Raw genomic sequence first — 288358 nt, forward strand, 5'->3', positions numbered from 1 at the left:
AGATTTAGGTGCATGCAGCTGGGCTGGTGGAAGCGGACTTTCCCTCTCCCTCCTCCCCGCAGCAGCTGGAATAGAGAAGTGCATTATGGATGTAAGTGTATAGCTAATAGAGAATTTCTGTAATTATTTCAGGGAGGCTCAACATACAGTAACTGTACTGCTTGCCAGAAGGTGAGATACTGTTAAGAATCTCACCCTAGGAAAGAGACCCCCATGAACCTTCAGGGAATAGAAGTAGACATGGTTATTTCAAGTTCCTTCTTAAAACAATATCTTACAGGGCGTGTTTGGACGACATGCTAAGCCATGGTGGTTCAGTACCCACTAACTCTGGAGAGGTTTACTGAACGAATGGGCTGCCCTCCTGACACAAACTGCACAACCACACTGTGCAGTGTGGTTCACTCGCCCATTCCCAGGCACACCCCCGCGAAGTCCTCCAGGCCCGGCAGCCTTGCATCCCAGCAACCACTGAGGTGTGCCTAGAGTGGCTGAAAATGACAATGACACGCTGCTCCACTCGACAGATTTCTATGGCCGAGATCTGCCCAACAATGGATGGAGCAGCTGCTGGGATCCCTTTTCCACCTCAGTGGCTGTTGGGATGCAAGGCTGCCGGGCCTGGAGGACTTCGCGGGGGTGTGCCTGGGAAATCTTATGCACAGAAAACAGAGGGATATGATCATTAATACACTAGAAATGCTTGATCTGGTTCAAACATAGAAATAGTCATATGTGGTACAACAGTATAATCTGTTACTAGTAAGATACAATGGGAAAAATATGCTGAGGGATCAACCGTCCTCATATTGGTTATTCTCTGTGACTGACATGTAGAACTGAAACTGGAGAATTTGTTGCTAGGCAAGTTAAGGGGTTTTGTTTTGTTTAAATTCCTGCGAATCTAGTAACTGATTTTCAAAAGTACTCTTTAGCTTGGGTGAGATTTTTTTTCCTGTTAGGGGCCACATTCTCTCAGGGGTAATCTGTTACGGTCTGGATGCTAGCAGTAGGCAGGGCCAGAGCCATCTTGCTTCTCTCCCTCTCAGCAGTCTGCCAAGGCAGGAACAGGTCACTCTTGCTAGAGGTCTGAACTGATCACTTGCAGAAGGCTTTTGATATTAGGCCAAGGATCATATTAAATTAAGCTGAGGGTTGCATACGGCTCTGGGCCTGCAGGCTGCCCACTCCTGCACAAATCAATACTGTGCCATTTCTCAGTGACAGAGGTTTTAATTGAAGTAGCTGTTGGACCAAACTGCATTTGGTAGACATATTTTTTTGGAAATATGAACTGCTAGACAAGAACTTAGGAGCAGCAGTTCATGGGGTATTGTGAAGACTCCCATCCGTTGACTTGAGGGCTCCTTCACACTTTTTTTTGGGGGGGGGTGCAACTGTTCTTCATTCATGGTATTTCCCACATGCAATACTCCATGTCGTTGCTCTGCAGCAGCTCTCCCACACCTTCCCCGTTTTCCCCATGATATTTCTGTACGTGGAAAATCAGTATTATTTGCAGCTGCACAATGGATCCACCATCAACTGCCTGTGTATTGCCAATATCGCACTACGACATTGTGCTTTGTGTAGGCAGGTGTTGGGCAGTGCTAGGTGCTGACATCACCTAGCAACAACAATCGGGTGGGAGCGTCACCCTCCCGCGCCTCCCTTGACCACTCCTGGGAACAACACTGGGAACTTTGGAAGTACAGCATGGCAGAGACTGACTTTTGCACATGGGGACCGGGGGAGTGAACAGACTTTCAAAGTTGCGAACGTAGAGTGGGTTGTACATAGGAGTTGCTGAGGGAGGGATTGGAGGCAGCAGAAGCGAAAAGGGGAGGCAAAGAAGTTGAAATGGGAAAGTTCATGCCGAGAGGGGAAGGGGCTACCCCAGAGGGCGTGGACAGAGGGCGTACAATGCTGCTAAGCTCCGCCAGACTCTACCCACCAGTGTAAATGGCAGATAATGTTATGCAGTAAAAGAAAAACCAGCTGTGTAAAGAACTGATTTAAATCCCACAAAGAATCTGGACACAGAAGCCCCAGTAAGCTGAGGGATAAGAAGCCTGATGTAGTGAAGCCCTAAATCTGTCTTTACAAAACAAGAAAATGCTGAAGAGGATCAGCAGACAGTTCATAAAACTGAAAGCCTTTTTAAAATTACTACTGCAATGTTCCTACTCGTGTCGCATATCCTTGATGTTAACTACAGTTTAGAGTTTGGACGTAACGCTAAACCAACCTTCCTCAGCCTGGTGGATGACAACTCCCAGGTTTCCTGACCATTGGCCATGCTGGCTGGGGCTGATGGGAGTTGTAGCTGAAAACTTCTGGAGGGACACCGTGTTGGGGAAGGCTGTACTAAATTGTGCTGAACCTAAAATGGAAGCGAAAGCTTCCGATCTCCATGTGCCTGTGCCAGAGGGGGCGTGCCTGAGCCGAAGGCTTCCTGCTGCTCATCCTACTGTTTTTTCCTACACAAAAGAGTCAAAGTGGTCTTGGCTAGTGCAGAGGTTAGTCGAAAAACACAGTTGATGCCTTTGTCTCTAGTGCATTATCTGTTAGCCTTAACTGGAACTACCGCCAGTGCAGTGAGGATTATTCTCTGTACCTAAGCATGGACTTGTGCCTTCAAAAAATCCCCCACAACAAACTGGCTTGTCCTCCAGTACATATCTGTTAATGACAGGGCAGCTTGAGAGGTGAGTCTGGTAAAACACCTCTCCAGAAGAAATGGCTACTTGTTGTCCCTGTTGACAGGCTGACTTGGTCTTTCCTAAACTTGATATCTGAGGCACACAGTGACTTGGACAGCAAGGCAATGGGAAGCATCCTGTGCTGTTGGGTGATTTTGCTGTGTTCCTACATCAAGAGTGATTGAATGATCTCATGATTGTACCCAATGCAGATCCAGCAGAATTAATCATGCCCTGCCAATGCGGACTGGAAGAAAGGGAGGCCAGAGCAACAATGCATATACTGATGCAATAGGCAGCCTCTTGTAGGTGTGGTGGATACGCTGAACTCTCAGCAGCCTCTATTTTTCCCCACACACGTTAACAGTTCACCCACAGCACTCTAGTGTGCCCTGGGCCATAGTTTGGAGATTACTGGACTACCTGCAGGGCTGCACAGATGACTGATGGTTTTTAATTGTGCTTATTCCAACCAAAAATACCCAGGTATGAATCGTCAAGGCTGTCTTTCATAAAATGAGCACTTGAAACCACAGAAACTTTCTCAAATGTACCAGTGAAAATAGCTACCACAGGGCACTGAGGATAAGAAATGATAGGCAGATTAAAGGATAAGAAGCCAGATGATGAAATAAGTAGATAACCCTGTCAAGAGATGAGGATTATCAGAGAGGTTGATGTGAGTGGGTTCTCTGATTGTGAGACAGGAGAGAGAAAGCTCCGCTTTATGGTCAGTCAGGGGCTTTCAATCACAATCATAAACGTATTTACCCCCAAATAATGGCCACTGGTTTCAATAGCACTTGCTTACAGATAAACAGGCTTAAATTGCAGCCTTTAATTATCTTAAAGAGGAAATCCTTCAACCAAAATCTGTATCTTCAGAGGTTAAGTGGGAAGTAACTGGATAGCAGGGCTTTTTGCTGATGGTACTCCACAGGCAGGTTTGGCTGGCAGTTAGACCATCTTATTCGCCTACACTTTTAATGGGTGGTTGCTGCTTTTATTGTCTATTAATTACTCTGGTTTTATAGATTGCTTTTATTGTTGGTTTTTTTAAATAACTGAATTGTTTTATAGTGAGTTTATTAATTATATAGAAATTTATCAACTGCTTTGGATATTTTATAGTAGAAAGGCAGCATGCATTTCTACTATAAATAAATGCATAATTCAAGATACAATATTAGAGCAAGCTAGGACAGACTTTAGAGGTTCAGGATTTGATTAAAAACAACAACAGCTAGGACCCACCAGCCAGAACAGGTGCAAAATAGTGGCTCAAGAGATGGAACTAACGCATAATCACGGTTGAGGGACAGAGCCAATTGTCCACTGCACTCCCATGAGCCATCTGTTGGAATAACTTGCATACTAAAGTAGTATCAATCTACACCTAGATCTCAACAATTTCATTTGGGGGGGAAGGATTTTTTGTGAGTTTTTTTGCTAAATAAGTGGGGATTGGAAACCATTGCTGGTCTGCACAAATCTTCTAGTGATCCATCAGCAGATCGTGATCCACATTCTGTTTTAGAGAATTTAGCAGTTAAATGAATTATCTGGTAAATCAAGCAAGAAAAAAGTCAAACAAAAAAGCATGGAATGATGGAAGATGAACTGAATACTATACTTCACATAGTTTTTAGGGCCAAATTGTGATGGCAGCAGACCCCTGATGTCAAAACTGGATCATCAAGAAAATCATACAAAGTGTGTATGCAGGTAGTACTGAAATCATGGTGTACATGCACGGAACCCACGCCCCACCCACACTTCTCTCTGCAACTGCTTGCCCTATCTCAGCTATTTTTTCCTCCAGTGGAGCTCTGAAACCAGAAATAACTCCTGCTGGGAAGAATATGGCTGGGCAGCAGCATTTCAGGTGGTTGTGGTGGTGGTAGCGGAGTGCAAGCAGGGGAAAGGTTTAGCTTCTCTGTTCTGCCCACCCATATTATGCTTCAAGTTTCCAGTCCAGTCATTCTTTAAACTTCATGTAAAGTACCTAGGATTGTTAGCTGCCTTGAGTGCCATTTTTTTGGAGGAAAGATGGGGTACAAATCAAATAAATTTTAAAAAATATTGGCATGACCTAGGTAGAGTTACTGCTGCAATGTCTACTTTTCCCTTTGGCTTTTCTGTCTTTTCCATCTTATGTTTAGCTTCTAGTTGCAATCATATCCATAATTACGTAGAAGTACATTTGAGTACATTTCCTTCCATTATGCATTCCACAAAGATTCAGACACGCAAAAAAGACAGATGTACAAGCGGTTATACTCCTGAGGCATTTTTGGGAAAATACATTTATTTTTGAAAGGGTCTATACAAAATATAATGCAAAATTATACAATCTAAAAGTACAGGATGACAAAACTACATGCTCTAAAAAGGCAGCACCCACATTACTAACAAATTCTACAATATTCAAGCATAATTAAAGCAGACAAAGGAGGTACAAAAACAGCCTTTGGAAAAGGACAATCCCCCCCCCCCCCCCGCAGCTGCACAAGTGGTTATGTTAGTGATGTGTTTGTGAAAATCAGTGTCATTGATTAGATGCCTGGAGAGTCATATCATCTATGCAAAAACACAGTTTGACTTACCTGTGCACAGAAAGAGCATGTTTGCACTACTAATTTGGATTCATTTAACACAACCTTAACCCTCAACCCCACCCCTGAAGAATTCTGGAAATCAAAGACTTGCAACTGTGCTGCCAATTATTTGACAGTGATCCATAACTACACAGGACTACAGTTCCTAGGATTCCTTACTTAGAGGAGTCTAGAAGTCCTGGTTTGAAACATTTTTTTTTTAATGTAGTGTGGAATAGATATGCTCTAAGAAACAACTAGCAGTTGCTTGCTGACAACAGCTGTTAAGTCTTTCTTAAGTCAGCAGCCAATGGCATGGGCAGGGAATGATCTAGAAGAGCTAAGAAAGTGAGTACAGGAAGTTGAACACTTGTGGGATAAAAAAAGAGTAGCATCGTTTTGCTGCAATGCCTGAGGGTCCTCACTACAGCAAAGGTGGTGCCAGCGAAATAGCAGAACGTGTCACTAACCAACATGCAGGATTGGTACCTGCACTCAGCCAGAGTAGAAATCGGTCAGGTGGAATACAAACCCAACATTGGTGAGTTTCTGGTACTCTTGTATGTAAAATGGCAAGTGTGTGCTGTTGAACATGAAGAATGAAGGACATGGGAAAAGGGAATAAGGCTTGTGGAGTATTAGGCAGAGGGAAGGGGGACCGGATGTGGTGATGGGAGGGACATCTGTCCTGGTGTGTTTCCAGACAGAGGGCTTGCCGCGCTAATTATCAGAAGGCACTGTGCAGCTATTCCATCTTTTTCTCCTTAAATGTTCTGATGGAAGAAGCTGGGGGAAAACACAGGAGGATTAGGAGTAGAAAATTGACATTTGGAGTGCCCATAAATGAGGCTGGGCAACTGTTGTTTACTGAAACAAGCCAACTTCTAATCACAGTTTATGAACCTAGCTTATTTCAGTAAACCATAATTAAGGTTTGCGATTTGAGATTGCCTGGATCCCATCCAATTCTCCTTATTTGGGAGGCATGTCCATTAAATTTTTATACTGCTCATTAAAATGTTTGACTTAGTCTATATAAAACAGACATTCCGTGCCCTTACTTACAGCTCTGCTGCCACATATACCCATAGTGAATAGGCAGTGGGTGACAACCATCTTCCTCAGCTGGGGTTCTATCCCACAAAGAGCTTATGCCATGACCAATGCTTTGTCTTTAAGATATCACACAGGAACTACAAGTGATTAACATTTGGCCAGCCCAAGACATTTTGCTCCCTGAGGCAAGGGACAAGATGGCACCCCATTCCATGTATGGAAGCTGACCAGACTGGCAATGGGACAACATCCTCTTCTGCACCTGATGATGATGATGATGAATAATTATGTATTTATATCCCACCTTTTCCCAATACTGGAACTCAAGGCGGCTTTACAACATTAAAAACTTGTACTGTTAAACATATAAACAGAAATATACAAAGTTAAAAATATAATTACATCATAAGTAATATTAAAATTGTATAAAACATCAGAATTTTAAAAGACAACAACAATATAAACAATAGCACCAATCCATCATATTCTCACAGGTCCAAACTATCTACCCCAAAGGCCTGCCAGAAAAAAAAAAAGTTTTGGCCTGCCTACGGAAACATACCAAGGAGGGTGCCACTCTCGCCTCCCTGGGAAGGGAGTTCCAGAGCCTTGGGGCAGCCATCAAGAAGGCCCTCTCCTGTGTTCCCACAAGGTGAGCATGTGATGGTGCCGGGACCGCTGGAAGGGCCTCCCCTGAAGATCTTGGGGCATGAGCAGCCTCATAGGGGAGAATACGGTCTTTCAGATAACCAGACCCGAGCCATACAGGGCTTTATAGGACATAACCAGCACTTGGAATTGTGCCCGGAAACAGACTGGGAGCCAGTGAAGCTGTTTTAGCAGGGGAGTTGTATGCTCCCTGTAACCAGCCCCAGTCAGCAGTCTGGCCGCAGCTCTTTGAACCAGATGAAGTTTCCGAACACTCTTCAGAGGCAGCCCCACTTACAGCACGTTACAGTAACCCAAACGGGATGTAACTAAGGCATGTGTCACTGTGGCCAAGTCAGACATCTGAAGGAACAGGCACAGCTGGCGCACGAGCTTTAACTGTGCAAATGCCCTCCTGGCCACTGCTGAAACCTGGGCATCCAGGCTCAGGGCTGAATTCAGAAGTACACGCAACCTGTGAACCTGGGTCTTCAAGGGAGTGTAACCCCATCTAGCACAACCTGAATCCCTATTCCCTGATCTGACCAGGAGCACCTATGTCTTGTCTGGATTAAGCTTCAGTTTGTTTGCCCTCATCCAGTCTATTACTGCTGACAGACTATTGTTTCGTACTGGAATAGCTTCCTTCGAATTAGATGGAAAGGAAAAACAGAGTTGGGTGTCATCAGCATACTGGTGACACTGAACCCCAAAACTCCAGACAACCTCTCCCAGTGGTTTCATGAATATGTTAAATAGCATGGGGGACAAACTGGAACCCTGAGGACCTCCACAGGCCAATGGCCAGGGAGTTGAGCAGAAGTCCCACAGCACCATCTTCTGGGTCCACCCCTCCAAGAAGGAATGGAGCCACTGTAAAACAGTGCCTCCAAGTCCCATCCCAGTGAGGCAGCCCAGAAGGATACCATGGTCAATGGTATCAAAAGCTGCTGAGAGGTCCAGCAGAACCAACAGGGACACACTCCCCATCTAGTTCCCAGGGTAGGTCATCCACCAAGGTGACCAAAGCTGCTTCTGTCCCATAACCAGGTCTGAAGACAGATTGAAATGGGTCTAGACAATCTGTCTCATCCAGGAATCCCTGGAGTTGGGAGGCTACCATGAGCTGGAATATCTTGCCCCAAAATGGAATAATGGAGACTGGCCGATAATTATCCAGTATGGTGGGGTTCAGGGAGGGCTTTTTTAACAGAGGTCTCACCACCGCCTGCTTCAGGCAGGCTGGAACTCTGCCTTGACTAAGGGAGGCATTAACCACTCCACTTACCCACTCGGCCAGTCCACCTCTGGCTACTTTTATGAGCCAAGGATCCAGAACACACATGGTGGCTCTCACCTCTCCCAGGATGCTGTCCACATCCTCAAGCTGTACAAGTTGAAAAGTATCCAATAACACTGGACATGCGGGGCCAAAGTTCACAGCAGGCTGTTGAGAGGTTTAAATTCTCCTCTTGTGAGCTAGTTTATAAAAGACTCCTGACCACTCGAAACAGCTCCACTGGACAGCTCTTTGCAGACACAATAGTGGCAGGAAAAAAAAAAGGTGCCCGTATTGCCACAGAGTAGGCCTTCAAATAGGCTCTAGCCAACGTTGCTCTAGTTGTCTTCTCACTCGATTCATCACCGCCAGCTCCCTAGAAAACCGGGGTGCTGTCAGTCACAGACTCTCAGCCCAACCTACCTCACAGGGTTGTTGCTGTGAGGATAAAATGGAGAGGAAGAGGATAACATAAGCCGTCTTGGGTTCCTTGCAAGAGGAAAAAAGGCGGGATATAAATACAATAAATAAATAAATAAACAAACTTTGTGAGAGAGGGCACTCAGGAGCGATTGTGTCCACAGCCCTGGTCATTTCTCCATTGCAGAGATCGGCCAGGGCTTCGACAGAATCACCTGCCGAGGCAACAGGAAAATCCCCAAGAGCCATCAGGAAACCATTCAGATCCATCAGCCTCCTGGGTCAGACCATCTTAATCGGCCCTCCATCCCTGCAGAGGTTCCGAGTGCCAGCAAGTCTAAACCCCACCAAGTAGTAGGGATGTCAGAGAATTCCGCCACAGATTCCCCCAGAATCCGTGGCGGAACGGCCTCCTGCCCCCCCCCCCCGCGGAATCCCCCCAGGACAGAACTTACCTGGGATGGATGTGGCGGCGGCGGCGGCTCCGGCTGGTCTCCCGGCCGGCTGCAGCGGCCGCCATTTGCGTTCTTGCAGCCGTGATAGGCTATGTAATTATTTACGTAGCCTATCACGGTAAAGGCAGCCACGCAAATGCTGGCCACTACTCCATATGCGCCCCTGCTCTTTACTGTGATAGGCTACGTAAATACTTATGTAGCCTATCACGGCTGCTTGCAAGGACTCAAATGGCAACCGCTACAACGGCCGCCATTTGTGGCCGCAGCAGCCCGGCCATGGCCAGAACTCCGGCTGCGGCCGGCCCCAGCTGGCGGCTCCACGGAGCCTCCGCAGAGCAGAGCAAGCCAGGGAGGATTCCGGGGGGAGGAACAGAGCGCCTCCCCACCACCACGGATGCCCCAGTGCAGAGCCAGGTAAGGGATTCATACATCCCTACCAAGTAGTGATCTGTCCATGACAACGGAACTATAGAGAGTTCCTCCACTCTCAGATCACTATCACTCCATCCAGCACAAAAAATGAGGTCCAGCATGAGTGGGGCCAGATACCTTTTGGGACAGGCCCATAGTTGTCATGGTGGATATGAAGTCCTGAGCCACTCCCGACAGGGCAGCCTCAGCATGGATGTTGAAATCCCCCAGCACAAGCCGAGGGGTCTCCAACACCAACCCAAGACTACCCTGGCTAGCTCAGGAAGGGAGACTGTTGAACAGCGGGGTGAGTGGTACACCACCACACACCTATTCTGTCCTGGGCACCCACCTTCAAATACACACACTCGAACCCAGCAGACTGTGGGATAGGGCACCTGGTCAGGGGGATCGAATCCCGAAAGACCACTGCCACTCCACCTCCCGACCCCCCAAGTCTTGCCTGCTGCTGCACAGAGAACCCTGGAGGACAGAGCTGAGAGAGATTAACACCCCCCACACACACACACACACACACTTCGTCCAGCCAGGTCTCTGTAGTACAGGCCAGGTCAGTGTGCTCATTCAGGATCAAGTCCTGGATAGCAGTTGTTTACCATTCACCGACCTGGCATTCAGCAGCAGCAGTTTCAACCCAGGGGGGTCTGTTGCCAGGGCCATCCAGGTTATTTGAATTGTGGAACAGTTCAGGGACAGTCAGCCCCCTATTGTTATACACTCTGCCTTTAGAGTTGACTGCCTTCCCCCTCTGTATCTCCCTCTGCCCTGTAGAACCCTAACGGCTGCTCCCTGGCTCCCAACACCTTCCTGCTTCTTTCAAAAGCACATCTCTAGTGAAGGCAGTCCTGCAGGCCACACTGAGGTACGCAGTCCCCCCACTCCCTAAGGGCAGCAGAGTAACTTAGGCAGCACACAGCAGGCCATATGCCACACACAGCTCTGTCCTTTAACACGGTGCTATGACTTCTCGTCCCCAGCATCTGCTGCTGAGGTGGCTGCCTCACTCTACCTAATGGTAGGCTGGCCCTGCTAACACTACTGTCTTTGTAGAATTTTAGTTTGCAGGGCGGGTGTGTGTGTGTGTGTTGGTTTTTAAGGAACAATTTCCAAAGAGGTAGCCGTGTTAGTCTTTTGCAACAAAAACAGTCTTGTGGCACCTTTAAGGCAGTCAGCAACAAGACTCTTTGATGCTGTTGTTTTAAGGGGGTACTCTATAGCTATTAAACATTAGAATGTGAGCATTTGGAGGAGGGAAAGGAACCATATCTTCCTTGGTATGGTTGAAACAAGACCACCTCTGTTAATTCATGACTGAGTGCAAGCAAAATAACATACTGTCTTGCCCACAGTCTTGAAACAAGGATCAGTGAGATCCTAAGTACGTTTACTTCACATGTAAATCCCAATGATTTCAGCGTAATAGGACTTACTCTTTATTGTGTGGCTCCTGTCACAATAAAAAGTTACCCTTTAAGCTGCCCCCCCCAAAAAAAACCTCTTTGTTGTTTTTGTTCCTCCTAAGAGTGGTTAGGATTGCAGCCTTTTACGTAGAAGTTCAGTAACGTGTGGCTGCCCTCCAAATGTTGTTGGACTCAATATTTGCTATGCTGGCTAGGTCTGATGGGAGTTGCAGTCCAGAAACATTTGGAGGGTTCCACCTTGCCCACCCCTGTTCTATGTGATACTACAATGACACAGATTGGATTAAATGAATAAAGGTTTACTTACAAAAAGGCTGACAGCAGAAAAACAAACAACTTGAAGATTATGAAGTTTATCAACAGAATGTATCTATTCCCCTCCCATATCCCCTACATGTTGGTCCCTTTCTGTTAGGTTGGTGGGCATGGATGGGAACTTTCAGACAAGAGAGAAAGACAGCTTGCTAGAACATAAGAAGTTCCATGCTGGATCAGGCCAGTCCAGCATTCTGTTCATTCGGTGGCCAACCAGCTACCCACAAGAATCCCACAAGCAATAGCACCCTCCCACCCATGTTCCCCAGCAACTGGTGCACATAGGCATACTGCCCCTGATACTGCAGATAGCATATATTCGTCAGGACACAGGACTAGAATCATAGAATCATAGAATCATAGAATAGTAGGGTTGGAAGGGGCCTACAAGGCCATCGAGTCCAACCCCCTGCTCAATGCAGGAATCCAAGTCAGAGCATCCCTGACAAATGGCTGTCCAGCCTCGTCTTGAAGGCCTCCAGTGTGGGAGAGCCCACCACCTCCCCAGGTAATTGGTTCCATTGCCGTATTGCTCTGACACTCAGGAAGTTTTTCCTGATGTTCAGTCGGAATCTGGCTTCCTGTAACTTGAGCCCATTATTCCGTGTCCTGCACTCTGGGATGATCAAGAAGAGATCCTGGCCTTCTTCTCTGTGACAACCTTTCAAGTACTTGAAGAGCGCTATCATATCTCCCCTCAGTCTTCTCTTCTCAAGGCTAAACATGCCCAGTTCTTTCAGTCTCTCTTCATAGGGCTTTGTTTCCAGTCCCCTGATCATCTTTGTTGCCCTCCTTTGAACCCTCTCCAGCTTGTCTGCATCCTTCTTAAAGTGTGGTGCCCAGAACTGGACACAGTACTCCAGATGAGGCCTAACCAGTGCTGAGTAGAGGGGAACTAGTACTTCCCGGGATTTGGAAGCGATGCTTCTATGAATGCAGCCCAAAATAGCATTTGCCTTTTTTGCAGCCACATCACATTGTTGGCTCATATTCAGCTTGTGATCGACGACAATTCCAAGATCCTTCTCGCTCGTAGTGTGGTTGAGCCACGTATCCCCCATCTTGTAACTGTGCATTTGGTTTCTTTTTCCTAGGTGCAGAACTTGGCATTTGTCCCTATTAAATGCCATTCTGTTGTTTTCTGCCCAGCACTCCAGTCTATCCAGATCACTTTGAATTTTGTTTCTGTCTTCCAAAGTATTAGCTATCCCTCCCAATTTTGTGTCATCTGCAAATTTGATCAGCATTCCCTGCACCTCCTCCTCCAAGTCATTAATAAAAATATTGAAGAGCACTGGGCCCAGGACTGAGCCCTGCGGTACCCCACTCGTTACCTCTCCCCAGCTTGAGAAGGTCCCATTGATAAGCACTCTTTGAGTCCGATTCTGTAGCCAACTGTGGATCCACTGGATCGTTGTTTCATCTAGCCCACTTCGAGCTAGTTTGCTCATCAGGATATCATGGGGCACTTTGTCGAAAGCTTTGCTGAAGTCGAGGTATATGATGTCTACAGCATTCCCACGGTCTACAAGGGAGGTGACTTGATCAAAAAATGAGATCAGATTTGTCTGGCAGGACTTGTTTTTGACAAATCCATGTTGGCTTCGAGTAATCACTGCATTGTTGTCAAGGTGCTTCCAGATGGATTGCTTTATGATCTGCTCCAGAATTTTCCCAGGGATTGATGTCAGACTGACTGGTCTGTAGTTCCCAGGTTCCTCCTTTTTACCCTTTTTGAAGATAGGGACAACGTTAGCCCTCCTCCAGTCATCTGGCACTTCCCCGGTCCTCCATGATTTCTCAAAGAGAATAGACAGCGGTTCTGAGAGCTCTTCTGCCAGTTCCTTTATGACTCTAGGATGCAGTTCATCTGGCCCTGGAGATTTGAACTCATTCAAAGTAATGAGGTGTTCCTTGACCATATGCCTGTCGATCTCAAGCTGCAATCCTGCCCCTTCAGCCTGTACTTCGCCTTTGCCAGGGGGGTCATAGACCCTCTTTTGGGAGAAGACTGAGCCAAAGTAGGAATTGAGCACCTCTGCCTTTTCTATGTCCTCTGTTATCATTTTGCCATCCTTATTTAATAGCTGAACAACCATTTCTTTCCTCTGCCTCTGACTAGTAGCCATCGAAAGCCTTATCCTCCAGGAATTTGTCCAAACCCCTTTTAAAGCCATCCAAGTTGGTGGCCATCACTGTATCTTGCGGAAGTGAAGTCCACTACGTTTAACTATGCACTGCGTGAAGACCTACTTCCTTTTGTCTGTCCTGCATCTCTCACCATTCAGCTTCATGGGATGACCTGGAGTTCTAGTATTATGAGAGAGGGAGGAAAAAAAATGCCCTATCCACTTTGTCCACACCGTGCATAATTCTGTACGCCTCGATCATGTCCTCCGTCCATGCGACACTGTAACCCCGCAGCCCACTGCGCTGAGCTTACTTCCACGTAAGCTGTCTGCAATCCTAGGCATGCTGACTTAGGAGGAAGCAGTCCCTGTCAGACTCCAGGGGTCTTCGGAGGAAAGCCGCACGAGACGCGGCTGCAAGGCTGCCTTCCTCCTGTGCATAGCTGGTTACTTGGAAGCCAGTCCCGCTGCGTCCAGCCTGCGGCTTAACTTCCAGGCAAAGGGTCTTGAGTGAAACCCACCCGAGAACAGCCCAGAGCGCCGAGGACGGGAGGGCAGCGCGCCCAGAACGGAGGCGGAAGGGGGCGTGAAGGAAGTGCCGCGGTCCGCGGCTGGGCGTGTGCGGTCGCTGCTCACCGGCACGCGTGCTCGCGGGCGCTGCCCGCCGAGGATGCGCAGACGGGGGAAGGAGTTCGCCTAGACTGCCGCGGGGCTCGCCGTTTGCAGCCGCGGCCGCGGGGCTCCGGAGCGGGGGCGCGCTGCGCTTTGTTTTGGCGGTCGGAAAAAGGAGGAGGGCTCCCTCCCTTCGCGGGCCGACTGCAGGCAAGGGCGGGCCAAGCAGGCGGCCAGCCTCCCAGTCCTTGCTTCCCCCGCCCGCGCCGCGCCGCGCCGCGCTCCGAGCAGGAGGCGGGAGAAGCGAGCCGTCGCTTCCCTCTCACTGGCGCCGGCCGCGTGGATGGGCGGGCACGGGAGGCGGGCGTGGACGGGGACAACAGGCTCGGCGCGAGGCGAGACCCGCAGGCAGGGCCCGAGTCAGCGCTGCCGGAGGATCGCGTCGGGGAGCTCCGCAACATCTCCGGGGGGCTCCGGAGCCGGGATCAATGAGCGAAGGGCCAGCAGCAGCGGGAGCAACTGGCGCCGACGTGCCGTCTCGCTGGCTCCGGGCCGTGCGCTGCAGCAGAGAATAACATCCACCCAAGGAGCCTAAGCCTGTGCCTGTTTACTCCGAAGTAAGCCGCGCTGAGTTCAATGTTACTTGCTCCCAAGGATGGGTGCAGAAGGCTGAAGCTTTGAGCAACCTCGGGAGTGCGCAGGGCGATTAGCCTCCCAAGCTGCCCCTTTGGAAGGTTGCGCGTGCCTTAAAAGCAGCCAGGCCGCCTTGTGGGCTGCAGACGTGGGTCTTTGGGCCCCGCTTGCTCTTGCTGCTGCTGCTGCTCCTGCTCCGTCCGGCCTCATGGAGAAGGCCAGCGCCGACGAGCCGTTCTCCCACCCCTTGGAGCCCGAAGCCGAGCCGCAAGCTGGCAGGGTGGCGGGAGAGAAGCGCTTCAGGCTGTGGTACGTGGGCTGGTCGTGCCTGGACAGGCGCACCACGCTGCCCATGCTGCCTTGGCTGATGGCGGAGATCCGACGGCGCAGCCAAAAGCAAGAGCCCAGCTCGGTGCCTGCCCGGGAAGTGTTGCTGCTCCTGGGCTCGCCTAACCTGCGCTGCGTCCCGTCCGCCAGCAGCGTGGCCAACCCGGCCGTGTTCATCTTCGAGCACAAGGCGCAGCACATCTCCCGCTTCATCCACAACAGCCACGACCTCACTTACTTCGCCTATCTGATCAAGGCGCAGCCCGACGACCCCGAATCCCAGATGGCTTGCCACGTCTTCAAGGCCACCGACCCCAGCCAGGCAAGTCGAGGGCCGGGTGGCGGGCTTGGGGGCTTCCGCGCCCGGTACAGCGCCGAGCGCACAGCGGCGCGCTAGATAAACAAACCGCTCCTGCGCCGACGTGCGAGGCGGCGGAGCTGCTCGGCCCACCCTCCGCAGTGTCGCGCACGCCTTTTTCTCCTTCTCCGTCCCGTGAAGGCATGCAAGGTGGTGTGGTGAACAGGACCTGACCCGGGGACGCTCTGCTCCGTCTCGACGCTCCGTTAGTGACAGCCGCCCTATCGGGCAAACTTGCAACAGGGCCTGTTTGTTATGCAGTTAAGATGACACGAGGGGTGGCTAGGTGGAGCGCCAAGCAAGACCTGGGTAAAAATAAACATACTTCCTATGCTTCCTCAGAAGGAAGTGTTCTGAGGTTCCCAGAGTGTTCAGGCGAGGGTTCTCATAGTTATTCTCGCAGAGGGTTGTAATCTGAAAGTGTTACCTCTAATAAAAAGAATACCTTGAGGGGGAAAGCTGCTCCCCATAGATTAATGACAAGTTGCTCTCTCCTCATACTAGTATTGCTATTTGAATTGTAATAATTTCTGTGGTAAGTACTGAATGCTCGGTGCACTCACTGCTTATCGTAGCAAGCCGGTGAAATAGTTTAGCGGAGAGAGGCTTGTCAAAGCTGTCTACTGAATGGTTGAGGGGACTTGAACCTGCTCCAAGACCAAACCTAATATGTTTACTGCATTGCTCTTTCCTGCTGTCCACAAATATTTGTGAGGCTGGCCGGGGTGAGAAAGGGGCAGTAGCCTCCACTCTTCCCTCTTGTTATCTCCTGCAAAGTGTAGAGGGTAATAGGAGGCTGTCAAGGCATAATAGGGCCTCTTGCATAGCTTGGTTTCAGAGAAAGCTTGGTACCAATATATGTATATTTATGCTAGGCCCACATGATGGCAAATATACCCCTCACCCATGCTTAAAGTACAATTCTGTTACGTGCTTTCTATTTATCATCATCTGAGGATGCAAACTGGATTGTGGTTTTTAACTTGCTTATCCTTGCAACAAATAATCCCACACTGTCCCCACCCATTTGGCATACATCCAAAATGTCTGCAGTTGAAGCAGGATTTGAATCCCGCTCCAAGAGTTCTAACACGAGTCTGCTGGGCCTTACATCTGAGTAGATGTTTAAAAACTTGATCCAACCCCCCCAGCGGTATCATAAAAGGTACTTTTCATAAGAAAAATCACTAAGGGCGCAATCCTATGGCCACTAGTCAGCAGCTAGACGGCCATAGGATAGGCTGGTTCCCTGAGAACCGACCTTCACCCCTCCAGCGCTGCCTCGCAGTCAGCACACAATGGCCCTGCGCTCGGAAGAGGAGTTCAGAGTGGCAAAAACAGGGTGTTCTTGGGGGTGTGCTGGGGCAGGGAACTCGGAAATGCCAGTATGACACATCCAAAGTGTCATCTGGCCTCTGCTTCCCCCGCTCCAATGTCCTGTGGCTAGACAGCTGAAATCGGCTGTCTAGCCGCAAATGCAGGGCGGCTGAAATGCGAAGGAGACAATACCCTTCACGCTTCTCCTGCCCTGTATTGGTTAGGTGGTCACCTCCAAGTTTGGAGGCGGCCGCCTATCCTGGTAGGGTTGCTGTCTAAGTGAGGGAGTCCTAGAAAAGACAAGAGTTTGAAAAATAAAATAATCAGTGTGTGTGTGTGTGTGTGTGCGTGATGCCTGATTTACGGAGGAAAAATAGGCTAATAGTGGTTTTCTACCTGTCTCATAGAGTGAAAGGATATTATAGTGAAGATGATGGTGTAGTGGCAAGAGTGTTGGACTGGGAGCTGGGAGATCCGGGTTCTAGTCCCCACTCGGCCATGGAAGCTCACTGGGTGACTTTGGGCCAGTCACAGACTCTCAGCCCAGCCTTCCTCACAGGGTTGTTGTTGTGAGGATAAAATGGAGAGGAGGAGGATAATGTAAGCCGCCTTGGGTTCCTTGCAAGAGGAATAAAGGCGGGATATAAATGCAATAATATAAATGCAATAATAAAATAAATATATGTTTACCAAAAGTGTGCAGCCGCAGTTGAGAGAGAGAGAGAGAGAGAGAAAGCACCGTTGAACTCAGTGGGACTGGCTTCTGAGGAAACATGAATTGCATAATAATACATGGAGGAAGCAATGGACAAGTAGACTCATAAACCTTTTAAATTGTCGATCACAAGCTGAATTGTCGTCGATCACAAGCTGAATATGAGCCAACAATGTGATGTGGCTGCAAAAAAGGCAAATGCTATTTTGGGCTGCATTAATAGAAGCATCGCTTCCAAATCCCGGGAAGTACTAGTTCCCCTCTACTCAGCACTGGTTAGGCCTCATCTGGAGTACTGTGTCCAGTTCTGGGCACCACACTTTAAGAAGGATGCAGACAAGCTGGAGAGGGTTCAAAGGAGGGCAACAAAGATGATCAGGGGACTGGAAACAAAGCCCTATGAAGAGAGACTGAAAGAACTGGGCATGTTTAGCCTTGAGAAGAGAAGACTGAGGGGAGATATGATAGCACTCTTCAAGTACTTGAAAGGTTGTCACAGAGAAGAAGGCCAGGATCTCTTCTTGATCATCCCAGAGTGCAGGACACGGAATAATGGGCTCAAGTTACAGGAAGCCAGATTCCGGCTGAACATCAGGAAAAACTTCCTGAGTGTCAGAGCAATACGGCAATGGAACCAATTACCTGGGGAGGTGGTGGGCTCTCCCACACTGGAGGCCTTTAAGACGAGGCTGGACAGCCATTTGTCAGGGATGCTCTGACTTGGATTCCTGCATTGAGCAGGGGGTTGGACTCGATGGCCTTGTAGGCCCCTTCCAACCCTACTATTCTATGATTCTATGATTCTATGATTCTAAAGTCTTCAGACATGTACTAGTATTCCAGGATGGTAGCGGTGACTGCAGAAGCCCTCCTGTGATGCGCTGAAGTATGTACTGAAGGGAAATAAATTTTCTAGTGAACCATGGAGGGCTGATGAGTTTACAGTGGTGTATATTCAGTTAATTTAAGAAAAATAGCTAGGTGACAACCTTTACTTACACTGGAGTAATGCTGTGGATGACAGTGGAACTAGTTTGGAACAAGCAGTGTGAGAACTGCAGCTAACACTTCGTTGGATTCCGCTCCCTATACAAAATCAGTCATGCAAGTCCTGTGACTCGGCATTAATGAAGGGACTTCCAATAGCGCTCTTCTCTGAATCAGTTAGTGGGAGCCAACAGTCAAAATAGGGCAGTATGGGGTGGGGGAAGAGAGACAAGTGGGATATATGCTGATCCTGGTGTATTTCGGAATTAAAACAGGCCATCAAAAAATCAAGCACTGCTGTGCTTTCACTACATAAAACATACAGAAGTGTGATGCTGCAGCAGTAGAAAAAGAAATTCATATTGTGCATGCACCCTTCCATATCTCAATTGTTTTTCCTTTTCTTCCAGTAAACTCTCAATCCTGTGCATGTTTAGACAGAAAAAAGTCATACAGTTCCCAGCATGTCCCAGCCAGCCGTGCTTTTTTCTGTCTATACATGCATAGGATTCCATCCTAAATGGCACAAGAAGTAAATCCCCCTGGGGAATGTGTTTAGAACACACAACTCTCACTTAAATGCTAAAATCATGAATATCCATGTCAGCCACCAGCTGCCTCTGCCCCCCAAAACCATCCAGTCTACTCCAGGGTGTTGCATTTTGGCCTTGTCACACTTAGGCTGGTTCTCATGACACGACAACACATTGTGGGTTATTTAACCCACTGTGAGGCTGCAGTGTGCTTGTGGCCACCATTTTGCATATCTAACCCCCACTTGGGGGTTGTCGTGTTGTGCAAACTCAGCTAGCATGGGTTATACAAGGGTTAAACCCTAGGAAAAGACCATGGGTTATATGAAGGGTTTTTTTTTAACCCTTGCCTAACCCACGTTGGCTGGGCTCGCATGACATGACTACCGTTAAAAAGGGCTTGAATGTGCAAAGTGGCACCAGGGCTTATCAGGTGTTAAATAACCCACAATGAGCCACGCCATGTCATGTGAACCAGGTCTTAATCTTGATTCAGTACTCCCTGCTGCCCAAGTATTCTTGGGTATTTTCAGATAGATTCTCCAGAATATCCCCATGTTATACCCCACCACTCTCATTGCAATTTAGACAGGTTGAGGTGGAATAAAAGCTAAATCTGAGATATGGTTATTCATGGATACTGATAATTAACTTTTTAAAATCAGAACTAGTGACGTGGTCTTTCCAGAAAATTTGGAATTGGAAAATTTTCCCATGCAAAGTAGGTTAATTTGCATGGGGTCATTTACATACATAAAATGTTCTGATGCCCTAGAGCAGGGGTGGGCAACTTGTGGCCATCCAGATGTTTTGGCCTACAACTCCCATTGGCTATGCAGGCTAGAGCTGATGGGAGCTGTAGGCCAAAACATCTGGAGGGGCACAGGTTGCCCACCCCTGCCCTAGAGTGTTCGTTTTACTTATGTTTAGTAAACAACAATGCTAAAAATGTACCCCATGTCGATTTTTTGTCCCTATACATCACAAGTATTTGACCAGAAATATTTGAGGAAAAAAGTTAAAGCACAATGGGAGTGCAGTTAGGGTGCAATCCTATGCACGTTTAGACAGAAAAAAAGTCATACAACTCTCAGCATCCTCCAGTCAGTATGGGAATTGCTGGGAATTGTAAGACTTTTTTTAAAACTCCAGACATGCATAGGATTGTAACTTTAATGTGATTTAAATGTTATATTATGAAATATTTTTTATTCCATAATATCACATTTTATTCCATAATATAATGGAATATAATAGAATATACTATTTTTATTGTAATATTTGTAAAACTGTAAAGACAATTGCATGTACTTGCTTTACATTGTTTACATTTAAGAAAAAACAAAAGTATTGAAAACTGTGGATACACTAATACATTTTAGCAACCCAAAGAACTGTGCATGATATGTTGTTGTTGTTGTTCAGTCGTTAAGTCATGTCTGACTCTTTGTGACCCCATGGACCACAGCACGCCAGGCCTTCCTGTCCTCCGCTCTCTCCTGGAGTGTACTCAAGTTCATATTCATTGCATCGGTGACGTTATCTAGCCATCTCATCCTCTGCCATCCCCTCCTCCTTTTGCCTTCAGTCTTTCCCAGCATCTATTTCAACAACAACTCTCTGCCACTGAGGCTGTTGGGACACCTGCAGTTTCGCTGTCACTACTTATTAGTTCCATTTCCCACTGAGGCATAGATGTATTTCAGTGACATATATGTATTATCTTGCATACTTCCCAAAGACAATCACCTGAAAAACATTAATTACAACTTTGGAACTGCCAAGCTCGCCTAATGTTGTATTTGCAATTGGCATACACTTATCTTTACTAATGAACTTATGAAATGGAAAATTTTCTGTGGAAAAATAAAGCATTGGAAAAAATTTCCAGAAAATTTTTCGTTTTGAAAATTTTTCTACCCCACATCACTGATCAAAACCCAAATCTAGCATCTCCTTTTACAGTGAAGCCACCACAACCACTGCTTCAGATGTTTGGAGGAAGAGAGGGAGACAGACCAGCAGAAATGTCACCTATGGGAGCGTGGAGCTGTGCATCAAATTTCAGTTTTGTGTGACATGAAGCAGAAAGTGAACAGGAACTGTGAGGCCCTTCTTGACTTTCCTGTTTTTCTCCCACGCTCGCTGCTTTGAATGTGTGAAGCCACTCTTAGATGATTGCACTGAGATGTAACATACTAAATCAGGGGTAGGCCACCATTTTGGGCCCATGAGCACATTTGGCAGTTTGAGAAACTGCCCTGGGCACCAACACAAAATGGGCACACTGCAGATGAAAACATTGGCTTGCGGCCACCTGTCATCTAAGAACGTCTCTGAGTGCCATGTGTGGCCCAGAGCCATCATGGGAAAAGAAGATGGGGGCTGTGAGAGGGCTTCATTTTGCTTTGAAGTGATCCTACCTGCCAGTAAAAAATGTTATTAAAAAATAAATAGAAATAAAATGTGGGAGGGGTAGGGAACCTCAGCGGGTGCCAATAAAGGTGTCCAAGGGCTCACTGGTGCCTGTGGATGCCCCGTTGTCTACCCCGATGGCCTCAGGGTTTGAAAACCCTGTATCTTGCACATACATGCTTTTCTCATTTCTAGTGGAAAATCCACCACTCCTGAATCCAGTACTAATTTGGATGTTGCTTCACAGTGTGTCCAGATGGGCAGCTTCCTGAGCAATTGCACAATAAACTGCAAGTACAGGAGGATGCCAAAAAGCTAACTTCTTCTTGTTGTTGTTGTAAAGTTTTTACATGGTATTGCTCCTTGCCAATACAAACTATACTAATGTTGAATGCAGTATGGCTGAGTTGCTCCCATGCTATAAAACCCCAAGTGTGCCTATCTAGAATGCTTTTGAAGGCACATAGCGCAGTTCTACAAGCGAAGGGAAACATCAGGTCTGGCCCCATGAGGTGGCTGCATGAGATATCATCTGGGAGCCATGCGAAAGCTGCTCTGAGCTTTTTGGAGGAAGTGTGGGCCTGGGGTATTAATGCAATTGATAATATATGTTCATAAATCCAGGCACTTGGTAGTGATTGATGCCTAAAAATGCAGTTGTGGAGATTTCCACTGGACTGCTTTAAAGATCACATCTGGCTCCCAAGTTTTGCAAATATTTTGGAACTTCTTAGAATACCTATCATTCATACTGCATGGCACAGCTGCCTTGAAATGTGTACTATTTGGGGCAGACGGGCAAATATGGAATGAATTTGCAAGCTCCCTGGATACATGTTTGTTCCTACTGTAGGGATTGGTTCCCTGTTTTACATCACAGTAGTAAATCATGGGCAGCCTACAAGGATGGAAATTGTGTTACGTGTGTTCTCTGAATGTTCCATAATGAGAATGATCAACTTGCTACACAGAAAGATATTTAAAACAAACAGGCTTTTAATCCCAGTTAAACAAAATAAAGCAAACCAACCGTCCTTAGGAAAGAGATAAAATCCTGCTTCCTCTGCTTTACTTCCTTTAAGTTTTGTCTGGAGTAGGCTGTTGGAGCATTACAGCTATTTGGCTGAGTAAGGATAAGTTATGGAGCCTATCACTTTAAATCAGAACCAGAACAATATTTTAAATTCTTTGTCAACCTCAAATTTCAAATTTTGGCTACATTGTGCCTTGAACAGTGCAGCTGAAAAGTTAATCACCGAGTTAACTCTGTCCTATTAAAATCAGTGGAACTTAAAAGTGCTAAACTATGACTAGATTGCGTTTCAAAACATTTTGAGGGAAGCTCCCATTGGCTTAACTGAAACACCTTTCAAGATTTTAGCTGTGCGGTCATATAAACAAACACCTGTGATCTACATTTTGGGGAGAGCAATCCTATGGCCACTAGACACTGTCTAGATGGCCATAGGATTTTTTGGTTTCTGGAAACTGAGGTCATCCAACTTCGGTTTCCAGGAACCGCTTCCCTGCCCCCTTGTAGCTGGTGTGGTTCTTTCCGCACTGCCGCTGTCTCCATGCTCATAAACAGAGCGTGGAGAGGGTGAAAAGGGAGCAGTCACAGGGGTGAGGAGGGGAGGAGACCACGGAAGCTGCTTTAGACAGGTTCCTATCGGGTCTCCAAGCCCCTTCCCTCCCCCTCCCCAAAGCTGTGGCTAGATTCGCGAAAATGCACATCTAGCCACAAGTGCTGGGCGGCTGCAGCATGGAGGAGAGGATCCTCTCCATGTTCCATCTGCCTTGCATAGGATTGTCGGCAGCCTCCAAGTTCGGAGGCTGCTGGCTATCTCAATAGGATTGCGCCCTAACGTGTCTTATTTGACATACCTGGGGTTTCTCTTTCACAGATGTGAGAAGTCGGTCCAAAATTGGCCTGTTTTACATGTTTGGAATCAGAAATGGTTTAGAGTAGGGGTAGGCAACCTTTTTGTACCCAAAATGGCTGCCATGGGAGGCGTGGCTAGTCACAAAGGACAAGTAACCTGCCCAAAAGACTGAGTGTAAGGCAGATTTGGCCCCTACTCTGAGCCCCAACACACTAAACAACTCCTTTGACCCCACAGTTTTCAGCACCAAGAGAAACCCACTTCACAGAAGGCAAGCTCTTTTTCTGCCCTGACCCCTCTTCCAGCCAACGCACCCCCCATCTCTTTTTCTCTCTCATTCTGATCACCACCCATAGATGTGCACGTGTGCATGCTCTCTCCCCCCTTCTCACACCCACAAACACCCCATGTATCCATCGTGCAAGTGGGAGGACTAGGGCACCTTGGCAAGTACCAAGAAAGGTCTCCATGGGTACCTTGGTGCCTACAGGCACTACATTGCCTGCCCCTGGTTTAGAGAGTAATCACTGAGACTGAGTAACAATTCGCTATTGCTCTGAATTGCTTCATCATCTAGGCTTGAGCCTAGATTACTCTTTCATTATTGTGTTTTCCAGGAAGTATATATTAAATTTCCTTGTACAACATCTTAAGTTTCCCAGCATACAGCAGCATGTCTTAACTATCCTGTAAGGGTGTTTTGTGGCAAGCAAGCATGCATGCAACCTGATTGGCCCATTAAGATGCAGTTGTTGTTGTTGTTCAGTCGTTCAGTCGTGTCCGACTCTTTGTGACCCCATGGACCATAGCACGCCAGGCCTTCCTGTCCTGCGCTCTCTCCCGGAGCGTGCTCAAGTTCATATTCATTGCATTAAGATGCAGTACTGGACTATAAATAGGTAACTGATTGTAGCTATGGGGAGGTCTGTTAAAGATTTGCTTTTAAAATAATAAAGAGTAAGTTCATCTAGGAGAATCGTTTGCAGTAGTCCACCATCATAGTTTGTGATCAGTCACCATAGCAGTTGTTAGTAGCATTATTAACTGTATTGGTGCAGTGAGAGACAATTGCCCAAAAGAGGTTTGAATTATTTTGATGCACCTATTTTGAAACTTCACATTCTGTTTTGAAATGCTTCAAATGCTACTAGGGCAAAACTACACGATATGGTGGCCCAGAAGACCCTCCCTGTGTTATGTTCTCTCCTGCTATAATGTGTCATTTCATTTAACTGTGGTGTGACTTTGTCATGTCATGTGTTTACTTACACCTCTTCCACATCATTGGCTGCCAATGTGGGGGAATGCAGGGTGAGGAAACGTGACATGACAAAAGTGATGTTGCTGGTAAGTGAAGTTACACCTTGTGGCAAGAGGGAGAAGAACTCGACATGGAGAGGCTATCTTCAGCAGCTACCCTCTGATTGCTATTTTCATTTATTACTTATTATTACATTTATATCATACCTTTTTTTCTCTTGCAAGGAAGCTTACATGGTACCTCTCCTCTCCTTTGGGCTAATGGCCCAAAGTCACTCAGTGAGCTTCACGGTTGAGTGAGGACTAGAACCCAGATCTCCGGCGTCCCAGTCCAACACTTTAATCACTACACCACGCTGGCTCCTAGTTTATTACTTGGATGGACCCTTGATGGAATATAATTCTCTTTTTGTTTTTCCTTTAAGCTTTGATTTAATAGTAATAAAGTCTGTGTTGTTTGTCAGTGCCTGAAACTCTAGAGGACGCAGATGCAGGGCAAATGGCCTAGTGGTAAATTTTGAAATGCAGGTGTTCATCATGACAGTTTCCATAGCCACCCCCAGGAGAGTCCAAAAATTCAGGCAGCTATCTTGATCTGTATCAAGATGCCAATACTAGGAGTTTTCATCTCCACCAGGAACAGGTCTTTTGTAAAAAAAAAAAAAAAAAAAAGAGAGAGGGGGGGGGATTTAATTGCCCATTCAAGAATAAGCCAGAATACTTTGTGTTTCCCCAAAATACTTTGTATTACAAGAGGGAACAATAGGTTATTGCTTGGAAAATTCGTTCCCATCCGCTGTGAGGATCGCAGCTAAGCTCAGAGGGAACAGAATTCTGAGGGCGGTGGCAGATGACATCAGCATCCACGCTAATAAAAAAAAGTGCTGGTGCTACGAGCCTGGCTCCACTACATCACTGGTGGGGGCAGGGAAGAACATTTGTACTTCTCCTATGCTCAGGTAAGGAACTAGGATAAATAATGGCTTGAGAAACTTATATTCCTGCCCAGCCTATTCTCACAGCTAGATTGTTGGGGAACAATATTCTCTACGCTTCACAGGGCTGTGATACAAACCTGTCTCGTTGTAGAATGGTTAAAAGCATGTGTGTATCATACTGATGTTCTTGCCTGCTTTAACTGACTACTTGATTGGTTTTAAAATAGTTAATACCTCACTTTCTTAAAATCAGGGAGGCTTCCAACAAACAACAGCTAAGTGTCATTACAAAAGCAATTTATGGAAAAGTCAGAGCTACACATTCCAGAATTTTAGGGCAATTGATACTGTTTTAGGCGTTTTCTGAGGACAGCTAGGGCAACATGCACAATGCATAGACATTATGTCCTATATAGGAAAGGAGCCAAGAACTTTATAGGTATGTGCTGTGTTATGTACTGTACTACAGTTCAGTTTTTGCCTTTGCTGCCTTTGGACAAGCTAAATGTCAACAAATGCAACATCATCTCTGAAGAGGAGAAAAAGAACAAACCATGATGGAAAATGTCTAATTTTCTGCTCGCCTGTCACATGAACAGAAAGAGTCAAAAGTGCATTTCAAAAACTCCAGCTTTCTCAGTTACTCTGAGGACTTGCAATGCAGGCTGAGCTTCTCCAACAGGGTTTTGCTTGTATAAATCAGTTTGATGGCAGCAAGGCTTTGTGCAGCACTGAGACCTGCCAGACTGCATATCACATCAGTTTCCTGGCTCAGCGCCATGAGCCTGGAAGGGAACCATGTTCCTAGCATTTCTGCATTAGAATGTATTGGGCGTGAGTTTCGACCTCTGATTTAGGGCATGCTATAGGAGGGAAAAAACGAATGACTTGGCGGTCGTTGTGCAGAATTAACTAGCAATGCAAACATGCAATATTGATTTGCATGTGTATACATGTGTGTGTACGTAAATGACGTTGGCATTCTGACTGACAGTTGCTGGTGGTTACTAGAAGTGCCCCTTTCAAAATTAAGCCAGAAAAAGCAAAGTAACTCCTACATTTCAACATTCTGCTCCATATACTGCTTTGCTTGTTCTGTGCTGGAATGCTGGACTCTGTTGTGATGTGAACATGCCACCCCACATTTTGATAGTTAGGTGCAAAAATGCTTCATTTTCTGCTCTTTCTAGTACTCGAGGGTCCACAAATGTGCATCTTAGTCTGGTGAGAGTTGGGCAAGGGTTCCTCCCTGACCTTGCACTGGGCTTTGGAGGCTTCTGGAAAACAGGAAGAAGTCTTGCTGCTTCTGCACGATTTGGAAGCTCAGCATGATCTCAGGGACGAGATTCAGCAACTAAGTTGGGGCAGAGGCAATAGTGGTTGATGGCAACCATAAATTCTGGCTGGTTTCAAACTCTGTTAAACTCTGTGGAACCCTCCTAGTACTCAGTGTATCTTGGACAATATATGTGCCAAAGTCAGGCTTTCTAGATGGTATGGAAATACCTTAACCATTTTGGGATACACTTTGGTCCATTTCAAGTTAAAGAAGTACAAATGTCCTGTTTCGGGAATTCTGTAGTAATTCTGATGTTTTGAACCACATGTGAGACCAACACTCAGGGAAATACCCTAACAATTTTAACACCTTGTCCATGAGTGGGGTCTGTGAATTTTATATAATATTAAGAAAAAGAGAACTGCTTGGATGTTAACATAATTTTAGCTTGACAACTCAATGTTTAATTTATGGCTCTAAAATAGTTTTCCTCATAGAGATTATGGTTTGTAAGGGGAAAGTACTACATCTTTATGCTTTTAAAAGCACACTCACAAAATACAGGTTTTATTTTCTTTCTTTCTGATTATGAAGTTAGTCAAGATCACCTTAAAACTTGGTGTAAGACTGTTCACTATAGAGAGACATGTAATGTTGTAATGCAAGACTTATTATTTTAGGGTGAATATTATATCAAATACTGTTCTCTAGTAGAAATTCTAGTAGTCATCCCATTTGGAAAACCAGCATTAAGGAGACAATATGGATTATTCTGGATTCAGGGTAGCCTTCTCCAATTGGATGCCTTCTAACTGTGTTAGACTACAACTCCCAGAATTCCCCAGCAAGTAGGTTGGGGAAGGCTGATCCAGGGTAACTTCTTGTCTTCCCAAATATCAACGTTTAGGTAGATTTCCATTTTCAAATGCATCATCCTCCATACTTACCATTTGCAATGGGCTTTGATGTGGCTCAGCCCTACCTATGTATTGCAGTGTGAACCAAGGGAAAATAAGAATCGTTAATTCTCTGTAGAGCTGTGTGTTAAGTACTTAGCACAAGATGATGCCTGGAATACTGTAGGAGGGAGCAGGAATAAAAACTGGAGTCACTACAACCTGATGACAGTTATAACCTATTATAGAATGATGTAATAAAATGCACAAGAGGAATGGAAATTATACACCCTAATCTGGACACTGGCCATCCCCAAATTGGACTGCTGGCAAGCTCCGCTACCGCAGCTACTACCACTCCTTCCACTCCTTCTCTTGCTTCTAAAATGTCAACTAAAGGACTGGCAGGTACTCAGATTTCATTCTGAGAGCTCTGGTAGCCAACCTCTACTTTAGATATTCTTTGCTTTTCTCTCTGTTAGAGAGTACTGTTGAGACCTGGTAAACAGATCTCAAAATAATTATCAAATGGTGTTATATCGCTAATCTTGTTGCAGCTCTGTTTTGACTGAACCATTTGCAACGAAATGCGGCTTCTCCTTCCTTTGCATTCCCCTGCTTAGTTTGGAAATACCTAACGGCTGCTGATGTAATTAATGACAATGCAAGACCTGGATAACTCTGTACATTGTGCGCACACTGCTTTTACGTTTTGCAACTGATACGTCCATTTTTCAGTCTTTTGGAAACAGGATGCAGACATGTTATCTATTTAATCAGGCACAACATTGATGCAAAATAGTTTGGCTGAGGGTCACAAATAACATCAGTCAGAAAAATAAAACCTGAATGGCTCTGAAAAATATGGGGCTTGCACAAAACGTAGCGTATCATTCATATTGGACTCTGGAGACAACCAGTGAGTTTAGCATCTCTAGAAAGTTCTGAATTCAAATGTGCCTTCAGTGCTTATCCTTTGTTAAGCCTCTGTTTCCCCTGATAGTAAATAAAATAGAAACAATCCAAGAAATTCTATGGGTGAAGTTGTAAGTAGCTTCTGCAGAGTATACCTTGTTGTTCTTAGAGGACTGATATTTTCTAATCCAGTCTAGGAAATACCTTTGATTGTATTCTGGGCAACCTGCACTAATGAGTCAGCATAACCTATTTAATACTTCTAAGGAAGATAATAGGCTAACAGAAAAGAATTTTAGAGGACATCATGTTGGCTGGTTATGCATGCATTAAAAAATAATAATCTTTGAGTAGCCTGGAATCTTATGTACTAATAGATAACTCATCCTCCAAGTATGGATGCTTATATAGCCAAAATGACACCATCTCCATGCACAAGAGGAAGGTAACTTCAGGCGCAGGCAGGGAAACCACAGGTTTTGCGCAAGTCCAAAAAACCTTCAGAAAAACACACTGGGGTGCCGCCCCCAAACACCAGCCCAGTAAGGACTGAGCATGCTCAGTGGCCATGACTTGCAGACTGACTGTTAGGTGGTGGGCTAGAAACCATGAGGGAGAGGGGGAATATAATGGAGCATCCTGGAAGAGAGCATGGCTGGCTGAATGGGAGCAGTCCACACTGTAACATTTTGCTGCAGGATCCACTTGTACTGCAGCTGATAGGAATAAGCTGATGCTATTTTAGTAAAACAATCATCTTGAAAGTTGGTGTGTTCTAATTTTAAATTCATGTACAGTTTTATAACATTTGTTCAGAGTGGTCAGATCTACACTGGAGCCCCTTCCCTGAAAAAGAATTTGCCTGCGTTACCAACCTTTCCCTGCAATGTATTTTAAATAAATGTACAGGAGTGTGCTATAGGTCATCACACTTTCTGTTCAAGTGGGGTCCACCAGGCCTGGCCAGAGCCCTGTGTGAGCTCAGTGAGTGCCCTAGACAAGCCCCAGAGTCCTCTGCAAATCACAGGGGTTCCCCAGCAGATGCACAGCATTTCTCTATGGAGAAGTCAATATGGAAAGGATTGCCTCAAGGTAGAAGAGAGGGTGTGGGAGCAGTACCAAAAAAACCCTCTAGAAGACAAAGAGGTAGGCCTTAAGCTGGTGCTAGAGCAGTATTTTTATTTTGTGAAGAATGTCCAACACATTTTGATCGTAGTTCTGCTTCAGAGGAGTTAAAACAAATAGCAGAACAAAATGGTTGTGTTTTCTCTCCTTTTTTATTAGTTGGGTCTGCTTCTAACATACATACATGGATTTGTGTGTGTGTGTGTGTGTACTACACCCACACCAAGGTAGAAAGTGTGGGCTATAGTACTTTGGCTATAGTAAATTACGACCTTCCCTCTAAGTGACACAGGAGTAGCCCACTTGGATGGTTTGAGTGAATATAGCACACTGCTTTTGAGGAGTTTTGATCACCTTCTTTCTGACTTCCCTGGCATAAGCATTCACATGCTGTGTACCTTTTTCCTGAAGTGTTCTTTTAAACTTTATTGTTGTCAAGTCAGTATTATGCCAACCAGATAAGAAATGGGTGTAACAAAATGAAAGCTCAACAGTGATGTCTTCTATTTTGTTGACATAGTTGAGAACATACTGTACTTCAGTATTCAATAAGCCAACTGCAGAGGAATAGGACATTGTAATAACATAACTGGTTTCTGCAGTTAGCGAATAGGGACATTATGTGAATTCAGGGTGCTTTAGACTTGATAAAGGTATTGTTATTACTAATCTACACCTTCCTTTTTTAGTTCACTATTCTGTAGCAGTGCAAACAGTTTTGCTTAAATCTTTGGGAAGTTTAATTGATTTAACTGCATCTTCTAAAGGCAAAATGGCTTGGATGCTCAAACGTGTCTGTCATTGAAAGCCAGCTTCAGATCATTCTTGTCTGGCGTACTTGGAATGTACCCTTGGAAATATTCTGAATCATTTTAAATTTCACCTTGGTGTAGTTAAAAAGCAATCCTTCTACAACAGAGATATGATTTTATCTGTATCCTTCATAACGTTACTTTCAGTGCCAAGCAACGATAGAGTGCATAATAGTGTATGAAACATATTTTTAAAGTTGATTGCAAAAGGGCGCATAATGGTGTATGAAACATATTTTTAAAGTTGATTGTAAAAGAAAGCTTTATTCCTCATAGTTCTGAACACTTCTCACTAATATATTGATCTCCACAGTATAACTTGTCTTTCTGGAAAATATAATTGGTAGACCTTAGCAAGTCAAACTAACACAGCCTGGGCCATGGTTGTTGTTTTTAATGCATACATGTGTGTTCCTCCAATTGGCAGGGAAGTGTTGGCAGAGTCTCTCCTGGTAAGGGGGAATGGATTTATTGATATTTAGTCTGATTTTACTCCTTTATGGTTGTGTTTGCACATAACAATACACCAAGGTGGGCATTTGGCTCTCCATCTGTTGCTGGACAGTTGCCCCTCCATCAGTTCTAGCCAGCATAGCCAGTGGTGAGGGATTATGTCTATAGCTTCCGCTATGAAGCAGTATAGAAATATAATAAATGAATTGAAACATCTGGAGGGCCACATGTGCAATAGCATAGCATTATGTACACAAGCCTCAAATTCCTGCACTCCATGTCCCCGTCTCCTCTGGTGTAACTGGAAAGGGCAGATTGGAAGAATTTGCTTCCATTCTCAACTAATCACTGTCAGTTATTATGTCAAGACAAGCTGTGGTTAATTTTAATGATGGTTTGTCCAATCAAGCCAACTTCAAACCATGTTTACTTCAGTTGTAATACCACAGTTAAAACCAGTATGGTTGTAAAACATAGTTAACGCTAAGCACAATTCCAAATGTGGACATAAGGACCACATTTTCAGCAGTTAGCTGAAAATGGAAGCAAAATGCTTCCAGTCTTCTCCTCACCACCATATTGAACTGAAACACCCATCATACCTCACCATTGGGTATGCTGGTTAAGGCTGATGGAAGTTGTAGTGCAGCAACATCTGGAAGGCCACAAGTTGCCCACCTTTGTATTAGAGGACTACATGAAAACCCATGTAGCAGAGCAGAGTAGCATGCATTCTGGAATGTACTTTTTTTTAAAGCAAGTTAAAATTAAAACCTTAAACAGTGTAAAAAAAAGTGGAGACATTGGGGCAGGGAATGGAAATTGTCTCTCCATCTGTAGTGTCATATGTACTATCTATCTACTGGGCATCTCTGGCAGTGGCACAGCCATGTTTGCAACCACCATCTTAATAGTAATGGGGCTCCTAACTACAAGGGTTGTAGTTAGGAGCCCCTAACTGGTGAAATTATTATCACCAGTAACATCAATTACCATATTGAGTGCTAGTTTTCTTGTAATGGGACCTAGATGGAAATTCTTGTATTCCATGCAACCTCATTTCTGAAAACAATTTTTAAAACATCTAGTCTTTTTCACCTATTCACCCTTGTTTATACACACATTTGTAAAGGGCCTAAATTACCTTCCATTCAAATGTCATTTTCTGTTTTTGGACGCCTCTGAAATATGCAGCAGATTGATGTGTTCTTTGTATTTCTTTGTGGTTCTGTGACACCTTAAAGTTGTACACATTTATTATGTGTTCATCTTTATGGCATGAAATACTTAAGCAACTGTGTAAGTCTACTCTTCTAGCATTTGTCTCTATTGGAGGCACAGGATTTAGCCTTGACTAACTCTTCTAGAATTGTATTTCTTGTGTTCATCAGACAACTAGCAAATGTCAGATGGACACTGCTTTTGATCTGTGGGATGTATTTAGTTATCATCCTGTTCTGCAACACTATTGGCCTTCAGCAGCAAGAGAACCTGAGAACTCAATCAGAATCCATCACCTGTGTAGCTTGCTGCTATTCTCCAGTTCATTTCATTATGGAGGGCAGGGATGATCAACTTCTGTATATGTAGAGGCCACTGCATTCTCCAGAGCGTAGTCTGGGGGTCACCATAGTTGGGACTTCCACATCAGATAGGCAAGCTCTTTAATAAAGTTGGCATTGCCAAGCAGTAAGGGCTTCACCAAAGGGTGGTTTCAGAATGTGGGACACTGAAGTCACCTTTGGTAGAACCAAAAGCTAGAATAAAATAATTGTGTCAAATGTGTTTGGAAGCTTTCTTAATATTTGTATTATGGAAAAAAAACATTGTTTGGATGAAGAAAAGCATGAGCAGTCATGGCCTTGAAGCGGAAACCATGTTCTGTTTGTGTTGCTGTGTCACATGAGTTCCATCAAGGTCAGTAGAATACTCTTTCCTCAGAGAACTGGCAGAAATGAATAATGTATATGCCATGTGGCAAAGTACAGCCTTGCTTATTTCTGAAGGCTGAGAAGAAATAATTTGATCCTATACTTCATGATCAGGATATATTGTCACCTCCCTACAGTCACTTAATAGTAAGGCTATATTAGCTAGAAGCATTGGTCAGCCCAGGACCCCATATTCCCCTGATAGGCCTCTGATCCAGCAGTCTACACAGTCAGATCCCAAGGGCCCAACGCATATAAAAGGACACACGCTTGATCTGGTTTTCTCGACTGGGCAGGAGGATGGTGATCTGAAAGTGGAGGAATTAACATCTGTCCCTTTGTCACGGTCAGATCACTTCCTGTTGAGGTTTAGACTTCTGGCGGCCTTTCCCCTCTGCAAGGGTGGGGGACCTATTAAAATGGTCCGCCCCCGGAGATTAATGGATTCTGATGGATTCCAGAGGGCTCTGGGGAATTTTCCTGCTGGTATGGCTGGTGCTCCTGTCGAAGCCCAGGTCGCTCTGTGGAATGCAGAGATGACTTGGGCGGTTGACACGATAGCGCCCAAGTGCCCTCTCCCACTGAGCAGAGCCTAGCCAGCTCCTTGGTATACACTTGAGCTGAGGGCAATGAAGCAAGAGGGGAGACGGCTAGAACACAGGTGGAGGAAAACTCGTGCTGAGTCTGACTGAACACAGGTAAGAGCCCACTATCGAGCCTACTCTGTGGCGGTGAGGGTGGCAAAGAGACAGTTCTTTTCCACCAGCATTGCATCTTCTCAGTGTCGTCCAGCGGAGCTTTTCCAAGTGGTTTGCGGCCTGTTACATTCTGGGCCAGGGAGAGAGAGACGGTGGAACCCTCGGTAGCACGCTATGACAAGTTTGCAAGGCACTTTGAGGATAAAGTCACTCAGATTTGTCATGAATTGGACACCACCATTAATGCAGTTCCATTGGTAGAGGCGTTCAGAGCACCGTCTGGTCCAGTTTTATTGGATGAGTTTCAGTTACTGAGGCCTGAGGATGCGGACAAGGTGCTTGGCCAAGTCCGATCGACCACTTGTGTGCTTGATCCTTGCCCTTCATGGCTTATTAAATCAAACAAGGAGGGGTTGTCCGGCTGGGTCCAGGAGGTTGTAAATTCCTCCTTGAGAGAGGGAGTGGTGCCTGCAGCTTTAAAAGAGGCGGTAATTAGACCACTCCTGAAAAAGCCTAACCTGGACCCAGAGGATGTTAACAATTATAGGCCAGTGGCCAACATCCCCTTCCTGGGCAAGGTGCTTGAGCGGGTGGTTGTAGGACAGCTCCAGGCACTGTTGAATGAAACGGATTATCTAGATCCATTTCAATCAGGCTTCAGGCCTGGTTTTGGAACGAAAACTGCCTTGGTCGCCCTGTGGGATGACCTCTGCCGGGAGAGGGACAGGGGGAGTGCGACCCTGTTGATTCTCCTGGTCCTCTCAGCGGCTTTCGATACCATCGACCATGGTATCCTTCTGGATAGGTTGTCTGGGTTAGGAGTTGGAGGCACTGCACTGCAGTGGTTCCGCTCCTACTTGGATGCCCGATTCCAGAAGGTGGTGCTGGGGAATTATTGCTCTGTGCCATGGCAATTGTGCCATGGGGTTCCACAGGGCTCTATTTTATCCCCCATGCTGTTTAACATCTACATGAAACCGCTGAGGGAGGTTATCCAGAGGTGTGGGCTGAGGTGCCATCAATATGCAGATGACACCCACCTCTACCTCTCTTTCTCATGAAACCCAGGTGAGGCAGTGGCTGTTCTGAATCAGTGCCTGGGCACGGTAATGGACTGGATGAGGGCCAATGAACTAAAACTCAATCCAGACAAGACGGAGGTACTGTTAGTGGGTGGTTCGTCTGCACGGCTAGGTGATATTCAACCTGTTCTGGAGGGGGTTGCACTCCCCCTGAAGGATCACATTCGTAGTTTGGGGGTGCTCTTGGATCCAGAACTGTCACTTGAGGCACAGGTGAACTCAGTGGCACAGAGCACTTTTTATCAGCTTAGGCTGGTATACCAACTATGCCCTTATCTGGACAGAGATAGCCTAGCTACAGTTATCCATGCTCTGATAACTTCTCGTCCGGATTACTGCAGTGCATTACCTCCTTTGAAAACGGTCCGGAAAATTCAGCTGGTCCAGAATAGGGCAGCAAGATTGTTAACAGGGACTGACCTGCGAGCTCATATTACGCCAGTACTTTTTCAGCTGCACTGACTGCCAGTCCATTTCTGGGCCCGATTCATAGTGCTGGTATTAACATTTAAAGCCCTTAACGGCTTGGGGCCAGGTTACCTGAAGGATCGCCTCCTCCCATATGTGCCTGCCTGGACCTTAAGATCATTGTCAGCGGCCCTTCTCCGTGAGCCCCTGCCAAAGGAAGTGAGGCGGGTGGCTACTAGGAGGAGGGCTTTTTCTACTGTGGCACCCTGGCTCTGGAATGAGCTCCCTAGTGAGGTTCGCCTGGCACCTACATTGTATTCCTTTCAGCGCCAGGTGAAGACCTTTTTATTTTCCCAGGTATTTTAGCATTTTAGCTTTCTAAACTTTTAGCTTTGCTGTTTTAAATCTGTATTTTAAACTCCTGCACTGCTGCTAGGTTTTATTGTGGTTGTATTGTTATATTGTGGTTTTAATGTTCTATATATTTTAAATTGTTTTATTGTGTGTTTGGTTTTAATTTTTGTGAACCGCCCAGAGAGCTTCGGCTATTGGGTGGTATAGAAATTAAATAAATAAATAAATAAATAAAGTGCATAAGATAGGGTTGTCAGAGTTTTGTTCAGTGCCAAAGAACAAGTGCTGTACAATGCAATCAATCTTATGCCTGCTACTTGAATGTAAGTCCCACTGCGTTTAATGAAGCTTATTCCCAGGTACTGTAAGTGTGTATAGGATTGCAGACTCATTATTAATAATTATTTACAAAGCACCATCAGTGAATTAGGAAAAACAAGTTCTAAGACATTTATTATGGCACTGGTATTCTAGGCTGGAAGTTATTTTCCTATAGTAACACAGGTTAACATTGACCCACTTCTGCAAAAAACAGAAATAAAACATTAAAAAATTGTACTACTTCCAATGCTACATTATTTCTAGTATGCGTTCCCTGTCTCAGACAACACCTTCCAAACAGATCTTCCTTATGTATCACTTTCTAAAATGTTTGTTACCAGTAGGTTACTCCTTAATAACATAGAAGCTTCTGGGTTTTTGTTCCTCCAGACATAGACTTCTCCGATGCTTGGTATATCTATGATTCTATTAACATTTCTCAATATTTGACCTTTAAAAAAACTCTGGACAAATTTGTATAACCAAAAATAAATTCACATCCTCCAGTGTTCATATCGACGTTAGTATGTTAATTTTGGTGATATTAAAAACTAGTAGGTTTATCTTTAGTTCTAAAATATCGTTTCAAAGAACAGATTTGCAAATAAAAAATACAATGCAAGCATAAGGCCCCCATTCTACAAACACATATTTGTGCAATTCAAGCCAGCTCTGAAACATGTTAGACCTTGCAAATTCATGTTTTGAACCCTTTCAAAGGGGTGAGGCATGGAGGGTGATTTGGAAGGGTGAAACAGTGTTTGGGGAAATGGTTCAGTCCTACTCCCTCCTGCTCAATTTCCTCTAACCAGAAGCATTTTTTAAAAACCTGCTACAACACAGTGTTGAGGCATCTTTATATTTATTAGCATGTATCCTGCAGTTTGTCCTTCATTCTCTGCGAAGCCACTCATACGTTTGAAGGGGAGATTGGTTGAGTGCCACTTTTTGGTAGAAAGTCGGAGCGCAAATCAAATCAATAACTTATTTCAAAACTCCGCCTGTATCCTTCCCCTCTCTTCAAAAAACTTAGAGCTGTGTGCATAAATTTACCTCAGTTTATCTTTACAGCAACCCTGTGAGGTAGGTTTGTTTGAGAGAGAGTCACTTCCCCCTAACTCTGATCCTTTACTTTTAACAGCAATCCAACAGAGAAATTAAAGGAGCAATCCTATACTTGTTTAGACAGAAAATTGGCCTATAACTGGGAGTTTAGACAGAAAAAAGGACTACAACATGCATAGGATTGCGCCTTAAGTAACTGAAGCCCTCCCTGTCCTGGGAAAAGCTTCAGTTGCTACTTTTCTGAATGTGAGGTTGCTGTTAAGGTATATTTGAACAGGGTCAGAAAAAAAAAGGTGGCAACTTTAAATTTATCTGAGTAGGGATTTGAATGTATGTTTTCCTGGTTCAGTATTTTATGCTGGCCTTGTTTGGTGTGTGTATGTGCATGCTTTATTTAAGATTTTAAAAGTATTTCTGGTAATGCAGCTGTGTTAATCAGTTAAGGACTTGAAATGATAAAGCTGGCAGACTATGATGTAAAGGCAGTGAGTAAAGAGGGGATAAGTTTAAAACATAGAAAAAGTGTAGGATAAACTTCCCTGTGAGGGACACCTGAAAGTCATGATGTAATGGAATTTAATGGTCCCACTGGGATTAAGAATTAACTTTCTCTTGGCAGTACTAATTAAGCCAATGATTGACATGCAGTAACAATAGTCTGAAGAACAGAGGGTGTCTGTATTCCCACGATCCAGGAAGGATGCAGTTTGTATCATAGCAGCTCTGGATTGACTCTGTATCAGAAAATAAAAGATAAAACCAAGCTATCTTATTGGGGGGGGGGGGATGGATGACATTTTCAGTTCCATAACAAAGCTGCTCTTCCTTATCTTTCAAGTATAAACATAAAATAGTAATTCAGAATGTTTGCAAGTCAAGTTACAAATCCAGAGGTTTGTTTGGTGCAGCTTAGAATTGTCAGGTAATGATGTTTAGATCTGTGCAGTAAAAAGCTTCATGTGCTTATTGCTGGACATAAAGCACAGGAGCAGCCTGGGTTGTGTTTGGATCATTTGGCAAGCCTAGTGTGTTTGGAATAGCTTAATTGCTTCAGTTATTTTGCTGCATAAGAACTAGACCAGCAAATTCACCATAGGGTTTAAGGACTTGGTGGTAACTCTCTTGCTTGAAGGCTCCATCTTATAGGTACATCCATCAACAGTAGCAAATTGGGAGGGGATGCTTGACCTTATGCCTCAAAAGAAGCCTGTTCCTTTTTCCTTTGATTTTTCTAACATGGATGCCTCTCATGTATTTCATTTTGTAGCCAGATTCAGAAGAAGAGGTTTGGCTAATGTACGTTTTCATGGCATGGATGGTTCTGGTGTTCCCTTGGCCCGATTTCTCACAAATAAGTCTACTTTGTTGTTGTTGTTCAGTTGTTCAGTCGTGTCCGACTCTTCGTGACCCCATGGACCATAGCACGCCAGGCCTTCCTGTCCTAATAAGTCTACTTGGGCCTTTTTAAAGAGAGAAAGAAAACTTGTCAGACTTCTGAAAATTATTGCAGATAAGAGATGTATTTGTTTCTAATGCAGTGTCCATGTAAATGGTGCCTCTATGTGTTCAGTTATGTGGTTGAGAGTAATGCAAGGAGTTGGGATCCAATTCTGGCAATATTGAACTGATATGATCAAACTTGAAAGGGAATTCAAATTGAATACAAAGCCAGGCTTCTGTGTCTTTCCCTAATGAATGAGTGGAATCAGAGCAACCTAGCTAATGGCCTGTTTCTTCACCTTTAGTGAGAGAAATGTAGTAACTGTTTGAATGATAGCTGTGTCTGATCGCAAGATTACATACTTGCATGTTAGGATTCAAGATAGTGACCTTGCAGCGCTGTACCTGTGCTGCTGTATGTTTATGCTAGTAAAAAACCCCTTATCTTTCAAAACATTTTAGCCCCAGGAAAGCATTTCTACATAAAGGTTCCTGCTGAGGAATCTGACACCAGTACAGTTGTGATAGAACTTCTGCATCTCTCATTGGACTATGGAGAGTGTTCTAAAGGTGCGCAGTATATTTATGTAGTGCACATATATACAATGTAGTGTGTGTGTGTGTGAGTGTGTGTGTGTGTACATACACACACACACACTAATATAGTACACACACTTTTATCTGTTACCAATTCTTAAAACACCAGAGACCTAGGATTTTAACCTAGGTTTTGTTCTTTGTTCTTTTGTCATTCTTCTCCATTAGCTGTTGGGAAGGAAGGAAAATCTGAATACACGAACAGCTATCTTACAGGACAGCATAATGGACTCCTCTAGTGCAGTGTGCCTTTTGTGTCAGTGGCATTACTCCTTGGTAATGTCCATGCGTTAATAGCTTGCATCCTTTATTATTGTAGGCAATATTATCAATTTCTATTATGTATCTTGGTGTTTAAAGGCTGTAGCACTTTAGGCATTAATTGGAATCAGTACAACATCATGCTAGGCATGCTTGAAATGTGTGTGCTGATAATCCCACGGCTGTGTGCAAAGCCTAAACATTTAAAAAGTTCTGCTGAATTCAGTGGAATTGTGTACATATAGCAAATATATGTTAGTGCTTTAGCTGAGGAACAAGCTGAAATTGGTATTAGTGGGGAAAAGACATATAGTATGTAGTTGCTATCTGTTGCTAGTTTACACAAAGAGCAGGTGCAAATGTAAGAACAGTTAGTGAACTGTATGACTGCAGGTAGGGGGATTGCACAATTGACTTTTCCTCCATATTAAAAACAAACAAAATGCTGCACATCAAAAACTAGATGTCAGTGGGAGGGAGGTTCTAATTTAGCTTTCCGCTTGATACTCCCCTATATGATTCTCATCCATTGGTCTGAAGTGGTACCGTCCAAGAAAAGCTTTACTATCTCTCCTGCTATTTGTGTGAAGTAGACTTTGGTCATTGTGATAGACGTGGCTTCCAGATGTTTTGGAGTACAACTCCCATCTTACCCTGGGCATAGCCTTTTATACTGTTTGAATCTCTATCCTACCTCCAGTACCAGAGGCAGTATGCCTATGTACACCAGTTGCTGGGGAACGTGGGTGGGAGGGTGCTGTTGCACTCATGTCCTGCTTGTGGGTTCCTGGTCGACAGCTGGTTGGCAAGTACATGAACAGAATGCTAGACTGCATGGACCCTTGGTCTGATCCAGCATGGCTCTTCTTATGTTCTTATGTTGCAGCAAAACACAGTCTTGTGGTACCTTCAAAAGATCAACAAATATGCCCAAACATAAATCAGACATTAAAAATATCTGAAAGCAGTGTGGGAGCACTTCATTCTCTCAGGGCATTCTGTAGCAGCCCTTAAAAGTTGCCATACTTGAAAGTTTTAAAAAGATACCAGCATGAAGTTGTTCAGTTTAGTTGGACTTCATTAGTATATTTGATGCTGTCGGACTCTGGTTTCAATGGAGGCTAGAACTGGCTAGCTCACTACAGAAAGTAATTTGTCTCTCTTCAGGGATGCATTTCTGCACCCATTTACCTGGGAGTAAGCCTGAGTGAACTCAGTGGGACTTACTTCTGAGTAGACATGTATAGAATTGCACTGTAAGGATACAGAAGAAAGTTCTACAATTCCCAACATTCCCTGGCCAGCCATGCTGTCTAAATAGTTCTGTCTAAATATGCATAGGATTGTGCCCTAGGTGTGTTACACCATTCATCTTACTAAGTGTATTTCTCACCAGTTGCTGCTGGTCAGGAGTGGGTCACTCCCATGTTGACTGGATCTGGTTCAGCAGTGCACACATCACATTATTATAAAGTCTCTTGAACTGCTTGGCCTTGTTATTGGGTGTTGTGCTTTTGTTTTTTGCTTTTTTGCAGTTTTAAAGAACAGTCTTCCCTTTGCGCATCTAGCCCATCTAAGCTTATGTTTCCAATATATATTTGTTAGTATTTAAGGTGCCACAGGCCTCTTCATTTTGGAAATATAGCTGATGATGTTCGTGGCACGGGTGAATGCCAGGATCCAAATAATCTTTTCAGCTAGGTTTGCATGCCCCCAAGGAGTTTGGGACTGCTTCATAGAATCATAGAATAGTAGGGTTGGAAGGGGTGTATAAGGCCATCGAGTCCAACTCCCTTCTCAAACAACTTAGTCCCCTGCAGCATAGAGCACTTTTAAAACTGTGGAAAGTTACAAAAACACATAACTCTATGGCCTGGAGACCTTCTGCTCAAACGGGGTGGACTTGAGATAGTCCTGTGCATAGCTAAAGTATCTCTCAGACTCAGGCCAAAACAATAGGAAGAGTTTCACTTGTTTAGTTCTGTGTGCCAGCCTGCAGTTAAAGGCACATGGCTGTGGCCCGATTCTTTTTTTAAAAAGTGGTAACGCTTGTCCTGTGTACTTTTTTTATATTCATAATTTTTAGTCCTGTATACATGACAGTCTGTTTCCTACTAATTTGTTCTCTGCTAGGGTATATTTTTGTTAGAATATTTTTTAAAAATCACACTGTATAAGCTAGATCATACTTTGATGCAGATAAGAATGTTTTGAAAAAATGTTGACACTCTGCTGTCACCACAGTCTGAAGCTGGTGAGATGTTTTTCACCCTCCTCTCTTCCTCTTCTGTTTTACTGCCCTGTATAAAAATGTCTGTTTGGCTATTATGTAAATGTGAGGAGGTTTTGCTTGTGGTCAATGTGAAGGAGGACATTAGACTACATAATTACAAAACACTGCTGGCTTATTAAGCTGCAGAACTTTAGTCGAGAAGGAACTCCTCCTTTCTTCAGGGAATGAGTTCGCTTAATCTGTTCCACTGTTTATAATACAGTTTCCTGCGATATGTTAATTTCTAAGAACAGCGTATTTTGTTCAGTAGCAAGAGTGGCTCACAAGCATTGACTCTGGGTGCTTCCAGATAAGACTTTTGTCATACAACTCCTCTGTGTCATTCATGGAATTTTATGGGGGATGGGCAGATATTGTTGTCTTCCACTTGTAATCCTGCTGTGTTTTTCCACTGCTGCTTCTATATTTTTTCTTTCCACAAAAAATCCAGTAAGGAAGAAAAGGCAGAATAGCTACATGGCTTTTGATTGGTATTGGTAGGAGCCGTACATCTGGAAGCACCCTTCCAGAGTAGCAGGGACATTGCTAGTTTCTTAAAAGATCCAGGGCACAGGTCCATAACACAAATTTGCGCACGCGAGTCTAAGCATACCTCTAATATGTATGTATGTATGTTTGTATGTGTGTGTGTGGTGTGCATGTGGTATGTGCGTATACATAAGAAGTGTGCACTGCCCCCCCCCCTTCAACTCAGACCCCGATTCGGCATTTTGGAAAACATCCCACTTCTGCTCTGGCCAATTTGTAGTCAGACCCCTGCAGATCAGCACTAAAACTGAGTCAATGTTTGGAAAAATGAGTCTTTATGCTTCCTGTTGACTACCATGGGAAATTAGAAAAAAATTGTATTTTTTTTTCTCTTGGTCAGAACGAGATGATAATTTCAGGCACAGTAACCCCCTAGAAGGGAATTACACCTGCCCAATGTCAGAAAAATAGGTGCAGGGTTTATATTTTGATTTTCTTTTAAAGGGAACTGCCAATAATATTTTTATTACTTGGAAGAATTGGATAAAAATTTCAGGATTCATTGCCCTATCAGAGGAGATCATGTCTGCCGAATTTCAGAATGCTTGCCACAAGGGTTTTTGTGCAAGTGTGGCCTTGACATTTTGAGGTCTCCAAAAGAGGACATACTTATCTACCTATTTTTCTTTTGGACCATTGTTCTGAAAATTATAGACAGCCTAGAGTTGTCCCTAAGTAAGAAACCAGCGAAGTTTCAGAAGGAAGTTTCAGAAGGCAGTTCATGTGGAAGGCAAGTTCTCCAATTTGGGGGAGGGAGTGATTTGCTTTCCCTTCCATTCACCCCTTCCCCAAAAGTTTTTGGGTAAATTTGTATGAAAATGCGCAGGTCATTAGAGGTGTTCCCCAGGCAAGAAACCTGCAAATTTTCTGAAGGATGCACATGCATACACATTTAGAATTACTAGAATTTAGTTACATTTCACCAATGTTAGCAGCAGGGGAACATGGGTGGGAAGGTGCTATTGCAGTCATGTCCTGTTTTCCATGGGCATCTGGTTGACCACTGTGTGAACTGAATGCTGGACTAGATGGACTTTGGTCTTATGCAGCATGGCTCTTCTTATGTTCTTAAATATAGGGTGCCTCTGAGTATGTGCAAAATGCTTTTCTTTCACCACTGAGTGCTTACGTTCTCACCCTACAAATTCTATTCCCCACCATGCAACCATCCCTCCTCATTCTACCATCCTCCAGCAACTCTTCATCAAAACAGATGTCTTGTTTTATGCAATTCTCCTCTACCTCCTTCTTGTTGTGCACAAGCTCTCATTGTATCTTCCTCCCCATAACTTCATTTGTGCCAAGACTTCACCAGCATTCAGCCAATGCATCTGTTTTCAAAACTACAGCTAAGTTATGGAGAAACTCTGAGCATGTACTAAGTGCCTTTCCCTCACCACTGAAACTAGAGTTCATGCCAAAAAAACACACACACCCCAATCCACAAATGACAAAACACACATACTGAGCTGAAAGGGTAATCAATTCATTAGATGGAATTGGGTAGGCACTGTATTAGGCTTGCAGTACCATGCTCACAGAACTCAGGACTTATTTCTGAGTAAACATGCAGAACATCAAGGTGCAAACCTCCCTGCAAAAGTAACTCGTGCTGGAATCCTGTGCACACTTTCCTGAGGGTAAGCCTGATTAAACGTAATGGGACTTCTGAGTAGGCGTACATAGGCTTGTATAAATGAGAAGTATTTATCTCCCCTCCTCTTAAAAAACAAATGCCAAACCCCTATTTTTTATTAAAGCTTTCTGTTCAGAGTAACATAGGAAGCTGCCATATACTGAATCAGACCCTGGGTCCAGCTAGCCCAGTATTGTCAACACTGACTGGCAGCAGTGGCTCTTCAGGGTTTCAGGGCAGATTCTTACCTAGGCCTACCTGGAGATGCTGGGACCTTCTGCACGCCAAGCAGGTTCTCTCCCACTGAGCTACAGCCCTTCCTGTTGCTGGATAATGGCAACTGACAAACAAAACAGCCCCAGGTTTGTTTCTCTGCAACCATGTGAACCCACTCTTCTCAAATACTTTAGTGAGGAGAAGGAAAAAAACCAACCCTCTTGTCTGTTTGTATAAAGTCAAATACAGTTCAGAACTTCTCTTGCCCACCAAAGAGAATTCTCTTTAAGAATAAAGAAGAGAAAGAAAGAATAGGATAGGGGGAGGAGGAAGAAAAGAAGAATGGTGATTGGAAATGCATTGGGGTGGGGGGTAGAGAAAAAAGAGCCAAGTGGCTCCTTTCAGAGAAGTAGTACTTCAGAGGAATTTAGGAAGCTGTGGAGGGTTTGTAAGGATTACATGTACTTAAATTAACTGTATGAAGTGAAGTGGCTGAGGGCTTTTTCTAGCTTTTTTAAAACTGTAGAAGCTATTTAAAAGCCCCAGCAGTTCTTCGATCATGATGCCATATAGTCCTAACCCTCCTTTTGAAGTAATTTGAGTCCTACAGCTATTTAGGAGAAATTAAAGTGGAGGGGGAGAAAGAAGTTTGTGGAGACTGATTGGATCCTTTGATATACTGCAGCTACTAAACCTCTACAGAAGCCCAAGGTTCTAGTTGGGGCAGTAAAATCAGATGCTATGTGAAATACCAGTATTTCACATGAAGCTCTTTCTTCCCTTCCTTCTCCTTCTTCAAAATTTCATTGCAAGCAAGCTCCCAATAGTGGGCATATAAGAGCAGAAAAGTAGGGGGAGAGAGTTTTTTTGCACCTCAAAAAAACCCTACACCAGAGATTAGGGATAGTGACCTTCTAATGGTCACCTTAAACACTTTCCAGTTAGGCTCTCTAATCTCCTGTGGCTTGACAGTTTGTACTGTTTGTTTTAGTCTTTGAGCAAAGGAGACTTTATGCATGGCTAGCACAAAAGCCACTGGACCGAAGTGTCTGAAATTTGGCGGTTCAGTCAGCTCCATAGGGGCTGCCAGGTCCCCAAATTCCATGCATGTATGTGGAAGCACACAAAAAAATTACAGCTCTTTGTTTTGACACATTTTCTTGAAAAAAGCAAATTTTACCTGTGGCTAACACAAAAGCGACTAGGCCTAACTCCAAGTGCTTTTCCCCATGCAGAGAGAGACATGGAGAAAAGCTAAATGGGTGGAGGGTTGGACCAAATGATGTCATGGAAGGGGAAGGGTATTGTTGTGGAGCCCCACCTCCTGACATCCAGCCCATGGGGGGGAGGTCTGGGAGATCAGTCCAGACCCCGGACCCCAACAAGTTTGGCACTCCTGTTTTAACGCAGAAACTGAATGAACTGACAGATTGTCACAGTCCTCAGGGTAGAGCTTCTGTGGATAATCAATTCAGTGGATGAACATGGTATCAGGTAGCAGAAAAGGAATTCATAGTAAAATTTGTATCAGTCTGGCTTTGAAGAGAGACTGTGGGCTTCCCCACAGCAGGCTTATATAGTGTGATCAAGATTGGTTACTCACTGAAGTTTGTGGGTCCTTTTCATTACATCATTGTCCTCTGGTGCTTCTTCCACAGTTTTTTAGCTTTATTCTGTCATGATTTAACGCTCTGAAATGCAGTAATAAATATACATTGCCATCAAACAAGGTGATGCATTTCTGGGATAGCTAGGGGTGTAGGAACTCCACTTAACAGTGGGAGGGGGAGGCGATCCATCCCTTCCCCTGGAATCCTCCCTGGCTGGTTCCACTCAGCGGCGAGTCTGTGGAGCTGCCGGCCGGGCCCATCCGCAGCCAGACTTCCGTCCGCTGCTGGGCTGCGGATGCAAATGGCATCCAGCGTAGCCGACGCCATTTGCGTCCCTGCTCGTTTTGTGATAGGCTACGTAAATATTTACGTAGCCTATCACCGAAAACAGCAGGGACACAAATGGCGTCGGCTACGCCGGACACCATTTGCATCCGTAGTCCAGGGCAGTGGCAGATGGCAGCGGATGGACCTGGATCGGCCAGCAGCAGGTAGGGTCCGTCCCGACTTTAGTTCGCGGGGTGGCGGCGGGGAGCAGTCCGTTCCGCCACGGACTCCGGGGCGACTCATTGGAGTCCATGGCGGATTTCTCCACCATCCCTAGGGATAGTGCAATATCGCTACAGTGTCACAGCACCATCTGTTCAACATATGGAACTTCCCCACAAAGGAACCCCCCCCCAAAGGGGGGGAAGGAAAGGGGAATGCGTGTGTATTGTGCTGATCGTAATCCTGGAAGGACTCCGCAAGGAGAAAGCCCAGTAGGTTGCTGGATGTTTGCTTCAATGAGAGAAGCCCTATGAGTTTTATGCATATTAGAGACACTTAATTTGTAGCTAACCTCCTTTTTTGCACACTATGCTTAATACCACTCATATATTGTAGATACCTTTTTCAATGAACATGGCATGTTTGTTTTCTACCTACTAATAACAGTTCCACCTTGCTTTTATCCATATGATGAAGTAGTTTTTACTGGGGAGGCTCATATAGAAGAGTTAAATTAAACAATTAGTTGGACTGAAAAGTGCTCCTTCATTCTTCTTCTGACTTGTATCCTAATTAGTGGTCTGACTGAGTATTTGTACAGAAGAAATACCTGAAAGTTTGGCTTTCTGCATTTAAGATGTGCTCAGTTCATTTATATTTATATATATATATATATATATATATATATATATATATATATATATATACACACACACACACACACACACACACACACACACACTCTCTCTCTCTCTCTCTCTCTATATATATATATATATAGTTTCTTGGCCGCCTTTCAATGCAGAAGCCCTCCCAAGGTGGCTTACAACAATAAAATACATCTTTTTCAGCTACCTTTGCTGCAACTTTCTAGCAAGAGTGTTGCTTTTTTTAAGGAGGTGATTGATTAAAGTTAAAAGACTGTTGATGACAAAACTAATTAACCATACATAATTCAGTTCTTGTGAGCTACTAGAGAAAATGTTAAGACTCTGAATTGTAATAAATCAAACTAATTATCCCACTGGATACAGACATTTGGGGCCAAGAACCAAATTATCTTGTTGTGGGAATGTTATGAATAATGTAGTTGAATGTTTGTTTTCCAAGTTTTTAAGTGGGGTGCTTTGTATATTTGCTAGATGGGTTAAAGTTAATGGCTGGGATCCAAGGAACTACTTTAGGCGTGACCAAGAGCTTTGACATGCCTAGTGGGATTTTTGGCTCTGAACAGCTGGCTGCAGTGGCATATTCCAACTGCTTTCAAAACTCGCCTTAGCTTCAAAAGCAGTTTGTCTCGTAGCAGAGAGAGCCCGCTATTGACAAACTCAATCCCTAACCATTTTTGAGCATTCTGAGCTAGTCAAAGAATTCTCTGGATCCCAGCTAATAGTAGTTAGTAGGTGACACTGCCTTGTAGGTTGGTGCTGTAGTTCATTTGGCTGCTGACTCTGTGTTCTGATTTTAAGTTTGTTCTCCTTCAGGCCTCACATTCCTAAGACCTTGGCCTGTTAATTTACTAAATGCATGTACATAAGGAGCTAGGGATGCCAAAGTTCCACTATTCCAGCCTGGCACCCTCCAGAAGTGTTTGACTACAAATCCCACCATCCCCAACCAGCATGGGCTAGCTGGTATAGATGGGAAGTATAGTCTAACACCTCTGGAGGGTGCCAGGTTGGGGAAGGTTTTCACTACTTCCATATATGCACAAACATTGTTATGAGTCATGGCCAGGGATAATTGCCATGAGCAAATGTGTTGCAGAAAAATATACCTCAGATTCAACACCCCTAGTCTGTGAGGCTGGGGCTAGATATTCATTTTCAAGCCTAATTGCCACACCGATGGTAGGGGAGATCTTTGTGGAGGTTGCAATTGTGTGTGTGAGACAGAATGGATGTGTTTGTGTATGAGAGAGTGGGGTGATCCAGCCCACTTTTTCCTTTGGCCCCACCCACTAATGTCATGCAACACACACGTGTGCACACGCACACACACAGGGATGTTTAGGCACACCGGAATGCAGTCCTCAGGTTGAAAACATTTCCACATGCCTGTGTAAAATAGGAAAACCAGCTCTAGAATGATCAGGGGCTCTCCGTCCTTATGCTTTATCTGTCATCCTAAAGTAAACATTCTGTGACAAGGTTTCCATCTTGCAAGGGCAATTATGTTAAATATATATAAGTACACACGCTATATGATATAGGATATATGCGTAAGACCATACAGCTGCAGTTAAAGTAACTAATGAGGACTTATGGAGGAGCTCACAAAGGGAAGGGTGGGGCACAGAGTCACCACCTCAGAAAGAATGAGGCCAAGTACTTCGATTCTGCACATCTGGTAAGTCATTACCAGGTGGCCCTACAATGAACAGGCTCAGGCAAGAATACCCTTCCCTTCCAGAATTAGACCTGATCCTAAACCTCAGTAAGAACTTCAGTGAAATGAAAGGCCTAAAATACGAGAGTTCCCAAATGAGCAAGGACATTTTTAAAAAGCTGGTCTCTCTGCAGAGAGAAGAATTCTACTGGTAGCCTCCGTAGAGCCATATATAGGCAAAGAGGAAATTATGGTCACTGCAGTTTGGGTTAGAACCTAATTGTCACAGGGCATGTCTCCTCCACATCTCTCCCCCAGTTACAAGATATCACTATACTGCAAGTTTCCCAACCACATGCCACTGGCTGTCACATAAGGGGACTTTGCCAGGCAGGTTATATGGGGGGATTGGAGGAAGAGACATAAGGCTGCCATTTTTGAGGGCACCCACATGTCTTATAATACCTGCTCTCAGCATCACAGACTAGGACTTTTGAATTGGAGGTATATTTTTCCTCATTTGCTCATGGCAGTTATTCCTGATAATGACTCATGAGAACATTCGTACTGTATTTCTCCTTGTTGTCAGAGTCAGCTGGGGCAGTGGAGGTGCTGGACCAGTGCCTGGAGGCTGCAATGGGCTGAATGAGGGCCAATAAACTGAAGCTGAATCCTGACAAGATGGAAGCTCTATGGATTGGTGGTTTCCGAAACTGGGATTTGGGTAAGCGACCTGTCCTGGATGGGGTTGCAGTCCCCCTGAGAGAGCAGGTGTGTAGCTTGGGAGCACTCCTAGATCCATCCCTGTCACTGGAGTCCCAGGTGGCCCAGAGTACTTGGGGCCGGCTTCAGCTGATCTGCCAGCTTTGGCTTTTCCTGGGCAGGGATAACCTAGCCACAGTAGTGCACGCACTGGTAACTTCCCAATTAGACTACTGCAATGTACTTTACGTGGGGCTGCCCTTGAAGACAACTCAGAAGTTGCAGCTAGTGCAAAATGCAGCACCTAGACTTGCAAAGATCACATAACACCAGTCTTAAAGGAACTGCACTGGCTACCAATACGCTTCCGGTCAGAATTCAAAGTGCTACTGATGACATTTAACGCTCTAAGCGGCTTGGGGCCTTGATATGGGGGGGGGGGGCTTCCCCCTATATATGCCTGCCTGAGGATTGAGATCTGTTGGAGGAGTCCTCCCCTATGTCCCACCAGTGCAAGACATACACTATGGTTAGACACGGGAGAGGGCTTACTCTGCTGTGGCACCCCCGTTGTGGAATGTCCTCCCCTTGGAGGCCCGACTGGTGCAGACATTGGTTTCATTTTGGCACCAAGTTAAAACACAGCTTTTTATCAAAGCTTTTGAGGGCTAAATGCAATACATTACCTAAAGTAGCACACTGTTTTAACTGTTCTATTGTTTTAGATATTACATTGGTATTAGCTTGCTTAATGGTTTAATATGTTTTTAGATGTTTAAGTTATTTATTATTTTATACTGTCTAAATTGATTTTATCTGTACGCTGCCCTCCTAATGATATAGGGTGGGATATAAATGTTTTAAATAAAATAAATAAATATATGGAAGTAGTACAAACTTACACAACCTGGCGCCCTCCAGATCTGTTAGACTATATCCCCCATCACCCCCTAGCCCATGATGGTTTGGGATGGTGGGATTTGTAGTTGAACACTTCTGAAGGGCACCAGGCTGGAAGAGAGGAACTTTGGCATCTATAGCTTCTTATGTGTACGTAATACACATGTAGTTAGTAAATTACAGGCCATGGTTGTAGGGATGTGGTGGTGGTGGTGGTATTGCAATGCACAGGGGGAATTAACCCATTCCCTACCCAGCTGTGACCCCCCCCCCCTGCAAATCACACACACACACATGTATGTGTGGCACCGGTGGAATCTTTTTAAAAATAAGCCTAATAGTTGCACAGTGGGGTGAGGAGGTCATTCCAGGCCAGAGGTTCCCCACACTTGTTCTAACCCATATTAACCCTTCAGATCTTTCTAACCAATTGATGGATGCTTCCTTGGGACAAGTGATTTTTCCATGAGTAAGTAATATTCTTAGTAGGCATTCTCAATTAGTTGGCAGTATTCTTTGGTAAGTGAAGGTACGAAGCTTCCTGCAATATTTAAAAGGGTTTGCTGAAGGACACGAGCTGCCAGGTGGTTTATACAAGGAAATCCTTCTGGAAGCAGAAACCTCTTGGAGCTGGAAATAACCAACTTTCCTGCAGTAGCCATTAACTAATGTTCCACTGCACATACCTATAATATTTTTTAAAATCTGGCAAGAAGCCAGAACAGCCAGTCTTTCAAGGTCACAGATACAATCACTTTTATTAAAATGTGTGCAAGACAAGTTCGTGCAGTCCTAACTTTGTACACAGCTATGCCCACATTCCTAACGTGGGTTATGTGGAGGACAAGGTGAAGTACCTCAGATAAACAGCTAGGTAAACAAATGACTTGCCCTACTATTCCAGACTAGTTTTCAGTTTGCTAAGACTGGACTCAGAAATGTTCAGTCCTGAAATAAACAGGAAGCAGGACAGGGGTCTGTACTCTTCATGAGGGTGAGGGTATCACACACTGAAGTATTTGTTTACTAAAGTTGAACAAGCCTCAATTTTTCTTTTCTGGCTGCAGCCCTAAGTAGACTCCACTTGGAATTCAGTTCTGCACCACCAATAGAATCTAGTACCCAAGGCTGTCCCAAGGCTGCCCCATTTGCTGCCTAAGGTGAAGCAGCAAATGCCCCCCACACACACACACCTATTTTTGCATATCATCCCACAAGCACCTCTTCTGGTCCCTGGCAGCAGCAGCCATAATAATAATAATAATAATAATAATAATAATAATAATAATAATAATTTAAGAATTACCAATTTGCTGCCCTTTCAGAACACCCAAAATAAGTTTCTTCAAGTGGCCAGCCCAGCTGACAAATGTGTTTTGGATTAGCGAGTCTGTGATACTGTTTATTCTTCAATTTCACTCAGTCTGTTTGTAATGCAATAGCCCTGTTCAGTTGGTCCCCCCCGCCACACACACACAAATTACCATCACTTGAGAGGGAGAGTGTAGATGAGAATATGAGCTCTGCCCGTTCCTGCACATACCCTGTTCCTGCAGCCATCTACTTGTTGGGAGCTGATAGTCTACAAAGAGGAGCCTTTTCTAGGCTCCCTGCATGATTTAGCACCCAGAGAAACTACTCAAGTAGAGAACGTCAGCCCCTAACATGTGGGAGGCTGCAAGAATGAGGACTTGCAGGAGGGGTGAAGCAAACAGGTTCTGCCTTGTGAGATGGTAATTGTGTGGGATATGGGAGATTGACTGGATAGGGCTGTAATCTAACAACAGGTTTCTTCCCATTTGTTTTCTTTCAATTTTGCTATGGTAACAATAAAAAGGAAAAAATTAGAACGGGAAGACATCAGTCACTAACCCCACTACCATGGGGACAGAAACTGACGTTATGGGGCAATTAAGAGAGGCTATTCAAGGTGCAGTTAATTTCTAATCCTTCAGCCTCACACAACAAGAAGCAATAATACAGACTGAACTTGCAAGCGGAAAGCTTTTCCTTAAAACCACAGGAGCTCTGAAAAGCATCAGCAGCTGGGTTGTATCCAATGTTAGGCTAACTTAAGTCCCTTTCATTTCAGTGGTTCTACTCTAGGTAGGACTAACATTAGATACAACCCACCAGACCACTAGTGCTGCAGTTTATTTTTATTACCGAAAAATCACCACAATCACATTTCAGGGGCCAAAGAAACACTAGAATTATGCAATATGTTATCTGGACTTTTCATAAATCATGAGTGAAAAAAAGATGACAGTTCCAGAGAAAAGGGATAGTGTGGAAGCAAGCCAAATAAGTAATACTCTGATGAATAATAGAGCAAATCTGAGAGGACTTGGAGACCTTGGCTTTGTGAGGACTTTCTGTTGATTATGGCTTGCCAACTCAGTTATATTGCAAGCATGTAAGAGTTTTTTGTTTTTATGGCTTGATTTCAACAACCATAAGTTTTGTCTGCACAAGCTTAGTTCTAATGTGTTTCTACTAGCAAGTGTGTCCAGGCTGTGTGTTGTAACATACAAGCCTCTTAAAGGTCATTATGAGGGAGGAACTCCATGTCAATGTGGTAGTGAAACATTACACTTGCAAGCATGGTTGTTCAGCTCAGAAAATGAGAAGTAATATTGATTGCAGAACCTGCGGTTACTCTTTTTTCCACTTAAACCAAAAAAAAACAAAGCCCCAGAAAAACCTTCAGTTTACAGATTCTGAAATGTGGTTTTGTGAAGAATAACAGTTAAGCCTGATAAAGCAGCCTTGACCAACCTGGAGCCCTCCAGATGTATTGGAGTGGCTGGAGATAATGGGAGTTGTAGTCCCAAAACATCCGGTGGGGTGGCAGATTGGGCAGCACTGTGAAAGACGATCCCTGCAAGCTGCCAGACTTATTTTCATCACTGTGCCAATTCAAAGAATGAAATGCTACCTTAACAAGTGAAGAGATGCTGGAGCTTTGTGCACCAGCACACAGACCCTTTGCTCCCTTCTTCATGTGAGTGATTAAGCCAGGAAGCTGCAGTTAACCATAGTTCCTTGATACATCTAACGCAGGAACAATGGTTAATCACTTCCAAACAAGCGAGGATTTGGAAACCATGGTTTAAAAGTTGGTTTCGAATTCTGGATTGTTTGGAAGATATTAACCATAATTCCTGGTTCAGATGTAACAGTGAGCTATGGTTAACTGTTGCTTCCTAGCTTGCACGTGCAAAGGAAAAGGCAAAGTGGGAGCAAAGGGGCAGTGTTTTGGTGCATGAAGCGCATGCAGATCCTGGTTTATTTAAGCCAGGGTTTGATCATCTGAACACGGCCTATTGTCTTTCAGAGAAGTGCACTGTATTTGTTCATGATTAAGGATACATTTGCTCTTTTTCAGGGTAATGCTGCATTGGAAGAAGTGTTGAACACTGGGGCACAAACATACACTGGGGTCTGAACTGGTGACTCTTCAGGAAAGAAGATTTTGAGGTTGAATAGACAGGTCAATGAAAATGTCAGTTTGTGTGTAGTGGCAATGGGTGGGGAAAAGCAAAATCCATTTAGGGATTATTTCAAGAAGAACTTGCTAGCACCTTTAAAAATACTTATATTAAGAGCTTTCATGTGTTTTCATGGACATATATTTTCCAGTTATAAAATGGATTGAAAGCTCATGCTCTTAATATAAGTTAGTTTTTAAGGTGCTACAAAGACCTGGGCTGCAATCCTATGCCCACTTACCTGGGAGTAAGTTCTGCTGAAGTCAATGGGACTGTTTCTGAGTAGACATTGATTGGATTGTGCTGCAAGTCTTTTTTTCTTAAAGAGAGACTAACCTAGTTCTGAATCGGAATTTCATACATGTTGGAGATCGTTAGGAAAGAGAATTAAAATAAAATGGTATGTATAATATATAAATTGATATATAAATCTATATTGTGGGTACCAAGTGTGTATGATGCAACATCAGTTAAGAAATGGTCTCATTCTCCTACTCTTAGTCCCACACTCCTTGTCAAGAGATTCTGCAAGCCCAGCCTGATCTTGTAATAGCGGAAGTGTTTTTTGTTTGGAAATGATTTCAGTGGTGCACATTGGAGTCAGGAGTGCTTAAGTGGGTGGGCTTGAGTGTGCTCATGTGCTCGCCATTTGAAACTCGCATCTATAATCAACTAAAACTTTGATTATCAGCAGGAGCTGATTGTAAGGGTGGAGCTACAAAGACTTGTTGACTTCTTGAGGCTTTCTTGGTTCTGGTGTGTTCCTTTGGTAGGGAATAAATTAAAAAAGAACTATTAAAGATTTTCCTCTCACACAACTGGAAACCTCATGTTTAGCAAAAACAATGATAAGTTGTGGCACCTTCAAGACTAACACATTTATTCTGGTATAAGCTTTGGTGGAGTATAGCCCACTTCATCAGTTACCTTATACTTCAGTATCTTAAAAAAAGCACGCACGTCGAGGTTTTGGCAACATGCACGTTTATTTGAATTGTTAAAAGTAGATTCGTCATTTTAATTAAAGAAATCCTAGACAATTAACAGTATGAGTTTTTAAATTAGCTAATTTACATAAATCGATATGTGAATTAAGTACTTCAAAGAAACAAGCTTCTTTCCTCTGTGTTCTGATGACATGTCATAACAGGCACCATTTTAGAAGAGGCATTCTTCCTGGGTGAAAGAGGAGGAAAGAATACCTCTTCTAAGATGGCGCCAGCATCTCATATTTCTCAGTACTTACATTAAATATAATCAAAATATATTAAATCTGCTGCCCAATTTGAGGACATCTCTTTAATAGATTAGTTTGCTGTAATTTCTTAATCCTATTTGATAATCCATTTTCTACATAAGAGAATGAATGTGGTGTAGTGGTTAGAGTGTTGGACTGGACTGGGACTCAGAAGACCCGGGCGTTTCTGTCTTATCCGGATCTTTTTAGCTGTAGTTTCTAAAGTTAATATGCATATTACCCCCGCCCCCTCGCATGTGCGCACGCAATACAAAGTATCACATCATTGAGAGAGCTCTGTACCTTTTTGGTATGCAATTAAAGAAGAGGATATAGATCGCTGTAGCTAATGTTATGGTGTTGTTTCTTAGACAGTAAAATAATAATTATGGAGGCCCTTCAGATACTTTGTAGTGGAAAAACACCTGCTCGGTTCAAGTATTTTGCTCATGGTCTATCAATTCAGAGTTGTGTTGCATGAACCTGATACATGCTTCCATGATTTCTGAGCTTTTGAGAAACCCAGATGATTCCAAATCTTTACTGAAATGTAGCTTTGTAACTTCCTTACTTAAATGGTCAAATGCACAGATGGTGATTCCTGCTCTAGAAATTTTATTACCTCACATATCTCACTTGCAAGTTCTGAAATACCTTGGTCTGCTTGGCTAGGATTGCAATCTGATGCACACTCAATCTGGGAGTAAGCCCCAGTGAATTCAGTAAACATGCATAAGATTGTGCTGTAAGATGGTGAACCTGTGTGTGTGCGCTGTCCTGCTTCAGAGGCTCATGTGAAGGAATGCTTTTTCATCAAAAATAACTTTTTGGACATAGTTAACAACATGTGAGGGAAACGGCTAACCTAAACCCCTTTCCCTTAATATTTAGTTATTTATGTGCAGGGCGGTGGTGGTGGTTGTATGGAGGATCATTGCCAGGTGAGCACCCAGCTGCAGTCTGAACTGGTACAACCTAGATACAGGTTTACCACCAGTGAGAATTGGGCTTAATGTGTTGCTGAAGGAAATAGTGTTATTCCAACTGCAACTCTCTGGCATATCTAACAAGACGCAGCATAAAAAGCTGGAACTCTAGAGGGAGTTGGTGCAGGGAAGGAATGCAGGAACAGTCCAGTAAAAGTTATAGTTGTGCCTGATAATAGTGTAGCATGATTGTGTCACTTGCTACTGAAAGTGGATGGCACTATCATTCCTTCAGGTTGGCACAAATCCATCGCCAGTCTGTGGCATGATAGCATCAAGTAGCTTTTCAGATGGAGTTGCAGTGATGCACGGTATTGGTTGTAGCTTCCAGCTGGATTCCATCTACAAATGGGAGGTGAAGAGGGCTAAAGTTCTTTCAAAGCTGTAACAAGGACCTGGCTGGCTATATATTTAAATTATCCTTTTCAACTGCAAAGCTAGTAGACAGACTATTTAAAAAATCACGTGCAGTTTTGTTTTATTACAGCATTCCACTCCTTGCTTTTTTCTTTTCTTTTTTCCTACTTACCTGGTTAGTTTTTCAATAATTCAAGAGGCCCAAGACTGGCCATAAATGATTAGAACCTCTCTTCTTGCCTAACCAAAAGGGATGGTATATATGCTTTTCAAAATGCTACAGTTGGGTTCTAATCGTAGTTGATTGTTTCTTTGTTTCTTGAGAAATCCCTAAGCTCATATAATGAGAAAGAAGGCTTCAACACAAGATGCTGGGAGCAGGACAGTGTGATTTAACTGTACCTAAACTGCCTAGCAGTTGAAGAGCCAACAGAAAGGAGTTTCCCCCAAACCTCCCAGGCAGATTCTGGCAGGGCTTCCAATATGAATCCTGTGCTGTGTTCAAGTCTAAAGTCTAGTCGGAATGGATCCAAGGAACGTGCTTCATCCAGGAGTGTCTGGAGCTCTGATGGAGGGGCCACCTGCATAGTTAAGCTATGGAATTCACTTCCACAAGATGTAGTGATGGCCACCAATTTGGATGGCTTTCGAAGGGAATTGGACAAATTCATGGAGGATAAGGCTATCAATCGCTACCAGTCCTCATGGCTACATGCTACCTCCAGTGTCAGAGGCAGTATGCCTATGTACACCAGCTGTTGAGGATCATGAGTGGGAGGGTGCTGTTCCACTCATGTCATCGTTGTGGGTATCTGGTGGGCAGCTGGTTGGCCACTGTGGGAACACAGTGCTGGACTAGATGGACCTTTGGTTTGATCCAGCGTGGCTCTTCTTATGTTCTCCAGCTCCAGAGGTGGGCAACCTGTGGCCATTCAGTTGATGAGGGACTCCAGTTCTCCTTAGACCTGGTAATGAGGGACAGTGCCTTCCAGAAACTTGCATTTCCGGTCGTTTAGGGGCTTGTCCCCAGAAGCACTACATCGCCATTGCTGGCGGTAGGGACCATGCGCATGCTGGGAACTAGCAGTGCTGGCTGCCAGCAGTAGGGTGTCATTGGATCCTAGCCAGAAAAGCCTAAATTGCCCTAGGGTAAGGAGCCTTGGCTGGATACTGAAATCCCCCAGAACAGTAAATTTTGAAGGGCAGGGGTTACCTCTGAAAGTCAAAGGGGATAGAATATTTTCCCCAAACATTGCAAAATAAAGGGGTAATAATCAAGTTGCATACAATAAAACACTCATATATGGTCAGTATATTCAATACATACAGTATTGCATCAAAATTGATATTATGGAAATGAGCAAATCACAGAAGTGGGAGAGAACAGATAAAGTAACAGATGGTTTGAATACACATTCTGGAAATGTGGGTGTTCAGGATCGTAAATATGAGTTCAAACGATTTTTGCCATGCTTCAAATATCACATCTGTGTTCATTCCTGTTTGCTCATTTTGTTTTCTGCATGAAATTGATTTGGATGTCGTACTTTCAGTATATTGCATACATACAGTTGGTGATCTGGTTCACAAATAAAGGCTAACTATGGGTTAAACAACCCATAGTTAGCCATGGTTGTGCTGGAGCGAACAGTTTACATCTGCTTCGTGAAACAACCCAGGAACACCCCGTTCCTGTGTTGTTGTGATGTGCAAACTCAGCATTCTGGGTTGTTCAGGGTAAAACAACCAGAGTTTTAACTTGACAACATACCATGGGTGATGGTTGGGTTCAAACTTTGGGTTGTTTAACCCTAACAACTCAAAGTGCTGGATTCACCCATCATGACGACAACCCAGGAACAGGACGTTCCTGTGTTATTTCAGGAAGCAAATGGGCAGGAGCCAGCTTGCTTGTGTACACTCTCAAACAACCCATGGTTTGTTAACCATGGGTTGTTTGATCATGCAAACTGGGCTGGTGTGTCTGTTTACCGTATGTGTCTTGATTATCCTTCTCCTTGCCCTGCTTTTCTGAGAACAGCATGGCCAGGGAGACTGCTATGAAGCAGGGCAGGGAGTTTCTTGATTCCTAACACTACGTACCCATAATCCAACTTAGCAGACTTTTACCCTGAATATCTAGCGATGCGGGAAGGGATTCTTATGGATAATTCACATTCAATCTCACTAGTCTCCTAAACAAGGTTGCTGCTGTACTCAAAACCCAATTGGTCAAAAACTGATTTGCCAGTACCATTGAGACGGGCTTCTTCTAGAGTCACCTATCTCCTACAGGATAGCAGCCCTAGCAGCCTTAATGAATATAGGCTGCTAAGCAAGCCCTGTGCTCAGATAGCTTTAGATTAAAAATCGTAGAAATTGTCTCTGTCATTTTCAGAGAACAGTGTAACAATTCCCTTGCATCTCCAGCCTTACACAGTCAATAAACCTTTATTAAGGTTTATTAAGACTGTTCCTTAAATACAAAGCTCCTTTTATTTATTTATTTATTTATTTATCGTATGGCACATTCACATCGTATTACAATAAAAACAGAGAGCATAATGAAATATAAAAGCTCCTATAGGCTTGTTCATACAAATAGGAAGGTATTTTATCTATCTACTTCATGTGCCCCTTTCTTATGATCAGCATAGGAATACTTAATGAGTACATTGCAGACTTTCAATTTCCAGATGAAAATGTGTTATGTGTTCTTTGGTTTTAATTTTTGTGAACCGCCCAGAGAGCTTCGGCTATTGGGCAGTATAGAAATGAAATGAAATGAATAAATGAATAACATGATTTTACTTTCAAGATGGAAATTGAAAGTCTGCAATGTAGTCATTAAGTATTCCTATGCTGATCATAAGAAAGGGGGATTAAACAGAGCCCTGTGGAACCCCATGGCATAATTGCCATGGCACAGAGCAATAATCCCCCAGCATCACTTTCTGGAGTTGGCCATCCAAGTAGGAGCGGAACCATTGCAATGTAGTGCCTCCAACTCCCAACCCAGACAACCTATCCAGAAGAATACCATGGTTGATGGTCTCGAAAGCTGCTGAGAGGTCCAGGAGAATCAACAGGGTCACACTCCCCCTGTCCCTCTCCCGGCAGAGGTCATCCCACAGGGCAACTAAGGCAGTTTCCGTTCCAAAACCAGTCCTGAAGCCTGATTGAAATGGATCTAGATAATCCGTTTCATTCAACAGTGCCTGGAGCTGTCCTGCAACCACCCGTTCAAGCACCTTGCTCATATTGGACAATGCTATTAAGCTCATGTTTTAGTTAATTTCTTCATAATGTTAGGTAATTTTTTTGTAAGGAATTTATTTCAGAAGAGAAAAATGGGTTGGATCCAGATCTAATCATACTTAAAGTAGACCCATTGAAATAAATAGAATAAGTCATGACTAGCTTAAGTCCCATTTAATTCAAGAATGATTAAGTCTGGATACAACAAAATATAACAGGCAAACCGCCCCCACACCCATAAGAGTTAGACAGCAAAAACAAAAACAAACTTCTGTTCAGTTTTATATGAGTCTAATGCATATTCCAGAATACAGTAAAACCAGTTGGTTACCCACGAACACAGTTAGAAAAAAATCAAATCTAACTAAAGGCTTAACTAACTACATTCATTGAAACATTCGGAGTGTTACATCTTTTATCTTTACAAAACTTCCTTAAACACAACGTTCTTGGTGTAAACTCCAGGGCAGCCACTGTAACATCCTTGTTCTGGTCCATCAATGACATGAATCTTGAGGTTTGCCAATGAGCAAATACAACTCATGGCAACATAGAGTTGTCCATGGCAGAAGACAGGTGTAGGCAGATGGATGCCAACTTGGTCCATAGTCTGTCCCTGGCTCTTGATGCTAATGGCAAAGGCCGGACGAATGGGGAACTGGCGATGTTTGAATTGAAAGGGGAGTGATGAGTTGGGAGGTGCTGATCCTTGGCAGGTAGACCTGCTTGCCCTTAGCCTGTCCAGTGAGGGCTTCCCGATGCAGTTGTAGACAATTGTTGCACATGGCAAGCACGAACAACCTTGTGCCTTTGATAAGACCCCGAGTCACGTTCACGTTCCTTAGCAGGATGACCACAGCACCCTTCTTCAGAGTCAGCTTGCTTGGTGGCAAACCTCTTGGGATGAGAGTGTTTCGGACCTCCAAAGGGTATTTCATATTGAGCCTGGTATCATCGCCAGTGACTTCATCTATGCTCAGGTAGGTCCTTCCCTCACCTTTCATTCTGTCCAACACCATCTGGTTGATGTCACGGTTCTTGTTCTTGGGGCAGAGAATGACCTTGCCTGCATTAGCACATATAGCTGCCTCGCTAAAGTCAGTCCCATAGGCAGCAGTGACACTGTCCTCATTAACAATCCATGAGTCTGGGATCTTGATTATGTCTTCTCCAACAAATGGGAACTCTTCCACGGTACCATTACCAACAGTCAGAAGGTAGGCAGCAAATTCAGATTCACTCTCCAGGGTGTGCATGTTGCGAGTGAGTTGCAATTTGGTGACACTGTTCCAGGCATTAGATTTCTTGACCAGCTGGCCAATGATAGCTGCACGAGCACCACATGGGACGATTGGCAATGTCTGCCTAAAGTCACTGCCAAATACAATAGTCTTGCCATCGAATGGGGTGTCATTATTCATGAGCTCCTTCAGCAGCCTGTCTACACAGTCAATAGCAAAGCGGTTAGCCACTGACACTTCATTCCAGATGACAATGTAAGCAGATCTAAGAAGAGATCCAAGAGCACTGTCAGGCTTGATGGATGTGACTGAAGTCTCATCCAGTTTGAGTGGCAGCTTGAACCGATCGTGAACTGTATGGCCACTGTTCATAAGCATGCATGCCAGGCCAGCCTTGGTGACAGGCACACACTTCTTGCCTTGGCTGTACAGAGTGGCTTGAAACTGGGAGACTGACTGTCTCATTGTCACTGTCATGAGACTGAAGGATGGCTTCATTGTCTTGCAAAGCACTGTTGTAGCCTGTCCCTGGAATGGTCTTCAGACAGCACATCCTTGAACACTTTCCAGAGAAGATCACAGTTGTGCGGAGTTTCAAAGGCACAGATGAAGGCGAAGGTCTGACATAGCATATGGGGCATAGACTGGAGAGCAACATCTGATAGCAACGCTCGCCATTCAGTGTCTTCACTCAGGAGAATGAGGGCTCGGGCAGCCTCCTTAAAAGTGGTTTACTGAATACTGTCAACCATCTTAAGATGCTTGTAGGATAGTCCTCCTGGCACATGTGTGAGAACCAGGTGAAGGTAGAAGCATTCGCCATCTTTAGGGGAGACCGTGTACATGCCGCAGATAGCAAGGCAGTTCAGAGTATGCGCAATCCACTTCTTGCTTGGTATTCCCACATGAAGAATTTTGGGAAATCCTGGTAGAGGATCTGATGGCTGTTGTTTGCCTGTTGGCATTCATCACAAAACATTCAGTTGGTGGTATGGAGGTTGCTTTCACGCTCAGTGGCATTCTGTTAGTTGGTCATCCCTTTTTGACTGCCTTCCCATTGACTGATTCTCATGAACCACACTTGGAAAGCTCTTGACATGCAGATTCCATGAATAACAACAGTTTTCACTATAATTCAGAGTTGTGCCCTACAATCCATACTTGCTTAAGCCCTTTCAGGCACAAATTAACAAAGTATATTGTATAGTACTTTGTTATAGAAGATAGCCTAATTCTTAAAAAAAAAAAAAAAAGCTTTATGGACAGACATACATAAACACCTGACTTTGAATTATAGTAAAAACCACTGTTATTCATGGAATCTGTATGTCAAGAGCTTTCCGGTGTTTCATGAGAATCAGTCAACAGGAAGGCAGTGAAAAAGGGATGATTAACTAACTCCTGACTTTGAATTATATATATAAGATTCGTCCATTTATCTGCTACATTGATTGATTATTGCAAACTTTCTTTTCTGTGAATTTCTTCTGCTAATTTATCATTTCACCCAGGTCTAAACACTTTAATAACCATTCCGAAACCATGGGAAATTGGGTTTTTTTTTTTCCAGTGCCTTGCCCATACATTCTTACCAGGAATCAACAAATTCATAACTAATAATTTCACAGTTCCCAGTAAGCTTATTTCTATCACATCAAGTGATATCAGTAAGATGGTCTAATCCAAATATATAACCTGCTGTTTGTAACATTACATAATATTTGTTGCTATTGCCCATAGATCTGAGTAAATTGGCAGTCCCTCTGTCAAGGGCTCCTTGGTGGCCTCTTTCAGTCTAATCCAGTAGCCAAGTCCAGACACAGACAAAGGGATTCTTTTCAAAGCTTTATTCCTCTTTTACAACTTAACAACTCTACTGTTAGCAACTAGCTATGAGCAGCAGAGTACCAATGCCCTAAGTGGGAACAGTTGGTCCCCGTTTGAAGGAGAATCACTGGCAGACCCTGAACTTATGGGCTAGGGAGAGTCCCTCCCCTTTTCACTTGGATCCTCTGGGTGCAACTGTTGTTTGCGTGCCAACCGGGCACTATGCCTCCTTTCTGTGCCCACCATTTGGCGCCGCTCCCTGCATTGGTCTTTACAATCTTCTTCCCGTGCTCTCTCACTCCCGGGACTGCTATCTATGCCAGCAATGCCGGTGGGAGGAATCTCTGCCAGCTGTTGGCCCTGGGAAGGATGAGCGCGTTCCTCTCCCAGGAGTGGCTGCTCTTCCTCAGAATCAGAACTACTCTGGGATTCTATGGGCTCAGTGTCCACCCTGACACCCACCAAATATGAAGAAGTTCTGCTCTGGGTGTCTTACATTTCCAGTATTTAAAGTAAATGACAGAGAATATGCTATTAAGCCTCGCTGGAGTTAAATACAACTGAAACAACAGTTTCATTAATTAGGAAGCTCCTTATTTTGTACGTACAGAAACCAAGAAGGGACCCATCCCCCTGGCATTTGGCTGCTATTCTGTCTAGAAACAGTTTGTCCATTTTATAATCAAAGAACTAAATTTATCCAAATTTTGAAAAGTCTGAGCTCGCCCATTAATATTAAAATGTTCATTCCTTATTACAGATGCTAGTGGACATGTTCCAGGGATGAATGTCTCCTTACACTTATCCCATATTTTTAAAAGTTGCAAAATTAATTTTATTCCAACTGATTTCCTCTTCACCTTTGCCGGGGGCGGGGGGACCACAGAAGGACTCCTCAGTGTGTGTTGATATGGAATTCTATTTTATTCAATGTTGTGTCACTATTTGACATCTACATAGATCATCAGCTTAACCGTGCTGCCTCATAATATAATACCAGACTGGGAACTGCTAAACCACACATTTGTAAAATATATTTCCTCAATCCTAGGTCACTTATCTGCTCAGATGAAATTGCCTAAACAAAGTTGCCAGCCTTGTAGTTCCTGAAAATGTACTAACAGAGACAATGATATCAATAAAAATAAAAAATTTGAAAGACATTACATTTTAACTTCAGAAATTCTTGCTAACCAAGATAACCTTAGTTATTGATTATAATCTTGAATTTTCCACATAAGAGGATCATAACTGGTTCTGGCAATTTCACTGATAAGCAGGTGTTATTTTACATCAAAATATCTAATTAATTTATTGGTAGTTTTGAAATCATAGTTGGATTCTATAAGGTTACGTAATCTGATTACTCTTGGCGCCAGTTACAGCCATTCCCTAGTGTTTAGATGAGTGTAAACAAACAAAAAAGAAAGAATGTAAGGTTTATGCATTTTGGATAAATTCACCTGTGAACAATTTAAAGAGAATTTAAAATGCCTGTGTGCATTATACCATATATTCTGCAGTTCGCACTGCCCATGTTTGTGGAAAATTGTTTTAATAACAGCTTGTTTATGTGAATTCAGCTCCACTAGTTCTGCTTTAAGAATAAAACTAAAAATGTCCATAATTAAATGTTTGACTGCATATGTGTTTCAAATATCAGGAAACACTGCGCTTTTGAATTGGTTATCTTTGAAAAACCATGCAAATGTCTGAACTGTGAACAGAGCCTTTGTGGAAATGCAGCAAAATTACTGCCAATTCCATAGCAAGAGAAACTCTCTCCTTACAGAGGAAAAGGTCTTTTCCTAAATACACACAGTCATCTTTCTGTTTCTGGAGCTCAGTAGAATTTGAGAATGCCTTCACTGTTCTACTAGAATTCTGATAGCAAGATACCATTTTATTGCGTTTAGAAGCTTATTTCTAGGTTGCTAAATCACAGAACATTAACTACTAAATCATAAAGAGAACCATCATGTATCTAGGATATATTAGTTGTTTGGTGTTAAATTACACTTGCATGTCTTTTCTTGGACAAATTTTCTAACAGAAGCCTTTATCTTTACATATAAAACTTGATGGAGTTCTTAATAAATATGCTAGCAAATAACAACTTTCCACAAGCTTCGTCAGATATCATATTGCAGTTTATTTTGCATCTTCCCCATCCAAAATGTGTGCAGGGGTCAGTTTAGTGTTTAAATGGAGAATTTTATTTTGTAAATGTGCATCCCATGTTTCACTTTGATTTCTCAGTGCTCAAGGGACACACGCAAGCACACACACAGACACGATTGCATCTTTCCTGGGACTCTTGAAATGGCAATAGAGGTCAAGCTGGTGTTTGAAGTTCAAGTAGAAAACATATGTTGTAATGTACACAAGTTTCATTATGATATCTCAGTCCTCAGTTTCTTGTAGTTTGAAATTACTGTGCAGATTCTGCCATCCAAGTAGGCACTCTTGGTTATGCTTAATAATCATGATGGAAAATGTGGTTTCTGAGGTTTGTAGGGCTTAAGCCATTAAGGGTTTAATCATGATGATTTAGGAGTAATGGTATAATTACTTAAACTGCACACACTGGTGTCTATGACTTCTTTGATTTCTATGAGCTGATACAGATGGTACAATTATCACATTACTGTACCGCTTCACCATATGAACATTTAGATTGCATGTTAGGTGCAACCTCTGTTAACAGCTATCTGAACACACATGAAGGCTGTCCTGTTGAATGTAGTAAAAAGCAGATGAATCATGTCTTCTGTACGGGCTATCAGCCCAGTTTAGCTAGCCATAGAATAGAGAGAGGTAGCTTATGGTGAGGCCCAAACTACATGTGAGAATTAGGTGTAAACTTATACTTGCAACACCTACCAGTGACTCATTCATTCAGTCTGCAATCTCCATTCTGAGCTTGTGTCTAAACTTCAGAACTCATGGCCACAACATCTGGCCTAAATTTTGGATTTTTCTGTTCTTCCCCCATTCCATTTTTAATATCCACAACACGTGGAAACAACATTGGCTAGGAAACTGTCCTCCACAATGCCGAAGCTTGCCCTGCATCTTGGAAAAACCACCTGGATTTGACCAGCCCCGTAAGATATGGACAACTTTGAACTGAATTCGCATGGGTCATGGTAGATGTGCAGATGCCCTTTATAAATGGGGCAAAACAACATCATCAAATTGTGATTGAAAAACAAACTATCCAACACATAGTGACAGAGTGTCAAAACTGAGCCTACAATGGAGGCTTTGCTGATTTCCTGACTGTGACAACTGAAGCAAAAAACTATATCTGTAACCTAGACATACGTTTGTGATCTTCCGTCTATATTTTATATTTCATATTTATTATGCTCTATGTTTTTATTGTAACGCGATGTGAATGTGCCATACCATAAATAAATAATCCATTTTTTATACCACCTAGCTTGATGAAGAGTTCTGAAGAACTTCAAAGTTTGTGCCATCTTTCATGGGCATTTTTGTTAGTCCTACTATTGACCAGCTGTGGATTTTGGACTTTAATTTCAAGTCTGCCTCATCCACTTTTATAGTGGTGCGTGTGTACATGCGTGATTGAAGTGGAGGGAAAGAGTGGAAATGTATTTAAAAAGTACAAAACAACCAGTTATAAAGAGAGATGTTATGTACTTGAGCCTAAAAAGAACTCGATTGGTCTTCACACTAAATGGACATTACTTATTGAATTACAGTTGAATATGTTTAGATTTATAGCCCGTCCTGTTCATGAACACATGGAACAACTAATAGTTCAGAGGGTATATTTAAATTCCATTTAGAATCCAGTTGAAAATAGAGACAGTACAGTGGCAGCAGCCAGGCAGCTCCTGCCAAAGGAGGGAGGAGGCACCATAGACTCACCCTGACTCTTGCTTCTGTCCCAACCCCAGGGCGTGAGGCAAAACCCCTGGAGCAGCTCCCACAAAACAACATGCTGGTGGGACAGCCCATTGTGACTATCAAGAGTATCCTCCATTTCCTGTCTTACAATGTTTGTAGGTGAATGGGCTCGATCTTCTAAAGAATGCTGAACTGAGGATTTCTGAAATTGTAAAGATGCTACTACCTGTGTCAGAAACAGATTAAAGCACAGATTCCAAGATGGAACTCAGAAGAAATAGCTCACTAGCTCACCATGCAGACATTATTGTTTTTGAGAATCGAATGCTGCTGTTGCTAAATATGATGAAGTGGATTCTAACTACTGTGGCTTTGTACCCAGGAAGGGTATAAAGCAATAGCAATTGCATTTACAGTGTGTTAAGATATGTAAAGTCTACAAAAACTCTTTAGAGTGCCCACAAAGTCCTTTAGGAGATATGGGACATTCATCTATTGCAGGGGTGGGCAACTTTAGGAGGCCTGGGGGCCATTTCTGCACCACCGTGGGCTGTACCTCCCCTTGGGGTGCCAATTTAAATAATTTTAAATGTTGGCCATTGTGGCTAGGGAGCACCATAAGGCTCAAAATTAGCATGTTTGCAAGCAAATTTTTACCCTTTTGCCACCCTGAAGGTAATATGGATGGCTTAAAAAAATCTTTAAACTGAATTTGGCGGAGACCATATGTGGCCCATGGGCCACGTATTGTCCAATCCTGATCTGTGGCAATGGAATAATTTGATAAGATTATTCCAGTTCTTAAAAGGAAGTCACTAGGATCTGATATATCAAGATGTCTGTTATCGGCAGCTTCAGTCCCCAGTCTTGTACAGCCTAAACAATAATGCAGGTCTTCTCCAAACAAAGCCCATCAAGGCAGGAGGTTGCCATACTGCAGCAGGAAATTAAAATTAAAATTGCATGTGTGACTGCTGAAGTCTAAAGTTTCAGAGTTTCACACTAAAGTGCATAGGTGAGCAGAAGTACCCTCCCCCTGCATCCGGCTTTCCTGGCCGCGGGAGTGATTTTGCGGGGGGGGGGGGAATGTGCATGAAGGCCATTGGCCTTCGCCTTTTACGTCAGGAGTGGGGAGGGACTAGCCAGCCGATATTAGGTGGCGCTGCCCCCCCCCCGCCTCCTCCATTCCAGCCTCGAACAGACAGGGTGATTGGACTATTTTACACCCAGACATTTCTCATGCACGGAGGGAGCTCTATAGGGAAGACAGTGTTCATCTAACCGACTTGGGCAACGATTTCTTTTTGGCCCATCTGCAAAGGGGCATCGTGGAATTTTTACAGCGCGGGGCGGGGGGGGGGGAGAACAACTAAGTAGAGGCATGTCATCCTCCCGTGGCAGACCCGGGTGGGTACTTTGTTGGGGAATAGGGCCGGTGAGCATTCGAAGGCACTGTTTCAGGTGACTGGTAAGGCCTGAGGCTTCCGGCTCAGGGTTTTGTGGCCTGAGTTCGGGAGATAGGGCTTACCTTTGAGGCCGACTCTCCTCACCCACTCTAGTTCTGTGGTTCAAGGGGTGTGTGTGACAGGGGAAGGCCTCCCGGCCCAGAAATGGGTAGATCTGCAGGGTGGCAACTGATGAAGCCACGCCCTAGACATCATGTGTCTCACCCGGCATAAGGCCAGAATACCTGGTGTAGTGATGTGCCCTCCTGTGCTTCCCTTTGCAGCTTGTTCTGTGTCAATAAATGTGGCCCGAATTTAACCAAAATCTACTTGTGTCATCTCATCATTTCTCCCTGCCCACTTACACCCGCAATGCCCAACTGGCTGAGCTTGAATGCAGACTGTGACAGGTGATGGAAAGCACGTTTATAGCGTGTTAGGAAATTCCTTAGTCAGAACCAAGTGTTGAGGAGGCTCCTAAGAAACAGAAGAAAGCCATAGAAACAATAGGTTCGCTTAAAGTTAAAACGTCTTTGAGTAATTTTTGGAACTTAACATGCAAGGGACTTTAGACTAGTTTTTAACAAATGCATATCCTGCACTGAAGCATCTGTGCTCATATTTTAATCTTTGCACGTTGAGATGTATGTCAATGTGGAAAAACATTTTCCTGGTGTCGCTGTTAAATCGTTGGCCTTTCCCTTCTTTTGTAGATCAGTGTCGTGGTTTTTTTGCCATAACTGTGCATGCATGTTCAGTGCAGCTATTACTTTCCTTGTGAGGCCATTCTGTCTCACCTTTAGAGGAGAATATATAAGCTAGGCTATGGTACTCCTATCTAAAGCAGGACTTCAGATGTTGGTTTATTTTATCTGTGGGTTTCTAATTTTACGCTACTGATGCCCATTCAGCGGTTAAAAGACTATTCCATGCTGGACAAAAGTTATTTGCCTGTGGAGTAACAGGCTTGCTGAGGCATGGTTTGGGTTTTAAAAAGTTGTGTTGAGAATAAGACTTCTGGGTTGTATCCAGTGTCATCTCTCTGCCAGGAGCAGATCAGACACATGTTTGCAAACTACGTCATGTTCATAGAGTAGCCCCTCTTGAGTACAGATGACGGGGGAATTTAGCACAAATGTGTGCTAGGGGAACTGTTTTCCAATGCAACCCTGGCTCTATTCTGCTGGAGATCAGGCTGCTCTCTGTCTGGTGAAGCTAGTCCAAGCTTGGATTACTCGAAGCCAACATGGATTTGTCAAAAACAAGTCCTGCCAGACAAATCTGATCTCATTTTTTGATCAAGTAACCTCCCTTGTAGACCGTGGGAATGCTGTAGACAGCATATACCTCGACTTCAGCAAAGCTTTCGACAAAGTGCCCCATGATATCCTGATGAGAAAACTAGCTCAAAGTGGGCTAGATGAAACAACGATCCGGTGGATCCACAGTTGGCTACAGAATTGGACTCAAAGAGTGCTTATCAATGGGACCTTCTCAAACTGGGGAGAGGTAATGAGTGGGGTACCGCAGGGCTCAGTCCTGGGCCCAGTGTTCTTCCACATTTTTATTAATGACTTGGAGGAGGAGGTGCAGGGAATGCTGATCAAATTTGCAGATGACACAAAATTGGGCGGGATAGCTAATACTTTGGAAGACAGAAACAAAATTCAAAGTGATCTGGATAGACTGGAGCGCTGGGCAGAAAACAACAGAATGACATTTAATAGGGATAAATGCCAAGTTCTGCACCTAGGAAAAAGAAACCAAATGCACAGTTACAAGATGGGGGATACGTGGCTCAACCACACTACAAGCGAGAAGGATCTTGGAATTGTTGTCGATCACAAGCTGAATATGATATGAGCCAACAGTGTGATGTGGCTGCAAAAAAGGCAAATGCTGTTTTGGGCTGCATTCATAAAAGTATAGCTTCCAAATTACATGAAGTACTAGTTCCCCTCTACTCAGCACTGGTTAGGCCTCATCTTGAATACTGTGTCCAGTTCTGGGTGCCACACTTTAAGAAGGATGCAGACAAAATGGAGAGGGTTCAGAAGAGGGCAACAAAGATGATCAAGCGACTGGAAACAAAGCCCTATGAGGAGAGACTGAAGGAACTGGGCATGTTTAACCTTGAGAAGACTGAGGGGAGATATGATTGCACTCTTCAAGTACTTCAAAGGTTGTCACAGAGAGGAAGGCCAGGATCTCTTCTCAATCATCCCAGAGCGCAGGACACGGAATAATGGGGTCAAGTTACAAGAAGCCAGATTCCGGCTGAACATCAGGAAAAACTTCCTGTTAGAGCAATACGACAATGGAACCAATGACCTAGGGAGGTGGTGGGCTCTCCCACACTGGAGGCATTCAAGATGAGGCTGGACAGCCATCTGTCACGGATGCTTTGACCTGGATTCCTGCATTGAGCAGGGGGTTGGATTCAGTGGTTTTATTGGCCCCTTCCAACCCTACTATTCTATGATTATATGATTCTCCTCCTCTCTGTTTGGAAAGCCTTTCATAGTAACTATTTAATTGCTATTTGTTTTATTTTTCTCCATAACACTCTTTATTGGAAAAGTCCTGTCTTTTGTCACATCTTATGTGTACACTCCACTACCCAAAATAAACAGTCAAAACGTTACTCATGCTTGGCTCCCTTGTGTTTGTTTCATATGTGGTAGAATCATAGAATAGTAGGGTTGGAAGGGGCCTACAAGGCCATCGAGTCCAACCCCCTGCTCAATGCAGGAATCCAAGTCAGAGCATCCCTGACAAATGGCTGTCCAGCCTTGTCTTGAAGGCCTCCAGTGTGGGAGAGCCCACCACCTCCCCAGGTAATTGGTTCCATTGTCGTATTGCTCTTACAGTCAGGAATTTTTTCCTGATGTTCAGCCGGAATCTGGCTTCCTGTAACTTGAGCCCATTATTCTGTGTCCTGAACTCTGGGATGATCAAGAAGAGATCCTGGCCTTCTTCTCTGTGACAACCTTTCAAGTACTTGAAGAGTGCTATCATATCTCCCCTCAGTCTTCTCTTCTCAAGGCTAAACATGCCCAGTTCCTTCAGTCTCTCTTCATAGGGCTTTGTTTCCAGTCCCCTGATCATCTTTGTTGCCCTCCTCTGAACCCTCTCCAGTTTGTCTGCATCCTTCTTAAAGTGTAGTGCCCAGAACTGGACACAGTACTCCAGATGAGGCCTAACCAGTGCTGAGTAGAGGGGAACTAGTACTTCATGTAATTTGGAAGCTATACTTTTATGAATGCAGCCCAAAATAGCATTTGCCTTTTTTGCAGCCACATCACATAGTTGGCTCATATTCAGCTTGTGATGGACAACAATTCCAAGATCCTTCTCGCTTGTAGTATTTTTGGGGCAGGTATCACCCATCTTGTAACTGTGCATTTGGTTTCTTTTTCCTAGGTGCAGAACTTGGCATTTATCCCTATTAAATGTCATTCTGTTGTTTTCTGCCCAGCACTCCAGCCTATCAAGATCACTTTGAATTATGTTTCTGTCTTCCAGGGTATTAGCTATCCCACACAATTTTGTGTCATCTGCAAATGTGATCAGCATTCCCTGCACCTCCTCCTCCAAGTCATTAATAAAAATGTTGAAGAGCACTGGGCTTAGGACTGAGCCTTGTGGTACCCTGCTCATTACCTCTCCCCAGTTTGAGAAAATCCCACTGATAAGCACTCTTTGAGTCCGATCCTGTAGCCAGCTGTGGATCCACCTGATCGTTGTTTAATGTAGCCCACTTTGAGCTAGTTTTCTCATCAGGCTATCATGGGGCACTTTGTCGAAAGCGTTGCTGAAGTCGAGGTATATTATGTCCACCACATTCCCACAGTCCACAAGGGAGGTGACCTGATCAAAAAATGAAATCAGATTAGTAGCACAGTCTGGCTTTCAGCTTCAAAGTAGGTGGAAGAAAGGGGGAAATACAATAGAATTTAGAGAAAGCAGGATAAGAAAGTAAAAGGAATAGAAAGAAAACTGATAACTTCTGTATTCTGTCTGGAAATGGAGTGATGATTCAAGGATGCACTGTGGAGACTGAACTGGAAGACTCACAAACTTAGAGGAAGGGAAAGGGAGACACTAGAGGGGGTAAGCAACTCTGGAATCTTGGCGTGCCAGGGCAATTATAGGGCTCCTTCACACTGAGCTTTTATCCTGCGATTGAGATTGCGCCTTCACGGAAGTCTGTGAGCTCTTTACATGATGCCGTGATCATTCAAGGTGTCTCCTGCACTAAATGCCCTTTGTTCCGTTTTTAAATAGATTGTGGATAATGAGCTATCAAATTACCCCTTTGTGTTCTGTTTCAGTTTCCTTCGTGAAAACAGTAAAAGCTGCAAGAAGAGCCAGATCAATGAAAGATAACAGAAGACTCAGATACGGGGGGAAGGGGGGGAGAAAAGGAAGCACGTGAAAAAGGGAGTCGTCGTGATCCTGCATTTAAAATGGAAGCAGAAAGCGCCGTTTTAAATGCAGGATTTTAGGCTGGTGTAGAGATGCCCATAGACTTGGGTGCTGAAGACCTTACAAAAATGGGGTGGTCCTGGAAGTATGATTCCCAGACACACAAAAGGGAGACATTTTTGTTGTGCAGGTTTCACTGGATGTTGAACTGGGATTTACAGTACTTCTTATACAGTGCCCTTTATTTCCTATGGCTCTGTGGCCAATTCAGTAGGTAATCCAGTAAGCCTTTGCTTAGATTGGAACAGGAGGGAGGTTGGGTGTTTATGATCTTGGGAACTCCTGTATTTAGCTGAGTAGTAGGTGGGGACCTCTCCTTTATCAACGTCAATAGAGAGCTTTGGCAGGAAATTCCAGAAACTTGATCTGCCCTATGCCGCACAACTTACCTTAGGTTACCTTTCCTAGGCAATGAGAATGCCAGTGGAATTTTGCTGTCCTGGCAACAAGTCAGTCTAGGTAATGACATGATGACTTAAGGGCTTTATTGGGAATTCCCTTGAATTTTGTGTAAGAATGCCTTCCTCTAAAGAATTGGGCCACCCCTTTTCTGCACCAACAGAGCCTTCTGAACAGGCAAACCTTTAGAAGCAGATCCAGAGACCACACACTTCTCCTGTGTGCACACTGTGGCCTCATTAAAGTGTTGTGGGTAGTGCCCCTTTACTTCCCCCAACTTTGGAAAATGGAAAGTTCTACTTGTGTATAGCTCTTCTGTTTCATTTAGCCTTGTTAATGATGGTTCCCTCTCCCTCTCTCTTTTAAAGGTTCCAGATGTTATCAGTAGTATAAGGCAAGTTTCCAAAGCAGCCCTTAAAGGGGATGTCAAGCCCAATAAAGATAGTGAAGACGCTTTCTACAACTCTCAGAAATTTGAGGTTCTGTACTGTGGAAAAGTGACAGTGGCTCACAAAAAGGCCCCCTCCACCCTGATTGACGACTGCATTGAGAAGTTCAACCTGCATGAGCGTCAGCGCCTGAAACTGTTAAGCGAGCACCGGAATGCAGAATCCAGCACAGACCTCGCAGAGTGTGAAGGGGATGAACCGTCCTCTCCCTTAGACAGTCCATTTGAGGAGATGGATAGCCCAAATGGTGCTAACACTGGGATGTTCATCGTGGGAAGTCAGACCAGCCTGGCCAGCCTGGCTAGCTGCCGTGTCTCTTTCCCGGAGCGGATTCTGGAGGATTCTGGGTTTGATGACCAGCAGGAGTTCCGCTCCCGATGCAGCAGTGTTACAGGTGTTATGCAAAGGAAGGTGCATGATAATAGTTTAAAAACACAGTCACGAAGGCGACATGCAAGTGCCCCAAGCCATGTCCAGCCCTCGGACTCTGAAAAGAACAGGACAATGCTGTTTCAGGTATGTTTTAATGTAATCCTCAATAGTCATGGCTCTCAGAGTTAGAAGGACTAGATGGAGGCAGATGAATGTACATACTATTGTTTCTTTAGCTTATGCTTTTAAGTTGGTATATTTTATACAAACTTGCTAGGAGGCAAATGAGCATGCTGGTCACCAACAAACCACATGTGGGTTTGTGGAGAAAGATCTCTGTGCAGAAATTTAGTCCAAACAGACTCTCAAAAGTTGGCATATGAGGTCAGAGGTGGAACAACTGTGTCCGTCCCCCCCAATACCAATGGCAGTTGCTCTAAATGGCTTGAAACATGAACTGCCTCTTCAATTAAATAATCTGCTCTGATAATCTGCTCTGATAATTGCAGTTACATCTGAAGCGTTCACTTTATCATAACTGTTTTGTCATTCAGTCACAGTTTTCATTCATAAAGCCAACTGAATAAAGGGTTACAATTGGGAAATGGATTAATAACCCATCATATATATGTCTTTGAGCCTTTTAAGCTACTCTTGTGACATTTTTTACACATCTCTTGTCCAAATAAGTTGGTAAATTCTTGGCACCTGGATTGCTTTCAGAAATTAAATGATGACGCATTGGATTTCTCAATAACTGTTTTGCCGGGATACTGAGCTAACTGTTCCTTTAAGGATGCAGTAATTCCCACATAATTTATTATTCCTCCCAAACCATACCAATGAATTTAATACAATAGCTGTATTCAGATATCATGCCAAACCTTGGTTTCCATTAATCATAGCTGGAAGCTCAAACCATGGTTTGGATATGAGCGGAGCAATCCTAAAGTGATGGGAGACATCTTCCATCAGTTCCAGTGCCCTGTCAGGTTGCATCTTTCGAGCAGGCACATATATCTTTTTTTCTTCTGCAGTGTCCCCCCGACCCCCAGTTTGTTTCATCAGAAGGGAAAATACCTATGCCAGCTCCCGGCTTGTGTAGCTGAGGACCCCATTTCTAGGTTCTCTTGGGGAACAAGGGGGGCATGGATCCAGCCTGTCCTACTCAGTTGTTTATTATTATCATTATTATCATTATTATTATACATTATTAGGGCACCTATTAGCACATGTACCCAGGGTGGCTTACAGAATGCCTTGTTTCTGGGCCTAGTGCCAGTGGAAACATGGAGCTTTTAATGGGTATACCATAGGCCTCCAGCAGTGGGACATTGCATCCTGATCCCCTCCAGCCAGCAGATCTGGGGGTTATATGTTCTGCAAAACATATAACAGGCAAGCTAGGGTTTAGAGTTCCTCTTCTGCTTTCGTTTTCAGTTGTCTTATCTTCCTGTTGACTTGTATCTATAATTCAGCGGAACAGTGGCTATAACAATGGTTTCTCAAATCAGACATCCTGCCAAAACGTGGTTTATTACAGCATGATTTAGAATCCTGCGCAATTGGGGTTCCAAATCATGTGGAAGCCTATGCATGTACACCTGTACGTGTAAAGGTCTCCCTGCTGCAGGCATTTGTCCTCTGCATGTGGCCACCTATGGGATAAGCTTTATTATGACATGACGTCGGGAGGGCGGGGCTGCTCAGTGCAGCCCCGTTCCTGCTCATGTTGTGAGTTTCATCACTTTTTAATCACACCTGAATAGGGCTTGTGTCTTGTTGGGTTGTCTACCTTTGGGTTACCAACATATTGAAGTTAAAGAAACGAATTCTTAAAAAAATGTATTCTGCCCCAAAGTGTTAAGTTGTCTGCAGAGCCAGCTACTTTCTGTACTACTCATAAAATTCCTTATAATTTACCCTGATCGTACCTTTTCTCCCCTTCCAGTGTACTTAAATCTGAAGATGTGGGTTTGATCTGTAAGAAGACTGTTGCATGGGCATCATGTTTCTGGAACAGTGAGAGAGTGAATAAATTGGTTAAGATTATCTTCAAGTACTCTTAAGCAGGATGAGTTAAAAATCCGTTGTTTATTTTAGTGTTGAGGAATTCCAGTGTTTGCAGACAAGGTTTTATGTTTCTTGAACCAGACCATCACAAATTAGGGATAGGTGAGAAATGTGTTGGGTTTGCATTTTACGCAAACATACCAAATTCGCACTTCCTGAACTTACACAGAACCCAGAATGCTTATACACAGTTCTGCAATGCACTTTGTAAATTTTAAATTTTAAGAGCCAGCATGGTGTAGTGGCTAGAGTGCTGGACTGGGAGTCGAGAGATCCGGGTTCTAGTCCCCACTCGGCCATGGAAGCTCACTGGGTAACTTTGGGCCAGTCACAGACTCTCAGCCCAACCTACCTCACAGGGTTGTTGTTGTGAGGATAAAATGGAGGAGGAGGAGGATTATGTACGCCACCTTGAGTTCCTTGGAGGAAAAAAGGCGGGATATAAATGTAATAAATAAATAAATAAATAAATAATTTTTTGAAAAAAAATTGTATAAAAACTGTGAATGATAATGGAATGTGCACACCAAAACACATTATATTAGGGAAAATCTCTTGGAAAAATGTGTATATTTGTAAAAGTGCATACAAAAATACATATATTATGAAGACAAACGCACAAAAAGGTACAAATTTGTTAGAAAAAAAATCACAAACTAATGTGGAAACTTGACAGAATGAACTTAATGTTGGAAAAATGAGAAACTGTCTGGCTTCAAACTTGATAGATTTGTCTGTCCCTACCACAAATCCATCTTTGGTTAGTCAGTGGGCAGCATCCAATGGGGTGTTGCACCCCTGCTGATTCCATCCCACAAGTAAGACTCACTGCTTGCGCAACGGAGATTTAGTGTTTCTGGGAGCAACTGGAAACAAGCGGAAATGCTCATTTCTGGGATGGAGCAGGTAAGCGGAGCTCACATAAAGGAGTTCTGCACACCGAGCTGTCCCAATTCAGAAATAAGCATTTCTGCTTGTTTTGGAGCTTCCTACAGGAAACGTTACATCTCTGTTATGCAAGTGGTGGGTCCTGCTTGCACAACGGCCCCGTTGAAGACTGCCCAATATCTCTCTTTAAGCTGTATGCCAATACTACTCCTTGTTCCTTTTGAACTTCTATATACTGTTTACCTTGCAGCTTCCATTGTTCATATTTTGTTGCCTAGTTTTGTTCTGGTTATCTTGGGTCATCTTGACTTTTTTCAGCATTTGAGGGCCTTGTTCTTACTGAGATGTGTCTCAGGTGGGAACTCACATGACTGAATGCTCCTTCTGTCTTCTCCCCCAAATCCTAGTCTTCTGCATGTAGGAATGGGGACAGGGACTTTTTTTTGGTATGGTAGAGCATTCAGTCATGGGAAGTCCCACTTGCTGTCTGAAGTGATACAGCCCACGGCACATAATTCTGAATTATTTTCCATGGCTAGAGAGTAAGCCCATTGGATGGGAATGATGGATGACTGGGGAAATGTAGTTGAATGCTAGGGGAAGCTCTTCTTGCTGTGGCCCTTGGCTGTACTCCTGCCACAGGCTGGTGTCAGTCTAGTAGAGCTGGCCCTGGAACTAGCATGATTTGCAAATAAGCATGAGCACGATGTGCATAACTTTGAGTCTTGGTCTGGGTGGTAGAATATCCCTGTAAGGTTCTTGGGGAAAGAAGATGGAGTTGAGACTTTGGGACTTGGCTAAGGAAGGACTTTTATTAAAGTGCAATAAGATACAAAAATCACTGAAACATTACTGAAGGTTATCCCATATGAAGGAAGAGAGAGAACAGACGAATGGCTGTGAGATAAGGGCAGTGAGTGGCTGTGTCTGGGTGAGAGAGAGGAAGACGAGGGCTTTTCTTTAATCTGCTGAGACAAAACCCAGGGTGTTTTCCAGAGGAACAAATAGATGCCAGAGCCATTTTCTTAAGATCCAGTTTTTTTATTATTTATTTATTTATTACATTTATTTATTTATTTATTAGATTTATTACATTTCTATACCACCCCATAGCCGAAGCACTCTGGGCAGTTTACAAAAGTTAAAACATTAAAACACAATAGTCAAAGTTTAAAAACCATTTCTATAAAAACATAGGAGATGCTCAGGGTCTCAGTATTATAAATTGGTGAGTGGCAGGGTGTTGCCCTGATTGCACTAGGTTGTGGGAGAGATCGGCTTTTGCACATGCAAGAGTTCTAGAGCCCAGAGCACTTAGTGGTTAGGGCACTTATTTCGATTTCTGTGGAAGATGGAAGTCTAGCATTCGTGTCCTTGGTTGCCAACATTTGCCAGCTTAGCAGCAATAAATAGATAAGATGGAGGCTGAGAGACAAAATGGAATTGAACTGGTAACACCAGACACAGGCTTACCGTCTTGGGAGAATGAGGCCAAGTATTGAGCATGCCATGTCCTTTCTCTGTTTCAGTTGGGTTAGTAGGGTTGGTAGCACGTCATGTCTATTAGTATTGGCATAACATCAACTTTTGTGATACTCCCCTTTTATATAGCTTTTGGTAAGCCACAAAAATAAACAGTTAGGTTCTGGCCCCTCAAGTCTTAGAAACAGCTATTTATCCAAGATGTTTTGAATTGTCTCTGGCCTTGACTTGTTTGTTTCTTTTTCAAGGTTGGTCGATTTGAAATTAACCTCATCAGTCCAGACACTAAATCTGTTGTCTTCGAGAAGAACTTTAAAGATATCTCCTCATGTTCTCAGGTAGGGTATACATACTGGATGGAAGTCAATTTGAAGAAACAGACTGAACATTTTCGGAATAAAAATAGATTTGAAAAACTGAGCAAAAACACAGAGTCAGGGGGAAAAAAAACACATGTTAATGTTTGCTTAGTTGTTGTTTCCTGCTTTTAACTGTAGGATTCAGTATCTTCTGCAAAATAATATTCCTGCAGAATAGTGAAAAATAGAATTCTAGAGAATTGCTCTGTATTCAGAGACATCTGTTGAGTTGCATGTAGTTTGCTGATGATTTCTCAATTTCCACCCCTCACCCCAACCCCTGGAATCTACTAACGTATTCTAAAGGAGACTCTTTAACATTTTTGTAATTGACATTTTTTAAAAAAATCACGTTTTGAATTTTGGCCATGGAATATTTCTGATATGACAATTTGCCTTCTTATTGAAAGGGAAATTTCAGTTCATTCTCTTAATTAAGTAATCGCACAGAAAAAGCAAAGTCTTCTCAGAGTCTAGAATTAACATTTCCTATCAAAGAGACAAAGAATGAAATAGACTGTTCGGGCATTTCCTGAGCTTTGTTTTGCAATCCAGATCTAGTTGCAGGCAGTTAATTATGCATAACAAGTGGTGGGCTGAATGGGAAAGTGCACATGCATGAAGGGGTGCATCCCAGCAGTAGAGAGGCTAGTGGATGTGGGTAGAAATGCACTGGCTACATGCGGGGAAAGCAAGTTCTGCGTGCAGATCTCCATTGCTGGATTGTGGCAACTATTTCTCTATGAGAGCTGTGGGCAATAATTTCATTACATAATCCTGTTTTGATTAAGCACACTGCACTCTCTTTAGACCAGTTTTAGAGTTCCTCCGACATGTATCTTACCTACTGTGTTCTATTCTAATACCCTTGGACTAAAATAGCAGCACCACTTCAAATCACGTTCTTATGGGTGAAGTGTACTGGATAGCTTTGGCTTTAAAACAGGAAGGTTCATGTGTAGACTTTGTACAAATAGACCATGAATGTAAACACAGTCGGTATAACATTGCCTGTTAAAAGTAGCTGTATGAGATTCCTTGTACTGTGGAGAACAATAAACAATGGTCACATGTTGTTCTTGGGATGGTGAAGCAGCCTCCTAGGAAAGAACTAGGATGAAAGAGCAGAGAACCTGTCAGGTACACTGGCCTTAAGTTTCCCCCCCTCACATACATCACCTCTTAGATAACAAGATTAAAATAGAATATGTCGTTGTCTCACTTACACTGTCTCGTGGTAAGAAGCAAGTCTGTGATTATCTTCACTTTTTTTTGTACTAGTAAAGCAAAGAGAAGCCTCTGCTGCTTTTGGCAGACTAGGAGCTTCTGCTTCATTAGTCGATGTCTAAAGTCCTTGCACTTGTCCTTGGCAAATGCGGAAGACACCTTTACAGCACAATCTTGTGCCTGTCTGCTCAGACAGAAGTAAGTCCCATTGAGTTCAATGAGACTTATTCCCAGGTAAGTGTGTGCAGGATTGTCTCTTGCTTGTGTAACGTAGTCCAGCTGGCTCCAACCTGGTGCCCTTCAGATATGTTGGACTACAGCTCCCAGAATCTCCCAGCCAGCTAGGTTGGGGAGGGCTGATGTAGTCTATGCCAATTTGAAGCATTTTGTTGTTGTTCAGTTGTTCAGTCGTGTCCGACTCTTCGTGACCCCATGGACCATAGCACGCCAGGCCTTCCTGTCCTGCGCTCTCTCCCGGAGTGTGCTCAAGTCCATATTCATTGCATCGGTGATGCTATCTCGCCATCTCATCCTCTGCCGTCCCCTTCTCCTTTTGCCTTCAATTCTTCCCAGCATCAGGGTCTTTTCCAGTGACTTTTCTCTTCTCATTAGGCCAAAATATTTGAGCTTCAGCTTCAGGATCTGTCCTTCCAATGAGCACTCAGGGTTGATTTCCTTTAGGATTGACTGATTTGACCTCCTTACAGTCCAGGGGATTCGTAAGAGTCTTCTCCAGCACCACAGTTTGAAAGCATCAATTCTTGGGCGCTCAGCCTTCCTTATAGTCCAGCTCTCACAGCCATACGTTACTACTGGGAAAACCATAGCTTTGATTAGACGGACCTTTGTCGGCAAGGTGATGTCTCTGCTTCTTACTATGCTGTCTAGGTTTGCCATAGCTTTCCTCCCAAAGAGCAAGCGTCTTTTAATTTCATGGCTACAGTCACTGTCTGCGGTGATCTTGGAGCCCAAGAAAATAAAATCTGTCACTGCTTCCATTTCTTCCCCTTCCATATGCCAGGAAGTGATGGGGCCAGATGCCATGATCTTAGTTTTTTTAATGTTGGGTTTCAAACCAGCTTTTGCACTCTCCTCTTTCACCCTCAACAAGAGGCTCTTTAGATCCTCTTCACTTTCTGCCATTAGGGTGGTATCATCTGCGTATCTGAGGTTGTTGATAATTCTCCCGGCAATCTTAATTCTGACCTGTGATTCATCCAACCCGGCGTTTCTCACGATGTACTCTGCATATAAGTTAAATAAACAGGGTGACAATATGCAGCCTTGTCGTACCCCTTTCCCAATTTTGAAACAATTGGTTGTTCCATGTGTGGTTCTTACTGTTGCTTCTTGACCCTCGTACAGGTTTCTCAGGAGACAGGTAAGGTGGTCTGGTACTCCCATCACTTTAAGAATTTGCCACAGTTTGTTGTGATCCACACAATCAAAGGCTTTAGCGTAGTCAATGACTCAGAAATAGAAGTTTTTCTGGAATTCTCTCGCTTTCTCCATGATGCAGCGAAAGTTGGCGATTTGATCTCTAGTTCCTCTGCCTCTTCAAAACCCAGCTTGTACTTCCGGTAGTTCTCGGTTCGCATACTGCTGAAGCCTAGCTTGTAGGATTTTGAGCATAACCTTGCTGGCATGTGAAATGAGCACAATTGAACACTCTTTGGCGTTGCCCTTCTTTGGAATTGGAATGTAAACTGACCCTTTCCAGTCTTGTGGCCACTGTTGAGTGTTCCAAATTTGTTGACATATTGAGTGCAGCACTTTAACAGCATCATCTTTTAGGATTTTAAATAGCTCAGCTGGAATACTGTCATCTCCGCTTGCTTTGTTGTTACTAATGCTTCCTAAGGCTCACTTGACTTCACTCTCTAGGATGTCCGGCTCAAGTTCAGTGACCGCACTATCATGGCTATCAGGGACATTCAGATCTTTCCTGTATAGTTCTTCTGTGTATTCTTGCCACCTCTTCTTAATCTCATCTGCTTCTGTTAGGTCCCTGCCTTCTTTGTCCTTTATCATGCCCGTCTTTGCACAAAACGTTCCCTTGAGATCTCCGATTTTCTTGAAGAGATCTCTAGTCTTTCCCATTCTGTTGTTTTCTTCAATTTCTTTTCATTGTTCATTTAAGAAGGCCTTCTTGTCTCTCCTTGCTATTCTCTGGAACTCTGCATTCAGTTGGATATATCTTCCCCTTTCTGCCTTGCTTTTCGCTTCCCTTCTTTCCTCAGCTCCTTGTAAAGCCTCCTCAGACAGCCACTTTGCTTTCTTGCATTTCTTTTTCTTTGGGATGGATTGAGTTGCTGCCTCCTGAACAATGTTACGGACCTCCGTCCATAGTTCCTCAGGCACTCTGTCTATCAGGTCTAATCCCTGAAATCTGTTCCTCACCTCCACTGTATATTCATGAGGGATATGATTTAGGTCATACCTGAACGGTTTAGTGGTTTTCCCTACATTCTTCAATTTAAGCCGAAATTTTGCAAGAAGCAGCTCATGATCTGAGCCACAGTCAGCTCCAGGTCTTGTTTTTACTGACTGTATAGAGCTTCTCCATCTTTGGCTGCAAAGAACATAATCAATCTGATTTCGATATTGACCATCTGGTGATGTCCATGTGTAGAGTCGCCTCATGTGCTGTTGGAAAAGAGTGTTTGCTATGATCAGCGTGTTCTCTTGGCAAAACTCTATTAGCCTTTGTCCTGCTTCATTTTGTACTCCAAGGCCATGCTTGCCTGTTATCCCGGTGATTTCTTGACTTCCTACTTTAGCATTCCAATCCCCTATGATAAAGAGGACATCTTTTTTTGGTGTTAGTACTAGAAGGTGTTGTAGGTCTTCATAGAACCAATCAACCTCAGCTTCTTCGGCATCAGTGGTTGGGGCATAGACTTGAATTACTGTGATGTTGAATGGTTTGCCTTGGATTCGAACTGAGATCATTCTATCGTTTTTAAGATTGTACTCCAGTACTGCTTTTCCCACCCTTTTGTTGACTATGAGTGCTACTCCATTTCTTCTAAGGGATTCTTGCCCACAGTAGTAGATATGATGGTCACCTGAATTAAATTCGCCCATGCTTGTCCATTTTAGTTCGCTGATTCCCAAGATGTCGATGTTCAATCTTGCCATCTCATGTTTGACCACCTCCAGCTTACCTTGATTCATTGATCTTACATTCCAGGTTCCTAAACAATATTGTTCTTTACAGCATCGGATTTTCTTTTCTCCACCAGACACATCCACAGCTGAGCGTCCTTTCGGCTTTGGCCCAGCCACTTCACTCTTTCTGGCGCTACTTGGAAATACCCTCTGCTCTTCCCCAGTAGTATATTGGATACCTTCCGACTTGAGGGGCTCATTTTCCGGCGTCATATCTTTTAGCCTTGTGATACGTCCCATACTTGCCATGTATCGTTCTTGGCAAGAATACTGGAGTAGGTTGCCATTTCCTTCTCTGGTGGACCACATTTTGTCAGAACTCTCTGCCATGACCTGTCCGTCTTGGGTGTTTCCATGTTACTGCAAATTATTTCAATTATAACAACACAAGATGCAACCAAATAATCATGGCTAGTTTAAATTCAGGCTGGTGCCTGAGGCCCAGAAGTTGAGAGGGGATTAACCTTGCTAAGAAGAGTGCCACTATTTTCATTTTGTATGGTGGGACTTGGAAAGGTCAGAAGCTGTTCAAGAGGGAGATTCACTACTTCAGATCTTCCAAGGTGCACACAAAGTGAAAGATCTTGGACAATCATCTCTGATGCAGAGATCTCTGGAGGAATGTGAGGTCAGATGACCAAGTGTGTACCAGGAGGAGGAACAAGCCCCCATGATCAGTGGTGGTTCCCTCAATTCATGCTGCTTGTGCCTTCTGCCCTTGCCATTTAAAGGTCTGCAAGAATTGTGTCTTACCCCTAACATTTCAGAGCTGGCCATGATGATAAATAGGAAACATGAAATCAGAAAAATGATCCTGACTGTCAGAGGCAAATTTGCATTTTGCTGAAAAAGCTAGCCTCTGTAGTATAGAAATTCAGAATGGTAGTTTGTTTGGTTTTTTGGGAGAGATGATAATGTGTTGACTTGGCTGAACTAGCACTCCTGGGTGAAGGAAAAAGTATTACATTTTCAAATGAGTTTATGTCTGTATTCATACACTCTAATTAAAAAAGCAACAAGAAGAATCATAGTTTCAGTAAGCCTGGAAATAATATATACAGATGTGTTTAGTTACTCCTGATTAATAAAATGCTAAATTCTAATGATCACCGGTTGATGTACTTCAACTCAATTTTGATAGTATGTTAAGCTTTTCTTTTTCTTTCTAGGGCATAAAACACATTGATCACTTTGGGTTTATTTGTCGGGAATCTACTGAACAACCTGGAATAAACCAATACATTTGCTACGTATTCCAGTGTGCAAGTGAATCTCTGGTAAGTCATGATTCTTTACAATATTACTCAGTTTGTCTAGTAATTTTTGTCAGAAGGGCTCCAAAATGTGATATGATTCTTCCCTCTTTTTGTGGAAAGAGGCCAACTCCATACTACAGTCTCCTTCGGACTCTTAGTTCTCATGTGGGCTAGTTGAATAGCTGGAAAAGGAGCAGCACAAGTTACTAGTCATATCACAGAGTTGGAGGGGGGTCTGCAGGCCATCTAGACCAACCCCCTGCTCAGTGCAGGAAATCCAGAAGTGGTGCATCTCCAACAGGTGAATGTTCGGTTTTGCTTGAATACCTCCAGCAAGGGAGAGTCCACCACCCCTCTAGGTAACTGGTACCACTGTTGAACTGCTTTTTCTGTCAGTATGTTTCTCCTAATGTTCAACTGAAACCTACTCTCATGTAACTTAAGTCCATTCGATCTAGTCCTTCCTTCTGGGGTAGCAGAGGACAAATCTTTTCCCTCTTCTATGTTACAGGCCTTCAGGTATTTGAATAGGGCTATCGTGCCCCTCACCCACCCCCAGACATCTCTTCTCCAGGCTAAGCATACCCACTTCCTTCAGCCTTTGCTTGTAGGACTTGTTTTCCATACTGCCGACCATCGTTGTTATCCTCCTCTGAACCTACTCCAGTTTATTTGTGTCGTTCTTAATGTGTGAACTGTACATAGCACTCCAGGTCTGCTAGTGCAGAATAAAGTGGAATTATTACTTCCTGTGATCTGGAAACTGTGGTTCTATTAATACTATTTTTATTTTATTTTATTAGTCTAAAATCAAATTAGCATTTTTTTGCAGCTGCATCACACAGCTTGATCAATTACAATCCTGAGATCCTTTTTACATGTACTACTGCCAAGCCTGCGTTCTCCTCCCTGATTCTAATGCAGCAATTGCAAATCTTGTGCTGGGACACATTTAGTATATATTGATGCATCCTCTGCTTCATGCCTATTGGAACAGGGTGGCCCAAGTGCAGCACTGATCACCCTTCTCTCTCTAGCGGTATATGAGCAGTACCATCATCATGGGGAAGTGGGTAAGGGCACAGTGTGATTCAAGTTTCTGTGATGTATCCCATGCTACAGTTGACAGATGCAGCAGAATTCCAGAATCCAGACCATTGACAGAAAGCATAGTCTAATCCCAGAGTCCTGACTGTCTGGGCAAAGGGGAGGATAGAATTTTGAGAGAAGATACTATCTGGGCTCTCCCACAGTTGTAAGGAGGATTCTTGCCTATCATGGCAGCTGATTGATAAAATACATCTGCATCCCTAAGTGTAAGAGTGCCTATAATTTTAACTCAGGTATAAACTTGATTATGTTCTACTGTTATGTGTGAAGTGAGGCTAATGAATATTGGCTCGAGTGAGATCTAGGGGCCCCCTAAATACCGCTGAGTTCATACATGTGTGGTGGCTTTCAGGTCTTCTGCACTGGCAGAAGTTTACATTTTAATTTCAGGTAGTGAGAAGCCAGCCACAAACATTTAATCACACAATTGATATCCAAAAGTATTTTAACAGAGACATCCCAAAACAGAGTCCTGAACCTATGCTCTTATGATATGTAAGGCTTTGGTTGAAGAGTAAACAATTATCAATAACGTGTAATTATGATTTTTTAAAAGAGAAAATTGCATAGCCTCTGAATACTTAGCAGACTTCTGTTAAATATCAGTTCAGAAATAGGATCTCTTTCCCCCCCTTTCCTTGAAATATTCATTAAAAACAACAACTAGAAGTCTGTCCAAATGTTAAAAGAAGAAGTTCAAAGCAGATGAGAAGCTACTGTAAAAAGCTAGTTCTGTTCCAGTGTTTTCCAGACTCAAGGTCTGACTTTTTTTAAATGGCACAGTCTCTTTTAAAACATATATATGAAGGCAAAGGAGATACTGAAAAGCTTTTATGTGAGGCATGAAGATGGATTTGAATCTCTTAACCAGTTGAGGGGAAGCCTTGTAACCTCTGACTCTTTTTCCCATGGAGAATGTAAAGTTTGGCCCCTTCTAACGTGGGAGAGTGTGGGAATCTTTCATGCTTCTATTTGTGGTAATGTCGGGGCAAGGCCCAGTCTGGCGTCTGGAAACAATAAAGGCTGATGAGCTGTTCAGCTGGTTACTAATAGGCTGTTAGCTCATCTTCTGGTCCTTTTAATCCTAGTACATAATGGAACAGCACCCTAAATTCTCTTCTATCTAGGAATGGTGCTTAATAAATGTTATTATGCTTATCGGTAAACTTACATTTTGATCCCTTATCATGCAGTTCAGCTGGGTTGTTTTTTTTTTTAGAAAATTGTTCGTTGTAAACAAATCGGTGTGAAATAGAGCTGCTGCCCGTCAATAAAACTACACGGACAGCCCATTTTGTACTACAGATAATGAACAGTGGACACAATGCAGTGTGTAGCCCTGTTGAAATGAGTGGGAGCTCAGTTTTTGTGCAGCTCCTGTTCATTTAAATGGGGCTTCTGCAGGAAAATCCCCCAGTATATTGTGCCCTTCGTATCTAATAGAAGCTCATATTTGGTGGTTTGAGAGTCTGATTGAACATGAGCAAGAGTCTCTCCTGGCATATACATATACGTGCACACTCTCACATGCATAGAAGCACACCGGTTTAATTTTTCTCCCTTTAATTATCCCTTTTCAGGTTGATGAGGTAATGCTCACTCTGAAGCAAGCTTTTAGCACTGCTGCAGCCCTCCAGAGTGCCAAGACTCAGATTAAGCTGTGCGAGGCCTGCCCGATGCACTCATTACACAAACTCTGTGAAAGGATTGAAGGTAGTTAGCTGGGAGCCTTTGCTTGCTTGCTTGACATCTGGAGCACTGTGTTTTTTCATGCTGCAGAAGAACCCCAGGACATTGTCTCTGGGTAATGTTAAAACCTGTTTTGCGTATTGTGCCATACAGGCACCTTGTTCAGTCTCTCAGTGCTCATCTGCATGACTGAGGCTGCAGTCCTCTGTTCACTTGAACATAAATCTCATTGCACATATAGGTCTGCCTTCCATATACCATAACTGTAGAAGGAATACAACTGCTTCAGTTGATTTTGCGTTGTTGGAAACATTAAGGCATGAGAATAGGTTATTCAACTTTGTGTGTATTTTGGTTAAGTATTTAGAACCCCCCCCCCTCGGATTACCAAAGCCTTGCCATCACTGTATGCCAGATAGGACATTTGCCAGATTGTCACCAGTTAAAACAAAGGTAGAGGGGCTTCCTTTACCTGTATGAGCCCAATCAAAATGAGTGTCTCTGATGGATCAGACCAAAGGTCGCACAATCTGCTGCAAACAGTGACCAGAGAAGCCAAAGCATGATGGCCACAGCCCTTCCTCTTTTGTCCACCCTCCCCCGCAACACACCTGTTTAGAGGTATGGTGCCTCTGAATGTGAAGGCTACATTCGGCAGTCGTGGCTACTGCTGTGGTGGCTAGTCATGCCACCTGAGGCCGCATGAATGGGAATGTTAACTCACAACACGTTCTCGTAAGTTGATTTGACAGCTTTTTTTAAAAAAAAGATGAAAAAACAATGAAGTTGTAAAATAGACAAGCTCATGGAGGATCTTTAATTTCCTTAGGTGGCCTCTAATTCTAATATTAAGAGACAGAGAAAATTACTCCCCATCAGTGTTCCTTACATGCTATGCAATTGTCGAAACCTCTGTCAATCACCCCACCCCCAGTCATCTTCCTTTTCCTAAAAGAAAAAGGTCTGAATACTTTAGGGTTTCCTCCAAGGGAAGGTACATGATCACTTTGGTTGGTCTGTTTTAGCTCTGATTCACTTTTCAAGATGGGGTGACCAGAATGGTACAAAGCCTTCCCAATGTAGCAACACTACCAATTTTATATAAGGGCCCATGATGCTAGTAGCTTCATTTTTAATCTACTAATCTGTAACATGAAATTTGTTTTGAGATCTTCAGGCAAGGCTCAACTTTGTGTCCCATATATGTGTGAGATTAGAGTTGAAGTTTAGGGCCTCTCCCTAGTGGTATCTACTCAGTGGAAATCCTTTCCTAGAGAGGCCTGTCTGAGTCCTCATATGCAGGTTTTCTTTGAGATGGCCTGTGAAAATATTATATCTTATTGGTTAGCATTTGGACTATGAACTGCATTTGTTTTCTTTTTATTGCAGCTCTGTGCTGTAATAATGTGTGTAACTTTTAACTACATTTGGTAGATGTATTTAAATCATCTTGGGCAGAGATTTCTCTTGGAAGGGCAGCTGATATATTTTAAATAAGCAACATATATATATTTTTAAAATCAAAACAGACAGACAGTGGCAGGCATTTAATATACCTACATGATGACAAAGCTGTTTGTGTGGTAACCCCCCTCCCCCACCCCAGCTCCCCCCAAAAAGCTTCAGGAAGAATATATTCTGCCTTAGAATTGTTTCCTGCATTAGGGCTGCGTGTTCGTGCCTGGGCTGTAGTGTTCCCCTGCTCATTGAAGCTAATAACGGCTGGTAGGCTGGCTCACATAAGTGTCACAGCCTGACTCTATTTGACTTTATTTTCTCCTGCAATTATAAATGTTTATTGTGATAACATATATTTAGTTGTTAGCTCCCTCCGGTGGGCAAAGAGGCAAAGTATGTTAAGTCTTTGCACAAACGCCATCACAGTTTAAGCAGAGGTTTTCTTAAAGCAACCCACCCCCCTTTTCTTCGTTGTTGTTTTTGTAATGCAAGCAGTGAGTTAGTATTAACAGGAGGATTCTGTTTTTTTACTGTTGTAAATCATATCTTGCAAAGTTACTGGCTGGTGTATAAGCTTCCTGAGTCCCCACATGGAAATCCTGGGCAAGGCCTAGATTTTGAAAGGAGTGCATGTAAATCAGCCTACATTCTTCTTTTTCTTTTTTTTGCTTAAAGGCAAAGAAAACAGAACAGCTGAAATAGGAATATGGCCCTTGAGCACCCCGCCCTGCAAAAAATAAAATAAAAAATGCATTGATTGAGTCAGAATTCTTCCCAAAGCTCAAACTTCCCCTATAGAACATATTTGCCCCCAGTATAGAAGAACTTTTTTTTGTACAAAATACATTCCTTCTGCATTAGCATAATTCCGAAGGTTTAACTGTTATATAGATAAAGACTCAAGGGCCTAACTAGCATACTCACTCACAGAAGTGTCAAAATTGTTAGGATACTTATATGTGACTGAAAGAGCTGAAATTTTAAGTATGTTAGTCAAGATACCCTGAATGGGCTGTTTGTAAATATCTCTTTCAAAACATGGATACAAAGTATACTCCAGAATGGTTATTTTGAGATCCATGTTGTTTATCATTGCAGTAAGCGAGCAAACTTAATTTGTATTTATGTTTGTGTGGTCTTGGATGATATGTGAGGGTTGCATTTATATTTACCTACTTGCTTGCTTGAGATACTTTTTAAATTACTACATTTTCCATTTATGATGAAGGACTGGGATTGTAAAAATTATGGACTAGAAACATTTAAGAAATGGTTGTTTCTGGAGTTGTTTGGGATTTTTTAACATGAAATCTGGGTTTCTTGATGTTCTGTCATAAGTTAATATGCTGTAAGCTACCTATCCAGTGTTAAACTCAAGTTTTATATGTGGTATTCTACAGCTTTGTGCAAGGAAGGTGATGGGACAGTTTGTCAAATGAATGTAACCATATGTCAATGTCTGCCTTTCCTTTTCTAAGGTCTTTATCCACCAAGAGCTAAACTTGTGATTCAGAGACATCTGTCATGTCTTAGTGACAATGAACAAGCTGACATCTTTGAGCGTGTTCAGGTAATAAACTCAAACAGTTAGCATTCATTATCCAAAATAAGGCTGCAGGATCAAGTCGCTAGATTGGAGACACCAAGAATAAAGAGCACTCTATCTATACCTTGTCTCTCCCTCCCCGCTCCTCCAAATTAGAAATTGAAATGGTATTGTATTACCTTGGGAAGACTGATCTTGAAAAAGAGGCTTTGCTATACAACCATGTACAAATGCATATTCCTGTGACTATTGTTAAACTGTGGTGACATAAATTCATTTTGCGATCCCATTAGTAAGAGTGAATGGTCTATTGTCATATTAAAATCCAAATTGAGCTAAGTTACGGATGTCAAATTCCCAAAAATATCTTGCTTGTTTCCCATTTCACAGAAAATGAAGCCTGTTAGTGACCAGGAAGAAAATGAACTTGTGATCTTACATCTGCGACAGTTGTGTGAAGCTAAGCAAAAGACGCACATCCATATTGGAGATGTGCCGATGGTAAAATCTTTGTCCTGTGTTATTGTTCAGTAATGCTGAAAGACATAATGGAGCAATATGAGCTAAATGCTTCAGTTGGGTGTTTTGTTCCTTGTCTTAATACCCTAATACTGCAATTCTAAGCATACTTCGCTGGATGTAAGTCACACTGAAATCAGTGGGACTGACTGAGTGAATTAATGATCAGGACGGCAGTACAGTTGGCAAAATAATGAAGGTAGTAATTAATATGTACTCTGGTGCCTAGAAACAATAATCTTTTATCTGTGGTAAGAGACACTTGGCCCACTGAAAAGTATCTCAAGCATTACAAGAATATTTTTACTTCCTTGGTAAACTTCTCTTTGATAAAAAGTCATCAAGGCAGGTGTTAAGTTAAAAACACAATTTGTAAGAAATGTTACTGTGGCAAAAAGACAGCAAAACTTAACATTATCAAAGTAGTAAGGCCAAATCTCAGCAGATGTTGAGGTACTCCCAGTGACAAATTAAAATTCGTATGCCTCCCTAAAATATGTAAAGAGTGTGCCAATTGAGTCTCCCTTCGGAGGCATTCCACAATTGTGGGATAACGACTAAGAATATGGAGCTCTCTGTTCTCTGAATCATTCCTTTTTAACAGGTCCTACACATGACACCTAGAAACTTGAAGCTGCAGCCTAGGTGGTTGAATATTTATTCAGTGCAATGCAGAGTTGGCACCAGAAATGTGAAACAAATTATCCAGCCCTGGTTCTGCAGACAAGAGTTGATAAAGTTCAGAGGATGGCATTAGTGTTAACCCAATTAATAACAGTAGTTTTACGGGCATAAAACCCAAGATGCTGGAGAACCCAAGTATCATTTAACTTCACAAGCATTTTGGTTTGCTTCATGTTTATGCATTTGGTTAAACATAGTAATTCTGGATTACTTTTGTAAGAACATTAATATTAATAATGTTTTCATATAGAACTTGAGCGCTCAAAAGTGCTTCAAATGCATTATAACAAATTTAAGGTAGAATGCATCTCTGATACATATGACATTCGTTTTTATTTTTCTAAAAGCATCTGCAAGGCCCTCCAATTTGGTTCAGGATTGCAGTGCAGAGGAAAAGGGTTAAACCACGCCCCTCCCGTACAATGGCCCCAGTTAAAATCTCTTTTAGCAACAACAGAAGTCAGTTATGAATTTCTGCACCCCTGGTGCCCATCTGATTTGACCCCTAGCTCCTACACTGAAGTAAAAGCCAGAGCTTACATTTCATTGTGTATTTGTAGTGTAGGACAGCTAGCCTAGAAAAATAATTTGGAGTCACATTTTACCTCTTCTTAAAAGCAAAAAAGAACACCCCACGTGTTTAAAAAGGCAATATGAGATAAGTACACTTTTTCCTATTTGTTCTTTGTATGAATGTGGGTTAGTTTGACTTCAGTGGCCATTTTGATACCAAAGCTTGTCTTTATTTTAGCAGAATACTTCCAACAACACAATTCCAGAGAATGCAGCCACCAGTGGCAGGTTCAAACTTGACATTCTGAAAAATAAGGCCAAGAAATCCTTGACCAGTTCTCTAGAAAACATCTTCTCAAGGGTAAGATTAATTAATTGCTAGGTAACGGAAGCTGTTCGGGATATAATGGTCAATATGATCATCATAATGTCTTAGATCTTTCGTTAGCTTCTTCATTGGCAAATTAGGTATGAGTGGGCACCTGTTTTGGCCAAGCGCTTTTCTGCACCCTTCTCATGAAAACTTACATTCCTGTTGAATCCTAGGTAATTATTCATAAAGTTGCCTCCTCAACTACTACTGCAGAAATGAGGACTAATTTCTTCATGACAAGTGTAGCATGTTGGGAGAGCATGATTTAGTAACAGTAGTTTTTAGTTCATTTACGTTCACATTTTAATATTGTTAGTAGGTTCAACAATAAATCGTCTTTTATGTAGGTTAGATGTGACACTTTAACCCAGCACAGTGCCTTCTGAAATTCCATTGCTTTTGATTGTGAATGCTAATTCTGTTTGCTAATGGCATTGTCTTCATTACATGTGCGAAGAAGGAGAAATAATCTTGGATGCTTGCATCTCAAACCTGCCTATCTCCTGTTTGCTTCCTTAGACAACTTTGGGAAAACGTGTTGATGTAGTATCTGTAGCAGGTGGGGAAACATCAGCAGTTGTTGAGTAGGCCTAAACCAAGCTGAAGATGTATTTCGATTCTCCAAAGTGTGTTCTGGCTCAAAATATAAATTTTGAGTGATGGTTTCAGTCCTTGATGGCAAACACAGTGCTACCATTATATACTGAGAAAGATGCGTAACCAAAAAAAGTAGATTGACATTGAATTTTAGGATTTTACTTTTGAAGTGGCAACTTCCTCAATATATCCTGTTTGTAATATTACAAACATTAACTCAGGCTGCTAGACCTGTGGTGGTTAGAAAGAGGTAGAAAGGGAGGAGGAGGGGGTTGTAGCCCTGGGTTTCCCGTTACTGATACCTAAAATTTAGGTTTCATTGCTTCCGCAGTAAAAGTCCATCATGCTCACAAGTATATTTTATTTAGTCTAAAAAAACTAAACAAGAAAAAGTCAAGGGTGCTGTGTGTGTTAATATCGATTTAGCTTTATTGCATGCACATAGCTCAAATGCTCCTCTATATTGGAGGGGGAGAAGGGAGGGGAAAAATTGGTTTCCAGTTGACTGAATAAATATAACCTATATTCAACCCCAGAACTCATAAATGCAACATATGCCTCTTGTTTTTGAAGGATGCTAGACCCAGTTTTTGGTAGCTTAGAAATATGAACAGTAAACACATTTTTTGAACACTGAAAGGAAATTTTGGTGCTCCCCTGAAGCAAAATCCTGAGCCTCTTCAAATACTTTCATTTATTTTTCCAGTTATTTTTGGTATGTCATTAAATATTTGTTTCACTTTCAAGAATTTTGTTCAACAGGCCTTAATATTTATAGGACAAATGCTCAGTTACCTTGCAAGATGAATGACACCTTAAACAAATATTGGTTTTGTGGTTAGGGGGTTATTTCAGACATTGATTTTTAATCATTAAACTTCTTTCTGTGAATAAAATACTGTCTCATATTTTAACAGGGTGTTCATCTAAGGTCACACCTGATCCAGAGAGGGGAGGGAATGTATATTTGGCCCAAATGCTCCTGCCGTGTGTAGTTGCTCATATGTGCATGCTGGAGTGCACCAGCCTTCTGTAATAAAGTCCTTGGCTTGAGTCCAGAGTTGCCCTCCGGTGAACATAAGGACCTTTGATTCTGCAGACCGTCCTACAGGTGAAAAGCGGAGGGCAATTTTTGCCAGTTTCTCCTGCACCACCTCCTACATTGTTTCAGAGGGTCTCCCAACCCTCTGGAGTAGATTTTCAGAGGCCTGTATGGGGAAGGAGGAATTGGTGAAAATTATCTCCCTGCCTCTTTCACCAGCAGGAGCATCCCATGAACCCGAGTTCTGATCTCAGGCTCCATGCCTATATCTTTTATTGGCGTATGAATGCAGTACAACTTTAGTAAAGAGAAGAGATGCAATTTGCATAAGATTGCAGTTTTCAACTGGTGCATTTTAGGTTAGTTCATGGCTAGTCTGGAAAATGTTCTAACTCATTTATTCTTTATATCAGGGCTGACCAATTTCATAACCGTGGAGGAAAGGGACATATGCTTCAGCTTTCAGCTGCAATATATATGTAACGCTGGAAGCACTTGAACGTACACCAGATACTGTGGACTGTTCTTGCTTTTTTTTTTTAAGCTAGCTTTTCCTTGGGATCTACAGGATGGGTCAGGCTCCAAATTCAGATATATTTACGAAGGTGTTGCATCTTGCAGTGGGCATCTGGCTATCGCTAGTCCATTACTGCCCCAGGTGAAATCCTTTTGTGGATCATCAGCTTCCTTGTCCTCATAACCTAAAGCAAGTGTCTGTATTATTAATTGGAAGGAATGGGAAATTGGGTGTAACAGAGCAGTTTTTATGTTCTTCAGGGAGCTGGAAATTGGGTGTAACAGAGCAGTTTTTATGTTCTTCAGGGAGCTAACAGAATGCGTGGCCGTTTGGGGAGCATGGACAGCTTTGAAAGGTGCAACAACCTCGCTTCTGACAAAGTAGGTAACATGATTTAAGAAAAACAATGGTGCAAGTGCTTATGCTGGATATATAATATGATTCTGATTTTTTAAAATTAAGAAGTACACTGTGATAAAATGTCTGGTCATGGATTATTGACTATTTTTACATGCAAGACTAACCAATAAATAGTTTATCCAGGCTTACAAGTAGCTACTTGCCTTGTAGCCTGTGGCAAGTAAGCGTCACTGCCCAGCAACCTAGGTAACGAAGTTTGTATAAACTGGCAGAGTTATCCATTTGTGGTAACTTGGTAGTATAAAAGAAAATAAGGACTAACATAGATACTTGTAGGCAGTTGGGTTAGCAGTGAGGGCAGGGGCTAATAACCTGTGAACTTGCAACTTGCAAGGTTGCTTTAAAAACTACAGAAGAGAGCAGGGCAATATTAGCTTGTCTTAATTTTCTCAAAACTTTGCAAGATAATGTCTAATAGGAAAGTAAGTTAGAAAACCTGCTTGCTTTATAGGTATAAGCAAAGTAGTTCCTTGTTAATTAGAATGAAAAATATTTGGGTGGGTGGGGTAATAAACATGTGAAGTGATAAAAAGAAAGCTCTTGTTTATCCCAGTTGACATGCTGTTTTAAGCACTGGCATTTTAATCTATCATCCTTTCCTGTTAGCATGTTGTACACTTTCCTTTTATTTCCTGTTTAAATAGCTTCTCAGCCACGCACACATTTGGAATTATTTTTTCCCCAAGAGACACGGATACGGAGTAGCTCTTGAGACTTTTAATTTTCCTGTTGCTGTTGCTCTTAGTGTAACTGTTTTACTTATAGAGCCTTTTTCCAGGATACTGCTTTGGCAGGACAGGAAACCCTGTGCATGATCTGTCGAGGAAATGAGTGAAGAAGCCAATGTTGATTGGAGCCCAGGCCTACTGCTTGAATTCCCCCTCCTCCTCCTTCCCCCCAAGGCTTGTTAAAATGTCTGTCCAGTAGCTTTTAGTCTGGTTTGAGTGCTGCCTAGTTTTTTTTGTGGCATTGTCCATGAGAGGGCATGGCAATTCCACCAGGGCAAAGGATGTTTGGCATAGGTCGTCGTTAGCATACAGTAGGTTTGTTTCTTTTTCCTCCAGAAGGAGCAGCTTCAGCTCCTTTTTTGTTAACTGCAGGGATCACTCTGACATGCTTAGAAGTTGCGGGGCGCAGAGGGGAGCCTCATTCCTGTCTGTGACTGACTGCTTTTAGGACTGCTCCTCTGGGGAGTCTCCTCCCACAACCCCCCCTGCTTCTCCTACATCCTCGGCTTGGAAGGCCTTCCCTGCAGAGGAATCTGATTCGCCCCAGTTCAGAAGACGTGCACACACACTTAGCCATCTGCCTTCCAGCTCGAAGAGGATCACTGTCCAAGACGGGAGGTCCCAAAGTGTCAGGTCTCCTCTCCTGAGACAGAACTCTGTGGAGCAGAGCAGGTAAGTTCTGAGCTAAGTAACTGTAGTGTGTGTATAGGGACTGGGAGCTTGGGTAGGTTTTTTTCTTCCCTGATTTTTCCCTGGAGGTAACATATACCCTTAAACTTAAGGACAAGAAATGTTATCGGAATAATTACTAGCTTTTTTTTCCTACCATAGGCAATCGGGGAGTAACGTTAGCATTTACATCTTGATCCTAAGCATGTTTTTCCTGGAAGTAGGTTTCAGTGACTTTAGCGGGACTTCTTCCCATGTAAGTGTGCATCGGATTGTAGCCTTAGGTTATTGTGAGCTACGTGCATAGACCTTTGACCTATGAATGTGTGTTTATGTTTTATTTTAGCTTCGTAAAATCACTTTTATATGATGGCTAAAAAATATTTTAAACAATTAGGTGCGTATAATATTGATAGGTTACATTTATAAACTAGAAAGCAATTCGAGCCTGTCTGTACAGGTATTGCTTAAATGTAAAGAAGTGATCTTTGGGTAGATGTTTCTCCTGCGCAAACCCATTGAAATGAATGGGGGATGCACAAACCAATTGGGCCCATCAATTTGGGAGGTTTTATTTACTTAAAAATTAAAAACAATATTTTGTATAAGGTAAGGTAAACATTTTTAAAAGAAACCTGTTTTGTTTTGTCTTAAACTAAATATTTTATACTGCGGACTTGAGTCTGATTCTGCTTTATCACAGTAGAGAGATGCATTTGTCTTTGCATTGTCCAATAATTTATAGTGCAATGGCTTTATTTATATTATTTTATATTAACATTTCTAGGCTGATTTCCTGACTAAAAAGGATCCTCAGAAGGACAAAAACAATGTATCTGTATATAAAATCTATCAATACAAGAAAAAGTTCTTGTCTTGATCAAGACTTAAGCGGCGAAGATCTTAAGCAACACAAGAACAGGAGCAACATCAGCAGCGGTGCCATTGAAGAACCATACCAATTAGAGTGGGGGTTGGGGAAGAACTTGACTCATATTAAAGGCACACGGGGCAAGGGCGATCTTCAGACACTGAAAAAACAGCTAGGTAGGAGAGTTGTATAGTCTAGATGCTGTAACTGAGAAGGTCCCATTCTGCATTCTCGTCACCTGTATGGTGGGACAGAAGAAAGATAATATGGGATCAGGTAGTCTTTTAACTACTTGGTCCCAAACAGTTTAAGCCTTTAAAGGTGATTACTCACACTTTAAATTGAGCTCAAAAACAAGCTGGGAGCCAGTGAGGATCAAATAACTTCAGAGTGGCATGCTCAAAAAACCCCAGTCCCATCAGCAATCTGGCTGCAGCATTCTGACCCGGCTGCAGCTTCCAAACACTGTGCAAAAGCGCTACAGCGTGTTATAGTTGTTTAAACTGGATGTGATCAAGGCATGTGTGGCAGTGGCCAAATCTGCAGTACACTTTGACCAGCTACGGATGTTGAATATTCCTATGCAACTGCTGTTAAATTGTGGGCCTTAAGGCTGCAATCTTATACAAACCTAGCTGGGAGTAAGTCCCATTGAACTCAATGGGGCTTACTTCTGAATAGATATGGATTGTACTGTAAGTGTCCTTAAGTGGCTTCACAACTAGAAACCTGATAATTTGCAATAATTATGTAGATCCGCGGTGGCTTAGTGGTTAAGACGCTGAACTGCAGACCGGAAGGTTGGCAGCACAGCAGTTCGAGACCCGAGTGCCGTGTGACGGAGTGAGCTCCCGTCTTCGGTCCCAGCTCCTGCCAACCTAGCCGTTCGAAAGCAAGAAATTGCAAGTAGATAAATAGGTACCGCTTCGGCGGGAAAGGTAACAGCGTTCCGTGCACCAGTCATGCTGGCCACATGACCACGGAAGCATCTTCGGACAGCGCTGGCTCTTCGGCTTTGAAATGGAGATGAGCACCACACCCTAGAGTCGGACACGAATGGCTAGGGACACCTTTACCTTTTTTTATTAATAGATAGGTAACAAGTATGATACACAAAAGCTGTTGTTCTTGTCCTTGAAATCCCAGCATCTGCTTCCTTATATGCAAATCTGCACAGCTAGGCTATATGTCATGTGGGATCTTGCAGGGTGGGTGGGTGCAGTGGAACCTCCTGAGCGCTGCTGCAGAGGTTGGCTGTACAAATTCCAGGAGCTCCTACACACTTATAAAACACACAGAACACTACTTAAGTTAGCCACTACTAGTGGAAACCAGTTAGAATGTGCTGTGTTAGAACATCTGTAGGTTAGATCTTGTTTCCTTTATTTCTAGGGTACAGAAGGCAACCATTTCCAAGCTGTTACTGTACTAATCCGTTTTGGTTTGTTTCTTTCTCTGTTGAAATGACTGGCAGAACAGCTAATTAAACATTCACACCGTTCACTACCAAACTAGTGATAACACCAGTACAGAAATCCTCATGGCTGAGCTTGCTGCAGAGCTACATATCCATCACCTCCAGCACTTGTACCTCTGCTGATCTCCAGCACCAGATAGGGTTCTCCTTCATCCGTTGTTTGCACCTGTGTGCGTATGAGAATTCAGTGCAGTGGAAGCACATTTCCGGTCCCCAGTCTGGTAGCAGTCTCACCACTGATGCAGCTCCATTCAAGGTTAAGGCAGCTGCTTCAGCTCTGTGTAATATTCTCTTCCCCAACTGCTGGCAGCAAATTATGCCCAATAGAAAGCCTATTTGATAAAAGGGGAGATCTGTCACCACTTTTACCCACTTCTATGTCAACAGGTAGCTTAGGGTCATCTGCAGATCTGGATTCCTCTTGATGCTCTGTTCAGCAAAAGGGGGAAATCAGTTGATTGCTTGTCAGAAAAGTGACCATATGTTTTTGCAGATAAATGTAGTGTCTTCTTGTTGCTTTTTCCTTTTTGCTGTTTTTGTTTTCTCAAACTGCGATCATGATGTTGCACTGAAACAGGAATCTTGAACAATAATTGTGTTAGAGTTGCTGACAGCATTTATTTGTCCATCACTGCAGAGCTGCTGTCTTGCTTGGTCAGCAAGTTTTCTAGTCAGAACGGCAACTCTACAACAACGGCTTGATCGTATGTTGTTTTTGTGCACGTGTGCAGACCCAGAAATTACCAACCTAGAAATGTTTGGTAGCGGAGACTGCATTGACCAGCCTCCTTTTTTAAAAGCCTGAAATCATTCTAACGATACTTACATTTTTCCCACTAAGTGCACCTTTGCAAAAGTGTTTAAAAATTTGGTTAAACACTTTTTGAGCAAACTGTATTTAGCTTCTCAAATGTTTTTGGCATAGCCAAGTTTTAAAAGATATTTGTTCAGCTATTAAATGAGTAAGTCTTTAAATGTTTAGGAACGTTTATTTCCTTAAAAACATAATGAGTATGGTATACTTAATACATTGTTCTAGGGATGGAGTTGCAAGGACAATTTCATTTTGAGTTACTTTACCGTTCTATAGTCTAACTGTAAAATAACTGGATGCTCTGCTTTATTCTTTAACCCCCCCCCCCCACACACACACACACACATACACCATAGTCTGGAGAAAGTATTTATTTTCCTTTGTTGGAAATTTTATCTAGCCCTGACATCACAACATTCTGACACAAGTGAGTTCTACTACATGTTGTGAAAATGCAAGGGAGAGCTAGATGCACAGCAGCCATTTTTGGTTTATTCCATGAGCCCATAGAAACCCTGTTACCTGCCCTTTTAAGTATCTGACATAGTAATACAAAAGATACTGTATGACTGCCAGTACTAGATTTTTTAGTTGTCTTTTTAAAATTAAAGTTAATAGATTCACTAACTAGAATCTTATTAGGCTGTTTCCCCCTCACCCCGCAACGTAAGTTCAGGTCCCTCTCTGCCACAGTGTTTCTGGATGTGGGCCGTTCTGTGGAACACTGCAGTCGATGACAGATGAGTTAGGTGCAAGACTGCTCATTTCAGCAGCAGCCCTTTGTCTAACGCAGTCTGGTTTTGTCAATAGAATACCAGCGGCATGACTTTCCTTAGATCTCAGTATATCACAGGGCTTATAATTTTTTTTTAAACGTAATGAAAGCTGAAAATCTAGGTAAGGGGTCTTAAATAAAGGGAGGGTGTAGCCCACCTTGACTAGAATCCTTCTTGAGAGTAAACACATAATGCACCTGTTTGATTGCTTTCAAATTCATGCCTGTAATCTTTAGCAAAATCTCATGATGTACTAACACGTAACGCAGGCAATTTGCACAGTGTTTTGGTGATAATGCCAATTATAAGTCAGGTCTTAACTGAACTCAGCCTTTGATATGGTGAGTATAGATGGGTCTGGGAGCTCTTTAAAATATGTTGTACTGAAGCTTATTTGCTACGCTTTCTCTTATCGCCTGCTGTCAGGCCGACAACTTCCCGACGTGCTCGCAGTGAGAGTGAATCATCTGCGCAGTCCAGCCTCCCTTCTTCCTTCTCTGCCCCATCTTTCCTTAAAAGCTTTTACCAGAGCTCAGGAAAGCCACCTCCTCAATCTGAAAACGAACTCCCCAAGAGGTGAGAGCATTGGCTTCTGCCTGGCCTGCAGTGCTCTACTTCCCATGCAGCTGGCTTGCAATAGGAATTTTTGCCACTCGCTGCTACCTCGGTTGTTTCCTGAGCATCTGTGAGCAGTGCATTCTGTGGAAATGCTTGTTGAACGTTACAGCACAGAGACCTTGCTTAACTACTGCACTATTTGTAATTCCGATGCCAACATTTAAAAACAAACATGTATATCAACATTGCCAAACCCGAGGCTTTTCTCTAAAGCTCATGGTACTTTGAAAATTGGTGTGTGTTTTTTTAAACCGTCATATAAGACTTTACTTCTCTAAAGGGCCTCTATGTCTAACCAGATGGTGAAGTCCTCTTGTATTCTTTGGTGGCCTTGGGTACCAAGGGTAAGGAATTTTTTTCTCCACTTCAGTCCCTCATTTGTAAAATGGGAGTACTGTTGATCTACCTCACAGAATTGTTGTAAGGTTGATTTTAGGAGATATGGAGTATTTTATGCATTAAAATTTGCCATATTTGTAAAACTTGAAGGCCTATCAGATCAACAAAAAATGTGAAAAATTAAGTTTACATTATTGCTGAGTTAACGATGTAAGGAAAATTTCCAGCTGTTCTTCTCCAGATTTTTTTTTTTGCAAGAATTGGCAATGTTGATGATTTTAGTGAATACCCACTAATTAGCTTCTTCATAGCGTGCTGAATGGCAGAGAGAGTGTTAAGGTTGCCCAAGTGTGACTAACATTGGCATGATTTTTTTAAAATGCTTTAAAATATGGAACATAATTTGCACCATCTTCAGCAGAGTCCTGGTACCTGGTATCTTTGAAGCTTGTTATATGGCAGCCTTCCCCAACCTGGTGCCCTCCAGATGTGTTGGACTGCAAGTTCCAACATCCCCAGTCAACATGGTAATTGTGGCTGGGGGTGATGAGAGTTGTAGTTCAACACATCTGGAGGGCACCAGGTTGGGGAAGGTTGTTATAGGGTGTGGGAGGGACCTGACTCCCTTTGGCCAGTCTGGATATTTGCATTTCTAAGGCATCCATCAAGGCATCCATTAATCAACAGTGTGGTGCCAGAGATGCAGCTGTGTTTGAACCCACAACCATTCAATACACAATTATACATTCTGATGGGTCTTCCCTTAGCAAATGTGAATTCCCCATAACTCGTAGATAGTGGAGATAATTGTTACGCGGGGCCCAGCTGTATAGATCAACTTCCGTTTCCTAGGATTTGCAAGGTGAAATTATTTTTGCTACAACTGAGCAAACCCTTCTGAAGTAACATGTATTCTGGGAGCATCTCCACCACCTGTAGTGTCTCAAAATTATTTTACTGAGGGGCTGGGGGCAGTGTTTCAAAACTGTATTTGAATGGTTTGGGAAATGTGGTTTCACCATCTCGGTTGCTCATGAAATTGGCACTGGAATGGCCAGCCTCTGAAGTGGATACATCCTTCATGGTTCTTCTCCCTCACTTTTAGCGTCTTTGTTTGGTGGGGATTTTTATTGTACTGAAACTGGAGGCTCACAGGCCCAATCTAGTGTGCATGGGCCAGTGGGCCAGAACTTGGAGGATGTGGCATTGTGTCTGAAGTTCTGCTCTTTGCCAAACTAGCTTGTGAGTATACAAGTAACCTGGTATCTGCCCCATAGAGTCAAAAGGCTGTTGGTCCACACTGATTTGTACAAAGCATCGCTTATTGACTTTGCAGTAAAGAAGAAGCAGCAGCAGTTCATAGGAAACAATGGGGATGGGTGAAATGGTCACTGGAGGATGTCAGGGCCCCTCAGGAACCAAGGTACACTAAGCTTAAAGGAATTTAGGAACTGTTTGGTTGCAGTGATGTACAAATGATTGGTTCCTGATCTTTTAAATGATATTTTAAAATATTTCAATTTAATTATTAGAACTGGTACATCAGAATTGTGGAAATCATTTTTGCATCCTCTCTGATGTTTTTTGTGACATCCAAAGCTGCCCTTAGTCAATAGTTGAGTAGCTCAGTGAGAGAGTTAGTGAACTCCCTCTAGTGAACACAGTCACAGCTACAATGAATATCAAAACTGAGATGTATCATGCCAATTCAATCTAACCCTGACCCAATAGTTGGCCATCCAACATCCAAAATGTGTCTAAACAAAATGTTACTAGTCTTCAGAAGTTCAGCGAGGTTGGATTTTGTCAGATTTAATTGACCAACTGAAACTCTGAGAGTTAATAGACACAGCCCTGCTTTTAGCAGTTCCTTCTTATCTGTGGGATCTCATAACTGTCGGCTACCATCGACTAGCTTGTATACGTGGTGCTGTACTTTTTGTTCTAAAAAGCAACTAAGCTTGGGGAGCAGAAGCCTGTCAGAGAGCAAAGCCCCTTTACTGTGCTGATCCCTGTTTCTAGGTTGAGAGGGCAGAAGAGGCACCCAATCTTGGCCTCTCTTTGTTGCCACCATGCCTAATAGCTGATCCCTGCAGTAAAGAGCTTCAGTATGGTCTCGAGCACCCCGACACAGTGATTACCTATCTTGTGCATGAAAACAGAAAACAGGTTGCTGTTGCTGGATGGGAGTATTTGTTTCTTATTTACAAGTGGCATCTGTAATTCTATAGCTATCAGACTTCCTGATATTTTGACACATTTCCTGTAGTTTTGTGCAGTGCTTTTCCTCAGCAGCAAAAGAAATTAAATTAGGGATTACGTTTTCTTCTTGTAGTTTTAGGGCAAACAGAAAAACTGGAGGTGTGTGACCTTAGTGTGGTTTAGGGCATTACAAAGAGGTGAGCGACATCAGGATCATCCAGTCAGAATTAAAATTGATAGGAAATTTGCAGCCTCAGGACAGAAATATTTTCATTTCTTCATGGTTATGAATCATGTTGGTAAAAGTTGTGTGTGCATATGAGCTGTTGTTCTTTTCTGTTCACTGCATGTTTTGGTTTTCCAGCTTATTTCAAAAGTACGGACTAAGAGGTGAGATTGCCGTTTTAGTTTTGTGCGTTCCTTCAAAGGAAAGAAGAAGTGAAAGCAAATTTGAAAGTGAGAGAATGCAAATTTTCTCATGGACAGCAGCAATAAAGAGTTGCTCTTGAGTCGGCTCTCATTTGTAGCTTAAACTTAAGAAACATTCCAGTTAGGCACAAGAGAAGGAGGAAATGGCAATTTTGGAATGGCAACCATGAAAGGATGTTATGAAGATGTAGCGCTTCATTTGGGAGGGTGGGATTCTTGCCACTTTGGGAAAGCCCTGCTTGTATTTGGAGAAGCTCTGTGCTAAGTTAATGAAACTTGAAGAAGGAAGTTTGCAAATTGAGAGACATACTTCAGCATGATCTCTTAACTGGCTAAAGTGAAAACAGGTTTGTGGCACCACAGGTAAGTTAAATATTTTGGTAATTACTTTTGGCTATTGCACAATATATCAGGTGCTTAAAGGTAAAAGGGCAAAAAGATAAAATGTCCAAGGCTTTTCTTTGTAGTTCTGATTTGCTTACCTCTATGTGCTGCTTTAATTCAAAGAAAAAATGGTAGTGTAACTTCAGAGAAGGTTAGTATTATAATGGATTAATGGTTGCTTTCCGGTATTAATTAATACTGATTTCTCAGAACTATGATATGTGCTCACAAGAGAAACACAAGTATTTGCTTTAGTCAAGAATACTGGGACCTCTGCTGCTGTATTATTAAGAAAACAGGGCAGGGAATGATTAAGCCATTTTCATGACAGCCTTATTTGTGTGTGCTGGACATGAAGACCGCAACTATAATTTACAAGCAGAAGTTGGCAGTGCTTCTTTTTTTCTTGAGGTTGTTATTGCTAACCTCTTTAGGATGGGTAAGTTGTGTTTGCCTTGTCCTATGAAATTTTTTTTTAAATGTAGCAAAGGTTTACCCAACCATCCCAGCTTCACAACGAAAACGTTAAAGTGACAAATAAATTCATCATATGTATTGTTGCTGCATCGATGCACTCAAGTTTGAGAGAGTTTAGAGTTTCATATTCCAAACCACATGTATCCCTCACCTTTTTCCAGCTCACCAGTTCAAGTTTCTTCCTTTTTTGTAGGCTTGTTTTTGAGTATGTTCAACAGATTGTTTGTTTGTATAGATTATTTATGATTATTAACTATAGCACTCTAGCTTATTTTTTTGTTTGTTTGCTTTCAAGTACTGGCAGCTAATATTATTAATATTTTAATACTATAAAGTGAAGAGTTCTATTGGTGTTAATTGATTCAATGGAAAGTGGGCAAGGCTTATAAAGGAAATTTGTAAGACCTTTTTTGAGTCGCAGGCAGAAAATATTATATGATCCTTGCTAGTGTATAGGACAAATGACAATGCCCCTGCTCTCCTTTCCCTCCCCTTTTTAATATGACCGAGGAATTCCTTGCCTCATGCAGTGCTCCATTGCATGTTGTAGAGTTTCACCAAAGTGAACCCAGTGCAAAAGCACCTCCTGAAGCCCTGGGTTGTCTGGGAATTTAAAGCTCCAAAATATTTCAGGCATGATTCTCTTAAAGCATACATAAGGTTGAGGCTAGGGAATTCAAGGAAGTTGGTGGTTCTAGAAACCAAAATTGGCCTGAAATAGTCTTGCTGATTTCTTGATTTAAAAGGTATTGGTGCCTTGGGCAGGGCCTTATGAAGGAGCTGTGGTGGGCAAGGAGTTGGAACCTGCTGGAGTCTGGTCAGATACTGGCAGCAACAGGGAGTTACCTGATGGGCCGGGGCAAAGTCAGGATGGCATCAGGTAGGTTATGGGTGGAGCTTGGTGGAGTCTAGAATGGATGGGATTAATAGCAAAACCTTTAAGATAAGGCAACCGCTGGAACATACTGGCTTTTCTGAACCTCCTGATGCTACTTACCTCCCAGAACCTGGTTTTTATCGATTGTGTCTAGTAATTAAAAATGTGGGGGGATGGATGAGAATGTTAGCCTGTAAATGAAAGTTTTAATGAGCATTTTTCAGTGTGCATGGGATACTTCCACACCAGCCTTCCCCAACCCAGTGCCCTCCAGATGTGTTGAACTGCAACTCGCATCGTTCCCAGCCAGCACATATTTCCCAGTTATTTCCATTCACTGTAAAAGTTTTGTAACCAAGATGATGGTCTACAATTTTGTATCACGCTAGCTGGAAATTCTCACTCTTTCATGGCATTATATGTAGGTTGGATTTAAGGTATGGTCAAAGGACCACCCACCAGTGGGATTTCAGAAGTTCGTACCACATCCCCATCATTGTCCGGCCATTGGTTCGATTCTACATTATTCCACAATCTTAACATTTTTCTGAACTGATCATTTGCAGTAGCTCTTTTTATTTGTATGGGATGAGATCCTCCTGCTTTTTCCCCAACTGGTGACCCTTGGAATAGCTGCTAGCTCATGTTCATCATCCCCCAACTAAAATTTCAACAAAGTCTGTATCCAGTTGTAATGGACCACACACATTTCACCCTCTTTTTCTTGCAGCATATAAAAAATTATAGTCAGTCTTTTCTTAACCTAAAAGGGTGCCCTGTATTTAGCTCATAGCTGCCCTCTATGGGCATCATGTCTCAGCCATACCAATTCACCTGGCGCGTAAATTTGATGACTTGTTTTGACATCATAATATTCTTTTTGTCTTTGAGTAGCTTTTCTTGATGTTTTCTAATAACTTCCTGAATGGAAGCCCATTTCCTAGCTTGCTGGTACACATAGACAGTAGGATTAGAATATTGTTCAGAGATATCTGCACCAACAAACAGTTCTATAGAAAGATAGTTTCCTTCCAGTATTGCCTTATATGGGCTATAACCAGTAGTAGACTGCATGCTACTTCTGCATGCCACCATTATGAATAGCAAAAGACTGTTGTACTACTCTTCATAATCCCCCACACTGGAAGCTAGCTTATCACACAATGTAATACCAAAACACTCAAAATGTCCCTTAGATTGTGGGTAGCATGAGGTAGTATGAGTCTTGTGAGTTTCCAGCAGCTCACTGACAGTGTGAAAGAGTCATGACACAAAACCCATGTCTTCATCAGCACTTCAGGAGTGCCATGGACACAGATTTCTCAAGAAAACCTGGGCCACAGTCAGGGTTTCCTGGTTAGGAAGTGCATAGGCTTCAGCCATTTGGAGAAGTAGTCCATGACCACTAAAATATAACAGTTTCCTCTTGGTGCACTGGAAGAGGACCTAGCAAATCCATGGTTCCATTTTCTAGAGGATGCCTAGCAGACACAGAGATCAATGGTATTCATGGTCTTTAGCTGCTTTATTAGCTCTACAATATGCATTTTCACCACCAGTGTTTTATTGATTTCTTCCATCCAGTCCAATAATAGCAGTTTTGGATTTTCTGTATCATCTTCTCAACACCTAGGTGCTCCCCAGTTGCACTGTTGTGCAAGGCCTCTAGACTCCTTCATACAGCCGAAGCAGGCAAAGCCATTTGGGCCCAACTGGGCTGACCATTCCTAGATGGTACTTGCTGTACAAGTGAAATTGTAGTTCACTGCATACACAGCAATAATTCTGTAAGCCGAAGGAAATGGTGGTTTCTTTTGACCACTGATTGCCGCTTTCCAGTCTTCTATCAGCTGTATCCTCTGCTTGGTAGTCTAGCAGAGTCTTCAGTTCAGTGCCTCCCCCCACCTTTTCTTTTTTTTGAGAAAGCATCTGCTTTGCCTACTGGATTTGTTCTCTTTTTTTTTTTTTCCTAGTTTCTTGTCTTGCAGGCCAGTGAGACAAGGCATCTGCATTTAGGTATTGCTTCAGTGGACAATGTACAATAGAATAATTAAATTCTGCCAGCTGTTCCAGCCACCAATCATGTTGTCCATCTGCTTCATGAAAGTTATGGAGCCATTTCAAGGTTCATTGATCTATACTCAAAGTGAACATTTGCCCCCATAAGAAATGCTGGAAATGCCTTGTGTATCTGATAACAGCAAGTAGCTCTTTCCTTGTAGTAGTATATCTCCAGTTATTTTATTTTAGAGCCTGGCTGCATGAGCAGTGACTCTTTCATAGCCATCTCCTATCTGAGATAGGACTGCCCCAATCCCCACCTCACTGGCATTAGTATCCAAAATAAATGGTAGGCTAGGGTCATGGTAAGCCAGCACTGGAGCAGAGAGTCATCTCTTAACTTCCAGAAAAGCTGCCTGACAGGATTTTGTCTAGCTGACCTAACCTCCTTTTCTTGTTAGTGGAATAGTGGGCTAGCAACAGTAGCAAACCTTTTTACAAATCTCTGATAATATGAAGCCAACCCCATGAAACTTCTGAGGCATGAAGTATTGGTTGGCACTGGTCACATTCTAACATACTCATTTTTTTCAAGATAAGTTGCTACTCCCTCGGTAAATATATGTTCTAAATATTTTTCCCTTCTTTAAAAACAATGTTCATGTTGAAGGTTTTACCTTTAAACCTGCAGCTGAGTCATTGAAATACAGCATGCCATCTTGCAAGATGTTTCTCAAAAGTTCTTCCAATAATGATGTTATCTAGATATATAAGACAGGAAGCACCCTGAAGTTCTGCTAAAATGACATCCATCAACCTCTGGAAAGTCCCGGAAGCATTGCATAATCCAAATGGTTTTACAATGAAAAACTGTCCTTGTTGGGCACAGAATACAGTTGTAAATTTGACCTGAGAGTCCATTTCAGTTTTGCCAATATCTACTGGCTAAATCTAAAGTACAAAACCACCTAGCATTAGCTAACATTATCTGGGTTATAGCCAATTCTAGGAAGAGAGTTGGAATCTTTCCTTGTAATCTCAATACGCTTCCATGTAGTTTGAAGCAATTGTGAAGAAGGTTTTAATTTCAGAATTGAAATAAGAATTTGAGATTGTGTCCTCTCTTCTATATCCATCTTTCTTATGAATGCATTGATTTTTTTTACTTCAGTCACTAGAAGAAATCAGATGTTGGATGCAATTGTAAGATATGTACTGGTGTGGCTAGCAATACTAAGGTGACCAAACTATACAAAAGTTTGGCCAAGGATATTTCAGTGAGTCTTGGGATTGTTTTCTGTACTAGAGAATGAAGGCTAGGGATTGAGCCATTTTCTTCCCCTGTTAGGATTGCCTCCTTTGTCTCCATTTATGACAAACCCTTGGGGTGCTTTCAGACAATGGTTTTATTGTGCGATCGCTTAGCCTCAAAAACACAGTTTTACGAGTAGTCCAGACAACAGCATCTTTCATTTGTAATCCTCCCATGTTTTCCCACTACTTCAATCTATCTTTCTTTCTTGCCACAAAAAAACAGTTAAGAAGGGAGAGACAAAATAGCAACTGCACAGTGCCTTTTGATTGCTAGCACGAGGAGCTGCCCATCTGGAAGCACCCTTAGTTTGTAAGCACATACAGGATAGCGACCTAACTTTTGCACATGTTACCTTGTAAAGCAGGGTTGGGCAGAAGGTAAATGAGAATCTACTGATAGATTGCTCGATAGTTTTCAGTAAATCAGCAAATTGCTTTAACAATAGTAACAACCCCAGTGCCTCCCCCTCACCCCGGATAAATGATCTGTAGTAACACATGGGTAGAATCACATTTGTATATACATCTCATCCCATTGTATGGCTCATGGGATATAGCATGTAATTGGCTGTGACCCCTCAGCCACCATTTGGTATCTTGCTCCAGTTGATGGGCCCTGGGATTCTGGTAATAAACAAAGTAGATCCCACAAGGCTGAAGTCTGTCCATGCTTGCTGCAAAGTATACGTTATCCTGTAAAACCGATAGCTTTTGTCATTGGTTGGGGTATAAATATTGTAAATAAAATACAATGAAGCATTATGCACATTAGCATTCCCCAACTTAGTCTGGTACCATCCAGATGTGTTGACTTAACAACTCCCAGCATCCCCCCACCTCTGCAGGTTCGGGAACGCTGATTGATGTTGATGTTGTATATAAATGTTTTATTTTTAAACATGTCTCAGATTGTCAGTGAGAGCTATGGAAAGTGGAACGATTCCTGTTCTTTGTGCATTTCCCTTTTGTCAATTTGGGGGTGGGATAGTAGAAAGGGGTACAAATAAAAGAAGGATAAGTTTCTTCTGGCAGCTGCTTCCTCACCCTCATTGCCTCCCAATGCTGACTTTACCTTGCATTCACTAATCTACCTAAAACTTTTAGAGATCACAGCTGCAAAGGGAACAAATTCTGACTCTGCCGAAGAAGTAAAAGCTTGATACTTCATTTGCTATCCTGCATGCAAATCCCTCCTGGACTGCTGGTGCAATCAGAAAAGGGAGATTTAATACATAGATTTTGAATTTCTCCCCAAGTTGAAGTGTCTGATGTGTATAGTGTAGCCTCCTCTATCCAAAAGGCCTGAGGCAATCATGCAACTTCAGGTGACTAGAAGCTGGGTCAACAGCATTCCAGATTTAAATTCGGGATATATGGACATGAGGGAGATGTAACAAATTTGGAGAAATGAATCCTGATTTGGATGAGAAAGATTCTACTGTATCCAGTTTCTTCTTCTAATTGCAATGCAGTGTTCAGTTTTAAGCATTGTTTTCACAGCTGTACAGTTTTAGTGATTCCAGAATGGTAGTATGGGACTTCCAATGGCTTGTGGAAACCTTGTGGATAGGTTGACAGGCTTCCAGCTATAGTATACGTGTGCGCGTGTGCGTGTAGAATATTATACTATTACAAGGGCTAAAATAGCAACACTTGATAGATGTGATAATGGAAAAATTTGAGAAGCCCCAGTGTATGATGATTATACTGTAAGGATGTAATCCTGTGTGTTTTAAAGGCTTGTTTTGCTAGCTTTGCATGGGTCCTTAGTAGGCTTTTATCAGTACTACTTCTTAATGACTTGGGTTGTTTTCTTTTCCTCCTGATCCTTCCTGCAGTGATGGGGAAAGAAGAAAAAGGACCTCCTCTGTATGCAGCAATGACTCGCTAAATGCTGGTGGAATCATTCTTACCCCCCGCCGGATCTCCTGGCGTCAGAGAATCTTCCTAAGGGTTGCATCGCCCATGAAGAAATCCCCCTCAGCAATGCAACTTCAAGGTCCATGTCCATTTGGGGGTAGAACAGTCTATATAATGTCCTTCAATTTATTTTTCTATTTTTAAGAGTAGTGTTCTGTTCGTAAAGATGTGGGCATGTTCTAGAAGGTGTATCTAAGTTCTAGTACTTGATATGTCTTGCTTGGTGCACGTACAAGTATTAATATTACTGCATAGGTTTTAATGGGTGTTTCCTAGGTAGTTGTAAGTTACCATCTAAGTCAGAGAGAAGTGCAAGTATATGATCAACTGACTACCTTTAAATGTTTTAATAAGTGTTTCCAAAGGTAATGGCATTGCTCTCAGCATTTCCCTGCTCAGAAGCAACAGCCGAGGAAGTGTTACCGAGGAGGTACAGGAATAATTCTGAAGTAGCAAAAGGCAGGGTGCTGAACAAGAGAGGAGCCCTGCTGGATCAGACCAAAAGTCCGTTAGTCAGTATCCCGTTTATCCACAGTAGGTGATGCCTTTGGGAAGCCCACAGGTAGGGCAAGAAGGCAATAGCCCTCTCCTGTCATTGCTTCCAAGAGGTATGCTGCCTCTGAATTTGGAGGGAACATATAGTCGGCATGACTAGTAGCCATTGATAGGCTTATCTGCCACAGATTTGTCTAATCCCCCTTTAAAACCAAGCTAGTAGTCATCACCACATCTCACATCTTGGACTGTTGATGATTTCAATGCTTTGGTTTTATCTTGAAATTGTTCTCATGGTTGTATCGGCCCTGGGATCAGTGGATAAAGGGCTGGTTAGAAATATATGTATAAATAATAAATAAATTCCATAAATTATGTGTTGAGTGACTAGCCCCTTCCTTTTGTCTGCCCTGAATCTCCTGCCAGTCCATGTAATTGAATGACCCGTGAGTTCTAATATCATTAGAGAGGGACAGAAACCTGTCTCTATATCCACCTTCCCCATCCTGTGCATGTCAGCATTCTGTGTAGCTTGGACCTTAGTGCCTTTCATATGCTAGGAAAACGATGAAGTCAGTGATGCAGGTAAAGTGGGCTTCTTCAACTATCTGTTATTTGGTTCTGAAGAGATTAAAGCCAAAAAGCTGAAACTTTGTGCCACAGATACTAAACTTTGTCCCATTTTCAGTGATCATGTCTAGTTGGTATTGCTCCCCAGTACAGAAAAAGGCAGATAGGTCTGTGCATACCAGATCATTGGCCTAGGGAAGGCCAGCCAGGCAAAACTGGTACAACTTCTGGCTGTAATTGTCAAAGCGTCCTTCCCTTCTGGAGGACAGGATGCTTGACATCTGTCCACTATTCAAAAAACCAGTTCCTGACAAATGCAAGTTAGCTACTTTGTGGCAATATTTTGGAGATTTAAGGGGCAACTGTAGCCTATTAGTCATATTAGATTTTTTTTTCTGCCTTTACTTCTGATTGTAAAGCATTGGTCAAGCAGTTTAAGGACTTGGTGTAGTAGGAATGGTCTCCAGTTGTTTCACGTAATACGGCAGCCTACTGCCTGATTGCTCAGACCACATATTATTGGTACTCCAGGAGCATTGCTGGCATTCTGTTGCCTCCCAGGCATAACTCAACTAGCTGCTTTGACATTTAAACCTCAAAATGATTTCAACTAAGCTTGCCTTCTCTTTGCATTCTTCTCCAGTCTTTATCATGAGATTTTGACAGTATCTTCTGGGCTAAAAGATGGAGAGAAAGGGGCTGCTTGCAGCTTTGAGATTGTCCTAATGAGGTCCACTATAGCCTGGGCCTAGACATCTTCTAGAAATGATGTAAATATTCCCATCATCATCTGCTTAGCAGATTCTACTATAATGCTTGCCTGAATAGGTCTGGAATTACATTGTTTTTGGTTCTGAAGAAAATGTTAGCACAGACTACATCCTGCTGCTTTTTAGATTTAGTTTTGGGAGAGGCAAGCATAAAGTGGGTTAAATGGTTATAATCAGTAGTAAATTTCTTATTAATAAAACTTGCTAAAATATAAATGAGGGGGAATTTATTTTGTTCACTTTTCTGAGGTTATTGCATGCTTTTCTACTGCTTATTCCCATAATCATATTGACAGGTACTTCTCCTACCAGAAGGATGCTCTAATAGCAGTTTTGGATGTACTAATCGCATTTTGCAATTAGCAGCTGGAAGGTATTATTCAAGGGAGGCTATAGGCCAGAAGGAAAAGTTTCAAATTATTCAGTATCTTTTCTGTGTGCATATTTTAGAGCCAATTGATGACACATAAGGTAATATAAAATCCTGGCACTTCACTCTCCAAAACACAACTTGCAAATTATAAATGCCCTTTTGCACTTCTGATTGGATTGGTGTATTCAAAGCACTACAGAAGATTAAAGATCCTTCATTAGCACTGGTTATATTCAAAATTGCATGCAATAGGGTGGTGCTGATTGCTAGAACGTATTGTCTGTCTGTATGGTAAATCAAATTGTGTATGCCAAGAGTCTTAAAACAGTGTGCTTACTGTTGCATGAAGAAGCAGTATTGGATGAGATAATAAAACCCAAAATTGAACTAATCAGAGCTGCATGATAAATCTAAGATAATGGCCAAGAATAGTTCTGTCCTTTTCCGATGAGGATACATTTGTGCAGTAGCTGCTTGTGCATATGTCTCATTGACTTCAATTAGATGAGAGTATGTTGTTGGATGTAGGATCGCAGCCTAAAAAAAGACTTCATACTACCATTGTTCTTTATAGAATGCCGTCAATGTCTGTGGCATTACAGCATAAGCAAAACATAGAAAACCCAGTAGCGCAGGTCTTTGTCCCAAGAAGCTTGCAATCGCCAGTTCACCATTGGGAAAAGAGGAAAGTGGGACAAAGGTAACTATGGATGAATATGAGCATCTGTGGTAACATGCACTTAGGCACTTGGCTGCATTTATGTTAAAAAGCCCTGATGATGATGGGAGTTGTATACTTTTGCCACTGTGATATTTCTAGCAGACAAAGTGTAGTTAATCCATGGCTAACATGCAGTTTTTTGCAGATGGGGGTGATGGAAATGAATTGTTACCACTGTCTCCTCTTGCACCATCTTTCGATGAAGACCCACTCGTTTCCATATTGCAAAATGATGATGCCCAAGATAGGACTGGGGAGAAAAAGAACTCTGAAGAGTTGCAGAGTCTGTGGAGAAAAGCCATCCATCAACAAATACTGCTACTTCGAATGGAAAAGGAAAACCAGAAATTGGAAGGTTAGTGAAGGTTAAGGTAAAGAATGGCAAGGAATTCCGTTCCACTGCGCTGTCCAGACACAGATGGCCCAGTGATCAACTAACAGATTCCCCATAGAACCTGAAGCAGAATTATCCAAAGGAATGTTGTTGTCAAACTGCCAAACTTTATGTCTTCTATTTGCTGGGCTTATAACCACCCTTCACTAAAACTATTTTCAGAGCGGCTCACAAAATTAAGAAGAAAAACAATTTAAACGGATGACAAATGCATCCTGCTTTAAGGCATGGCAGTTGGTCTTGGCTGAGCCTGGGATCCCTGAGGGGTTCAGCACCTTAAAACCATATTTTATTTTCCTTTCTCCTATAAGAGAGGCAGTTCCTGCTGCCATTTCTCCCTCCGTCTTTACAGCACTTGCTGCTGTCCTCCCTGCCACCTTTTCCCTTTGGCCACACTCCGCTCGTTTTCTTTCTCTGCCTCGCACAGTGGTTTTCAGCTGTGCTTTGTCAATGAGAAAGAAGATCAGTAGTGGCAGGCCAGTTTCCCTAAAGGCAGCTTGCCTCTTCTTGCTGGTGTTTGTAGTCAATGCACAGGTGAAAAGTAGCTCAGTGCATGTTTTAGCGTGTGCACTCAGTCCATAGGGGGCAGTGGTGAGGCCCAGGAAGCCTAGCTAATGCTCCACATGATCTGAGAATGAGCCATAAAATGCTCTGTGCTCTGAAAGTGTTCCGTAGCAAACAAAAGCTCTGTTAGGCATTCGAGCCCTCTCATGATTAGAATTGTGTGAGGGGAGAGTGGGAACACACTAGTCACCCCCCATGTGCTGGTGGGTGAAGGTCTGCAGCAGGAGGCCTACTCTATGCATGTTGGCTCCCATACAGTTTACAGTCCTGTGTTCTAGATCACACAGAGAGCCTACACATGTAGGGCATGCTCCCCGCTGCATGGAGGGTGATGAGGATATGATGGAGGGGATGGGGCAGCTAGCATATCCCCGCTCTCCCCTAATTGTGTGAAGCTTTGAAAGCTTGAAAAGGGTTTTAACGATGCAGAAATGTTTTCTTGCATGTAGGAAGTCTAGTTTGTGCAGAATCTCCCAGTCTTAGGACAGTACCCTATACTGCCTGACTGCTAGCAGAACTGAGCATCATGCGGAAACAAGCAGCAATGCTTGTTTTCAGAATGGGGCAGGTCAGTGGAGCTCCCTTCTGGGAGCTCCACTGACCTGTTCCATTCCAGAAATGAGAATTGGCGCTAGTTTCCCAGGTTATTTTTTGGAACCACTGGTTTCTGTTACATGAGTGCTCGGTTCCGCTTGCATAAGAGACACATGGAGACACAGCGGCACAAAATCCCAGGTTTTGGAGTCTGCTTATACATGCAGCAAAATCCATTAGTAAAGCTGGATCCTGGGCCATATGCTTCAAGCTGCAGGTTGGGAAGTGGCATGTTTAGAGAAAATTCAGTCTTCTATGAATGAATCTGGCATGTTGGTGAGAAGAGTTCAGCCTACTCCTGACGTCCTGTTTTCTATATGCAAGGATTTGTGGGTGGTGGGAGATGGGTTGTCTTGTGGAGAAATATTCAGCCATTCAGTCCTCTGTCTTCAGCCGATAGTGGTATGGCCCAGAAGCAGATCTATCATTTGAATATGCTGTATAAACTGGCCCTTAAATGGGACACTGGGCATGCCTTTAACTTGTACAGGGTTCCATGTGGCTGAGTATTGCATTTAATGGGTTCGTAACCAGTGTGCTGACTGTTATGTAGGACACATTTTTGTGCTCGTCATCTGTGATCTTAGTGAAAACAGTGCTGAGTTAAGGATCCTTTGAATGTGGTGCTGGGATACATGGAAACCTTTGCAGGCAAGTCTTCTTTTGCAAATCAGGGGTTTTGCTTAAATCAATTCAAATTGTGATGCCGGAAGAGCAAGAACCTTCCAAACTTTACCATAGGCTTTAGGTTTTTGTTTTACATCCTCTTAATAGCTTGCTTCACCTGCCTGGGAGCTAAATATGGTCATCGGTGTGATACACCATTTGTGGGGCGAGTGTAGAATATGTTCACAGAACGAAATGCCTTGTAATATTTTTCTGTAAATTACGAACTAAGAAAGCATAAAGCAAATGCTTTTCTTTTCTTTTCTTTTCTTTTCTTTTCTTCCATAACGGTTAATGTGAAATGGTGAAAATGAGAAAATAACCAATAATGGCAGTGGGAATTCTGCTTCACTGAAATTTTTAATCCATGTGTTTCAGCTTGTTGACTTGCATCAGCATCATATTTCTTGCTATATCACATAGCATTTTACATTGCATAATTAGATGACTAAGACAACATTAGGATGTAAACCTCTTCCCCAACCCTCCATGCAGAGAGTGGAGAAGAGGGTAGAGGAGGTTGCAGAGGACGTTACTCCTTCCAGTGTGCAATGATTCTCCCTTAACCTACACACATACATGCATGCACACACATACTTACTTCCCCTGGTTTAATAATTTTCTATGGAGTTTGTCAACAAAATACTAATAAAAATACTTCCCATTCTTCCTAATGCTGTCGAGGAGGCTTGAATGATATTTTATTTTATAGAAGGTAAGATGCACGTGAAGACAATCTCTCCTCTCCCTTTCCCAGATGCACACTTCCCATGACTAGCGTTATTTTATAAAGATCCCTATTTAGGTAACTTCAAAACCTGAAATGTCTGAAGGGCAATCAGTATCCTTAAAGTAGTCTTTTATCTTGCTGGTACATTCGGTGTGCTAAAGAAAATCTGACCATCATATGTATTGGTTGACAAGCCAAGAACGTTCGATCAGGGCTACAGGTTTTCTCTCAACCATGAGCTAATTGTGGTGGTCCAACTTGTGTGAGTTTCTCTTCCCCCACACTTGCCAGAGTTAGAAAGTAAGAAGGGTACTAGGGAGTTCCACAGTTTACTTGAACATGGGATCTTCTTGACTTTGAGAGGAGGAAGTCTTTTAAGAGAGGAAAAGGAGAGGGTGGAGCATATATGTCTGAGGCCCTCTCCTAACTTCGCTTCAGGATAGAGTCCAAAAGTCCACTATGAATGAAGCTTAAGATCCAATAGTCCATTGATTTATGAGAAAAGCCTTGACAAACAGAAGCTTATAACATTTCCTGACATCTTTAACTGGCTACACAGACTTCAGAGTTCCCATTGTTGGTCAGGGTTTCCAACACCATCTCCTGCTTAATTGGCTGTCATTTTTATTGCAGGTTGTGACTAGACATTGCGGTGCCCCGTTAAAGATCACTTTCTCTCAGGAACATAGGGAGCTGCCTTTTTATTTCCAGTCTGACCACTGTTCCATCTAGCTCAGTTTTGTCTGCACTGGCTGGTAATTCCCTAGAGTTTCAGATGGTAGTATTTCCCACCACTACCTGGAGATGCCAGAGACTGAACCTGAGACCTTTTGCATGCTAGGCACGTACTCTGCTACTGAGTTACGGTTTTTCTTCTTGGCCCCCTCCCTCCCATTGCAGTCCTTGCAAGTCTCTCAGCCTCATTTCTTCATGTACATCGCTTAAATTGTCTGCTTTAACAGCGTGTATTGTTGCAAGGGCAAACTCAACCAAGATTGTAAAGCATAGTCAAGTCCCCACCTCCCCTAGTGTGCACTGTACCGTTTCAGATTGCATAACACACATCAGAACACCAAGCCCCCAGTTATACATGAGAAAGATGGTTGCACTTGGAGCACAAAATTCAAACACAAAAGTGTCGCCATAAAAAGGTCTCATGCAAGAACTATGCCAGATAGAAATAACAATTATAGAAGTACTCTGGGCTGGTGCAGATGTAGCACTGCTCTCCACTGCAATTAGGAAATCAAGAGTGGGTTGCAGGCATCCCGTAAGTGTGCATTTTTGAGAAAACCAGTGTTCCATCTGTAGGATTTATAGATATAATGCCATTAACAAAGTTTAGATTGACAGGATAAATTGTCTTGGTACATCTATTTTATATTTGAAATATATCCAAAATATAGTGGAGTCAGATATATTCAGAGTTGGGCACCTAGCTGTTTTAATCCCTGTAGACAGCATGATGCCACTCAATTAATACTCTTTGACCATTTTAGTTATGGTGGAAATGTAGCTTTTCATCCTGCATGTTTCTTGTATATATATTTTTAGAACTATTCTTTGTAATTCAGTCAAAGTCTAATGAATAGCCTTAAGACAAGAAAAGCAGTCACATGAACCACACAATTTGTTCATGTGTACACGGAAGCCAGATGATCTGTCCCCTGCCTGAACAGGAGGGCTGGCATGCTGGGTAAGAGCTGGGCACTTGCCAGTCAGGAGATCAAGTATCGGCCCAGCAGTTAAGACCATCTTCTACTATTATCCATTCTTGCAAAACATTGTACAGAATTAGTTTAACAGCTGGTTTGTGTGAGGCTCTAAGCATCCAGAGTTTACGCACAGTGAGAGGGCAGTATTTCAGGAACCCTCCTCCAGACCTCTTTTTCTACCTTTTGACCCATATGACAGCCACATGACATAACTTTGTCTGAAGTCCAGTATGCATAGGCCCAAACTCTACTGTGTTAACTGCTCGTTTGTAGTTGTTAATGTGAAGCGGTGTGTGCCTTGTGTTCTCTCCTGCAGCAAGCAGGGATGAGCTCCAATCCAGAAAAGTTAAGTTGGACTACGAGGAAGTTGGTACTTGTCAGAAAGATGTTATTAATATCTGGGATAAGAAACTATTGAACTGCAGAGCCAAAATCAGATGCGACATGGAAGATATTCATGCTACTCTGAAAGATGGTAAGTTTTGAGTGCAATTTGCTTAATGCATAGAGAAAGGCAAGTGCTGCACTTCAGTTTGGATGCCACCATGTGCTGGGGAGGAGCATATTGCAAAGCAGGAGAGCTGTTCTGTCTCCAAAGCGCCGTTTATTTGCATTAATTGCCCTGTATTTTCAACGCCAACTGTATTTTCAGTTGGAAACTGGATAATTAAAGTTTTTTTCAGCCTTGGGTTAGCACAGGCCATTTGGGAAAGGGGTGGCCAACAAATAAAGATTTCTCGACCACAGTTTATGGTGAGGAGAAGGCAGCAGGCAAGAGCCAAACTATTTTCCTAATGCTCAGCATTTATTAATTCTGAGCCCAATTGAAGCCCCATCACACCCCTGGGAATGTCACTGGGAACGCAGCAGGGTGCAGTTCCTTGCTCCTTAGCAAGACTCTGATTGATAAGGCATTAAATGTATTCATGTAGAATGCGGTACAGAAGTGCACATTAATTATGCAAACAATTGTAAAGTGAAATAAGTAGTCTCATAAATGTTGCTGGATATATTCAACTAATGCATAATTCCCTGAATGATTTGGATTTGTGTAACTTTCTTCTCCCCTCTACCCTATTTTTGTCTTGTTTTGTTTTTATTTTGGTGTGTTCAGGTGTACCAAAAAGTCGCCGGGGAGAAATCTGGCAATTTCTTGCTGTGCAGCATCGTGTAAGGCATCGATTGCCAAATAAACAGCAACCCCCTGACATCTCTTATAAAGAACTCCTGAAGCAGTTGACTGCTCAGCAGCATGCTATCCTTGTGGATCTAGGTAATTTCTGTCATAGATATTCTGGACTTTAGGGTCCCAAATTATGGGATAGCATGTGGCAGAAAAGAGATTCGCTATGCATGTGGAACAGACTAAGGTCTAGGGTTTTGTCAAGTGCGGGAGAAGGTGTATCCCAGATAAGCCAGCACCGCTTCTGCTGCAGATACCAGTTTGGTAGGCCCCACAAAGGGCGATCTGGTTATCTTCCTCTTTTGCAATCCTTCTTCTTTCCCCACCAGAGCCACAAAAACGTGTTATTACATACAATATGTGGTCTCTTCGATATAGCTAATGAGATTTACACACATGTGCGTGCACAAACACACACTAAAATAGGGGCTCATTCATTGTTCCTAGAGCCACTTCACATAACCATGATTATTGTGTGATAACCAAATTGCATGCAGTTGTGTATAAATTTACCCAGACCTAAAAAACAAAAAACAGCTGGGGAGCTATAAATCTAAGCAGTGATTTAGGAAGAAAGGGTGCTTAATCAATTTCTTGCCTCCTGTTCTTCTGTTCAAAACAATTTTCACTAGCTGCCTTTTCCACCTGCTAAACAAACGATATGCATACTCATATTTTGTTCTGCCAGGTGGAAAAGAAATGGGAGGAAAGGGCAATTTTAAGTAGAGAGATGGTAGGAAAGAAAAGGGTGACGCATCACCTTCCCACCACTGATCCTCCATTTCTGATAGTGGTTTCCCATGGCTGCTTTTCTTTTAAAGAAAGAATGTATGAGAAAATTGCATGTTAATAAATGTAGCATGTGGTTTGGGCCTTAGACTGCTGCGTAACAACATAGTTTTGTGCAATTGGCCAGCTGGGTCATACTTAGGTAGGGGTGTGTGTGTGTGTGTGTGTGTGTGTGTCTGGAAAAATAAATTCTGCTCGAAGATAATCAATTCTGCAGTTTGTATAAACTGCAAATTAAGTACATGTTTAATTTCTCTTATTTTGCTGAATTTTTTTTCTGGTTTTGTTAAGTCAGGGGGCAAAGAGCAATGTGGAGGCACTAAAGATGTACTCCCAATCCCTTGGAATCTTATTCAGCCAATCTTCTGGTTTCTCAAACTGTGAAGTTTAACTGCACACTTCCTAGGATGTATCTTAGCCATAAAGAGTAGACATTCAGTTTACCCCCCATTTTAAAAAGAGAGCAGAGATTTGGGGGAAGTTGAATTCAGTGCCCAGTAATGCATTCTGTGCTTCTACTGTGCAACCCACAATATTGTGGCATATGTACGCTCATTCCTTCATGCTTGCCAGTTGCTGCACCAGGGATAGCTTTTTTTCCCCATGCTCCACTTGAACATGGCATGTCAGTGGCATAGTGCAAGAAATGAGGGGAGATGGAGATTCCTAAGCCTTGCCAAGTGTTGAGGAAAATCCTATCATTCTGTCACTATCCAATGTTGGTTAAGTGTGGTAAAATTCACTTCCCCTTTTGTACAAGTGTTGCCCATGCTTGTTGGGAAGCTGGTCAGTTACACAGATGATCAGCTCCCCAACTAATTAGATGTACAGTGGTAATTCAACCTCTTCAGCAAAGTGATCCTTTGTATTTATCCATTTTTGACTGTATATATGAGCCTTTGGTGCTGCTGTTTATAAAAACATTTTTTTAAGTGTGTCTGAGCCTCCTGTGAGTTCTAAACTCCAGCTGGCAACTCATTCCCTCCGTCCTTTTTTTTTTGCCCTAGGAAGGACCTTCCCAACACATCCTTACTTTTCTGCTCAGTTAGGAGCAGGGCAGCTGTCACTCTTCAACCTTCTGAAAGCTTATTCCTTGCTGGACAAGGAGGTGGGCTACTGCCAAGGTATCAGCTTTGTGGCCGGAGTGCTGCTTCTTCACATGAGCGAAGAGCAAGCCTTCGAAATGCTCAAATTTCTCATGTATGACCTTGGCTTCCGAAAACAGTACAGGCCGGACATGATGTCGCTCCAGGTAAGGGAAAAAAGAAGGAGAGAGATTTCAGTTTGAAATCTGCAGTGTTTCAATAAGGTTGCATAAGGCACCAATAGTGAGTTGGTGGCTTGTGAGGTGAATATGGTCTGCTACATGGTTCTGTTTCATTTTTGATCTCTCTCTTTCTCTATCATGTGCCACCAATCCTATTCAGTACAACTCTCCTCGTAGTCCCTGCTACCTCATACAGCCCTCCTCATAGCTCCTGCTACTCAGAATCATCTTGCCTTGGCGGCCCGTTCCCCTCCCTGTATTATATTACCAACTGTCATGGTGTTCAGCCTCTGCTTTGCTGCTTTATAACTGTATTTGCTCGCTTCAGTGGCTGAAAAAATGATAGGAGTGTGATGTTGGAAGCTAGTTGGCATTGCAGTGACACAATGAGAGGCTGAATGCTATGGTCCTTGGGAGTGTAATTGCTGAGGAGAATGTAGAAAATAAAATCGGCCAGAGTTGAAAAGAATCTCTGGGGTCAAACCACATGTGACGGTAAATGTGTCATAAAGATCCATATCAGGTTTTTTCTTAATAGCCGGGCAGGTGGGGTTGGGGGGGATTTTATCAGAGCTATAATGTACAGCATGAGCAGTGTACAGTTACTCCTCCACACTGGTCCTGATGAAAATTGCCCCCCTTCCCCCTGTTACCATTAGCCCCAGAAAATAAGCTCCCTTTAGCATTTAGCTACCAATGTAGTTTGGCCTTTGGGAGGCACTAGCCAAAAATAGAGGTGTTGGGGGGAGGGGGTGGCTGCTTGATGTTGAAGGAAGGAAGGGCACTTTGCACATGACCTCCGGATACATGAGCTCTTAGCCAAGAAGTGCTACGGTGCTTCAGAATGTATCCATTGCCGACATGAAGAACAGAAATTACACACAGTCATTTGGATCCCAGGAAGCAGCTTATTTAGTAAATAAGCATGCATGGAATCGGGCTGCTGGTCTGACAAGCTGTTTCCAGACTTGGGAATAGCTTCTTTCTTAAGTGTGAACCTCCATTTAGAATGTAATAAGACTTGGCAGCTAATCGATATCTCCCTGCCTCTCATTTCTCTTCAGAGGAGATTGAGAGTCTGTGCTTGGAATGGCAAATCAGTTAAAGGAATGCAAAATGTTGGAGTGAAGGTCTGTTTCAGAGTTGTTGCTGATGAGCAGTGGCTGTGTTTTCGTTTGTTTGTTGAGGGGTTGGAACACGAAAGCCTGAGGTGTCTGGAGCTTCTTGGTTTAAGTGGGAGATGATGGAAGCCTATAAAATGAAGCTGACATTCTGCAAACAAAGATGGTTCCTAATAGAACCCCCCCACCCCCCGCCGCCATGGCTGATAACTATGGCTGCCAGGTTTTTGTTCCTCTGTGCTGGTGTACTGACAAGTATTACGAGATAAATTTTATTTCCTGAATTGTAACATTTTTAGACAGTTCTAGTAATCAAGGTGTCTTTGGTTATATTTGTCCTAAATCTCTGCTTCCTAACTATATGTAAGGTGCTCTGAGTGCCTTTTTGGCTGAGGAGCAGCATAAAAATACCTCAAATAAATAAATAACTAGTGCGGAAGTAGCTGGACTCTTTTGTGGTACACTTAATGACCTCCACCCCGCATTTTGAGGGACAGATGTACAAATCCTCCCCTTTTAGTAATTGGGGTTTCTTAAGCTACATACGTGCCAAATTTCAGGGCACTAGTTCATGCGAAACTACCTGTAACAATTTCAGACATGCTTTATCAGTCAGCGAGGCCTAACAGCGTCCTATATATTGAAAGCCAAGCTACACATGATATGGCAAATATATGATAAGTCTTCTGACTTAAAAAACACACACGAGCAACCTGAAATAACCATTTCAGCTGCAAATTCTTTATTAAAAGCCATCTGCATTAGTGGCCATAGCATCATGTCATGGCAGTGAAGTCCAGATGTGTACATTCATAGGCATGCATACACTTTCAGGTCCATACGAAACATGATAAACATATTAATTATGTGAATACAATTAATGTGTATTTTCAAAAATAATAGCTGTAGGAAGAGTTGGCTCAAACAGGATTGCAGCACACGGACAGGGAGAATTTAAAACTTTCCCCCACTGTGGTCATCCTGCAGAAAATAGCCGCCCCCACTGCTTTTTTCATTGGTGCCAATGGAGGCTTCCCTCTCAATGCAAATAGCAGATTTTGATGGCGGGCGGGGGTGTTCAGTAGAACCACAGCAGGGAGGAAAAGGTTGAACTCTCCCTCCCCACTGCCTGCAGTCCTGATGCATCTTCTCACTCCCTGTGGCTGCTATTCGCATTTTTAAAGAAATACACATACCACATGCCTGTGACAATTCCCCATTGTCACAGGAATTGTCCTTCCCCTCTTTCCGTCTACTCTGTCCTCCCCTAAAAGTAGAGACACTTTTAGTTTTAGTCAGTTAAGTCTTCCAATCCTAAACAGACAAGTCCAAGCCTATCGGGCAATTCCCAGCTCTTCTCTTGGCCTTTTGTTCATCGTCCTTTGGATACAAGATTTCCATAGCTAGACTTTGTTGAGGTATTGGAGGTAATCGCTCTGTTCTATTTAATTCCAGAGGAGAGTATGGTCAGCCCCACCAGAGGTATCACTGCCTTGGTTCTCTTTGGGAAAGGGGATCTCCTGTGGAGATTTGTCGGGCCCCTGAGCATTCCTTTTTGAGACACTATAAGATTAGATACCATTGTCCCAGACAAACATCTTTGGGCAAATGGTTTTGCGTGGCCTCTTAGGAATTCTGTCTTGCAGCATAACTGTGTTGTATTCTTGAGTTGCCCATCCTGGGCTATACTGCTTTTTGACATAACAAACATCCTAAGCTGAACTTCCTTCTGCATAAGAGGAAGTAGAGATTTGCTGGGTAAGCATTTCTACCCTCCTTGTAGGCAAAAGGGCATTTGCCTGTCTCATGTTCATTAATGCAGCCTCTGTTTTCTCCAATAGATGGAATTGTAGGGAGTCTGTTGGAGGTTCTTTCTTCATGCTGCGCAACCTGACTATGACATTGACTCAGACCTGTGCTCCTTTTCTGCCTGTCCCATTGTAAGCTGCTACTCACTCCTTGGCTTACTAGACTAGAGGCAAAATCATTCAAAGGCATGGTGAACTGAATATATTTCACAGTGTACAGGAGAAAGGCATACTCTCAGACTTTGGACTTAGCCCGTGGCAGTACTGAATGGGGAAAATTGGCCATCGTTGTGATAAGTCATTGACCTATTGGAAGAAGTATGAAACATTCATAATCTCTTCCTTTTTTATATTTTAATATAGATCCAAATGTACCAGCTGTCAAGGCTCCTTCATGATTATCACAGAGTCCTCTACAACCATCTTGAAGAAAATGAAATCAGCCCTAGCCTTTATGCAGCACCCTGGTTTCTTACTTTATTTGCCTCACAGTTTCCTTTGGGATTTGTAGCCAGAGTGTTTGGTAAGGTGTCCCCCCCCCCCCCCCGGTCACTTCATGACTGTTTAAAAAAAAAACACCAATAATTGCTAGATGATTGGATAGATCAGAATAGTTCCCCATGCTTTTTTCTCCTTCCATAGTATTAGGGTGAACATTAATTGTACTTTTAGCCAGTTAATCTTGCTAAATAGAAATTGGTAGGAATGTTAAAGCTGTTGATCTTTGCAGTTTTTAGTTAAAGCTGATTCATATTTGTTTTATTTTTAAGGTGAATTGGGTGTGGTAGTTCTTTCCCGTGCATTGAGATTCTGACTGTATAACCTTTTGTGGGCCATACGTACACTTTCTCTCCCCTCTCCCCCAGCCCGTGTAACTGTAGTTCAGCAAGAGGGGCTAGGCTTCTCTGATTCTCAGAACTCTTATAAAGAGTTCCCAGGATTCCTTGAAAAAAATCATGGGTATTAAACCAGTATAAAACTCATGCAACTTTGGAGTGTGCAGCCTCTTCAAAGCCACAGACTTCAAACACAGACTAGTAAACCTTTGCCACGGATAGTGAGAACTACAGTTACTGCTTGTGTGTTCCATTGTGCAATGTAGAATTCATGCATGTGTAAAAGGCAGAAAGAAAGCCACATATTAGCAATAATATGTTTAGTGAGTCTGGCCCCATGACTTTTTGTGCTGGCTTGACTGCCTGCACCGTTATTGTAATATCTTAAAAATCCAAGTGTGTCATGATGTTTTGTGACATTGGAGGAATGTACCAAGTTATTTTTTTTCCACAGGAAAAAGGAAGTCCAGCAACATGTTTACATTGCATAGCTCTTTATGTACATAACTCAATGCAAATTGCTTGTCCAAAGGCTTTTGTCCCAAGAGTTGTCCTAAGACTTTTGTCCTTTTTTGGACATAATACAGAGGCAGGCTCTGTATACAGCGGCGAGAAAAAGTTTGTGAACCCCTTAGCATTGTCATATATTTCCAACCTAAAATGTTATTAGATCTTAATCTAATCCTATAATCCTAGATAAGGAACAATAGATAACCTGATTAAACAAATATGATGCTTTTTCAACATTTATTTATCCACAACTGATTCAACATTCAATATCCCTGTGCGAAAAAGTATGTGAACCTTTAGATTCAGTACATGGTGGCACCCCCTTAAGAAGCAATGACTTCAAATAAACGTTTCCTGTAACTGTTGCTCAGTCTCTCACATCGGTTTTAAGGAATTTTGGCCCATTCCTCATTACAGAACTGTCTCAACTTAGTGACATTTGAGGACTTCCTTGCATGAACAGCTTGCTTCAGGTCCTGCCACAATATTTCAATGGGGTTTAGGTCTGGACTTTGACTAGGCCATTCTAAAACATGGAGTTTCTTCTTCTGCAGCCATTCTTTTGTAGATCTGCTTGTATATTTAGGGTCATTGTCATGTTGTATCACCCACTTTCGGTTCAGCTTCAGCTCATGGATGGATAGCCTGACATCTTCCTCTAGAATCTTCTGAAAAACTGCAGAATTTATGGTTGCATTAATGATGGCAAGCTGTCCAGGTCCTGAGGGAGCAAAGCAGGCCCAAACCATCACATTCCCACCACCATGCTTGTGTCAGGGTGGACACTAAGCCCGTAGAATCCCAGAGTAGTTCTGATTCTGAGGAAGAGTAGTCACTCCTGGGAGAGGAGAGTGCTCATCCTTCCCAGGGCCAACAGCTGGCAGAGATTCCTCCCACCGCCATTCCTGGCATAGATAGCAGTCCCGGGAGTGAGAGAGCACGGGAAGAAGACTTGCTGGACGCGCGACGCTGATGCAGGGAGCGGCGCCAAATGGAGGGCGCAGAAAGAAGGCCTAGTGCCCGGTTGGCGCGCAAACAACGGTTGCACCCAGAGGATCCAAGGGAAAAGAAAAGGGAAGGGACTCTCCCTAGCCCATAAGTTCAGGGTCTGCCAGTGATTCTCCTTCAGACGGGGACCAACTGTTCCCACTTAGGGCATAGGTACTCTGCTGCTCATAGCTAGTTGCTAACAGTAGAGTTGTTAAGTTGTAAAAGAGGAATAAAGCTTTGAAAAGAATCCCTTTGTCTGTGTCTGGACTTGGCTACTGGATTAGACTGAAAGAGGCCGCCAAGGAGCCCTTGACAGATTGACGGTTGGGATGAGGTTCTTCTTTTCTAACTCAGTTTTGTTTTTTACTGAATGTAACTTTTCTCAAAGGCTCTACCTTTGACTTGTCTGTCCAGGGAACATTGTTCCAGCAGTTTGGGGGATCACCTGTATGATCTTTAGCGAACTTCAGCCAGGCAACAATGCTCTTTTTAGAGAGCAGTGGTTTCCCCCTGGCTATCCTCCCATGAACACCATTCTCGTTCAGTCTTTCTCTGATCATTGAGTCATGAACACTCACATTAGCCAAGGCAAGAGTGACCTGCAGAACCTAGGATGTTACTCTGGCGTTCTTTTTTACTTCCTGGACATCCAGTTTGTTCCTGGAGAGATTTTGGTAGGACAACGGCTCCTCGATGGAGTAACTGTGCTTTTGAACCTTCTCCAGTTGTAGTCTGTCTGTCTGACAGTGGATTGGTGGAGACCCAAATCCTTAGAAATGGTTTTGTAACCCTTTCTAGGCTGATGAGCAGCAATAACTGCTTTTTTGAGGTCCTCAGAGATGTCTTTTGATCATGGCATGATGTGTTTCCACACAACCGTATGGTGACGACCATACTCGCATGTTTCTGATCCTTTTATAGGGTGGGGCCTCCCAAACTCAACCCTGAGGATCTACCTAATTACTTAAACACCTGATTCTAATAATTCCCCTTAACTGAGCTGATGCAAGCAGGGGTTCACTTACTTTTGCAGATACCCTGACTCTTAAGTACTGATGGTTCGCCTGATTTATACATCGTTTTATTTCACAAGACACAGAATTAGTTAATATAAATAAACCCTATTGGATATTTAGAAAAGGACTGGTTTTGATTCACGAAGGCTATCATGGTAAAACTACGGAATTTCCATAATTAGCATTAGGGTTCACAAACTTTTTCTCACCACTGTACATGAAGCTGCAGCTGACTGCTGCTTCTTAATGAATGTATCTGTACAGTTGTTTGTATGTTGCATTTGCACTTTTTATGTTCAGCTGTGTGCGTAGGTTTTTCAGTGTTTGCACTTTTAGATGTTTTAGGTGTACAGTTGAATATAAGGAAAAATAGGACTTCTACAGTACAATCCTAGGCATGTTTATTTACTTAGAAAATACTATACCGTTCAATGGGGCTAACTCCCAGGTAAATATGTAGAGGATTGTAGCCTAGATTAACTTTTATATATATACTTATAGCGATAGATCAAATTTCTTTGAAAGAAAAATGAGAAGCCATGTATATAGAGCAACAAAAATAAATATTACCATATAAAAACTAAATAAGCTGAAACTCTGGATACATTCTACAGCTAATCTCTTTTAAGAAGCTAATATCTCGAAAGTTTGATTTTGAATACCAATTTTTGTTAAGGGCATCTGCTATTGCAAATGATACATTGAACAAAATATCCATTTGAAGACTTGGTTCTGAGCTGGCCCTCCTGCAGGAATTTTTTAAAGAAAAGATTGTTACAGGATCACATGTTAAGGAATTATATATCCATTTCACTTGCTCCTGGGCCAGGTGGAAGGTTGACCGCTGCTAGCCAGGGCATGTTTCTTATTTTCATTTGAGGAGATGTGATCTATTTTGTTGACTTGGAGTATTAAAGCGTGTGAGAGGTATATGCTCATTACGAAATGTGCCAGATATTGTTGCGAGAGAAAGCAAATATTTTTGTCTCATGAATCTTAGCAGCTTCTCAGTTGACTTAACTCTGTAAATGAAACAATATCTTACACCGGAAAGGTAATCTAATCTATGCTTTGTTTCCCATCCCCTGCCCCAGATATTATTTTCCTTCAGGGAACAGAAGTCATATTTAAAGTAGCACTAAGTCTGCTTAGTAGCCAAGAGGAACAAATCATGATGTGCGAGACTTTTGAAAGCATTGTTGAGTTTCTTAAAAACACTCTCCCAGACATGACAAAGCCCCAAATGGAGAAGATTATGACACAGGTAATGGTCTTTCCCCCTCAGTCCTAGCAATAGAATGCATTGGTAATGTATCACTTGATTGCTATCTAGCATTGTGTCTCAGGGACTGGGCTATCTATGAATCAAGAGTCCCTGGTTTGAACCTTGCTTCTGTTATGAACACACTAGGTAGCCTTAGGCAAGCCATTCTCTCTCAGCCTTGCCCCCACCCCATCTGTGAGATGAGTATAATAATACCTTTCATACAGGGTTTTTGTAAGGGTTACTGAGGTAACGTATGTGAAACACTATATAAAGACTACTAGTGTTGTTACTTAATGTGAAGTTGTGAAATTGGCTTGTACTCCTGACGCTATGAGTAAAAACTGTCCATACATGGCTCTTTCACTTTCCACCTCAACCAGCAGGCTGGGTGCTTTTTGTGAGCAGCTTTCATGTACAAATGAGCATGCTGCATCCGCTCTTTCTGTCTGGGAGAACAAAGCTGGTGTGAAAACGTCTTCAAGGAGCTCATTGGCTAGGCTGTGTTTGGGTGAATGGTGGAGATAAAAACTCTGTTCTGTGAAATGCTCCCTGAATAGTGTGAATACACTTTATGGGCCACTGTTATTAAGTACTTACTCCTTGAAACATGTGCCGTAGATTCCTTGAGTTTGTTACATTAAGCATGTTAGCGATAAGTCAAAGAATTTCACAGCTATCCCGTTATCAATACACTCCTCATCTGTACAAGATAGGCCTGTTGGCCTCACAGATTACATTTTGGATCACACACTCCATCTTGGAATGCATATTCAGCTGTTCCTAAAGATTTTTGCATCACACACTTCACTTGGCTTTGACTCAGGAACACCTTCTACTCTGAGTGTGATCCTTCCTGGGAGAAAACTATGAAAGCTGCCTTAAGTTGTGTAGCCAGATCAGGACACCTTCATGGGCATGCTTCTGTCTTTCATATTCTAGAGGTTCAGACAGTTATGCTCACCTGCATTAACCAGCACATGACCCCTCATAAGGAAACTTGTTCTCTCTTTCTTTGGTAGGTTTTTGAGATGGATATTTCCAAACAGCTTCATGCCTATGAGGTGGAGTACCATGTTCTGCAGGATGAGCTGCAAGAGAACTCAAATCCATGTGATGATGGTGAATCTCCAGAGAAACTTGAAAGGGCAAACAGTCAGCTGAAGAGACAGAATATGGACCTGCTGGAGAAACTACAGGTAACCCACTAAGGGATGAGCTAAATGTTTGGCAGAGCACCTGAATCTGGGTGTCTGGTGAACATCTAAAATGTGGCAAGGGAGAAGCACTGGAAGAGGATACTTAACACTCCCCCCACCCTTATCCTTATCTTGCCTGAAGAAGCACTGTCTGACTGTGAATTGCCATATCCCATCCTCTTTTCCTCAGAGGACGCTCTCAGACTTTTATGTTTGTGGCTTGGGGAGGAGGTTATAGGGAAAGGCTGTAATTACTCCCACTGAGCAGTTCTCCCCTCGAGATTGCATCTCCTCCCCCAACCCCCTTACGTACATGTTTGAGAGAAAGGCACATATCTTCTGATGAATAATGAGTTTGGTCCTCAGGATCATTACAGCTGGGTAGGACATTGAGGAGAACCCAGCAAATGTTGGTTGTGAGAGGAGCATCCAGTTAGTCAGTTGGGAAGGTGCTTTTGGCTGTTGTGAAGTTAGTTAGTTAGTTAGTTAGTTATTTCTCATGGTGCATTGCTGTCCCCCCCCCCCCCCCCGCTCACGGTTTTGGAATTATTGGTGTAAGTAGTCATGGACTGACATGTTAAAATTCCAACTCCACAATAAAGCTAGCTTTATAGCCTTGGGTCTTATCAGTAAACTAGAAATCAGAGAGTCCTCTATCACAAAAAACACAGAGAGCAACTTGCCACAAGGAATGGTCTTTCGCCCATGAGCCTGGAGGACAGGGTGAGCAATTTATGCAAAATATGTACAGTCATTTACACAGGAAGATTTTTTTAATTTATAAAATTAAGTATGAGTTACCTTTCGGGTCAAAAAGGGTCCCCAAGACAACTTACAATTTAAAAATGTTAACTTCAGAACAAGATATCATCTATACTAACAGTGAACTCAGTTCTCCAGGTGTAGGTCTGTATGCAGCCAAAATGTCAGCCTCCCACCACGATAGGGAAGTATCTGCAGGCTCAGGGAAACCTCGAAGGTTTGCAGGAGAACAAAAAATCTTTAGGAGGGAAAAACCCTAAGGAGGGAGAAACCAAAAGCAACCCTGTGAGGATGGAGCATGCTCCATTGCCATGGACTGCTGACAGACTGTTACTGGAGGGGGGAATAGAACGTTGTGGGGGCGGGCATGGCTGACTGACTGGAACATTGTACAGGAGCACTCCACAGTGTAACATTTTGTTGCACATCCCATTTGTTACGTCTTAATACTCTCAAGCATACTCTTGTTCTAAAATCATTCTCTTGTTTCCCTCTTGATAGGTAGCTCATGCTAAAATCCAGAGTATGGAATCCAACCTGGAAGATGCCTTGGCAAGGGAGAACAAAATGAAGAACTTAATCCAGTCACTGGAACAAGAGAAAACACTCTACCAAAAGACTATTGAGAAGATCTGTAGATACTTGCCTGAAGAAGCACTGTCTGACTGCGAACAGCTGCTGAAGGAGGCAAACTGTAACACAAGCAAAGTCTATAAATAAGCCATAAGTAAAAAAAAAGTTGCAGGCAACAGTTTCTAACAATAAAGAAAAGGAAAGAGACAAAGAGGCTGCTGTAGAAGGTATCTGCATCATCTCACACGGGTACTGGGCTTCTTATAGTAGCAGAGAGTCCTTTTAAATCTTGATATGCAAATCCCAGCTTAAATGTTTTTGATAATGTGTGTACAGAAATTGCAATGCACAAAACAAAACAAAAAGTGGAATCCAGTGAAGATGATTTAGATGTATATTTAGGATTGATCTAAAGTAAAAGGGATGAAATGTCCCTCTTTGAGACGGTGGATAACTTAAATGTCAACCCTCATATGTTCCCTTGACATGGAGTGAAAGGAACATATTGTGTCTTCTCTATACGTTGATGAATACTTGAAAAGAAAAGCAAGAATGTAATTTTTCCCTCCAAAGAACAGCATGTTTCCCATACTATTGGGGGATTTCTTTGTGGTGGGGTTTTGTTTCTGATAATATTTGTGTGGAGAATCCCTGTAAGCTCATATGTGCCTGTAATTAATTCTACTGACAATTTCATATGTGCAACGATAATTCTGACACCTGTCATTCTGCAGCTCCACTGCTGAGGAGAGTTAACAGTGCCAGGTTGCTTTCAAGTGCATGTTGAAAAGTAGCCAGGCCTTATTTTCCCAGTTATGTTTCAAGAAGTCAGGAAAAGTTAGTAGTTCATCTCTCTTTCTTCCCTGTATGTATGTACAGGGTTGTGTAAAATTAAAAACTGAAACAACCTAGCAGAAGCAGAAGTATCTGTGGGTGGGGCTATACCATGTAAGATGGCAAATGGGGAGCTGAACTGTTTGAATGCTCCCCCCATAAAATACTGCCTACACATACAGAACTAACATGTTAAGAGAAAGGTTCTAGGGCATCCTTTCCTCTGACATGCTATATATGTAGGTATTATTTTATGTGATGAAACATTCAAACATTTCAGCTCTTATTTGGTGTCTGCATGGTACAGCCCCACCAACAAATAAACTACATGGGACTTCTGCTTGTCTGTGGTTGCACATAAGTTGTGGAATAGCCTTCAGTTTGAATGCTGTATCCTGCAGTTTAATATGTAATGATTACAGGGCTTCAATGAGCCAAAGAAACCTTGCAAGTTTTTTTCCCCCTTCCACTTCTTTTTAAAGGGCCAATGACTCGTCCAGCTTTTTTCCTTCATTAGGAGATGAGCACTAGCAAAAACTTAAGTATTAGGATTTCCTAAACATGTAGAATATTATAATGCATCAAAGATGCAGTAGCCTTAGACAAGCATATAGGTGTTAACTGTATTAACTCCACAGGGAGGTTGTCCAAATTTAGAGGCTGGTACATTTCAGCTTAAAATGTCTGTTCTAAGCTTAAAAGTAGTAGTACACTTCTTTTTTTTAAGAAAGATTAAAAAATCACAGACACATATTGATGCTTTTCAGGCAGCTTCTCCTTTTATTAGTCTCTGCTCTGCACATTTCTGAGATGTGTTATTTTTGGAAGTGAGTTTTGTCATGTAGACCAGACACTGAAGTCAATATTTGACCTGACAAAGCAATGAAAATAGCCGTCAATCATACACAGGAAATGTACATTTTCATTTTGGGACATGCTTGAATTGTTGTAACATTCAGTGGGAATTATTTGTTATATTCCTCCAGATATTATTTTTTAATAATAATAAGCAAAGTGCCAAATTCAGCCAAGTGTCTTACTCATACAAGTTATATGTGTGTGGGGAGTGGGGGAGTGTGAGGAAGGGTGCCAGTGCTTCCTTTGTAACATGCATTATGCAAACAACAAGAAAACTGAGGGACAACAAAAATGGTTTTCTGTTTTATTGCCACAATGTAAGTCTTCCCCCGCCCCACTGTTGTTAGGTGATGGAGTATTGATGGCGTTATCATGAACACAGTTCAACAGGAGTGAAGGAATGAGTGGGATACGGTGTAGTAATTTCATTTGTGCAAGAAAGGTTTCTAATAGATTGTGCCTAGGATTATTGTCTTTTCCTTGCTGCCTCTTACCAAATTAATAGAATCGTATGGAATCGGGTGAAGTTGTGATAATATTGCATTTTACCAGATAGAGAGTGGGGGATCTTTCTGGGAGGCTTTGCAATTTCATTTCAGGCAATCTTACGCATATAGAACTAGTCTCAAGTGTACTGTTGAACTGTGTATTGCAATGATCGAGTTGCTATGGCGCACATTTCTTTTTTTCTTTTTTTTTTAAGGCACAGAAAGTTTCACCATCTGTTGGACTTGCTGACTTATTCATGTATCACTTGGAGAATTTCCAATAAATGTCATTGCTGCATTTACTCTGGTTGTTTTCATTTGCAGTACAGATTTTTCTGTACAGAGAGTTGGATGTCTCATTCATAACAGTACAACTCAGGCTAATGCAATTAAGGGAGCAATCCTATGGCCGCTAGACAGCAGCTAGACGGCCATAAGATATGCTGTTTCCTGGGAACCGACCTCAGAGCCCGCACTCCAAAGTTAGTGCCCGGAAAACCAACCCCCGCCCACTTCCGCACTGCCTCGGAGGCAGTGTGGAACATCCCTGTTCTCCACGCTCTCAAGAGGAGCACGGAGCGGCCAGAAAGGGTCATGGCTGGGGGCGTTCTGGGGCGGGAAGAGTGGAACTGCATGTATGACACATCCTATGTGTCGTACAGCAGCCTCCCTCCCCACTCTATGCTCCCGCAGCTAGACAGCAGAAAGTGGCTGTCTAGCTGAAACAGCAGGGCAGGAGAACCGCAGAGGGAATGATCCCCTCCATGCTTCTGCTGCCCAGCTTTGGATGGGCGGTCGCCTCCGAGTTCAGAGGCAGCCGCCTATCTAGATAAGGATTGTACCCTTAGAAGCTTTTATTGTAGGGTTAATGTTGCTTGAGAGGGCTACCAACAGGACTTCCTCCTTGCTCTCCTCCCCCCTGCACACCCCAAATCTGGCCCACGGGTTCCCTCAACCCTCCAGAGCATTATCGGTGGGGGGGGGGGGCAACCGGGAGGGGAAGCTGCCGTATGACACATTGGATGTGTCGTACAGACAGCTCCGCTCACCCCCCGGAACGCCCCCAGCCCCGCCCCTTTTCATTGTCTTAGTATATACTTGCATTCCAATCCATGTCAAAGGTTTGCCATACTAGAGAATCCAAACAAGCTTTCCTTTTTCCCCATATTTTTTTAAAATAATATATAGTCTGTTCATAGGTTTGGTGTGGCAATTTGTTCTTTACTACTCCTCAACTGTGGGAGGAGTTTTTCTTCCATTTTCCATAATTGGGCTACAAATTCCTAACCACCAGTGAATAGACTTTAGTTGTTTAGCCACATTGTCTAGATATCCCACAAGCTATATCACAGGATCTAATGGCAACTGATACCCCATAATTTTTACAAGTGTATTCAGAATTTCCTTATCTGCTGCAATCTGCACCTTGCATCTTATGTGGCCACCAGTTAGAATTAGTTGTTCCATACATCTGTATATTTTAATAGGGGAATAATGCCACATATAAAATATGAAGCATCTGTTGAATAACTTGGACCCAACCTATATACATAGTTCCGTTGTTTCTCTGAGATAGTTGGACTACATTGTATATCACATCCAAACATGTATAAAAAATCAAACCCTTGAATCTCTAACAACATTCCCTTCCTTGGCAGCTTCGATTATGGTTTTATTCACTTACTGAGTTTTCAGGTCTTCATGGGTATTCTCTGGAACTAAGTTTCTAAAGTGTCAACTGCTGTACTCCACATTGAAAACCTGACCAAGAAGGAAAAAAGCCCATTAAAAGATTCCATTCCCTTGAAATAAGGGAAAGATGGTAAATGTATGCAGCCTACCTGAGAAACTCTTCTTGTTCTAGACAACATTAGGGCTTTTGTGAACCTGGCTTGACAAGAGAATGTGATGGGCAGAATGTGTATACTGCAGGCAATGATGGTTCCACAAATATTTCTCTGAAAAGCTGTCTTCTGTATACAGGCTCAGAGAGATGGAGGGTTAAAACAATATGTTCCCCACTCTATATTAGCCACTAGATGTCCCTGTTGCTTTTGTATATCCCAGTGAAGAGACATTTGCCATTAGATATGCTCATTGCAAGGGTGACGATACACATTCATCTTGACTGGCGAACGAACCATTTGTACGAATTCCCTGTAGATTCTTCAGACGTGGTTGTGCAATCTATACATGTTTACTCTATTTTGCTTTCCCTGTGTGTATTGTGTAGTTTTGTTCCTTCTCCTGTCAGTCGTGTTCCCACTTTCTGTTTGCCAGGGCATCCGGCTATTCCTTGAAGCTGTTTTGGCTGTATAATTTCCCACTGAGACTTTGCCGATCGAACAGCAAGTGTCGCCTGCTGCTGCGTTCCTATAGCCATCCCATTTGGGTTGTCGCGATTGCTTTAAACAGAAGCTACTGTATTGTGTGATGCAATTCAAGGAAGGCAGGGGTCTCACTCCTGCAGTCCCCTTCCTTTCAACTTTTGGACTGAATGCAATTATTTTGCAGGAGCATCTTGAATGTGTTTCCAGTTGTCATCCTTCTCTTTCTAGTTGCAGATGTATTGTGATTTTAAAAGGTTCTACTGCAGTAACTTTGTGTTTTCCCCTATAAAAATTATTTTGGGCTTGTGGGGGAAGTATGGTGCTCACCTCTGCAAGTACTCTCCTTCAAATATCTGGAGAGATGGATCAGGCTGTGGGGCTTGCATAGAAGTGGCATCCCCTTGGGGGAACCGCCTAGGCGCAAGCTGCGGTAGGAATCGGCCTTCAAGGCCCAAGGTGCAGTAGCGACAACACCAGTCTCCCAAGTCTTTGGAGCCCTGATCGCCCAAACATGGCACTTCCTTTATTGGCCGGGTCTCCACTGCCTCTGCTTCCACTGCATGGTTAACTTCCGTTTCAGAATTACAATTTGGGGGACATTTGTGGGTTTGTTTATTTATTCGTGCATATTGGTATATAAACAGCTCAGAGATGTTGTTATATTTAGCAGCATATTAGTATTTATAAATAAATATCATTAGACCTTTTAAAACAAAAACATCTGCCCTCCAAGCAACAGCAAAGGCATTGGAAGGGAAAGGGTAGCTGCATACCTTAAAGAAGGAGGGCTACCAAATCCGCACTCTCAAGGCTGGCACTGGAGCTTGTGGGGGTGGTCCTCCTCTCGCCACCACTGCCCCCTTGTTCACCCATGGAGTGCCACTGTTGCCACTCCTGCACCGAAAGCGGGTAGGCAAGGAAGTCAGTGGCGATGATCTTACCGCAAGAAGAAGTAAGGCAGGGGGTCTAGTCCACAGTGGGCCCTCATAAGGTGTTGGCAGCTGCCTGAAGCTGCTAGCCCTGCCCCCTCTCTCTTAGCTCAGTGGTGAGACTCTGATATGGGCAGGACTTCAAGCAAAGGTGGTACCGTGGTGGCATAGAGTCGAATTGAATCAAGCAATGTGGTAGAGTTCCTTTGCTGTCTTCCAGAAGCGCCTAGATTTTTGGCCTCTCCTAGTGACTAAGTGGAACAAGTTTCCTCAAAAATGCAAAACCAGACCTCTGTCAGCCACAGTGAAGACAATGAATGGCGATCTAACAAAGGCGAGCAGTCGAGGCACACGATCCTGACAAGGTTTTAGACTGCAAGACCAACATCCCATGTGGCAACATATACCAACCGTAGTAAGCACAGAAGAAAAAGTAGGAGACAAATGTGGATCAGATGCCGACCCCATCCCCTTGAAGACACTTAGAGGGAGGGGGAAATGTTTGTAAGTAACTGCAGTTACAAAAATCACACATCGGAAAGCATCTGCATCAACAGCTTTATTGCATGGAATAGAACAGATCCACAGGATATTTGTAACGTTTACAAGTTCTAACAATGGGCAGTACTTAAATTTTATGCAAAATACCACAAGGAATACAGTTCAATTTCATGATGCCGAAGACTAGCCATCTCAAATTTTGTGCTTCTCCCCAAGCTCTGCTCCTGGAAAGTGCAGGATCTGCAAATAGAAAGAAAACTGACTGTGCTAGGGTGTGGACTGGACATGGAATTATATAAGGGTGCAGCTGCTTTAACAACTATGCCACACACTTGATGTCTAAGAACTAAGGACGCTGCTATGCATTGTACAATGCTAGATTACTGTGCCCTTGTGTTCTGTGTCACTATATTTTGATCCATAGAGTTTTAAGCGTTGGCCATGCCGATTCCTTTCTGTGCCTTGTGCTGGATTTTCAAGGTAAAGGTGCTCATTTAAATTCACTTAAAATGAAGATTAGTGCACAATATGAAAGTAGGGCGGACAAGGCTTTCAGTGCTCTTTAGGAGTCATCTCCAGTTGGTTGGCTGTAATGTCCTTAAAATACAGAGGCAAAGGTTATCCATTTTAGGTTTCAGGATATTGTTAGAGGGGAGATTTATAGCAAGATTCTGTTACTGTGTGTCCTCGGTCACACATGGGTGTAAACTTGCATCTGTATATGCCACCAAATGACATGAAATATTAGCATATTTTGAAAAATAGCAGCATGCACATGCTGGACTGCATACTAAACTTAGACAAAATGGGGAAATTAGCTCAAGAACATCAACAAAGCTTCAGTGTTAAGAATACATGGGGTTTAAAAAAAAATTACCACAAATATTTTCACTCAGAAAGAAAAGTTTGGTTAGTGCACTACCCTTAGCACTGGACTGGCAATATTTTCTTGTGATCTCTAATAACAGTGATAGAATAAGAGAAGACAGACAAGGGGAATTCTACTTTGCCAAATAAGTAGGCAAGGCGCTAGAGTAATGGTGGGATGGTGTTTTGAGGCCAAGATACAATGGGGAAAGGTCAAATTTCAATAGCACAGATTGGTCACATGAGGGGCAGAGCAGACAGATTCAGAGTGATATCAGGGGCATCTCTACATGAGGCTTTTATTGTGCACTCATGATTGGTCACTCACGGAAGTTTGTGGATCCTTTACATAGTGTTGTCAAACTCCAGAGCTTCTCCTATGCTTTATAACCTTTATCCTGTTTTTTTAAAGACTGGAGAAAGTCTGGCATTTTTTTCTAGAAGCACAATGAAACACTGCAACAGCTGCGTGTACTTTACCACAGCACCATCTAGTGGCTGTATAATGAAACATAGAACTTGCAGACAAAGGAACACTCCCACACCCAAAAAAGCACATGTAAGCACTTACAAAGGAGCTGATCTTAATCCCATAAAGAACCTGGAAGCAAAAGCTGTGGAAAAGGTGCAGGATAAAACCATGGTGTTGAGAAGCCCCAGGAAAAAGAGGGGAAAAAATCAGAATAGATATATTTACTTGTTTCAGAGGAGGGCTTCAATTCCTAATTGGTCACAGGGGAGCTGGATATGTGGGATGTGGCACTTGTCTTGAGACCCTGCAAAGCCTCAACAAAATGTTCTTGGTTGTTAGCTAGGCTCCAGGAGGGGTAAACCACTGAGCTTAAAGCCAACAGTCCTTAAAATCCTGCTACTTGCTCCCACTTTGAGGCAGGGGCTCCTTGGATGTCCAAACGACATGCAAATGTCCTTAACCCCATATTCCATATGAAAGGGAAGAGGAGTATAAAGCCTATGCTATGCATGCTGCCTAGCTTTACTGGATTGGCAAAGGCTAGTCACAACTATATCCCATCCCATCTCATCGTTTTGCACAGGACTTGGTCACCACTAGCTTTTGTGCCCATTATCTTTAACTAGGCTGCAAGACATATATAGTTGTATTGAGAATGGATTACCCATCCTCCCTGAAGCCTTTTGTGCACCTCCAATCTGCTCCAGAGGGTTGTAGGGAGGAGAAGGGGAAGTCGGTTGCATGAGTGGAAATCTGTTTGTGCAACATTTGAATCCATAGGCTTGGGTCTAAACTTAATTGTCCTAGACTCAGTGAATGAGTAGACCCAATGAAATCAATGGGACTTATGTTTAGTCATGACTAAATTAACTCTCATTGATTTAAGACTCCTCTAAGCACACTTTGATCTTTAGATAGGAGAAAAAGAATTTCAAATGCTGCATAATTACAACGTTGAGCATGCTAAATTACTAGCTCCTCCATCTATACAATATGTAGTAGTGCATACAGTAAATATGGCAATAATGATAAAACAGTTATTTAGCTGACCTTCCTGGGTTGCGTTCATCATTTATTTTGCTGTAGCCTTTTGCTGTAGTGTGCGAATACAGTTCTCCTTTCTCCCCCCCTCCCCCCCCCCAAAACCCTGGTCTTTTTAATCCACCTCCTTTTTGTATTTCAGAGTTGGAATGCAATCATAAAAGTTAACACAGCTCTTCATAGGGTTTCTCTTTCTGTAAGTGTGAGCTTCATAATGGAGATTTAGTGGGCTGTAAACAGGATGTTGAGCGGTGCCCTCCGTCAAAAATTAATGATGGCAATGGAGATTAAATCATTCTTCCATGAAACTGCAGCACATAATGCTGGGAGAGGTTTGCAAGCAAGCTTAAAATAGGCTCAGCCCCTAGGGGCAGCCCCAAGAGCTTGCTGCTGTCTACTCTTTCGTTTCCTGCAGAAGCTTCATTCTGCCCACAAAGGGGAGCAGTTTCTAAATCCTGCCGAAATTCAGGACAGTCTTTTTGAGTCATTCCAAGTGGGAGCATTTCATATGTACATTGATATCCTCGTAATCTCATATATATGAGTTACGGCTGCCTTGATTACTTTGGACTGGTTGATCACTATGGACTCGCCTGATGGGACTTGGGGATTTGGCAAAAGAATTTAATGTTTCTCAGTGACTGTGGATGTCCCCTACCTCTAAATCAGCAATTTACCTGCAGAAGTGGTATCTGCGACCCTTGCACAGGGTATGGGTGGGCTGGTGTCAAAGAGAGAGAAGGCCAGTTTTGAATGGAGAGGGAATGGAACTCTGAGAAGAGAGAGAGCTGGAGTTACTTGGAACACTGGAGCCTGAAAAAGAACTGGAGGGCTGGGACTGCAGAAATCGCTGTCTGTGAATCGAATGCAGGACTATCAACTGTGCTGTCTGATTGCAAGAGTGTATTTGCCTCTATGCTGTGCTTATCCATCCAAAGGAAACTAATTGCTTGAGACCTGGTTATCTGAAGGTCCATCTACTATTGCTTGAGTCTGTCTGAACCCTTTCCTAGTTACCAGAGGCCTCTCTTTGGGTCTCCCTCTCATCAGTTAGGTAGGTGGTGAGAATGGTGTCTTGGTCACGGCCCCCTTTGTACGGAATGTTGACCTAGTGCCATTGCCAACTTTGATGTCTTTTTGGTACCAAGTGAAGACTTCTTTAAAACTTTAATCTGGCAAAGGCATTCCAACATGTCAGTTCTGTGTGTGTGTGTGTGTGTGTGTGTGTGTGTGTGTGTCTTCCCAGATTGTATGGGTTTACTGGATTTACGTAGGTTTTTACATAGTGGTTTATTCTGTTATTTTATTGCTTTTATGGTAGGTTGCCCTGTGATTCTTGCACTAAGAGTAGTGTATACATTTATAAAATAAGTGATAAGTAAATCTTACATTACTGCCCTGGAACTTTTCAGCTCATAGGGAAGTGTTGAATTCCCAACATTTCATCACATTCTGTGGGAGTGCTTACTCTAGAATTGCCGCACCTCATTCACCCACTTTTTAGGGTGCAACCACATGTTGCCATTAGCAAATCATTGACCTGCCATGTTTTCCCCATGTTCCTTCCGTGGTTTTTTAGGCTTCAGAAAATCTGACTGTAAAAAAAAAGCACAAAAGAGCAGTGCACAAAGAGCAGCGCAATCTCCACAAACGTAGACAGACTTAGTGCTACACTTCTTACTTCTCAAAAAGGTGCACTGATGTATTGAGAAGGTGAACTTGACATCACTTCACACACCTCTTCCCCTATCCTTTGCTCGAGTGCTCAGCACTCTGTCCAGTTGGTGCCTTTTGTTCAAGAAGAATCGGTCTCCCACCTGCCCTCTTTGTCCAAGATCCTACCCTGAGTGCCATGCGCCCCCCACCCTCCATTTGAGGGTGTCATGCTTTTGAGTCAGGAATTAATTAAGCATCTCCTCAAGGTGAAGCTATCTAAGGCTGCTGCTTCCATGTCTGCTACCTTTAGGGCACAGTCCTATGTGATTCATCCTAGGTACTTGTAAGCCTCCGAACTCGGAGGCTTATGAATATCCTATGCAGAGCAGAAGGCTCCCTGCATTAGAGCTAGATTGGTGTTTCACCCATCTGGCGGAGGATTCGGGGAGGGAAAGGGAAGGAGGCTGGGCGACCATAGGATTTGTCATATGGCTGCCACCCGCAGAAAGCCCCCTTTTCCCTCTCTCCACATTCCATCTTCTGAGCGTGGAGAGGTAGCTGGCTCCGTTCTCACCACGCTGGCTGCAAGCGGGTGGGAGAGGGGAATGCAGTTTCCTGGCTGTGAGGTCACAGCCCTGTTTCTGACCTCAGAGCCAGGAAACCAAACAATCCTATGTCCCCTAGATGCTGTCTAGAGGGCATAGGATTTCTCTCTCCAACCCCTCTGCTTCCTTTCCACCCCTGACTGGTTTGCTCAGCAGAAGTGTACCTGCTGACAGAATCCTGGTTCCTGATGTAGCAGCTGCCTAGTCTACAGGTTTTTCTTCATTTCCTTTATTAGTTGTGCAATGATTATATATTATTTTATTTAAAATCTATAACTTTTTTTAAGAGGCTGTTTCTTAGTTACAAGAAGTTTGAATCATCTGTCTTGGTGGAAGATCACCTCTCCCACCCTAATTTTGTATTTTGAATGGAGGGTTGGGGATTATCAGCTGTGGTCTCTTTTTAGCATTCCTGTGTGCCCCCCACCTGTGACCCCTTGTTACATTGTTGCTTTTCAGTCCCTACGAGAACAAAAGGGGTTCCTTGGCAGGGAGTGGGGAATTTCCTATTCCCCCAGGAGGATCATTCTAGCAGCAGTAGACCTGGGCAACATAACTTGATCAGCCAGGTTTTAGCTAGGCCATGGCCCAAGCTGGGCTTAACTGGCCAAGGAGGAGAAGGGCACTGTGCATTCTAGAGGCAGCAGAAACAGAAGTTTCTTCACCCACACAGCTATATCACACTCACTAGCAGTGGAGACTCATGGCTCCGATGTCAGTGGGGCAGTGAATCCCCTTTGGATAGCTCCTTTAGAGTTCTGACTGGTTCTGACTGAAACCTGGAGCAGATGCACTGACCCACTGACATCACAGCCTCCACTGTCCACTAGTGTGGATGGAACATAGCAGAATGTTTATACACAAAAATCAGGTTAACCCCAAAGAACAATGAATGGATAGCATAAGAAGCTGCCTGGCTGGGAACACCATGTGATTTAGGAATCAGATGAGATTAGACTATGCAGATAGAAAACAAACTTGTTTCTCAGATCAATTCCTGGGATCCCCAAGGACAGAAACCAGGTTTAGCCCTCACCCCAATACTGTAAAAGTACACCCCTTTACTTTATCCTGTATAAGTAAAAGGTCAACATTCACTCCTGTACAAGTAAATACATCAGAAACACCACTGCAGTGAGATCAAAGCTTTCCTCCCACTTCTAACCCTGGGTGGCCCAGCTTTCCATGAGAAGAATCCTGCAGGGCTTTTGCAGGGTGTCACCAACTGTGTGCAGAATCCTCAAAAGTCCACCTCCATAGGCTGATAGGACTATCAAGTCTTCCCACCCCACATGATCTGGGTATTATAATGTTGGGGATTTTGTTTTTGGCTACCTGCAGAAATCCCCTACCTGGATATTCAGTTCTGCCCAGCTGGATGCTAGCTATCCAGCGCCAGGACATCTGTTAATTTTAGTCTCCATAAGGATTTGCTCTGATTTTGTGCACATGTTCGTGGAAGAGTATACAAAATTAAAAGTATTTATAAATATGTTTTAACGACTTGATCAAAAAATGCAGGTGTAGTTTTGATACATTGCAGGTGTCCCAATAGGACAGAAAAAATTCTGCTTGGACATTTGCCACTGCTGGTTATGTTCCTTTTCTAGTTGTTATGCATAGGATCAAGCAGACTTCTGGTGCTTCCAGATGGAGGGCTCCTAGTTCTACTAATCAAAAGATATTGTGCAGCTATTCTTTTCCTCCTTAACAGTTTTTTTGTGGAAAGAAGAAAGGCATACAGAGAGGTGGGAAAACATAAGAGCATTACAAATGGAAGACGATGACATCTGGACCCCCCATAAAATTCCATGACCAGGGCAGGGCAATTTGCCAGACTCATATTTCAGGAAACCCACCCATTTGTAAAAGCCACCAAATCTTGTATTCCATAGAGACACCACTAGATGGCATCATATATCTGAGAATTTTCAGATGGTTAATGTTTAGCCCGGTGTAGAGGTTCCCCAAGGCAAGCTTGTTTCCCAAGCCGATTTTTCAGATTATTGTTCTGTAAAGATGTAAACAACACACATGCACACACACACACACACACACACACACATCATGTGTGCTGCTCAGGGATGTGGTTGACTGCTAGTTTTGTTCCAGATATTATGAAATGGTATCTTCTATAGATCAAATCTTCTGAACCTTTTAATTCTCTTACACAAAAGAACTACTGGGAGAGAGCAATGGGGGCAGGGGAGGGGGGAGGGAACCATCTCATTATCTTGGTCACCTTCTTAGCTCTAGCAGGTCTTGGCTAGATTTCCAAACAGTAGCAAGATCTTATCATATGCCCATCTGATGGAATTACTCCACTTTTTTTTATTGTACCCCTATGTTCTTATCTTCTGGTGTCGATTCTCCTGGTCAGGGGTGGGTGGGTGGGAATCTTTGTTGCTCTGGGCAATCTGGCTGTAGAAAAACACACCTTTTCATGTTGATTTTTTAAAAGCTCTGTTCCAGAGGTTCACACATTAGAGCACTCTTGGGAGATATATGAGCTGGAAACATAAAAGACATATACGACTCGACTGCAGGAATCTTTCTGTAAATGCAGAGTATATCCAGATAAAGAATTTATGAGTGATTATTATACTAATATTTTGCTTGAGACTATTAGCAAGGTGATTAGAATATCAGGCCAGTTCCTGCAGTAGTGTTGGCTTGTGGGTATTTGCAATAGCATAAAATACCCTTTAAGTGCAATGAGTATTTTATTTTGTGTCTGATGATCAAAGCAGACACAATATGGAAAATCCCCTGAAGTTGTTGTTATTGTTTATTATTATTATTATTATTATTATTATTATTATGCCCCACATAGTTGCACTGAAAATCAAGGATGGGTAGTTCACCTTTCCTCCTGTGTTACTTCCCACAACTAAATCCCTTCTCCTGAAGCTAATATTAGCTCTGCAGAGGATAACATAGAGGTACCGTGCAGGAACCTGAGTGTTTTTACGTCAGAGCTAATAGCAGCTTCAGGGGGCAATTTAGATGGGATAACACTGAAGATAAGGGAAAGGATTTATATTTTATTTATTTAAAATATTTGTATCCCATCTGTCATCATGATTTCTGAGGTGGCTTGCGATATAGTTGTTCCCACATTGCTCCCAGCATAATATGAAAGTCAATACTTATAGAAGGCAACACAAGGAAAAACCCCAGCCAGGTTTGCCCTTGTGCCTTAAAAGATTGGCTTGTCCATAGTAATACCAATTTCAGACCGTCATGCTAACAATCAGTTCTGATGGGTGCAACTACTCCTGAGGGGAATTACTACTGCAGACACTATGTTTTCTGTAAACACACACACAAATATGAGTCCTTCATCAACCAAGCTGACCACTGGCTGCATTTTCTCTGGATGCAGTTTTCAACGTGTAGTTGCACTAATGTTGTATATGCTATAAAATGCCCTTGCAGAAAACTTTATATTGGCAAAACTAAAAGAGCCCTGAGAAACATATAAGTGAACCCCTTGGTAATATTAGAAACAACAAAATAGGTGCTCTTTTAGTGGGTCATTTTCAGGAATGTTGCACTCATGTCCTGCTTGTCGGTTTCCCATGGGCAGCTGGTTGGCCACTGCGTGACCAGAATGCTGGACTAGATGGACCCTTGTTCTGATCCAGCATAGCTCTTCTTATATTCTTACATTCTTATAGAATACACACAAACAACTAAAGATCTTGTATTTGGGGTCATTGAGAAGCTGCACATGCCTAATGACAGGTTTTTGCTCCAGAGAGAGAAGTTCTGGGTATTCCAGCTCAAGAGCTTGTCAACTCTTGGGCTCAGTGAAGATGTAGCCTATTTACTTCTGTTGTAAAGAAGTGCTTGGAGAATACAGATATAGTATGGAATAGGTCCATGCAATTCTAATGTATGCAATGTGTTTTTTGTTAAATGTATGAGCAAACTGTTATTCATGAGAAATGTTTGATCCTGTAGTCAGAAGCAGAGTGTCACTCCTGAATTGTCTCCCCAACAATATACAGCTCTGCCTCTTCCACTAGCATGCATTGTGTAAGTGTCACCTGAAACTCATTGGCAGCAATATAAAGAGCATTCTTCCAAGTGGCTGACTTGATGGCATATGAAGAATAGTCACCACCTTAGTAAGCTGGCTGAGTTTGTTTGCAGCATTTGTATTTTATAAGGTATTCATTTTAAACATTTAGGTTTTTACTAAGAGCATATAGTGATATTTTGGGTGTTCTGACTTTTTGTAATGTTTGTTTCTTTAAACCAATATGTTTTTATTTAGGCTTTTAACAGTAGTTTTTAATGTTAGCTTTGTTGTTACTTCCTATCATCCTTACATTTGTACTTTTACTTCCTTTACAAAATACTGATTTTTTTTTTTAACGGATGCTTTTATTCTTTTATAGCATTTACAGTGTTTTGTTCATTACAGTTTATGTGTGAAATTATTTACTTTGTATAATTGCTATCTTCTCCAGATTGCCCCTGACAAAGGAGCCTCATCCTCTGAAACGCGTTGGGCTTAAATAAACGTGTTTCACTTTGGCACCTCTGAGAACTCGTTCTCTGTTTGATTTCCCTTTGGGTGCCTCCCTTCTGGTTTCTGTTTACTTGTGGAAATAACTATTGCCCCAGTTTGCATAAACTTCAAGGATATTGTGTATGGCTTAGAAAATTTACAGAGTAATGGTTTCATGGCAGTTTTTGAAAATGTTTTAATTAATCAGTGCTTGTCAGCCAGTGTGTCTATTACATTTTTTTCTAACAATACCATCCCCTTAAAAAGTCCATCACTCCTTTGTTGTTCCTTTTTACTTAAACTAAAACCATATCAAAACAGCAGCAAGCATTAATACCATTCCTTCTGTATCTGGCCTGGAGTGCCATTGATTATGTAGCCAAAGTGACACCATGCATACACAAGAGAGAGGTATCAATACATTTGGGGAGCCCCAAGGTTTGCAGAAGTTCAGAAAATGTTTAGGAAAATGTCCTATGTCTGGCATGTGTGTATGTGACCCCAAAACATCCCAAGAAAGACTGAGCATGTGAAGTCACCACAGAATGCTGACTGTTGAGTAGGGCGGCAAGATGAAAGGGAGTGGATGGAATCCTGAACAGCAGCACTCTATGCTGCAATAATTTGTAGATCCCACTGCTTTCCTATATTTCTGATGTTCCAGGGGTAAGTGTTGTTGTTTATCTAGCCAGAATGGTATCACCATGGTGGTTGGGGGACCCCTCCCCCCCACAAAGCCCAATGAGGACTAAGCAAGCTCAGCGGCTGTAGATTGCTGACTTACTGTTTGGGAATGGAGTATCATGGATGAAGGAGTGGCTGACTGAAAGAAGCACTCCACGCTGCAAATTTTACACCGAAGATCAGTACTATACCATTAAAATAATTTATAATATATAGTTAAAGTACCAAATTAAATACCTTTTTATATATAATACTAAAGGGGTTTTAAATATCATCCAACGTCGATGCCCGTAGCTATATGTAGGGGTGACTACACATATTGTTAAGATTCACATCTGTGAATGTAAAAGTTCTGTTAGAACAGATATAGTTCAGGTTAAACATTCCCAGCAGTATAACCATGGGGAAAAAAGTATGAGATTCTGGTGTGTAGAACATATACAATTTCAGGGGAAAGAGCCATACAAACAGCTAAGGAAGAAGGAGGTCTATTGGATTTATGAACTAAATACACTGGCCCATAGTGGCCTCCGTTATTATTACCTGTAATTTGGGTTAAAGTTAGTTCTTTGCCATTGTTGGGATGATGTTCTTTGCAAATTTTACACTTGTTAAACTCCCGTTAGGGAAGGAAAGATGGATTTTTTCCCCCTTATAGCCATGTTTGTTTGTGTGAAAAGTTAAGCAGTAAGTTTCTTCCTTTAAGAGACAATGGCTTTTTTGTAATTTAGTTGGCCTATCTTCTTATGGAACTGTAAATACAGGTGAATCCCATAAACACTATATAGGCATACATCTTCTAAGCATGAATTCAGAAGGGAAGGAAGATTGATAGCAGAGATCATTTCCCTGAAGGTGGATGGAAATCTAAGTGGTGAGTTCCCTGGTTGGGCTACATTAAGATTCTTAGTATATGGGGAAAGCCCCCAAATTAATCTGGATTAATTTACCTTTTATAGATGCTTGCTGCTTCAACATTTGAATGTAACATTTTCATTTAGACCCTACAGGTCTGAATAGAGGAGTATTTCACAGTAAAGTATTATTTGAAGTAAAGTTGATGGGATCTCTGAAAACAAATGGGGAAGGAAAATCAATATTATTATTTTAGTTTATTAAAAGAAAAGGAAAGCATTTATCCTGAGTGGTACTAGCTTGAATATTGGGTTCTCTGGATCCATGCTGAAGCACCCCTTTGAGGTTTTGTAAATCTGCCACTGAGGAAGACTATCTAGTTGAAATGCATTTGGCAAAGAATAATATTAACTTTAACACATTGCCTTGAAAATTTGTGACATGGTCATGCCATGCGTTATCTGACTTTAACACATTCTGTATATTATTGTGAATTTTAAAATTAGTTTATTTTTTATTTACCTATGTCTGCACCTTTTGTTAAGTTTTAACTATATTTTATCAATTATCTTAATGGTACAGTACTGATCTCCTTTTAGCCTTGTGATACTTGCTCATTGGAAGGACAGATACTGAAGGTGAAGCTCAAATATTTTGGCCACCTAATGCAAAGAGAAAACTCCCTGGGAAAGACCCTGATGCTGGGAAAGATTGAAGGCAAAAGGAGAAGGGGATGGCAGAGGATGAGATGGCTAGATAGCATCACTGATGCAATGAATATGAACTTGAGCACGCTCCGGGAGAGAGTGGAGGACAGGAAGGCCTGGCGTGCTATGGTCCATGGAGTCACGAAGAGTCGGACACAACTTAACGACTGAACAACAACAACAACTGATCTCCTGTCTAAGATGTGCAGTCCTTTCCTGATTTCTTATTTTTCTTTGGTTTTAATGGTTTAGGAAAATTACATCTTCTGTTTGGCCTTGGGCACTTCACACAGCAACAGTTTGTTTTAAGTTACACTTGTCCCTATTATAACAGAATGGGAAGAGAGAGAGTGCATGATTATGCTATATTGGCTAAGTTAACTAATTACGTACAATTAGAAGAAGGAAGACAATAATTTTCTTTCTTTTTTTTCTTTTTTTACTATTGGCATCAACTTTCACTGTACAAGCCAAAGGCCATGACAAAAGACTACAACATCTGAATGCACAGATAACTGAAAAGTGGGAAAATATATACAATACAGTGTGACCCCAGGCCTCAGGTTCCCCTGACATCCTAACGCTTGGCTGGATTTTTTTTTTGCAAACACCAGTATTTTATAGGTGGTTGCCACATCAGACCTAGTCTTTATTTGTTTAATATGTTGTAAATGTTAAAATAGTGTACGATTAAATTTGGTCTTGGTTAGGGATTTCTCTTTTAAGTGATATATAGTATGTCCTTGTGATTCTTTTCTTTCTTATATAGGTACAGTTTTTAAAAATCATAATAAAATTTTAATGAAAAAATAAGTCCATCAGCAAGTTCTAGCAGCATCTAGTACTTTGCTTTTCATGTTAGCCTGCTGCAGGAATGTTGTAATTCAATCTGCAGGCTGGTTGTGTATATTTCCCTGTGGGGATGGGAGTGTGTTTGGTACTAGTGGAGCAGAGCAGAGCAAATTCTCTGGGGGCTTTGTGTGACTTTATGGAAGGAAGCTCGGGGAGGGGCTATTGAGACTCAGTGATATTGAGTTTTTTGCTCAATTAATTGATTGGTTAATCAACTTTTAAAAACCCTCCTAAATCACTTGGCAAACTTTGCTCATTGTAATTATTATAGCATTCCTGAATTCCTAGAACATCCACACAGATTTTATATTTTCTCTCCCCCCCACACACACGCACACACACACACTTTCATGTAAGTGTTTACTGGGACACATTTGTTGTCGTTAATGTCCCATATGTGTTATGCGATGCTTTAGCTTCAGTTTACATTCTAATCTTTAACAGTACACAAGGCTTTGGAAAAGTTTGCTTATAACTTAGCAGGCCCTAAGAATGTCTCTCTGTTGCCCAGTGCCAGTTGCTGGGCCATCAGTGCAGGAGCGTGTGGGGCTACTGCTGGGTTTATGACCTGATATGGATCAAGTGGAAGTGCCCATTGGAACAACTTCTGCCTCTACATGGGGCTTATATGGAGAGTTGCTGCAGTTTGTGTGATCACAAAAGCCATTTTACAAGCAAATGTCCCACACAAACTGTGGTGGCAATCAGGAGGATGTAAAAACATAAGAAGAGCCTTGGATCAGACCAAGGGTCCATGTAGTCCAGCATTCTGTTCTCACAGTGGCCAACCAGCTGTCGACCAGGAACCCACAAGCAGGGCATGAGCGCAGTAGCACCCTCCTGAGCATGTTCCCCAGCAACCAGTGTACATAGTCATACCGCCTCAGGTAGTGGAGGTAGCACATAGCCCTTAGGACTAGTAGCCATTGATAGCCTTCTCCTCCAGGAATTTGTCCTTTTTAAAGTCATCACTATAAGAACATAAGCGGAGGGGGAGGAGGAGGAGGAGGAGGAGAGGGATGGACTGTAGCTCAGCAGTAGAGGACATGCTTTGCATGCAGAAGGTCCCAGGTTCAAGTCCCGACATCTCTACATAGGGCTGGAAAAAACTGTCTGAAACCCTGGACAGCCACTGCCAGTCAGTGTTAACAATACTGAGCTAGATGGACCAATAGGCTGACTCAGTATAAGGCAGCTTCCTATGTGCCTCCAATTGGGTAACCTGCTCCTTCCCTGGGCAATCCCGCTTTTGGGGTTTCTTATTTTATTTGTTAGCAAATTGCATATATTTCAGGGCCTAAGAAACTCCCTGTCACTAAAGTTCCACAAAGTGACCCTTTTCCACTGCCACCAATTCTTTCAGAATATTTCAAAACCTCCTAGTAGCTTGGTATAAGAGGCTTAGGCGTGAGATAAGATGAATTATTAAACAACTGGTTTATTAGAGGGATATTTTGTACGTAAGGGGATATTTACTTTGGGGTTTTCAAAAGATTGTTTAAGGACTCAAGAGACACTTTTGTTAATACAAGCCTCTTAATGACTTATTTTATGTCAGGCCAAATTCCCTAAACCACCTCCCCCCTTCCCACCAGCCGAATACACTCACAAGCAATTCCAGCTCTTTGGTACGGTATTCCTCTGATGCCAAAGCTCTTCCTATTGTACTACTGGCTGTTTGGATGGTCTGTATGGTTTTTAATGCCTGCTTGTGTAACTTTTTTCTGGTAAGACCTTAGAGCAACGTCCTGGCATAACACAGCCACCTGCTCCCTACTCCCATTCTTCAACAGCCATATGTGGTTTGTTTGTTTGTTTCATTTCTATACCACCCAATAGCTGAAGCTCTCTGGGCGGTTCACAAAAATTAAAACCAAACAGCACATAATAAAACAATTTAAAATACATAGAACATTAAAACCACAATATAACAATACAACCACAATAAAACCTAGCAGCAGTGCAGGAGTTTAAAATACAGATTTAAAACAGCAAAGCTAAAAGTCTAGAAAGCTAAAATGCCCGGGAAAATAAAAAGGTCTTCACTTGGTGCTGAAAGGAATACAATGTAGGTGCCAGGCAAACCTCACTAGGGAGCTCGTTCCAGAGCCGGGATGCCACAACAGAAAAAGCCCTCCTCCTAGTAGCCACCCGCCTCACTTCCTTTGGCAGGGGCTCACAGAGAAGGGCCGCTGACAATGATCTTAAGGTCCGGGCAGGCACATATGGGAGGAGGCGATCCTTCAGGTAACCTGGCCCCAAGCCGTTAAGGGCTTTAAATGTTAATGCCAGCACTTTGAATCGGGCCCGGAAATGGACTGGCAGCCAGTGCAGCTGAAAAAGTACTTATGTAACATGAGCTCTCTGGCCAGTCCCTGTTAACAATCTTGCTGCCCTATTTTGGACCAGCTGAAGTTTCCGGACCGTTTTCAAAGGCAGCCCCACGTATAACGCATTGCAGTGATCCAGACGAGAAGTTATCAGAGCATGGATAACTGTAGCTAGGCTATCTCTGTCCAGATAAGTGTGCAGTTCGTATACCAGCCTAAGCTGATAAAAAGTGCTCCATGCCACTGAGTTCACCTGTGCCTCAAGTGACAGTTCTGGATCCAAGAGCACCCCCAAACTACGAACCTGATCCTTTAGGGGGAGTGCAACCCCCTCCAGAACAGGTTGAATATCACCTAGCCGGGCAAACCACCCACTAACAGTACCTCTGTCTTGTCTGGATTGAGTTTCAGTTTATTGGCCCTCATCCAGTCCATTACCGTGCCCAGGCACTGATTCAGAACAGCCACTGCCTCACCTGGGTTTCATGAGAAAGAGAGGTAGAGCTGGGTGTCATCCGCATATTGATGGCACCTCAGCCCACACCTCCGGATAACCTCCCCCAGCGGTTTCATGTAGATATTAAACAACATAGGGGATAAAATAGAGCCCTGTGAAACCCCATGGCACAATTGCCATGGCACAGAGCAATAATCCCCCAGCACCACCTTCTGGAATCGGCCATCCAAGTAGGAGCAGAACCACTGCAGTGCAGTGCCTCCAACTCCAACCCAGACAACTTATCCAGAAGGATACCATGGTCGATGGTCTCGAAAGCCGCTGAGAGGTCCAGGAGAATCAACAGGGTCACACTCCCCCTGTTGCTCTCCTGCCAGAGGTAATCCCACAGGGTGACCAAGGCAGTTTCCGTTACAAAATCAAGCCTGAAGCCAGATTGAAATGGATCTAGATAATCCATTTCATTCAACAGTGCCTGGAGCTGTCCTACAACCACCCACTCAAGCACCTTGCCCAGGAAGGGGATGTTGGCCACTGGCCTATAATTGTTAACATCCTCTGGGTCCAGGTTAGGCTTTTTCAGGAGTGGTCTAATTACCTCCTCTTTTAAAGCAGCAGGCACCACTCCCTCGCTCAAGGAGGAATTTACAACCTCCTGGACCCAGCCGGACATCCCCTCCTTGTTTGATTTAATAAGCCATGAAGGGCAAGGGTCGATTGGACTTGGCCAAGCACCTTGCCCGCATCCTCAGGCCTCAGTAACTGAAACTCATCCAATAAAACTGGACCAGACAGTGCTCTAAACGCCTCTACCAATGGAACTGCATTAATCATGGTGTCCAATTCATGACAAATCTGAGCGACTTTATGTTCAAAGTGCCTTGCAAACTTATCACAGCATGCCACCGAGGGTTCCACCGCCTCTCTCCCTGGCCCAGAATGTAACAGGCCACGAAGCATTTGGAAAATCTCTGCTGGATGACACTGAGAAGATCCAATGCTGGTGGAAAAGAACTGTCTCTTTGCCACCCTCACCGCCACAGAGTAGGGTTGATAGTGGGCTCTTACCTGTGTTCGGTCAGACTCAGCACGAGTTTTCCTCCACCTGTGTTCTAGCCGTCTTCCCTCTTGCTTCATTGCCCTCACCTCAGGTGTATACCAAGGAGCTGGCCAGGCTCTGCTCAGAGGGAGAGGGCGCTTGGGCGTGATCATGTCATCTCTGCATTCCACAGAACGACCTGGGCTTCGACAGTGTCAGGAGTGCCCTAGCTGCCTCTTGCAGTCCCCTCCAATAGCTAACTCAGGACTAGGGATGTCAGAGAATTTCTCCATGAATCTCGGGGAGGCCGAATGCCAGCGCATTCGGCCCCCCGAAATTGGTGGAGAAACAGTCTGCCCCCCCCCCCGGGACGAGACTTACCTTGCTCGAATGTCCCTGGCGGCGGCTCCGGCGGCGGTTCAGCAGCGGTGGCAGCCGGTCTTCTGACCAGCTGCCACCGCCACAATTTCCAAGTAAAACAAACAAACAAACAAACAAACGTGATAGGCTACGTAAAGATTTAAGTTTTTTAAAAAACACCATGATAGGCTATGTAAATGTTTACGTAGCCTATCACAGCTGACTTTGAAGGGGAAAAAAAAAGTGCGTACGCAAATGGCGGCGCCCATGGGCGCTGCCATTTGCGTTTCTTATTTTGGCACGTGTAGTCTACGTAAACATTTACGTAGACTACGGCGAAAATAAGGGCAACGCTATTTGCGTTGCCCTTATTTTCGCTGTAGTCTACATAAATGTTTACGTAGACTACATGTGCCAAAATAAGGAACGCAAATGGCGGCGCCCATGGGCGCCGCCATTTGTGTACGCGCATTTTTTTTTCAAAGTCAGCCGTGATAGCTTTTTTTTTTCAAAGTCAGCCGTGAACGCTATTTGCGTTGCCCTTATTTTCGCTGTAGTCTACGTAAATCTTTACGTAGACTACAGCGACCAAATAAGGAACGCGAATGGTAGCTCCCTATGGGGGCCGCCATTTGCGTACGCGCTTTTTTTTTTTAAAAAAGTCACCCGTGATAGGCTACGTGACGATTAACGTAGCCTATCACGGCTGACTTTGCAGATCTAGCCGTCATAGGCTACGTAAATCGTCACGTAGCCTATCACGGGGCGTTTTTTGTTTTTGTTTTTACTATTCTGTTGAAGTTCGCGGCCGGGGAGACGGGGCGCTTCTCCCCAGCCTGAATTTCGGCCGGGCGATGCAGGAAGCCTCCCCCCCCAGCCTGAACTTCGGGGGGAGAAGCGAAGCGCCTCCCCCCCACCGTGAAGCAAGCTGCGAGACCAGGTAAGTGACTTTCGTACATCCCTAGCTGGAGGTGGTCAAACATGAGATGGCAAGATTGAACATCGACATCTTGGGAATCAGCGAACTAAAATGGACAGGCATGGGCGAATTTAATTCAGGTGACCATCATATCTACTACTGTGGGCAAGAATCCCTTAGAAGAAATGGAGTAGCACTCATAGTCAACAAAAGGGTGGGAAAAGCAGTACTGGGGTACAATCTTAAAAACGATAGAATGATCTCAGTACGAATCCAAGGCAAACCATTCAACATCACAGTAATTCAAGTCTATGCCCCAACCACTGATGCCGAAGAAGCTGAGGTTCATCGGTTCTATGAAGACCTACAACACCTTCTAGAACTAACAGCAAAAAAAGATGTCCTCTTCATCATAGGGGATTGGAATGCTAAAGTAGGAAGTCAAGAAATCACTGGGATAACAGGCAGGCATGGCCTTGGTGTACAAAATGAAGCAGGATAGAGTTTTGCCAAGACAACACACTGATCATAGCAAACACTCTTTTCCAACAGCACAAGAGACGACTCTACACATGGACATCACCAGATGGTCAATATCGAAATCAGATTGATTACGTCCTTTGCAGCCAAAGATGGAGAAGCTCTAGACAGTCAGTAAAAACAAGACCTGGAGCTGACTGTGGCTCAGATCATGAGCTTCTTGTTGCAAAATTTTGGCTTAAATTGAAGAACGTAGGGAAAACCACTAAACCGTTCAGGTATGACCTAAATCATATCCCTTATGAATATACAGTGGAGGTGAGGAACAGATTTCAGGGATTAGACCTGATAGACAGAGTGCCTGAGGAAATATGGATGGAAGTCCATAACATTGTTCAGGAGGCAGCAACGAAATCCATCCCAAAGAAAAAGAAATTCAAGAAAGCCAAGTGGCTGTCTGAGGAGGCTTTACAAGGAGCTGAGGAAAGAAGGGAAGCGAAAAGCAAGGGACAAAGGGGAAGATATATCCAAATGAATGCAGAGTTCCAGAGAATAGCAAGGAGAGACAAGAAGGCCTTCTTAAATGAACAATGCAAAGAAACTGAGGAAAACAACAGAATGGGAAAGACTAGAGATCTCTTCAAGAAAATTGGAGATCTCAAGGGAACGTTTTGTGCAAAGATGGGCATGATAAAGGACAAAGAAGGCAGGCACCTAACAGAAGCAGATGAGATTAAGAAGAGGTGGAAAGAATACACAGAAGAACTATACAGGAAAGATCTGAATGTCCCTGATAGCCATGATAGTGCGGTCACTGAACTTCAGCTAGACATCCTAGGGAGTGAAGTCAAGTGGGCCTAAGGAAGCATGACTAACAACCAAGCTAGCGGAGATGACAGTATTCCAGCTGAGCTATTTAAAATCCTAAAAGATGATGCTGTTAAAGTGCTGCTTTCAATATGCCAACAAATTTGGAACACTCAACAATGGCTGCAAGACTGGAAAGGGTCAGTTTACATTCCAATTCCAAAGAAGGGCAACGCCAAAGAGTGTTCAAAGTACCGCACAATTGCGCTCATTTCACATGCCAGCAAGGTGATGCTCAAAATCCTACAAGCTAGGCTTCAGCAGTATACGAACCGAGAACTACCGGAAGTACAAGCTGGGTTTCGAAGAGGCAGAGGAACTAGAGATCAAATCGCCAACATTCGCAGGATCATGGAGAAAGCAAGAGAATTCCAGAAAAATGTCTATTTCTGCTTCATTGACTACGCTAAAGCCTTTGACTGTGTGGATCACAACAAACTCTGGCAAATTCTTAAAGTGATGGGAGTACCAGATCACCTTACCTGTCTTCTGAGAAACCTGTAGGAGGGTCAAGAAGCAACAGTAAGAACCGGACATGGAACAACCAATTGGTTCAAAATTGGGAAAGGAGTACGACAAGGTTGCATATTGTCACCCTGCTTATTTAACATATATGCAGAGTACATCATGAGAAACACCGGGCTGGATGAATCACAGGTCGGAATTAAGATTGCTGGGAGAATTATCAACAACCTCCGATATGCAGACGATACCACCCTAATGGCAGAAAGCGAAGAGTATCTAAAGAGCCTCTTGTTGAGGGTGAAAGAGGAGAGTGCAAAAGCTGGTTTGAAACTCAACATTAAAAAAACAAAGATCATGGCATCTGGCCCCATCACTTCCTGGCATATAGAAGGGGAAGAAATGGAAGCAGCGACAGATTTTACTTTCTTGGGCTCCAAGATCACTGCAGACGGTGACTGTAGCCATGAAATTAAAAGACGCTTGCTCCTTGAGAGGAAAGCTATGGCAAACCTAGACAGCATAGTAAGAAGCAGAGACATCACCTTGCCGACAAAGGTCCGTCTAATCAAAGGTATGGTTTTCCCAGTAGTAATGTATGGCTGTGAGAGCTGGACTCTAAGGAAGGCTGAGCGCCGAAGAATTGATGCCTTCGAACTGTGGTGCTGGAGAAGACTCTTACGAGTCCCCTGGACTGCAAGGAGGTCAAATCAGTCCATCCTAAAGGAAATCAACCCTGAGTGCTCATTGGAAGGACAGATACTGAAGTTGAAGCTCAAATATTTTGGCCACCTAATGCGAAGACAAAACTCTCTGGAAAAGACCCTGATGCTGGGAAAGACTGAAGGCAAAAGGAGAAGGGGACGGCAGAGGATGAGATGGCTAGATAGCATCACCGATGCAATGAATATGAACTTGAGCACACTCCGGGAGAGAGCGCAGGACAGGAAGGCCTGGCGTGCTACGGTCCATGGGGTCACGAAGAGTTGGACACAACTGAACGACTGAACAACAACAACAACAATGGGAGTGACAGACTCAAGAATTTAGTTTATTGCAGATTATGACTCTTCAGTACTGTCCATCAAGATTGGAAGGGGGAGATAAGGGGCCATTCTACAGTCAGGGCCAGAAATATTGGAACAAGGATAACTGTTTTGGCAGTTGGCCTCCGCACACCACCACACTGAAGTTGAAAGGAAACACACCCAGATGGGAGCGAAGTCAGGACTTTCAGCTGTAATTCAAGGGGTTTGACAAAAGTGGGGCACTAACCATTCAGGAAGGACAGCCAGTGGCATACACACACACCCATCGCTGGTGGCTCATAAGTAATGGAACAAACCAACATCATTTCAAACTTAAGGATCGCCTATAATACCTGGATGAAAATCCTTTGCAGTCAATGACTGCCTGAAGTCGGGAACCCATGGACATGACCAAATGCTGCGTTTCCTCCCTCGAGATACTTTGCCAGGCCTTTACTGCAGCTGCCTTCAGCTGCTGCTTGTTTGTGGGTCTTTCTGCCTTCAGTCTTGTCTTCAGGAAGTGAAAAACATGCTCTATTGGATTGAGATCAGGTGACTGACTTGGCCATTGAAGAACATCCCACTTCTTTGCCTTCAGAAACTCTTGGGTAGCTTTTGCTGTATGTTTTGGGTCATGATCCATCTGCAATATGAAGCGGCGTCCTATCAGTTTGGCAGCATTCGGCTGAATCTGAGCAGAAAGTATAGCCCTATACACTTCAGAATTCATCCTGCTGCTTTGATCAGCAGTCAGGTCATCAATAAGCACCAATGACCAGGTTCCATTGGCAGCCATACATGTCCATGCCATAACACTGCCTCCACCATGTTTGACAGATGATGTGGTATGCTTTGGATCATGAGCTGTTCCTTTCCTTCTCCATACTTTTCTCTTCCCATCATTCTGGTACAAGTTAATCTTGGTTTCATCAGTCCAAAGAATCTTATTCCAGGACTGGGCAGGCTTTTTTAGGGGTTTGCTGGCAAAGGCTAATCTGGCCTTTCGGTTCTTGAGCGTTACCAGTGGTTTGCACCTTGTTGTGAAGCCTCTGTATTTACATAAAGCCGTCTCTTGACTGTAGATGTTGACAGTGACATGCCTACCTCCGCAAGAGTGTTCTTGACCTGGCTAGATGTTGTGAAAGGGTTCCTCTTCACCATGAGCAGAATTCTGTGGTCATTCACTTCAGTTGTCTTCCGTGGTCTTCCAAGCCTTTTGCTGTTGCTGAGCTTGCCAGTTAATTCCTTCTTTTTCAGGATGTTCCAAACTGTTGTGTTGGCCACTCCCACTGCTTTTGCTATCTCTCTGATGGGTTTATTTTGTTTCCTCATCCTAATGATGGCCTCCTTCACTTGCATGGACACATCTTTGGACCTCATGTTGGGAGTTCCAGTGAACAGCTACCAAATGCAAATGTAACACTCAGAACCACCTCCAGGCCTTTTATCTGCTTGATTGGTCATGGGGTGCCCAGGAAACAGGCCACACCTGGCCATGCAGCTGCTTGTCAGCCATTCGTTCCATTACTTATGAGCCACCAGCGATGAGTGTGTATGTATGCCACTGGTTGTCCTTCCTGAATGGCTAGTGCCCCACTTTTGTCAAATTACAGCTGAAAGTCCTGACTTCGCTCCCATCTGGGTGTGTTTCCTTTCATCTTCAATGTGGTGGTGTACAGAGGCCAACTGCCAAAACAGTTATCCTTGTTCCAATATTTCTGGCCCTGACTGTACATGGAGGATTTACTGTGGTGCTTCTGCACAGGGGTGTGACACATGACGTTATTGGCACACTGCATCAGCCATGGATTTTCCTGTCCTAAAAGCCACTTTTTCACAAAGTCATTTTGTGATGGATTTTTTCCTTTAATGCAGCTTCCGTGCAGTTCTGTTCAAATGTACGCCACAAATTAAATTTGTGTTAGTGGGCGTGGCTTGCATCCTGTAGTAGTTTTGTGTGTGCCCCAGCATTGTGGTGTTTTGATTTTGCATCAGCATAAGTCGGTTGTCCTATTTTTTTCTTCCTGCCTTAGTCCTTGGCACTTCCACACCTCCGCATTTATGAAGGTTCTGTTTCCCTCCTTGACCACTCCTTAACAGCTTCGCATAATGGCGATTGCAGATTCAGTGAGCAAGGGCAATGGTGTTTCCTGGAAACAATTAGAAATCCTTGATCTCCTCGACATATGGGGAGGTCAAGTCATAGGAACAGAGATACCTATGAACATATTTCTTGGGAAATGATAAATTGCAGGCACAAGCAGAACGCAGTCGAGTGCCAAACGAATCTCTGTGGCTGGAATACTGTTGGGCAGTACATCACAAGTCCTGGTCCAGAAATAAAGCAGCTACATGCCCCTACTATGATGAGCTCCATTACAAAGCAGGGAAACGTAAATGCATATCTGCGCATGTGTGGAGAACAAATTTTTAAGAAAAGAAAAACAAAGGAAGTTTAATCATTAACTTAATCACTAAACTGTGTGTGACACGATAGAGCAGGACTAATTGCCTCACAATAGTTGATGATGTTTTGTTCTAGTCGTGGGACTCCGCCCACACAAACACAAACTAATGCAGTTTCATGTACGATTTGCCCTGCGAAAGTGGGGTTTTTTTAATGTATGCACCACATTACCTGGCTACGTGTGCGCCATGGGAGGAACAAATCCGAATTCATGAAAATCCGGCTAATTTTAACTGAATCAGCCTCAGAAAGCACCTTCTTATAGATTGGCCCCAGAAAGTGGGGGGGTCAGTAGTTCCCCATGAGTCATCCCAAGTTAATGGAGGGCTGTAACGGGAAAGACAGTGTGTGCCAGGATCAAGATCCACAATAGATTTCTACCAGTACTGCTACTCTGCCCAGTTTCTTGGAACTGATAATGTATGTAGACCAATACATCTATAAATGCCTTGTCACAGACTACCCAGGGAGATGCGTGTCCTCCCCACTCACACGGGAAGAAGGCAGGACACTTAATATCCCCAGGCCTGATCATAGGCAGGGAGTGTATGGGTAGGGTGGTGGTTACCCTTCACTTGCTGGAGTCTCTAAAGTCCAGTTCTTTAGAGGCTTGTCACTGATTTGGAGTGGTGAATAGAGGTGGGTGGCTTACTGTATTTCAGCTGCTTTGGCTGGCAACTTCTGTTAGAAACCTGTGGGTGACTCAGATCTTAACAGCCCAAAACAAATCCTCCTTCAGAATATCCTCTCCAAGCCAGTGCAGATGTTTTTGCAGCTGTCCGACCCTTTTAAATAATTGTTTGTGTGAGTGGTCTATATGTGAGCAGCATAGCACTAAAAGACCACATTTGTGAAAAATTGCACCTTCTCTTTTTCAGCTACAGAAATCACAACTTGTGATTTTCCTCTTCCGGGAAGGGAGAGTTTCTCTGTGTGCGATTGCTTGCTCAGTGCTCTGTGACTGTCTGGACTGACTTTCTCTAGAGTCTAGACAGACTGGCTGCTTTTGCTTTGTTTAGGAGAGACTCTGCTTTAACTAAACCTTGTCTAATTAGGTTCAATGTACTGTATTTTAAAATATTGCTAATTTCTAGAAGGATCCCACCAGTGGCCCCTGGCTACACAAATCTTGGAGAATGTTTTGCAATGGACGTAAGAAGACCCATCCTGGATCAGACCAAGGTCCATCTAGTCCAGCATTCTGTTCACACAGGGGCAAACCAGCTGCCTGTGGGAATGTTCTCCAGCAGCTGGTGTATATAGGCACACTGCCCCTGACACTGGAGGGAGCATATAGCCATCAGGAATAGTAGCCATTGATAGCCTTCTCCCGCATGAATTTATATAATGCAGAACAGGTGGTAGGATGGTGGAATGTCTGACAAGGGAGTCCTGAATAAAGATGAAACTTTGCTCACAGATTTGCCTAATAAAAGAGTAGAAAACTACCAGCTTTTGGTCATTTAGGGCTGCATCAACATGTAACATCTGATAAAAGCAGACTTCGTGAATGAGCTGGGAGCACCTAACGCTGAAGCTAAATAGATGTGTACCTGTGCTTACCTTCTTCCATCCAGTTTAACAATGTAAGATTACTACACACACACAAGGATATATGTTCTGGTTTTGATCCAATGGAATATACATTAAGCAGCTAGGGGCTGTGTGGACGGAACCCTTTTAGACAGCTCAGATCCTGCCAGTCAGTTGCCTGGAGAAAAAGTGAAGACGGGTAGACTGAATCCAGTCCAGGCCCTGCTTCCCATGCTGAACAGCTGATGGGTGGGATCCTAGCTTTTAAAAAAAGCATTGTGGACATAGCTCTGGCTGCTAGATCAGGTGGGGAACTGGCACGCCCAGCATGATTTTACAGGGATAACTCCCCATGCAGCTAGGCGTGCACATGTAGAAGCTTGCATCCACAGGTATATAGATCCTAGCTGGATTGGGAGAGATTCCTTTAATTCTATACAATGAAAAAGACATGCCCCTTTTCGTAAGGAGAAATCCAGAGAAGAACCATTGAAAGAGTGATTTTATTCAAAGGCAGTGGGAGAACTACACTAGCTAAATATACTTTCATGTCCACAGGTTATCTTTACAGGCATGAATGCTACCGGCATCCGGAAACAAAAAATTCTGATAGATGAAACTCGACAGCTTTCGACTGAAGTATTGTTATTAAGTGAAAACGTTCAGAACCTCCAAGTGGTGTGGGCTGCCTGCATGTATCTTTAAAAAGATACATGCAGGCAGCCCACACCACTCTCCTCTCTGTCCTTAGTAGATGTAAATCCAGGTAGCATTCCTGCCGCCTCAGAAATGGGAAATTCAGGTTTCAAATCCCAGCTCAGCTCAAATTATACAAATGTTGAAGGTATATAGTACAGTAAAAGGGAAGGGGGAGGGGAACCCCTGAACCACTGGCATGCGTCCAATTATGTACAATATTAAGTGCTTTGATAATGGCTGTTTTTAAGGCAACAATATTGGCTGACTTAGAAAAGGACAGATAGGAGAGGAGGACAAATGAGGTCTGACATGGAGATTGCCAGATGAATGTGACTTGAAATGAAATTTCAGCTTTGACGCGGTTGGAAGCCGACCCTTTGACCTCCTGTTTCCCCGTACGGCACCACCACACCCACAGGCCTCCATTTCATCTTTCGTCCTAGACAGTCCCCAGGATACCACTGCTTCAGAACTCCCTCCCATTAGCTGCAGGAATCCAAGATATCCATGGCAACCAGTCTTGATTTTAACCCCAGGGAGGAGGCAGTGGAATTGAAAAGCCCCAGACTGCTCCTGCATCTCCAGCTCAGTAAATTGACAGCCTAGTTGTTTCCTTAGCTCCATTAGATTACGATGTACATTTCTATATCTCTTTGTTCCTTTCTTTGCAGCCTCTGCAGTGCTCTCTCTGTCTGTGGGTGAACCCTTCCTTGGTGCTCTTGCTTAGAGGGCTCTCTTAGCTTTTATTTGGGCGGGGGGGGGGTGTTGTTCGTCATTCAGAGGCACACTTTACAAATTAGTAACAAAGGTGCTGCAAGGTCTCCCTGAATATGCCAGGTCTATGGGGCTGATCTCATAAACCAGGCAGCTTGGATAATAAATAGGGTTTTTATGGTCCAGTTAAAATGCAGGATCAAATTACTGTAATCATTACAAATCGTATTGTTTATGTCACAGATACTTAGGATCAGATGCTTCCTCCCGCCTTGATAATGTTGCACAAATACAGCTAATTTCTGCACTGTAACCCTGTGGGATTACAGTTTGGACCCCAGTGGATTTGCATACAATAAATTAGGCCAGTGTCACTGTAGGTAGAAAAAACTGGAGACTGTCAGCATTGATCAGAAACAATATAAAAACCATGTCAACAGTCTCGATCTTCTGCCATCCAAAGTAACATCCACACATGCTGGTAGATTAAAGGTGGTAGTGATTTAAATTGACCCCAGTTATAGACCTGGGAATCTGGTTACACAAGGATATTGCTATATAATCATAATAAACTGCAGTTGGAATAAGTAGGGATCTGTGATTTTGGTCAAACCTGCCACTATCTTGACTTGGAAAGATAGCAAGATGAACTCACTGCTGAGGTTATTTTTATTTATGAATATCCTTCTGGAACATAGTTTTGTTGTAACAGATAAATGGCAGAAACTGTTATCAAAACTGATGTGGCAAGATAAACCCATCAAGAACTGCTGCACCCTCCATGTTCAATGGAAGTCTTCCAAGGATTACACTGTATTATTCTGCATTCAAAATAGGTAATGTTAGAGACAGGTTATTTCAGAGAAAATGACACTTGACAAACCAGAAACCTGTTATGGAGCAAAAAAGGGGTGGCTGTGTTTGAAAGTTTTAATTTGCCATCTGCAGTGAGCACCTTGTCAGTCTGGTATAAATGTAAGCATAAATTAAATCTGAACCATCACTTCTTTCTTTTTTTTTAACAACTATCCTTCTCATGTCTATTAAAGGATTTATCTATTAGGTATGACCATAGGGTATTTTTAGACTTTAGAATTGACCATTTATAACAAATTATATAATTTCAAGAGTTAATAATATGTGTGGTGTTCCCTATCATCCTATGTCAATATTTTCAGATAAAGGATGTAGTAAGCTTATTATTTCATCTCTCCCCATGGGGAAAAGTGGATTAAAATGTTTAATCACATTAGATACATTTAAGGGGTTAATGTGAAATGCATGTTGCCTTCTATTGAAATTAGGTACAACAAATTTAAATAGGAAACAAAAGTGGCTCAGTCCTTCTCCTTGAAGAATGGTAATGGATATGGAATAACATCTCTCAGGCTGCAATCCTATATATACATTCCTGGAAGTAAATCTAATTGAATTCAATGGGACATATTTTTGAGTAGACATGTATAGGATTGCACTATTAATCTGATAAATACGAATATGTTTTGTTGACATGCATAGGACTGTACTGTAAGACTTTTATAATGCCCAGCACAATCTATGCACGTCAACATAATGAGACATAAGTCCCATTAAGCTCAATTTGGTTTACTTCCAGATGAGTGTGTATAATGGCCTTCCTCAGTCTGGTGTCCTCTATATATGTTGGACTACAACCGCATCATCCCTAGCCAGAGTGGGCAATTGTTGTGGATGATGGGAGTCATAGTCTACACCCATTTGGAAAAGGCTGGTGTATAGGATCACTGCCTTAGAATATGACAGCTGCTGGCATCATCAATCACCATATACTAATTATTTTCAATTGGGGGCATGGTCCTAAGTCTTAAATTTTTGGAAGTATTAAAAGAAATGACAGCATGATATTCCACATTATCCTAAAGCTGGTACTTCAAGGATAATACTATTGAAGATTACGATCTTGAATTAATTATTTGCCTGTTATCTGCAGCAAAAATGTGTATTGCTTCCCACTAGAAATCTATGATACCATAAGTTTACACAGATTGCTACAAACAAGAATGCACTGTGTCTTTATACTTTAACATATTATGGGAACATGAAAAAAAAGAGATTTTTCCAGAAAGGTTCGTGGGGGAAATGGATTTATTTATAACCTATAGTAAATTTCAAGATACTATACACCTCTGCACATTACTTTCAGTTTAAAATCATAATTTGCTTATTTGTATTGTGGATTATATTGTTTAATAGTATTTATTGTAAAGAACTCTAAAAATAAAGAAGGGTGAGTTTTTCTCATGTGTGGAATTTCTGTAAGGCGTTTTGCTAATCTTAAGAAAATGCTTTTATTTCTCTCAATGGAGTTTTGCTTGAATTGGGTACTCCAAATTTGATTTTTGTTTTGTAGTTTTAGATGATATTTGGTGACAATTTTATTTCCTACTGCTTAAATTCATGATAATACATGGGATGGTAATTAAAATCCATAAATATGGGGTTAAATGTTGCTCAAGCTTCATTAATCCATAGTAAAATAATGTGACCTTTATTAACATAATTATAATATATTTTAGATAGGGGTGAGCCAAAATTACTCTCTCACTCTCTCTTGCTGTCTTTGGCAGTGTTCCATTTTTACAAACATTTTCAGCAGTTTTGGAAAATGCCTGCCTTTAGTAGTGGATTTGGCGTTTGTGTGTTTTTTGGCGTTCCTTGCAAAAAATTAATTTGCATTGCTCTCTCCAGCTCTCATATTACTCTCAGTTAACTTCAGTAATGTCATCAGGCAGCTAAATCTGATTGGCCTACATAGCACTGTGAAGTCATTCTATGTCCTATTCAAATGCACCTGTGAATTGTCCCTGCATGCACTGACTCCATCCCCAACTTTCCCAGGTTGAGCAAGAAGGTCTGAAGCAGAATTCTAAGTGTGTTCCAATCACAGAGAGGGTTCTAAGTGTGTGCAGCTGAACATGCTTAGAACCCTCCTTCAGACCTTCCAACTACTCAACCCAGAAATATTGGGGTGGAGCCAACATGTGCAAGGGACACTGAGGGTGGGGCAGTGCAAGCAGCCCCACTCCCCCTCCACAGGGACAATGTAATAACACCTACATAGAGCCCTATTCACTGTATGATCTCTGACTGGGTGGGATCACCTATGTGATTAAAGAAAGAAGGAGAAAGAAAGCAGCAAGAACAAGAAAGAATGGCACTGATAGGTTAGGATTCTGCAAAGTAAATATTTGCAGGGAGGGGTTTGCGAAAAACATTTCTACCACACTGAAACCCCTATTTTTGACCTGAAAATTGAAATGGTACAATATTCCATGCAGCTCTAGTTTTGTCACACAATAAAAGATTTTCAAGCTCTGTTTATGGGGATGTGAATTTCCCGCATCTCTGTAACATCCCCAGTGTGCCAATCCAATAACCATTAGAGCAGTTTCAGACTTGCCATAAAGCGTATTAGGACCACAGTGCACATAAAGCTCTTGCACCTTCTGTGGCTCTTTTCAGAGGGCAGTAAATCCGCCCAAGTTCATTGCACGTGGTCTCCAGCCAGAGTTGACCCGAAGCCATTGTTTGCTGCCCAGTAGCATCAGCATGTAGCTCAGCATGTGGTGACGACTTCATTTGCAGTCTGCCAGATTCCATCTCATTCCACCCCCCAATATGTTTATAAATCCAGTGAGTGTGGTAAAGTGAAGATTTGAAATGATGAGTCATCATCAGTATACTGATTGCATTCAGATCTATGTCTCCTTTTCATAAGACTCTGGTCCTTCATCAGCCTATTTCAGACCAGTTTTGATGGAGAGCTGAAATGACTAATAAGAATAAGTGGAACCACATTAGAAGAAAGAAGTGACTCTTCACAAAATCAGAAGCCATCCTTCCTTCGTTATTTATGTATTTATTAGATTTCTTATCTGCCCAATAATGCATGTTTTCTGGGCAGATACTCAGGCTTGCTGTTCTGGTTTTGTTTCTGGTGCTAGAACTTCAGCTGCAGTGCTGGCAAAGTGAAAGGCTTTGTACAATATATGGAAGATACTGGGACTCTTGAGATGTGGCAGAGTATGAGTGTGTCCACTGGCTCCCTCGCCCAACTACCAAAATGGCAGAGGGTCTGAATGGGAGCCTAGGCACATACAGCTGCATTTGTGCGCATAGGCTCCTCCATGTGACTGGGAACTCCGGGCATGGCTCAGGGTTCCTGATTGCATGCAGAAAACTACATGTGTACAGCTGTACAGAAGTTGGCACCTGTTCAGACTTTCTGCCAAATGGATGGGGATCAGGGGTAGCACTGGTAGGCATGTTGACTTGTGGGCATAGCTAGCAGGCATGGCCCCGCCCTCCATACATGTATTCACAGAGCCATGTCTGAAAAGCCTTTTGGTGTGCTTGCTTTCTGATGCTTCAGTTGGAATCCATCTGGGATTAAGCGTTCCCTACTTCCTCCTGTGATCCTGGGATTTTCTACCATATGTTTTTGATATGAATCCCCCTTTGTACTTTATGTGCTTACCGTGGCAAATGCCATGGGAAGCTGCCTTGCTAGATTAGTATTGTTAGTTAATAATAATGTTTTGGTTAACCATGGGATTTGCAGTCCAACACATGTGGTTGGGGAAAGCTGTACTGTACTGACTGACTGACCAATATCATCTCTTCTGGCATGCTGCAGCTTTACAAAGTCACAGGTGACTGAGGTCTTGTTCAGCCCTATTGCCTGAGATCCTTTTAACTGGGGATGCTGCGGATTGAACCTGGAACCTTCTGCATGCAGAGGATGTGCTCTGCCACTGAGCTAAGGCCCCTCCATGTGAAACATGGGAGTATTGGGGCCACTAGGTAAAATGCTGTGTCATACGCGGCTCATGCTTATCCAGCAGCTGGGATTGGCAGTAGCTCTGCATTAGGTGCACGCTTGATGGCCAACTTGCATTTGTGGCACCTAATGTATGAAACAGCCCTCACTGAATGGGTTTTATGGGGACTCAAAATCTGATTGAGCATCCTAGCTGAAGGCAAGAAAGTTTTATTCTTCCTGAGGAATTTGGGTTCCCTTGCACTATGTGGCTTGGAGAACAAGACAGCCAGGCTACTTGCTTTGTACGAAAGTTTCTGCAGTGCACTCGCCCTCTGTGATACTTTCAGATCTGGAAAGTGTGCATTGATTTGTCATGGAACTGGTAGCTCAATAGTAACTTGATAGCCATATGTTGTGTGTGTGTGTGTGTGTGTGAAGGATGGAGTATATCATATCTAGATTTCTTCCCATTTTATCTTTCTATGGCCTATTTCTCCTGCCTACTTCATATTTGAGAAAGGGCCTAGGGGACAGAGGAGCATTTAGCATGATCACAAACACACCCTGGTGAAGAAGAAAATCTGGGTATGAGTCCTACAATATCATTAACATTCTATAAAATAATCATGGCGATAAAGATACACAATATTTATGTCCACATTTCACAATACTGTACTGGAAGGCAACTACAGAGCATATTCTTGTTTCTTCCTTATTTTTAAAAGCCTGCAAATTGGGCACTGGCTCCCCTGTACTGGAACTGCTGCTCTGAGGAAGGAACTGGAGACAGTTCAAGCAAGCTCACACAACAGCTCAGAATCCTTCTGTCTTGGGGAATTGGGTGACACCAGATGGCCACTGCCAGATATGAAGCTCTGCGAACTGCCACGCTTGCCTCAGTGTCACTGTTGGGGATTCCAAGCCTCCTGCTGAGTAATGAGGCAACTGAGATTCCTCGCTGTGCAGTCCACAAACTCTTTATTCAGCTAATAGCACCTCTTTGCCTGTGAAGCCACTTCACAGGATGGGGGTGCAGTTCCCATGGGAGGGTGGGAGATGGTCTCTGAGCTTGGCCCTCCTCCTGGATAAGCCCCTGGGAAGGTTCTTCGCTGGCTCCTGAGGAGTCTCGGGGAATTTCCTCCCCCACATCCTGTCTCTGCTGGGCTTCTTCCAGCTCTGAATCTGAATTAGAGTCCGAAACCAAACCAAAGGGCCTGGGCTCAATCCAGACAGTCGCAGGATACATGTTGACTTCTCAATTTTGCATTTACAGTTCCCTTTTCCACCAAAAAATATTGGACTCAATTTATTTTGATCATAATCAGGGATATGTGAACTCCCCTGAGAAATTTCATTTGTCATTTCTTCAGATGATTGCACTCAAGGAAGAACCTACAAATTTGCTTTGGCTTCAAAACAACTCCAGCTACCCTCCTGAAAGTTTAATGGAACCTTTTTGGAACTCTTTTGGCTACTCTGGAAACATTTCACCTGAGGAGGAGCCCTCACAGTTCTCTTTAAGCCAAATTTCAGGAGGTAATATCCTCTGGATATTAACAATCAATGCCCAGATGGTAGGTCTTAAGAAAACTACAGGCTAAGAAGTTGCGTACATACAATGCCATGCATACACACAGGCACTACTTTTGAACAAGACACCAGCTCCTTTCAGCTGTAGCTCAGTTCTCTGCCACATGCACGAGAAAGGTATAGCTCTGATAAAATGAATGCTTACATGCATAATTAAGCAGCAGTACAATATGACATAGCCTACTAATTTGTTAAACAAGATCCAGCATAGTTATAAAAAAGGGAATATAGAATGAGCAAAATCATAGCTTACTACATGACAGAAGGAAGACAGAGCTGACACTGTTCTTTGAATATTATAACACTGTCCTGGAAGAAATTGCATACAAATTTGGTTTTAGTAATTTCTGAGCTTGAAAACAAAGACATGGTATGTTCAATTCAGCAGCAAAAAAATCTGTTTAAATAATGCCACAGGAACACAAAAGTGCAGTAAAGGTAATAAATGTAAACTTTAAAAAAAATTACCTTCAAAGCATATTCCTAACTTGAAAGGTACTTCGGCCCATACACCAGCCATGGTGGAATCTGGCAGCTAGATATTTTTTGCAGCACTTTATCTCTGTATCGGCTAGCCATGTAATTGGTTCTGGAATGGAAGAAAGCACACTTCTGTTTCTAGGCAACATAGTGGCCTTCATCAACAACACCACATAAAATGGCCAGTTGTACTAGGGAAAGAGCAGAAGCATTACTCCCACAGGCACTACTTAAGAATTGGCCAATCTAGGACTTCTGTAAGGCTGTCACTCTATGGCAGAGGTGGGGAACATGTGGCCCTCCAGATGTTGTTGAACTGTCATCATCCCTCACCATTGGCTATGCTGGCTAGGGCTGATGGGAGTTGCAGTCCAGCAACATCTGGATGGCCACACAATCTCCATCCCTGCTCCATGGTAAATGGTCTAGCAATTGTCTACGTTGCAAAATGCAACAGAAATGGCTGTGTGACTTTGTACTTGCGTGCCACATTACTGACCATAAGGGGAAGGAAGGAAGTAGAATAAATCTTTCAGCGAGTAACAGGTGAGAGGTAGGGTTCTGGTTACCCTGAAACAGGCAGATTACCTTTCCTCATTCACCCCCTGTTGCCTCTGTGCTCGACAAAAAAACGTTCAGAGCATGCAACAGCAAGGGCCCTTTCTCACAACCATCTCAGCCTCATGACAAAAGTGTGTGTGTGTGTGTGTGTGTGTGTGTGTGTGTGTGTGGAGGGTGGGGGGGAAGCCAGCCATGTAAGTGAATGATAGTGTGCTAGAAGCCATACACTGGTTAAATCCTATGCATTAAGGCTGGGGAATCTATTGTCCTCCAGCTGTTCTTGGACTCCAATCCCAGTCAGCGTGACCAATGATAAGGGATGATATAGGTTGTAGTCCAACAAAGTTTCAAGGGCCACAGCCCTGCTATGCATAACAGGTATTTCACTTTCATAACTGCCTTGCCCTTGGCTGACATGGCATGGAGCTCATTTGAGATGTGATATGGCATTGTTGAAAAGCTGATGTTTAACAGGGTCACTTGAAGGGATGAGCAAACCCACCCCTGCCCGGGCTGGGAAAGTTTCATCTATGCAATATTAGAGGCATTATGCCTCTAATATTGCATACATCAAGCTTTCCCAGCCCGAATGTGCGTATATTTAGATATGCGCATTTTTAATTAGCTCCTTTTTCCTATAAAAAAAACTTGGCAAAATGGTGGGTGCTCGTGGACAGGGCCAGATGAGCGCGGGGAGTGTCCGGGAGGGCGTGAGTAGGGGCGAGCGAGGCCAGGGGCTCGGCAGGCATGGTCCGGGGGTGCCGGCGGGGGGGGACCCCAATGGACTCCTCGACCCCTTTGGGCATCCGTGCCATCCCTAGTCTCTTGTTCTCTGTACTGTAGGGTGGGCGTGCCAATGTGGAGGCTGCCTGCATCAAAGAATGCTAGTATGCGCATTATGTATAGGCTGGTGCTTGAGATAGGAACCTTTTAAGCATGACACAAATGTGGATACTTTAAAATGGCACACAACAGATGAGTTGAAAGCTTATGCTAAAAGCAACACTTTTAAAAAGGCCTGCTCATTAATTATTGTTTATTGAAAAGTTTTCACAATGTTTACAACAGAAGAAACATCCTTCTCCCCATTCCCAATTATATAGTTGGTGATGCAGGCCATATATTAAGCTTCAGTTTTCCACGGTTCCCTCTCCCACTCCTCAACACAATATCCTTTTAAAGTAAGTAGAGGTTTTTCTTAACAGGGAAAGAGTGTGAGGACATTTTAACCTACTTCTGAAAATATAGAACCATAAAGAATGGCCAAAACACAGAAGAAAGTTATGGGAGGATAGGAAGAAGAAAGGTTCTCACTCATAGCAAAGGAACTAGTCAGTAAGTACGGGTGTGGTAACAGCAACCATGTAATAGTTCAAAACTAGCAGCAGTCATCTATATTGCTGCTATTTAGCACAGGCTTCCCCACATTTCCCACATGGGATAATATCTAATGTTAGTCTGGATCTATACTTACCGCCTTTTTTCACTTCCAATGAGGTTTCACCACCCGCCTTTCACACTACGCAGTAGCCACCTCAAATTGGAACTGGAATTTCCCACTTCCGTGCTCCCGCTTTCAATACCCTAATATCCTGGTATTTCCCCTTAATGTGCTCTGATTTTCCACCTTCACTACCATATCCAGTCGTAGTCCCCTCCCCCACCTGTCCATATGCGGTGGTGTTTGTATTTCCCTCCTGTCCAATCACAGCTCTTGACGGCCCCATGTCTTCTTCCGGCTACTGATCACATAGCTTCCTCAGCAGCCCCCATTTCCTCAGCAACAAGCAAAGGGCTGGATGTGCACGTGCTTGTCTGATCTCGGAAGCGAAGCGGGGTCAGTGCTTGGATGGGAGAACGCCTGGGAACCAGGCTTCCTGCACTGAGCAGGGGGTTGTTGTATCCCTTCAAATGAGATTAAGTTTTACCCCCTCCTATCCCCCGCTCAGGATGTTTGTTTTTTAATTAAGGCATTATCCTCGCAGAAGCGGGGCTTCTCCGCAATGTTATTTTTTCTAACTGAGGCATGATCTTTGAAGCTTCACAACTTCGAAGCTTCAAAGATCATGCCTCAATTAGAAAAAATAACATCGCAGAGCAGCCCCGATTCTGCGAGGATAACGCCTTAATTAAAAAACAAACATCCTGAGCGGGGGATAGGAGGGGGTAAAACTTAGTCTCATTTGAAGGGATACAACAACCCCCTGCTCAGTGCAGGAAGCCTGATTCCCAGGCGGTCGCCCATCCAACTACTGACCCCGCTTAGCATCTGAGATCACACAAGCGCGTGCATGAAAACAGCAGGAAAACAGCACAGTGCTTGAGTGTGAACCGAGTTTGTGCATTCGATGAAGCACTGCAACGGGGAAGATGGGTGAGTGTGAATAATCACGTTTTAATGCGAGAGCGTTTCACCCAACGGGACACCGAATTCATTGTGATGGCGGGCGCAATGTAGATCAGCTCTTAGTCCTAACCTGAGTAGACTCATTGAAATGAAAGGGAGTGAAGTTAGTTGTGACTAACCTAAGTCTCATTCATTTTGATGGGTCTACTCTATGTAGGACTAGCATTGGACACTACCCATGTAAGCTGGTTGTCTGTATTCACACAATGCAGGGATGGGCAACTTCTGAGGGAGTGGGGGCCAGTTTTCCTCTCCTGGAAGCCACTGAGGGCCACATCCTGCCCCCCACTGCTGCTGAGCTATCAAATTTGCTGCTGAAATTCAGAGGTACAGCATCAAAAATGGGCTGTTTCCCCCCTCAGTTTGCTGCTGTGTTTCTGCACCACTGAATTTCGGTGGCAAACTGCAGCTTGCATTCTCAGTACAAAAGAAACTCAGTCCCTTTCAGCCACTGTGCCACCAAATTTCTGCAGCAAATTTGGTGGGGGTGGTAGGGGGAGGTAAAAAAAACCAGGGCAGCACATGCATCCTGTGGGATGCGTGTTGCCCCTTCTGACCTAACGTATAAATACGAATATGAAAACAAATAGAAATATAAAAGCTAGCTCTGCATCATAGTTATAATTTAATGTTATCCCCTTTCCCTTTGTATTAAAAAGCTAATGGAGAAAACGTCCTAAATTATGATTATACAAGCAATATTGTATATTAGCCAGCCTATATAAGAAAGACTTCGATCCTGTGCATGCTTGGGATTAAGTCCTACTAAATTTTAGTGGGGCCTACATTTCAGTAAAGAAGTGTAGGATTGGGTTACAAGTGGCTGTGTAACCAGGTCTCTACACAAAAATTGCCCTGATCTAACTAAATCAGTTCTGTAATTGATTTAGCCTAATTTGGTGTAAGCCACCAATGCAGGCACATCAGGTTTAGAATAATTTGGTTAAACTGACATGAGCTATATTTAACCTGATTTAACAGTTGACTGTATCTCACTTGAAGGAATTAATTTTGTTAAATTGGAACAATTTCTGTGAGTAGGCAAGTCTTAAGTAATAGTGCGACTGTTTAATTCTTTCTCTTTTTTTACTGCCTTTTCTCAGTGATTTACCTTCTTTCTTCTGAAACTGAGTTTTTGTTGATATTGGACAGAAAGGTTAACGCTTTTATTTTTTGCATATCAGAAAGAACATAAATGAGGATGTTCAACAGTATTAACAATAATAAATGATTCCTCCCCACCCTCTTTCATTTCCTTCTGAAATTGCTATGTAAAAGGCAACGTATTATGAGTGGAAATAGAACAGAATTTTCCTCACTAAATCTTTTGAAGAAAACATTCAGTCTTCAGGGAAAAAATCAGTTTGGGGCATAACCACAGACCTTATTCACACATCACTTGTGTGTTGGTACCATGAAACCACTTTTAACTGATGCTGTACAGATTTACACCCCATTCCTAAAGGTATACAGTGGTGTTTCTGTGTGCCGTATTAATTTGGTATTCATTCAGTACAGTATATTGCCATGAAGCTGGTTTGTAGCAGTCCCTTTCTTAAAGCACGGGGCAGTTAGCTTTTATTAATCTTCTAAATGTATTTGCCATGTACTAGAGTTAGGCCAGCCCCTTCATTTCACCTGTAACCACCACTCAAGCCTGAATGGATGAACCTGTCTATTACACAGTTGTATTAAAAATGATAGGTCTATAACCGCTGCAGTAAACATTGAAAAGCTGCTTCTTTATTTCCATCTCAACTTCAGTGTAGGCAAGGATTATGGAAGCTTATTCCACTGCCAGAAGTTCCCCAGCGCCAGCGATAATGGAATAGACATTGCCTACCAGAAATGCAGTTGACACCACACCAAATTATTTCATTTTCTGACTAAATCTAGGTGCAGGCTCAGTTCAAGCGAGCTGAGACCCAGAGTATCCCCCAGGTGTGTGTCTTTCCCAAACAGCCAACAGGGGATGACTCAATTGCCAGTACCATCTTATGGTTGAGTCCCCGGTGAACATCTTTTCATCGTTTTAACTGTTATCCAGGGTGGCAGGAAGAAAATGACACGGCAGCCTTTCATTTTAAGATTCCAGTATAACAAAGATGGAAGAAAATAGAGATATTATGATTCTAATGACCGGGATTAGTTTACCTCAGGAGAAAATCTATTACAATAATAACTTTCCGATGAAATGCAATTGACTTTTTCTTTCCCCTAAAGTCCCTGCAATATTTCAGTGGCAAGATTTCAGTTATCTATTACACAGCTCTAAGGATTTCTCTTATCAGCTGCACTGTGTGTTCCTGCAGATAACCAGAGGTATACACATGCTTAGGGGAAGGGACTAACCTGGAAATGTTAAGAGATGTATGTAAAAGCAGTGTATGCTTGTGATTTTATGTATTCAATGCTAGTTTGGCATGCCTGCAAAATGTGTGAGACCCCCAAGCTGAGTTCAGTCCACCAGCCATGTATTGTGGCCTGCTGGATGCTTCCTTGACACACAACACACCAACTATTTCTATAAACTGGGGTGGGCAACCTGTGGCCCTCCAGATGTCATTGGACTCAAACTCCCATCACCCCAAGCAGACATGGTCAATGGCCAAGGGTGATAGGAACTATAGTTCAACAATATCTGGTGGGCCACAGGTTCCTCACCCAAGCTATAAGCCCAAGCAGTCAAGTACCAAGAAGTTTAATAACTGCCAGTGAGTTGCTGTACAAGTCTCATGAGTTGTGCTTAGCTTGATGGCTCTGATTTGTATAAACCAGTACTAAAGCAAAAGAGACGTACAATGTAGGGAAAACCCACACATCATTGGCTATGATACTAAAGCTGCAATCCTGTACACATGTGTATTTGGAAGTAGGGATCGGCAGATCAGTTTATTTCCAGTCGATGTCAATTCCACATGTATTCATTCGTAAGTCCATCCCATCCAGGATTCATGTAAACAAACAAACAAAAACAAATCTGCACAAAAATGTATATTTATTACAAACATATCTAAATACATATTTAACAGAATATCTCAAAATATATACTTCTAGTTTTCTCAAAATATGCATTCTAAATGTACTTTATCGTAAAATACACACTTGCATACACATTTTTTGAGCTGGGAACTCCATCACAAAATTCTGAAAAGTGTGAAATCTGAAGGATAATTGCATAGCTATCTGCACATTATTCTGATAGTTATGGATCAGGTTGGGTCATTTCAAAATCCTGAACTTAAATTGTCAAACATCCCTAATTGGGAGTAATTTTCACTACTCAACTCAGACATAGTTTTGAGAAAATATTTATTTTATTGCAAGTCACAGTTCTACTCCAACAAATACTTAATGCACTGTACAGCAATGAAATACTAAAACCAATATGTATACGATCACACTGTGTTTTTCCTATGCTCTTTTCCAGTTACCAAGAAAATTTTGATTAGAGCTCCTAAGCATATCATACATTAGCATATCTCCTAATCATACATATAAGTTTTAATTGATCCCGGATTGTCTTACGGTTATGCTTGTTTGCTTGAGATTGCTTGTTTGAAGTTTTTTTAGATATATGTTCTCTTGTGTATATTGTCTGTTCATGTGCTTTTTATGTAAATGGCTTTTAATCTCTGTATACTGTATTTGTAATGCTTTTAATCTTTGTAAACTGTCCAGAGAGCTTTGGCTATTGGGCAGTATAGAAATGTAAATAATAATAATAATAGTCACAAAATGTGTCATTGTTGTTCAGTCGTTAAGTCGTGTCCGACTCTTCGTGACCCCATGGACCATAGCACGCCAGGCCTTCCTGTCCTCCGCTCTCTCCCGGAGCGTGCTCAAGTTCATATTCATTGCATCGGTGATGCTATCTAGCCATCTCATCCTCTGCTGTCCCCTTCTCCTTTTGCCTTCAATCTTTCCCAGCATCAGGGTCTTTCTCTTTTCCAGGGAGTTTTGTCTTCGCATTAGATGGCCAAAATATTTGAGCTTCAGCTTCAGTATCTGTCCTTCCAATGAGCAGTCAAGGTTGATTTCTTTTAGGATTGACTGATTTGACCTCCTTGCAGTCCAGGGCACTCATAAGAGTCTTCTCCAGCACCACAGTTCGAAAGCATCAATTCTTTGGCGCTCAGCCTTCCTTAGAGTCCAGCTCTCACAGCCATACATTACTACTCGGAAAACCATACCTTTGATTAGATGGACCTTTGTCGGCAAGGTGATGTCTCTGCTTCTTACTATGCTGTCTAGGTTTGCCATAGCTTTCCTCCCAAGGAGCAAGCGTCTTTTAATTTCATGGCTACAGTCACTGTCTGCGGTGATCTTGGAGCCCAAGAAAATAAAATCTGTCACTGCTTCCATTTCTTCCCCTTCTATATGCCAGGAAGGGATGGGGCCAGATGTCATGATCTTCGTTTTTTTAATGCTGAGTTTCAAACCAGCTTTTGCACTTTCCACTTTCACCCTCAACAAGAGGCTCTTTAGATCCTCTTCACTTTCTGCCATTAGGGTGGTATCGTCTGCGTATCGAAGGTTGTTGAGAATTCTCCAGGCAATCTTAATTCTGACCTGTGATTCATCCAACCCGGCATTTCTCATGATGTACTCTGCATATAAGTTAAATAAGCAGGGTGACAATATGCAGCCTTGTCGTACTCCTTTCCCAATTTTGAACCAATTGGTTGTTCCTTGTCCGCTTCTTATTGTTGCTTCTTGACCCTGGTACAGGTTTCTCAGGAGACAGGTAAGGTGGTCTGGTACTCCCATCTCTTTAAGAATTTGCCACAGTTTGTTGTGATCCACACAATCAAAGGCTTTAGTGTAGTCAATGAAGCAGAAATAGACGTTTTTCTGGAATTCTCTTGCTTTCTTTCAGCAAATGTTGGCAATTTGATCTCTAGTTTCTCTGCCTCTTTGAAACTCAGCTTGTACTCCCAGTAGTTCTCGGTTCACATACTGCTCAAGCCTAGCTTGTAGGATTTTGAGCATAACCTTGCTGGCATGTAAAATGAGCGCAATTGTATTGTAGTTTGAGCACTCTTTGTCATTGCCCTTCTTTGGAATTGGAATGTAAACTGACCTTTTCCAGTCTTGCGGCCATTGTTGAGTGTTCCAAATTTGTTGGCATATTGAGTGCAGCACTTTAACAGCATCATCTTTTAGGATTTTAAATAGCTCAGCTGGAATACTGTCATCTCCGCTAGCTTTGTTGTTAGTAATGCGTCCTAAGGCCCACTTGACTTCACTCTCAACAACAAGCAACAAGAAGCTCATGATCTGAGCCACAGTCTTCATAGAACCGATCAACCTCAGCTTCTTCGGCCTCAGTGGTTGGGCATAGACTTGAATTACTGTGATGTTGAATGGTTTGTCTTGCATTCATTCTGTCATTTTTGAGATTGTACCCCAGTACTGCTTTTCCCACCCTTTTGTTGACTATGAGTGCTACTCCATTTCTTCTAAGGGATTCTTGCCCACAGTAGTAGATATAATGGTCACCTGAATTAAATTTGCCCATGCCTATCCATTTAAGGCACTTATTCCATGTTACCCAGTACGTCAAACACAGCCAACCAGCCATGTGGCACAGTTTGTTTCTTGACATAATTTGTACCCTGCCCTTCTGTTCAATAGAGCACCAGTGTTGAACCTCTTTCAGCCCTAGGGCTGAATTCCATTTCAGAGAAGCTCTCAGGGAGCACATTCCAGTGATAGACAGGGCAAAAGGGGCAAGGCCTAAACACCAACAATAGCATCATGTTTTAGCTTAAAGCTCTTACTCTCAGTAACTGAGGCTTAGGAGAAACACTGCAACCTTTTAAAATGGGGGGAAATCTGCACAAAAGCTGGGAAACTATCAAACAATTGGTAGTCTGGGGAAATGGGGTGAGTGACTGGCCCCATGTGATGCCACAAAGAAATGCACCTTTCCAATCTCTGGAGCTGTTTTGTATTTTAAAGGTAAGTTCCTTTTTGCTGTGTGTGTGTGTGTGTGTGTGTGTGTGCGCACTTTTAATTAATGTAGCAAGAAATGAATAGATAAATGGATGAACATTCATTTGGCACTTTTAGAAATTTAAAAAAGGCAGGCAGCCATCCAAGAGCTTGGGGCAAAAACAGGACAGATGGTCAAGTCAGCATTTGTTTTGCTAGCATGTATGTCTGTCGTTTAAGTTGTAAAGCCAGGCTCAACCTGAGGGAGACACTGTGAGTTCTTTTTTTCTATTATGTCCATCTTTCTCCTAAATGAACCAGGCTGTCACTGAAAGCAAATTAATCTTGTGACTGAGGATATCCCTCCTTTAGGGATCTCTGGGTAGTTCTGAATAATAAAAACATATGGATGAAGGCAGATGCATGTTACCTCTATGTCCAGAAAGCTGTCAGGCATGAAATGGAGAATTACTGTTACCCAAATGTCTCTAAACTGTAGTCCAAATACTCTATGTGCAAAGGCACCAATTTTCTAAGTAAACATCCAATGAAATTATACTACAGTTTATCAAATGATATTATATATGCTTTAGACATTTATTGTAGTTCTTTTTTGCAACCTCCTTTGACCATAATAGATTTTTTCTAATAATTTATATGGAAAGCATCCATTTGCTAGATTTGTGATAGCAAAGATTATTATTATTAGCAACCTTTGTCTGTCAGTTGCAGCTGACGCTCTCTTCAAGTCAAATATGCAACTGTGACCTGGTTCGCATGTAATAGGAAGCCACTGTGGGTGAATTTCCACATGGGGTTACCATCGCTGCTGCAGCCGACATTCTGAATAACCCTAAAACAGCCCATGGGTTCTGGGTGCCTTGTCAACCATCCCAATGACCCACCCTTGCCAGGTTCACATGTAATGAGAAGCTGTGGCATGCTGCCACAGTGCCCTGAATATTCAAAATGGCGGCCGCCACCACATTGAGAAACCCCTTATTGTTATATGTACCAGGTCCTTGTCTGTAAAGGCTGGGAAGACGCCTTATATTAATAAGCAGGAATAAAAAGATCCAAGGTTCCTGGTAGTCTAGGCGACTAGAAATTTTAACTTTTCCACCGCTTATGCTGTAGTCAAAATACTTTGAGTGCAAAGGCACCGATTTTCTAAGTCAATGAAATTATAGTAGTTTATCAAATTACATTCTGTATGGTTTAGACTACAGCACTGGCATTAACCCACTATCCTTTCTGTTCACCGGTTTTGAAAGGTTTTCATTCCTCAGAAGCTTGTTTGATTAGAGAAGAAAATAGGACAAAAGACATTAGTCTAGCTCAGGAGACTCCAACCTTTTTGGGCCCATAGTCACATTTGGCATTAAAAAAAAAAGTGCCCTGGGCACCAGCACAAATCAGCTGCTGTGGGAGTGGAGGGCCAATCACAAAAATGTTGGGAGTGGCCCCACCCATCTGTGTTTGTGTGTGTGCATGAATGTACAGACCATGGGTCTGCTGCTCACTCTGGTCTCTCTCTCTCTGGCCTTTCTTTTTTTCTTTCTTTTTTTATTACTTCCTTCCTTCTGGCTCCTCTCTTTTTCTCTGTGGCCCCCCTCTCTCTCTCTCTCTCTCCCCCCTCCCCCTCTCACTCTGGCTCCACCCACCTTAAGTCCTCGTTCCTTCTCTCTTTCTGGCTCCTCTTTCTTTTCTTTTTGTTCCTTCCATTTTCTGTGGTTCCTCTGTCTGTCCCTCAGCTTTAATAGAGAGGGGAAAACTCCTGTTGAAAATCGTTTTGGGGGGTGGGTGGAGGTTACCCCCAACAAGGACTGTGTTCATCCAAGGGACTTTAGTGGGGTTGACTTCAGCCCCCCTCCAGCTGGTTGTGGGTGTGTGTTTTTTTGCAGTGGGCTTTTTCCTCCCTATTAAAGCTATTGGACAAATTGCTCCATTGGTTTTAATAGGGAGGAGCAAAGTCCCCTGATGAAGATCAGCTGGAGGGCGGGGCAAAGGTCACCCCCTGCCCCAAGGGTCCTTGGTGTGTGTGTGTGTGTGTGTGTGTGGACTGCACACACATACACCCCTACACTTGTTGTTTTGGCAGGGAGCTTTTCCCTCCCTGTGCAAGCAAATGGAGGAATCGCTCCATTCACTTGTAGAGCAGGGAAACAGCTTGGTGGGCACTTCAGTTTGGCCTTGCAGGTGCTGTGTTGGAGGTCCCTGGTCTAGCTAATGCCACATGATAAAGGGCGTATACTACAGTATCCCAAGTATAAGTGTACTTAATTTGCAATAATCCCAGATTAAAATTTGCACAAAAATTACTCAATCTCAGTTTTCAAAATCAAAGGGCAATTTGTTTAGTTAAGTGCCCTGGGTTAACCCAACAGCAGGAGGGGGAAAATCCATCTGATCTTTCCTAAAGGTGGCTGATTATATATATCTTCAGTAAATGAATGAATGAATGAACGAATAGTGTTCTTTATTTATACATTTTTGAAACTTGTACATTTCCCTATATCAACTGATTTCAGGGCTGTTTTCTGCATTAAAACCAACAGTGAGGAAGTAAAAGAGGAGGTACCTCCTAGTCTCAGCAGTTTTGTTTTGGAAACCTGATGTAGTACTAATGGTTTCTCTTTAAAATGGTATTTATGGATTTCAGAGTGCAACAGGTCCACGTTATAACAAGTACCCTATAAAATAAACTGCACCCTGTTGCCTTATAACTGTGTGTCCTGTAACCACAATAAAATGCCACTCTGTGATAAATCTTAAGTGGGAGAGGGGGTCAATAAAGCAATAGTACTTTACTGTGAAAACTGATCATTGAATGTAACGACTGATTCATTATGCCATTAACATGTCCTCAGCTTTGTCTTAAAGGCAGTTTACTAAGCGAGTGCTTGTTAACTTCTGTAATGAATAGTTTCTTGGAGGGGAGAAAAGACATAAAATAGTCTCTGTGTAAATTTATCAGCAACAGTAGGGGCAGCTTTTCAGAACATACAAGAGTATGATGATATTAAGAGACATTTTATCATGGCAGAGTTTCAAGATTTTGAATGGATAGTAAATGGAACTGGGCATATGAAAAGCATGCTAAATTGTAATTGATAATTTTAGAGGGAGATGTCCATGTACTACTTCCCTGGAAGTTTATTTATTTATACATTTTTTCATTGTGTCTTGCCCTTTCTCCAAGGAGCTCAGGGTGGTGTGTATGTATTTCTCCCCTACCCATGTCAACAACCCTTTCTCCCCTACCCATTTATGGCTGCATTTAGGTTAATCTACCAGCTTTACAGCCGCAAATGGCGCCCACTACGCCATTTGCATCCGGAGACTTACTTAGCACAGCGATACGATATGGCAATGGCTGCCGGCCGTATTGACATTCGCCACTGATGCAGAGCAGGCAGCTGGCTCTGCAGGATCAAGGCAGAGACAGATCTGACATGGTCAGATTCTGGGGGGAGGCGGAGATGAGTGCTCCGTTCTGCCATGGGCCCCAGTGAGGCCAGATTCTTGGAATCTGGCCTCATTGGGGTCCGTGGTGGAATTCTCCCCCATCCCTAGGGCCAAATAAGATATTCAGCAACAGATCCAGGTGTCTGCTGAATATTTGAAAAGTGTATGTATGTGGGAAGGGGGAGAAGGTAATTTAGAATGAAGAAAAGCAAGCAGTGTAGGGTCTTAAACCTTTATCTGCCTGTAACCTCTCTTGTTATCCCCTTCATGGATCACTGCCTTGTTGTAGCGAAGGGGCTTGCGTAACTCAGTGAAGCCATAAGCTATGCCGTGCAGGGCCACCCAAGACGGACAGGTCATGGCAGAGAGTTCTGACAAAATGTGGTCCACTGGAGAAGGAAATGGCAACCCACTCCAGTATTCTTGCCAAGAAAACCCCATGGAACGTATCACAAGGCTAAAAGATATGACGCCGGAAGATGAGCCCCTCAGGTCGGAAGGTGTCCAATATGCTACTGGGGAAGAGCAGAGGGTATTTCCAAGTAGCGCCAGAAAGAGTGAAGCGGCTGGGCCAAACCCGAAAGGACACTCAGCTGTGGATGTGTCTGGCGGTGAAAAGAAAATCCGATGCTGTAAAGAACAATATTGTTTAGGAACCTGGAATGTCAGATCAATGAATCAAGGTAAGCTGGAGGTGGTCAAACATGAGATGGCAAGATTGAACATCGACATCTTGGGAATCAGCGAACTAAAATGGACAGGCATGGGCGAATTTAATTCAGGTGACCATCATATCTACTATTGTGGGCAAGAATCCCTTAGAAGAAATGGAGTAGCACTCATAGTCAACAAAAGGGTGGGAAAAGCAGTACTGGGGTACAATCTCAAAAATGACAGAATGATCTCAGTACGAATCCAAGGCAAACCATTCAACATCACAGTAATTCAAGTCTATGCCCCAACCACTGAGGCCGAAGAAGCTGAGGTTGATCGGTTCTATGAAGACCTACAACACCTTCTAGAACTAACACCAAAAAAAGATGTCCTCTTCATCATAGGGGATTGGAATGCTAAAGTAGGAAGTCAAGAAATCACCGGGATAACAGGCAGGCATGGCCTTGGTGTACAAAATGAAGCAGGACAAAAGCTAATAGAGTTTTGCCAAGAGAACATGCTGATCATAGCAAACACTCTTTTCCAACAGCACAAGAGGCGACTCTACACATGGACGTCACCAGATGGTCAATATCGAAATCAGATTGATTATGTCCTTTGCAGCCAAAGATGGAGAAGCTCCATACAGTCAATAAAAACAAGACCTGGAGCTGACTGTGGCTCAGATCATGAGCTGCTTCTTGCAAAATTTCGGCTTAAATTGAAGAACGTAGGGAAAACCACTAAACCGTTCAGGTATGACCTAAATCATATCCCTCATGAATATACAGTGGAGGTGAGGAATAGATTTCAGGGATTAGACCTGATAGACAGAGTGCCTGAGGAACTATGGACGGAGGTCCGTAACATTGTTCAGGAGGCAGCAACGAAATCCATCCCAAAGAAAAAGAAATGCAAGAAAGCCAAGTGGCTGTCTGATGAGGCTTTACAAGTAGCTCACGAAAGAAGGGAAGCGAAAAGCAAAGGAGAAAGGGGAAGATATACCCAACTGAATGCAGAGTTCCAGAGAATAGCAAGGAGAGACAAGAAGGCCTTCTTAAATGAACAATGCAAAGAAATCGAGGAAAACAACAGAATGGGAAAGACTAGAGATCTCTTCAAGAAAATTGGAGATCTCAAGGGAACGTTTTGTGCAAAGACGGGCATGATAAAGGACAAAGAAGGCAGGGACCTAACAGAAGCAGATCAGATTAAGAAGAGGTGGAAAGAATACACAGAAGAACTATACAGGAAAGATCTGAATGTCCCTGATAGCCATGATAGTGCGGTCACTGAACTTGAGCCGGACATCCTAGAGAGTGAAGTCAAGTGGGCCTTAGGAAGCATTAGTAACAACAAAGCTAGCGGAGATGACAGTATTCCAGCCGAGCTATTTAAAATCCTAAAAGGTGATGCTGTTAAAGTGCTGCATTCAATATGCCAACAAATCTGGAACACTCAACAGTGGCCACAAGACTGGAAAAGGTCAGTTTACATTCCAATTCCAAAGAAGGGCAACGCCAAAGAGTGTTCAAACTACCGCACAATTGCGCTCATTTCACATGCCAGCAAGGTTATGCTCAAAATCCTACAAGCTAGGCTTCAGCAGTATGCGAACCGAGAACTACCGGAAGTACAAGCTGGGTTTTGAAGAGGCAGAGGAACTAGAGATCAAATCGCCAACATTCGCTGGATCATGGAGAAAGCGAGAGAATTCCAGAAAAACGTCTATTTCTGCTTCATTGACTACGCTAAAGCCTTTGATTGTGTGGATCACAACAAACTGTGGCAAATTCTTAAAGTGATGGGAGTACCAGACCACCTTACCTGTCTCCTGAGAAACCTGTACGAGGGTCAAGAAGCAACAGTAAGAACGAGAGATGGAACAACCGATTGGTTCAAAATTGGGAAAGGAGTATGACAAGGCTGTATATTGTCACCCTGCTTATTTAACTTATATGCAGAGTACATCATGAGAAATGCCGGGTTGGATGAATCAGAGGTCGGAATTAAGATTGCTGGGAGAATTATCAACAACCTCCGATATGCAGACGATACCACCCTAATGGCAGAAAGCGAAGAGGATCTCAAGAGCCTCTTGTTGAGGGTGAAAGAGGAGAGTGCAAAAGCTGGTTTGAAACTCAACATTAAAAAAACTAAGATCATGTCATCTGGCCCTATCACTTCCTGGCATATAGAAGGGGAAGAAATGGAAGCAGTGACAGATTTTACTTTCTTGGGCTCCAAGATCACCGCAGACGGTGACTGTAGCCATGAAATTAAAAGACGCTTGCTCCTTGGGAGGAAAGCTATGGCAAACCTAGACAGCATAGTAAGAAGCAGAGACATCACCTTGCCGACAAAGGTCCATCTAATCAAAGCTATGGTTTTCCCAGTAGTAATGTATGGCTGTGAGAGCTGGACTATAAGGAAGGCTGAGCGCCGAAGAATTGATGCTTTCGAACTGTGGTGCTGGAGAAGACTCTTACGAGTGCCCTGGACTGCAAGGAGGTCAAATCAGTCCATCCTAAAGGAAATCAACCCTGAGTGCTCATTGGAAGGACAGATAATGAAGCTGAAGCTCCAATATTTTGGCCACCTAATGCGAAGAGAAAACTCCCTGGAAAAGACCCTGATGCTGGGAAAGACTGAAGGCAAAAGGAGAAGGGGACGGCAGAGGATGAGATGGCTAGATAGCATCACGGATGCAATGAATATGAACTTGAGCACGCTCCGGGAGAGAGCGCAGGACAGGAAGGCCTGGCGTGCTATGGTCCATGGGGTCACGAAGAGTCGGACACGACTGAACGACTGAACAACAACAACAACCTCTCTTGTTATACTTCAACCCACCCCCCTATTCTCAGCCTAGGAGAAAAAACCCCTGACAGAAGAAGCTGTGGGCAGGCAAAGAGTTAAGTGCCACCACATCTTTCCTCCAAATTGAGCTCTTTCTGTAGCTCTTCAGATATTTTGCAGAGACTCAAGTTCCCATACTGCACATATGCTGCACATCTAGTGCTGCACCCATATATAATAAATATTAATAAATGTCATAGATTCTTAGTATTTTCATAAAATAAAGTAAGATCCATAAAATGAGTTCAGGAGGTGAAATTCGTTGTCTCCCACAAGCCATAAAAGGGAAGTCCAACAATCCTCATGGAACAAGCTGAGGATGTTTCAATGAGAACATTTTCAACAGAGCTTCTCTCTAATCTGGACTTCCTCTTTAGCAGGATTTTCCTTTTCCTTTTTTTTTTTTAACTTGGTGGGGCTCTTGATCTCTTAAACTTTGGAGCCACAGTTAATGTTCAAAATATCTTGTCCCTTTCTTTTTGAGTATCCTTTCGTTAGATCTTGTCTGTTGTTCATAAAAGAGAATAAACAAGTAGTCCATAAAATAATATAGGACATTTTCATACAGCACTCTGGTTTTCACTCCCCTGACGTATTTTAAATCCTTTAATCCCTTAAATAAGGAATATATTCCAATTTTACAGCACTGAGCTTTGGGGAACCTGCAGAAATAAAAGATTTTGAAATTCTGTGGTAAAGGGATTACTCTGTATAAACTATTGCTTTGTGAGCATTACTGCAGTTTCTAAATCCAAATGCCGGCAGGAAAACAACATAGTCTGATTGGGTAGAAGCCTGAACTGACAGAAGTTGGGGTTATGGATTTTAAAAATAATGATCTGAATATTTTACAATCTGATTTACATATAACTCCATTTGCAACAAATAGAAAGTCTGACCAAATTACCAGTTAGAAGAAGTAATTGAATGCTCTCTATGTGGCTAAATTCTGTGTCTGAAGAAGACAATCGTTCCAAGGGCTTCTGCTTAAGAGATGTATGAGAATAATTATTAATGAGTTACCCAATTTCTTCCATGTGTAAAAGATGTAATATGGTTACTCTGTTTTCATTGCTCCAGTTTCCATCCAAGTCCATTGGTATCATTTATAAATGTAGTACTTTCTTAAGCAATGTGAAAGCCAGGAGTAATTATTTCTTCCACATGCGCAACAGCCCTGTGAAGGAGGCCATTATTATAGATAGGGGAAGTGAGACTGAGAATCATCTTGTGAGCCCATTACTAAAACATCGTACAACAGTAAAATAACAAGGCTATTCACACAGTAAAATTACTCTTCATATGTAAAAGGATCAAATGTGTTATTGAATCAAGTCTTTGGAAATATATATAACAGGATATGTGGAGCAGTATAAAGAACACATCAACATTCAAAGACACCCTAGGATTGCAATGTTGCAAAAACAGACACATATTTTTCCAAAAACTGAATTTTTCTCTGGACTATGTGCATTGCTGGAATATAGTTTAACTTCAAACTAGGGCTGAACCTTGGGTGGAGCGGAAAGGCATTTTCTCAAAAACTTAATTAGAGCAGAAAAGACCTCTTTTAGCAATTTTTCAGGCCTCATTGCAAAAAGGGCTTTAAAAGTATTCATTTACTGCAATTTCCCATGTGATGTGTATACAGTGCATTGCTTTACATCTAAATTGGCTTCATTTGCCATTAGAGATGTCAGAAGTAGCCAAATTTGACTAGCTATATTAAACTGGAGTTATCTCCTCCCTTACAAACACATTAGGGAAAAGAGGAACGGAAGGGGAGCAGGAGGAGAAATTGTCCTTTCTCCTCCCATGCAGCTCAGTTACATCCCACTGGTGCGACTGGAACATAGCAGGATGCATACACAAAGAAGCTAGGAATGTGTGGACAGCCCATTCCAATTTTGATTATCGCTTACATTGGAAAAGCAATGATTTTGCAATGCTAGGAGCCTTCCATCTGGAAGAGGCCTTGATCGGTAACTGAATTAAACTATTTTGAATCAATTCCAAATGGGCACAGATAAATCTATATGTCTAGCACACTGGCTCAAAATATTAGCAATACTACCTCAATGGTAATTTTTGGGCACAAAATGCCACATTAATTTCTTTGACTCTTTGATGGATAAGCAGCCTGTTTATAGCCTAAAGTTTCTAATGAACAAATTACAGGACACTGCTTATATAAAAAGTATCGAGGTATAAGAAGGTGTGGTATTTATGGCCTGTCTCTTTAAGAGACATGTGATTCTTTGGAGCTACTCCCCTCCCTGGGTGGCTGGCTATATTAAATATCGTCAGTCTTTTTTTTTCAGTCTTTTTTTTGCTTCTAGATGGTGAACATTGCTGTTCTGCTGCTGTAGCTTCCTTAACACAGAGCATTTGTAGTGGAATCAAGATCGGTTACTCACTGAAGTTTGCGGGTCATTGTCATGACGTCGTCATCCTCCAGTGCCTCTCCTGCCATATTTAGGATTTATTCCACAATAATTTATTATTTATTTATGCTGAAAATGTAGTAACAAATATGCAGCACTATGAAAGAGCATGTGACGCAAGCGTACTTCCTGGATAGCGCAATATTGCTGCAATGTTGCATTGCCATCTGCTGGCAGTATAAATAGAACATATGGAACTTCCCCCACAAAGGAAACAGTGCAAAAATGAAGGGGGGAGGAAAGCGGGAGGTACGTGTATTGTGCCTGTCGTGATTCTGGAAGGACGCCACAAGAAGAAAGTTTGGTAAGGGGGCGTGATTTTTGCCTCATGTGATGGAGCTCCAACTTCCCTGTGGAACTCTGGAGCCCTGTTGCTTCCTGGTCTTCGGGCAGCCACTACCGAAGGTCTCCTCACAAAGTGAGTGTCCTTATCCATAACACACAGCAAAGAGGGAAACCTGACAGAAGGGAAGTCACTTTTTAAAAAGTAGAATTACATAGCTCATTATAATAATTAACTCTCTTCCTTTTATAGTGTTATATTATTTCCCCACCCCCACCTTTTTTGTTCCAGCAGACTCCTAAATCAGTGACAAGCCTTTTCAGAGCCATGGGGGGGGGGGGGAAATCCAGCAAAAAATGACATTTTCCATATGGATGTAATATTTGTAACCAAAAACACAATCCTTAAGGGTTTTGTCATGCTTTTCCCCCCAGTCTCTCCTCACGCCCACAGGCTTTTGTTATCAGCCAATACATTTGTCTTTGAAAAACTGCTGCATTAGATTGTTTTTGGATAAAGTGTTAGAAAAGGGAGTGGGGGGGTGGGGAGAGAGACATTGCTTGAGTGTATTTCTCTCCCTCCCAGCTGCCATCTCCTGTCTTGTCTATAGCATTTTCCCTAACAAGTTCTGATGCAGTGGCCCAGGCTAGCTGCATGGGAGTATCTGCCATTGGTATACTTCAAGTGAAGAGATGATAATATTTTGTACAGCTTGATTGCTTCCAAATGGGCAGTTGGTTAGTTGATGTTTCTGGCCTCTACAGGTTGATATGACCAGCATTCTATGCTCTAGAGTCTAGAACGTAGAATGTAGGTCATACCAACCTGTAGAGTGGAGGCTGTGAGACCAGTTGGAATGGAACTGGTGTGGGGGGGAGAACACTTAGATTTTTGCACTTGGTTGGATGGGGCCTCTTAGGGCATGCTGTATGCTTCTGGGGAAATTGTTGCTGCTTTAAAGGCCTGGTTTGCACTCAACAATAACCCAGATTTTAAAAAAACAACTCAGGGTTTTGAGGAACAAAGCAGCCTGCTGGTACACACTGCCCAATTGCTCCTGCTGCAAGTGGGAGCAGCTGAACAAACCATGTTTTGGTTAGCATTATGTGTGAACCAGGAGCTCTGGCTTGTCTCTGTCCTAGCAAGCCAGAGAAATGACTCATGGATTGTTCTTGCATTATTTCTGTGGCTTCTCAGGGGAGAGACAACCCAGAGCCCTGATGTGCACGTAACTCTAACCAAACTACAGATGGAAAGTCCAGGGCTGGATCTACACTTACCACCTTTTTTCGCTTCCAATGAGGTTTCACTGCCTGCCTTTCACACTACGCAGTAGCTGCCTTGAATTGGAACCGGAATTTCCCACTTCCGTGCTCCCGCTTTCAATACCCTAATATCCTGGTATTTCCCCTTAATGTGCTCTGATTTTCTGCCTTCACTACCATATCCTGTCGTAGTCCCGTCCCCCGCCTGTCCATATGCGGCGGTGTTTGTATTTCCCTCCTGTCCAATCACAGCTCTTGACAGCCCCATGTCTTCTTCCAGCTACCGATCACATAGCTTCCTCAGCAGCCTTTGTTTCCTCAGCAACAAGCAAAGGGTTGGATGTGCGTGCACTTGTCTGATCTTGGAAGCTAAGCGGGGTTGGTCCTGGTCAGTGCTTGGATGGGTGACTGCCTGGGAATCAGGCTTCCTGCACTGAGCAGGGGGTTGTTGTATCCCTTCAAATGAGATTAAGTTTTATCCCCTCCTATCCCCTGCTTTGGATGTTTTTTTAAAAAAAATTAAGGCGTTATCTTAATTTAAGCTTTAAATTAAGGTATTAAGTTTCACAACTTCGAAGCTTCAAAGATCATGCCTCAATTAGAAAAAAAACTTCACAGAGCAGCCCCGATTCTGAGAGGATAACACCTTAATTAAAAGAAACAAACATCCTGAGCGGGGGATAGTCTCATTTGAAGGGATACAACTACCCCCTGCTCAGTGCAGGAAGCCTGGTTCCCAGGCAGTCGCCCATCTAACTACTGACTGGGGCCGACCCTGCTTAGCATCCAAGATCAGACAAGTGCGCGCAGGAAAACAGCAGGAAAACAGCACAGCGCTCAAGTGTGAACTGAGCTTGCGCATTCGATGAAGCACTGCAACGGGGAAAATGAGTGAGTGTGAATAATCACGTTTTAATGCGAGAGCGTTTAACCCGATGGGACACCGAATTCATTGTGATGGCGGGCGCAATGTAGATTGGCCCCAGGTTATCGCTGCATGTAAACTGGGTCAAAGACTAGCACTGTCCGTCTGAGTGTTTGTTTAAAGATATTAAACAAATACCATATGTCTTCAGTACTCTTCACAAGAAACTGCCCCTGTAGAGGTTGCCTTGTGGAACCTACTTCCTATATGGGAGTGGAGAGATACAAAACTATGTTAGTAATGTCAGGACATGGTTTAAAGTTACATGATGCAACAGTGTTCCTAAAGCTAAGCTTGTCTGGGTCTCGTCAGCACCTGGATGGGAGAACACCTAGGCAGCCTATACTGTATATGCCATTTGAATTCCATGGAACAAAGGTAGGATACAAATGTAATAAATTAGATAAACATGTTATGGTGTCAAGATATGTCTTCCCCTGCCTACTCTTACTCTCCCTCTCTCCCTCTCTCTCTGTCTCATCAATAGACAGTACCAGCTAAAATAAATAGAATTTCTACTCTTACAGGGGTGGGTGGGGAGAAAACCTCATTGGCTAATAAAATGAAAGATTAAGGTTGCAATCCTATATACCCGCATTCCTGGAGTAAACCCCATTGAACTCAGTAGGAATTACTGTTGAGGAGACATGTATACGATTTCTCTGCAAGTCATGCAGCCCAACAGTAGAAAATGAAAAATAAAGCTATGAAGAGACACTAGTTATGGACATTTTCCCCAAGTCAAAAGGATAGTCCTACTTCCAAAAGCTGGGTATTTCCATTGTTCTTAACAGTAAAAAAAAAAATCGCTAAAGACCCTGCTTCACGTCTGTATTATTTATGCAGTTTCCTATCGTCCGTCTGTCTGTCTGTATACAGATATGTATATCAAAAGCAAAGTTTGGAAAAACCAACTCTAAAAAGGAGAAGAGCACATGACACCTCTTTAACCCTTTAATGTCTGCTCTTAATTGCTCAGGGAAGTTACCATTTTCCTATGATCTTTGTGACTGAGGAGACATGTTCAGTAAATTGTATCCGGTGTCCCCCCACCCTCCCCCAAGTATCTGGTCATTTCTTCAGAAGGCTCTGAGTTTTAATATTTTCCATTCTGCTCTTTCTCAGCAGCACCAAACCAAGTCATGATTACATCAGCAAGATTTGTGGTTACACCTTGAGCTTCCTCTGCACTATGCACTGGGGTCCTATGAATCCTTTAAGGTCTAGAAATGAATAACAGGTGCTCATTGGCCTGTCCCACTAATAGAACATTCTTTATATACTGTATACACTTTACACTTCCTAGAATCCTCTCTTTGGGAGCCATGGACAGAGCTGGCTTGAGCCCAGAGGTTCTCAAAAAGTGAGGCAGGCCTTTTCAGGCAACTGCCAGGGGAGGTGTGAGGTGCTCCCTGACTACTCCTGATAGATATAGTGTTCCTGGAGGCCGAGTATCAGACACAGTTTCTGTCAAGTCAGGCGTGGGCTGAAGCAAGACAGAGCAAGGGGCAAGTGAAGCTGGTCTGCAGCTGGCATCCCAAGCAGATTCCTCTAATAGCTTAAACCAGTAACCAAGCCTGACCTGGAAGTTTTTTTAAGGGGTCAGGGAGTTTTGCCAGACTCCTTTTGGCCTATTGTGGTTAAAAGTCTGGTCTTCTTGTATTTCTTCCTTTGCTTTGGAGCAGGGTGATGTTGTACAGATTAAATACCTGTTGGACATCCCCTGGGTTCCAGGGGTCACCAGCCATTGCAGTCAGTCTCCCTCCCTCCCCCCCTCCCTCCCTCCCCCATATGCACTTATGAGCTTGTATTATGCACAGTGCTCATGTGAACAGGGTTATTGCAGACTTAGTTTAGACCTGGCCGTGGGCGTGGAGGTGGGGGGGGAGGCAACTTAGTTATGCTGGCTAAGGTTGATGGAAGTTTCTGTCCAACAATATCTGGAGGGACACAGGCTTCCCACCCCTGATTGAGAAAGTGACAGATATCTTCTCTACCACACAGAGTATACAAGGAAACTGGGTTTCCCCAATTCTGTGTTGATTACTCAGCCTGGGAAGGGGGGCAGGTGTATCAGTGGAAAAACCCTCTGTGTGTAGAGTTTAAGAACTTCTGTCCTAGGGTGTGTTTCCACCAGCGATTTACTCCAACCTGGTTGCGTGTGGAGGTCGCACCGTTTACATGACATCGTGGCCATCCAGCAGGCATCCTGGAGTTTATCACAGAAAAACCAGTTCTTCTGAGATTGGTTATAGTCCGAGTTTTCCTCTTTACTTCGGCTTGGTTACAATCCTGTTGGGGTGTTTTCCATCACCTAGGGATGTTAGAGAATTCCGCCATGGACTCCAATGAGGCCGGATTCCTTAGAATCCGCCCCCCTCGAAGTCCGTGGTGGAACGGAGCAGTCCCCACAACCACCCTGTGAAATTTTCCCAGGACGGACCCTACCTGGCGCCAGCCAGTCTGGTTCGTCCACTACCCCAGTCTCCAGCCGCGAATGGCTGCCCTGGTCTGCGGCTGCCATTTGCCTCCCTGCATTAGCCATGATAGGCTTACGTAGCCTATCACGAAAAGAGCAGGGATGCAAATGGCGTAGCGGGCACCATTTGCATCCCTGCTCTTTGCCGTGATAGGCTACGTATATATATATATATATATATATATATATATGTATGTAAGTATGTATATATATATATATATATAGCCTATCACGGCTAATGCAAGGACGCAAATGGCGCCTGCTACGCTGGACGCCATTTGTGGCCGCAGCCCGGCAGTGGACAGAAGTCCAGCTGCGGGCAGGCCCGGCCAGCAGAGGATTCCGGGGGGAGGACTTGCCACAGAGTGGAGCCAGCCGAAGAGGATTCCAGGGGAAGGGAATCCCCCCCAGCGGACGCCCCCACCCGGAACGGGGTAAGTAATCCGCCCATCCCTACCATCACCCACACTTGCATCAGAATTATAGTCCTGCCAATGGGGGCATGTAGCCCTGCCCATGGGGGTGTGTTGTTCATATGCCTGTGGCCTCACTGACCCAACCCTTCCCCTCTCTGTTTTCCAGAAGTTTCAACGCCATTTTGGAACAAGATGTTGAAGGACCAACTTTTTTTTAGAAAAAAATTGAAAATAAGCACTAGATCACTAGCGTGTATAAGCGTGCAATCGCGGGCAAGCAACTACTCCCACTTCAGCCTGAAGATCAGGTTTATCTCAGGTCGCTTATCTGAGCTTATCCAGAACTACACATGGGGAAGATCCACACCTAATATTCCTTTGTGTCCTTCGGTCCCGTTTCCCAAGCTTTGTAGTTCAGCTTTCATTTTACACGCTAAGGCGCTATCTCATTATAACACCATTGCACAGATCTCCCATCAATACGCATACTCGCTATGTCAGTATCTCGCTATCACTCTATCATGAAATAGCACTAACATGCATTAGTCCAGGGGCACCTGCTGACTCCTGTTGTAGTCAATGAGGCTTGTTCCCGAAAATGCAGTATTACGCATTTGCGCTGTGATGTGATAGCGCATTTATTCAGCGGTGCCTGCTAATGTGGTAGCCTGGTATTTAGAAGTAAAGGGGAAAAAAATGGGTGGAATCAGGCTTTGATCCGAGAAGTTTACTTAGAAGTAACCCCTATTGTGGTCAGTGTGGCTTGTTCCTGAGATTGCCATTAAGGGGAATAGAGCCTGGGGGGGGGGGCTCCTCTCTTATTGATTGAGCAGCCCCAGCCAGTTTGATGACGTTCACTTCCAATCCCCCCACCCCACCCAGAAGTATGTTTCTGTCAGCGACATATAATGGTGGGGCGCAATCCTTCGTGGAGCCCTGTGCGGAGCCATGACAATTCCATGAAAACTCCGGTATTCCTTCGTTTGCTTCACCCTTCCGTTGTTGTGGAAATGAAGCCCTAGCTGAGGGGTGGGCTCCCAGTCCTGCACTCCTTATGGCTCTGTGTGCTTCCCATCTCAGAATCAGCTATATGCCTGCTCCCAGCTACACACAGCCACCTCCCCTTTTCTCAGGGGCAAGACCTGGGATGACTGTCCCAATTTTCCAGCGGATAGTAGCTTGCCTTGGCCGTACGTTTTGATAGATGGGCAGCAGAGCAGTGGCTGCCAAAAGGGAAAGGCAAGTATGGCAACTCCCTTACTCTTGAGGAGACTACAAACTGACCTCTGGCCCCAGCTGGTGAGAACTAAGTCCTCCCAGTATTACCATCCACGCATCCAATTTCAACACTTGCTAATCACTGCTGAGTCTTGTTCTTATCCCACAGTATCAACAGCAGCGACAGAGGCATGCATGCTGAAGGAAGTGTCAGCCTATATGTACACTGGTTACACTTGGAAATACAGGGGTCAGGGGGCTTCCTGTTGGTCTTCCTTTGTCATATAGACTCAGAGCCTACCATTAGGGAGAATAAAGCAATTGCCTCAGGCGGCAGATGCTGGGAGGCAGCAGCAAGGTGTTAGAGGAGAGAGCTGTGGGCTCCATAGCCTGCCCTGTGTCTCCTAAGCTACTCTGCTGCCTTCAGGTGTGGTGGAGGAGGATGCTGTCCCATTGCCAGTGTCGATCCAACTACCTGTCCAGTTGACTTCTGCACATGGTGTGGGAGAGGGTACCATCTTGTCCTTCATCTTAGGCAGCAAAACGTCTCAGGCCAGCCCTATATCAATTGCTGTGTTCTGCTTTTTCCGGAGCCTTTATATTTCCTAGTCAATGCGGTTGGAAAGTGGATAAATGGGCGGAGCCACACATTGCATATACTATGTGACTGCTGCCCAAAACAGCAGCCCTGTGTCAAGTTCTCCCCCATAGCAACTTACCCCATATCCTGATATCATTATATGTGTGTTTCCCTTTCCCCACCAGCAACGGCCAATGATGTAGAGCAGGGTAGGGAAAAACCATAGCAAAATGACATCAGGAATGGAGTGGGCAGCACAAAACAGGGCTGCTTTTTCAGGTAGAGGGGGCACATGGAATGATCCCCCCTCCACCCACCCACATTGTGACCTTTTTCATGTGCAGCTGGCTAATTTTACCCATGCTGAATTCTGTTGTTTAGAGAAATTTTGACTGCCCTTCATTTGGGGGCACTTGCAAACATTTTATGGATATAAACACTATCTGTTGAATGCACTCAATTTCTGGAAAAAATGTACACATTTGAACGTGTACTTGTGTGTATTGGGGCAGGGAGACACACCTGAAACTAGTCAGATGATTTCTCTTATAGGAGCTCTCAGGCCAAGATTGACTGGGAATGTGCAGTTTATTAAATTGCAACCCAGAGAGCTTGTGAGAGGGAAAGAAAAGCAGAGAGCAGGTTCCAGGGATTTCCGTTTCCCATGGGACAAGAATGCCTTGACAAGGAGGGTGAGAACGGAGCAGCTCTTGTCTGCTGGATCGGACCTCACAGAGCTAGGATCTGGCAGGCATGAACCTCTCTGGTTTTCCCTGCCACCCCTCTCCTTTTCAGATCTGAATGAAAGCTGGCAGGTGTTGAGTGCAGCCAGGGGACGGGTGTGGGTGTGGGGGGAGGCTAGGGAGCCATGACAACTCAGTTTCTGCACAAAAAGGACTGTATATTGGGCAGAATGGAAGAAGTCATGCATTAATACCTCCAGTATCGGGGGTACTATGCCTCCAAATACCAGTTGTTGGGAAACACAAGCAGGAGGATGCTACTTCCGGCCTGCTCCTGTCTCCCTTGTGAACTTCGATGGGCATCTGATTGGCCACCATAGGAAGGATACTGGACTATGGCCTTCTTATGCTGTATTAGTGAAAAATACCAACAATGCAAGAATAGTGGGATAAACTGTGGGAGAAAAAATGGCAAAAACTATACATATTTGTGTTCAAGAAAAGAGACAAAGATGGGATTACTTTATTTAAAACTTGGAACGCTTTATTAATTTTTATTTTTATTTTATTTTATTATTTACTGCATCTTCTGGCCTTCATCTGCTGCTCTGCAATGCCAGGTCTGCTACCCAGAAAACATCTGTCATCCATGACATGATCCGGGATGAGGGTGCAGATCTGGCATGTATTACGGAGACCTGGCTGGCTGAGGCTGCTGCTCCGACTCTTGCAGCCATGTGTCCAGCTGGATTTTTGTATGCACAACAGCCGAGGGCTGGGGATCGGGGAGGGGGAGTGGCTGTTATCTACCAGAAGTCCTTGGTCTTCACCAGACACCCTCTCCGGGAGACCAAGGTTGCTGAGTGCATGTACTGGAGGTTGGGCCCAAAGGGCAGTCTGGGGATTCTGCTCGTGTACCACCCACCCTGCTGCACAACTGACTCCCTGGCCGAGGTGCTTGAGGTGGTCTCTGATGTGTGTGTACAGTCCCCTAACTTACTGGTGTTGGGGGACATCAATGTACATTCAGAGGCTGTCCTCACGGGGGCACCTCGGGACTTCATAGAGACCATGGCTTCCTGGGAGCTGCACCCTATTCCAACTGGGCCCACCGACGTAGCTGGTCATGCGCTAGACCTTGTGTTTGTTTCTGGAGAAGCGGGGAGTGATCTGGAAGTCGGGGGTATATCCCTTGTCCCCTTGTCATGGTCAAATCACTATCTGGTGATGTTGGACTTCTTGGTTCCACAACCCCTCCGCAGGGGTGGAGGACCGATTAAAATGGTCCGCCCCAGGCATCTTATGGATCCGAATAGATTCCTGAACATGCTTGGGGATTCTCTGGAGCACACAAATGGCCACTCAGTCGAGACCCTGGTAGGTGGGTGGAATGCCGCAATCACTGGGGCATTAGATCGGGTGGTTCCGAAACACCCTCTCCCACTGAACAGGGCTTGGACTGCACCATGGTTCAATCTGCAGCTACGAGCTCTGAAACAGGAGGTGAGGCGGCTAGAGTGCCCGTGGCGGAAGTCTCCAAAGATGATCAGACACGGGCTAGAGCTGTATCTTCTACGGATGGGGGAGAATTTCTCCCCGAATCTTCAGGAGGCCGAGCGCCGAGGCATTCGGCCCCCCGAAAGTGTTGGGGAAATTCTCCGCCGGCCCCCCGCCCCCCCGGGATGGGACTTACCTTCAGCGAACATCCCTCTCGGCGGTGGGTCCCGGCGGCGGTTCGGCGTCAGTTCGTTGGGGGCGGGGGCGGGGGCTGGTCTCCCGACCGGCTGCCGCCGCCGCCATTACAAAATAAAAAAGTAAGTAAAAAAACAAAAAAACACACCCGTGATAGGCTACGTGACAATTTACATAGCCTATCATGGCTAGATTTCCAAAGTCAGCCGTGATAGGCTACGTAAATCGTCACGTAGCCTATCACGGGTGACTTTGGGGGGGGGAAAGCGCGTACGCAAATGGCGGCGGCCCATGGGTGCCGCCATTTGCTTTCCTTATTTTGGCACGTCTAGTCTATGTAAAGATTTACGTAGACTGCGGCGAAAATAAAGGAACGCTATTTGCGTTGCCCTTATTTTCGCCGTACTCTACGTAAATCTTTACGTAGACTAGACGTGCCAAAATAAGGAACGCAAATGGCAGCGCCCATGGGCCGCTGCCATTTGCGTACGCGTTTTTTTTCCAAAGTCACCCGTGATAGGCTACCTGATGATTAACGTAGCCTATCACGGCTGACTTTGGAAATCTAGCCGTGATAGGCTACGTTAATCGTTACGTAGCCTATCACGGGGTTTTTTTGTTTTTGTTTTTTTACTTTTTCTTTCGCGGCCGGGGAGACGAGGCGCTTCTCCCTGGCCTGAATTTTGGCCGGGCGAGGCGGGGCGCCTCCCCCCCCGGCCTGAATTTCAGCCAGGCGAGGCGGGACGCCTCCCCCCCCTCGCCTGAACTTCGGGGGGAGAAGCGAAGCGCCTCCCCCCACTGCGAATCACCCCTGCGAAAAGGTAAGTGACTTTCGTACATCCCTAGTCTCTTCAGCCTATCACACGGCAGTGAAGGCAGCAAAAAAGGAATATTATGCTGCCTCTATCGCATCCGCAGAGTGCTGTCCCAGGAGGCTGTTCCAAGTAGTCTGGAGCCTGGTCGGTTTAGTTGCTCCGGATCTGCTGGAGCATTCTAGGGCCTCCTGTGAGGCCTTGGCAAGGCACTTTGCGGATAAAATTGATCAGATTAGGAGTGTTATTCCGTGCGCTGTGGATACAGTTAGTGAGCAAGTGGCGGCCTGTGGCAAACCGGTTTTGTAGGATTGGTTCCAGCTTCTTCCTCCTGATGAAGTGGACAAGGTGCTTTCATCTGTAAGGCCGACCACCTGCTTACTTGATCCTTGCCCATCTTGGCTCATTATGGGCTGCAGAGAGAGACTGGGTGAGGGGATCAGGGTGGTGGTGAACACCTCCCTTGAGAAGGGAGTGATGCCTTCAGCTCTCAAGGAGGCAGTGATAAGACCACTTTTAAAAAAGCCCTCCTTGAATCCCCAAGTCCTGAACAACTTTTGCGCAGTTTCAAAACTGCCATTTTGGGGCAAGGTGATTGAGCGGGTGGTGGCGATGCAGTTGAAGGCACACATGGAAGAAGCCAATTATCTAGATCCATTTCAGTCGGGCTTCAGGCCTGGTCATGGGACAGAAACGGCTTTGGTCGCCTTGGTGGATGATATGAGGAGGGCTTTGGATAGAGGTGAATGCTCCTTCCTTGTTCTCCTCGACCTCTCAGCGGCTTTTGATACCGTTGACCACGGTATCCTCCTGGACCGCCTGGAGGGGTTGGGCGTTGGAGACACCATATTACGGTGGTTCCGTTCCTCCCTCTCCAGTAGGTACCAGAGGGTAGCACTGGGAGAGGAGGTTTCGGACCTGTGGCCGCTTACTTGTGAGGTGCCACAGGGTTCTATCCTCTCCCCGATGCTCTTTAACCTCTATGTGAAGCTACTGGGGGCTATCATCAGGAGGTTTGGGGTGTGGTGTCAACAATATGCGGATGACAACGCAGCTCTAGTTCAAATCTTCACAAGGTGGGCCATAGAATCCCTGTCCAAATGTCTGGAGACAGTGAGTGGTTGAATGGGGAGGAATAAGCTGAAGCTGAACCCTGATAAGACCGAGGTACTTTTGGCGGGAGACAAGGGGAGGTTGGGGGATGTTGAATGGGGTACAGCTACCCTTGAAAGACCAGGTCCGCAGCCTGGACGTCATTTTAGACTCCCAGCTGTCCGTGGAGGCTCAGGTGTCAGCTGTGAGCCAGACAGCGCTGTACCAACTCCATCTGATACTGCGGCTGCGCCCCTACCTTCCCGACCATCTGCTCCCATCGGTAGTACATGCCCTGGTCTGCTCTCGTTTAGACTACTGTAATGTGCTCTACATGGGGTTACCCTTGAAGAAGGTTTGGAAGCTGCAGCTGGTACAGAACGCGGCAGCTCGCCTGATTAAAGGCAGCCACCGGCGTGATCACATCATGCCAGTGCTGAAGGAGTTGCACTGGTTACCAGTTGTTTTCTGGGCCAAATTCAAGGTATTGGTTTTGACCTTTAAAACCCTATATGCTTCTGGCCCAGCCTATCTTAAGGAGCGCTTCCAGCAACACCAGACAGACCGCTTAACAAGATCAGCCTCGGATGGCCCTCTCTCTGTCCCAACAGCCATGACAGCTGGGTTGGTGAGGACGAGAGAGAGGGCCTTCTCTGTGGTGGCCCCCACTCTGTGGAACTCCCTCCCTAGGGAACTCCGCCATGCCCCCTCTTTAATGAGCTTCTGCCATGCATTAAAAACGTGGTTGTTCAGGCAAGCATTTGGGGTGGGTTAGGGTATTTTTAGAAATATGATGTTTTAATGTAGAATTTTATTGTTTTAAAACTGTCTGTATTGTTGTACATCACCCAGAGTGGCTGGGTGACCGGCCAGATGGGCGATTAAGAAAATAAATAAATAAATAAATAAATAAATAAATAAATAAATAAAGTAAGTAAGTAAGTAAAGAAATTACAAGCAAATGTAAAATGGTGTTTTGGAATGTTTTTATTTGTGTATAATCAGGTATGATATTCTCTCTCTCTCTCTCTCTGTCTCTCTCTTTCTTTCTCTCTCTCTCTCTCTCTCCAGGCTGGTTATACTCCTGTTACAGAGAGATTTAGGGCATAATCCTATGCATGTGTTTAGACAGAAAAAAGTCCTACAACTCCCAACATTTCCCAACAAGCCATGGTTGGCTGGGGAATGCTGGGAGTTGTAGGACTTTTTTTCTGTCTAAACGCGCATAGGATTGTGCCTTTAGATATTTGAAATTTGAAACCTGGGCAAATAACACTGACTATATAGTATTTTATAGTATAGACAAAAACGTTTTTATACAAATCAGTGACATTAACAGATTTAGACTATGATCATATGCGTACTTACCCAGAAGTAAACCTTATAGAATATAATGTGACTTGCTTCTAAGTATTCATGCATTTTTTTTCTTTTCTTTTTTTTCATTTCTATGCCACCCAATAGCCAAAGCTGTCTGGGCAGTTCACAAAAATTGCACAGAATTCTACATGCATTGAATTGTGCTGTAATACTATTTTGATTGTAAGAATGAAGTTCCACTATTTTTGAATGAGAAAAATCCCTTGTGCTTTTGTATTAGGTGGATATTGCAGAAAATTAGGTGGGAGAATCTTGCTGGCATGTAGGTCTTATTTCTTATACTACTGTAGACCCTCAAATTCCCCTCCTCCTTTTATACTTGGTGTTTCCAGGACTGTAAGGAGGGCAAGGGGGCATATATTTGTTCATTTTGGGGGCTTGGGGATGGAGTTGGACAGATGGCAAAAAAGCAGCTAGTTCTCAAAAGTGTTTGCCAATATACTAAAGAAAAACAAGACTGTGATTATTCTTACTCACATGGTGAAACTTCTGAATTGGGCCATATTTGTATTTCTTTTCCCTCACTCTAGATTTTGCAACCGGAGATAAATTACATTCATTTCGCAGCTGCACTTTAGTTGGAAATCTTTCACTGGAGCTACTTCTAAACTCCTTCCCTCTCTAAATCTGCCAAGGAGCTTCTTTTTTACCCTGCCCTATTAAGGGCCTTCCTCAAAATATGTTTCTTGTTAAGAAGGACTGAAAGCTACCCTAGTCTGCTTTTCCAAGGCAAGGTCCCAGGTCTACAATAATTCATTATGGCGCAAGACTTCAAAACATCAGCCCTTTGAAGATGACTAAAAGCAGGGTACACTGAACACATGTGATAGAGAGGGGGAGCAGGATTTTGCGTTGTGCACTGCATCAGCGTGGGCAGGACTGGTACTGTCAGAAAGCTAACAGGCAGGGCAAGGTAAAAGAGCCTTTGAAGAACCTGTAAGCTTTCACTTAGGAGAGAACTCCCCAAATATCCTTTGCCTAATAGAAACTGCGTGGGAGAACACACTGTTTTCCCATGTGTTAGGGAGGCATCCGTGCCTTTGTGACATCAGCAGCCATCTTTCTGGGCAGTGCCAGCCCCAGGGTTTTGAGGGTCCTTGGGAAAGACACCCTCAATGGGCCCCCTGCCTCAGTGAGTCTGCCTTCTCACTGCCATTCCCAGAGCTGTTGCTTCGCCTCCTCTTTCTCATCATTGCTACCACTTCCTTGCTAGACAGGCAGAGCATCATGGAGCAAGTAGGCAGCAGCATCTCCTGCTTCTTCTTCTTACCACCACCGTTGCCTGGGCCAGAGCAAGAGGCAGGTGAACAAACAGGTTGCAATGGTTAAGAGCAGGAACAACTCCAGGGGGTCTCTTCTTGTCAGTGGGTCCCTGCTGGTTTTGGGGCCTGCTGCAGTGCCCACCCATGTCTACCCTTGACACCAGCCCTGATTCTAGACTTCAAGCCTATTTGCATGACATGCTCCACACGAAGGAAGGTACACAGACTGCCATGTTTAATGTGCTTGGAAAGGCAAGGTCAGCAATCAATGTGGGCATGCAGAGGAGAGCAATAACCAGCACAGAAATGGTCTGGAAAGAAACATGACTGAGTGACAGTACAGGATTTGGAGGAGAGGAGCAGAGATGAAGGAGGGTCTGAAGGGATGGGGAGGGAAGGAGGTAGAAACCAAGAGAAAGAAATGTCAGGTACAGCCAGCTGAGAAGGGATGCTGGTGCTTGTACTCGTTCACCCACTCACCTACAGGCCGACTTTATGTCTATATTTCCAGTATACATTTCCACTGGTATCTCACTGGTATCCATATAGTGTTCTTCCACATATCCTTGAGTGAATGCGTCTGCCCCACCTTCTCCTGAACAGCTTCACTGCTGTGGGTGGGAGATCTACTACTGGAAAGTTGAAAGGTGGGGAGTGTCATAAATAAACGAAATGAAATGAAATAGCAAATGAACTTTCAGCCCTTCATCCAGAAGAGTGACAGTAAATGTCCCTTCATCTCTAGGCTTTTCAGCGGAGAAAACAACCTGCAAAGCAGTCTCAGACAGTACAAGTGTTTTTGTGGTATTAGAAGCCAACAGACCAATCCTCTCCCACTGCCTATGCTTTCTGAACTTCTACCAATAAGCTTGCCTGGGCATGCTGCTGATTCCAAAGGTTGCCTAGAAACCAGCCAGGGAAAAGGAAACAGGTAAAACCAATAGCCACAGGAAGGACCTGAAGATGTGCAAGGAGATTCTGAAATGGGCTTGGAGCAGCTGCTGCTTCCTGAACACACTAATTGGCTTCCCTTCCTAAGACACCCACCTTTTCTTTGCTTGTCCTCCTCCTCATTTTAGCATGGCAGTCAACTTGTCTGGTGGTTTGGCTGAAGTACAGTCCTAAATAGATTCCCACTCTGTAATAAATCTAAGAGCTTTCCTGGTTGGAATGTTGATGAGTGATCTTGGCCTCTCAGTCTTGAACCTCTTTTGCCTCAGCATGTTTCTGCCACATTTAACTCTGTTCCTTGTGCTTCAGGAACAGGGCCAGGCTTAAGATTTGGCTGTTCTTCACAAGATGGTCAGATACTTGGCAAGCAGTTTTAAATATCTCCTTTCATCGCGCTTATGCTACTAAAACTGAATTTTATCTTTCCTTCAAATGGTACACAATAGAGAACTTTCTAATAACCTTTATCAAGAAATCTTTATCAACTCTAACACTCAGGAATATGTCTAACTGATTGCAAATGGAGCAAAAATCACTTCCCTGAGCCAACCTTCTAAAGCTGGTTATAAACAAGATCATGTTGACAGACAGTCTCTGAAGCATGAAGAGTTATGAGTAGTATGCTCTTGCTTCATATAGGACATATGATTTACTAAATGGCTTGATTGACCTCATGGTGATGCTGCACCTTGTTCACATGACATGGCATGTACTAGAAATGTGGGGTGGGAAGAGGTTCAGAATTGTTTCTCCAGCCCTAGCCTGATTCATGCATTCAAAACAGCTTGTTAATAGACCCCACACTAGTACAAACCATACATACAATCAGGGATCCTGCAAAGGACCCCCCCGCAACAGTGTCCCCAACCACTCAGGCACGCCTACACTTTGTATGATCTGTTCACTAAACATGCATAGGTCAGGAGTGGGGCCAGCAGGAGTGGGGCCCAGCACACGTTCTCTGTACATGCCGTGTCTCATGAATGGGATTTAGAAGAAGATAGTCACAATTATTTCCATCTTACAGAAGAGGCACAGAGGCTGAGAGATGCTGCTTTACCAAAAGGCCAGGAGTCCTTAGCAGAGCTGGGATATCAAAGCAGGTCTTCGCCCAGATTTTCATACCATTCGCTAATCATTGGACCACATTGGATCCTCTCCCTTCTTGTTGCAAATGACATTTATCAAATAACATAGTGGATATTATCGCCTGCCCTTCGTTTTCTTACTACGGAGGAAATCAAGGTAGAATCTAAAAAGTGTTGACCGTGCAAGCAATGTAGGGATTATGAGTTATCTTCCCATTTGAGAAAATAATTACCTCATTTGGTTAAGCATTGCATTGTATTCATGATTAGAACACTAGAAATGATTTAATCATGCCCAAGCTTCAGCAAATACCCAGGTTATCCATTTCATTCACATTCCATGAAGCGGGGGATATTTTTTTTTCTGTTTTCATTATCTTTAGTCTTCACCTTGCTTAACTTGATCTGGATGTACAGCTACCTTTAGATACAGTGATAGGAATTTTGTAAAACAAGCAGTGTTGGAAAGGCTACATAGGTTGCCTGTGAATCTCTTGGTGGCCGCTAGATAGACCTACCATATGTGTTATATCACTGCCTTGTTGTGGTGAAGGGGCGCGTAACTCAGCGAAGCCATAAGCTATGCCCTGCAGGGCCACCCAAGATGGACAGGTCATGGTGGAGAGTTCTGACAAAATGTGGTCCACTGGAGAAGGAAATGGCAACCCACTCTAGTATTCTTGCCAACAAAACCCCGTGGAACGTATCACAAGGCTAAAAGAGATGACGCCGGAAGATGAGCCCCTCCGGTCGGAAGGTGTCCAATATATACTACTGGGGAAGAGCAGAGAGAATTTCCAAGTAGCGCCAGAAAGAGTGAAGCGGCTGGGCCAAAGCTGAAAGGACACCCAGCTGTGGATGTGTCTGGTGGTGAAAAGAAAGTCAGATGCTGTAAAGAACAATATTGTTTAGGAACCTGGAATGTAAGATCAATGAATCAAGGTAAGCTGGAGGTGGTCAAACATGAGATGGCAAGATTGAACATTGACATCTTGGGAATCAGCGAACTAAAATGGACAAGCATGGGCGAATTTAATTCAGGTGACCATTATATCTACTACTGTGGGCAAGAATCCCTTAGAAGAAATGGAGTAGCACTCATAGTCAACAAAAGGGTGGGAAAAGCAGTACTGGGGTACAATCTCAAAAACAATAGAATGATCTCAGTACTAATCCAAGGCAAACCATTCAACATCACAGTAATTCAAGTCTATGCCCCAACCTCTGATGCCGAAGAAGCTGAGGTTGATCGGTCCTATGAAGACCTACAACACCTTCTAGAACTAACACCAAAAAAAGATGTCCTCTTCATCATAGGGGATTGATACGGGATAACAGGCAAGCATGGCCTTGGTGTACAAAATGAAGCAGGACAAAAGCTAATAGAGTTTTGCCAAGAGAACACGCTGATCATAGCAAACACTCTTTTCCAACAGCACAAGAGGCAACTCTACACATGGACATCACCAGATGATCAATATCGAAATCAGATTGATTATGTCCTTTGCAGCCAAAGACGGAGAAGCTCTATACAGTCAGTAAAAACAAGACCTGGAGCTGACTGTGGCTCAGATCATGAGCTTCTTGATCATTTGCAACATTTTGGCTTAAATTGAAGAACGTAGGGAAAACCACTAAACCATTCAGGTATGACCTAAATCATATCCCTTATGAATATACAGTGGAGGTGAGGAATAGATTTAAGGGATTAGACCTGATGGTCAGAGTGCCTGAGGAACTATGGACGGAGGTCCATAACATTGTTCAGAAGGCAGCAACTCAATCCATCCCAAAGAAAAAGAAATGCAAGAAAGCAAAGTGGCTGTCTGATGAGGCTTTACAAGTAGCTGAGGAAAGAAGGGAAGCGAAAAGCAAGGGACAAAGGGGAAGATATATCCAAATGAATGCAGAGTTCCAGAGAATAGCAAGGAGAGACAAGAAGGCCTTCTTAAATGAACAATGCAAAGAAATCGAGGAAAACAACAGAATGGGAAAGACTAGAGATCTTTTCAAGAAAATCGGAGATATCAAGGGAACGTTTTGTGCAAAGATGGGCATGATAAAGGACAAAGAAGGCAGGGACCTAACAGAAGCAGATGAGATTAAGAAGAGGTGGAAAGAATACACAGAAGAACTATACAGGAAAGATCTGAATGTCCCTGATAGCCATGATAGTGCGCTCACTGAACTTGAGCTCGACGTCCTAGAAAGTGAAGTCAAGTGGGCCTTAGGAAGCATGACTAACAACCAAGCTAGCGGAGATGACAGTATTCCAGCTGAGCTATTTAAGATCCTAAAAGATGATGCTGTTAAAGTGCTGCACTCAGTATTCCAACAAATTTGGAACACTCAACAGTGGCCACAAGACTGGAAAAGGTCAGTTTATGTTCCAATTTCAAAGAAGGGCAATGCCAAAGAGTGTTCAAGCTACTGTACAATTGCACTCATTTCACATGCCAGCAAGGTTATGCTCAAAATCCTACAAGCTAGGCTTCAGCAGTATGTGAACCGAGAACTACTGGAAGTACAAGCTGGGTTTCAAAGAGGCAGAGGAACTAGAGATCAAATCACGAACATTCGCTGGATCATGGAGAAAGCAAGAGAATTCCAGAAAAACATCTATTTCTGCTTCATTGACTATGCTAAAGCCTTTGATTGTGTGGATCACAACAAACTGTGGCAAATTCTGAAAGAGATGGGAGTACCAGACCACCTTACCTGTCTCCTGAGAAACCTGTACGAGGGTCAAGAAGCAACATTGTTTTAAACTGTTTTTATTGTATGTTGTACATCGCCCAGAGTGGGTGGGTGACCAGCCAGATGGGTGATTAATAAATTTAATAATAAATAAATAAATTAACAGTAAGAACCAGACATGGAACAACCGATTGGTTCAAAATTGGGAAAGGAGTACAACAAGGCTGCATATTGTCGCTCTACTTATTTAACTTATATGCAGAGTACATCATGAGAAACGCCGGGTTGGATGAATCACATGTCGGAATTAAGATTGCTGGGGGAATTCTCAACAACCTCAGATACGCAGACAATACCACCCTAATGGCAGAAAGCGAAGAGGATCTCAAGAGCCTCTTGTTGAGGGTGAAAGAGGAGAGTGCAAAAGCTGGTTTGAAACTCAACATTAAAAAAACAAAGATCATGGCATCTGGCCCCATCCCTTCCTGGCATATAGAAGGGGAAGAAATGGAAGCAGCGACAGATTTTACTTTCTTGGGCTCTAAGATCACCGCAGACAGTGACTGTAGCCATGAAATTAAAAGACGCTTGCTCCTTGGGAGGAAACTATGGCAAACCTAGACGGCATAGTAAGAAGCAGAGACATCACCTTGCCGACAAAGGTCCGTCTAATCAAAGCTATGGTTTTCCCAGTAGTAATGTATGGCTGTGAGAGCTGGATTATAAGGAAGGCTGAGCGCCAAAGAATTGATGCTTTTGAACTGTGGTGCTGGAGAAGACTCTTACGAGTGCCCTGGACTGCAAGGAGGTCAAATCAGTCCATCCTAAAGGAAATCAACCCTGACTGCTCATTGGAAGGACAGATACTGAAACTGAAGCTCAGATATTTTGGCCACCTAATGCGAAGAGAAAACTCCCTGGAAAAGACCCTGATGCTGGGAAAGATTGAAGGCCAAAGGAGAAGGGGACGGCAGAGGATGAGATGGCTAGATAGCATCACCGATGCAATGAATATGAACTTGAGCATGCTCCGGGAGAGAGCGGAGGACAGGAAGGCCTGGCGTGCTATGGTCCATGGGATCACGAAGAGTCGGACATGACTTAACGACTGAACAACAACAACAATGTGTTATGGCAGACACTGTAAGATACAATCAGTAGCAAAAGTGAATGGCTACAGAAGATCTGGGAAATAATGCAATCAGTAAAGCCAACAGCACACTAGCATGACCTACTAAATCACATTTACCAAACAAAATGGAGGCTTTCTTGATTGTTTGGTACATAACTGCATAAGGGCTGGCCCTACCATTAGGTAAAGTGAAGTGGCTACCTTAGGTGATAGATGCTGGGGAAGCAGCAGTGACGTGTTGGAGGACAGAACGATAGATGCAGCCTGCCCTGCTCTCCTAAGTTATCTTGCTGTCCTCAGGTGTGGTGGAAGACATTGTCTCATTACCAATGTTGAAGTAAGATTGAAGTACCAACGACAGTGAAGTAGGACTGTCATTGACTTCTGCATGTGGAATGAGAAGGCTGCCATTTTATCCTTTGCTTCAGGCAGCAAAATGTCTTTGTCTGGTCCTGCTTGGGCAACATTTTTAAATATTTAGATTTGATTGAAAAAAATACTCACTGGTGTCAGTTATGAGACAAAGAAGAATCTCTTGGATCTTCAGTACAGTAATGAAAGTTTGTGAGTGTATACAAGGAGTCTCTTTCAAGAGGGCGCTATGGCTTGAGGAAACAGAGTCCTGGCTGAACTGGGATATTTCCTAGCCTCAAGACTATAATGTTCCTAGATCCCCCGATATATACCTATCGCAGTATTCGCAAAACTGTTTATACGTTTATTCTGGATTAATAAAGCTCAAAATGATACTTTTTTCCCATCGGCTCTCAAAACAATAGGAAGTGTCCTTCAGTCCTTGCAGCTGTAGATTAACCAAGTTCATATTGTCTTCTACACACTGCCATCAGGGAAACCCCACGTGGCCTTACCCCGCCCTTAGAATAAAATCACTGCCCCTATGTTGGCAGAGAGAGAGATCAATGTTCAGTACATATACTCCATATAGTGGTGGATCCAACAGTCCACTACCTCTAGAGACACTGACATTGTAATGTACAAGTGCAAACTAATGCTTGCATAATGTCAATAGCTCTTGCTAGCACAACAGGTTTTCCAGGAAACCCTCATGCCAGCAAGCATTAGTGATGTTGTTCAAGCACTGTGGCTTCCATTAGTTCAATGTCAATAGCATTAGTGGTAGCGCACTGTTGGATTCTTCCCCATGTATGCCAGGGAGTGCTATGGTTCAAGTTACTGGATGTTGGTCCTCTTAGGTGCTCTCGTAGTAGTCTTGCTGCAGTGGATAATGGGTGGAGTTCCCATTAACATTCCAGACATGTTACGTCACGTGGCAGAGAAGTTCTGTTGTATTTGAGAGACCTGCTTGATCCTGTTCTCTACTACCCCATACAACAGGTGGCTCAATGGAGATTTAAAGCTAAGCCTCCCTAGTTTATATCCAGCCCTCTTATCATTTATAGTGCACTGGCTTTTGCTGGTATGATGCCACCCTGGTGGTCTACCTAGAGTGGCCCTGTCTCTCCTGAAATGAGGGATCGTTCTGGTCTAGGTTTTAAGCTCCAGCTGACTTTCATGCAGAAAGGATGGGAAAGGAAGCGCAAATAATGTTGTTGAATAGCAGGTGGTGGCAGCATGGCTGGCAAGGCCCATCTTGACTGACCAACATATGGGACTGGACATGATGCTAACATTTCTCATTGGCCAAGGCTGAGAGGAAAAGAGTGTGGGGCCACTTGCCAGACCATACTGACTCAGTGTGGTTAAGTGGGTGGAGGTAGAAAGGAGAAGGAATGAGCAAGTGTTGGCTGCAGAAATCTGTGGGCTGAATTCGGCCCACGGGCTGAGAGTTGTCTACCCTTTCCCTGGAATCAATGCCAAATATTATGTCATCTATATTGTGTGCTGCCAGTGGAAACTCCTTAACAGTTAGACATATAGCTGCTGCTTCCTAATATGACAGAAAGGCATGAAATAGTGTGCTTTTGTGCACTGGGAAATTGCTTTCTGGAATTTTTCTTATGAGGTGATAGTGGGTGACATAATAATTCTGAGAGATTAACTACTACTGAAGTTGGACATTGATTTTATTAAATCTATTCCATCATTATATTATTTGAAGTTTAGTTTGTTTAATGTCAAAGCTCTAAAGAGATTATTGTCTTCCTTAAAATAAGGCATTATTTAAACTGGATATGGACACAAAGATTTTCATTTTGATTATTTAAATATGCAGCATTTGGAAACTATTAATGTCAGAGTAGGTAAGTCAGGAAGGGTTCAGCTGAAATGACGATGGGCTGGATAGCATTACACTAGTGGCAATATTTGTTCTGGAGAGAGGATATAATAGGACTTATGCAATTGCTTCTTTTGAAATCGGGATCAGGCAATTGATGGTAGATGCATGCGTGCAAAGAGCCTGCCCTGCCCATTTGGCTGACAAGGATTTTTTGGACACAATTACGTGGCATACCTGCAGTCTGATTGTGCACCATGCTCTAATGCAGATTGTGCGGGTTGCTCTCCAGAGGGCGGGCAGGAAGAGAGGGTTGTCTATCGATGGTTCTGGCTTTCCATGATACCTTGATGCTATAAAATAGTGTCACCATCTGTTGATTTCAAAACTATTGCCCTCCAACTGAAGGCAGGGCAGAATTTGGCAGCTCGAGGCATGGAACCAATGTAGTGGGTCAGGAAATGGAACCAGGGCAGAATCTGTTGAGTCAGAGGCCAGAGCCAAGGGGTTAAGGCAGCATGCAGAGAGGCTACCCTCCTGGGGGGCAGGAGCGAGTGGGGAAAGTAGCACAAAATCTCTGTCAGGCTGGCTCTAAGCTTTGCTGTTATGTCCAATCCCAATCTTGATTACCTGCCAGAATGTGGCATCACTGACTGGACTAGAAAAATTATGACCAGTTGGCAACCCTTGTGCATAAGGTAGGCCTTCTTCAGAAGCAGGTTAGGCAATGAAGCAAAGCAAAATGATTGCATTCATATTGCCCTGCCTCTTTGCCAGCGTAACGCAGAAACCTTCTCTACATCATTAAGCCTTGTAAAGAAGTGGAGTAGAAATACCTATATTTGCAAGTTGGATTAAGTAAGTCTATATTAAAGATTTCTCAGAACCTCTATTCTGTAACATAATTAGGAATTAATGGGAATATTACAGGTAATCAGTGTGAGGATTACTGACAGGTTGTTCAGGCTGTATTATGCTAAATGCTATCAAAGTTCAGTTTAACAATAACTTACTCTACATGGCAATTTATCTTCTTTGATTTGGAGACATTTTAACAGCCTTCTAGTTGCATTTATCCCTCCCTTTTTCATTGATAGAGCCTTGATGTTATGACTTCAGTTGTTCTAAGTGTCAAAGAATGGCGTCTTCTTCTTCTTCTTCTTCCAAAAGCATATGCTTTTTATGCTTATTCGGTTTCTAGCCGACCTTATCAAAAAGGCTTGAGGTGAAGGATACTCCCGAAATGGTCCAGTCCTGATCCAGATTGGGACTGCACACAGGTACACTAAGGTAAAACAAACCACGAGCGTCAGCTACATAGTTTGGCTCTCAGATTCAGCTGCCGCTGCCGGTCCAGTTGGGTTCTGTACATGGAATGTGTGGGGGTGGCTGTGGTGGAGGCATCTTGTCCTTTGCCTCAGGCAGCAAAATCTCTTGGGCTGTCCCTGGAAGCTAGCTTTCCTTATGAAGCTGGGCCTCAAAGAAATGAATGGAAAATTAGTTATCTCCTCATAACCAAGAGAAACTTCTATACAACTCTGTGTGATTTTTAGTGCCTATGAATATATCTTGAATACAGTTATTTTAAGTTCAGAAGCTTTTATTTACTTATAGTGAATACTTTCTTTAAATAAATAATAACAATTTCCCTAAGCACACTGCCATATTCAAGGTAATGGTATCTAAAAGGGGACTCTTTTTCCTCCCAGGATCACTTAAGGTTGTTCCAGGTGGAAGTTATTTTGAAAAACCCTCCCCTAGCCTGGGAGGATTTTAGGGGACCAGAGTGGGCTGGAGTCTGGGGAACCACTTTTGTGGGGCACCAACCATCACTGTTTTTATAACAAAGAAACAACAACCAACCAGACACTTTATTCCTCTAAAACCAAGGCCTTGTTCTTTAAATGGAAACGGTCGTGTCCCAAATTAAAAGGCCTATAAAAATATCTTAATACTCCAGGCAGGGCTGTGCTCCCACTGGCTCCACCCCAGCTACGGCCCTGATAGTGTGTAAGTGTGGTTTGGGGAGTTTGAATGTGGCCAGGTCTCCTACTTTGCAGAGGACAGTCCTCTATTTTGGAGAGCTGGCAAACACTGCATTTTGATTTCTCTTTATTTCTGTAAGTCTTGTAGGTGTGAAGTGTGACCAAATACCATGCGGTATGTGACCATTCCATCACATGAAAACCTCAGTATAAAAAGAAACATCATTTGGAATAGTGCCAAGCAGTGTATTTTTTATAAATGTATGTACTGTTAGAAATACTCTAGAAACCTCTGAAGTGGTCAGTCACAGGTTTAATGTTGATTGGATTTGGAGAATATCAGAAGAAATATTAAAAGACATGGAAATTTTGTAGGAATGTACCTGAATAACATGTACATGGAGGACACAAAATGCTGATAACAGCACTTGCTTATCATAATGTGGTTATAAACACATCTTGTTCAATATATCATCTGTTCATTGCAGGAGCATGTTGTACTGTTGCAGCATGTCTGTTGACAGTAAGAGAGAAGTAATGCATGTAACTGTAACAGTACTCTAGGTATCACCAGCAATTTATGTTGATGATATCTTCCCTGTACAAGTGCAGACAGTGGAATCCCCAAGCATAATGCAATTCTGTCTCCAGCAAGAAGAATTGCCATGTCAAGGAAGAGAAAGATTGACAAGGGTGTCAGTGAAACTACTGATCGTATAACGCACCATGCTACTGCAGAGAATAACCGCTTACTTGAAAGAATGGATCGGGATGCGGAAGCCTTTTACACTTACATGTGCCACATTATTGAGGATGATGTTGAAGAAAGGAAAGATAGAAAAGCTTTGCTAGTTCCTTGTTGCATGGAATTCTGGGTAAGCTTGGAGAGAGCCTAGAGAGACTACAGACATCTACCACTGAACAGTGCTGCAGTCAGCTCTAGCGGAGTAGTTGCTGAGAAAGCTAACTTGCCAGTTCCATCCACTGCAGGGAACTCCCTTCCTTCAAGGACGGCATGTTCACCCAAAAGTGTTCCACTTCTCACTTCAAGTCTCAAGAGATTCCTTACCGAGCGTAAAACTGAACCTCACCCTCATAAAAAAGCTAAGAAATCGTCTTCATCGTGATCCAGAGGTTATCCTCATGTTATAATGTTGCCCTCTTTCACAGTATCCTATGCTAATATTAACCATGAATTTCTGTAACACACCACTGCTTAAGGGCTCAAAAGTCTAAGACAAGAAGGAAATGCACATGTTAGCATTTCATCAAAATATCTACGTTTAATAACAGTAACAGTTTAAAAGTGTTTATAAAAATGTTAATAATAAAACAATTGTTTCCCTTCAGACAAGGCCAGCTCTCCTTCCTGTCTTCCCGATTTGTGTACTCTGAAGACATGCCATTCCAGCCTTGCCACATGTCCCTCCAGTCTCCATACTATGGTATAATAGAAAGAATGCATGGTTTGAATGTATACGTAGTCCAGCAATGAAAACCACATATGAGGTATAAATAACATTCAGCACGTTTAAGAACTTAAGTGATCTCTTTACTGAGTCACACAGTGACAAAAATGTGGCACTCAGTGGTCAGTCACCACTGGATGATCCTTCTCAGACTCAATCTAGGTTTCAGGAGGCTGCGTGTCTCTAACTCCAGGCCTGGAGTGTATCTCTGTAGTGTAAAATGGACAAGTTGAACGTTTACACTCCATTCATTACCACAGTGGCAAACAACAACCAGAACATGGATAAGTAAGCTGTCATGTCGTGCCTAGTGGACTAGAAGTAACTTTTCTACATTATTGTTAAGAGATGCAGAATGCACAGTATGAACACCAGCACATTGCAGTCTCCCTGTGTGAAATTGAGCACCAATACAGTGGACAAACACTGAAGGGCATTTCTGTCCTATAACATTTAATGCAGTATGTTTGAAATAGCAATGGCATGGCAGGATTGCCTCACTGTTACAAATGAGAGACAGGAACATGCACATTTGGAGCCTTTCCACATGAGGCTTTTATTGTGCATTTGTGATTGCTCACTCATGGTAGTCTGTGGATCCTTTACACCATGTCATCATCCCCCAGGGCCTCTCCCACTCTTTGCAACCATTTCCCCGGCTTTTTTTAGATTGAGGAAACTGTGCCCTTATTTAGAAATGGTAGAATGAGACTCTTGCGTATTTGCACAATTCTGCTCCATCATAGTGCCACCTAGCGGTCGTGTAATGAAACATATAGAAATGCAGAGAACCCCCCCGCAAAAAAAAAAAAATGTGTAGAGGAGCCAATCTTAATCCCACAAAGAATCTGGAAGCAGAAGCCTTGGTAAAGGTGCAGGTTAAAAGCCTCATGTAGAAAAGCCCTTGTTCTTGATTACCTGATTACAGAAAAGGCTTAATAGTTTAAGCAGAAATCTACATCCTTTGACCTAGTTTCATCATAATATGTACCATTGAATTAAAAGCAACAGTTGAAAACAGTCCATATGATACACTTCCAGCACATGGCATTTCACAACATATCATCTGAAGGAGGTGTTGTTCCATGCGGAAGGAACTCTCCTCTATCCTGTTCCTCCTCCACCACACTTGTTCAGGACCTGCTGCTGTTCCTGCGACTGAGCAGTCAGTTGTGGTACGAAAAGTGTGGAAACAAGGGAGAGTAATAATTGATACAGGTGCAACCAACCCTTCAAGTGTAGTAATGAATGTTTACATACAGCATCACATTTCCATGTAGGTCATTTTCAAAATCTCCATTGCTGAATTTGCATTGAGCACTGCTGGCAGTACTCCAATGTTGCCAGCTCCTGCATCATGCAATGTCAACTCCCAATCACTGGCTGTTAGGTAAATTAGAAAGAACAGATTCGCAATCTAGACACTAGAAATTAGAACTGTGAAGTAGAATACTGACTGCTTCTAAATTTGAATTCCAAGCCTAAGAAGGGAAAATAAATAATAATTTCCCATTGTAGCCGCTGTGAGTGATGGCTGAGTTGTTTATTCATTGCTCACCATTGTCAGTGTCTCTGTCCTGCCCAGAAGGCTTCCTGTCAGGCTCTGTTACTTCTTCCAGGGATGCCACCTTATTTTTCAGCACTAGAGAAGATGTAGCATGCAAGAAAATGAGTTGTCAATGTGAATAGCATTGCTGTCAAATACAAAATGCATTCAAATACGTAACCGTAGGTGTGTTTCAAAACCACCAACATATCTGAAAGAATTGGAGATATGTATCTGACAAAAGTATTCTTTCTGATACCAATAACGATATTGGTACCAGTTTGACAATGTGCATACATAGAAATTACAGGTGTCACCCAGCTCTGCTAACTCTTGCAAGGAGCACAATATGTATATAATAGGCATCTCCTCTGAATGTAATCCTCACAGCCACCCTAAGCAGAGATTGGTATTAACAGTAAGTGAGTAGCATAAAGTAGCATAAAGTGGAGTACAATAATGGCTGTGCAGTACAACACAGATATACACTGTATGGAAGGGCATTCATTTGTCCAGACTATCAACTTTGATGTGTGATGCTGATGCATCAGCAGTCAAAGCACAATTCCTCCCCTTCATCTTCCTTTATTAAAGCAAGCGTGTGCCATTGTCCCTCCCTTTAAATCACCAATGAGGCATGAAGGACACACCTGTGGTGCTGTCCCATACCTGCAGAAATGAATGTTGATGTGTGCTGTGTAACTTGGTATGAGTAACAGGCGTACAGAATAACAGATATAATCAGTTGCTCCAGTACAGCTTACTCTGGACTTGCAGCCACTATATCCATGGGGTCACCCAAACACCCCTGCAGTGTAGTCACATAGAGGCACAACAGAGGGTAGGAGTGATTAATTCTAACTGTAGAAGGGAATGTAATAAAAGTCCTCAATAATGGTATTGAGTACTCACTTGGTGGTCTCCACTCATGGCAGTTTGGTCTGCCTGCGCTCAACCACAGCTCATGCATTTGTCTGTAGTGGCGTGGCCTGTCTGCACAGGATCGTCCACCACGATGTTCAAGGGCTTCAAAAGAGGCCCCTTTAATTGTCTTGAATTTAGTGTGGCGCTGTGTGGTGTTCCTTCCAGGGGTACTCAGAACTGGAAAGGCTTCTCATGACCCTCCTGAAAATGTGGATCGTTGGTAGCGAAGAGCGATGGACCACCCTGTCTACCACATTCTAGGAGGAATCGCAGAAGCATTTCCACTTCTGGGTCCTGCCAGGATGCCACCCTCTGCAGTGCCATTTTTTACAGGAAATAAAATTTGGACATAGGGACTACAGCACAGAATACAATTAACTTCCTGATTAGCGCCCTCTGTCTTCTTGACTGTAAATGCAAATGCGATCCCCGTTACTCAGAAATAAAAATTGGGGAATGGCTGCGTGAGGTTGCAGAAGGATTAAACTAAGTTACCTGTTAGCTGGACTGGCAAAAGCCCTTCTATTAGACAATACAACCTGCCGTTTCTTCCAGTATCCCAGTGTCATGTGCGTGCAGAGGACAGCCCTGGCAGAGCTTAATGTGTCTTGCAGAAACAGGAGGCATGGTACTGTTTAACGTTTGCATTAGGGGAACATAGCACGGGGCTTTTCACCCTGTCTAACAATGATATTCCATCCACCCAACCCTGCCAATTCAAACGAAAACCCTTGTCCTGCTGTGCGCATGCACACGCCCATGGGAGATTTTGTGCCCGCGTGCACACAGAGCAAACATACAGCACCTGACACTACATCATGGAAACGTGTGCTGTCATATCCTTTGATCTTGCAGAGCACATGAAGAAAACACAAACCGAGTCCTGTACATGATAAAGTAAAGATGTATTAACATGACCGGATCTCCAGTTTACTTAAAGGTCATTTTCTGGCTAGTTGAAGAACACTGGGGGTTGTAGAACTGTTTTCTTTCTAAACATGCATAGGCTTGTGTCCTAAATCAGCTTGTTTCAGCAGCATATATGTGGCAATAACAAACATTGATTGGCTGTCAACTCAACAGTATTCAGAGAAACGTGGAAAGGATTTTGCGGCTGCTGAAAGTTGAAGGCCACTAAATCCCCTAGGAGATTGAAAAACAAAAGCAAAAAACCCCTTGGAATCCCCTTCAGAGGGATAAATTTAATCTGACACCGTTAGGTGTTGATTTTCAGCCTCTTCCTCCTTGCTGTCATCCCAGTCACAAAATTATTTTAACAGCAATATTGGAATAGTCTTGCTTACAGATTCTAATTTAAGGTTATTGATAATCTTTTAAAATCAACCAACATCTGATTATGTAATAAGCCACGGGCAAGATGATAATGATGATGACTATACCAGCATTTACTGCAAAGCTAATGATAATTAAGTATTTTTGGCCCTTGTTATTTCCACAGAGGTATACAAAAAAGGAGCTTCATCTGATTTTACCAGTGATGGGTGAACTCTCGTCAGTTTGATTCAGAATTAGTTTGCCATGTATGAGCTTTCTCAATTAGTGTTCAGGAAATACTCATTTGTTGTTTTCAGAGTTGCATTCCGGCTTGTAATGTTTTCAATTGGCCCTCACAATTCCATCTTTTTTCTTTTTCTTGCCAAAGTGCTGGACGTTAATCACTGCCACACAATGCTATGCAAAAGCCTCCACAGGTGATTTTAAGGCTGCTGGGATAAATGCGTCCTCAGCACACAGCTTGGAAAAGCTCCTGGTCTTTGGAGCAGGGGAACCCAACCCTGCAGTCACACCTGTAGTTGGAGCTGGGGGCGGAGCTAGCTCCAGGCATTCAGCCAATCATATGGTTAGGAGGAGAGCTTGAAGAGAGTATATAAAGAGACTCTGTGATTAGAGTCCAAGACTTGAACAGCAACTAGGGATGTACAAAAGTCACTATCACGGCTGATTTAAAACAAAAAACCAAAAAACCGTGCATACGCAAATGGCGGCGCCCATGGGCGCCGCCAATTACGTTCCTTATTTTCGCCGTCTTAGTCTACGTAAACATTTACGTAGACTAAGACGGCGAAAATAAGGGAACGCAAATAGCGTAGACGCTACGCTATTTGCGTTCCCCTTATTTTCACCGTCTTAGTCTATGTAAATGTTTACGTAGACTAAGACGTGCCAAAATAAGGAATGCAAATGGCAGCGCCCATGGGCGCCGCCATTTGCGTACGCGCATTTTTTTTCTTTTTCTTTTAAAGCAGCTGTGATAGGCTACGTAAACATTTACGTAGCCTATCATGGTGTTTTTTAAAATCTAGCCATGATAGGCTACGTAAATCTTTACGTAGCCTATCACGTTTTGTTTTTTTTTAACTGGAAATGGTGGCGGCGGCAGCCGGTTGGGAGACCGGCTGCTGCCGCCACCGCCGCCCAGCCGCCGCACCGCTGCCAGAGCTGCCGCTGCCAGGAAGATTCGCCGAAGGTAAGTCCCATCTGGGGGGGGGGGCGGGGGGGCAAACCGTTTCACCACCGATTTCAGGGGGCTGAATGCGCTGGCATTCGGCCTCCTCGAGATTTGTGGCGAAATTCTCTGACATCCCTAACAGCAACAAGAAAAAGGAAGTACAACATTTGGTTGGGTGGTCTGGTCTGACTCCCTTGTCTCACTATACGGCCTATACTATAGGCTTTCCTCTGTCTTAGGCTGAATCTACACATAGGGCTCCTTCACATGGAGCTTTTATCCTGCTGTTGAGATGGCTCAATCACGGACGTTTGCGGGCTCTTTAGATGACACTGTGAACCCCCGAGGCATCTCCTGCGCTAAATGCCCTTTGTTCCATTTTTAAATAGATCGCAGATAATGAGCTATCAAATGACCTGTCGTGTTCTGCTTGAGTTCCTTCCTTGAAAAGAGGAAAAGTGGCAAGAAGAGGAGGGAGATCAATGAAAGAGAATGAAAGACTCAGATATGGGAGGAGGAGGGGGAAAAGGAAGCACGTGAAAAAAGGAGTCGTTGTGATCCTGCATTTAAAATGGACGCAGAAAGCCCCGTTTTAAATGCAGGGTTTTAGGCTGGCTGCCCATTGGTGTCATGTGAACCAATAGTTATGATAATGGTATGATAATGGTGTAACTGCTATGTGTAGATTCAGCCTCTATGGCAGTGGTGTAGTGGTAAATTTGAAGTGTAGCCATGACCCCAAGCAGAGTTCAAAAATCCAGGCAGCTACGTTGATCCATATCAACAAACCATTTCCAAAAGTTTTCAGTTCCACCAGAAGCAGGACTTTTGTAAAGCTAAGCCACCCCCAAATACTTTGCATTCCAACAAGGAACAATATATTGTTGCTGGGAAATACATTTCTCCACAGCTGCTGTGAGGATTGCAGCTCGGAGGGAACTGGGAATTCTAAGGGGGTGGCAGATGACATCAGTGCCCTTGCACATTTAAAAGTCCTGGTGCTTCAATCCTGGGAATCCTGGCTCCACTGCACCACTGCTTAAAGGTAAAGGTGAAGGTGTCCCCAACCAGTCGTGTCCGACTCTAGGGTGTGGTGCTCATCCCCGTTTCTAAGCCGAAGAGCCAGCGCTGTCCGAAGACGCTTCCGTGGTCATGTGGCCGGCATGACTGAACACCGAGGTGCACGGAACGCTGTTACCTTTCCCGCCGAAGTGGTACCTATTTATCTACTTGCAATTTCTTGCTTTCGAACTGCTAGGTTGGCAGAAGCTGGGACTGAAGACAGGAGCTCACTCCGTCACGCAGCACACGGGTCTCGAACTGCTGTCCTGCTGACCTTCCGGTCTGCAATTCAGCATCTTAACCACTAAGCCACCGCGGCCCGCACCACTGCTTAATGGACTATAAAAACTAGGAAGAGAATTACCACACCACACAGCAGTAGTAATTCCCATTCTATTGTGCTGGCAGGAAGGTTTTATTGTTGAAAGAGTTGCCATGCATTTCTGACTCACCCATTCAAGGAATTGATTAGAAAAAAATCAGAAGGTAGCCTGGTCCTGAAGGGAGAGGGGAGATTAGACGAGGAAGGATGAATTCGTCTTTAAGATAGCAGCAGTTAAAACCAGGCCCCATCTAGGACCTCTGTTTACCAAGACTGGCCCTATATAGAAAAGAAGGTTCTGAATGACAGGTTTCCTTTGTTTTTGTCTTTTTTGCATGCGCCTAGTTGTGTTTTGAGTGGTGGTGGTATTATTTCTAATTAGTTTGTAAGCCTGTCCTTTGTCTTTGCTTTGCTTTAAACAGTTCTAGAGTGAGCATATGGACAGAGTCATTGGCTATTCAAACCAGCTACCCTAAAGGGCTTCTACTGAGCCATCCTTCTACAGGAAAGCAGCTACAGGTACAGCTGTTTCACTCTGCCGCAAGGTGAAATGTTGATTGTCCAGGATGCTGGAAAGAGCAGTCACTGCAGTGAACAGATAAAATGGAAAAATGAAATAGATGAGACAGGTGTTGAATAGCAAGGAGACAGATTAGCCTGGGCTCAAGGAGTGAATGGATGTCAGACCAGAGGCATCCAAAAATAATGATTATTGATTATTTGTGAGTTCCCTATCACAGCAGTGGGCTGCATCTTGATAGCGCAAAGCAGGCTGACAATTAACATCAGGGTTCAAATGGAACTGGCCTACTTATACGCCAGTGTGGTCCAGTGGGACGGAGTTGGATCATGTTCTGCAGTGCCACGGGCTCAGTGTGCGGCCTTGGGAAACTCACTATCTCAGTCAGTGGAGGCTGGTGGCTCCAATTTCAGTGGGGCTGTGTAACCACTCTGGGGTTCAGTCAGAGCTATCTGTGGGAACTATTTTGGGGGACAGGGTTCAGCACCTGGGATAGCTCTTTTAGAGTTCTGGCTGGTTCTGACTGAAACCTGGAATGGATTCACCTCCTCACCAAAATTGGAGCCACCAGCCGCCACTGGTCTCAGCCTCAGTTCCTCATCTGTCACATGGGAATACCAGTGACAGTATTGTTTGGAGTGGTAAAACAAGTAAAGATCGTGAAGAATTTCAAATTAAAAGTGCTGTATACATTCTAAATATTTTTTATTTTTTAAAATTATGATTAGGCCACCTTTAAGGATGGAAGCCTCTCAAGGCGGCGTGCAAGATAAAACCCACACAAAGTGGACACAGTAAAAACCCATTAAAAACATATTCAGTAAAAATCCATAAAACAAATTACCAATAAAAAACAATAAAAACAGAACTTACCAATCAAACCAACATCACATACATTACAGGAAGGCCAGCAGTTCCAGGGTATGGTCTGAAGCCATATGAGGTTAGCCACCTTGCTGAAGCTAAGCAGATCTGGGTCTGGTCAGTGCTTGGAGGAGAGACCACCTGGGAATCCCATGTAGCCACCTTGAGTTCCAGGATGGAAGTAAGGTGGGATATCAATGAGATAGATAGATGATAGATGGATGGATGGATGGATGGATGGATGGATGGATAGGTAGGTCTTCAATGCTTTCCTGAATACCTGCAGAGAAGAGGCCAATGGAAGCTGATTCCAGGAGTGCACGACCAGTACTGAGAAGGGCCTTTCCCTTGTACTCACCAGCCTAACTGCCCTTGGTTGTGGGCAAGTGAGGAATAGTAGTAGGAACACTCTTCCTGTGCTTACTCTGGTAGCTTGAATATGGCCAAAGATGATGGTTGGATAATATGCGGAGGGAGTAGGTGGAGAGGTAAAGTTTAGCTCAGTTTTGGGTTGAGTGATCAGATAGGACAAAACACACAAAATTGACTCAAGGCAGGCCTTCTTTTTGATCAGTAGCCTCTCCCTATGTACCTTCATTGCTTTTATGGTGGCTGGTGACCATGCCAATTGTTTGCAACTCAGAGATGTTGTTCTCTAAATGGGAACTAATGGCTGAGGATTTTTCTCCCTTGCCTTTGGAGGTGACACCCCTCCAGCTAGTGGGAGGAGCAGAGAAACGGTGCTGTTCCAGTTTGAACTGGGAGAGAGCTGGGAGTTTGGGAAGCAACTGGGGGAGTGGGAGGCTGCAAAGTTCACACTCTGAAGTTGTCTACTGGGAATCTAATCCAGGATCTCTGGTTTTGCTGCCTGTTTCTACAAGTCTGCTTGGACAAAGGCATCATGAGTCTCCAATGCTGTCTCATCACAAGCAAACTAAACCCTGTAGCACTGGCGAAGGCTGGAGTGATTAAGCAATATTCTATTCCCTGACTGATGGTGGGTATGTTTGTCCATCCATGGGTTGACCTCCAGCCACTGAATCATGGTGGCTGCTGGAAAAAGCGGTGCTAAACATTTTGAGATAATGACCAAACCAATTGTCTACATGCTGTATACTCAAATGAGAGCATTAACTATTTATATGAAATTATTCACTGCAAAATTACGTGCTCCATTTTGCACTGACATACATCTGCTAGGATCACTGATGAGGGCTGGATGACAAACGTAATGAAGTGACCAAGATAATAACAACTGCCTGTTGTCTCAACTGTGCCTTAAAAGACATGGCAGCTTATTATTTGCAGATGTCCTTTCTCTGACTTGGCTGCAAAGTTGTGACTGTGAACCTTTTTGGACTTGGCTTTTTGTTCCTGGATGTTTTAATTGGTCAAGGATTCTATGATCTGCTCTGGAGTCACTTAGCGTAGGTTATTTATTTGAAGTTTTTTGTTTTTTTTTTACTTCCAGGGTAAAGTGTAGCAGTCCTACACTTAAATTACCCTGGCTGAAGGGCTATAGCATGGGTCCCCAACCATGCCAGTGCACCCATGGGGATCTCCAACAATGGCCGTAAAGCTCCCCACTCCCTGCCCCCTTAAAATTTTATTTTTAATAAACAGCCTGAAAAATGTTAAGGCACCAGGCAGGTTCTCCTTCCTTTTCCTGAACCTGCGACTGATCAGTTGTTCAGCAGAAGGAAGAGAAGGAAAGAGTTGCTTCCTGGCCTCACCCAGTCTTTGTTTGCCCACAAAGACTTTCCTTCTCTTTCTCTCTGTACTCCCAACTTTCTCTCCGCTCCATCCCTTTGCCTTGTTAATTCTCCCCTCCCAGCCTCTAGCCTCACTATTTCTCTCCTTGCTGTTTCTCCCCCTCCTAGCCTCTAGATGCACTCTTTCTCTCCCTCTTTCTCTCTCCCTCTCCGCCCCCAGCCCTGCTCTTTCTCTCCCTCTCACCCCTTATCTCACTATTTCTTCTTCCTCCCAGCCCCTAGCCTTGCTCTTTTTCTCACCCTTCTCATCCCTTCCCAGGCAGGGGCTCTGATGTCAAAGGAGGAGGTAGCAGGGAGCACCAGGCGGGGAATGGAGTGGTTGAGCTTGGGGTCGAAGTAGGGAAAGTTTTTTTCTTTCCAGTTGTGGCTGGGGGTATTTCCCTTTCCTTTGGACCAGGTAAAGTGGTATGTATGTGGATAGGATGAGTAGAACAATCCTACCTAGGCCTGCTCAGAAGTAATTCACATTGAGTTCAATGTAAACATACATAGGATTACAACCTTAAATTGATATTTTTTTTGAGCTTGTGTGAAATCTGTGGGGTCAAATATGCAGATGGGCTTTGGAGTTCACACCTTTCTTCTGCCTGTACTTGGTTTATTGGGTGAGTTACTTATCCTTCAGCTAGCCAGGCCCTCACAGAAGGCATTATTTGACTAGCCACATCCTCCATGAGAGCCATTTTGTGGTGGTCTCCACTGCAGTTTCTCAAATTCTGAAATGTGCCCACAGGTCCAAAAGTGTTGGGGACCTCTTAGCTATAGGATATGGTGGAAGCCCCCACCCCGTACATTGCCAACATGTGAGATATGCCAGTGTAATGCTACACTCGCATATCTGCAACGCCGGCATAATTCTACTGGTGTTGCAGTCAAAATGGGGCAGAGACGTGCAGAGGCACCACTGGCTTTGAGAAGTCCCCAGGCAAGTAGCTTCTCAAGGGGCCTCCGCTGCCACTGCTGCCCTGCCAGCCAGCCCTGTGTTTCTTTACCAGGCAGTTGGGGGTGGCAGTTCTGCTGCTGCTGCTTCCGCTGTTGCTTCTTCTTCTTCCGCTGCTTCTTCCTCTTCCAAGCCTGCTGGCAAAAGGAAGCACTGCTGCAGCTGGCCGGGCAATGCTCCAGCCCTGCAATGTGCCATTTCAAATATTTCCCTTTCTTAACTTTTGTCTAGCTGTGAGCTGAATCAATCAGCTGCCTTTGAGGGAACACAGCCAATGAGAGCACAGGAGTGATGAAGGGGTGGTCTGTACACTGCTCCTCTGCCCTCATTGGCCATGCCTCCCCGAAAGCTGATTGGTTCAGCCTGCTGCTACTCAAAAGTTAAGAAAAAAAATCTTTTACAATGGTACACCAGGGGCTCCACCCTCAACTGGGCTGCATCCTCACCTGGCCTGCAGATGCAGCACTTGCTTTTGCCAGTGGGCAAGGAGTAGGAGGAGCTGCCACCACCACCACCAGTAGTGCTGCACATCTGTCTGTCAGATGTGCCCCAGACCTGCAGCCTCTTGTCCGACCCTGGTGGCACCAGCGGAGACATGGGCAAAGCATAGGAAGAGCAGATCTATGTTGAACCCAATACCACTTCAGACCCTTCAGACTCCCTTACCTAGGGAGGTACCGGGCTCTCCCACACTGGAGGCATCCAAGATGAAGCTGGACAGCCATCGATCTGTCAGGGATGCTCTGACTTGGATTCCTGCATTGAGCAGGGGGTTGGACTCGGTGGTCTTGTAGGCCCCTTCTGACCCTACTATGACATGATTCTATGACATTGCCCCCAACAACAGTGAAACTTTACACTGACAGAACTGGTGTAAGTGTAAACCAGACATCCTGTCTGAGTCAGAGGGAGGAGGAAGATGTGCATGGAATCTTGGTGAAGCTGACTGACATTGGAAAAAAAGAAAAGAAGAGAGGCTGCAGATGGGACCAAGGGAGTAGGTTGGATGTTTTTGAGAAGAGAAGTGGTTGATTACAGTAGCTTTTGGATTACAGTAATGTGTGGATTACAGTAACCTTGTAGATTACAGTAATCTTGTGGAATCCTTCACTTATCCCTTCAGCTAGCCAGGCCCCCACAGAAGGCATTATTTGACTAGCATCCTCCATGAGAGCCATTTTGTGGTGGTGTCCACTGCAGTTTCTCAAATTCTGAAATGTGCCCACAGGTCCAAAAGGCTTTACTGTTTATGTATGTAGTTTTTTCAGTGGTATTTTTAACTTTTCCTTCTCTTCAAGTGTTCCTATATTTTGTGGGTTCCTACACATTAATTGCATGTATGAGTTGTTTTTGTTTGCCTTTCGTCTGCAAAGGTTTAACTTTGTTCAATTATATTTGCTGCTTATAAAGTTATTCCAAAGTTCATGTTGTGCTTTGTTGGTTTAAAAATGGAAGTGTAAACTGAATCTGTCCCCATCTTGATGTGAAAATGAGAGCATCGCATCAAATGGGATTACAGAAGGGAAGTTCCTCCCATTCAACTCAGTGGAGAGGAAAACAAAACAAAAACATTGCTGTTGGGTCCTTGCAAAATAGCAAATCAGAATAATGTAACAGTGGCTGCTTTTTCCACTGTGGTCTGAGATGGGAACTAAGTATATGTTAGATCATACTACAAAAATGAGTTGTCTGCAGAACTCAGAACAGGAAGATGACCAAAAAAAAAAAAACACACTATATGGGAAGAAGGAAAAAACTCCACTCTAATTTGGCAGTCTGAAAGAGAAACCCATTCTTTTTAGAGAAAAAGAAAAACATGTTTTGGGAAGATTTTGCAAACTTTAGTCATCATGATAATGCAAGATGTATTCCAAAATTATATATTTTTACTGTTTTTAGAAGCACACAGATGGGATCTGAACAAATTGGTCTCAAACTGGAGACAAATAATGCTGTGCAGAAGGAAATCTGTTTTACATTATGTTTAAAAAAAGATGTTGGAGAAGAGACACAGTGAAATCAGATTTATTTTTTCAGCTGTTGAATTTGGTCCTGCACAACTCTCAGTTTCATGCTTTTGCTGTGCTGTTAAACTTAAGACTATAACCCTACACAGACTTCCTCAGAACTAAGGCTGCAATCCTGGACATGTTTACATGGGAGTAACAGCACAATTCTATACATGCCTACTCAGAATTAAGCCTCACTGAGTTCAGTAGTGCTTACTCTTAGGTAAGTGGATATAGGATTGCAGCTTAAGTCTCATTGGACAGAGAAAATCTGCTTAGGATCAGCCTTCATGTGGGATAACTGGCTGGCTATAATGAACAACAGGTTTATTCGCAGTGGAGGCTCTGATATCAAGTGGGCCAGTGAATCCGCTCCGGGTTGCAGAAGCACCTTGGATAGCTCCTTTAGAGTTCTGACTGAAACCCGGAGTGGATTCACCACCGCACTGACATTGGAATCACCAGCCTCCATTGGTTTATTGTTTGATCAGATATTGCTTCTTCCTCCTTTCCCTTGAATGTACCTAGCACAAAGCAACAATTAAAACAGTGGTTTTCACTGTTCTTTCTGCATCGAGGGAACTCTTCCCTTTGACTGCTGAGGAACCCATGCATACCAACCAAGGAAACCCTATAGAGTGCAGAGAATTCTGAGGAATATTCTGGGATGCACCCCCAATTCATGCACGGCCTCTTGAGACTCACTGTTCCTTGGAGTAAACTGAAATATCTCTTGAGGCTGCACATGACAGGAGAAAAAAGTTGTTAGTAATGGACAAGATATCTTTTAAGGAAGCTTGTCTACTGTTTCTGATATTATTGATAACCTTCTGAGGAACCTCAGGGCTCTCTGGAACACAACTGGAAAACTGCTGTACTAAAGGAAAATTGAGCAGGTCACTTCAAGGCCATTTCAAAATGGATTTCTTTTTGGCAGAAATAACAAATATAATGATGGTTAGACATCAAATAGTTAATAATAAGAATAAGGCCAAAGTCCCAAAGTCCCAAAGTGAGTTCCTTCCATCAGTTAATATCTGGATACAGTATATAGTTGAAATGTCTTAATAATAAGAGGTGAAATTACTCCCAAATCTAATATTATATATGGAAACCGTTCCTCATGTACTGGAATAGACAAGAAGCTAACCTAACATTCTACCCTTAAAGGTGCCTATAAATAACTTTAGATAGAAAGATGGTATGTGTTTTCTAGCCTATATGTACAGGTTTTTTTTTTTCTCCTCCTGGCTTACTTTATATTGTTGGTTGTTTGGGTATTTTATACTGGTTGCCGGATTTCTGGATGTTGCATTGAGAATAAAACAAATGAAAGAGAAATAAGCAGAAGCAAATTGGGGAAAAGATTAATAACTTGCGGGCTTGGGATTCAATTCCCCCACCATCCCCCAAAGAAAGAAAGAAAAAAGAAAATTGCCTAATGGAAACTAAACAACTTCTCTTGCTGCTTTCTGTAATGAGGGGGGAAAGCCCCACGTTGACAGACAAAGTAATCTGTCTGTACTTTGGAGCCCTATTGTGGTAACTTGCAGAGCAGAGGAGAAAGATGGAAGCAAGTATTTTAGTGGCCACTTAACTTCATTGTCTGATGGGTTTTAAAGTAAAAAGGACATTGCTTCTTTTTCCTAACAAAATGAGACAGTTTTGAGGTGGGTGGAACACTACATCTAAATTACTTTGTAAAGTAGGAACTTGAATGAAAAGCAGCAGAGCCTGTGTGGTGAATTGGCTAAAGTGCTGAACTTCGAGTAGGACGCCCTAAAGCTCACCAGGTCACTTTGTGGCAATCACTATATTTTAGCTAGGGATGGAGGAGAAGTTCATTCAGTTTGCATTTGGATATGAGCTTACCAAATTCGCTGGAGTCCTGATTGAGAGAGCTGGACTAATGATAATAAGACAGTGTTTTGTTAAGGGGCCTGGATAAAATAGAGACACATCCGAGTTAGATTAGTGGGATGTGTTTATCTCTGATTGTTTTTATTACCCCTTTGCTCATATTTTTCTCTGTGGTGTGTGTGTGTCCATCCCAGCAAAACAAAAACATCTATTCAGATTTTAAAACTTTTTTTCCTATTGGCATTTTCCTGCAGTAAAATTTAAACTTTTTTATTTGAAATTTTGTGGTCTCTTTTTAGGGTGCCCCCCCCATGTCTAATAGCCAACCCCTATGCTATTAAAAGTAGATATCTGAAACCTGGAGAGTTTTAAGGCTGGTTTGGCGGAAGCAGCCAAAAAATAAAGATTGCTACCTGGTGGCAATGGAAAAGGCCAGACGAAGGGCAAGGCAAAAAGGAGTGTGGGCATGGTATTTTGCCTGTTTCCCCTTCCACTCATGTAACAAGGTATTGCCAATCCATGACAATGAATACATACAACCATGCCCAAAGGGCTTTTGTTAAGGCCCTATTGCAGTGGTGTGGTGGTAAATCTTGAAGTGCAGGCGCTCATCATGACAGTCCTCATAACCAGTCCTCCAAGGAGAGTCCAAAAACGCAGGCCACTGTGTTGACCCATATCCATTTGTGTGTGTGTATGCCCCCCACCCCCATTTATTAGGATCAGCTGACAATCACAGAATATTGAGCTGGCAAAGGGCAGTGCAGTGGCTAGAATTTTAGACTTTCCCTGAAGACATCTGACGTTGCATGAAAAAGGGAAAGAGAGGGACACATGTCCCCAAACAGCATAAGACCACCAGCTCAAAATTTACCCGGACCTTCTTTTCCCAGCACCAGGCAGAAATATTTTATCTCAAAGACAACGCACCAGTGGTTGCAGTTTTTAACTCCACCAGGAACAGTCCTTTTGTAAAGTGAATGGGTCTCAGATGCCAGACCAAGCCACCTCAAAATGCTTTGCGTTACAACAGGGACAGCTCGCAACAATATATTGTTGTTGGGAAAATGCCAGCTACAGTGAGGATTGCGGCTAAGCTCAGGGAAGTCTGAAGGCCGTGGCAGATGACAGCAGCGTTCCTGCTGTTCAGAACTCCATGGCTCTTTGCTCCTGCGAGCCCTGGCTTTGCTATGCCACTGACCCACTGTGGCAAAGCAGTAGGCCTGGCCAAGCGTGTTTCCATTTCAGCTAGAGTTGGTGATGAATTTATGGGGATTCTGTAGCTCCTGGGCCTCTGTGAACATCCTGAACAGAGCTGTGACCTATTTCATTGGGTCAACTTTCCCCTTGAGCATGAGAACGGGGAGGGGCTAAAGTAACTTCAGAATGTCAGGAAGTGAGCCTGAACAGATTCCCTCAGGACCAAACAAGACAATACATTAAATGCATGATTTTGCATGTGTCTGGGTTTTTTTTTAATGTTAAAAATACCAGTACCGGGGAGGGAGACATTATTGTGATGGTGGTGTTTAACCCTTTCCTCTGTACCACAGTCCCTTCAATGATCAATGCCCCAAGTTTTTATTTGGCCCAAGAAGAAAGCTACCATTGGCACCAGTGTGACAGCACTTTTAACAGAGGAATCTTCAGAGCAAGGCTGTACTAGCCTTATTCCGGGACTAACGAAATGTTGCTGCTATGCTGGTGGAAAAGCTGCCGTGTCCAACGCATGCTCAGCCCAGAAGGGGAGGGGCATAACACACAAGCAGAAAATACGAACGTGGCATAAAAATTACAGACATGCCCACAGCATCCCTAGGAACTCTGCCAGTGCCTACCAATCAGGGCCTGTGCTGCTGTCCACTGTACCACACAGAGGGAGCCAATGAATTCATGACAGCAGGGACACACTCCTAGCACACAACTGGCATCACCACACATGCAACAATGCCATAAAAAGACAAATTGGTCCAAATCTGCATTGATCAGAACACGTTAAAAAATCAGCAATGTTTATGATAAGGAATAATGTTAACTATTTTGCAGTACTCAGAGGTGTGTTTTTTTTATACCTTAGAATATATTTTTTTCAGTTTAAAACAGCTGACATTGCAATTCCTTACGATTTACATATGCTAAACAAAATCCATATTAAAACATAGGCTGCTGCCTGGATCTTTATATTTTGGCAAGAACATTGGAAGGGGAAATATAAAAGGAGTAGGATTTCTAATTATAGGACTTCCCACACAACCTTAAATCGGTCTCTAAAGCTCTCCAGGCCAATTGGGTAAATACAAAGCAGTTTTTTCCTTGTTCTGTGGAGCCAGGTGTCGAAAAATCTTTTCAGAATTTTCCAAAGTAATTGCCCACATACGAAATCATGCAGTTGACCTGTGATTACTAAGAAGCAGTTGCTTTCCCAGAACACACACTCAGCTTCTGCATCACCTTCCATCCCACCCTGGGTCAAGAGCAGCAACCCTTAGAAAAATGGCAGTGATTCTGTGCCCCCTGTGAACCTACTTACGGCTCTCTGCACCCAGCAGCCATAATCAAGTGATGGATTTGTTACCTTCTTGTGCCAAAAATAAAAGAGTACGGCCATTTCCCCCCAGTTCAGCTGCTTTTTTAGCTGTCCACCTTTTACACCAGGTTCTGCCTGTGGACCAGCCAAATCCAGCAGCTCTACTTGCATTTCAGCAATGGCTGCCCATGTTGGGATGAACATCCAAATCATTTAGATCTATCAAGTTCAATGGGGACTAGATGGGCATAAGCACTTCAGCAACAGCTATGCACACGGGTACCTGAGTTCTGATTGGGGTGAATAGTTCAATTGTTTCAATCTATTCCAGATTCATACTATGGGAACCTCCCCTGTTGATTCCTAGACCAGAAGCTACAGGAAGATGGACTGAAAGCTGCGGGAAGTACAGAGTGCTGCAGGTCACCGACTAATAGGGACTGGCTGCAGGGTGGATTTTAATCTCCTTTTGGCTCAGTTCCAGTGGGAGTGGTTCAATTTGTTTATATACTTACGTACTTACTTACTTAATCGCCCATCTGGCCAGTCACCCGCCACTCTGGGCGATGTACAACAATACAACAGTTTTAAAACAATAAAATTCTACATTAAAATATCATATTTCTAAAAATACCCTAACCCACCCCAAATGCCTGCCTGAACAACCACATTTTTAATGTGTGGCGGAAGCTCATTAAAGAGGGGGCATGGCGGAGTTCCCTAGGGACGGAGTTCCACAGAGTGGGGGCCACCACAGAGAAGGCCCTCTCCCTCGCCCTCACCAGCCTAGCTGATGGGACAGAGAGAAGGCCATCCGAGGCTGATCTTGTTGAGCAGCCTGTCTGGTGTTGCTGGAGGCACTCCTTAAGGTAAGCTGGGCCGGAACCATATAGGGTTTTAAAGGTCAAAACCAACGCCTTGCATTTGGCCCAGAAAACAACTGGTAACCAGTGCAACTCCTTCGGCACTGGAGTGATGTGATCATGCCAGTGGCTGCCTTTAATCAGGCGAGCCACCACATTCTGTACCAGCTGCAGCTTCTGAACCGTCTTCAAGGGTAACCCCACATAGAGCGAATTACAGTAGACTAGACGTGAGGAGACCAGGGTATGTGCTACCAATGGGAGCAGATGGTCGGGAAGGAAGGGGTGCAGCCGCCATATCAGATGGAGTTGGTACAGCGCTGTCCGGCTCACAGCTGACACCTGAGCCTCCATGGACACCTGGGAGTCTAAAATGATGCCCAGGCTGCGGATCTGGTCTTTCAAGGGTAGCCATATCTCATTCAACACCAGGTCGGCATCCCCCAACCTCCTCTTGTTTCCCACCAAAAGTACCTCGGTCTTGTCAGGGTTCAGCTTCAGCTTATTCCTCCCCATCCAGGCACTCACCGTCTCCAGACATTTGGTCAGGGATTCTATGGCCAACTTTGGTAAAGATCTGAATGAGAGGTAAAGCTGCGTGTCATCCGCATATTGATGACACCGCACCCCAAACCTCCTGATGATAGCCCCCAGCAGCTTCACATAGATGTTAAATAGCATCAGGGAGAAGATGGAACCCTGTGGCACCCCGCAAGTTAGAGGCCATGGGTCCGAAACCTCCTCTCCCAGTGCTACCCTCTGGTACCTGCTGGAGAGGAATGACTGGAACCACTGTAATACAGTGTCTCCGATGCCCAATTCTTCCAGGCGGTCCAGGAGGATACCATGGGCAATAGTATCAAAAGCCGCTGAGAGGTCGAGGAGAACAAGGAAGGAGCATTCACCCCTATCCAAAGCCCTCCTCATATCATCCACCAAGGCGACCAAGGCTGTTTCTGTCCCATGCCCATGCCTGAAGCCCAACTGAAATGGATCTAGATTCAAAGTGTGTGTTTTAACCTTTACAGCACAACTGAGCCCAACATACCTGTAAAAATGTTTCCTGCCATATAAAAGATCTCCTCTGTTGAGATCTTCTGGTGAGGCCCTGCTCCATTTTCCTTCTTTATACAAACTTGTGGGATATGAGACAGGTCTCTCTCAGGGGTAGCCCCATAGCTCTGGAACCCACCACCCAAGGAGTTGGTGAGCAAGAGGCTAAAATGCCACTCTGCTAGGTAAGGATATTAGAAATCCAGATTCAAATCCTCACCCAGCCATGCAGCTCACTGGGGGTGGGGGTTAAGACTGGCATCTTTCTTGAACTTACTTCATAGGGATGTCATTATAGGGCTGCTAAAATGTTATTCTGAGCTACTTGGAATAAGGACAGGGCACTCATCAGTATTAATGAAATTTAGGGTGCAGTCCTACTGGATTGCTGCCTGCTAGATGGAAGCCTCCAATGTTGGAGGCTTCCGAGACTCCTATGCTCTGCCAGATTGCTGCCAGCTGGGCAGGAGAAACAATGAAGGTGATTTTCTCCTCCTGGTCCTCCTTTTCAGCAATTTCGACTAGACAGGCCAGGGCCTGAGAAGCATTAGGCTCCCTACGTCTCATCTGCCCTCCCCTCCCCACCCACTGGCATGCCCCCTTTTTCCTCTCCCCATCCTTTTCCGAGGCTGGGATATTGACCTTGGAAGAGAAGCCATCATGGAGCTTTCTGCGACAGCTAGGAGGAGGCTGGGAGTGAAAATCCAAGTGGGAATGTTCACCTCCGAGAAAGTAACTCTGCCTATGGCCTTGGAGGTGAAAATGTCAGAAATGTCTAGGGGCCATTGGATTGCTCTGTTAGTTTCTTTCCATAGATGAAGGTGACATACAACAATACAAAATGAACAGAAGCAATGCTATAATTTAAAACTAAGGCTGCCTTCCTGCACCCAACTATCTGAGAGCAAGCCCCATTGAACTCAGTGGGACTTACCTTTGAGTAGAAGGTAAGTAGAACTGTGCTGTCTGAAGCACGGAAGTGTTTACATATGCAATTCCCTATCCAGCTGGGCGTATGCTCAATTTGCAGAGATAGCCCTGTTTCCATGCAAGCAGTATAGCCCTCAGAATGCAAGTCTTCTGCTTCTTTCTATTTGATGTTATGAAGATATCCTCCACTCTGCACCATTTTATTCAAGCATCTGCAGCTGTGCTTCCTAGATCTATTTATCCATTTGAGTTCACCTTGAACTTATCATATGCACATCACTATAAAATGATTGGGTTCAGTTAACAAGATGCTTTCTTGGATATTAATAAAACAAAACGAAGGACAAGAAGTCTAAATCATTTTGGCCTGGAGTCTCATGCACCAGTGCGCAGAGACCTTACAGCAAGGGTGTGCATTGATCCTCAGCATTCCTTTAATATATAATAATCACAACCAGCAGCACCGTATAAAGATATAATTGAATGAGTTGATAATGTGTGGGATGTGGAAAGCCCTTTGAGGAAAATTATGAGCTTGCTTTCTGTCTGTGACTCTTGGAGTATTTCACAAATAAAAGATCAAATCTATTTTTAAAAAAAATTGAGGCTGTCACAGAAGGATTCTGTAGTGTGAGCAATATTGTCTTGCAGCGTTCAAGTAAGTTTTAAGGCAAATATCTAGAATTAAAGCCTATGGAACAGATGGCACTTTTTAAATCATTATTTTTTAACTTTGATTTGAAAAAAATGTCATTTCATCGTTCTGAGTAGGAGGATTGAAGAATATAAGCTAACTGCACTATAGGCAAAGACAGACATGCATTATATGTACCCATCTTCCACTGAATTTCTCTGTATATGTTGATGACATTCTACGTCAACAGTAAGAAATGTAACTTTCTATATAAAATATGATGCACAAATCACCAAACACTAAGAATAAATGTGCCTTCATAGGTTTATTTACTCATACCGATCTTTGTAAAATCCTTATGTCATCTAAGTAAAAGCGAGGTTTTTAAAAGTTCCTGATTCTTAGAAATTTCAGTAATATTCGTGTGCAGGAAATCTCTAAAAACGTCCACATCTATGTGTGCTTTGCTTATCCAATTCTACACCTGTTCTTCTTCTGCAATGGCAGCAGGCAGGCCAGGGGCTTCTTTGGTGGTGGGCAGGAGCAGCAGGGGTGGCAGGCGGGGGGCTGTAGCAGTGGGAGAGGGGGCAAGGGCTAATCGGCAGCAACATGGTGCCCACCGGAATCTGCTGCTGGCCCTGGCTGGAGCAAAAACATCTGTAGATGAGCACCATGTGGAAAACCATATTACAGGGTAATTTCACACAGGAATGCTACAGTATTCTAGGGGAGCACAGGACTGGAGAGGAAACTTTCCACATATGGCCTGGTTCCTGGTTTCTACTGTTCTAGAAGGAAGGCGGGACCATGCAAAAGTGTAACTACTACACAACAGGATGGACTAAATTGGGCCAAAGCCCAACAGCTATTAAGCAACTCCAGGTGAGGGAGGGGAGGAAAGATTGACCATAGTGCTTTCATTGTTATAGTAAAAAAAGAAGTATATTTTCATTGGCTCATCTGAACAAAGAAATGAAGTGTATATACAATCCTAATATTGTATAATTGCCAGGAGAAAAATTAATTTTTCTAAAATTGTCACTTAAAAATACCGTAACAGGTCTTCGTGAGCACAGCATAAGATGTTACAAACTTTCAGTTGGGAGTTAGGTTTTAGCATTATAGAGGTTTTCCTCATACCTAGAATGCTAAGTGATAAACATTGTGGGAAGAAGTTTGTATTTTGGACAGGAAAGAATTAAAAACTTGTGGCCTTTGCTTGTCAGCAAAAGCATGTCTTCCAAGAGTGAGATGGAATGAGGTGATTTGGCAAACTCTGGAACCCTGTTATGGAAACCGGATTTTGAAGACATTGGGAATATATATTTTTTTTAAAGGAAGAAGACGAATACTATAGTCCACTAGTATTAATTAGTGTGAACAAGCTCAGTTGTTAAAGAAAAAACACCTAATGAAGTATAAGCCTTATCTTACACTTCTGGCACTAAAATCAGTATGATACTTCACATGAAGAAAACAGCTACATGCAAGCTGGATGCCACTGACATGTCACTTGAAAAAAAAGTATTTTATTGTTGTTTCTTATGCTTTTCAGTGGGGCAGCTAGGGCTGGACCTTGGGGCCAAGTATAGGGCCCTACAGCTTAGGGGAGAGCTGGTGAGAGCCAGTGTAGTGTGGTGAGAGCCAGTGTAGTGTAGTGGTGAGAGTGACGGACTGGGAGCCGGGAGATCCGGGTTCTAGTCCCCACTTGGCCATGGAAGCTCACTGGGTGACTTTGGGCCAGTCACAGACTCTCAGCCCAACCTACCTCACAGGGTTGTTGTTGTGAGGATACAACGGTGAGGAGGAGGATAATGTAAGCCGCCTTGAGTTCCTTGCGAGAGGGAGGAAGGCGGGGTATAAATGCAATAAATAAATAAATAAATAAAGGGGACCCCCAAATGATCACCCAAAGGGCTAGTTTGCATGATCGAAAAGCCCAACGTGGATTATTTAAACTACCGTGGCTGCCTGCACATGCCAGCATGTGCAGGCAGCCATTTGGAATATGCCCCGCCCAGTCAAGGCTTGTCGTGTCATGCTAACCTGGGTGGTGGGGGTTGTGAGAGGGTTGAACAACCCTTGCATGACCCATGGCCTGTTCTAGGGTTATGCAAGGGTTGTTTAACCCTTGCACAATCCCTACCACATGGGTTCACACGACATGACAAGCCGTGGCTGGGTGGTGGATATTCAAATCCTGCCAGCGTATGCCACAGCCCACCATGGCTTAAATAAGCCATAGCAGGCTATTTTGATAGTGCGAACCAAGTCAGTGACTTGCAAGATATGAGGGCAGCAGAAGCAAAGTCCATTTTATTCCTGTCACCATGCTACTGCTATGATTTAAATGAGTTTAAAACTACAAAACTGCACACCTTCAGAGGTTTTTTTTTTAAATCAGAGCAGGCAAACAATTTTGTTCTTGTTTGTGACATTCCTGCCCCTTTCCAGTGAGAATACCCCTTCTCAAAGGCGAAAAAATTCCCCTTTCTCACCCCAAGCAAGAAACACCTTCCCCACACACAATCACACTGCCACCAGGACCTTTAAGAGAGCAATCCTATGCATGTTTAGACAGAAAAAAGTCCTGCAACTCCCAGAATTGGGAATTCAGGTCCAACCTACACTCAGTCCTCTATCTGCAAGGACACACTTGTTTATAATATCACCTGTAGTGTTTCCTTTGTTACCTTCCCCTTATGTAGCCAAGAGCAGAAGGCATAGGATTGGTTTAAACAAATACACTTTTTTAATTACAGCAAATAAGTTGCTGAACCGTAAATAAGCAACTCTTAATGGTACTATTAATATATGTTCTTTCATACATCATAGACCAGATCTCACTCTCAAATCAAACATTTCCCAATCACCACAGACTTCTCTCTCAGTTCTAAAATCTTAACACGTCAATGCCCTATCTCTGACCCTATCAAATCATATCCCTGTCTCTGTTCTAAACCCTGTCTTATATGACTCACACAGCACAGCTCACAGTTTATCTAACACACACATTTCACTCCCCGCTTCACTCACTCAATCATCACCCATATGCAAATTCACCATTCTTCCTGTCACTCATCCCACTCTCACCCTAGAGATACTCAGCATGAACATAGACTTATAACAGGAATACATTATTATACATATACATACATATACATATACATATATATATGTAACGTCACATTATTTTTCTATCATATCAGGAATGTAGAAGCAGTTTTAAAGCATGGAATGGTAGAGGTGGAGCAGGGGTTGGGGAGAAGAGAAGTATTAGTTGCGTGCTTCGCAACTGAAGTCATACACATGGCCATGTAAAGGGGCCCCCTTTAAAATCATTAGGTCCAGGGTCTAAAATTACCTAGCTACACCACTGATGCTTTTTATATTTTTGTGTATATCGCCTTGAGCACATCCATTGGAGAAATGACTGAGAATTTTAACATAAATCAACAATAAATTTAATAAATTGATAGAACAAAATACTTCCTTGCATCATATTGGATTATCATCTAAATATTACCACATATCATTCTTATTGGATTGTCATCAGAAAATAATGTAAATTATTACATTATTATTACAAATTATTACATTATTCCATTAATGTAAATAGAATTGAAATGTAGGAGAGTCTTGCCATGTTTGTGGCATATGTTGCTTTTTATGGAATTTGCTTCAATAAATTAACTTTATTGATCATTAGAAAAAAAATAAGTGTTAAGGAGCTTGGTGGGTGAACCTCTAGATCCTGAAATATAGTAAAATCCATTTATTGAGAGGCACTGAGAGCTGCTTCATATGAAATCTTTATGTATCTGGGTACAAAATGTGGGAAGTATGGGTGATAGAGTGCAGATGTGTAATTTTCAGTGCTTGACTCTTTAAAATACACCTGTAGTCAACCCTGATCTTTCCTGGGGGGGGGGGTGTGTCTCCACCAGCGATTTACTCTGGGCTGGCTCGCTGCGTGTTGAGGTCGTTAGGGATACATGATGTCGTAGTCATCCAGCAGCCACCCTGGACCTTATAACAGAAAAACTGGATTTCCCGAGACTGCTTAAAGTCCAGTTCTTTTCCTCAAGTTGGGTTCTCAGCGGTATAGTTGCTGTGTGCCCCAACCCCCACATTGACTTTGGGTATGCTAGCCTTGCCCAGGGGTGTGCCTTTCACCGTGACCCCGGTCAAGGGGTGTTTCCTGTGTGTTTCCCGCCCTGCACAAACCAATTAGTGTCTACTCAAAAGTCAATCCCATTGTGCTCAATGAGGCTTGTGCCCTGAATGCCCATATCAGAATTTACAGAGATCCCCCCCAATTGAAATTGCACAGTTTAAAGCACATTCCCTAAATGCTTTAAAGTGGGATCTCAAGGCTCCGATTCTCCGTTGTTTGGTTTATTGTAGGGATGTACGAAAGTCACTTACCTTTTTGCGGATATGATTTGCAGTGGGGGGGGAGGCGCTCCGTCCCTTCCCCCGGAATCCTCGACGGCAGGGGGAGGTGATCCAATCCTCCCCCCCGGAATCCTGCCCGGCCAGCTCCGCTCCGTGGCGGCTCCACAGAGCAGCTGGCCAGGGCCGTCCGCAGCCGGAGTTCCGGCCACAGCCGGGCTGCTGCAGACGCAAATGGCGGCCGCTGTAGCTGCCACCATTTGCATCCAGCCAGGCTGCTGTGATACGCTACATAAGTATTTACATAGCCTATCACGGCAGGCCCCCCCCCAAAACAGCGTACGCAAATGGCGGTGGCTATGGCAGCCGCCATTTACGTTCCCTATTTTTCACCGTTTTATCTTACGTAAATATTTACGTAGGCTATTACGGCGAAAAAAAAGGGGAACGCAAATAGCGCCCACTACGCTATTTGCGTTTCCCTTTTTTTCCACCGTAATAGCCTACGTAAATACTTACATAAGATAAAACGGCGAAAAATAGGGAACGCATATGGCGGCCGCTGTAGCAGCTGCCATTTGCGTACGCGTTGTTGTTGTTTTTTGCTTGCTGTGATAGGCTACATAAATACTTACGTAGCCTATCACGGCTATAGGGATGGCGGAGAATTTCTCCACAAATCTCCGGGAGGCCGAATGCCAACGCATTCAGCCCCCTGAAATTGGTGGTGAAATTCTCCGCCCCCTGCCCCCCCTTGGGATGGGACTTACCTCTGTTGATTGTCCCTCTCGGCGGCGGGTCCCGGCATCGTTTCAGCGTCGTTTTGGTGGGGGTGGGGGCGGCGGCCGGTCTTCCGACTGGCTGCCGCCGCTGCCATTTCCCAGTAAAATAAAATTAAAAAAACACACGTGATAGGCTACGTAACGATTTACATAGCCTATCACGGCTAGATTTTCAAAGTCAGCCGTGATAGGCTACGTAAATCGTTACGTAGCCTATCACGGGTGACCTTGAAAAAAAAAAAACGGTACGCAAATGCCGGCACCCATGGGCGCTGCCATTTGCGTACGCACTTTCCCCCCCCCCAAAGTCACCCGTGATAGGCTACGTAATGATTTACGTAGCCTATCACGGCTGACTTTGAAAATCTAGCCGTGATAGGCTACATAAATCGTTACGTAGCCTATCACTTTTTTTTTTTTTTACCATTTACTTTTTTATTTCGCAGCCGGGGAGACGAGGCACTCCCCCCTGGCCAGAATTTCGGCGGTGAGGGATGGGGCACCTCCCCCCCGGCCTGAATTTTGGCTGGGAGGGGCGGGGCGCCTCCCCCCCCCGCCAAGAATTTCAGGGGGAGAACCGAAGCGCCTTCCCCCCCACCGAAAACAGCTGCGGGACCAGGTAAGGGACTTTTGTCCATCCTTAGGCTATGATCAGGAAGCGAATGGTGGCCTCAGGGCGGCCGCCATTCGCAAGTCAGCGCGGACGGCAGCAGGTAAGTGCTCCGTTTTGCGCACCTTTCATGGGTTGGGGGGGCAGGGGCTTCGTTCCGCCATGGATTTCGGGGGGGCCGAATGCACTGGCATTCAGCCTCACTGAGATCCATGGCGGAATTCTCCACCACCCAGAGTTTATTGCCTTAGGAAGTAAGTACTTCACCGCTTCATTATAGAGATCCTGCACAGTATCAGTTTGGTTAGAAAGGGGACTGGTTTCCCATCCCTGTGTTCTTCCTCCCCCCCTTTCCCAGCACAAGCATATGTGTGTCTACTCAGAAGTAACACCCATTGTGTTCATTGAGGCTTGGGGCTCTTTAGGAGGCTTGTCTTACAAATGCGCACAAGGGGAAGGAACTACTTTGCACCTTCTTTACAGAGCCTGGAAGTGTGTGTGGGGGGGAGCCTCTCTTATTGGTTGAGCAGCCCCTGCCACTCAGATGACATTCACTCCCCCCTCCCCCGGAAGTAAGTTATGTGAAGCCACTTAGAATGGTGCGATGTACACCCTCGTGGAGCCCTGCCAGGACCAAAAGCAGCGGGTCCTACAAAAATGCGGGTGAGCCACTCCTCTGATCACTAGATCCAAAGAACTCTTTTGATCTAGTGATCTTCTTCCAAGCATGCATATGCAGCCGCTCTGGGCATGTGGATAACAAAAAACAGATCCACCTTCCTGTCTTTTGGAAGTGGCAACCTGCAGAGCTAATACAGAAATCCAGTGCAGACTGGCAGGGTGGATCTATAGCTCTATTTCTGCTGCAGCAAAGTGCTGTGCATGGGGAAATGGCACAGTGTCATCTGTCCTCCCAAGCTGGCTATCTGTACCTTATTGTTTCAACTGGTACACCAGCTATGGCTTCTCCTGGACAGGGATAGCCTGGCCACAGTCGTACAGGCACCAGTAACTTCATGACTGGATTACTGCAATGCACTCTATGTGGGGCTGCCCTTAAGGCTGGCCTGGAAGCTGGAGTTAGTGCAGAACGCAGCAGCTCCACTGTTGTCAGCATGTAACCCCTTTGCTGAGGGAACTACACTGGCTGCCTATTCGCTACCTGGCCACATTTAAGGTTGACTACTAGTTTATAAAGCCCTAAACAACTTGGGACTAGGATACTTTAGAGTGCCTTCTCCCTTATCAACTCGCCTAGTCATGGAGGTCATCAGATGGCATGGTCCTGGTGGTTCTGCATGGACCTATGGCCCGACTGGCGTCCACCTGGAATAGAACCTTCAGTGTACTGGCTCCCTCTCTATGGAACTCCCTGCCTGTTGAAGGCAGGCAGGCACTGACATTTCTTTTTTGGTGCCCATTGAAGACCTTTTTATTTAAACAAGACTCCCTGAGTAACCAGCCTCAGTTTTATTAACATAATTTGATTTTAAAGATTTTAAGTCTGTATTTTGATTCTTTTTTTCCCTTCCCCCCTTTTGTTTGTTCACTGCTCAGGAATTTTATTGGATGTGGAGTGGTATATAAATCTTGTAAATAAAATAATAATAACAACAACAACAATCATAATAATCATACATAGTACATACATACATAAATGCAGTGGGTGTATATGTGTCTATATTCAAATGGATATTTATCCCCAAAGTGAGGAAAGAACAGAGGTACTAATACTGCAACCTCTGTGATGGACTGACTTCTGTGGGAGGGTGGGTTTATTCCCTATATTTTACTCAGAAACAAGTCAAGCATTGTATCATAACAGTATGGATGAAGGCTAATATACCTGGGTGGATCAGAGAGAGAGAAATGTTTCAACAGGCATCAACTGCTATTTAGCTCTTCCTCTCCCAAAACTCTCTCCTCCATCAGAGGCTAGTCCATGTGGCTGCATCAGAGGACGAGACACAGAGACCTCCTCCTTTGCTTTGGTTGGGAGCAATAACCATGTAGCATCCCACTTCCCAGAACTATTTCCTCAGTAATTATTCCACCTGCTCATTGTGTGACTTCTTTACGGTGACATTTGTGAAAGTGTTAGTGTCTGAATTATTTTCCTCTTCCCCCACCACTCCTCTTTCCCACTTTTGTATCTTTTCTCTTAAACGATAAGCCATTATTTTAAACAGCCTTGGGTGCTTTTGCAGAAAGTCTATACATAACTGTAGTCAATGAATACATATTTAAAGAGGAGAAAGCAAAATGTTCAATTCTTGGATTCAACTAGGCACTAATTCAGGGCTTCCCTCCCTTCCAAGCTGGCTTGTCCCATCCATGTTTTGTTAGATATCATTTTATCAGGACTTCTGAACATGAACAACCAGCAATGATCTGGAAGTATTTACAAAACTATGATAGGTGCATATCCAAACCCAAATGTGAAATAATAAATTAACTCAAGGTGCTCTTAGCTACCATACCTGACTTTCTGTGAAGAAGAAGAAGAAGAAGAAGAAAAAAAGCAGAGAGACTAGAGACCAGTTCCTTACAAGATCCTGACACCTTTATTGCAAATGAAAAATTAGCCACCTGTTTGGCACCTCCAGCACTTTAACATTTTGAAAGGTTGTTCTTCGCAAGGGTTGTCGTCAACAGAATGGGAGATACAAAGGAAAATGTTAACAGACCTTGATAACCAAACACCTTAGGGGACTTGGCTGACCATTCGAGTGTATACAGCTGTACCGCTCTGTAGACTGAGTCAAGAGAACAAAACAAATAAGGTAGAAAAATGCTAAAAATAAAAGGCAGTATTTAAAGGGTTCCCCCCCACACCTCAAAAGTAAGATATTGATTATAGGTAATGGAAGGATTTGGTAATTTGGAGAATGGGAGAAATCTGTCCCTGCTAGTAATGTTTATGGATATCACCTTGGCAAAGACGATTTCCTCGAGAATTAAGATCGGGTGTTACTCTGCTCTGCTCTGCCTCGGGCCATCAACTCCTAGCCAGCATTTAATCTCCAGAAAATGTATTGTGCTTCGAAGGCTGCTGCTCTAAAACAATGGGCATTGATTCTGTCATACTGGGTTTCCTTAATTGTATGTTTTTAAGAGGGAGTGGAGAGAGACTTGGAGTTTAGTGCCACTCTCCTAATACTCCACCCAGTATTTTGCAACCAGAATTTTTAAAAAAGCAATTGAAACAAGTACCAATATTTACATTTTAAAAACACAGACTTGATCATATTTAGAGTAGCCCATTGAAAGCAATGAGACTAAAGTTAGTTATGAATTAACTCCCACTGGTTTCAATTGGTCTACTCTATGTATGACTAAGTCTGGATCCAACCCATGCATTTTACAATCTGAATAAATCATTCAACGTGTGGCTCTTGTATGCTTGTTTACATTGCATGTTTTCTGATTGCCAAATGTTGGGCAGTTCTAGTGGTGAAATACAATATATGCAAGGGTGAGAAATAGAAACTGACTATGGGGCAGTGAAAAGCAATGGATGTATAGGAGCAATGACATCATAGGAACTGAGATGGTCCAACTTTGTTTTGCAACTACAAGGTACAATCTCCTGTGAGTACTGGGGGTGAGTAGATTTCCTTGTTCCATTCCTGTATTGTTCCTGGGTTTGCGCTGCCCCCAAAATCCACTCCTCCTAAATTCTGGTTTAAATAAATAAATAAATAAATCCTGAAATGAATTCCAGATTGGAATATGTGCCATTTGCTGCAGCATTCTATTGCCTCAGGTCATTTGTATCTTTCTTCTCTGAAGTGAACATGTGTCCTTTGATAAAATGCTGCAAAAACTGCAAAAATACTCGGTCTGTATTAAGATCATTTTGTGCAGTGTTTGACTGATATGCAAGTCATGCCCTTTTGTGCATTGGTAAAGCATTGCCCCCAAATAATCTTGATGAAATCATAAATATGATCCCATCAGGACTGCGACTGCTTTCCCTGCTTCCCTTCCAGCCTTTATATGAATTGGTAGCAGTGTGGAAAATGCAAATGAACTGAAGAAAGCCCCAAACAGTGGAAAAGGATGCATGCACTGTGCTCAATACAAAACAAGACCAGGTAATTCAGAACTCCAAAACTGGGGGAAGAATTCAGAAGAGAGTTTTGAAAGCATCTCTAATTAAAAGGAGTAATTAGTCTTCCCAAGTTATGAACTTCTTAGACAGAGAGCTTTACAGCACAATCCTATGCATGTCTACTCAGAAGTAAGCCCCACTGAGTTGAATGGGACTTACTCTCGGGTAAATGTGAATAGGATTGCAGCTGTAAGCAATCTTTTAGCCATGCGGTTTGATCTGAAATGTTACATGTGCAATTTGGACAGCACCATCGAGCTCCCCCCCTTCATGGATCACTGCCTTGTTGTGGCGAAGGGGCTTGCGTAACTCAGTGAAGCCATAAGCTATGCTGCGCAGGGCCACCCAAGACGGACAGGTCATGGTGGAGAGTCCTGACAAAATGTGGTCCACTGGAGAAGGAAATGGCAACCCACTCCAGTATTCTTGCCAAGAAAACCCCATGGAACGTATCACAAGGCTAAAAGATAAGACACCGGAAGATGAGACCCTCCGGTCAGAAGGTGTCCAATATACTACTGGGGAAGAACAGAGGAAATTCAAAAGAGTGAAGCGGCTGGGCCAAAGCCGAAAGGACACTCAGCTGTGGATGTGTCTGGTGGTGAAAAGAAAATCCGATGCTGTAAAGAACAATATTGTTTAGGAACCTGGAATGTAAGATCAATGAATCAAGGTAAGCTGGAGGTGGTCAAACATGAGATGGCAAGATTGAACATCGACATCTTGGGAATCAGCGAACTACAATGGACAAGCAAGGGCGATTTTAATTTGTGTGACCATCATATCTACTACTGTGGGCAAGAATCCCTTAGAAGAAATGGAGTAGCACTCATAGTCAACAAAAAAGTGGGAAAAGCAGTACTGGGGTACAATCTCAAAAATGATAGAATGATCTCAGTATGAATCCAAGGCAAACCATTCAGCATCACAGTAATTCAAGTCTATGCCCCAACCACTGAGGCCGAAGAAGCTGAGGTTGATCAGTTCTATGAAGACCTACAACACCTTCTAGAACTAACACCAAAAAAAGATGTCCTCTTCATCATAGGGGATTGGAATGCGAAAGTAGGAAGTCAAGAAATCACCGGGATAACAGGCAAGCATGGCCTTTGTGTACAAAATGAAGCAGGACAAAGGCTAATCGGGTTTTGCCAAGACAACACGCTGATCATAGCAAACACTCTTTTCCAACAGCACAAGAGGCGACTCTACACATGGACATCACCAGATGGTCAATATCGAAATCAGATTGATTATGCACTTTGCAGCCAAAGATGGAGAAACTCTATACAGTCAGGAAAAACAAGACCTGGAGCTGACTGTGGCTCAGATCATGAGCTGCTTCTTGCAAAATTTCAGCTTAGATTGAAGAACGTAGGGAAAACCACTAAACCATTCAGGTATGACCTAAATCATATCCCTTATGAATATACAGTGGAGGTGAGGAATAGATTTCAGGGATTAGACCTGATAGACAGAGTGCCTGAGGAACTATGGACGGAGGTCCGTAACATTGTTCAGGAGGCAGCAACTCAATCCATCCCAAAGAAAAAGAAATGCAAGAAAGCCAAGTGGCTGTCTGATGAGGCTTTACAAGTAGCTGTGGAAAGAAAAAGCAAGGGAAAAAGCAAAAAGCAAGGGAGAAAGGGGAAGATATATCCAACTGAATGCAGAGTCCCAGAGAATAGCAAGGAGAGACAAGAAGGCCTTCTTAAATGAACAATGCAAAGAAATCGAGGAAAACAATAGAATGGGAAAGACTAGAGATCTCTTCAAGAAAATCAGAGATATCAAGGGAACATTTTGTGCAAAGATGGGCATGATTAAGGACAAAGAAGGCAGAGACCTAACAGAAGCAGATGAGATTAAGAAGAGGTGGAAAGAATACACAGAAGAACTATACAAGAAAGATCTGAATGTCCCTGATAGCCATGATAGTGCGGTCACTAAACTTGAGCCGGACATCCTAGAGAGTGAAGTCAAGTGGGCCTTAGGAAGCATTAGTAACAACAAAGCTAGTGGAGATGACAGTCTTCCAGCTGAGCTATTTAAAATCCTAAAAGATGATGCTGTTAAAGTGCTGCACTCAATATGCCAACAAATTTGGAACACTCAACAGTGGCCGCAAGACTGGAAAAGGTCAGTTTACATTCAAATTCCAAAGAAGGGCAACGCCAAAGAGTGTTCAAACTACCGTACAATTGCGCTCATTTCACATGCCAGCAAGGTGATGCTCAAAATCCTACAAGCTAGGCTTCAGCAGCATGTGAACCGAGAACTACCGGAAGTACGAGCTGGGTTTCGAAGAGGCAGAGGAACTAGAGATCAAATCGTCAACTTTCGCTGGATCATGGAAAAAGCAAGAGAATTCCAGAAAAACATCTATTTCTGCTTCATTGACTACGCTAAAGCCTTTGATTGTGTGGATCACAACAAACTGTGGCAAATTCTGAAAGAGATGGGGGTACCAGACCACCTTACCTGTCTCCTGAGAAACCTGTACCAGGGTCAAGAAGCAACAGTAAGAACCACACATGGAACAACCGATTGGTTCAAAACTGGGAAAGGAGTACGACAAGGCTGTATATTGTCGCCCTACTTATTTAACTTATATGCAGAGTACATCATGAGAAACGCTGGGTTGGATGAATCACAGGTCGGAATTAAGATTGCCGGGAGAATTATCAACAACCTCAGATACGCAGATGATACCACCCTAATGGCAGAAAGCGAAGAGGATCTCAAGAGCCTCTTGTTGAAGGTGAAAGAGGAGAGTGCAAAAGCTGGTTTGAAACTCAACATTAAAAAAACGAAGATCATGGCATCTGGCCCCATCACTTCCTGGCATATGGAAGGGGAAGAAATGGAAGCAGTGACAGATCACCGCAGATGGTGACTGTAGCCATGGAATTAAAAGACGCTTGCTCCTTGGGAGGAAAGCTATGGCAAACCTAGACAGCATAGTAAGAAGCAGAGACATCACCTTGCCGACAAATGTCTGTCTAATCAAAGCTATGGTTGTCCCAGTAGTAATGTATGGCTTTGAGAGCTGGACTATAAGGAAGGCTGAGGGCTGAAGAATTGATGCTATTGAACTGTGGTGCTGGAGAAGACTCTTACGAGTCCCCTGGACTGCAAGGAGGTCAAATCAGTCCATCCTAAAGGAAATCAACCCTGACTGCTCATTGGAAGGACAGATACTGAAGCTGAAGCTCAAATATTTTGGCCACCTAATGTGAAGAGAAAACTTCCTGGAAAAGACCCTGATGCTGGGAAAGACTGAAGAAGAAGGGGACGGCAGAGGATGAGATGGCTAGATAGCATCACTGATGCAATGAATATGGACTTGAGCATGCTCTGGGAGAGAGCGCAGGACAGGAAGGCCTGGCGTGCTATGGTCCATGGGGTCACGAAGAGTCGGACACGACTGAACGACTGAACAACAACAAATCCAGCTCCTTGTTTGCCTTTGGTCAATCTCAGAACTGATCCTATTTCAGTATCTTGAAGAACTTCTTAAGAGCACATCTAAAATATAATCAACAGAAGCAGCCATGATAATTTCCCCCCTATGTATTTATCATTAGGCTGATCATTCTGGCAACCAATTAATTCATTAGTGTTGATTTTAGTTTAGTTTTAGCCTACTTCTGTGATTGTTTTTCCTGAGGGCTTAAAAAAAAAAGTAAAACAGATGTGGGTGACTTCATATTGAGCTTAGAACCAGCAGGAAAGGAAAGGTTTTTTTTAAAAAAGCTCTTTCCTTGTCAGCCAGTTATCCACTTAGAATCACCCCCACCAGCTGCTATTTTGCATTATTTAAAAACAATCCAGAAATACATGTAACATGTAATTTTGCCCTGTTAATTGTTCTATATCTGCTATCACAGGATCCGCTTCTTCTTGTTGAACATGAGCTACATGGCTTTTGATCTTTTCTTTGATCTTTTCTATTTCTCATGCCACACACCACATCCAAAGCTGAAAAAAGTTGGGCCGAAGTTCAAAGTTTTTCCTTATGTGTATGTGAAGATTTTGGATTTTTATCAATAATAAATTATCTGGATTATTCTTTTATAAAATCAGAAAATGATGAATTTTGAATAGGAGATATAGAGCCTTTCTATCCAAGGTTATTACTGTGCACTTGTGATTGCTCACTCACAGTAGTTTATGGGTCCTTTATACCATGTCATTCTCCTCCAGGGCCTCTCCTGCTCTTTACAACCATTATCACATTTTTTTCCTAATGAGGAAAGTCTGCTATTATTTTAAAAACACGTTATAAAGCCCCAAGTAATTGCACAATTCTGATATACCACAGCACCATCTGGTGGTTGTATAATGCACCATACAGAAAGGCAGAGAAAGAAACCCCCTGGAAACAAGCACATGTAAAGGAGCCAAACATAATCCCGCAAAGAATCCAGAAGCAGAAGCCTCGGTAAAGGTGTGGGATAAAAGCCTCATGCAGAAATGCCCATACTCCTACTGGATGTAGTGATACTTCCAGAAAGGGGAGCTGGTCAAGCAGTCCTATACTTTCCTTATGCTGGGTGTGGAGATATGTTGCTGCTGGTTGAGTGTTTATTTCTTTAGGGCACAATCCTATGCATGTTTAGACAGAAAAAGTCCTATAATTCCCAACATTCCCTGACCAGCCATGCTGGCTGGGGCATTTTGGGAGTTGCAGGACTTTTTTCAGTCTAAACATGCAAAGGATTGCACCCATAATTACTTATACCACCCAGAGAGCTTCAGCTATTGGGTGGTGTAGAAATGAAATAAACGAAAAAAACCCACAAATAAATTTATATCCCTGTTTCCATGGTGCTCAAGGTGGCTAACAACAGCATACAGATTAAAAACAAAATCCTAATTAAAACATAACATAAGTACAAATAAATCAAAAGCACAACAATAAAAGAAACAAACAGCCCCCAGCCAAGTAAAACCTCCTTCAGCGACAGACTGATGTATATGCCAGGGTTGGGCAACTTGTGGCCCTCCAGATGTTTTTACCTACAACTCCCATCAGCCCTACTCAGCACAGCCAATGGTGAGGGAATTGTAGGCCAAAACATCTGGAGGGCCACAAGTTGCCCACTCCTGTTATATGCCAAAGGCCTGCCTGAATAAAACCGTTTTTGCCAACTGGCAACAGTGCAACAGAGATGGAACCGGGGGGGAGGGAGCGGGGCACAATCTAACCTCCCTCAGCAGGGAGTTCCACAGCTTGGGAGCAGCCACAGAGAGGGCTCTCTCTCATGTCCCCACCAAACAGACCTCTGATGGTGCTGGTACTGAAAGAAGGGCCTCCCCTGAAGATCTTAAAACCTGGGAAGGATCATATGGATGAAGGTAGCATGGTCCCAAATTATATAGGATTTAATGAAACAAGGGACACTTGCTAATTCTAAAGAGCTATATAGATATTTTACATACACACTTTACTTAATTATGATGCCACACACATCATTTTTAAGGATAGGAAAATTGGTGTTCAAGGAAAGAATAGCAATACTTCAGCAAACTAGAAAAGCCATAATTTGTTCTGTAAGAGAACATTTAGTACTAAAATACAGAAAATACTACTGCAGCTAGTGTACCATTTATTGATAGAAAATAAAGGTGTGTTGCCTTTTCCAGTATTTGATCTTGAAGCTGACATGTCTGTGAACTTGGCAACCATGCAGGTTATATTTCATCTAAAAAAATAGGATTGATCATGAGCACACTAATATTCCCTGAGACAACTTTGAGAAATGAGACTTGTTTCTGGGGGAAGAAAAGACAAACCGCTCTAATACTTAAATAGAGCTGATTCTGTGAAAGAAACATAAACCGTGTACAATTCACAAATATGGAGCAAACCAAAGTTCTCATCTACAGCACAGTTAAACTGGGCTGTGACTGCCTATAGCAGAATTGAACAAACATTACTTTCCATGTTGTTGTTGTTTTTAATGTGGACAAGTTTCACTATCATTTTCTGTAATGTAACATCTGGTTTTTCCTATTACATTTTTATGTGACATTTGTGGGAGCAACGTGGCTAAATAAAATAAATGGCTTATTTTCCAAGCGCTTGAACTCAAACATGCTCAAAATATCTCGAACAATAAAGCCCTCTATTTCCCTGGAGATTGTTACTGTATGATTATGGTAAATACATTGCAATGACTTTTACAGTGAAATGCAATTGATGTTGATTTTATCACCTGCTGGGTGTAATCAAGATAGCAATTTCTCTCCTAGGTTTAGAGAGTCTTGGCCACAGAAACATAACTGGGGGAAATGAGGAAGTAAGATGACCACCTGTATTGAGTGGCAGAAGAGGAAAATAGTTATGAAAGCACAGACTTCACACAAACCAGTATAGGAGTACACTGTACCAAAAGATTAAAAGTTGGCAAATTATTCTGTCCCTATATATGGTGTACTGTATACAGCGACTTAGTAGACAGATGAATTGTACAGATGAGGAAAGTGCCCCATATTTGAGGAAAAGCTCTTTCCAGAGGTGTGCATATCCTCCACTTAAAAAGGAGAGGAAAGAAAAAAGAAATCACCGTAGTAGTCAAAGGGTTTCCGGTTCAGTCTCCTATACAGTCCCTTGCCCCTCCCCTTAACACTCAGTGGAAGCAGAAGTCCTTTTCAAAGAGTGCAGGTGGGGAATGGCAGTGGGATCAAGTATGCTCCTGACACATTCAGCTTAATGTGTACATAGATTGGCTACATATCCTACTCCTGCCATGCAATCAGCATGGAAAAGCTGAGTTAACTGGGGCTTCACCAAATGTCCCATTTTTAGGGCAGGCAAGTAGAAATTGTTCTCAGTATAAAAATTAACTTTGTGAATAATTATCCTAAAAAAAAACACAACATTCTGTGTCATTGTTTCTCCTAGCTGCTGATACTTTGGTGTCATTTATTCCTGGCTAGCGCTTACCTCTCCTACCTTTACTCAGACAGGCAACCTCATCCAATTGGGATCATAGAGTTGGAGTGTTTTGTAGGCCATCTAGTCCACCCCTCCACTTGATTTGCCTCAGACAATGGTGGTGGTGAGAAGGAGGAGCAGGAGATGCCCCTGCCTACTTGCTCCCTGGCTCTCTGGCTGTCAAGCAAGCAAGTGGTTGCAAAGATGAGAATGAGGAGGAGGAGAAATAGCCATTGGGCGACAATGCTGGCAAGAAGGTAGGCTCGCTGAGAGATGGGGGCTTTGAGGGTGTCTTGCCCAAGGGCCATCAAAAAGGTGGAGCTGGCACTGTTCCTGAGTGATCATTAAAGAGCCTGAACATGCATGTGAGGTTTTGATCAAAGACAAAGCTGTGGGAAGACACCATAGCCTGCTAGCGAATCCTCAGAACTCCAGCCTCTGGTTCAAGAGCTCCAGTGAGGGAGAGCCCACCACTCCTCCAGTTAACTGGTTCCATTGCCATCAAGACATTTCTCCTAACGTTTAACCAAATTCTATAACTTAAGCCAATTAGATCTAGTTCTGCCTTTGGGGCAACAGAGAACAAGTCTTTGAGCTTGTCTACATGATGCAACATCCCTTCATTTATTTGAAGAGTGTTATCATGTCCCCTTCAGTCTTCTCGGGAGGATCTACATTGTGTCTGCTAGCACACTGAATTCAGTAGACTGGCGAGTTAAATGCCATTGCATGAAAATGTGATTATTCACACTCACCCTGTTTCCCCATTCCAGTACTATATAGGGATGGCGGAGAATTTCTCCCCGAAACTTCGGGGGGCCGAGCGCCAACGTGTTCGGCCCCCCGAACAAGTTTCAGGGAGAAACTCTCCGCACACACCCACCCCCCGCACACACCCCCGGGACGGGACTTACCTTTGGCGAATGTCCCTCCCGGCGGCGGGTCCGGCCAGCGGTTCAGCGGGTGTTCGTCCGGGCCGGGAGCGGCAGCCGGTCTTTTGACCGGCTGCCGCCACCGCCATTCCAATCAAAGAAAAAAAAACAAAAACGCCCCCGTGATAGGCTACGTGACGATTAACGTAGCCTATCACGGCTAGATCTGCAAAGTCAGCCGTGATAGGCTACATAAATCGTCACGTAGCCTATCACGGGTGACTTAAAAAAAAAAAAAAGCGCGTACGCAAATGGCGGCCCCCATAGGGAGCCGCCATTCGCGTTCCTTATTTGGTCGCTGTAGTCTACGTAAATCTTTACGTAGACTACGGCAAAAATAAGGGCAATGCAAATAGCGTTGCCCTTATTTTCGTTGTAGTCTACGTAATCTTTATGTAGACTACAGCAACCAAATGAGGAACGTGAATGGCGGCTCCCTATGGGGGCCGCCATTATCCGTATGCGCTTTTTTTTTTTTTTAAGTCACCCGTGATAGGCTACCTGACGATTTACGTAGCCTATCACGGCTGACTTTGCAGATCTAGCCATGATAGGCTACGTTAATCATCACGTAGCCTATCACGGGGGCGTTAAAAAAAAAAAAAACTTTTGAGTTCGCGGCCGGGCGAGGCGAGGCGCCTCCTCCTCGGCCTGAATTTCGGCCGAACGAGGCGGGAAGCCTCCCCCCCAGCCTGAATTTCGGCCGGGAGAGGCGGGAAGCCTCCCCCCCCCAGCCTGAACTTCACGGGGGGAGCAGCGAAGCGCCTCCCTCCCACCGCGAACAAGCTTCGAGGACAGGTAAGTGACTTTCGTCCACCCCTAGTACTATATCGAATGCACAAGCATAGTTCACACTTGAGCTCTGCACTGTTTTCCTGCTCTTAAAGAAGGCAGCTCTCATTGCAGGAGCAGAAACTCTTCCTGTTTCTGCTGATTCCCCGCCCACCATCCCTCCCTTCCTCTATCCCTGTGTGTGTGTAGGGATGGCGCGAGCATCCTGTTGGGGCTTGAAGCCCAGCAAAAAGTTGCCACTCCGCCCCCCCCCCTTGGACACCAGTTCCCTCAGCAAGAAGAGGGGAAGAAGGCAGCGCCTCTTGTCCTCTCCTCATCATTGCTACAGCGGCAGTGGCGTGGGAGAGGCTGGTCATTTTCTGTAAGTTCTCCTGGCCTTAGGGAATATGACCAGCTTGTCCCTTGCCACCACCGCTGTAGCAGGTGGGGTGGAGGGAAGAAGGAGGCACCTATCCTCTTCTCCATCCCACCTGCTAGAGGCCAGGGTGAGAGGCTGGGGGTGTCTTCTGATGCTCTTTTCCCTGCACCAGCCCTTGACAGCCAGTGTGAGGAAGAGGGGCAGCGGTGGAGGCACACAGTGCTCAGGTTTCAGAGGGGGGCTGCTAGTGTCTTCAAAGCTTCAAAGCTTCGAAGACTGCCCTGTTTTTGTCCACTGCTCATGAGATGATGTTAAAATTGTCCACAGACATTTTTATTAATATTAGTCCGTGAATAGTGATGACTATCTGCCTGGATATATGTGTGTGTTTCTTTCCATGCTGCGAGCATGGAGGGGACTGTGAAAACAATTATGCTTGCCTGGGCTTGCCCAGGCAAGTGTGCAGAGAAATTGGGCTGGAGAAGCTATGATTCTTCGAAGATTTGAAGATTTGAAGATAATGCCTTAATTATTTTTTTTTTTAAGCCAAAGTAGGGGATAGAGGGAGGTAAAACTTAGTGTCATTTGAAGGGATAGAACAACCCCCTACTCGGTGCAGGAAGCCTGATTCCCAGGTGGTCTCCCATCCAAGTACTGACCAGGGGTGACCCTGCTGAGCTTCCAAGATCAGACAAGCATGCGCACATCCAGCCCTTTGCTTGTGGGTGATGAAACTTTGAGTGCTGAGGAAGCTATGCAATCAGTAGCCGGAAGACTGCATGGGGGTGTTGAGAGCTGTAATTGGACAGGAGGGAAATACAAACACCACCATATATGGGCAGGCGTGGGATGGGACTACGACCTTATATGGTGACGAATACGGAGGAGCACAGCACATGAATGGGAAATACCAGAATATCAGGGTATTGAAAGCGGTAGCAAGGAAGCAGGAAATTGCGGTTCCAATACGAAGCAGGGATGGCGTAATGTGAAAGACGGGGGACGAAACCTCGTTGGAAGTGTGACAAAACATAAGTGTAGATCGGCTCCTCTTCTCCAGGCTAAACAGGTTTTAACTGGACTGTGCTATTTATTTCTCTCTTACTGATGTCTTTTAATGATTTGTCTTTATGTTTTAATTATACTTTTTATTTTATCTTACATTTTACTATTATTAGCTGCCTTGAGTGCTATTTGTAGCAGAATGGTGGGATTATAAAATAATAAATATATAAATACATAAACAAACAAACAAATGATCACTTCTTGTGTCTTGGAAGCTATGGTTCTATTAATGTAGCCTAAAATACCATTAGACTTTTTTGCAGCTGCATCACACTGCTTGCTGATGTTCAGCTCATGATCAACTACAGTCCCAAGATTTTTTTCATATGCACTAACAATGAAATGCACAAGTATAAAATGTGCGATACTTACAACTTATACTTGTGCATTGGGGGTGGGGGTGGGGGGGTTACATGCAGATCTTTGCATTTCTCTCTTTTGAATTTCATTTTGTTAGTTTTGGCCCAGTTCTCCATTCTATCAAGCTCATTTTGAGTTATCCCTGCCAGTTTTGTGTCATCCGCAGATTTGCTAAAAATTCCCTCCACCCTTTTCTCTCAGTCATTGATAATATTTTTGAAGAATACCAGGCCTGGGAGAGAGTGCTGTGGCACCTGTCTCAAAACCTCCCTCCAGTTTGATAAGGAAGTACCAATGAGCACAGTTTGGGAATGGTTTTCCAATCAGCTCCAAATCTACCTGACGGTATTGTCATCTAGTCTGCATTTAACCAGTTTGCTAGCCACAATATTATGGAAAACTTTATTACATGCTTTGCTAAATCAAGATAAATTACATCAACAGCATTCCCACTAAACCAGTAACACAATCTTTAAAAAAAGCAATAGGATTATCCTGGCAGGATTTATTCTTGACAAATCCAAGCAGCAATGCTTGTCAGGGTTGACAGGAGAGGAAGAGACTAAGGCCTGCAGGCACTGCTGTTTCCATGCTGCTAATGGCAACACAGAAGCAGCACTGCCAGTCAGGGTAGGGGAGAGGAGGCTTTACTCTCCCGTCCCCTACCCAAAGCAGCCCCCCACCCCAGTGATCTTGCTGCAGGATCACTGGGATGGGGGTAAGGTTAAAGCCTCCTCCCTCCAAGTGCGTGCTTGTGTCCGTGCGTGCATGTGCATATGCATGCATTTATGTGTATGCAAGTGCCCTCGTGTGTACCTCTAGCCCCCCCGCCCCCCGTTTTGGCCCTTGGTGCTGACAAGGTTGCACACCTCTGGTTTAGAGGCAAAGTATACATTTTATTTTTAAAAAATTAGCCTCTGCATGCTGCAAATTTTTAAAAGCCATGTATGTAGCATGGGTACATTTTAAAAATGCAGATGTGGTGGCAATCCAAATTTGTAATTTGTTGATAAGATTTTTCTTATTAATGCAAGTATTAATTCTTGATAGACTCCCCATGCACAAACATCATTTATTCGTCTCCTATTTATAAGGCAATGGAAATTTAGAAACCTCTAATAATAGCAGATGGCACAGATGAATTTGATAAAGCAACGATAAGGTGATAAGTCAATGAGATGACAGAACAGATATACATAAAGATCCACTCTCCAGGTGGATAATTTCCTGGTAGTTAAGAACTGAAGATATGTAGGGCCTTGGACCCAAGGAAATGCCTTTCTCATTACACACTTGCCCTCTCTTTATTATGGGGAAAGTGCCTTTAATAAATTTGGATTTTCTTTTATTAGTATACAATCACAATTTTTAAAAACCAATAGGTTTGAATTTCAAAAAGGGATTTAGGGCACAAACTATGCATGATTAGACAGAAAAAAGTCCTACAACTCTCAGCATTCCCCAGCCAGCCATGCCATGCTAGGAGTTTAGGACTTTTTTCCTGTCTAAATATGCATAGGATTGTACCCTTAGATGATTGTAAGAAGAGATACATTTCTGGTCTGTCCTTTGAGAACTAGTGGTTCCACATGAAAACAATTTTGCCTCTGAGAATACAACTCTTTGAGGTTTGGTTTAAAACAGATAAAACAGAACTCAAGTTTAGTTATATTAGACTCTCAGTGGTGATTTTTTTAAAACAACAACAATTCCAACTACCCATCCTACAGTATCCCTGGCAGATGGCATTACATTTCTTGTTGTTCAGTCGTGAAGTCATTTCTGACTCTTCGTGACCCCATGGACCATAGCACGCCAGGCCTTCCTGTCCTCCACTCTCTCCCGGAGTGTGCTCAAGTCCATATTCATTGCATCGGTGATGCTATCTAGCCATCTCATCCTCTGCCGTCCCCTTCTCCTTTTGCCTTCAATCTTTCCCAGCATCAGGGTCTTTTCCAGGGAGTTTTCTCTTCGCATTAGGTGGCCAAAATATTTGAGCTTCAGCTTCAGTATCTGTCCTTCCAATGAGCACTCAGGGTTGATTTCCTCTAGGATTGACTGATTTGACCTCCTTGCAGTCCAGGGGACTCGTAAGAGTCTTCTCCAGCACCACAGTTCAAATTCAAAAGCATCAATTCTTCAGTGCTCAGCCTTCCTTATAGTCCAGCTCTCACAGCCATACGTTGCTACTGGGAAAACCATAGCTTTGATTATACGAATATTTGTCAGCAAGGTGATGTCTCTGCTTCTTACTATGCTGTCTAGGTCTGCCATAGCTTTCCTCCCAAGGAGCAAGCGTCTTTTAATTTCATGGCTACAGTCACCATCTGCGGTGATCTTGGAGACCAAGAAAATAAAATCTGTTACTGCTTCCATTTCTTCCCCTTCCATATGCCAGGAAGTGATGGGACCAGATGCCATGATCTTCGTTTTTTTAATGTTGAGTTTCAAACCAGCTTTTGCACTCTCCTCTTTCACCCTCAACAAGAGGCTCTTTAGATCCTCTTCGCTTTCTGCCACTAGGGTGGTACCATCTGCGTATCTGAGGTTGTTGATAATTCTCCCGGCAATCTTAATTCCGACCTGTGATTCATCCAACCCGGCGTTTCTCATGATGTACTCTGCATATAAATTAAATAAGCAGGGTGACAATATACAGCCTTGTCGTACTCCTTTCCCAGTTTTGAACCAATCGGTTGTTCCATGTCTGGTTCTTACTGTTGCTTCTTGACCCTCGTACAGGTTTCTCAGGAGATAGGTAAGGTGGTGTGGTACTCCCATCTCTTTAAGGATTTGTCACAGTTTGTTGTGATCCACACAATCAAAGGCTTTAGCGTAGTCAATGAAGCAGAAATAGATGTTTTTCTGGAATTCTCTTGCTTTCTCCATGATCCAGTGAATGTTGGTGATTTGATCTCTAGTTTCTCTGCCTCTTCGAAACCCAGCTCGTACTTCCGGTAGTTCTCGGTTCACATGCTGCTGAAGCCTAGCTTGTAGGATTTTGAGCATCACCTTTCTGGCATGTGAAATGAGCGCAATTGTACAGTAGTTTAAACATTCTTTGGCATTGCCCTTCTTTGGAACTGGAATGTGAACTGACCTTTTCCAGTCTTGTGGCCACTGTTGAGTGTTCCAAATTTGTTGGAATATTAAGTGCAGCACTTTAACAGCAGCATCATTTAGGATTTTAAATAGCTCAGCTGGAATACTGTCACCTCCGCTAGCTTGGTTGTTAGTCATGCTTCCTAAGGCCCACTTGACTTCACTCTCGAGGATGTCCAGCTCAAGTTCAGTGACCGCACTGTCATGGCTATCAGGGGCATTCAGATCTTTCCTGTAGAGTTCTTCTGTGTATTCTTTCCACCTCTTCTTAATCTCCTCTGCTTCTGTTAGGTGCCTGCCTTCTTTGTCCTTTATCATGCCCATCTTTGCACAAAACGTTCCCTTGATATCTCCGATTTTCTTGAAAATACCTCTACTCTTTCCCATTCTGTTGTTTTCCTCGATTTCTTTGCATTGTTCATTTAAGAAGGCCTTCTTGTCTCTCCTTGCTATTCTCTGGAACTCTGCATTCAGTTGCATATATCTTCCCCTTTCTCCCTTGCTTTTTGCTTCCCTTCTTTCCTCAGCTCCTTGTAAAGCCTCAACTGACAGCCACTTTGCATTCTTGCATTTCTTTTTCTTTGGGATGGATTGAGTTGCTGCCTCCTGAACAATGTTACGGACCTCCGTCCATAGTTCCTCAGGCACTCTGTCTATCAGGTCTAATCCCTGAAATCTATTCCTCACCTCCACTGTATATTCATAAGGGATATGATTTAGGTCATACCTGAATGGTTTAGTGGTTTTCCCTATGTTCTTCAATGTAAGCCGAAATTTTGCAAGAAGCAGCTCATGATCTGAACCGCAGTCAGCTCCAGGTCTTGTTTTTCCTGACTGTTTAGAGCTTCTCCATCTTTGGCTGCAAAGGACATAATCAATCTGATTTCGATACTGGCCATCTGGTGATGTCCATGTGTGGAGTCGCCTCTTGTGCTGTTGAAAAAGAGTGTTTGCTATGATCAGCGTGTTGTCTTGGCAAAACTCGATTAGCCTTTGTCCTGCTTCATTTTGTACACCAAGGCCATGCTTGCCTGTTATCCCGGTGATTTCTTGACTTCCTACTTTAGCATTCCAATCCCCTATGATGAAGAGGACATCTTTTTTTGGTGTTAGTTCTAGAAGGTGTTGTAGGTCTTCATAGAACCGATCAACCTCAGCTTCTTCGGCCTCAGTGGTTGGGGCATAGACTTGAATTACTGTGATGTTGAATGGTTTGCCTTGGATTCGTACTGAGATCATTCTATCGTTTTTGAGATTGTACCCCAGTACTGCTTTTCCCTAAGGATTCTTGCCCACAGTAGTAGATATAATGGTCACCTGAATTAAATTCGCCCATGCTTGTCCATTTTAGTTCGCTAATTCCCAAGATGTCGATGTTCAATCTTGCCATCTCATGTTTGACCACCTCCAGCTTACCTTGATTCATTGATCTTACATTCCAGGTTCCTAAACAATATTGTTCTTTACAGCATCGGACTTTCTTTTCACCACCAGACACATCCACAGCTGAGTGTCCTTTTGGCTTTGGCCCAGCCACTTCACTCTTTCTGGCACTACTTGGAAATTCCCTCTGCTCTTCCCCAGTAGCATATTGGACACCTTCCGACCTGAGGGGCTCATCTTCCGGAGTCATATCTTTTAGCCTTGTGATACGTTCCATGGGGTTTTCTTGGCAAGAATACTGGAGTGGGTTGCCACTTCCTTCTCCAGTGGACCACATTTTGTCAGAACTCTCTGCCATGACCTGTCCGTCTTGGGTGGCCCTGCACGGCATAGCCTATGGCTTTGCTGAGTTACACAAGCCCCTTCGCCACAACAAGGCAGTGATCCATGAAGGGGGGCATTACATTATCTTGTTGCAATTCTTTTCAGGGTCCATTCCAGGTGCAAGATGGAATAATGTAGAATGTAGAGTACTGTCATTATTCTATTGCATTTATACCATACCTGTAAGAGCAAAACTGACGCAAGTAGAAATTTGTATTTGCCACTGGCAGAAATGAAACCTGAGCCAACACCACAAACTCCTTCCAGCACCCCAAAGCATTATTCACCAAATATCTTGACAGGAATTTTCTTGCATATTGCCCATCAGTGGGAAACAAGGAACTATTTGACTATCATCTATCTATCTATCTATCTATCTATCTATCTATCTATCTATCTATCACAGATCAATGTGGACTCAAACAGTGTAATTAGCACAACAATATCACTTATGGTTTGTGGAAAATGAAGGCTAATGTGGATGAGAAATAATTAGTACTCTGGATGTTATAATGGGAGAAAAAGAGAAGATACCAGTAGGATCACAGACAAGAGAATAGGGATGGCGGAGAATTCTGCCACGGACTCCAATGAATGACTCTAAAGAATCCAGCCCCCCGGAGTCCATGGCGGAACAGAGCACTCCCCTCTGCCACCCTATGAAATTCTCCCCGGACGGACCCTACCTGCTGCCAGCCAGTCTGGTCTGTCCGCTGCCGTCTGTTGCCCCGGTCGGCGGCTGCAAATGGCGTCTGGCGTAGCGGACGCCATTTGCATCCTTGCTTTAGACGTGATAGGCTATGTAAATCTTTACGTGTCTGCTATGCCATTTGTGTCGCTACTCTTTTCATGATAGATTACGTAAATATTTATGTAGCCTATCATGGCTAAAGCAGGGACGCAAATGGCATAGTGGACACCATTTGCATCCCTGCTTTTTGCCGTGATAGGCTATGTAAAGATTTACATGCCACAGACCAGCAGCGGATGGAAGTCCAGCTGTGGACGGGCCTGGCTGGTGGCTCCACGGATTTGCTGCGGAGTGGAGCCAGCCAGGGAGGATTCCGGGGGGAGGGACAGATCACCCCCCCCGCGGATGCCCCGGACCAGAACGGTAAGTGGATTTCGTACACCCTTACAAGAGAATCTGTAATCAAATAAAGGACAAGGCTGTAGTGAATGCCCAAAAGGGAAAAAAATGCATGGTCTGAAGCTAGAATTATTGTCTGGCATTTTAGACCTGTTGATTATGAATAGGGGTGGACGAAAGTCACTTACCTGTCATCGAAGGCCGTTCGCGGTGGGGGGGAGGCGCTTCGCTGGTCCCCCCGCGAAGTTCAGGCCTGCGGGGGAGGCTTCCCGCCTCGCCCGGCCGAAATTCAGGCTGGGGAGAAGGCGCCTCGCCTTGCCCGGCCGCGAACGCGAAAGTAAAAAAACAAAAAAAAACGCCCCCTGATAGGCTACGTCACGATTCACGTAGCCTATCACGGCTAGATCTGCAAAGTCAGCCGTGATAGGCTACGTGAATCGTCACATAGCCTATCATGGGTGACTTTAAAAAAAAAAAAAAGCGCGTACGCGAATGGCGGCCCCCATAGGGAGCCGCCATTCGCGTTCCTTATTTGGTTGCTGTAGTCTACGTAAATGTTTACGTAGACTACGGCGAAAATAAGGGCAACGCAAATAGCGTTGCCCTTATTTTCGCCGTAGTCTACGTAAACATTTACGTAGACTACAGCAACCAAATAAGGAACGCGAATGGCGGCTCCCTATGGGGGCCGCCATTATCCGTACACACTTTTTTTTTTTTTAAAGTCACCCGTGATAGGCTACGTGACGATTCACGTAGCCTATCACGGCTGACTTTGCAAATCTAGCCGTGATAGGCTACGTGAATCGTCACGTAGCCTATCAGGGGGCGTTTTTTTTTTTTCCCTTTCATTGCAATGGCAGCGGCGGCAGCCGGTCAAAAGACCGGCTGCCGCTCCCACCTCGCTCAAACACCCGCCAAACCGCCGGCCGGACCAGCCACCGGGAGGGACATTCGGTGAAGGTAAGTCCCGTCCCGGGGGGGTGCGGGGGGCGGGGGGGTGCGGAGGATTTCTCCCCGAAACTTGTTCGGGGGGCCGAACACGTTGGCGCTCGGCCCCCCGAAGTTTCGGGAAGAAATTCTCTGCCATCCCTAAATAGTCGAGGATCTAGGTTTAACTGAAAGCCTGATCTTAAATTACCATTCTAGATACCAGTTGCGCATCACATTCTAATATCTGATGTTGTTGATCTCCTGGGATGTTCATAGATTACAAAAAGAACAAAAACAAAGTGGGAAGGTATTCCCACAGAGGGAGACATCATGACTGACATTCTACAGTGGCTCTTTGCAGTGTTTGTAACCAAAGTATCAGCTTGTCATTAAATGAAGTATTTAATGCTCTTACATTATTGTGCATGACTAAGATGTGCAGCACAATCCTTTAACTTGGGAGAAAGTCCCATCGTGTTCAATGGGGCTTGCTGACAAGAAAGGATAGATGATGACACCCATTTATTTATTTATTCATTTATTTTCATGGGTAGGGAATCTGGTGCCCGGAACATATTTTGGACTACAACTCCCAGAATCCCTGACGGTTAGCCATGCTGGCTGGGGCATATGGGAATTTTAGTCCCAAACATCTGGAGGGCATCAGATTGCCCACCCTTGATTTACTTACTAGATTATAAACTGCCTTTCTACTTATATTTCCAAAGCAGCAAATGATAGAAATGCAAACAAATTTCATAACACAATTAAAAAACCAAATTAAAACTGAAACATGATGGCAGTGGTGGCTGGCAGTTCCAATTTTAGTAGGGCTGTGATTCCATTCTGGGTTTTATTCAGAACCAGCCAGGACGCTAAAGGAGCTATCCAAAGTGCTGAGCCCTGACATGATTCCTGGGGAGCAGGCTGTGCTGCTGGCTCCAGCCGTCAGCTGTTGGTGCCTAATGTCTGGATGCCAGGGGTGAGTCCAGGGAAAGCTGCACACCCTCAAGAGCAGGGCCAGCGGTCCCATTCCCCAGTAATCACATATATTAACCCATATAATACATGGCTACTGTCTTTGTGAGTTTATGGAACCATGATGGAGAGGGCAACAGATGGACATCTCCTGGGAGAGTAGTCCAGAGTTCCAGGGCTATACCAGAGTAGGCCCTGCTCCTTGAGGAAATAAATCTAGCAGCTATATAAATTGGAGCATGAAGCAGCATCTCATTAGCTGATCATTAATTTCAGGGAAATTCATACGAAAGGAGGGGAAAGGCGGTGCCATGCCTTTATAAGATCTGTTCTCTTTTTCCTCTCGGTAATTTTTTATGATTATCCAGATCAATGGGTTCTAGCAACGGTTTCTCAAGGAGGGGCCTAGCAACCATCTTCATCAAGGCAGATGAAAAGTGACACTCTGAAAAAGTTGCATTAGTTCCTATCCTGACCTGCTTAGTCATCCCACTTCAACAAGATGTTGCCAGTCAAGAAGGGCAATGGTCAAGCAGACAGGCTGTGGCACAGATCTTTCCAAGCATCTTGTTTGCATGCACAAGCCAATCAGCTGAAGCTTAGCTAAGCAACTGTGACTGATAGATGCCTAGGAAGCTGGAAACTACAGGCCTGTACAGAAATTAATGTGGCATCCAAGTCAGAAGAGATGCGAGTGACTTATTATTTGTTTCTTATATTTATAGCCCATTCTTCAGCCAAAATATGCTGCCAAAGTAGCGTAAAAAACAAGTAAAACCAGTCACAAAGATGCAATATAAGATGTTAAGGATACACGGGAGATAGGTAGGTCTGGCTGAGAGGGCAATAACTTTGTTCAAAATGGAAGGCTAGCCCAGCCTACTACAGAGCAGTTCATCTGGAGTTACTAGCACTAGATCTCAAACCTATACATACATATATACATACATACTGTACATACATATGAAAAGCAGGAAATTCTCTGCATGACCCACTTGAGTACTCATTGCAAGCTATATCTAACAAAACAATCCTAAGTCAGAGGTGTGAAGCAGTGAATCCTCTGCCACTTGGAAAATTTTCTGTGTTTTGCTGGCCAGGATAGGAATGTGGGATTGTTTTTAGTCTTATCTTTCCCATGCAGGTCCATGCCTTTTTTTCATCCTTCCCTACATTGGTTCCAATGGCAGGGAACTTAGGTACACCGGCCCCAGGCTGGGAATGACCCCCCTCCCCAGTCTTGGAGCCTCTCCACTAAACAAAGGGGCCTTGGATCCAGGAGATCCAAGGCTGCCTCGGTCCTGCCCTGTTCTTTTCCCAGAATGCCCCATTTCAGGGTCCAATGCCAGCGTACTAACTTGGCAGTAGATTTATATCCACTGAGATTTCTGCAGGCATACCAGGATTTTCTATGGTGGACAGACCTCCTCCCCACCAATAGGAGCTTCTGGTGCCGCTGCCACAGAGGGGTACCTCTACCAACAGAGGGGTACTTTTTCATCATCCTAACCCCTTTTGGGTGGGGTTGATCTGTAAGTTGTGAACATCTCATTGCATCCGGAGTCAATACGTATCTACAATTTGGGCAGGTTTTTTTTCCCCTATGTTGAAGCTGATAGATGTTTGCACAGTTCAGGCTGAATACCAGTACACATTGAATAGTTAAACATATTCGATTTGTGGGAGCTTCCTTATTGTTGCCATATTATTTTTTTTTTGTATTCTGTATGTCACTGTTTGTTTTTATAAGAAGTTTATCAGCACTATCTATCTCTTTCTGCATGCATGCGGCCCTGCATATAGAAACCTAACACTCAGCCTTCTACCTAATTCTTGATTTGAGTGATTGTATAAACTGGCATTTAGAAAGATTGTTTTAATGAAAAGGAGGCATGCATTTTTAATCTGAAGTATTCAGCGTTCTAATATTATAAAGGCCCTACCACCTTATACAAATCCCTTGGATAGCAAATAGGGATGGTAAGTCCACCTCAGCGGAAGAGGCCAGAGCAAACTGCTTTGTCGCCCTTTTAAGAAACGCTGCAAGGACTGTCCTTTAATTAGCTCCATACATGGAGGGGGCAGGCAGTGTTCCTACAGAGTCTCCCACTGAGCCGAAGGGATCTAGTGGACTCATTGAAATGTTCAGTCAAAAGCAATGCTCAGACAAGATTTTCAGAAAGTCCTAGAGTACCTTCTCCCACTGACTGTTCTCAGAATCAGAACAAGTTACGAAGAGATGCATAAGATCAAATGGACTATTGTGGGGAAAAGAAATAGCACCACTTTGGTCATGATACAGAATGCTTGTGAATAATTGCCAGGTTGCAAACCTAGAAGCACGTGTTTTAACTTCTGATACACTGACAACATAAGCCCTATTCAGATACACATACGGATAATCCAGGAGTCATGCCATGCTGCGTAGCCCCACCTCCAAGGGCACATGCACCACGTGACCCTCCCGCTGTTGTCCACATGGAGGCCTCCACACAACCTAGAACATGGGAGGGGTCATGTGATGTCAGGGGTGCAGCAATGCACGGTGGCCCCGCTCCTGGCTCACACGTTTGTGTACCTGTTGAGTCCCTGAATAGGGCTATTGGGCAAACAGGCTACTATGCCTGCTGAGTTGCTCCTATAATATTCTTGTGTATATGTGGGTTAAGAGAAATCCCTAGTCATGGTATCCATACTCATGTGATCCCAGAAAGTCCTTTAACATGGGTGATATGTTCCTGGGAGCAAGTCCCTGTTAATAACCAGGCTGCAACCCTTCCAATCAGCCTCACATACAGTGTGCACTGAAGTATTCCAGATCTGAAGTTAACAATGTGTGAATGACAGTGGATAAATAGATAGATATAAGGAAGACTGCTAGGGTGGCCATTTATGCATTGCCAAAAACACAGGAAATGCATCACCAAAAAGGAGAGCAATCTGCATAACAGTTGCATATGTCATTTTTTATGTATAGCTGCAAAGGTAGAAATACTATTATTTAAATAGAAATACAAGACATCTCACCATAGTGTAGAAATATGACTAGGTGATCTGTGTGCATGCTCAGTCTGCTGTCCAGGTGCTCACTGTTGACTTCTAACTTCAAGGCCCATGCACTGTCTCCTTATGGTTCTTTGACTTTAAACCAGACTTGGGCAGCCCACCCGATTTTTGAGGACATCTTCAGATAAAGGGCATCCTCTGCCAGCTCTTCAAAACAGAGGGTTGTCCTCTGTAAAGTAGGACACCTGGCCACACTAAAGACTGGTAGTGACAGGGGCCTCTTTTTTGGGGTCTCCACCTCAGCCCCTTCCAAGTCCTCCAAATGGTCTCATTATCTCAACCTTGGCTGCGTTCTCTTTCTCCATATCACACAGGCTTTGGGCCTCCTCTTCCTGCATCTCATGTAGCCTCAGAGGTTACAGCAGATGCTTTGCATGCAAAAGGTCCCAGGTTTGATCCCTGGCATCTCCAGGTAGGGCAGGAAAAGCTCCCACCTGAAAACCTGGAGAGCTGCTACCAGTCAGTGTTAACAGTACTAGGCTAGATGGACTCAGTATGTTCCTATGTTCCTAATCTCCTGCACTTCTATCTTTCTCTGACAGAGAAGAGTCAATTCAAATGGCACAGCCTTCTGTGAAGGCCACTGAAAATTGCTCTTTTTCTTCAGCATTTCACATAATACAGCTGTAATGTTGGAAATCCACTTTCTGCATAGTCCTGTTTAACTGAGTGGAACATCCCCACACCATTAGGTGTAAACATATAGAAATCATCTTTCAAAAGTGTAGCTTCTCTATGCAGCGCTGGAGCGCAGGAGTGATTTTTGGCAGCTTTCCCATTTATTTCATTTGTATTTAATATATTCCTTCCCTGCCTCATCAAAGAGGTTTTCTAGGTGGGGATATAACCTTATGAGGTGGCACCCAAACCTAATGTATTCTAAAACCATTGGAATTTTCCCTACAGAAATCTTGAGAACCTGTTTTTACTGCTGATGCCTATATTTCAATATGAAAAGCAATAATACAGTATAATTGGGCATGTGCACAGTGTCCTTCCCTCACTACAGCTAGCTCACAAGCATCTGGCATTAGGGTAATGACTTCCAGGTCAGTGAGAATGACTTCCACACAGCCCTGAGCCTACTAGCTCTGGAATGTCTGTTTCTGCAGGGATTTTGCTCAACGTATGAGCCCATTCCTTTTACATGTAGAGGCATGAAGGGGGTAGTGTAGCAGGCCCGTGCCTTTTGGCCCTGCCCTCAATGTCATCACACCTCACTAGCTCCACTCCAAAAGTCCACCCATTACCCAGAAGGTCGGAAAAGGAATGCCTATGCACATACAGCAGTTGCACACAGCTACTCTAACCACACATTTATGCATGGAGGAAATAGTTCCAAAGGACTTAGACTGCAGGCTCTTTCCCTACCCCTACCCAGTTTTTTTTTTTTAATTTCCAACTCCAGGACCTTACATAATTGGCCATCAGTTATGTGCCACTTAATTGGAATTGTAGTGACCTTGAACCCTGCTTAGGCATACTGTTCTGCAGAAATGTTGCAACAGATAAATAAATACAGGGTTACCCTTTTACTTCTTGTCAGAACTGGAGGGCATAAAGGCAGGCGGAGTAAAATTCAAGGCATTTTTCTAGAATGCATGGGCTGCCATAGTACATGCATGTTCACTAAGGCATCACATGCGCTGAAGGCTGCCTTTGTGATGTGGTACGCACATGTGTGCAGTGAAGGCTTTGTACCCTGAATGCAACCATATGCGTACTGTGCTGCCACATGTAGCCCTGCCCTATAATAACAAAATGGAGATGGCCGGCGCCAATTTGCCAAGGACACGGAGTGAGACGATTTGTGTGCGTCTTGGTCTCCATGCTGCAGTGCAGGTATTCCAGCCAGCCCTTCTATCTGGTAATCGCCTCTCTTGTCATTTGAGGTTATTTCTCTGGTGGAGCAACTTCCACCCTAATACAATTGAATAAGCCTCCCCATCACGAAGGGAAGGTACTCGACCCATGCTCAGAGGCACTTTGACCTTCACTCCAGTTTTTAAGGAACTCTGCACATGCAAACTGCCAAAGGTTTTGTAAACAAAAAGTGACAACCATGGGTTAGATCCAGGCTGAAGCTGGACCAACTGCGCAGGCAGAAGTGGACTTCTTGGCACCCTCCTTTCCATGGCAGCCCATCTAGCCCGCTGAAAATGCTACACAGAGTCAGGAGACCTTGCTGAATGGGGTGAGCTGCAGTTCAGGGGGATGGGGGATCCCTAAAAATCAGGCCGAGTCACCTTGTGTGAACGGAGCCCTTCCTCTCGCAGGTAGTCCCTTCTTCTCACAGAAGGCAGATCCAGGATCCAACACCATAGCTGCATGGTTGGTCCTTACTGTGGAAAAGACCCAGGGAGGCTGTACTACAGATAGAGCTTCTTTGGAGCGATATGCTTGCATCATTAACATTGAATGGATAATATAAAATGAAGAGGATAAACAAGTGTATTTATGGAATGCACTTATATAGTGTACAATTATATACTGTATAAATGTATATACAGCGCAGTTATTAACTGGCATGTGTCAGAGTTTGGAGCAGGCCAGCAGCAAAAGAAACGTGCTTGGAGCAAAATGTGTCTTGCTCTTTAATGATTGTTTTGGCTTTTTGCCACACCACCTATGGATGGGATGTCTTCAGATCTTGGAAGCTGAGCAAGCAGTAATAGATCGCATTTTTTTGGCCCCATGTCTTGAGATTAGTCACCCTCTGGAAAGGACATCTCCAAAGAAAGCGGAGATATTGGAGGATGTGGTATTGTTGAGTCACCAAGTGCCAATTTGCTCCCGCTTGACTCATGGCTAGGCCCACACTGTGACAGCATTAAGAAATGCCCTGAGCCTGAGGGTGCTTTTATTTTTTAAATTTTTTTGGCTGATTCATAATACTGCAGTCCTTGCCGAGATACACCTCATGGTTCTTTGCATCATCTAATCTAGCCTCTCGCAACCTGGCATCTTCCAGATGTGTTGGACTGCAACTCCCAGCATCCCCCAACCAGCATTGCTGGCTGGAGGATACCAGGATTTGCAGTCCAGCACATCTAGAAGATGCCAGGTTGTGGGAGGCTGATCTAATAATGTCTACTGACTAAAGTCACAGTCTCTGTTTATACATTTGCTCCAGCACGTGGATGTGAGTCCCCCTTGGCCTATTTTGACTTCTAAGAAGGGTGGGGGAGAGTTCCCATCCACACATATTTTGAGCCATTAGCAAGGCAGGAGAGACTTCTGGGACTGGCATATCGTTCTGAGCACTCTCAGAGAGGAAGGAGGAGGAAGCGGTACCACTTCACTGAATCCCATCCTCCTCAGCAAAAAGCTATATCTTCCAACAGGGGTCCCCACATGGTGCCCGTGGGTGCCACAGGGCCCATGGGCACCTCCAGTGGTGCCCGCACAGCTCTTCACTCCCCGCCCATTTGAAAAAACATTTTAAATACAAAATTGAAAAACGCAGGACACCAGGATCTCCTTCCTGTTCCTTCACCTGCTGCTGATCAGCTGTTCAGTAGGCAGGAAAAGAAAGCAAGGCAGAGGGCAGAGAAAGAGCCAGAAGCTAGGAGAGTGGGAGAAACAGCAAGGTAAAGAGGTAGAGGGGAGATAAAGAAGCAAGCCAGGAGTGGGGAAGGGAGAGAGAAATAGTCAGGAAAAAAAAAGCAAGGCTAGAGGTTGGGGATGGGGGGAGAGAGAGAGAGAGCTCAAGGTGGAAAGGTCTGTGTGGGCAGAAGAAGATTGGGCGGGCCAGGAAGCAATTTTCCCCTCCCTCCCAGCCTCTAGCCTTGCTATTTCTCCTCCTGCCCCACGTCTTAACTAGCCAGGCCCCCACAGCAGCCATTATGTGACTAGTCACATCCTCCATGGGAGCCATTTTGTGGTGGTGCCCACAGCAGTTTCTCAAATTCCCAAATGTGCCCACAGGCCCCAAAAGGTTAGGGGGCCCTGTCTTAAAAGCATTTCGTCATCCCTTGCTCCAGCAGCCACCACTTTTGCCCAATCAGACTTTGCATTACAAAGATGGCTGCAACTGCTGAGGAGGATAGGCTGATGTGAGCATTGATGACTGCTACATTCACCCCCACCCCTCCTCCTCCTCCTCTGAGGAACTTCAGTGGCGAACTTCAACTGTACTACTATGAAAATTATCTAGCCAACCTCCATGGAATTAAATGCAAAGAGTGTCATTTTCCCATGTGTCTGCGTGCTGTGTTCTGCTATCCAGCCCCTTCCCCACATGGGAAATGGACATGTGCAAAATTTGTCCCACTGCCTCAGCTGCTTCCACCCCCTCTTCCCCTGCCCCGACATGACGCTTGTGGGCCATGGGGAGTAGGGGGGCAGGGAGGAAGGGTAGTGGTGGAAGTGGCAGCACATATTTCGCTCGGAGTGTACATGAAGAATGGAGCCCTTTGGGGACACATAGAGAGGTACTCATGCATCCCCAGAAAGAAGGGGTACGCAATGTGTGGTGTTTTGCGAGCTGCATGTGTGGGGGAAGGGATTTGGGTTTTTGTGGCTGTATGAACTCCGTATGCATGAGAAAAAGAGAGGAGGATATATGTATATATCTTCAGTGTGTATCATGTTCCCCATCTCTAAAATAGGTAAATATTAGTAATTTTTTGTCTGAAAAGTGGGATAAAATAAATTAACCCGGCAAAAGAAATGTGATAATTGTTTTTTTTAGAAAGTCTTCTACAAGTTGTTGTTATTATTATCGTCGTCGTCGTCATCCTCATCATTATTATATTTATTTATACCCCGCCTTTTCCCCAGTACTGGGACACAAGGCAGCTTACAAAAATTAAAAGTTAATTTAGAACATATATTGGCATTTATTTATTCATGACACTTCTGAATTTTAATTTATGGCTTCTAATTATATTGTACAGTTGATTATATACCTGATTATACAGTCAGGGCCAGAAATATTGGAACAAGGATAACTGTTTTGGCAGTTGGCCTCTGTACACCACCACACTGAAGCTGAAAGGAAACACACCCAGATGGGAGCGAAGTCAGGACTTTCAGCTGTAATTCAAGGGATGTGACAGAAGTGGGGCACTACCCATTCAGGAAGGACAGCCAGTGGCATACACACACACCCATTGCTGGTGGCTCATAAGCAATGGAACGAATGGCTGACAAGCAGCTGCATGGCCAGGTGTGGCCTGTTTCCTGGGTACCCCATGACCAATCAAGCAGATAAAAAGCCTGGAGGTGGTTCTGAGTGTTACATTTGCATTTGGTAGCTGTTCACTGGAACTCCCAACATGAGGTCCAAAGATGTGTCCATGCCAGTGAAGGAGGCCATCATTAGGCTGAGGAAACAAAATAAACCCATCAGAGAGATAGCAAAAGCAGTGGGAGTGGCCAATACAACAGTTTGGAACGTCCTGAAAAAGAAGGAATTAACTGGCAAGCTCAGCAACAGCAAAAGGCCTGGCAGACTACAGAAGACGACTAAAGTGGATGACCCCAGAATTCTGCTCATGGTGAAGAGGAACCCTTTCACAACATCTAGCCAGGTCAAGAATGCTCTTGCAGAGGTAGGCATGTCATTATCAACATCTACAGTCAAGAGACAGCTTTATGAATGTAAATACAGAGGCTTCACAACAAGGTGCAAACCACTGGCAACACTCAAGAACTGAAAGGCCAGATTAGCCTTTGCCAGCAAACACCTGGAAAAGCCTGCCCAGTTCTGGAATAAGATACTTTGGACTGATGAAACCAAGATTAACTTGTACCAGAATGATGGGAAGAGAAAAATATGGAGAAGGAAAGGAACAGCTCATGATCCAAAGCATACCACATCATCTGTCAAACAAGGTGGAGGCAGTGTTATGGCATGGGCATGTATGGCTGCCAATGGAACCGGGTCACTAGTGTTTCTTGATGACCTGACTGCTGATCAAAGCAGCAGGATGAATTCTGAAGTGTATAGGGCTTTACTTTCTGCTCAGCTTCAGCCAAATGCTGCCAAACTGATAGGATGCCGCTTCATATTGCAGATGGATCATGACCCAAAACATACAGCAAAAGCTACCCAAGAGTTTCTCAAGGCAAAGAAGTGGGATGTTCTTCAATGGCCAAGTCAGTCACCTGATCTCACCCCAATAGAGCACACTTTTCACTTCCTGAAGACAAGACTGAAGGCAGAAAGACCCACAAACAAGCAGCAGCTGAAGGCAGCTGCAGTAAAGGCCTGGCAAAGCATCTCGAGGGAGGAAACGCAGCATTTGGTCATGTCCATGGGTTGCAGACTTCAGGCAGTCATTGACTGCAAAGGATTTTCATCCAGGTATTAAAGGCGATCCTTAAGTTTGAAATGATGTTGGTTTGTTCCATTACTTATGAGCCACCAATGATGGGAGTGTGTGTATGCCACTGGCTGTCCTTCCTGAATGGTTAGTGCCCCACTTTTGTCAAACCCCTTGAATTACAGCTGGAAGTCCTGACTTCGCTCCCATCTGGGTGTGTTTCCTTTCAACTTCAATGTGGTGGTGTACAGAGGCCAAATGCCAAAACAGTTATCCTTGTTCCAATATTTCTGGCCATATAAAATGTGTACACCTGGATATTTTATATATGACAGGTGGTATAGGGCTCGATCCTATCAAGTTAGGCAGCCACCTCTGAATTCAGAGGCGACTGCCTATCCAAAGCAAGGCAGGAGAGGCATGGAGGGGGGATCGTTCCCTCTGCGCCTCTCCTGCCCTGCTATTTTCCACTAGACAGATGTTTTCGGCTGTCTACCTGCGGGGGGGGGGGCGACTGGGAGAGGAGGCTGTGTGTATGACACCTAGGTTGTGTTGTACACGCAGCTCGGCTCTCCCCGCCCCAGAACGCCCCCAGCCTCACCCCTTTTCAGTAGCTCTGCACTCCACTTCTGAGCGCCGTGGATGGGGCTTCTCTGCTCTGCCTCAGAGGCAGCTCAGAGATGGGGAGAGGTCAGTTTTCTGGGAACCGACCTCAGAACGCGGGCTCTGAGATCGGTTCCCAGAAAAGAGCATATCCTGTGGCCCTCTAGACAGTGTCTAGTGGCCATAGGATTGCTCCCTTAATGACATGTTTTCTGTAATCTGCATGTTTTGAGTTCTCTGCCATGCATTCACTCATTGTCCTCGGGTCTAGTCAGCATCAATGCTACTCCTCTGAATATTGCGTAAATGTTTTATAAAATGCCTTCTAAAATATTCATTTCTTCATAATATGCTGCCAATATCTGGATTATCTCTTTCTTTGCTGCTGGTCTCACCTGCTTGAGTTATCTACTCTCCAGATGCACTCCTAGTTCCTGCTTTGTGCTTGTAACACATTGTAGCCAGAACTGTGTCAGGTTGATTTATGGTGGTGGCCTAATAGTTTTGTTTGCATACTTATTTTTGACATGCCTTCCTTTAAAAATATCCAAGGTGGCAAACAAGTATAAAAGTTAAAATAATAACCCAAAACTATTGCGTTAGAGTTAGATGAAAGTAGCATAAAAATAAAAGGTTTACGAACATAAGATGACCTGTTCTGGATTACACCAAAGGCCTATCTACACCAGCATTCCGGTCCCACAGTGGCCAACCAGCTGCCTATGGGAAGCCTACGAGCACAATAGCATCCTCTTGCTTGAAGTCCCCAGAAACTGGTCCTGAGAGGTGAAATACAGCCATTTTCAAACTGCAGTGTTCAACAACATTCCCCGCTGGGGTATTACAGTAAACTAATTTGGAAGTGACCAGGGACCAGGTCTGGTGCCTTGAGGAAACTATTTAGCTGGCATACCAGCTGAAACTGGTAAAAGACACTTCTGTTCCTGGCTGCGATCAGTGCCTGACCACCCAAAGGTAGATATATTTATGTTCTTGGTCCTTTGCCACTCTCCCAGCCACTCTGTCTTAGGGTGCTTCCAGTCAAGTCTTTTATCATGCCAATGCCCCATGTCATTCACTGAGTTTTACAAGGAGGTCCAGATGATGTTATCTTCAACTCATAGCCCTCCCTTGTTTCTTCATCACTTCTTAAGGGTGCAATCCTACACATATTTTGACAGAAACAAGTCCTACAACTCCCAGCATTCCAAGCTGGCTGGGGAATGTTGGGAGTTGTAGGACTTTTTTCTGTCTAAACATGCATAGGATTGAGCCCTAAGTCTATTTCCTTACTGCAGAAAATGTGTTAAGGAAAAGAAGAAGGAATTGTTGCACGATGCCTTCTAATTAGTAGCACTAGGGGCCCTCTATCCCTGAGCATTTGGAACAGAAGAACATGGGAGCTTTATGCATTGGCACAATAGAATTACCTCCCTGGAACACCTTGGGCGGGTGATGCTACAAATCTCAATGAATAAATGAGACCACAGATATTGGGGCAAGCTTGATATCCCTCCCAGCTAGTGGCACTCCTTGTGATTTGTGAGAAAAGGCAGCAAACCGTCAATTGTTTATTTCCTCTGCCTCCGTATTTGTCCCCTCTCCAGTGCAGGCAGCAAATGCTTATTTTTAGATGATATCTCAACATTTCACATGTAATAGTTATTGCGAAGCAGCTGGGAGTACATTTTCATGAAAATACCTGAAGGCCAAGCCAGATACTGTTTTCTTCTCCCCAAGGGAGGCTTCTAAATCTTATTCAGTTAATTTAAAACAACACTTGAACAGTAAAAAATGGTTTGCTCAGCCTTGCACAGTAAAACATTGATTTACAACCACGGTGACTTTAATGATAGCTTTACTATATTAAATTATTTATTGCCGGGGATTCAAACAAACGAATACTAAATGCAAAACTAACCATTCTACCCCCAACTGTTTTTTTCCTTTCCTTTTCTTTTTGAAAGAGATTTCATTCCTTCTTACTTAACTGTTCTTAGCCAAATAATGTATCTTTACTTATTTGGACCATGTGCCTCAGAGTTTATTGAGCACTATTTGTATCCTGCCCTTCTTCCATGCCAGGATAGCATATATGGAATTGTGCCTTTATCCTTGCAATAGACCTGTGACGTAGGTTTAGCTGAGAGGTAGTAAGTGACTGATCCATGATAATCCAGACAGCTTTATAGCTGAACAGTATTTTGAACCCTGGTCAAAGTCCCCACACTTCTTCCATCACACTATACTGGCTCTCTGACACACCATTGGCTTGCAGTGATGAAAAAATGGTATGCAGTGCTGTGCCAAACCCTTCTAGACAAGAAAAACCCCTTTATGCCTCTTCCATATGCCTTATATTGTGGCCAACCTTCTTGGCAAGTATGCCACCAGCCAGTGGAGGCTGGTGGCTCCAGCTTTGGTGGGGCTGTGTATCCATTCTGGGTTTCAGTCAGACCCAGCCAGCACTCTAAAGGGGCTATCCAAGGTCCTGAACCACACTTCCAAATAGATTCAGGACCTTGTATAGCTCTTTTTAGAGTTTTGGCTGTTTCTGACCAAAACCCAGAATGGATTAACAGCCCCATCAAAATCGGAGCCACCGGCCTCCACGGCCACCAGCCAAAACCATAGTATGAGATGATGCCACTCTAGAGTGCATATGCAGCCTCTTTTGCTTTGGTGATTGGTCCTGGAATCGACTGTGCAGGTAGCATAGGAGAGGCAGGCCAGAGCATAGATTGGCCCCTGTGCCATAGTCAGGTCCTCAGGACCCATAGCTCCTGTCTAAATGTGTCGCAAACGTACATTGCTTGTGCCCCTTGTGGAACCCATGATTCAGGCTACCCAAGTCCTACAGTTGCCCAGACCCGTCAGGTCTGGGCAATTATTACAGCTTAATATTTGGAGCAAGGCAACTTAGCCATCAATCCACATATAAGAGGAACATACGAAAGGAGGGCCATGATTCAGTCCACATCCTGGGCTCTAGTGTGATTTATACTGAAAACAGGGTCATAGACCCAACCGAATGTTTGTTGAATGAAGCCAACCCAACACTTAATTTGCTTCTGAATGTGTTTTATCTTGTGTGGATCAAGCGACATTGCTAACCGTGGTTTGCAGGCATGGGTGCTGTGTGGTCCCACAAGCTCAGGCTGGTCAAGGGCATCCAATCTTTGCATGCAGAGCAGTCCTCCTCTGCGATGATATCCTTCCCTTTCACAAGAATCCAATAAGCAGATACACAAAGAGGAAACGCTCTGTGCTCTTCCAATGTTCGCCTGCTCTCATCTAGGGCTAAAGTGTGGAAGTGGGCATGAGCCCTCCTTATCAGAGTTTCTGATTGCAGGGACTCAGTTGAACGCAGAGCCCTCTCCATCCCTTTGCACTCTCAACATGCAAAGGTCTAAGTACTGCGAGCGCGGGGATGCTGGGAGTGAGGCTTACGTGCATGCCCAAGTCCCTCTCCACACTTGAGCAGGTGAAAACCTGTGTAGGGCGAAGTTCAAAGTAGAAACCATTTTTGCTGGCATGCAAAGTAACCGGTTCTGGCCCGGGTCTGCCAGAAAACAAAGGGCAAGTGCATTATATACCCTTCCAAAGACAGAATTATTTCCTTCCAGAAGGCTGCCTGAAACAAAAGAGGGAAAATACACAAACAAGGGCTCCTTCTGTATTTGCCAGATACGGCTATTCTGCTTTTATTCACACAGTTAAAAGATTAATCATCTGTTAATGGAAAGACTTTGGCAGTGTGAAAACCAGATTACATTGGTCTTGCTCAATCTATACACAATTCTAAGTAACGTACAGTCGTAATTACTGGTATACGTCTGGTGTCTGGGTTCATCATTTTTATGTAGACCTCCTGTGAGATTCAATTGGGATCCATAAAGATGCTCTTCTTGTATGGTGCTAGACAGCAACTTTATTTTTTCACACCAAAATTCAGGGCCTGTTACACAGCTGCCAACAGAGTAGTGACTTTTACACCAATGTTTGATTAATTAATTAATTAATTGCATTTATACCACCCCATTTAGCACAAAAGGCCCCCAGAGTGCTTTATAAAGATAAGTAGTATGGCAGTCTCTTCCAACTCTATCTTTCTTTGTGGATGGCATTGGTTGCTGTTTGGGTACTTGTACCATGGAATCATCGTAGCTTGAGAGCTTCAGTTGTGTAGCCTCCATGTGTCTATTCCAGTGAACAAACAAATCTGGGACTTAGGTCCACCACTGTGCCACAGACAGCCATCCAGCTCCAAGGTATGGTGAGGCTGAAACTAACCACAGCATAGGATATATATCATATATCATATCATATCATAGCTTTTAATAGCTGTAATTTCCCAGCATTTTGGAGCCTGAGTGAAAATGGAAAGCCCTTAACAAAATATGCTAAACAAAAGGGGTTTTTGTTAATTGAACAGTCAGCTGGCCTCCTTTAATGTTTTGTGCAGATACCTGGACACAGTGAAACCTGAGAGGCCAAGAAGATTCAGGTTGGGCTGAATATCCTCACACACAAACCTTTCTGATATCATTTGTTCCCTGTAAAAGTGGATGGGATATTCCGCAAGTTCTAAGATTTTTCTTGACTTACCTTATGAGGTGGCTGAAGATTTTTGTTTGCTTGCTTGCTTTAACCAAAAGCACCTTGCTGCCACTTCTGGCCATTGGAAGCAGCCCTCTCCACCCCCCACCCCACCCCCAGATTACCCTAGGAATTATGCTATGCCATCCCTATTGTATGCTATGCCCAGAAATGCTGCCAGAGAGGCCATTCTGCCCCTTGAGGCAGCAGCAAGTTCTTTTTGGTTAAGAAAGAAAAAAGGGGAAAAAATCCCTTCCCCAACCTCGTAAGGTAGGCTAATGAAAATTTTAGAAATTCACCCAACCCCAAAGGTTAATGTGATACTTTGGCCCAGCACTAAAATATTATATTGATGCATCACATCTATTTGACCAGTGTACTCTGCTTGAATGTACAGAGAGGGAGTCTATAAAATAGCCAAGAGAAAGAGAGAGAGAGAGAGAGAGAGAGAGAGAACACGTAGGTTTTCTTCCTGATTCTGATATCTCTAATCTCCTCTTATGACAAATGCCATGCATATTCTGCTCCTCATACCTTTAAAGTCCTAAATGGCTTGGGGACAGAGCATCTAAAGCAGGTGTGGGCAAGCGGTAACATTGAAACTAGAATGATAGAACATCACATGCTTTGTTTCTCAGTGGTTTTCCAACTTTTTCCCTTCAGAGAACAGTTTCACATCACTTTATCTCCCCCAGAACCTCTGTGATTTGGAAAAAAAGGTTCCAGGATATGCTTTAGGGCCAAGGCCAGTTCACCAGGTTACACAGGTTCACCACCTACTGTATAGCCAGGCTGTTACCTTGCAGGAACTGAAAGTGAACCCCATGACACACCCAAGCCTCCCCAGCAGCTGAATATCTCAGGGGAAAATTGGCACTAGAAGACAAGACAACCTTCTCATTGAGGAGAAGGAATATTTTTCTAGGGTTTTCTGGAGCACAGTTTGAAACCATTGCCTTATCCAACAGGATTGGCTATTCTTGGATTTTTTCTTATACAGAGACATGCCAAGCAGTGGCAACAGATGACGTGATTTGCTAGGTGAAACTTCCGGAAGCTGCAAAGTGGCAATTCAGTGGGGAGAGGAATTCTCCCCCTTACCTTTTGGTGCTGGAATCATAGCCCCAGACCCGGAGCCCTCAGAGTTGTTGAGTCGTAGTAGCTCTAACGTGGAGATGGGCCCACTTCCTGGCCCATCTAGTGTAGGCTGTCAGGCACCAGATTACATACCTAGATCCCGGAACCTTGAGGAAAGGCCTTTGCCTCAGGAATAGACTACTGATTCCTCTGAGGATCAAGAAAACCCTAAAGAGCATGCACAGGCCATGTCCCCATGGCCGCAAACCCCAACACTGTGAAGGAACCAACAGCTGCATGAAAGGACACTGGCACTTTAACTGGCTAAGCTGCAGCATTCAGAAGTCTGAATCCTCCAGTCTGGACTATAAAGTTCTGCTAGTTGCAACAAGCCAGCAATGAAGGAACTTGTTGCTGCCTGTGGTCCAGAGACTCCTACTCTTGAACTCTGACGCAGTGTCCTTAGTCTTGTCCAGGGTCCAGACTACTCCAATATGTAGCCTGCTTCCCTGGGCCTGCTTCTCACCGTCTTGTCTGGGTGACAGAGATCACTATGGATCAGGCAGATGGGAGGTGTGTTGGAAATGTGGGTGGTGCCACAGCCAGCACTGAAAGCACATGGTTGTTGAGTCGATGGTCTATTCAGGTGCAGACCGCTAACATCAACAGGGTGACCATCCAGTCAGCAACTGTGCACTTGCATGGGGCTGGCTGGAGCACCCCCCACCCCCCACCACTTCCCAGGGCTGAAAAGTAAGAGCAGTAATTCCTCTGCCTTTTTTTGTTGCCACGCTTGCTGTAGCCTTTGGCAATTTGCCCAAGCTAACCACCTCACCACTCACCCTGACCACAAATAGCCTCATCAGAGCTGGTAAGGTAATGGAGTATCTAAAGATAAGAGATGGGATGCCTTGTGTTAAAACCTCCAGTGATCTACAAACTCACTAAATGGCCCTGGGCCAGGGGTGGATAATGTACTGCTCCCTAGATGTTGTTGCACTACAACTCCCATCATCCCTCATCATTTACTATGCTGGCTAGGGCTGATGGGAGTTTTTGTCCAACAATATCTGGAGGGCCACATGTTCCTCGTAGGGGTGCACGAAAGTCACTTACCTGGTCTCGCAGCTTTTCGCGGTGGGGGGGAGGCGCTTCGCTGCTCTCCCCCCGAAGTTCAGGCCGGGGGGGGAGGCTTCCCGCCTCGCCCGGCCGAAATTCAGGCCGGGGAGGAGGTGCCTCGCCTCGCCCGGCTGCGAAATAAAAAGTTTTTTAAAAAAAACACGCCCCCGGGATAGGCTACGTGACGATTAACGTAGCCTATCACGGCTAGATCTGCAAAGTCAGCCGTGATAGGCTACGTAAATCGTCATGTAGCCTATCACGGGTGACTTAAAAAAAAAAAAAAGCGCATACGCAAATGGCGGCCCCCATAGGGAGCCGCCATTCGCGTTCCTTATTTGGTCGCTGTAGTCTACGTAAATCTTTACGTAGACTACGGCGAAAATAAGGGCAACACAAATAGCATTGCCCTTATTTTCGCCGTAGTCTACGTAATCTTTACGTAGACTACAGCGACCAAATAAGGAACGTGAATGGCGGCTCCCTATGGGGGCCGCCATTAGCCGTACGCGCTTTTTTTTTTCTTTTTTAAAGTCACCCGTGATAGACTACGTGACGATTTACGTAGCCTATCACGGCTGACTTTGCAAATCTAGCCATGATAGGCTACGTTAATCGTCACGTAGCCTATCACGGGGGCGTTATTTTTTTTTTTAGTTTTATTGGAATGGTGGCGGCGGCAGCTGGTCGAAAGATCGGCTGCCGCCCCTGCCCCTGATGAAGACCCGACGAATCGCCGCCGGGACCCGCCTCCGGGAGGGACATTTGGGAAAGGTAAGTCCCGGGGGGGTGCGGGGGGGTGTGGAGAATTTCTCCCCGAAACTTCTTCAGGGGGCCGAACACGTTGGTGCTCGGCCCCCCGAAGTTTCGGGGAGAAATTCTCCACCAACCCTGGTTCCTCGCCCCTGCCCTAGACAACCCCCTCTCCTCTCTCTCTCTCTTAGCCTTTGCTTCCATCTGTAAAATGGGGCACTGGCCCGTCTCACAGGGTCGCTGTAAAGATGACTGTGATAGTGCTTGTGAAGTAGGTGTGCCAACTAATGGAAGGATTTTTAGCTGATTAATCATTTGCCTTTTAATTAACTCATTAATAGATTGATTAAATTCTACATACATTTGCATAGGACCAGTACCTCAACATAGACAGTTGAGAATATCTGAAGGATGCTTAAGAGTAAGTTACAGTTTAATAAACAAATGGTACCAGTCCTTGTTAGAAAGAAGGGCTACATTTAATATTTGCAGTAAGACACACCGGAACCAAATTAGCTTCGGAAAATCAATGAGTTTGTCCCAAATTCCTAGCCCTGTGGACTAAAATTTGCTTTCACTGATCAAAGTTTGCTTTGAACAACTAAAGCTTTAGATGACTAATCTATGGATTATCTACTGGTTAAACTGATTAAAGCCTGCAAGTCTAATCGAAAGCCATTAGAGCCAAACTAGATGGGATGTCAGAGATCTATCATCAGATGTCCCAATGTCTTTCTCTTTGCTTAAAACCACCTGGGGTAGATGGTGGTTGTAGTGCAGGCATGCACACAATATGATTTGGATCAGGGCAGAGGTGCTTGGCGGGCCAATCTCCACGTACGTTTTTGTCCGCCTCCAATCAGAGTCCAATGCAGTTTCACCATCCGTATTCCACACTACGCAGCACCGGCCTCGCTTCGGAACCGGAATTTCCTGCTCCCATGCTCCCGATTTCAACACCCTGTTATTCCGGTATTTCCCATTAATGTGCTCTGTTTTTCCATGTTCATAATCATATATGGTCATTGTCCCCTCCCACGCATGCCTATATATGGCGGTGTTTGTATTTCCCTCCTGTCCAATCAGAGCCCTCAATGCCCCCAGGTCGTCTTCCGGCTAGTGGTCGCGTCTCTTCCTCAACAGTCGGCGTTTTGGCACAAACTGGTAGCCCTTCTGTGCCCCTTCCCTTCCCTTCCCTTCCCTTCCCTTCCTTGTTTTTTTTTTTAAACACCGAGAATGTCTTCGAATCTTTGAAGCATCGAAGCTTGGAGGGTGTTGCTGTAGCCTCCCCGTCTGCTGGGATTGTACAGTAAGCACTTTAACCCCACTTCCCACCTTTTGAGTGTGCGTTTCAATTTGTCCTGTGTATCGCCACTCCCCCATTCTGCTGTTCCTCCCATGGTACCATTGCTGGCCACCCACTGCGTCCTCCCCCCATTTATCTGAAAATTCTCTTCCTCGCGTGGCTTTCTTCCCCGCTGGTGAATTTTTTTGAGGGAGACTTCTGCATTGCTCTCATCGCTGTGAATACCGTCCCCTTCTTCCAGAGTGCCCCGGCATACTGTACGAGGTGGCCATGGCTCCCACACTAACTTCCTAAGATATTTTTTGGTGTTATTTCCCACAACACGCAGGACGTGTTTTTCCCTTTCAGGTCTGTGCGGTCTTTGTGCCCAGAGCAACGCTCTTCACCAAGGGCAAGCCCGCCGGGTTGCATGTGCCAAGAAACAGCCACGCCTTTCTGAGCACACTTTGGGTTTTGGAGGACCGATTGTGCCCCCTCCCAAATAGCGTCCCAGAGCAAGGAGGATCTCTGCCCATTGTTTGTCCCCTGTTGCCATGACTCTTAAGGCATGCCCGTGCTTTGGAAAAGAATGCGGGCTGAGCAGGCAGGACTTGCATTCCGAGACTTGTGCACTGAATGGCTTTTCAGCCTTCAGAGGACATGGACGGCATCTGGGCACACGGCACCTGGGGATAGCATTTTACCTGGCACCAGGGATGTCCGCGGAATCCACCATGGACTCCAATGAGGCTGAATTCCAGTGAATTTGGCCCCCCAAAGTCCATGGCGGAATGAACGCACTTACATGTGCCTCCCCGGACCGAATATCTCCCCCTGGCCAGTTCCGTTCCACTGTCTGTGTGGAACCCGGAAGTAAGTGATTGGATGCAAATGGCGTCCACTATGCCGTTTGTGTCCCCGTTTTTCCTCGCGATAGGCTACTCATCCCTATTTATGTAGAAACTTACGTAGCCTATCGCGTGAAAAAGCAGGGACGCAAACGGCGTAGTGGACAACATTTGCATCCCTGTTTTTTCACATGATAGGCTATGTAAGTATCTACATAAATAGAGATGCGTAGCCTATCACGAGAAGAAACGGGGATGCAAGCTGACGCCATTTGCGTCCGGAGAGCACTGTTCTGCACAGATAGGAGCCGGGATGGAGCTGGCCAGCTCGGATTCTGGGGGGGAGGTATGGATCGCCTCCCCGCTGCTTTACCTCTCTCAGAAAAGGCTGCAAAGCCCTGCAGTTTCTGCATCATGTGACCCACCCTGGAGGCGCTATGATAGATCTCACTTTTGTGCCTTGCCTCAAGAGCACAAGAGCATGCTGCCTCTAAAAGGGGGTGGTGATGCCGTGCATGGAATGGGCTCAAAATCATGGCCATGACATGCGGCTGCCCTCTGATGCCCCCCCCCAGACCTGGGTCTGGCTTGGGCAAGAGGCACTATTGCTGGCGAGGGAGAATTGACAGGGGAGGGGGGACTGTGGTGTTCAAGAAGCATGTGGCCCACTCCCTAGGGATGGCAGAGAATTCTGCCATGGATCTCAGTGAGGCCGAATGCCAGTGCATTCGGCCTCCTGAATACTGTGGCGGAACAGCCTGCCACCCCCCTGTCCCCCGGCGGATCCCCCCTGGGATGAGACTTACCTGGGGCGGATGTTCCAGGCGGCAGTGGCTCTGGCGGCGGCTTTGGCAGCTTTGGCGGCGGCTGGTCTTCCGACTGGCTGCTGCTGCCGCCGCCGTCATTTGCAGTCTTGTCGGGGGGGGGGTTATTTTTTTTTTACAAGATGTGATAGGCTACATAAAGACTTACGTAGCCTATCACGTCTGGCTTTAAAAAAAAAACGTGTACGCAATTATTTTTGGCCGTCTTAGTCTACGTAAATATTTACGTAGACTAAGATGGCGAAAATAAGGGGAATGCAAATAGCGTAGTGGATGCTATTTGCGTTCCCCCTTATTTTTGCCATCTTAGTCTACGTAAATATTGATGTAGACTAAGACAGCGAAAAATAAGGAACGCAAATGGCGGCGGCCATACGTACGCGTGTTTTTGTTTTTGTTTTTTAAAGCCAGACGTGATAGGCTGTGTAAGTCTTTATGTAGCCTATCACGGCTGACTACAGGGACGCAAACGGCGGCAGCTATGGCCGCCGCCATTTGCGTCCCTGCTACCAGCGGCCGGATGTCTGGCTGCTGGCAGAGCCAGCTGGCAGCTCTGCGGAATCCCCGCGGAGCGGAGCGGAGCTGGCCAGCCAGGATTCCGGGGGGCCCGGTGAGGATTCTGGGGGGAGGGACAGAGTGCCTCCCCCCCCAGTGGAACCTGGCGGAGCCAGGTAAGGGGAGTTTCGTACAACCCTACCACTCCCTGCTCTGATATTTACTTGCATGTACTCTTTTCTTGTTCAGGCTCTTATAACATGGGGCGATGCATGACCCTCTACAGGAGAGAGATCCCATTTCTGCCACTCGAAATTCCACCCATTTTGTTCTGCTGGATAGGACCCCTCCCTCTGTTTCTAGCATCAATACCAACCAAGGATGGCATCGACTAGCAAGGGAAGAGGGGTGTCGTGGAGGCACATGGAGATAGTGGACTTGCTAGACATTTGGGGGGAGCAGAAAATCCAGGAACAGCTTTGGAGCAGCCACAGGAACCTAGACTTCTTTGAGGAGATCTCCAGACAGATGACTGCACAGGGCCATCACCGTAGTACCATTGAGTGCAGAAGCAAGACCAAGTCCATGTGCCAGGAGTACAGGAGGGTGGTTAACCACAACTCCAGGTTGGGGAATAACGCTGCGACCTGTCTGTATTACACAGAGCTCCATGGTATTCTCCAGGGGGATACCACTGTTCGCCCAAAGTGCATATCCGGAAGTTTGCAGATTGCTCATGGCACCATATGTGTTGAGTCTCCGGATCCTGACCCTCAGGAAGCATGACCGTTGAAGATGTAGAGATGTACGAAAGTCACTTACCTTTTCACAGGGGTGCTTCGCGGTGGGGGGGAGGCGCTTCGCTTCTCCCCCCGAAGTTCAGGCGAGGGGGGGGAGCCGCCCCACCTCGCCCGGCCGAAATTCAGGCCGGGGGGGAGGCTTCCCGCCTCGCCCAGCCGAAAGTCAGGCCGGGGAGAAGCGCCCCGTCTTCCCGGCTGCGAAACAAAGTGTAAAAAAAAAACAAAAAAAACCCCGTGATAGGCTACGTAACGATTAACGTAGCCTATCACGACTAGATTTCCAAAGTCAGCCGTGATAGGCTACGTAAATCGTTACATAGCCTATCACAGGTGACTTTGAAAAAAATAAAATAAAAGCGCGTACGCAAATGGCGGCGGCCTATGTGCGCCGCCATTTGCGTTCCTTATTTGGTCCCGGTAGTCTACGTAAAGATTTACGTAGACTACGGCGTAGTCACCCGCAAAGTCACCCGGAAAGGAACGCAAATGGCACCCACTAGGCCATTTCCGTTCCCCCTTTTTTTCGCCATAATAGCCTACGTAAATATTTATGTAGGCTAAAATGGCGAAAAAAAGGGAACACAAATGGCGGCCACCGTAGGCACCGCCATTTGCGTCCACTGTTGTTGTTTTTTTTGCTTGCCGTGATAGGCTACGTAAATACTTACGTAGCCTATCACGGCCTCCGCAGGGATGCAAATGGCGTCCCTGCATTAGCCGTGATAGGCTACGTAATTATTTAATATGATTATTTACGTAGTCTATCACGGCTATGATGAGGAAGCGAATGGCGGCCGCAGATGCGGCCGCCATTCGCAAGTCAGCACGGACGGCAGCAGGTAAGTGCTCCATTTCACGTGCCTTTCGTGGGGGGGGGGCTTCATTCCGCCATGGATTTCGGGGGGCCGAATGCACTGGCATTTGGCCTCACCGAGATCCGTGGCAGAATTCTCTGACATCCCTACCTCCAAGCCTCAAACATCGCCAAAGCTTTACCTGGGGTGGCGTTGGCCAATTGCCGAGAACAAATGTAAGTTATTCGAGAAGCGTTTTCCATGCAATTCCTGTCAGTGGCTCTCATTTATGGCAGCCACCACAGGCTATACTGTGCTGCACGCTTAAACCTTTTCTAATCTCTCTAACAGAGCATCTAGTAACCAACAGGCAGACCACCTTATCCTCTGCTATGTGCCTGTCACTGATCAGAAATAGAAAGAGCCATAGAGCAGCCACTGACATTGCTGAACGCATCATGCATCATGCTACTGAGGAGAATGATCGTGTCCTCACAGTCATGGAAGGAGATGCAGAGGTGTTTAGGGAGTATGTGAGAAGATCCGCTCTCAGCGAAGAGGCGGCAAGCAGGGATAGGAGGGTGCTCATCGCCTCCATAGATGCCTACGCGGTCATTCTCAGGGCCATGATAGATAAAATCCCTGATGACTGCCCTGGGCGGGAAAGTTTGCCCCAGGGGGAGGAGGAAATGCAATGTAGGCATTCCCCTTATTATCCGGGCACTGCTCCATGCACACACACGCCCATACACACCCTGACTCCTGACGACGTGGGCAGAGCCCGATCAGCCAAGAAGTGGCTAGTGCAGGCACCTCGTTCTGGCAGCGCATGGAACTTGTTTCCCTCATAACCTCCACACCAAAGCATCCGGGTGGAAGTCGGATACAGCCTGCGCAACTGCCCAAGCGCCCCCATCAATTCTGCCCATGATTGATTTTCCGGGACAGTTCCCTGCTTCTCCCTTGTGTGCGGGGCACTGTCTAAATTTCCCCTATAATCGCTCCAGGTGGTTAATGTTTCCCAACGGGTTTTTCTGTTTTTGCTGTTCCGCCCCCATGTTTTGATAATGTGTCCTTTCCGGTTAAGGGGGTTCACGGGACAGAACCTGTGTGGAACTGCTTTGAATTGAAAGCCGGATGGCGGGAGAGGCTGTGTGCGGGACAGAAGCTCTAACAAGAATTGACTGCGCAAAAACAAGCCCCCTCTAGTGCTGTGCAAGAACCAGTTTAATTTTTCCTTTGGTATGTTCCCTGTCATCTCAATAGTAAACTTCTCAAGAAAGAAAACATGTTTCTCTCCCAATTCGTATGACGTGATAAAAGCAGCAGGACACAACACAGGTTGTTGTTGTTGTTCAGTCATTCAGTCGTGTCCGACTCTTCGTGACCCCATGGACCATAGCACGCCAGGCCTTCCTGTCCTGCGCTCTCTCCCGGAGCGTGCTCAAGTTCATATTCATTGCATCCGTGATGCTATCTAGCCATCTCATCCTCTGCCGTCCCCTTCTCCTTTGGCCTTCAGTCTTTCCCAGCATCAGGGTCTTTTCCAGGGAGTTTTCTCTTCGCATTAGGTGGCCAAAATATTGGAGCTTCAGCTTCATTATCTGTCCTTCCAATGAGCACTCAGGGTTGATTTCCTTTAGGATGGACTGATTTGACCTCCTTGCAGTCCAGGGCACTCGTAAGAGTCTTCTCCAGCACCACAGTTCGAAAGCATCAATTCTTCGGCGCTCAGCCTTCCTTATAGTCCAGCTCTCACAGCCATACATTACTACTGGGAAAACCATAGCTTTGATTAGACGGACCTTTGTCGGCAAGGTGATGTCTCTGCTTCTTACTATGCTGTCTAGGTTGGCCATAGCTTTCCTCCCAAGGAGCAAGCGTCTTTTAATTTCATGGCTACAGTCACCGTCTGCGGTGATCTTGGAGCCCAAGAAAGTAAAATCTGTCACTGCTTCCATTTCTTCCCCTTCTATATGCCAGGAAGTGATGGGGCCAGATGCCATGATCTTAGTTTTTTTAATGTTGAGTTTCAAACCAGCTTTTGCACTCTCCTCTTTCACCCTCAACAAGAGGCTCTTTAGATCCTCTTCGCTTTCTGCCATTAGGGTGGTATCGTCTGCATATCGGAGGTTGTTGATAATTCTCCCAGCAATCTTAATTCCGACCTCTGATTCATCCAACCCGGCATTTCTCATGATGTACTCTGCATATAAGTTAAATAAGCAGGGTGACAATATGCAGCCTTGTCGTACTCCTTTCCCAATTTTGAACCAATCGGTTGTTCCATGTCCGGTTCTTACTGTTGCTTCTTGACCCTCGTACAGGTTTCTCAGGAGACAGGTAAGGTGGTCTGGTACTCCCATCACTTTCAGAATTTGCCACAGTTTGTTGTGATCCACACAATCAAAGGCTTTAGCGTAGTCAATGAAGCAGAAATAGACGTTTTTCTGGAATTCTCTTGCTTTCTCCATGATGCAGTGAATGTTGGCGATTTGATCTCTAGTTCCTCTGCCTCTTCTAAACCCAGCTTGTACTTCCGGTAGTTCTCGGTTCGCATACTGCTGAAGCCTAGCTTGTAGGATTTTGAGCATCACCTTGCTGGCATGTGAAATGAGCGCAATTGTGCGGTAGTTTGAACACTCTTTGGCGTTGCCCTTCTTTGGAATTGGAATGTAAACTGACCTTTTCCAGTCTTGTGGACACTGTTGAGTGTTCCAGATTTGTTGGCATATTGAATGCAGCACTTTAACAGCATCATCTTTTAGGATTTTAAATAGCTCAGCTGGAATACTGTCATCTCCGCTAGCTTTGTTGTTACTAATGCTTCCTAAGGACCACTTGACCTCACTCTCTAGGATGTCCGGCTCAAGTTCAGTGACCGCACTATCATGGCTATCAGGGACATTCAGATCTTTCCTGTATAGTTCTTCTGTGTATTCTTGCCACCTCTTCTTAATCTCATCTGCTTCTGTTAGGTCCCTGCCTTCTTTGTCCTTTATCATGCCCGTCTTTGCACAAAATGTTCCCTTGAGATCTCCAATTTTCTTGAAGAGATCTCTAGTCTTTCCCATTCTGTTGTTTTCCTCGATTTCTTTGCATTGTTCATTTAAGAAGGCCTTCTTGTCTCTCCTTGCTATTCTCTGGAACTCTGCATTCAGTTGGGTATATCTTCCCCTTTCTCCCTTGCTTTTCGCTTCCCTTCTTTCCTCAGCTACTTGTAAAGCCTCATCAGACAGCCACTTTGCTTTCTTGCATTTCTTTTTCTTTGGGATGGATTTCGTTGCTGCCTCCTGAACAATGTTACGGACCTCCGTCCATAGTTCCTCAGGCACTCTGTCTATCAGGTCTAATCCCTGAAATCTATTCCTCACCTCCACTGTATATTCATCAGGGATATGATTTAGGTCATACCTGAACGGTTTAGTGGTTTTCCTGACGTTCTTCAATTTAAGCCGAAATTTTGCAAGAAGCAGCTCATGATCTGAGCCACAGTCAGCTCCAGGTCTTGTTTTTACTGACTGTATGGAGCTTCTCCATCTTTGGCTGCAAAGGACATAATCAATCTGATTTCGATATTGACCATCTGGTGATGTCCATGTGTAGAGTCGCCTCTTGTGCTGTTGGAAAAGAGTGTTTGCTATTATCAGCATGTTCTCTTGGCAAAACTCTATTAGCTTTTGTCCTGCTTCATTTTGTACACCAAGGCCATGCCTGCCTGTTATCTCGGTGATTTCTTGACTTCCTACTTTAGCATTCCAATCCCCTATGATGAAGAGGACATCTTTTTTTGGTGTTAGTTCTAGAAGGTGTTGTAGGTCTTCATAGAACCGATCAACCTCAGCTTCTTCAGCCTCAGTGGTTGGGGCATAGACTTGAATTACTGTGATGTTGAATGGTTTGCCTTGGATTCGTACTGAGATCATTCTATCATTTTTAAGATTGTACCCCAATACTGCTTTTCCCACCCTTTTGTTGACTATGAGTGCTACTCCATTTCTTCTAAGGGATTCTTG

General features: G+C 43.8%; 1 protein-coding gene and 1 pseudogene across 5 annotated transcripts; both read left to right on the top strand.

Moving 5' to 3' along the window:
- The first annotated feature begins 14071 nt into the window (after positions 1–14071).
- On the top strand, positions 14072–133849 carry TBC1D4 (TBC1 domain family member 4). Of its 4 annotated transcripts, none has more exons than XM_084844833.1 (20): positions 14089–15351; positions 72751–73347; positions 77895–77984; positions 83573–83680; positions 86350–86482; positions 89395–89486; positions 89853–89963; positions 91417–91539; positions 94013–94087; positions 95304–95527; positions 99889–100038; positions 109942–110102; positions 113098–113307; positions 117932–118090; positions 118730–118888; positions 120595–120839; positions 124147–124306; positions 128230–128399; positions 129422–129598; positions 130862–133849. In XM_084844833.1, the coding sequence occupies exons 1-20, from the start codon at positions 14911–14913 to the stop codon at positions 131078–131080; spliced, it is 3804 nt and encodes a 1267-aa protein (XP_084700959.1). In that variant the 5' UTR covers positions 14089–14910; the 3' UTR covers positions 131081–133849. The 4 variants fall into 4 exon arrangements, with proteins under 4 accessions (XP_084700962.1, XP_084700959.1, XP_084700960.1 ...); XM_084844834.1 differs by having other exon boundaries at positions 91420–91539; XM_084844836.1 differs by lacking the exon at positions 99889–100038 and having other exon boundaries at positions 14072–15351; positions 91420–91539; positions 130862–133801.
- LOC146350365 (F-box only protein 28 pseudogene) lies at positions 61188–68801 on the top strand (annotated as a pseudogene). Its single transcript, XR_014788882.1, has 2 exons — positions 61188–61214; positions 65990–68801. The product of XR_014788882.1 is annotated as an F-box only protein 28 pseudogene (transcript).
- Positions 133850–288358: the final 154509 nt, after the last annotated feature.

The sequence above is a fragment of the Heloderma suspectum genome, chromosome 3, assembly GCF_057233095.1.
Source record: "Heloderma suspectum isolate Gila_16-S chromosome 3, 16-S_ref, whole genome shotgun sequence".
In the NCBI taxonomy this organism is placed as follows: domain Eukaryota; kingdom Metazoa; phylum Chordata; class Lepidosauria; order Squamata; family Helodermatidae; genus Heloderma; species Heloderma suspectum.

Bases quoted from the DNA above. Each gene is read 5' to 3' on its own strand.
- TBC1D4 (XM_084844833.1), top strand. From the start codon at position 14,911: ATGGAGAAGGCCAGCGCCGACGAGCCGTTCTCCCACCCCTTGGAGCCC. The intron at 86,483-89,394 runs GTAGTTAGCTGG...TCCTTTTCTAAG, and splicing joins ACTCTGTGAAAGGATTGAAG to GTCTTTATCCACCAAGAGCT. The intron at 100,039-109,941 runs GTGAGAGCATTG...TCCTTCCTGCAG, and splicing joins GAAAACGAACTCCCCAAGAG to TGATGGGGAAAGAAGAAAAA.